At 42.6% G+C, this 231,114-nt stretch overlaps 7 protein-coding genes across 18 annotated transcripts; all 7 read left to right on the top strand.

Moving 5' to 3' along the window:
* Window positions 1-7,787: 7,787 nt before the first annotated feature.
* Window positions 7,788-80,198, top strand: tln1 (talin 1). The gene is made up of 57 exons (XM_070925252.1): window positions 7,788-7,864; window positions 21,379-21,433; window positions 23,574-23,736; window positions 25,844-25,941; window positions 27,485-27,614; window positions 27,777-27,929; window positions 28,622-28,764; window positions 30,223-30,350; window positions 30,493-30,553; window positions 30,824-30,928; window positions 31,896-32,051; window positions 34,345-34,446; window positions 35,614-35,690; window positions 35,895-36,075; window positions 36,812-36,925; window positions 37,038-37,146; window positions 37,605-37,813; window positions 37,917-38,015; window positions 39,468-39,635; window positions 39,819-40,113; window positions 41,372-41,538; window positions 41,642-41,770; window positions 43,219-43,332; window positions 43,739-43,852; window positions 44,506-44,640; window positions 45,298-45,426; window positions 45,591-45,693; window positions 46,082-46,290; window positions 46,606-46,725; window positions 47,919-48,116; window positions 48,685-48,824; window positions 49,221-49,314; window positions 49,710-49,799; window positions 50,315-50,437; window positions 50,583-50,726; window positions 50,841-51,002; window positions 52,577-52,717; window positions 52,902-53,083; window positions 54,561-54,693; window positions 55,359-55,460; window positions 55,615-55,785; window positions 58,439-58,687; window positions 59,212-59,331; window positions 59,432-59,578; window positions 60,978-61,144; window positions 61,242-61,425; window positions 62,135-62,260; window positions 63,412-63,528; window positions 63,778-63,963; window positions 64,931-65,038; window positions 69,080-69,185; window positions 70,834-70,958; window positions 71,278-71,403; window positions 72,341-72,403; window positions 72,490-72,672; window positions 77,723-77,848; window positions 78,737-80,198. The coding sequence occupies exons 3-57, from the start codon at window positions 23,607-23,609 to the stop codon at window positions 78,869-78,871; spliced, it is 7,626 nt and encodes a 2,541-aa protein (XP_070781353.1). The 5' UTR covers window positions 7,788-7,864; window positions 21,379-21,433; window positions 23,574-23,606; the 3' UTR covers window positions 78,872-80,198.
* A 1,109-nt stretch (window positions 80,199-81,307) lies between these two features.
* Window positions 81,308-104,070, top strand: tpm2 (tropomyosin 2 (beta)). Of its 10 annotated transcripts, XM_070924875.1 has the most exons (10): window positions 81,308-81,583; window positions 86,213-86,338; window positions 90,249-90,382; window positions 91,663-91,780; window positions 92,369-92,439; window positions 93,233-93,308; window positions 95,219-95,281; window positions 95,388-95,457; window positions 98,356-98,434; window positions 103,850-104,070. In XM_070924875.1, exons 1-10 carry the CDS (start codon window positions 81,470-81,472, stop codon window positions 103,920-103,922), a joined length of 924 nt encoding a protein of 307 aa, XP_070780976.1. In that variant the 5' UTR covers window positions 81,308-81,469; the 3' UTR covers window positions 103,923-104,070. The 10 variants fall into 10 exon arrangements, with proteins under 10 accessions (XP_070780976.1, XP_070780978.1, XP_070780980.1 ...); XM_070924877.1 differs by lacking the exons at window positions 93,233-93,308; window positions 98,356-98,434 and adding an exon at window positions 94,480-94,555; XM_070924879.1 differs by lacking the exon at window positions 98,356-98,434.
* A 2,415-nt stretch (window positions 104,071-106,485) lies between these two features.
* Window positions 106,486-124,400, top strand: il6st (interleukin 6 cytokine family signal transduce). Of its 2 annotated transcripts, XM_070924670.1 has the most exons (16): window positions 106,486-106,512; window positions 106,959-107,040; window positions 110,763-111,065; window positions 111,495-111,642; window positions 112,767-112,924; window positions 114,143-114,297; window positions 115,561-115,723; window positions 116,065-116,147; window positions 117,046-117,304; window positions 119,690-119,860; window positions 120,472-120,573; window positions 121,023-121,169; window positions 121,302-121,442; window positions 122,044-122,140; window positions 122,227-122,308; window positions 122,974-124,400. In XM_070924670.1, the coding sequence occupies exons 2-16, from the start codon at window positions 106,971-106,973 to the stop codon at window positions 123,589-123,591; spliced, it is 2,697 nt and encodes an 898-aa protein (XP_070780771.1). In that variant the 5' UTR covers window positions 106,486-106,512; window positions 106,959-106,970; the 3' UTR covers window positions 123,592-124,400. The 2 variants fall into 2 exon arrangements, with proteins under 2 accessions (XP_070780771.1, XP_070780772.1); XM_070924671.1 differs by lacking the exon at window positions 110,763-111,065 and having other exon boundaries at window positions 106,495-106,512.
* Window positions 124,401-126,667: 2,267 nt separating this feature from the next.
* On the top strand, window positions 126,668-127,708 carry purg (purine-rich element binding protein G). Its single transcript, XM_070924758.1, has one exon. It carries the CDS (start codon window positions 126,671-126,673, stop codon window positions 127,700-127,702), a length of 1,032 nt encoding a protein of 343 aa, XP_070780859.1. The 5' UTR covers window positions 126,668-126,670; the 3' UTR covers window positions 127,703-127,708.
* Window positions 127,709-141,121: 13,413 nt separating this feature from the next.
* Window positions 141,122-160,661, top strand: slc38a9 (solute carrier family 38 member 9). The gene is made up of 14 exons (XM_070924583.1): window positions 141,122-141,256; window positions 145,046-145,175; window positions 146,702-146,820; window positions 146,915-146,978; window positions 147,105-147,198; window positions 150,329-150,499; window positions 151,252-151,311; window positions 151,921-152,130; window positions 153,163-153,270; window positions 153,854-153,960; window positions 154,299-154,412; window positions 154,625-154,773; window positions 155,683-155,772; window positions 159,211-160,661. The coding sequence occupies exons 1-14, from the start codon at window positions 141,159-141,161 to the stop codon at window positions 159,374-159,376; spliced, it is 1,680 nt and encodes a 559-aa protein (XP_070780684.1). The 5' UTR covers window positions 141,122-141,158; the 3' UTR covers window positions 159,377-160,661.
* A 4,561-nt stretch (window positions 160,662-165,222) lies between these two features.
* Window positions 165,223-197,219, top strand: nrg1 (neuregulin 1). 2 transcript variants are annotated; one of them, XM_070924558.1, is made up of 9 exons: window positions 165,223-165,390; window positions 165,494-166,471; window positions 176,953-177,091; window positions 179,824-179,882; window positions 188,291-188,393; window positions 190,034-190,187; window positions 190,294-190,409; window positions 193,450-193,650; window positions 196,486-196,614. In XM_070924558.1, the coding sequence occupies exons 2-8, from the start codon at window positions 165,766-165,768 to the stop codon at window positions 193,640-193,642; spliced, it is 1,470 nt and encodes a 489-aa protein (XP_070780659.1). In that variant the 5' UTR covers window positions 165,223-165,390; window positions 165,494-165,765; the 3' UTR covers window positions 193,643-193,650; window positions 196,486-196,614. The 2 variants fall into 2 exon arrangements, with proteins under 2 accessions (XP_070780659.1, XP_070780658.1); XM_070924557.1 differs by lacking the exon at window positions 193,450-193,650 and having other exon boundaries at window positions 196,486-197,219.
* A 9,161-nt stretch (window positions 197,220-206,380) lies between these two features.
* Window positions 206,381-224,209, top strand: tdgf1 (teratocarcinoma-derived growth factor 1). The gene is made up of 8 exons (XM_070925134.1): window positions 206,381-206,403; window positions 206,814-206,869; window positions 207,157-207,369; window positions 208,131-208,245; window positions 208,373-208,482; window positions 209,005-209,081; window positions 219,041-219,165; window positions 224,086-224,209. Exons 1-8 carry the CDS (start codon window positions 206,381-206,383, stop codon window positions 224,207-224,209), a joined length of 843 nt encoding a protein of 280 aa, XP_070781235.1.
* The last annotated feature ends 6,905 nt before the right edge of the window (window positions 224,210-231,114 follow it).

The raw sequence follows: 231,114 nt of genomic DNA, 5'->3' as shown, positions 1-231,114 counted from the left end.
CTGTCCAGCCCCATCCGGAGGTCCAATTGAGGAACAAAGCATCAAGTAAGGGGTCTCAGCCTGCGGACCCCCGCAGAAAGCGCTTCACCAAAGGGCGGCTCCTGGCCATGAAGTGGTCCAGGCCATCATGGCCTGCTGCATTTGCTGCTGCAAACACACCCAAGGTGGAGGCAGCACGACCGCTCTCGGACAGGCCCTGCAGGAAATGTAGAATACCTAGCAGAGGACACCCTGCAGAGATCCCTGGTCTCGCACCAGTTTGCAAACACCCGCCCCTGCGCTGTGTAGGGCCTGGAGATGGATGGGCACTTCTCCCTGGGGAGTGCAAGGCAGACGGTGCAGGAGTCAGCCTCAGCCTGATGTTGCTGACCGAGGGAGGTGAAGCAACACTCTAGGGAGTTGGACGTCGACATAGGTGAGGCGCAACAGCAAAGCTTGCCAGCAGACATGGTAAGTGATTCCTCTGCGACACCTGATGGTAAGACGAAACTTGCAGTAAAAGTTCTCAAGGTGGCTAAAATAAATAAGGCACAGGAACTCCTGATAATCCTTATGATGAGAAATAATAAATATTATAATTATAAATTAGACTCTTCAAAAATGTCAGGCATGTTCCTACATTTACGCCCAGCTTTGCAGCACTCTCTTTGCTAACTTGCAATGGCTGTAGTGTTTCTCCAAGTTGCATTCTGTTTGCCAAATATGATCTTAACTTTTACAGTTTCAATAGCATCAATAACTTTCAGAGTTTTACAGTTGAAAGAATCAAGGTGGATATGTGCTGTTTGGCAGTGGACAGGTTAACCAGCCCCAATGGGGGACTCCATGGGCCAGCAAATGACTCCTGGACACCTGGAAAAACCCTCTAGGGCCCAGCAAAGTGATCATGGACATCAGGGGAGAGCCCTCACTGGCTTTCCACAGTTCATTTCAATGGACACATTTGCCAGAGACCATCGCAAACGGAATCACAGATCTTTGTGATGGTGCACAGGAACAATACTAAGTTTGAGTGTATTGCTTATATGTATGCTAAGAAATTTAAATTAGTGTGTGATGGTTATGGCTTTTCTTGAGCTATGTAAGGAAGATTTTGGCGGGGCTCTGTCCTTGAAATCAATGATGTGTTCCTGGGTTTTGGATGTATTGAGCAGGAGGTTGTTGTTGCGGTGACTGTGACTGTTTTGACTAACTGCTCCCCATAACTGGGCTCATTGTTTTTGGATATGAAGCCTATTCTGGTTGTGTAACTCCTAGGAGGGGTTAATACCTGGAATTAATAGTTGGGGCTTCAATTAAGAGTCCACAGCAGTCAGTGTGTGTTAACTGCCATATTTATTGTACTTTACAAAAAAGGAAAAGGAGAGGTCAGACTGTCTTACCTTGACCAGTTCAATTCAATTCAACTTTATTTATATAGTGCCAAATCACAACAAAAGTCATCTCATGACACTTTACAAATAGAGCAGGTCTAGACCGTACTCTTTATAATGTTATTACAGAGACCCAACAGTTCCCACCATGAGCAATTGGCAAGGAAAAATGTCCTTTTAAGAGGCAGAAACCTCAAGCAGAACCAGACAGACTCTAGGTGGGTGGTCACCTGCTTTGACCAGCTGGGTTAGAGAGAGAGAGAAAGAGAGAGACAGGGAGGGAGGGAGAGAGACACATAGAGACAGACAGCCAGGCAGAGGTGTATAGCAGTACCAGCAGTAGCCATAGCAGCTATAATGATAATAATAATGGAAATATGACTAATAATAGTAGTTACAGCTGTAATAATAACTGAAATATGATTAATAATAGCAATAACAGCTTTAATAGTAACAGAACTATGACTAAAAATAATTGTAATGATGAGAGTCAACCAGGCCCATGGCGGCAGCAGCCAGGCGTACCAGGACCACGATCCACAGGAACCTGCAAGGCGAGAAAGCACAAAGAAACTCCGGGGGGAGATGTAAAGTTAGTAACATGCATTGGAAGGACATGAATGTGTAAAGATGGAGAGGGGGAGGGAGAGGGAGAGGAGGAAAGCTCAGTGCATCATGGGAAGTCCTCCAGCAGTCTAGGCCTATGGACCAGACTCCATCTCCCCATCCTGACTGAAGCGCTGCGCCGATCAGCTGTCTCCGGTGTTCACGGACATCTTCAACACCTCACTGGAGACATGCCACGTGCAAGCCTGCTTCAAGGCCTCCACCATCATCCCCGTCCCCAAAAAACCAGGGCCCACAGGATTAAATGACTACAGACCCGTCGCCCTGACCTCTGTGGTCATGAAATCATTTGAACGCCTGGTCTCGTCCCACCTCAAATCCATCACCGACCCTCTGCTGGACCCCCTGCAGTTCGCCTACAGAGCCAACAGGTCTGTAGATGACGCCGTCAACTTGGCCCTACACTTCATCCTCCAGCACCTGGACTCCGCAGGATCCTATGCCAGGATCCTGTTTGTGGACTTCAGCTCTGCCTTCAACACGATCGTCCCGGCTCTTCTTCAGGACAAGCTCTCCCAGCTGAACGTGCCTGACCCCACCTGCAGGTGGATCACAGATTTCCTGTCTGACAGGAAGCAGCACGTGAAGCTGAGGAAACACGTCTCAGACTCGCAGACGATCAGCACCGGCTCCCCTCAAGGCTGTGTTCTTTCTCCTCTACTCTTCTCCCTGTACACCAACAGCTGCACCTCCAGTCACCAGTCCGTCAAGCTCTTGAAGTTCGCGGACGACACCACCCTCATCAGACTCATCTCTGGAGAGGATGAGTCTGCCTACAGGTGGGAGATTGACCATCTGGTGACCTGGTGCAATAGCAACAACCTGGAGCTTAACGCTTCAAAGACAGTGGAGATGGTTGTAGACTTCAGGAAGAGCGCAGCCCCACCCGCCCCCATCACCCTGTGTGACTCTCCAGTGGACACTGTGGAGTCCTTCCATTTCCTGGGCTCCATCATCAGCCAGGACCTCCGGTGGGAGCTGAACATCAGCTCCCTCATCAAGAAAGCCCAACAGAGGATGTACTTCCTGAGGCAGCTGAGGAAGTTTAACCTGCCACAAAAAATGCTGGTTCACAACTACACTGCCATCATAGAGTCCATCCTCCATCCTGCTCTTTCTGATTCTGATTCTGATTCTGAACATAACTAGGGGGATGGTCCAGGCAGGCCTGAGCCAGCCCTAACTATAAGCGTTATCCAAAAGCAAAGTTTTGAGCCTACTCTTAAAAGTAGAGAGTGTGTCTGCCTCCCGCACCAAAACTGGGAACCGGTTCCACAGGAGAGGAGCTTGATAGCTGAAGGCTCTGGCTTCCATTCTGCTTTTGGAGACTCCAGGAACCACAAGCAACCCTGCATTCTGGGAACACAATGCTCTAGTGGGGTAATAAGGTACTATGAGCTGCCTGACCAGCAAGAGCTGTGTAGGTGAGGAAAAGGATTTTAAACTCTATTCTGGATTTTGCTTGGAGCCAGTGCAGAGAAGCTAATACAGGAGAAATATGATCTCTTTTCCTGGTTCCTGTCAGTACATGTGCCGCAGCATTCTGGATCAACTGGAGAGTCTTAAGGGACTTATTGGGACAGCCTGATAATAAGGAATTGCAATAATCCAGGCTAGACATAACAAATGCATGGACTAGTTTTTCTGCATCTGTTTGAGACAGGATCTTCCTGATTTTTGCAATGTTACGGAGGTGAAAAAAGGCGGTCCTTGAAGTGAGCCAACCACCCACTGTTGGAGCACTAGGAGTATTCCACCTGAAATGTGAAATGATAACACAATCCAAAATCCACATTTCAAATAAAAACACCACACTAATAAAATGTGCCACCACAACAATATCACCATCACAAGTGAGTGGACTCCCACCACATGGACCGCACCTGTGACTGGAGGCCACCACCAGCCGCAGCACTAGAAACCGAGGGAGATAGAAAACCCTGTACTGTAGGTGAATATATGTAAAATCCAACCTAAAATGAACAACGAAAACAATAAGATAAATAAGACTAAAATAAGACTTGCTGTTTGCTAACGTTAAGGATGCATACAGCTCCTCTCCCCTCCCCCCTCTGGGTAGGTCAGACCACAACCTAGTGCACCTCAACTCTATTCTAGATTTTACAGGGAGCCAGTGCAGCGAAGCTAATACAGGAGAAATATGATCTCTTTTCCTGGTTCCTGTCAGTACACGTGCCGCAGCATTCTGGATCAACTGGAGAGTCTTAAGGGATTTATTGGGACAGCCTGATAATAAGGAATTGCAATAATCCAGCCTAGACGTGACAAATGCATGGACTAATTTTTCTGCATCTGTTTGAGACAGGATCTTCCTGATTTTTGCAATGTTACGGAGGTGAAAGAAGGCAGTCCTTGAAGTTTGTTTTACGTGGGAGTTAAAGGACATGTCCTGATCAAAGACAACTACGAGATTCCTCACGGTGGTGCTGGAGGCCAGGGCAATGCCATCTAGGGTAACAATATCCTTAGATACTGTGTTTCTGAGGTGTTCAGGGCCAAGAACAATAACTTCTGTCTTCTCCGAGTTCAACATCATATGATTACAGGTCATCCAGGTCTTTATGTCCTTAAAGGACTGTGGTATGTAAGCCTGTTAATAAAGACAGATTGATCATGTCTATTAAAGAAGTGCTGACTAAAGGTAAAACCTCTTTAAGCAGCCAGGTTGGGATGGGGTCAAGTTGATGGCTTAGATGAAGAGATAGTTTTAGTAATTTGGTGAAGGTCAATGGGAGAAAAGCAAAATAGCTAAATATATATCAGGTTTTACAGCTATTTCTGAGATTCCTGTGTTTGAAGGTAAGGTACCACCTGAAGACAGGAGGTGATCAATTCTGTCTCTAATAGTTAGAATTTTATCATTAAAGAAACTCATGAAGTCATTACTGCTGAGGGTTATAGGAATACATGGCTCAATAGAGCTGTGACTCTCTGTCAGCCTGGCTACAGTGCTGAAGAGAAACCTGGGGTTGTTCTTGTTCTCTTCTATTAATGATGAGTAATAGGCTGCTCTGGCTTTACAGAGGGCCTTCCTATAAGTTCTAAGACTATCTTGCCAAATCAAATGTGATTCCTCCAGTTTGGTGGAGCACCATTTCCTTTCAAGTTTCTGCACTGTTTGCTTTAATTTGCGGGTTTGGGTGTTATACCATGGAGCCGACTTTCTTTGTTTTATTATCTTCTTTTTAAGAGGGGCAATAGAGTCAAGTGTCAATCGCATTGAGCCTGCAGCACTGTCAACAAGATCGTCCAATTGGGAGGGACGAAGGTTAGCATAGGAATCCTCAGTTTTATTGAGACATGGCATTGAATTAAATGCCGATGGAATCACTTCCTTAAATTTAGCTACAGCACTATCAGATAGATATCTGGTGTAGACTTTTTTGCTTAATGGCGTGTAGTCCAGTAATAGGAATTTAAAAGTTATTAAATAATGGTCCGATAACAAAGGATTCTGTGGAAAGACTATTAGATGTTCAATTTCAAGTCCATATGTCAGAACCAGGTTGAGGGTGTGATTAAAACTGTGAGTGGGTTTCTGTACCCTCTGACAGAAGCCGATCGAATCCAATAAAGAGATAAATGCAGTACCAAGGCTATCCTTATCAACGTCCACATGAATATTAAAATCCCCTGCGATAATGACTTTGTCTGTTTTCAGGACTATAACGAATAAAACTGGCTTAAGTGTTTTCCAGGTTGGGAGTGAGGTCCTTTGGTATCTGTACCCCTAGATATTTCATACTGTCTACCTCCCGTTAAGAGCTGAGATTTGTGAGTGTTCAATTTATACCCTGATACTGATCCAAACTCTTAAAGTGTTTGCATTAATTCAGGAAGAGAGTGGGCTGGTTGTGTCAAATATACCAGGATGTCATCTGCAAATAGCGCTATCTTTTGTTCTCCTGCCAGTGGAACATGTATTCTATCGTTTTGCCTAATCAGTTGACTCAGAGGCTCTATAAAGAGAGCAAACAGGAGGGGACTGATGGGACATCCCTAGTGACAGCCGCGCTTCAACTCAAAGGATCCTGAAAGCGAGCCATTTATTTTTATTGTTGCTGTTAGATTGTTATAAAGAGCTTGGATTGTCTGTATGAAAGTTTCGTGAGACTGGAATTTATGCAAAGTTTCATATAGAAAAGACCAGTTCACTAAGTCAAACGCTTTTTCTGCTGCTTCAGTTTGTTCCTGGTTTATCTGGTGAATCACATGTAAAGTTCGTCTGACGTTGTCTTGCGCTTGGCAATGTTTTAGGAAGCCTGTTTGGTCTAAATGTATAATTTCAGGCAGGATTTGCTCCAGTCTTTTAGCTAGTATTGAAGCAAAAATCTTATAATCCTGGTTTCAGAGGCTCACAGGTCTGTAATTTGCATATGTTTTCTTAAGTAGCAGTGCGTTGAGCTCTCAGGGCCACTGTACCTTCTGTCTGAAATCTAGTCTGAAAAGTACAAGACCTCAGGGTGCTTGCACACCTACATTACCTGAACAATAACATGCTAAAATGAATATAAAACATAGTTGATGATATAAACAACAGGCTTGGCTTACCGGTGCTACAAGTGTACAGAGCAACAGTTTCACAACGTGGAGGGAGCACACAAAGCACCATAGTCTCAGCGTGTAATTCAATTTTGCTTTCCTGATTGCAGACCTCAATTCCTATATGTTTATTTCACATGTTTTGTTCCATGTCTGCAGTGATGAAAGCAGACAACATTTGTGGTGTGCCTTTCGATAGAGCTCAGTGGTGTTCAGGAAAAGTGGTGGAAGACGTATTCAGATCCTTTACTGAGGTAAAAGTACTAATACCACTCTCTGAAAATACTCCACTACAAGTTAAAGTCCCATATTAGAAGTATGTAGGTATCATAAGCTAAATGTACTTAAAGTATCAGCAGTAAAAGTCCTCCTGTTGCAGTAATATGGTCCCTGTCTGTGTTTCTATTATATATCTTGTTTCTGGATTAATATTACTGCTGCATTAAAGTGTATGTGTAAGGTTGAGCTCATTTGAACTACTTTATATACTGTGATGTACTATACCACCTCTAAAAAGTCAGCTTTTCACAAGCTCAGAAAAACAGCCCTGTTTTCAGCTTTGTGACGATGCATTTTGCAATGAAATCTGTTTGTGAATTACTTAAATTTCACTTCAGGTCAAAGAGAACTGTTGCACTGCCGCTATCATCTAGCACCTCACTCTCACTGCCTCCAGATGGCACCAAAGTAAGGAACTTTCAAACCCTTCCAATAGCAGCTCAGTCTGAGCCGTGTCATCGTTTTGATACTCTGGATTAATGTGTTTTTTTTTACATAGACAGTATTGACAGTCCCGCCACTAATGATACTTTTCTCTTTAAATTAAACCGGTCTAATCTTGATTACAATCATATTCCATCATGTGTCCATGTATATAAAACGCTGTTGTCATCTAATATGGATCATTCTACCCTCCTGCTGTTCCTCCTCACTTTCTGGATGTATCCATTGCAGGCTGACCCTTTACACCTATCGCGCTCGAACGCTTGCCTTCCAGGTCCAAACATCCATGTTGGATCCTGACTCGTTGCCTGGACAGTTGTTGGTAAACCCGCCTGCCACTGCTGAGCCGAACACTGAGAGTGCGACACCGCCCCGCTGCACGACGACGCAGCCAGCCAGGGTGGAGTTTCAGCAGCAGCACTGCTGAGAGCGGATAGGGAGGGGAACTAAGAAAAAGTCGCTCTCTGGCCTTTCCCCTTGCTAAAAAATTAGCGGTCTGTCGGGGAATAGCTGAAATACATTACCAATCCTGGTTTGGAAAGTTCGAGGGGTCGTCGGCGGTGGATCCACGCGCTCAGGTCAGACTGAAGGTTTCTAACTTTGAAAACTTTCCACCTTCCTAGCGAGAAGTCCTTGACGTCACCAGAAACTCGATGTGGAAGCAAGGAAACTTAGTAAAAGTACGCAGACAGGCCTGCTAATGACTGCAGGAGGGAAGTAGCAGTTAGCTGAGTTAGTTAACTTAAACAGGAAGCAGCGGAATATGTCTTCTCCTTACAGGCTGAAGGTCTGGAGGGCTAATGGGCCAAATCTCTTCCCCACTGTTGTCTTCGTGTTGTTTCCGTAGAATAACTCTGGCATTTTGATGAGGTGAAAAGTGTGCGTGTTTGTGTGTGTGTGTTTGTGTGTGTGTGTGTGTGTGTGCGTGCGCGCGCGCGCGGGCGTGTTGTGAAATGCTGTTGCTCAGTCAAAGTTCCGTATTTCAGAGAACTTGTTGTCTGGGGACCACCTCTACGCTACTTCGTGCAGCGAACAGGCTGCTCAGACCTGCTGTCATTTCTTTTACTCGAACAATAGCTGTGTGTCTGGGCGTGTAACGCGGCTACCAGACGAGCAAGCAAGAAAACATAGCCTCCGGGTGCAAATTCTTACACCACTGTGATGTGGTGTGCGACAGAGTGGAGGAATTTGCACGGAGACGTGTTTGCTTTGACCAATAAAATGCTGTTGCAGCTCTGGGTGTGAAAACATGCAATAACCCCCAGTGAGCCTGGTAAGGAGGATTCTGTGAGGCCTAATAGCAGCCCGCAACGTGCTGGCACATGTGTGGACATTTTCACCAGTAATTTCTTGGTAATTGTGGCCCAAACTAATACCAGGCTTTAAAATGCCATTGCAGCAGCCTTGTGTGTCCACCAGTGTGGTTTGTCCATTATACTGTAACAGTGCCGTTACAGTGTAATTGATGGAGATGATGTCCACTGCCAGGTCTGTCAGAGCTCAGAGCACAGAAATAACACCCTCAAGACCTTTTGGTGGACCAATTCAAAGGGAGTAGGAGAGAGGATGAGAATTATGTAGCTGTGGCTCGGTGTCCCTGCTCTCTCTGTCACAGGCTGCTGGGAGGACGGGAGGGGATGACGGTGGGGGGCTTTGGTCTGTCGCAGGGGATCTTGAACACAGCCAGGTTGCTATGAAATTTTCTCCAGATTTTCGGCATGAAAAAACGCAGCCAACACAGAGGACAGCGCAGGGTCATCCGGCAAAAAACTTGCACCATTGGGCTCAACTTTTGCTGCAATGCGACGCCATTCAGCAAGACGCGGTTGGCGTTGGCCAATCAAATACATGCAAGCGCCCAATCCTGGTGGATAACTTTGTAGTCACAAAGACTCACCAGATGTGGGCTGTTAGGATAAGTCTGCTGACTATTTCAGTCAGCATTCTCCTCCCCTTCTGCCATCTGCGTGTTACCGTTTTGCAAGGGCTGCTTCCTGGACTTATTACAAATCGTTGTACAGTGTTTTGGCGACTGATAAACCTTTAAACTCATGAATCTGTTTCACAACACAGCCCCCTGCGCTGTTTTAACGCAGGGCTATTTGCAGTCTGAATCCCTGCTAATGGACTGGTGAAATTACTGAGCACATTAATGCTCCACAGAGGCTGAACTCTTTCCATTTTAGACATTACAAGAGCTTTTCTCTAGGTCCAAATTTAAATGCCCGCACAATTTCAAAAAACTGAGTAGCTTCTTTTCTTTTCACCTTTTATATTTGAAAACAAACCACACGTGTGCATCCGTAGCCCTATTGTCATCACCAATCGTGTCCACCCAGTGGCTTCTTCTCTAAATCAGCAGCTGGGTATGCTAGCTACTGTTGTCCGAGTCCCACCAACACAACATTTAACGCGAAATCGATTCGTCACAACGGATAAACATCGGCCACTGCCGTTGGTGAATGTCATCTAATTTGCAGATAGGCCGATGGCAGTCAACAAGGCGAATATCGGCCGATACAGATGTTGGGGCGATAAATATTAGTATAATAGTTGTCATGGATAAGGCTTTGGTGCATGAAGTTAGTTTAGATTAACGCATGTTAATCTCCACATGTAAGGAGTGTTAGCATTAATAAAGTCATTGAGTGAAACTAACATCACATTGTCTCATCAACAAACATATTTGAATAGTTTTAGTAACCGGACAGCCAATCCACCAGCCTCACGTATCAAGCCTGTAGAGTAAAAGTTCTGTTGGATAGGTGTCAGTGTGTTGTGTCATGACCCACTCTCACACCAGTTAAGGAAAGCTGCTTTTCATTCCAGTGTGCTGCAGAGATCAGACTGCAGTGTTTTCACTCAGCCATATTTGGTCAAGACAACATGTGCTGCCACTCCTCCGGCACGAGAAATGATTTGTTTTAGACGTGAGCTAATTCCCAAGCCTGTGTCAGATGCCTGGGGAGTTCAGTTAGACCAGTGAAAACTCTCCATAGATTAAAGCAGCACTTCATTGAAAGATCACATGAAGCAGTAAGGTTGCTTGGAGAAATATGAAGTCAGTGGTTTTCATGTTTAGTATTTGAGTATTTAACTCACAGTGGTAGACTTCAGGAGGCCCTGCTTCCATTTCTTTCTTTATCAGGATCCCCATTAGCAACAGCATGAGCATTGGCTACTCTTCCTGGGGTCCATCACATCTCATTGAATTAACAATCAAGTACTAGAGCCCTACTGATACTGTATTTTTGAGGCCGATACCGATATTAGGGAGTAAAAAAAGTCTATCGATTTATGTGCTGATATTCTTTATATACACAGAATATACACATACATATATTCTAAATAGCTTAATCTTCACTAATGATGAATTCATCTTTATATTTAGGTATATAAAAAGATGTATGTAATAAGTGAAGTCACTGGCAAAACATCTAATGTCCTCTACCCTATCAAGCTAGCTATGAGATTCATGCTACAGCTTTATTCTGAAACATTATTTCAATGGATTGATCTCCAATCAGAAACTCTATATTTTTTCTTGCTTATCAAAACATTTCATCTTCAGAATTATTTTGCTGTTAATTTATAATGGTCACAAGCATTCATTCATTACTCATGGTTCGCTGCAAGAGACGAACAGCACCTCTGTTATAAACATTCAGGGGAAACTTTCACTGTATCCGGTGGAAAAAACAGAGTTTTAAAATTAAATTAAATTACACAATTTTTTTTTAAATGCAACGACTGGAATTGTTCGGTTTGGAGGGGGTACCAAACTGTGACTCTTGAATAATACAGTTTGGTGTGGTGTAACCTTACCGTTACACTCCTACTAATGTTATAATGCATTAGCTAGCTAGCTAGCTAGCTAATGTAGCAAGTATGATAAGCTAGAGTGACATGATGGTTGTGAGGGAGAGGGTTATATTAAGAGTCTCATTTGGAAGCGAAAATAACGGGGTCATTGTTCACTTTCCAGCAATGTATTTCACAAACTAGTTAGTAGGGCTAGAATTGATGGCAAAGACCAAATACGTTGTTGTTTTTAGCCTGAATTTGATTACCGTTGCCACACCAAAAGCTCACCGCCCGGGCAGCAGAGCGCTAGCTGCACGGCTAACTAACAGCAGCTACAGTTAGCAGTTACTTAAACAACAAGTAAGGCAGGAATACGTCAGGCAGCGTGTTTCATGTGTTACTCTATCCCCGAGAATCTATTTTGCCTGTTGTTGTTGTCGCCTTCTCCTTGTTGTTGTTGCACTTTAATGAGCGAATGAGTATGTCCGTCTGCTTACGTGGAGGACGTCGAGTTGAGTAGGCGGTCCTTCCTCTGACATATGTGAACACACTGCTAAAAGAATGTGGTCGTATGTGACCCAGACCACGTCCGAATGTGGTTTGAGCGATCGGATCTCAATGCGTCTTGGGTGCGAGTCACACTGAAATTAGCACCAGCCACATACTGGTAAAATATGAAAGTGGCTGGTAGATTTCAGACACACAATGATGATTAACTATTGAGTGGCTGGTAGATGTTCACATTTTAAAAAGTTAATTTGCCACCCTGAACGTTAAATTGTAACACTATTTACGGTAATTAATGGAAGAATATAGAAATGTCCACTTTCCACAATAACGGTAGTTTGTGGAGAGAATAAGAAATGCTATATAAAGTACACTAAACCATTTTATTCCAGTGTTTTATTTGCTGTGTTTAAATGAATTTAAATGCATAAAGGAAATGGCATATATGTACTGTATATAGTCGACTTCCTTGGAGTTGAAAACTGTCTCAAATTGTAGATGAGATGTTATCTTCCCTCTCCGTCTTCACATTCCTGTATTCCGCTGGGATCGGCTGCATTTAGTTCTTGTGCTGGCTGCCAGTGACATAAGGTCGAATAAAGCCTCTCGTCTTTCTTCTCTCCCTCTTTCGCTTTTGTCTCCATGTTCTGATGCTGGTATTTCAAAGGAATGCAGAGTTGAATTCTTCTGCAGGGCTGGAGAGCAGCAGAGCAGCGATACAGTCTGTAGCAGTACCTAATTTAAGGATGCAGAAAGACCCAGACCTGGGTTTGTTAGAGGTGGTGATGTGTGGTTAATAGGCCCGTCTCTGTCTGATCAGTCATTGATGCAGACAACACAGAGCTACTCACACAAGTCCAACTGCTCAGTACAAACTTTAGACTTGCTACAGGAGTTGTATGTGTTCAGCTGGTGATTATCAAACTAACTTCAGTGCAGCTGATTGTGACTGACTGAGCTTTCTTTTTGCCAACATTGCAACATGCTGCTCTGATGAACTGCCACAAAGGCAGAGTACATGAGTCAATCCCCTGCTAGCGCTCAGCGACATCAACACTGATGAGGTTGAAGTTAGGTTGCAGGACAGCATGCTAACAACCAGCCCCAACATGGAGGCCTTTTAGAAGTGTACAGACCCCCTTGGCATGGTTTCAATTGGATTCAGGTCTGGGCTTTGACTGGGCCAATCCAGAACACAAATCTTCTTCTTCCTCAGCCATTCCTTGGTTGTATTGCTGGAAGGCTTCAGATCATCATCATGTCGCTTGATCAATTTTTTTCTACCTGAATTATCACTTTTCTTGTGGCCCATGCAGATATTTTAGGTGGTCCTCCACTTCTAGGCAGAGTTGCAGTCATTTTCAGTGCTCTCCATTTGTAGATGATCTGCCCCACTGTGGACCAATGGAGCTTGAAAGTTATAATTCATCTAAAAAAATGTGCTGTCACTACCCTCCTCTGAGATTCCTTTTCCCCTAGGCATGATTCAGCTCTAAGGGTTCACTTTGGTAAGACTTAACTGACTTGGTTTCATCTCTGTTTCGGTCAGTGCTGCCAAATTTCTTCCCTAAAGATCTCTCATTCTGTTGGTCCATTTCATTGGTTAATTTAGCCACCACTTTTATCCCACCTGAATGTATTTACCTGCTCATTTTAAGCAGCATTGCTTAAAGCTCAAGGTTCACTAACTTTTGCACTGACCAAAGTTTACAAAAAAACATTTTTCATTTAGCCTTGACTACACAATTGATTTCCTAAAAAAAGCAATTGTTATTTCATATAAAAAATATAAAAATATTGGTTCTGATTAGATAAAGAAATAATGGTAAAACAATAGTAAACTCCAAAATGCTGGAGAGGTTCACATACTTTCAAGCAGCACTGTACAAGGTGATGGTAACTCTCAGAAAGATGGCAGCTAGAGCAGCGTCTTCTGTAATGGGATGTGGCCGGGGTGTAGTTATGAGGATTTGTCACGTTTGATTGGGTTGCTCTAAAGTGGGCGTGGCTTCATGAACAAGGCAACAGGATATTGACGAAGCTGCAGAGAGATATGAGGTATTTGTGGTAATATATACAAATACTTCATATCTCTAGTGTTTAGAATATATTGGCTCACCCACTTTGTAGACAAAGTTTTTGCCGACTGAAATCCAAAGTCTTACTCTGTCCCATGACATCGCTCAGCCATGGTCAAGTGTGGTTTATTGGAAGTTCTTTATTCAAATTGCAAAGCATATTGCAGTTGGCGATTCAATGTGCAACAAAAAAAATAACATAGGTTTTATATGATTTGTGTTAGCTGCCCCGTATCACATTTGAATGGATACATGTGTGTTTAGTTCAAGATGAGCCATCAAAAATATTGTAGCATTTTACTGGAAGAGAAAGGAGAGGCATTTAGATATGAACATAGTCAGGATCAGAACTTGATGAATGTAAATGGCCTTCACTGAATAGCGCTTTTCAACCTTAATGGTGCTGGCCTCCATCCAGGGTTCAAGGACACTTCAACATGTAACTGACCCAAGATCAGCTCCCTGGTTGTGAGGGATTCATAAAGAGTTAGACTGATTAGACTGAAGATGTTTGTTTATTTTGTATAATTCATTTATTTAAATAGTTTGAAGCTCATGTAAGTGACTAGAGATAAGTGATCAAAGCAGCACATTGCAAAGTTGGCAATAGTGACTTAATTTTAGCGATTATTTTTATTATGAATTTAATCTGACGATTATTTTCTTGATAATTGCTTAGTCTATAAAATGTGAAACACGCTCATCACAGGTTCCCAGAGCCCAAAGTACCACATTCAGATTTCTTCTTTTGTCCAACCAACAGTCCAAAACCAAAAGACCCTTCATTTACTGTCAGAAATGACTAAGAAAACCAGCAGATCTGGAACCAGCAAATGGTTTTTGCATTTTCTGCTTGAAAAATGACTGAAACAGTGAATCGATTATCAAAATAGTTGGCAGTATAGTAATAGTTTCTTTGGATCGACGAATTGATTAGTTGCAGCTCCACTTAATTTGTATGATGATGAATAGTGACATTCATGGATATGACAATCATTCATGATTGAAAATATTTTTCCCTCTCCTCTGCTGAGCTGACAGATCTTGTCTCGTTATTAGTGTAGTTACTAGATTTAGGTTTAGACAATCACCTCACTCAGTAAATATGTGGTCTTTGCTGTGTGTATATATATATGTATCTATAGATATATCTATTTTTCATGTAAGTGTAATAATTTCTTCAAACATTAGCAGGGGTGCACTTTATTGCAGGCGAGGTAGTGCGTCTCCATCATAATATGCTGCTCCATGGGCCTTTTTGTCAGCAGACATTTGGACTTGTCATTGTAGGGAAAGCAGGTGTTACTATTAAAATTAACAATGTCCCTGTTGTATTCAGGTGCCCTAGTAGGCCTTATCCTGAAGTAGCCATCATTCATTTTACTTTTCACACTGGGTCTCCTTAGTATATTTCAGGCACTGATTTGCAAGTTGTTGGATGTTCATTTACATGTGTAGATGCTGTAGATGTTACTTCACTAGATTTGTGACTGAAAAATGTTACAATATTTGAAGGAACCCTGTCAATTAAGATGTGTAGGACTTAATAAAGTTTAAAAAAAAAGTTTGAAAAAAAAAATGAAGTTCCTGTTAATGAGACTGGGAAGTATTGATACAGTTGCTTTTTGTTGCATGAAGCGTTGCAATTAATAGTTCCTTTCATTATGGATTCATATCGATTATGTTCTCCGTTCATTGACCATATGGCCTCTAAACTGTCAGAAAATACTGGAAAGAGGCCAAGTTGACATTCTGTATTCAAATTGGGTTTTGGATGGTAAGCTGAACAAAAAGTGCAAAGAGATTCGGTTTACTGTGCTAGAAGATTAAAAAAGCCAGCAAGAAGTTGTTTAGAAATGACTGTAGCACTTGGTTTCTAGTTCCAGCAGAAGAGCAGTGAGAGGACATTTTCACAGCTCACTGGTGATGAGAGCAGTGGGACAAACTTGACTGCAGTTGTGATACATTTAGTAGATCACAAGTGCTAAAAGATCTCACTGGTTCTGGTGGCTTTTACATCGTTGTTTACTCTTTGAGTAATTGTTGGTCAAGTCTAGAGTAGACTAGTCTAAATCTTTTTTAAATTGTACAGTACAACCCAAAACAGAGTGAGTGAGCTTCATTTCCTTTTTTAATCAATTCAGCACCAGGTTTCCTGTTCACTCAAGGGTATTGCTTTGTCAAACCCCTCCCGTGCTCTGGATGTCATTGTGCTGGTGTCACAGCAGGTCAACACAGCTGCCTCTAATGAGATTAACAGATGGCTCAGAGTGATGTCGGTGTGCCAGGTAGCGAGCGCTGTAGTAAGGACCACTGTCAGTACTTTTCATTGTCCCGCATTCATCAAATAGAGCCTTTATTTCTTTTTCGGAGCTGCAGCTGTGTCTACTCTGCTTTTACACGTATGTGAAACGCAGAGTGGTGCCAGTTTTCAGACCTAAGTATTGTTACAGCGACCTTTTATTAAACAGGTCCTCAGCAACAACATGGCCCAGCGATGGTCGCTTCCTTCTTCTGCGGTGGCTTGCTTGTGACGGCGGGACACATGTTAGAAAGTAAGACATAAGAGCTACACATGTTTTAGTAAATGTGATGCCACACAGGCACAGGTGGGGTTACTGGTGTGTAGGGTGCACGATGACTGAGAGTCAGTGCTGCTCTGCTATAGCAGCACAGGCAGCAGGGCTGGGTAAGACCAAGATCACACAGGATGTTTGAGCGCAGCTAGGAACAGAGACAGTATAGCTCATTGGTTGGGTTGCAAAAAGCTATATGTACTCTGCAACACTGTGAACTCGTGGTCAACTGTTCTTCACCACCACTTCTGCTGCGCTGCTGCTTTACTGTCAACACTTTTGGTGAAAGGAGAAGGCGTGTTGTTTTACGTCTTTGTCATTGCCAATAGATCTCCTGAACATACAAAACCAAAATCATTTATCCACCAGGCAGCAGCAGCTTGACATCATTTATTTCTCCACGGTAGAGAACAAGAAGAGAGAGATATGCAGGATTTTTGCTTGAGTGTTGTGCTATCATGGTATTAATTCTTAAGCGAAGTGATAGTGAAAAGATGGCACTCGTGGCATTAGGTATGTGGTGTATGGAATCATTTGATATCTAGTAACAAACATGAACCATGTGTTTGCTGTCCATCCATATACTGCTATGTATGTTTCGAATGTGGTTCAACACACAGCTTCCGTTCGTCACTGGTGTGGTCAGCTGTTTTTTGTACGCACCAAGTTTGCTTACGCTGGTTAAAACGTTCCATGTTACATAACATATAGGCTAACTTTGTATGACATGCTCTCAGTTGTTTTGTCAGTTCAGTCTTTCCATCGGGACTGACTGGGAGTCTGTGAGCGTCAAGTAGTCGCTATTGAAGCGTTCTTGTCCATTGAGCCCACACCGACTCTGACCTCCGCTGGGCTGTCACTGTCCTCACAGGCAGCTGTCCGTCTGTCTGGGTTGGGGCAATCTGCCTGTAGTGAAACGGGCAAGCTCATAGCAACACTGGGGCTTTGATCAGTCATTACAGGTACAGAAAATACATTAACAACATATAAACAGCGGGAGGTTTGTGTGATTCAAAACAAAGACAAGGTAAAAACAACCACCTGTCTTCTCCTTTCACTGACCCCCCCCCCCCCCCCCCCCCAAACAAACTGTTAATTATTTTCTCAACTAAGACAATATTAGTTTGGTTTATAGAATGTCAGAAAATAGTGAAAAATGCAGATCACATTTTTCTAAAAGAGGTGAACAGGTCAACTTGGTTTGTCCCACCAACACTCCACGACCTAGATACATGAAATTTGTGATCGCATGACACAATAAAATCTTCACAGTTGAAAAGCCGTGACTGATCATCCTGTGGCAAATTGAGTGAAAAATAACTGAAACGATTAACCGCTTATCAAAATAGTATTTTTTTCTTCCATCAACTGACTAATCGATTAATGGTTTCCGCTCTAATTTAGACCTCATTTGTGTTTACTTGTTTCATGAAAAGTTTTATATTTCAAACTCATAATGATAATAATTAAAGCCCCCCCCCCCATGGTTGCTGTCTTGATTATATCTTCAACATCCCTTATGTTGTTCTGCAGAGGACCGATGTTCAGAGTGTTTGTGTCGTGTCCCCCTGGCTCTTATTACAGTTTGTCTCACCAGCGCAGTCTGCGCGTCCTGTTGTTAGCAGGACAGATGTGCTTACCAGCTGGATATGGTCGTCCATTGGTCACACACCATCTTGTCTGTGGCATATTGATAACTCCGCCGCATCACAGTTACAGTCTTAGTATCAGTCAGTTTACCCTCAAAACAGTTTCTCATCAATTTGTCCTTCTTTTCATATGAAATATAGAACTGTACTGCCTATTTCGGTCGGACCAGGCGCAGTTTAAAAATGGCCTGATATGACTTTAACAGGGTTTTCCCCAGAAAAGTTGTTGTTTCAAAAAGTTGTTAGGCCCGATATATGTTGGTTGTGTCCTCTCTTTCATGAGGACTGGAGTAACGAAAAAAGACGGGTCGGTGAAAGCAAGCAAAGTAGTGTGCATTAAACTATACAATCTCCAGTGTCTCTGTGTTTACTTGTGCTCGAAGTAACGTTTATGTTAGCGATATTAGCGAGTCTGTTCTTGCTCTAGTGGTGTTAGACAAAATTTTCAGACGGCCAAATACTGGAGGTGATGGTGATGCGGAAGAGACAGTGGAGGTTTTTTTTGGCCTTTACCTTTCCTCCTTGACATTATTCCTAAATGTCTCAAAGGACATATCTCTTGTTATTGACTGTTTGGCTAGCTCGCTAAGGTTGCTAGGTAACGTTAGCTTGTGATAGTTGGAAGCTCCTACTGTTTTCCTACTGGGCGTTCACGTTTTAATCAACAGATATCGCTGGTGAGTTTTCCAACCACTATACCTATGTTTCCAACTGAGCCGCCCCACTGTAACTGTAGTTAAAAAAAACATATTAATAATATATTTATGTATTGTTATGTTTATTCCTATGTTTACTCACATGCATCAAGGCAGATGGTTTCTGCCTGTTTTTCCTTGCCGCTGTCCTTGCTCATGGTGGGAACTGTTGGGTCTCTGTAAATAATATTATAAAGAGTGCGGTCTAGACCTGCTCTATATGAAAGGTGTCATGAGATTTTTTTATTGTTGAGATTTGGCGCTATATAAATAAAATTGAATTGAATGCATGTACTGTACTTGAAATGAGCACATCTCCTCTACGACTTTATTTTATTGTATTTTATTTTTTACAATGAACTGGTTGTTTTTAACATTTACTGTTACAAGCTTCTGGTTATGACTGATGTTTGCAATAGAGACTGTAGAGAATGCAGATGATCTAGAGTATCACACGCTGTTTTTATCAGTGGTGACAGTAAAATGTGTCATTCTGGCATTATAAGATAAGTTATTTTAATATTCCTCTAGTTGTTGGTGGACTGTTGCGTCTGGTCAGGCCTGAAGGACATGAGATAGAGGCTGGGATGTTCAGTATCTGACTGTCAGGGTGACAGTTGACTGCTGTCACTGCACAGTGGAAGTCTGGACTGTACTGACAGGAAGTGAAGTCAGCTAAGAAAGGTCTTTAAGCACAAGTCAATATTTGATGCTTAATGTACTGTACATGTAAAGATTTTGTTATGGAGCAAAGATGGCTCAGTTCCATTTAAAGTAACTGAATGTTTTACTTCCCTTAACCCTTTACCCTAACCCAAATGCTGAGACTTTATAAGTGTTATATAAGTGTTGGTGTTTTTAAAGTGTACATGCTTATCAACATTATTATATTGATGTTTTTCCTTGTAGGTCAGCCTCACTATTGTTTTGTAGTGTTTTCCTGCCAAACTGATTGGCTGCTGTGGACTCTTCCTCATTTTTCAGTAACTGCAGTAATTACTGTTGTGACTCAGCACTTCCTCTTTCAGTCTGGGCGGAGTGGGAAGCATCCACCATATATTTTCCAAAGTCTCCAGATACAAACTGGAAGAGCGGAAGGTCAAAGAAGCCTCGGCTTTTTGGTCCTACATGTCTTGTACTAGTAATATTGTGGACATCCACTGAAGACAGAGGAGGCTTTTGTAGCACCTGTGACATACAAACTTGAATGTGTCCCCTCTTATCTTTCCTTAAACCCAACAGACAGGATACACAGCTCCGAGATGAATCATAGCTGGGACTAGACAGATGGCTGAAATGCCCTTTTATGGCATCGAAGGGCTTTTTAAAACAGGAAATGACATCAGGACATCTGAGTGGGATCTCACAAGAACCCTGTCATTCCAGAGTAGAGGAAGATCCAAGACACCCCCCCACACACACCAAACTAAAATAGCTTAATAGCTGTTTGAATGAAGATGTTATTTCATCTATGACAGTCTGATGAGAGCCACCAAACTAAATAACCAACAGAGAGGAGCTACAAGTGCTATTATGTATCAGCAGCCTGAGAGCTGAGCATGTTGCAGCTAGAGGCCTGAAACATGTTGCTGCAGAGAAATCCCAGAGTCAGCCAGTCAGATATTTATAACCTGACTTCATGTGATTTCGACTTGCAACAGAGTATTCAAGGAATTGGGATTTGACAAATTTTTTTTCTTGTGGATGAGGGAGCTTTTTTCTGAGATGTGTTTATTGAATTTCGAAATGGACAATCAAGAGCATCTCAAGCTTCAGTGCAAATGTATCGACACAAACCAGAACAGACTTCAAACTGTAAAAGTATGTGTGCATGTTACATGTGATAGCACTGGGTATTTGGTCATGTGGGCTGTAGGTGTCAATATTATGTGTGCTGTGAGGGTTGTTATGGCTTGAAGTGTTATGGTAAGGATGGCTTGTATTTATTTATGTACACAAAGGATTTCACTGTACTTGTACATGTGACAATAAATTGAACAGACAGAAGAACAAGTCTCTGAAAGTCACATACAGTGACTTTGAAAAGTATTTAGACGCCGTCACTTCTTGGACACTTTATTTTGTGATATTAAATGGCCTTTTTTTGGCAATTATTTGTACACAATAACCAATTGAAATGTTTACATTTATTTGTAAATGTATCAAAAACCAAAAAGTGAATCTCTCATTTACATAAGTATTCAGAACCGTTGCTATGATGCTCCAAATTGAGCTCAGGCGTTTGCTTTCATTATCCTTCAGATATCTCTTGAACTTGATTGGAGTTTGAGTCCCACACCTGTGTGTTTACAGGGTCTGAATACCGTCTAAAGGCACAACAACATCTTGTTGCTTAGCTTTTCGAAGGGAATAAACAAACGAGATATAATGTGTTAATCAGTGAGCTTTAGAGGTGCTGGTAGACGGAGCCAGGCTAGCTGTTTCCATCTGTTTCCAGTCTTTGTGCTAACCTAGGCTAACCAGCTGCTGGCTGTAGCTTAATCATTCATTCAGGATATCTTGCATTGCATCTCTAGATCAAGGTCGTTCTCCTCTGGTGTTTTTATAGGAACAGCGAGCAGCAGTAATGTGAGAACACGTCACAATTGTAAGCTCTTTCAAAGAATGTGGGAATTGGTTGAATTTGCTTGAAATCTTGAAATTGTAAGCTGGAGGGTTTGGTTATTGTGTTTTGATTGGTCATGAAGATGTAAGAGCACGTGCCCGTAAAACAATGAAAATGATTGTAACCTGGTCTGTGTCCTTCCTTTTCTCACACCCAGAGTTCATCATCTGACCGGGCAGGAGGGCTGTCACTAAAACAGTGCTTTACATCAGGTATTTACTTCACTCGCATCTTTCTGCTTTAAATACCCTAAATATCCTTCCACTCAGTTGTATCTTTTCAAATCAAACGTTTCTCAGCAAAGTGAATTTAGCTTTTAGGAATATAAAGTGCAAATGCTTTGACTTTTTTTGTCCAACAGTGCTTTACATAGTTTAACAAGAAACTGTAGTCATTGCTCCCTTAAACTCTGCTAGTTTTGACCTTGTTGAAGTATAGTAATGTATTTAAGAGAAACGTGATCATTGGGGATCAGTTTTGGGGGTTAGGATGCGCTCAGTGTTTGCCAGGAAAAGGCAGTTTTGCTTATTGCTTGCTAGCTTGCTTTTGCTTGCATTTTTATCTGTTGCTACAATACCCAGCATTCATTTTGATAGCTGTATCCTGATATCTGATCCCCTCCCTGCTCCACCCCAACTCCTTCCGCCTGTCATCAAGGAGGGAGCCAAAAAAAGAAGGAGGAACTGATAGTGATCCAGTGTCAGCAGGCTTGTCAGGCTGAGGCTGTCAGGGCGTCTGTGTTGTGACATCCAATCCCTCTGAGCTGTGCTGCCAGCACATGCTACGCTGTTGTCTGTCTCCATGCTGCCACTCTGCAGCTAACGTGTCATTTCCAAACAGCTTGAAAAAGAAACCTGCATACACTATTTGCACCTGCTTTTCAGCAGAGGAAACTCAATTCCTCTTCAAGGTATTAGGTAAAAGCACTCATTATGCAGCAGAACAGTTCCTGCCAGTGTCACATCATTATATATTATATTATATTATATTATTTGATTATTATTACTATTACTATTTTGACATGCTGTTGGATAGTTCAACCTATAGCAATGTATCATATTTGATATACCTGATCATATTTTCTGTATGTTAAGTCATAATCTACAAAGTAGCTAATAACTATAACTGTCAGATAAGTGAAGTAAAAAGTATAAAGTAATATATCATGAAAATACTTCAATACAGTTCTTGAGTAAATGTAATTTGTTACTTTCCATCCGTGGGAATAGTTTGTGCACAGATTGAGGAAACCGGGCGAGTGTTGAGCCGCTCTGCTCTCCTTTTCCATCGCCCCATCTCATTTTCCTCTTTTGAGACTTATCAGGGGAATCTGTGTACTGACCAAGAAGTTGTTGTTGGTGTTGTTTTTAAGGTGATCCACTTGCAGATTAACTGCGACCCTGTGAAGGATAAGCGGTTATAGAAAATGGATGGATGGATGGAATTTGCAGATTAGATAAACATGTAGTGCAACTCAGTTTCCTGTCTGAACTGGGGTTCTCACAGTCTGGTTTCTGGTGTGCATGTAAATATAACTGCTGTTCCTCATTTTAAACTCAGCTTCACACTCTGTACTGAGAAATGTAAGAAACTAATTTAGAAATCCCCCTGAGTTTGCAAGTACTTCACTTTGCTAAACTTCATTTAAGAGGGTGCCAAAGTAATAGATCTTCAGGGACATTAGTAAAAAGCACCAAAAACAAAAGCCAAGCTACATGGCTTATTAGTTGGATTATTAGGACTCACTTTTCTATTGAAAGACTCAGAAAGTGCAAAGGTTTTTCAAGGTAAACGGGCGGATATTACGTGGTCATCATCAGCTGAGTTTGAATTTGCTCAGTGGTCATGGAGATATGCTAATGCTAACATGCTAACGTGCCAACACAACCAGCAGCTATGTGAGAGAGGCACAAACTGGTGCTACCATTAGCCAGTGCTCTGCTTTTTACACCTGGCATGGAAGCTGAGACCACAGTCAAGGGGGCCAACGTAGGTAATAGACTTTGGAGTATTGCCTATTTCGTCACGGTTAGGGAGGGGCCAGAGAACACGGCTTAAACGTCCAAATCCAAGCAGACACAAAAACAACAGGTTTTCCGCACAGTGTGTGTATTTAGTCAGAAAAAGTCACCCGTATTAACATCTTTTGCTGGCAAGAATGTCGTTATGTGTACAACGCAAAAAAGAAAACACTTTAGTGTGGAGTTGCCCTTTAAAGAGTTTTTCCTTGTCTTTGAAGAGTTTGGTGTTTGGGTCAGACCTGTTGATGTTGTTGACACGTTGCATGTGATATTGGGCTATACAAATGTGATCGATTTGTCTTGATTATCTACTTTATTGGGCATCATGCAGGTGTGAGTTTGGTGGAGGTGCAGAGCAGCAATCATGGTGGCCCTGTCACTAAAGATCGGCGTGGGGAACGTGGTGAAGACCATGCAGTTTGAGCCCTCCACCATGGTCTACGATGCCTGCCGTATCATCAGGGAGAGAGTTCCTGAGGCACAGCTCGGCCAGCGTGAGTTCTCCCTCTCTTTCTCTCTCTCTCAACGCACACACACACACACACACACACATACACACACACACACAAGAGTTTTAGCGCCAGTGTACTTCATCAGAATTGCTTGTCGGATGGTTTAAAAACTTCAGAAACCCCCTCTCTCCCACACCTTTCCGATGTTGCAGTTTGGAGGGCTGCTTGTTGCTTGTTTTGGAGATTGTTGCAGACATTAAGAAGCAGCTTTGCACTCTGTGTTTTCTTTGCGTCTTTGACACAGTACTCAGCTGAGGGTAGAGGATAGTGGAGGATGAAAGCTTGGTACTTACATTCAGCATGTAAAACACAGCTCCAGGCTTCTACAATAATAATAATGACCCCTGATCTTGAACAGTATGAGCATTAAAAGGCAGAACTATATGCTTTTCCAAGTGGCTCAGGGGTTATAGTAAAGAAACACATATACAGTAATCACACAGGAGCATTCCAAGCAGCATATAATATTAAGAGTGATTCTCTTCACATGTAAATACCTTTATCAGTCAATCAGTGTCAAAGATAGTAAAACGCAAAGGTGGTGAACATGTGGAAGTTTGAGTGTAGAATTAGTACTGTGCCCCTTCCTGATTTCTTCTATTTTTGCATATTTGTCACGCGTTTCAGATCTTCAATCTAAATGGAATATAAGACAAAGATAACCTGAGTAAACACAAAGTGCAGTTTTTGAATGATCATTTCATTTATTGAAGGAAAAAAAGGCTATCCAACACCAGCTGGCCCTGTATGGAAAAGTAATTGTCCCCTTCGTTCGTTGTCCCTCATTCAACCAATGACCCAAATTGAATTGATAGTTGGGTTCAATTAGACCAGACACAATCAGGCTTGATTACTGCCAGCCCTGTTGAATGTAAACGCCACTTAAACAGAACCTTTTCAGCAATGTCAAGTTGGCTAAAAGGTCTTAACAAGCAAAAACGGCATCTGCTAACCAAGAGGAACATGAAGACTCGTCTCACGTTTGCCTAAAAACACATTGATGACCCCCAGGCCTTTTTGGGATGATGTTCTGTGGACTGAGTCAAAAGTGGAACCTTTCGGAAGACATGCTAACACAGAATTCCACAATAACAACATTGCACCAACAGACGAACATGGTGATGGTGTGGAAATGCGTAGCTGCTTCAGGACCTGGGCGACTGCCATAACTGATGGAATCATGAATTCTGCTCTCTGCTAGAAAATTCTGAGGGAGAATATCCGTTCATCAGTCCTAATCTGAACTCCACCTCTGAATGGCTCAAAAGACACAAAATTAAGGGTTTTGAGTGACCTAGTCAAAGTCCTGACTTGAATCCAGTTGAGATGCTGTGGAACGACCAGTTATTACGTTCAGGGGGATGTTGAGTTAACTTGTTTCCTTAAACGAATAAACGAAATGATCATTTAAAAACTGTATTTTGTGTTTATTCAGGTGGTCTTGTATTCAATTTAGTTTGAAGATCTGAAACAATTAATTGTGACAAATATGCAAAAATAGAATAAATCAGGAAGCGGGCAAATACTTTTTCACGGCAGAGTACAAAGCAACCAGGACTATGTGCTGTGGCCTGGCTACGTTTTTGTCTAATTGATTATAGGCTCTGCAGAAGAACTGCAGTTGAAGACGCTGCTGTAAACTAAAAAGCCCTCTGCTCCAGAAAAGTTATGTCTTATTACATAAGCTGTTTCATCAGCAGCTCTCTGAGTTACTTGTCCCAACCTGTATATCATTTTGCATTTAGAAAGACAAAGAGTTAAAGCCAGTGTCTCTGACTAATTCAACAGCTTGTTTCTACTCTCCAGCATATTAAGTGGTCCAGTTCTCCTGTCTGACCCTGTAGAGACAAGTGGTCACTTTTTCAAAATGTGTAACCTGATATGTTTGGAGCAGATGTATGTGTTGAAACAGGCGTTGATCATCAGAGACCCACTGACCCGGTTAACATGGACAGGGAAGCTAGTGCACATATTTTGGAAGTTACATCCAGCACAAATACTTGAGATAATAGCAGCTCCGTCGTGGCTGCATGTATGCCAAGAAACACACTTGCAGTGACTCACTCAGTATTTCTGTTTCCTTCTGCAGCCAATGACTATGGGCTGTTTCTGTCTGATGAAGACCCAAAGAAAGGCATCTGGCTGGAGGCAGGAAAGGCCCTGGACTACTACATGTTGAGGAATGGGGTGAGTCTGGCTTCACTTTTAGCACACAGACAACACATAGAAGGATGACAAAATGTGCCCAGCATGTTTTAAGTCCTGGGTCAGTGTCTGCAGTGGCAAAAGGAAAAAAAGTATTCAGTACCACCTTCAATAAAGGACATTTGTGGGGACCTCAACAAACACAGGAATTTTTTGACTGAGTAGACTGGAATCTGTAATAAACAGCACGTATCAACGGTAATCATCTGTAACATTATTCAAGAAAACGTTTTGCTCCTGATCACATCACTGAAATAACATAAGGGTTGAAACTAGGCTTTGGCATAGTTTTTTCATAGTCTTTTCTAGGCAGGGCCTCTAGATCAGGGAATAAAGCAGGACCACCCTTATCATGTCAGTTGTTATTAGAAGGCTACTTATTCCCAAACAGATTTTTACTTAAACTAGCACAAACCGGTTAACACACTGCTTTCCAGTGATATACTGGGTACTGTTGAAGAATCATTGGCTATTGTGATGGGATCAACATGTGCGAACAAAAATATCACTGGACTTTTGTACTAATAGGATTTTGAGACATTTGGGAAGATTGTCTGGAGGCTAGTGGTGATAGATAGACAGATGATATGTAATTGAATTAATAATAATGAATAATAATAATAAAGCTGTTGACCTATGTTGCCCTCCAGTTTAGAGCCCTATTTCAATCGTGCAAGTGCAACGACCAGCAGCAGGTCTTGGGCTCTTGGACTGTGTGATTGTATTGTGGCCCGTGTAGGTGCAGCAGCACAGAGTGTTAAAGAGCTGGGTGAATATAGATCAGAGGGTGTAGTGATTAATAAATACACTCTCAGCCAGTCACATCGATGCTCCCATCGCTGAGCCAATCACAGTGAGGTATGACAGTAATGACTCAACAAATGAAGAATCGGCTTGATGAGACAACCAAATGATAAAACATAGTTTGGTGAAGCCGTTTTTATGATCGCATCAAACGGACGCTTTTTCTTCTTAGTCTTAATTCTTCTCTATCTCCTGTTGTAAACTGTCACATCATATCGCAGAATGTGACACAGCAGCATGTGCACCGTCATAAAACATGTAGTTGGAAAGGAGGCTGTGATGCACAGAATTAATGAGCCCCGGTGATCCCATGTCTCCTGCATAAACAGGCACAATACAGAGTTCTGACCAGTCCACCAGTCTGATGTGTGTGCTTATTCTGTAGCAGCTTGGTGTTGTTAACATGTGATGAGAAGGAAACACAGTGGATGGACCTGGTGAGGCACTACTGGCTGGGGAGTGTTGCTGGACATCAAAACATCACGCATACAGTAATAGAAAATTTCAAGGTCAGGGAAATACCAAACGTTGTGCTGGTCAGTGCACCGCCGTGAAAGTAGGACCCTAAGAATACATAAAATGTCTTGTTGGAAGGAGATTTGAAAAATTTATTTCTGTGAATATCTAAATCAATTTTGGTCTGTTCATGGCATTGCAGAGTATCATGGAATTTTCACGTCTAGTCACACCGAGCTCCTGACTTGTCTCCTCTGTCTGTCAGGACACTCTGGAGTACAAGAAGAAGCAGAGGCCTCTGAAGATCCGCATGCTGGACGGCACGGTGAAGACCGTCATGGTGGACGACTCCAAGATTGTCAGTGACATGCTCATGACCATCTGTGCTAGAATAGGTCAGCTCTGTCACTCACGCTTCACCTGGACAACTCAAAATAATGTCTAATTTCTGCCCATTGTTCTTGCCTGTCCTTCAGCACGTCACTCCCAGAACAAGTTATATTGACTCTGCTGGTTAATGACTTAAACGTAGTAACCTGAATCTGTTTGTGTGTCAGGCATTACAAACTATGACGAGTACTCACTAGTGCGAGACATCGGTGAGGAGAAGAAGGAGGAGACCACAGGCACCCTGAAACGAGACAAGACTCTGCTGAGAGACGATAAGAAGATGGAGAAGCTGAAGCAGAAGCTCCACACAGATGATGAGTGTATGACTACTGCCTTTAACACATACTCCATGGCCTAAAAGTGACCCAGTGTCACGGTTCGACTGGAAGTCCTGGATCTCCTGTTTGTGATCCAGCTTTGTTGGGTGTGGTGATGTGAATATATTAGGAATATTGTGCTGACCCACTGACATGAGTCGCACATCTCTTGCTCTTTCGCTTCACGGGGACAGATGGCAAAATAAATAACGGTCCAGAGGACATATTGATATACAAATCAAACGGTCTCCGACGCATCACACTAATACCATAAACGTGTAATTTTGAAGTAACCCCATCCTCTCAGCCACATTGTCACAGCCATTTTCTCCTCTCTATAATGACTGAATGACACTGCTGTGAAACTGGAGGCCATGTTACTTCTGCCTGGAAACAGAATTACATGCATAGTAATGAGCTGTTAGAGGTCATTTCAAAAATAGCATGACAGTAAAGCTAAAATTAAAGCTGTATCGGTTAATGGTCCCTACATTACAACACCATCAGCACTCTGTATGTTGTGTATATTCTATATGGCCAGTAAACACACTTTCCAGACATACGAATAGCAAAGTACTGATCAGCCACCTTTAACCACATTACTTGAAAAGGCCTGTCACTTTTCCAAGAGTCACCGGGCACCAGTATGTCTTTTCTGTTCCTGAGTCAGTTTGTTTGGTGGCTGTTTTCCTCAGTGAACTGGTTGGACCATGGCAGGACGCTGAGGGAACAGGGTGTGGAGGAGACGGAGATGTTGCTTCTGAGGAGAAAGTTCTTCTACTCTGACCAGAACGTGGACTCCAGAGACCCTGTCCAGCTCAACCTGCTCTACGTACAGGTACACAAATTAACCCGCATAGACCTGATAACTCTCTCTGGGTCTCCTGACTTTGTTCACTGGCATGCTTCATTTTCCTTTTTCCCCTTCCTCTTCCTGGAAAGACCATGTCATTTTTAAAAGTCAGCATTAATCAATCAGGCGGTCGCCTTTTGTGTTATACATATGCTAATAGAGTTGTTGCAGGGATGACGTATTTTTGTAGGCCAAACCCGGAAGTTAGCATCGCCCCGGTTCCCTCAACAAAAAGCCAATGGGATTTTTCCATCCAGAAAATAAGCTCTGTGGCAAAACAAAAGTTTATGATACTTACGTGTTTTGTTGAGCAAGATAATCTTCACTAATGAACACCACTTTTCTGATTTTTGAAGCATAAATGGAACCGCCAGCAGTAAAAAGCTAACGTAAACGAACTACACCACGGCCGCATTACTTTAACGTCACCACCACTGAGCTGAACTTTTAAAGAGAATATAGATAGATATAGATATATAGATATAGTGTATAAACACAACAAGGCTGTAAAGGCAAACTAGTGAGCAAATGACCTTCCGTGTTCGGCGTGAAGAAGTTAATGTCCGCAGCAACCACTGTCGCCTCATTTAGCCACTTGTTAGCAACCGTAAGACATGTAAAACGTGTAAAGCTTGTGTTAACCACAGGCCTTATTTGAGGCATCTAACCAAAAACATATAAAAAAAAAACCCATTGACTTCCAGATGAGGGAACTGGAAGTGTAAAAATGCTGACTCATTTCCAGGTTTTAGAACTCATTCCTGCAGCACTCTATCTCCAGGTTAAATACTTTATTCAATTAATACTATTTTCTCAAATCTCCCATTTTAGAAAGTCCTTATTTGGCATGTGGACATGGATGTGCAGTACTTTTCCTTCATCAAGTAAAAGTTGATATTAACACATAAGCATAAAAGGATATCTGTTCCACAACAACACAACCCCCATAAGGGGGGCACATGTAATAAAACTGCATGAGCAGGTTTACAGGTGGGCTTAGAGGCTGTTTAAGGAGGAATAGCCAGGCAACTAGAGCCATTGCAACCTAATCAGAATGAACTCCCATATAAACCTGACACATTACAATCTTATTACATTCAACATTCAGCTCCACTGACAGTGACAATGTGTACAAGCAGACAAACACACATGTATCGTGTGCTTGCTACTTTATTTATTTAATGTTTATTCACACACAGGGTCACCATCTTTATTTAACTTCTCCTTCAAAGAGCAGCCTGTCATGTGTATTAACTCAGAACACTGATGAGGACTCTACACTGTGAAGTTATCTGAAAATAATGCACACCCTCCAGCCAATCACTATCAAGTATCCTCCGTGGCTATTGGCTGTGTTTTGTAGTTTTGAGTTGTTCTCCTGATTGATGATGGTGGATGGTACTCTGAGGATTGATGTATGTGTGTGTGTGTTTGTGTGGACAGGCCCGTGATGACATTTTGAACGGATCTCATCCAGTCTCCTTTGACAAGGCCTGTGAGTTTGCTGGCTATCAGTGTCAGATTCAGTTCGGAGACCACAACGAGTCCAAACACAAGACTGGATTCTTGGAGTGAGCGCTGCCTTCATGTTCATATTCACTGTCACTGTCTTTTGGTTACACACATTATTATTTGACATTTCTGTTCTGAGTTGGCTTCTTGATGCGGTCCTGAGGCTTGTTTGATTCTATAGTTAAACTCTTTCCTCCTCAGTTTAAAGGAGTTCCTTCCCAAAGAGTACATCAAGCACAAAGGAGAGAAAAAGATCTTCCAGGTAAGAACTGGACTGGAGCCTGTCAGTTTTGATTCCACTGTTATAATGTTACTCGTTGCTAGTTTTCAGTCAACATCAGAGGTGAGAACAGAGGAAGCACATTGTACCTTAAACTCCTGCTGAGCAGAAACAGGATATACTGTAATATGCAGGACAACGTAATGTCGCAAATGGCTGTGAATCAGTAGATGAGTTATGATGACTTATATTTGGGGTGTCTTACGTAATGCCACACTGAGTTGACCTGCCCTTCTGACTGTTTCTCTGCAGGCGCACAAAAACTGTCAGAACATGACTGAGATCGAGGCCAAAGTCAGCTATGTGAAGCTGGCCAGGTCTCTGAAAACCTACGGAGTGTCATTCTTTCTTGTCAAGGTGAGAATTCAGCTAAGTAAGTGACACCATTGGAACAGAGAGAAGTAAACTAGGTGAGTTACATGAACTCCCCCCACTTCAGTTTAATATTAGCAGTTACAAAGGGATGTTATTTCTTATGTAGATTGTAGGTTTTTTTTGATTAAGAACTGTAGATTATCCCTTTTACATGAAAATATGGACAGTAGTGGCTCCATGTCTGGAGTACTGCTCAAAAAACTGGACCTACTTCACCTGCCATATACTACCTCACTATGTATTCTTTAAAATGTTTCAGTGCAATACATACATAGTCATACACAACAGTGCAATACATACATACATACATACATACATATATATATATATATATATATATATATACATACATATACATTGTAATTGTAGATATTTTTTACTTATTTTTCACTTAAATACTGTAAATGTGTATATTTTTTATTTTCTATTTCTTATTTTTATATTTTGTACATACTTTTAGCTCTAAATTATGCTACTTTCTACTCTTGAATGGGATCACCGGTACTGTACAATCCCCCCCCCCCGGGATCAATAAAGTATTTCTGATTCTGATTCTGAAATCTCTTGAAATAACATATTCCTCCAATCATCAAGTTGATGCCACCAGTGTTTTCCGGTGTAGTAGTGGGCTGTTTGGCTGGCAGCAGGCGCTTATGGAAAGTTCTGACCTCCTACATTTGTGACTGCAGTTGGGAGCTATCCAATCCTACACAGAATCATATTCTCTTTTTGATTATCATCAGCATGTTGATCTAGAAGTTGCCAGGTTAAAATTAAGAATTCTACCTTCTCTTACGCAAAGTAGTTTTCACCTTCTACAGCAAATACAGTTTCAGTTCATGGATAATCACATTTGAAGTTTGCAGGATGTGGATGCGCATTGGAGAGACAGTACAAATGGTTTATTACAGAAAGGACATTCTGACCGTTTCCTGTAACTTACCTGCAGGAGAAAATGAAGGGCAAGAACAAACTGGTGCCTCGTCTGCTGGGTATCACGAAGGAGAGTGTGATGAGGGTGGACGAGAAGACCAAGGAGGTGATCCAGGAGTGGAACCTGACCAACATTAAACGTTGGGCTGCCTCACCCAAGAGCTTCACTCTGGTGAGTTCTTCATGGAAAGACAGAATATGTCATTGACCCTGAGCTCACCTCTAGTAACAACGTTTGTGTTGTGTGAAACACGAGTTTTGTATGGAAGCAAATAAGGGTCATACAACTGCGGGCTGTGAAATTATTTCACAAGCTCAAAATATTAATATCTTCTTTTGTGCGCATGTTAAAAAAATAAATATGCATGCACATATCTGAATGTGAATTTTGTTATATAAGACCGTGCACAATTTGTACATACTTTATATTTTTCCGTGTATATATTTATTTTTGTTTATTTTGTCCCCCATTATATCTGTATTTATTATTTGTATATTGTTTTTTCTTTTTAAAAAAATACTTCTAATTCTTATTGACACAGTGCTTGTCTGCTGTGTGTTTCTGCACCTTTCTGTCTTTGCTGCTGTGACGTGTAAATTTCCCCGCTGTGGGATTAATAAAAGTCTAAGTCTAAGTCTTAAAAAAAAAAAAAAAAGATAAATAGATTAAAAAATTCTCAAAAATATTGTGAATGTGTCAAAGTTTTGTAGCTGTAGAAATATTTTGTGTACATGTCATTAGAATTTGTGCAGGAACATTTTCAACAGTGAGGTTTCACAAAGTCTGAGGGACGATCACACAAATGTCCAAAGTTGCGAGTTACAAGCACAAATTTTGGTCCTCTTTTTACGCCTGAGCTGACTAGCCAATCAGGACGTTGCCCATTTCTATTGGTGGCCGACTCAACTTATTTCTGACTGGCTGGCTGGGGCCGCTTGTCTTGCCTGCATTTAAGGATCACATCCTTGAAGAAAAGCGTAGAATCTTATAATCGAATGTCTACTTTTTAGTTTGAGGTCATTTTTTGGTTTCACGTCATTTTTATTCACTCTCAATAAATGCTGCTGTTTGATTCTTCGCAGATTTTGTTCACTATGTTCACTGTAAAATGACGATGATAACCGTCACTGCAAGCTGTTGCTGTTAATTACTTGAATATGCAGTTGGACATACTGTTGAGTATATTGTGAGGGAGCATATGTCAAGATGTTTAAGAGGGTTATTGCCTCAGATTGTTTAATTAAACAAGTTTACTGCAAGACATGCCCTATGTGTGTGACACAAAATTATTTGCAACATTAATCCCTACTAGACTGGGCTTTTCCCAAAATCATCTACAGGCTAAAATGAACTCAGTCCATGGAGTTACAATGGGACACAACTTGTTGGAAATGGGGCTCGCAACACTCACCAAGAAAGGGAGAATATCGGTCACACAAGTTTTTGATCTAGATTCAGAACAGGATGGAAGAAAAGGCAATGAGACTGGAGGCATCATTCCATTCGTTGTTTTTTTTTCATTGGGCAAAAACACTGTACAAACTCAAAGGCTGTGTCTGCCTAACACTGTAGGTTGACCTGAGAAAATTCAGACAAATCTAACATTCGGACTGAAGTGTCTTATAGAGGAGCTGTTTTCAGGAACTGTCTCATTAAGCAGAATATAAAGGACAAATGATGGTCAGGTAGAAAGTATATTTTGACTACTTTCCCCAAAACACATACACTACTAAAGTATTTCTCCAAATTAGGAGACATTCTCATTTTAACCTGGATTATTATGTAATGCATTTACAAACAGTATCGATAACTGCAGATGCAGCTAATAAATAGTTGGTTGCTGGCTTTTGTGCTTTAGGCAAACAGTAACTTCACAAACTATGGTTTGATGGATCTGCTCACAATATCAACACAGAATACAGGCTTTGTGCCGATGTTTGTCAAACTGTTGATTGAAGGGGAAACACAGCAAGATATTTCACTTCTCATGTTGGAGGACTTCCCACTATTAATGGCTGTCATTGTTATTATTATGTGGGAAGAGCGTCACATATAAGAGCTGTTAACACCTGCGGACTGACAGCTGACCCAGCTGTGGTCCAGCCGTGCCTTTGTCATCAGACCACTGCCGTCTCTTCAGATGACGGTGCTTAGGACAGGACGTCTCATGTTTTTTGTCACCTCACATAAACGCTTCCTGGCGTCTTGGTGGGAGTGACTGGTGATGCATGTGAGGAAACGAGGCGACCTTTAGGACCAATGAGAAGCAGCCAGTGCAGTATATAATCAGAAATCACTGTAAAGTGAACTACTGCATGTGTTTTTCTTTGTATTTTAAGTGAGAGAGAGAGAGAGGGAATAAAGGCCCCCAGCTGGACTCAAACCAGGAATGTTGTTAGTCATGATCCAAGCCCCTGCATGTGTTCATCTTTTAATCCGAGGTTGTTCTTTGTTCTTCTTTCAGGACTTTGGAGACTACCAGGATGGTTACTACTCTGTGCAGACCACTGAGGGAGAGCAGATAGCTCAGCTTATTGCCGGTTACATCGACATCATCCTCAAAAAGGTAACAGCATGAACATGGGACCAACATGGGACCAACATTATACGCTACAATGGTAAAATGTTTTGGTTTAAGGTATAGGTTCTGCAGTTTCCTCTTCTTCAGTCCCTGATCAGAGAGAGAGAAACAAGTTCACCTTTGTCTTTGTAAAAGTAGAAAAGGAGCTGTGTTGTAACTCTACCCTCTTCACCTGCTTCCCCACAACATTGTCTACAAGAGGTTCAAAATGCTTTTGACCAGGTACTCCCAAAGGTCTCAAGTGACACAGATTTCTCTTCACCTGCTCCCCATCATCAAATTCAGAATCTGAGTCAAAGTGCCTATGATCACTTGTAGAGCTCTGCATGGCCAGGCACCTGCCTATGTAGAGATCTCCTGCAGCCCTATATCACCAGCAGGTCTCTGAGGTCCTCTGATCAGGCTTTGTTGGTTGTTCCTCGATCCAGGCTTAAAACTAAAGGGGACTGAGACTTTGAGGTTGTTGCTCCTAAACATTGGAACTCTGTCCTTTTTGGACTTCCGATCTGTGGTCGCCTTTAAAAAGCAACTCCAAGACAGCAGCTTGTATAGACCTGCCTCTGTGAAACTGTTTTATGTCTGTATGTTGGATGCTTTTGTTTCTGTTGTGAAGCATTTTGTGACGTCTCTGAGTGATGAATTTCCTGATCTCCAAGATGATATCATAATTGTTAAGTCTCATTCACCCATTCACTCGCACATTGACACACCGATGGCGACCAAGCTGCCATGCAAGGTGCTGGCCTCCATACGGGAGCAACTTAGGGTTCAGTGCTCAAAGACACTTCAACATGATGGGGGGAGCCAGGGATCTAACCCCCAACCCTCTCTAAGTAGGTAGAGCATGTCCCCCGCTCTACCTCCCGTGCAATAGTGCTAACCACTGCGCCACCATGTCGTCTTGTAAATGAGGATGCCGCTGCCTCTCATTAATGTATTGCTCATTATGTTGTAAGGATGTCTCACTACTGCAACTGCATGGAGTCCTGTTCTACTGTTCTAATGCCACAATATCTACTACAGATAAAAGAAAGATAACATCTGCACGGTGCCACACAGGTTTTGTTACATCAGGACTCCTTTAAAATGCAGTGTGTAAAATGTGTATGGACCAGTGTGGTCACCACTGATGTCGTTACTGTCCTTTGACAGAAAAAGAGCAAAGACCACTTTGGCCTGGAGGGAGATGAGGAGTCAACCATGCTGGAAGACTCTGTGTCACCCAAAAAGTAAGTGTGTGTGTTACTGGTACAGCATATTATGATTGTTAATCATTGACAGATATTGTACATTTGTAGTAGTTATAATCCAGAGAGATGAAGAGTAGTCAGCAGCAGTGAGTGGCTTGAGAGACTACCCCCACTCCCCAATTTCCTTGGGGACACCCTGTATTTAGCAAGTACTTTTCCCTCTCCTTTCTAATATCACTCCAGGTCCACAGTGATGCAGCAGCAGTTCAACAAGGTGGGCAAGGTGGAGACGGGCTCAGTGGCCCTGCCAGCCATCATGCGTTCAGGAGCTGGAGGTCCCGAGAGCTTCCAGATGGGCTCTATGCCTCAGGCCAAGCAGCACATCACCAGTGGACAGATGCACCGAGGACACATGCCTCCACTGGTAAAACAAAGACAGATCAGGCTTTAACTGGCGGAATCTGTTCTGCACTCGTAAGAACAAGTTTACAAATCCATCATGAAACCTATGGCGCATTTGAAAGTGCAGCGGGCCGAGTACGCAATCTGCTGGGACTTTTCAGTGATTTATTTTACAGAACTGAATCATGGTGGACATTATTTGGATTTTTGGTTTTTCAAGGCAAGGATGGCTGAAAATGATTTAACCACAAACAGAATCAGTACATTTTTATTTTTTATTTAACAAGCACAATGAATTTCTTGCACCATATATAGCTAAATGTCATTTCCATCTATAGTCCCAGTCATTTTACATGTTCATTTTACAGTAGCAAAATGAATATTTTACTGATGGCATGTAAACATACTAATGATATGGGGGAGTGTTTGGGTCCCAATGGGAAAAGGAAGAAAGTCAGATTTGTGTGTTGTGTGAAGGTTAGTCATGCTGTCATCAAATCTCATGTTTTGACTTAAACCAACAGTCAATGTATCTTCTAACAAGTATTGTGTGTGTGGGATTTGTTGACAATAAGAAAATATACATAGAATTACAACATATAACAACATAACCTATACTTGAACAGCTAAATGCAAGTTATAAAAGTCCAACATATTTATATATGTTTATATTATATATAGCACATACATGTTTTAGAAATGGTATTATCTATAACATTGTAGGTGGTATTAGTGACAGTACTTTTGTGTGTCCACAGACTTCAGCACAACAAGCCCTTACTGGAACCATCAACTCCAGCATGCAAGCTGTCCAGGCTGCCCAGGCCTCTCTGGATGACTTTGATACCCTGCCCCCGCTGGGAACAGACGCGGTGAGATTTAACTCTCCTTTATTCTCCAAATAAAGTCCAAGTGGATTCATGTGAGTACCGAACAGTCCGTTGTAGACCTTTGTCACCAGAAGAATATTTTTATTTGTTGAAGGCATCCCAAGCCTGGCGCAAAAACAAGATGGATGAGTCCAAACATGAGATCCATTCCCAGGTGGATGCCATCACAGCAGGCACCGCTTCCATGGTCAACCTCACTGCAGGTAGAAACACTGTGCTTCACCGTACTCTCTCCTTATCGCTTCCATCATGTGTAATACCAGTGCTGTGGAAATCACCTAGAGAAAACCTGTTGGTCAGCTTAAAGAGCACCCTCACACCTTGCTGCAGTGATGTAGAAAAGTACACCAGGGTGTGTCAGTACACAGTGTCATCACCAGACCAGACCAGACAGATTTCAACCGGAGAGGGCAGTGCCTCTCAATGACTCTTGGGTGGGAGATGTGAGCACATCTTTAATGAGATCGACCACAAACATCATCATGGATGATGTGGCCCAGTGCACCCAAGGGTGTCTCTCAGAGCAGGACAAACTTTCTCACCGCAGGGTGGTGATTAGGCACTGACTCATTGACCTGAACCCATGTGGGACTATCTATCTATCTATCTATCTATCTATCGATCTATCGATTGATCGATCTATCTATCTGCCTGTCCTCAGGTGACCCAGCAGAGACGGACTACACAGCGGTGGGCTGTGCTGTTACCACAATCTCCTCCAACCTGACAGAGATGTCAAAGGGTGTTAAACTGCTGGCGGCACTCATGGAGGATGAAGGAGGAAATGGGCAGCACTTGCTGGGTGCTGCCAAGAACCTGGCCGGCGCCGTCTCTCACATGCTGAAGACCGCCCAGCCTGCCAACACAGAGGTACACAGCCAAGCTACAAGGGAGACGTGTTTTTTTTTTTTTTTTTTTTTAGTTTCTACTCTTTGTTGTTTGAGTTTGTGTCTATAATATCTTTCGCTTGTAGCCTCGTCAGAACCTGCTGCAGGCTGCGGGAAATGTGGGCCAGGCCAGCGGAGAGCTGCTGTCTCACATCGGAGAGACAGACACTGATCCACAGTTCCAGGTGTGTCCATCTGACCTCTTCTTTTGACTTGGTGCTTTATTCTTGCTGTGTTGCACTACACTATAGTGTCTGTTATATTACGGGGCCTCATTCAATAACATTTGTTTTTAAATGACTTTCATGAGCGATTCAAGACAATGTGTATTCCAGATCTGTGAGAAAAGTCCTGTAAGACAAAACATTTTTCTTAAAGTAAGGTGCTTTAAATAAGAAAATGAACTTTATTTAACTGTTAACTGCGATATTCAAAGTTTATGCCTAATTCAAAATGATTAGGCCTCTAACACCATTATTTTCATTCACTTAATATGGCTTTTCAAGTGCCGCATTAAGCACCAAAAGGGTAAAGTAAATTAACCTTTAAAAAAAACAACTTCCTAATGAATACACTAAAGCCTGAGGAAATGTTTTGAAGCAAGTTTCTCGGGCAGTTACCCCCAAAAGAACGAGAGAGTTCACCTTAGAAAACACACATGAGGACTAGTGTCTTTGGTCGTATTATAAAACTGTCTCCTGTGTTCCCTCTGTTTCATGTCTATATTTGAAAGTTTCTAGGTAAAGGATCTTTCAGGGGTGCCAGATGGAGAGTCCCCTCTTATTTTCAATTGCTGGTAACAAATGTGTCCTTATGACAAATGCATCATTCTAAGTGGCCAATCAAAACAATATCTTAGTCGACAAGGCAGTAGTAAGTAATCCAATCCAACAAAATCATAACTCAATCTGTCAATCATCAATCATCAATTAAATCCAAATTACTGTCAGGTGACTCCAGAGAGAGTCGGGGTAGTAGCTTATATTAAATTTTTCATGTACTCTTAATCATTCATACAAAACAACCAATATCATGTCAAGGTTTATATATATATAAGCCAGTATCACATAAGGCTGTTGTGTGTACCTTTACTCTAATGGCTCATAACAGTCAGTCACACAGCTCTGATTGTCCCTATGTGTAGCATGTTTAATCGAATGTATGATTCTCAAGTTAAAGTCCAGATTTTTACAAGTTTATCAGAATACAATACATTCTTTCACAGATCAGTTAAGCTTCAAAAAGACAGCCACGAGCTGGGGCGACATTTCAACATTTGTAGGTGTTCAAAAAATCAAAAAATGGAAGAGTGTAACTTCACCATAGGCCGAGTTGCTCATTGGCACACAGTGACGGACCCTTCAGCTTTCACTGAAGGCAGCTTTGAAGAGATAAAGCCTAATCATCCACCATCCATAGGACCATAGTAGTCAAGCTTTCTTCCTTCATTTCACTTCCCTGCCATATCGCTAGATTTATTATTCATTTCAGATTTCGATTATGTGTTCAATTAATAATCTAATCTCTGTAATTCCAAGCATGCAAATTTTTATATAGTCCTCAATTACTGTCCCTCCTTCACAATGAGCGGCCAGTGCTAAGTCATGCTAACTGCTGTGTGTGTTTGCTGTTGGCAGGACATGCTGATGCAGCTGGCTAAGGCTGTGGCTAACGCTGCTGCAGCTCTGGTGCTCAAAGCTAAGAACGTGGCCCAGAAGACAGAGGACTCAACCCAGCAGAACCGGGTCATTGCTGCAGCCACTCAGTGTGCTCTGTCCACATCTCAGCTGGTGGCCTGCACCAGGGTGAGTAGCCCACCTGAGGTATATGTACTCGGAGCTGGACAGTGACCGTAGTATTCACCATCTGAAAACTGAGGAGAACAGTTTTTTTGTAGGAAGTTCAGAACTTGGATTTTTCTGTTGTGAATGTGAATGCAGCCTAAGCTCTTTTGGTTCTTCTGTCCTTTCATCTTCTCACTCATCAAGGTGGTGGCTCCAACCATCAGCTCCCCGGTGTGCCAGGAGCAGCTGATTGAGGCAGGCAAGCTGGTGGCCAAGTCAGTAGAGGGCTGTGTAGAGGCGTCGCAGGGGGCCACCAATGACGAGGGCCTCCTGAAACAGGTGGGCGTGGCTGCCACCGGTGTCACTCAGGCCCTCAATGAGCTGCTTCAACACATCAAACAGTATGCCAGTGGAGGCCATCCTATTGGACGCCACGGGGAAGCCACTGACCGCATTCTGGACGTCACCGAGAACATCTTCAGCTCAATGGGAGACGCTGGTAGGAGAAGGGGGCTAAAATCAAGACCACAGAGCTCACACAGATTGCATTGTTGTCGGCAACAGCTGGCCATCAAAATGGTGCCGTCGATCTTTCCATCCCTCTGACATTTGCTCCACATAGGATAAACTTTCGACATTTTGGACCATCTGTTAGCTTGCCTCTAACACCCACCTGAGGTCAAATTATCAACTTTGTATAAAAGCTATCTGATTCCTATAAAATATGTTGTTGATAGCCATGGTCTCCAGAGGATGAACCATGGATTTATTATGAAGACTGGATAACATATGCCGTTTAATCAGTCTCAAAACCCGCGCACATTGAAAACCAGGCGCATGCATGTGATTTAAGCTCACAGAACAGTGTCCTCAAGTGGAAAAGCATGGGATAGACCCCTCCCCCTCCCCTCCTTTGATTGGTCTCTTTGAATACTGACTATGACCTTTGAATGGCTGTTCTCTCACAGGGCCATCATGTCTCGCACTAAGCTTTAAACTCGTCTGAGTGGTGGGGCAACAAACTAGTGAGAGTATAAAAAAAACCCCCAAACATTACAATTGTATTCTCACTTTGAACAGATTAACGCTACTATGAGTGTTCAAAATGACCAATCAAAGGAACCCCCAAAAATCTCCATAAGCAATGTCTGGCCACTGTGTTGGGTTATTGATCAGCTTGGATGGGGAAATACTGCAGGGGCATGACGGCTGACCGATCAACCTTGATTTATCAAGGTAGCAAAATAACTATTAGACATGTCTATAACACGAAATGAATGCATACAAACTTGTTAACTTGTAATCCAAACTAACTAAGGATATCCGTTTTCTATCCCCCAAAAAGGGGCACAGCTATGAGGTTTTGCAAAGTGCCCGTGTGTGTCGGTCTGGTCTATATTGCTGAATGTGATGGCCGAGTCAGTGAACTGTTCTCAAAGGTCTTCTTCAAGACAAAACAGCAGCATTTTGAACTCCTCCAGAGGCAACACTATAACAGAGCTCAGTATGTTGTTGGATCTGCCTCACACTAATGCATTGTGGGCTGTAATGAACAGTGCTGCTGGGATTTAGACTTTTACTCCCTCACTATATTGAAAACATCATATTATTACTAGTCACTATTATTACTCCCATTTAACCATAAGCACTTGATCATAAAGCACGTAACTCCTGAAATGAATTGAATGTTAGCAGTCTCAAGGGTGGAATTTTCCTTCAAAAACGTATGTTGTCTTCCATCTCGTTTAACCCACAAGGTGAGATGGTTCGTCAGGCTCGTATCCTCGCCCAGGCCACGTCTGATCTGGTCAACGCCATCAAGATGGATGCAGAGGGAGAGTCAGATCTGGAGAACTCGCGCAAGCTGCTGTCAGCCGCCAAGCTGCTGGCTGATGCCACCGCCAAGATGGTGGAGGCTGCCAAGGTCTGCCTTTGTCTTTCTCTTTCATTATGTCTGCGCTTAACACATGAACAGACTTCTTCATTTCGATGAGTCTGTTAGTTTTAATGTGTCATAATCTGTGCAGGGTGCAGCAGCAAACCCTGACAGTGAGGAGCAGCAGCAGAAGTTGCGAGAGGCTGCTGAAGGTCTCCGCATGGCCACCAATGCTGCCGCCCAGAATGCTATCAAGAAACGCTTGGTGAACAAGCTGGAGGTAAAAAGGAAGGAGGCAGAGCAAAGAACCACAGAAATCTGATTGTGCTTTGTGTTGCCGACACAGAATTATTGGATTGACCGGTGGAAGCTAGTTTAACATCAGGTGGAATCCATAAAAATCAAACAGCTTTTAAAATGAGTGCTTTGTTGACAGTGAATCTACATCCAGCCATGACTGGAAGTCTACATATAGAAAGGATGAGTGTGTTTTTATTCTGTATTTTACTACTTCTTCTTAACAAAGTCCAAGCCAACAACACCAGCTCCCAGCTCATTTGTTCCCACTGAAGACTTGATCTTTAAAACACCTCACAAATATATAGTTTCATGTTTAAAACAGCTGCCCACTGTAGTTTTTATCAAACAAACAGGAGGAAATGGTGCATTTGTTGGGGACTATTTTCAGCAGCGGATTAATCCACATTTGGTGCTCTAGTGAGTATTTGGGGCAGCAGAACGGTGTATGTGGGATTGAGTCCAAAGAAATTACTGTGTGTGTGTGTTCATGCTTGTCACAAAGTGGGAGACACACTGTTTCAAAGATTAGATAAAGTTATTTATTCAACAAAAGTAACTTAATTATACACATAACAAAACGTCAAGAGGCACGTGAACACATCACACTTCAGTAGTGTGTATGGGGGTCAGAAAGGTGTGTGAGAGAACACTATAGGAAGAACTATACGAACACTGTCGAACAGGCTTCAGCAGGGGTTGCCACAATGGCAATGAAGGACCACAGTGGTTGAAGATATTTAGCACATAACCTTTGTTACATGTCGGCATCGTCTATCCCAGTGTTTACTGTCGCTCTACTATGTAAACTGTCCAATTTAAATGATCTTATGTATTTGGATTTGAGTTTAATGTCCATTCACATCTATTGTTTATCAGAGTAATCAGTAAGGACACCGTGTAGTGTCGTCAGTCTGGCTTATGAGGACAGATTACCATTAAATATTCTGCTGTGGTCCACTTTTATGAGGCAACAAGCTTGTTTCAAATCTGCAATATTTACTGAGTGTCCTTGTATAGACTACTGCCAACTTGCTGACCATGTTGCTCATCCCCACTAATCATTAAGACTAGAATGATGAATAGCTGGGACATACGGGGACCCTTCACTTGATTCTAAACTTGTCATGTTACCAAACTCTCCTTAAGCTTCACCTAATGACACAGAATTGTCCATTCAAGGTGCTAAAAGTTCTTATAGTTTAAATGTGATATTTGATAGTGCTGCATAACAACTTCTACAATATTATGCTGCTGTCATCAGCTACTGGAACTAAGTAAGATAACTGGAAGAGGCATCCCCGTATTAGTTCTGCTAACCAGCTGATCTTAGCTGCTCATGTAGTGCTAGCACCTTAAAATTCTGTTACACACTACACATATATACGCACAGTGTTTTGACGCATTATACTTTTATCTGTTTCCTGTCAGAATGCAGCCAAACAGGCAGCGGCAGCAGCCACGCAGACCATAGCTGCTGCCCAGCACGCTGCCTCCACCAACAGGAACCAGGCTGCCCAGCAGCAACTCGTCCAGAGCTGCAAGGTAACTCACTCACTGCCTGCTTCTGTCCGTTCAACTCAGTGTACTGCACAGATGGTTTTATAGACAGAGTAGCTTTGTCTTCAAACTCTTCACTCTCATGTATTATCCTTTCACATCTTTTGCTTGCATCCTTGTAAATCCAACAGAAATGACAAAAAAAAGTCAGTGATTTGACAATACAGAGGACTGTATTCTGACTTACATAAAATAAAAATGTCTCCCCTCTATATGCTACCAGAAAAACATGCACTTTTATTTCAGTTAGACTTAAATGGGATGAATAGATATAGGTAAGTTAGTCAAACCATTTTTAAAATGTGAGCTAATGTCGTGTGTGTGTGTGTGTGTGTGTGTGTGTGTGTGTGTGTGTGTGTGTGTGTGTGTGTGTGTGTGTGTGTGTCATCAGGTGGTGGCAGAGCAGATCCCTCAGCTGGTTCAGGGGGTCAGAGGCAGCCAGTCTCAGCCCGACAGCCCCAGCGCTCAGCTGGCCCTCATCAGTGCCAGCCAGAACTTCCTGCAGGTGAGTCTCACACCATTAGCTTCATTCACTCACTGAGCAGCAACACCTCCAGACACATGCTGATGCTCATAACAAAGTAGGACTTTCTGTAGTAGTGTAGCAGTACTGGAACCGGACAACACAACATACATTGACAGAACAGTACAGTAATGATAGATACATGTTTTGTGTAGGTTATGTGATCTGTTCTGATGCCACGCTGCCAAGCAACAGTAACGCAGCACTGAAAAGTTCAAATCCTGACATGATATCAACTGTGATGGATCACCCAGCTTCAGCAAGCCTCAAGTCTAAAGTGCATTTTCAAGTGTCCCTAGATAACCTGAAATCAGTGTCTGGATTGAGAGCTGAAAAAGCACTTAAAGAAAATGGTCACCCATTTGAAACAATCTAATGGTTTTTGATGACCCCCCCCCGCCCCCCCCCCCGACTTTGATCTATGACATTTGCAGAGAATGTTTATGTTCACGAGTGGTTAAATTTGATTTCTTTCACCATATATTTAGTTCCACCTTTAGGACAAACATTAGATGTTTTAGACCCTTCCTGGTCAGCCTCTTGGAATAGCTACAGCATCAGTAAGTTCTTTGTCCACCCAGCACACCCATATTGTGCAGTTCATCTTGTGTAATTCTCTTCTTCTCCTCCACTAGCCTGGTGCTAAGATGGTCACAGCCTCCAAGGCTACAGTTCCCACCATCAGTGACCAGGCCTCAGCTATGCAGCTCAGCCAGTGTGCTAAGAACTTGGCCAGTGCCCTCGCTGAGCTCCGCACCGCCTCACAGAAGGTACTCCACATCTTTATTATATCTTATATTATATTGACTGTATGATGTGGACGTTTATCTAACTTAATCTCAATTCTACAACGTTTTTGTCTTAAGGCATCAAGATTAGACTGACACGTTATTCAGCAAGCACTAATAGACCTCTTAAAACTAAGTTATCTGCTTTTTGATGCTGAAGTAGTAGTCCTATTTTGCATTAAGTCTGTTTTAGTTCTGTATTTTATTTTAGTTAATGAGCGTATCATGTTTAAACTCACCAATTCATTCCGATAAAGGCGCTATGACTTCAGGTCAAACAACTGTTTGTCCCCTGTGGACCACATGTGGTTTCCGTTTGTACTGCAGAGAAAATTCTAAATGCAAGAAAATGAGTTCATGCTACAAATGATCTTAAATCACATGTACGAGCCACCGAAAAACAAATCTGGTCGTACGAGTGGTTCTTGTAGGCCCGTTGTTATTGTGATGTCGTAATAACATTACATTAATGCTAACAAAACAAGTTGATGTACATTTGCCATTTGTTATCCATATTGCTATCAAGTTTATTACCCTCTGCAAAGGTAAGTTATATCTTGTGTGAAGCCTGTTGCATTGACAGACACAACACAGATTAAGATTTTGCATTGTTGTTGACTATTGTGTGTGCGCGCGCAGGCTCAGGAAGCGTGCGGCCCATTGGAGATAGACAACGCTCTATCGATGGTGAGAGATCTGGAGAAGGACATCCAGGAGGCCAAGGCTTCGGCTGAGGAAGGCAGACTCAAACCGCTGCCAGGAGAGACGGTAGGACAGACACACACACACACACACAATCTGTATTACTTACCAGGTTGTGCCACACCATGAACTGGATGTCAACAGCAAGATGAGCTTCATTTCCCACATCACCAAATTGAAGAGACGTATTTAGTTTGTTTCTTCCCATGTCTCCTTGCTGTGTCGTTCAGCTCGAGAAGTGCTCCCAGGATCTGGGTACCAGCACCAAGGCTGTGAACTCAGCCATCGCCCAGCTGCTGAGTGAGGCCACACGGGGCAACGAGAACTACACAGGTGGGTTTAACGTCAACACATTCAGGCAAGAGCAACAGAAAATGAAATGCCACTCATTGCCATCACAGAATTGTGAAAACAATAAATAGCTCCCGTTAAGACAAAAGAGGGCAGTAGCAGTGTGATTTGCTGTTGCTTTGGTTTGACAACCAATCACATCACTGAAAAAAGCTGGATGAAATAACATGTCATAATAATGAGCTTTGTTTGATTATTTCAACTTTAAAGGTAATATTATATTTTTTGTCCGTATTTATCCAAATGGTTATTTATATCATTATGTCTCATTCGTCTATTTAATTTCAAACAATCTGGGTCTCCATACTAACAAGTGGTATTTATCCGTACCACACACTGAAGTAACTCTCCTCCCTCCTGCTGGATCCAGGCATGGCCGCCAGAGACGTGGCCCAGGCCCTGAAGTCCTTGGCCTCAGCCGCCAGAGGAGTCGCTGCCACCACATCCGACTCGCCAGCACGTAACGCCATGCTAGACTGCGCCGGTGACGTCATGGATAAGTCAGCAAACCTGATCGAAGAGACCAAGAGGGCCATCGCCAAGCCAGGAGACGCAGAGAGTCAGCAGAGGCTGGCCCAGGTCAGAGACGGACTGAGGGACAGGGAGGCCACAGTGGTTTATTCATATGTTTCCATCACAGTATCACGTTCCATTTAGATAATGTCTTTAGGATATCCTGCTGTGTTTATCTGCTAAACAAACTACTTTTGCTTGATTAGAAAGGGAGCTAACATATGCTGTAGATGGTAGCATTAGTTCTGGCAAGTAGCGGCATGAGAGCGTGAACTGTCACTGGTTAGAGAAGACAATGACTCAGTCATTATGAAACTTGCAACTTGCCGAGACATGAAACTAGTTTGACTCTTCAACACTGAACATTGTGTGTGTGTGTAGGTGGCTAAGGCAGTGTCTCAGGCCCTTAACAGATGTGTGAACTGCCTTCCTGGCCAGAGGGATGTGGACAACGCCATCCGCACTGTGGGTGAAGCCAGCAAGACTCTGCTGGCAGACTCTGTAAGTAAGATAGATGGATTATATACTGATGTATAAATAGGGGTGAGATGAATGATGTTTTTTTTAACTTGGATTAGTGAGGTTCCTCTGTATTAGTGGACCAAGCCCAGTAGCAGTTTCTGTCTTCCATTCTTTCTTCCTTCCTCCTTTCCGTCTTTCCATGACGCAAAATAAGGCAACAACACTGTGTGGTCTGGTCCCAGATGACACATGCTGAAATATGTGGGCAGTTATAACATCCACGTTAATGTCAAAGCTGCACTAATCAATATTTTTATATTAATACTGGGTCAAATGACTAATGTAATGTGAAAGGCTTTGCTCGTAGTAATGAACCCACAGGGATTATCACCAACTCTGCAGTTCCCCTCGGCTCTACAGAGCTTTATTAGCTCTTTGTTTTGGTTTTCTCGACCTTCAACTCTGCTGTATGCTTCAGTCTCTGTGCCCTCACATGCTTTCTAGAAGCCACTAGAAGCCACTGTACATTACCTAGACTAGCTGGTGAACATAGTGGAGCAGCTAAAGAGCCAGATATTTCCCTCAGGAGTTTGTAGAGACCAAAAAAACAGAGCTAAAAGAGAGGGGAATATTGGACTTCCTTCCATTCATCAGGTAGCACACACACAATGTTGCTCTGTGTCTACCGAATGTGTAAACAGGCAATCGTTTGCCAACACGTTCACAGCTTTAATAGGTGATATGTCAATGCAATGTTTTCATAAAAAAACATCAATTAAGGTAGCTGTAGAAAATGTAAGTCAGCCATACATGCTTAAAGTCTTTCAAACTAACTTTCAACTCATCTTTAGACATGGACAAGTATTTATTCCACAACAGTTACAGTAGATTGAAAGGGAACTGAGACTGTTAAAATAATTAACAGAGTAAACTGTTTCTAAACAGTTTAATATAGATATTGAAATCTGTCTAATGTATTTATCTTCCTTAGTTTTTGTCCATCTTTTATGATACATTTCCCATTCTTCTGAATGTTTTAAATGCTCCTTGTTACTGTATTATTTATTTTGTCAAAAACAACCTTTCATGACTGACAATGAACCAGTCTCATCCAAAATGATGCATTCTTAATTCCGAGAACAATATCCCAGATTTATATCTATATATCTGTGTGTATCTATAGCAACCACCTGCACCTGGCAGCTCTCATTCTCCTCCTCCTCCCTCTGTAGTTCCCATCCAGTGGAAGGAGCTTCCAGGAGGTTCAGGCTCAGCTCAACGAGGTGGCGGCCGGTCTGAACCAGTCAGCCAACGAGGTGGTCCAGGCGTCCAGAGGGACCACCCAGGATGTATCCAGGGCCACCAGCAAGTTTGGACAGGACTTCAGCAACTTCCTGGAGGCTGGCATTGACATGGCCGGAACATCTCAAGTCAGTATGATGAGAGAGTCCCTTGATAGACAGTGGTGACGCTGGCTGTGGCCGGAGGTGAAACGCCACTGACACCCAGTCCACTCAGCAACGGAGCCAACTGAATTATTTGATTGGATGAAATGACAGCAGCCTCAAAACAGGATACATCAAAAAACTCTATTGATGAGAATATAGGAAATCTCAGGTTCCCACTGAATACGTAAATCTTTAAAAACAGCTCAGAGATGTAAAGTTTTATTTTTAAAAGAGGCTCCATAATTTCCTAAAACAGCTGCTCACTGTACTTTTTAGCCAACCTTACTCAAACAACAGGAAATAGTGCATTTGTTGGGGACTATTTTCAGCGGCAGATGAATCCTCATTTGGGGCTCTAGTGAGTATTTGGGGCAGCAGGACGGTGTATGTGGGATTGAGTCCAAATGAACTACAGTGTGTGTGTGTGTGTGTGTGTGTGTGTGTGTGTGTGTGTGTGTGTGTTCATTTCAGTAAGAGGTTATATGGTACAGTTGCTATAACTGTGAAGTTTCTGAAGTTCTCTACATACCTACCTCCTCCTCTCCTCTAGTCTAAAGAGGACCAGACACAGGTGGTGTCCAACCTGAAGACAATCTCCATGTCATCCAGCAAGCTGCTGCTGTCAGCCAAAGCCCTGTCCACTGACCCCAGCTCCCCCAACCTCAAGAACCAGCTAGCAGCCGCTGCTCGGTGAGGGACATTTCTCTCCCGTCTCTTTGTTTGCAGATCTTTTTCTACTTGAGCCCGACCGATGCTGAGAGTATTGTAGCTACGGCCCACATTTCCCATCATGCCTAGTGCTGGACTGAGCAGTTTAAGATTTTTGCTCCAGTTTTATGCTCCAAAATGCAAATGTTACTTTTGTGGTTCTAATGCACACAATTTATGTGGTGACACCATTTTTGAGTTACTCCAGTAACTCTCAGTATTGTATTGTGTAAAAAATAAAGTTTTCATATTGGCGCATATTGGAAAACATACGCTGATACCGATATATCTGTGATAGGCCAATATCTGATAAATCGGTCGGGCTCTATTTCCTACTGCCTATCCGTCTTTTACATCTCTGAGCCTTTATGTCCACAGGGCAGTTACAGACAGTATCAACCAGCTCATCACCATGTGCACTCAGCAGGCTCCGGGTCAGAAGGAGTGTGACAATGCTCTCAGAGAGCTGGAGGTAACAACCCTCATACAACCACCCATCTCCTCTTCTCTTTAGTCTGCTGTTCCTAGAACCACCAGTTTAAGTCATGTCTATATCCTGCTGCAGGCCACTGGTTGGGACTTAATACTGAACTTCAGTTGTGCAGCTCATACCGTAGCTTCTGAGTGTTAATGCTTTGATGTGATTGGCTTGACATGAGCAATGAGTGGTCCTGTGGTGTGTGGCGTTGAACTCTTACAGCTCAGGTCATGGACGCTTAAAAATGACTTGGAAATGATTGATGATAAAGAAAACGATAAAAGGAGGACTTAATTCAAGCATGTAGACAGTACAGCGACCATGTGACATTCAGCTGAGATGTGGTGCAGGTACGATGTGTGTTTCTCGTGTGTTGTGTCTGCGTGCAGTCAGTGAGGGGGATGCTGGAGAACCCGACGGAGGCCGTCAGTGAGCTGTCGTACTTTGACTGCATCGACAGTGTGATGGAGAACTCTAAGGTAAAACATTGTTCTTTACCTTCCCATCTCATTTGTCTTTGATCACCCTCCTCATTTCATTGTCTTTTAGTCCCCGATAACGTCTTTAAAGTCTCTTGGAAACAACTTTGTAATGTGGTAGTAATTACAGTGTTTAGTTGGTCGTGTTGATTTTACCAGCAGTTTTTGATTTTTGAGTGAAAATTGACGACAGCTTTTAAATATTTAACCCCATTCTGTCCACTCCTCTTTGTCTAGTTACCAGAGTTTAGTTGCTGATACCAAAAACTTACCCTGAGAAATATTTACAAAGTTCTCAAATGTTAAATGTTGCCTGAATACAAGAACTTAAGAACTGCTTTTGATAAAAAGACATATTTGATTTGTATCAGTATCTGACATGTCACTCTGCTACCGACACGCTTTAGTTTTCAGATTTGATATTATCCCTACTTCTTAAGTAGAGTTATCTGTTGTGGTTGTGCATTACTCCCTCAGTTACTGCTTTGCAAATTAAACCGTGTCACTTGTCACAGGTCCTTGGTGAGTCCATGGCAGGCATTTCCCACAATGCCAAGAACTCCAACCTGCCAGAGTTTGGTGATTCAGTCAGTGGTGGCTCCAAAGCCCTGTGTGGTCTGACTGAAGCAGCTGCACAGGTAACAATCATTACTGAAGGCCACTTTGCCTCTAAGTGGCGTCACCAGCGCAATAACAAACGGAGTAGGCTGGCAAGGTGTGTGTTTGGTTGAGTTTGCAATACTACATAATGTAAACTGACCAGTGATCTGTTGATGTCCCTAGGCTGCCTATCTAGTGGGAGTATCAGACCCCAACAGTTCGGCAGGTCAGAAGGGCCTGGTGGACCCCGCTCAGTTTGCCCGTGCTAATCAGTCTATTCAGATGGCCTGCCAGAACCTGGTGGACCCTGCCTGCACCCAATCTCAGGTATATGCTGACCTCACTGCAGCATCACACTAATGGGCAGTTTTATCATCACTTTTCTCTGTCTTAAGCGGAAGTGGTTGAATACATCCTCCATTCACTCCCCTCTCCGCCCAGGTGCTCTCTGCAGCCACCATTGTGGCCAAACACACCTCTGCACTGTGTAACGCCTGCCGCCTGGCCTCTTCTAAAACTCCCAACCCTGTTGCTAAGAGGCAGTTTGTCCAGTCAGCCAAAGAGGTGGCCAACACCACTGCCAACCTGGTCAAGTCTATAAAGGTTTGTAGTACAAGTCCTTCATCGTCAAATTCATCATCAATGAAATGAGGAGCAAATAATTCGGGTTTGAGTGAAAGCTGATGTCTGGTTTGCATTCTGGCCACGGGCTAACCTTTAAAAGCTGGGGTATGCTTCAAACGGAATAGTTCATTCTGATGGCGTCAGACCGGGGTTTACATTGTTAGAAGCAGCATAGGAATGGTGTGGAGGGAGGCGTGGGGGTTCAGAAGTTGTTAGAAGATTGGACAAGCTCATCTTTTGAAGCACTTTAACGCTGGTTCACCATTGTATTAATTAACCCAACACTAGCAGGAAAACCAGAAAATGACGTGTTTTTGTTAAATTGAGTCGGGAAGCTGACAACAGTTCGTAACTTTGTTTTTCCACCTTAAATCTGGGGTAGGCAGTTTTATACATAATAAGCTTTCAGTATAGTGTAATTCAAGTGGTCTCATGGCTCTGTTTTCAGGCTTCAGAAAATCTAGCCCGTGACGGGAGATTTTGGCCAATCACAGGTCCTTTCAGAGAGAGGGCGTCCCTATTTGCTGTTAACACAATCAGAATCAGAGGCGTATGAATTGCGTGGACGTGTCCGGATTCGTCTGATGGGCGGGCCGTAGAACAGAGATGGGAGAGCTGTATTTTCAATTTCTGGCCTTTTCCAGAAAACTGCCTAGCCCAGCTTTAATAAACAACAAGGACTGTCCACCCCTTTTCCTAATTTCGAGTACTTACTTGTTTTGTGATTGAAGCATGACACAAGTTGTAGTTTCTGCGCCATCTGTGTTTGACCAATCAGCGGTGTCAGCCCTTCAAACTCCGCCCCTAGAGTTTCTGAACCTTTAGAAAGTACTACCTCCGGAGCAGGGACTTTTTTTTAGCACCTGGAACTACTGTACGGGAACTAAATTTACTCCCTGATTCCTCTGGTGGAAATGCAGGTTTAGTTCCTGAGTTCATCAAAAGCTTCCTGGTCCCCTGGGAAGGTCCCTGCGATGTAAACACCCTGTGCATTCCTGTTTGTGTTTCTATCTGCAGAACCGTGATAATGAAGCAAATTAGACAGATTCTGATCAAAAACCGACAGATTTGTTGAAGACCCTGATTTTACGTGGTCATTGTGTTGTTGTTGACTCCACTGCTGCATGACTGTGATGTTGGAATGTCCTTGTCCCCACAACACACAACAGAAAAGTGCTAAAATTGATACATAACCAGTGCTTGCTTACTGCGTGAAAGTGGAAAGATCCAGAGCAGGGACTTTTGTGGAGGCAGGACCTTTGACTCCGGGTGTCCACCCCTCTTTCCTAGGCCAAAGGGGCCCTGAGAGCCCTCAGCTTACTGCGTGTCAAACTAGTTGTTGCTGATTTAAAGCACAGTACTGACTGACATGATTTATTTTTGTTCCTATAAGTTGCATTTTGCTAAATATATTTGTGTTTAATCCAAAATTACCACACAGCAAACCTGTGGTCATGTAGTATTACAGCCTAAACAACTGTTCACCTAGCCACTCTAGCCCCAGGGACACCAATACAGTCAGTGTAAGCATGGCTAAAATGTCCCCTGTGCAGGCTTTGGATGGAGCCTTCAACCAGGAGAACAGAGAGAAGTGTAAGGCTGCCACTGGTCCTCTGATAGAAGCTGTGGACAACCTGACTGCCTTCGCCTCCAACCCAGAGTTTGCCAGCATTCCTGCTCAGATCAGCCCTGAGGTAAGAGTCCCATCAGAAATTCATTCGGAAGCATGATCTGACACTGATAGTCAACTCTTAAGTGAAATGACTGAATAGCAATTTGAGTATGTCACTACTGTTGTTTTGTGCTGAAACTCAAACTTGTACTAAACTCAACTTCTGGATGCGGAATTTCTTACTCATATCCACTCCCCGTCCTTAGGGTCATGCAGCCATGGAGCCCATCGTGGTGGCAGCAAAGACCATGCTGGAGAGCTCGACCGGCCTGATCCAGACCGCCCGCTCTCTGGCTGTCAACCCCAAAGACCCCCCCAAGTGGTCAGTGCTGGCCGGACACTCCAGGACTGTGTCTGACTCAATCAAGAAACTCATCACCAACATGAGGTAAACTACTACTGCAACCACTCTGACTCAGATTCAGGGGTCGCATCCTACTCTGACAAAACCCTCTCCTCTGTTGGTACTTCCACCTTTTAGCAGCGCCAGGCCCATTTTACAGCATCTTTACTAGCTCTGGGATGCAGGAAGGGAATCTGAGACCTTGTTGACCTTATGGAGCCCGTCCCCTTTTCTTGTTTGTTCCGCCTCCTGTTTTGTCTCTTAACTTCTGCTTGTTACTCCTGCTTTATACAAGTAAAAAGTTGCAGTCCTGAGTGGCTCAGCCCAGTATACATTTCTCAAAATTTGGAACACGCTTCCACATTTTTGAGGAGGTCTTATAATCTTCATGTCAGATTATTAGTTGACAGCTAAACAAGCGTAACTAACCTATTTTGTTTGCAGCAGCTCTGGTGCAGGTAAAAAAGCTCAGGAGCTCTGATGCTAACTTATTATATATTATATATGATGGTGCAGGTTGTTAAGTTATTAACATTATTTGAATTCTTCACAAACAATCACTTAACCAGGCGGTTTTTACTGGGATCAGATTTATCAGCATGAATTAAAACCCATCTGCTTACCCAACTATGTAACGTATGATAATTATAATATAATTGTTTAGGCTTTAATTAATTCATATTTTATAATTGATAATAATGCATTAATACTCATCTTGAACAAATATCGCAACTGGATTAATTAGCATTTCTCTGTAAACAGTAGTTGATTGTCATGTGGAAGATTCAGAAGGCAGCAGATGTCAATCTACACAATGCATCCCCCACCTCCCACGGAGACAGGAAGTTAAAAGACAAAATAACGAAGCACTTCTTGTTGCTGAAAGGCACAAGGACATCAAACCAAATCACACTTCCTACTCTGCCAAGCCCTCAAAACCTTGGGGAAGCACTTACTGCAGCAAGCCCTACTGCCTCTGCTATGGCTGTATTTTAAAAGAAAGAGCGACGAAATACACTCTACTGTACAGCCGTGTCACATCGCAAATTTTTTAAATATTTAATGGAAAAATACGACCAAAGTAAAAGCTTTATGTAGGCTTAGTGCATTAACAGTACAGAGATATACACTGTTTTTGTTATAGCACAGTTACTATGGAAAGCACAACAACAGTTTCTTCTTTTTTATTTGGACCTCTTTCTTTTTAAAGCCTGCTGTTGGGCCATGCTGTAGCACCCGCCTTCTCAAACTCAGATACACATGAAGAAAAGGATATTGTAACTGTTTTGGGTTTGGCTGTCGGACAGACATTTGCGATGGGGTCACTTCAATTGTAAAAATAGTGATGAAGAGTGGAGAATAGTGGTACTAATTCCACTGTAACATCTGTTTCTCTACTTTGCTGCTGTCGGGTGGGTTTTAAGGGTCTCAAAGAGTCTCCCGCTGCTTTAGTAATCACTTGCCCCAGCCACCAATCCCTGTATGCACACTCCATCTCGTCATCTCGTCTGTGTTCCTGCAGAGAAAAGGCTCCTGGTCAGAGAGAATGTGATGACGCTATTGAGGTGCTGAATGGCTGCATCCGCGAGGTTGACCAGGCATCTCTGGCTGCCATAAGCCAGCAGCTAACACCCCGAGAGGACATTTCCATGGAGGTAGACACGCACGCACAGAAAAGCACATGTGAAATTGATGTTTACACATGCGGTGTCATATTTATTTCTTTACATATTTATTTCTAAGTGTTTCACACCTGTACTTCTATGTGATTTATGTATTTGTAACAACTCAATAAGTTCAAAGGTCCACCTACTAGCTCTTCTGTACTTCCGCCACAGAAGAAGACGTGAGATGCAGTTGAAAGTATTAGCTTTATTTTCTATGATAAAAATACCCTGAACTCAAGGTTTACTTTCTAGCCTTTTCAAGTGCTTTCAACCATGGCCCATAGCGGCGTTCAGCGAATGAAATTTCTTTGAGTGTCAAGATTATTTTGTTGCATGAGGTTACCAAATGTCAAGAATGAACTTCCATGCTCAAATATTATGTATTGTTTTTCAATGCAGCACCACCACTTGGTACAACCTCTGTAAAGTTCGTAATTATTGCATGGCAATTGTATTGTACTGCATTGTACTGTACATGTATTATGTATCATGTCTATCATTGTGCTGTCTTTGTGTGTAATGATCTAAGAAGCGCATATATCTGTAATGTAACTTGGTGTGCATTGTGCCTAACCTGTGATCTGTGACAACTGTAATAGCAACCGTAGAGATTGAAGGTATATTGATTCATCTTGTTTGTTCACATGTTGCAGAATCTCCATGAGCAAATGGCTGCCTCAGTCCATGAGATCAATAACTTGATTGATCCTGTAGCTGTGGCTGCTCGGTCTGAGGCCTCCCAGCTGGGACACAAGGTAAAACATAGGACAACACCTCTACGCAGCAGTGTCCAATGAATGGTGGTCCATCTAAAGACTAACACTGGGTTAAACTGGTTGAAGCCTCACACGTTCCTTTTATTTCAGAATCTCTATTTTGAACTTGTCTTCATGTATGATTTGTTCCCAGGTGTCTCAGATGGCCAGCTACTTTGAGCCCCTGATCATGGCAGCCATTGGCACGGCGTCCAAGATCCTCAGCAGCCAACAGCAGATGGCTGTCTTAGACCAGACCAAAACCCTGACCGAGTCAGCCCTGCAGATGCTCTATACTGCCAAGGAGGCTGGAGGAAACCCCAAGGTACTGAAGCTGGCATTTGTCATATACTGGGTTCTGGGGGTTGTAACAAAACACAGGACCAATAATATGGAGAATGCAATACGTGTATTTCTATTGTGATTTTAATTGCAACTGCTCCCTACATATTAAGCTCCAGGACCGCACGGCATCAAACCTTTACCAAACATAATACAAACATATCTTGTTTCTACATCAAAAGACTTCAAAATAAACTCCGCTCATCTAATTTCTAGAAAAATACAATACAAATTTGGTAAGAATTGACACATAACTTAATGTTTTTCACAAATATTCATACTGATAATTAAGTGGCATTGTGTTAATTGATATCACTTCTATGGATGTCCACTTATGGTAATATGACAAACTGCTGGTAAGTCACATCTGATAAGTTAGCTTAATGATATCCACCCATGTGCCTGACTGATGAGGTACTGTACAAATTATACTGTTGACAACTCGACACTGTACAGTAGCTGCTAGAGCTGAATTTAGCTTCAGGCTCTCAGGAAAAGCTACTTTACGGCCTGAATCTTTGAGGTCCTGATTCTGAGCTTGTAAACTTGTAGTCACAACATACAAAGGGAAAAAACTTAAATCAAAATCAGTATAAAAGCAAGAACTGTGGAAGTGAAGGGTAGAGCGGGTTGGGGGTTCGATCCCCAGTTCCCCCTAAGTTGCTCCCGATGGAGGCCAGTACTTTGCACGGCAGCTCAATGTGAATGTGAATGTGTGTGAAGGGGTGAATGAGACCTAATCTGTAAAGCTCTTGGGAACTGTTAAGGTTGAAAAGCACTATATAAGTGAAGTCCATTTGCACATGTAAACACAAGCCTATAAGACAGTTTTAAGAAGTGATTTGAATGATGATGTACAGATTTCTAAAAACAATTTGTCCATTTTGAATTGAATTTATGAATAATCATAACACATTTGAAAAATATATACAAGGCCCGCTTTCTTGAGGTTGGCCACCAAATGGCAACCTGTGACCGTGACAGATGTCCCAAAACTTTCTCCAGCTAAATGAGAATAAATTAGAAATGACTGTATGAAAATGAGATTACATCATGCACAACATTCACAGGACTGCCTTTTGGGGTGCTGACAGCAGGAGAAAAAATAAGTTGTCACACACCGAAAGGAGTGTGTCGTCTTCATAAATTAATTTATTCACACGGGTAGCTGTGCGAACTTGCTTATTGTAAAGTGAGCTTGAATTTCACTGAATTTGGCTTAGGTGAAATCAGAAGGATCATCCCTGGCGTCTCGCTATATGTTGACTGCTTCCCACAGAGATGGATCCTCAGCCATCAGAAGGTGCGCAGACCCAAGCCTTGTGCCTTACTAACAGCGATGCAGCGGCCCAAGATATAATCAGGAATCAATGACTGTTTGATGAAAGCAAGTCTGATAATGCAACAATGAAAGACATCAAAGTTAAACTATTTGACAAAAAGGAAATGACAGCATTGTATTGCCTTGTCCGAATATATTGGAGCGCCAAACAAATACTTATGGACTTTAGGATAAAGAAGATTAAAGATAATTACTTTTTACAGAAACCTTAACGCCCTTTTGATCTAATGCTGTGATCATTGAGCAAACAAAGCAAGTAGTAACCACACAAGTGCAAAGAGAAAGCGAAGCCTGAGTTTTGTCTAATAATGCTTTCAAAAATGCTAGTGATGGAACATCCTCAAGTCTCTCTGCATGACACCAGGTGTAGCTAATGGTCCATTGACTGCCTTCAGCAAAACGGTAGAAAGAGACATAGTGTTGAGGCGCTCTCTTGGACTACTAGATCATAAATAATGTCGAAATAATAATGAATGATAATGAAAGGGTGCAGCGGCCCTGAGAGCTCAACGCACTGCAACTTAAGAAAACCAATTCTGCAAATAGACAACACATAAGTAAATTAAGAAAACAAAAATTTCAACAATGGAAACTGTTTACCAGGGGAGAGTGAATAGTTTTTAAAAGGTTCATTGATGACATTCGGGTGGGTTTTGCTGGTACAAAGGGTGAACTAAGGCATATTATGAATGCATTATACTCATTCAGCTCTAAAATTTACTGTGGACTATGAAACAGAGAAAAATACACTTTTGGGTCTATTGATTTCAGTGCAATACAGTAATGTGTCAGAAGTGGTGAAATCAAGCATTAGGAATATTGGAACATGCCAAGTTGTGATCCAACCTTAAAGGAAATTGTACCTTCGTCTCCAAGTTTTTTGTTTTAAGAGGGGAAGGAACATTAGGGAGCCTCTCAGTGTGCGACATCTTATTTCTGTCCAAAAATGTTTGTACTTGGTTCTCCAAAGTCCATCCTCACTCCTGGCAGAAGAGTCCTAGCTCCCCCTATGCAAATATCAGAGCTGCAGCCTGAAACCTGGGTGTAGTCTTCGATTGTGACCTCTCCTTTGACAAATAAGTGTCGTCCTACCGTGCTTCCTCCAACCGAGGAGCATCTCAAAAATCCCATTTTCCCTCTCTCACGCTGATCTTGAGGAGGTCATACATGCTTTTATATCTTCACATTTCTCATCTGATTTGATAGATTTGATTTTAGTTGTGATTTTAGTTGTTTTAACAGTCTGGTTGAATATTTCAGCATTCCCCAGTCAAATCTGTTTTCCTTTCTCCAGGCGGCACACATGCAGGAGGCCCTGGAGGAGTCGGTGCAGATGATGAAAGAAGCAGTAGATGACCTGGGTGCCACCCTGGCTGAGGCAGCCAGTGCAGCAGGTGCTGTGGGTGGCATGGTGAACTCCATCACTGATGCCATTAATAAAATGGAAGACGCTCCTGCACTTGAAGCTGAAGGCACCTTCGTGGACTACCAGACTACCATGGTCAAGACGGCCAAGGCCATTGCTGTCACTGTGCAGGAGATGGTGAGGCATTTTGATAATCATCTAACAGGCTTAAGTAGGTCTGGTGACTGAAATAAAAAAAAAAACTAAAAACATGAGCTAAATAGCAAACCATGTTATCGAAATGAAGCCTCATTTTAAGTGATCCAAAAAAGAGACTGGCCTGTTATAGGTGGGTAAAGCTGCATAGGTAGTAGCCTGCCAATAGGTGACCCTGCTGTGCCTGTCCCTTAACCCCCAGTTCAGGAAGGGAGTTTGGCTGGCTGTCTGAATCTGGTTAAGATCCCCATTTGGAGGACAGTATCATCCCTCTGTATCGAATGTGAATTTTATTCATAAACTGCAGTTTTACCTCTGAAATCCTAAAATCACACCCCCTCGTACATTATTAGGCCATACCCCTGGTACACAACTGGACGGTTAAATTAGCTTAATGTGACTTAGCGTGAATTATACATCGGCACTGTTTGTTGTTGTTATAGTATTATCAGTTTTTTTAATAATCTACCTGGTGAAAACCTGAACATTTTCTCATCTCTCTTCAGGTGACCAAGTCTAACACCAACCCAGACGACCTCGGAGGATTGGCCAACCAGCTGACCAATGAGTTTGGAAATCTGGCAGATGAGGCCAAATATGCAGCCATAACGGCAGAGAATGATGAAGTAAACGAAACCAACCGTACCTCAGAGAGACACTTTCAGGCCATGCCAGCTCCACGTCTTTCCACCGTTTTCACGTGGTTTCATGTCTGTTTGTTTCCAGATTGGTTCTCACATTAAGAAGCAGGTGGGCGAGCTGGGCTTCAGCTGCACAGGTCTGGTAACCAAAGCTGGAGCTCTGCAGTGCAGCCCCAACGACTCGTTCACCAAGAAAGAGCTGATTGAAAGCGCCCGCAAAGTCTCGGAGAAGGTCAGACCACAATCAATCACTTAACTTATTTTTTCAGTAGTTTCTTAGGCATTTTATGCCTTTTTGAAACAGCAATAGTGAAGAGATGATAGAAAACGAGGCAGCGAGAGATGTACAGCAGAATTCGAACAGGGGATGTTGCTGTTTTTTCACACTTATAATGAGGCAAACCTGGGTATTTTCTATATATACACACATTAGTTTACTGTAACTCCCATCATATCACATTACAAGTGTTGAAATTTGACTTTTTTCCTCTTAAACTTTCCCCCAGAAAAGTTGGTAGGCTCCGTGGCAAGTATCGGTGGCAGGTGCAGGAGATTTTAAAATAAGTAATGTGTTGTTAGAAATCATTTTTATTCAATTTATTCAACACACATTCATCAACAACTATAGCAGGGTCTTACAAAGAATCTGACAGTGCACAGTCTTGGAATGCTGTGTTTTCAACAACAAAAACATTTAAATTAAATTAAATTAAATTAAATAAATAATAAAACTTGAAAAAGGTTCTGATTGGCTACAGATTCTTACAGCCTTGGAATGCTGGGCACATTTCAACAACAACAAAATACATTTTGTTGTTGTTGAACTCCAATCCAAACTGATCACTTTAAGGCCTCTGGGAAAAACCGGCACTTGATGCATTCCATTTACTTTTGATTGTGGCCTCTCCTTCGTGAGGCCTGGGGTCAAAAAAAGACTGGGTAAGTGAAAACAAGCGAAGTAGTATTGCAACCGTGTTGCATTAAAGTATGGCATTTTTTCAGACTGCCAAATACTGGAGGTGATGGTGATGAGGAAGAGACTGAGATTCTTTTTTTTTTTTTTTTTTTTTTGGCTTTTACCTTTCCTCCCTGACATTATCCCTAAATTTCTCAAAGGAAGATTCTCTGTTACTGACTTTTTGGCTAGCTAGCTAGCTAAGGTTGCTAGGTAACGTTAGCTTGTGATAGCTGGAAGCATCAAGTGTCATCAAACGTCACTCTATGTTCAATGAGGGTAAAGAACACTGATCTCAGACCTGCTCCTTTCATGTAGTGCGCTCACGTTTTAACCAACATATGTTGCATGTGAGCTTTCCAACCATTATACTGTATCTACGTTTTCCAACCGAGCTGCCCCACTGTAACTATAGTTTTAAAAAACATCTTGAAATAAAACATTAAAAACACAAAAACATCCCCCGATGCTTAGGCCCAGTGGGGGGTCAACTCAGGCCCTGCCGGATACACCGGTGGAAACCCTGCTTGTAGAGTTACCTCATTCATGGGGTTTTGTTCTTGTTATATTCATGGTGGTTTATGGCTTTATGTTGAACATTTTTATAACTTTTATCTTTACTAGGTATGCACGGTAGGTCCACCTCCCTCTCATAACTTGGTTGGTCTCCTTGCAGGTCTCCCATGTGTTGGCGTCCCTGCAGGCAGGTAACCGGGGCACCCAGGCCTGCATCACAGCGGCCAGTGCAGTGTCTGGAATCATTGCAGACCTGGACACGACCATCATGTTTGCTACTGCTGGTACTCTGAACAGAGAGAACGCAGAGACCTTCGCTGACCACAGGTACAGAGACCCTCTATAAGAGATCCAGTAGCAGTTTCATGTTTGTTATTAAATATATGCACCATCTTTGGTGACTTTGTGACCTTCCTGTGTGCAGAGAATACATCCTGAAGACAGCCAAGGCTCTGGTGGAGGACACCAAGCTGCTGGTGTCCGGCGCTGGAGCCAGTCAGGAGAAACTGGCCCAGGCTGCCCAGTCCTCAGTGTGCACCATCACCAAACTGGCTGATGTGGTCAAACTGGGAGCTGCCAGCCTGGGTTCTGAAGACCCAGAGACCCAGGTACAGACGGCAGCACTGACATTTTGTCAGCTGTGTGTTTAGACCAACTTCTAATCAGCTAAAACACAACATACAGTAAGGTCCTGCCAACAGCTGTGGTTCATGGCCACACGTGTAGAGTAAGAGTCCTGAACTGTTTCAACTGAATACATCAAACCTGATGATAGAGAGTGACATTAGCGGGCTGCTTTAGGAACAGCTTTTAATCGGAAGTCAGGCATCACACTTAGACTTAGGCTTAGACTTAGGTTTTGGTATAGATGGAAATGATAGAAATAAGAGATACATTCATGAAGAAAAGGAACACTAAGTAACAATCTGAGATACAAAAGAACAAAATATTTAAAAAGGAAAAATGGATCATGTCCCCATTTTATACGATTTCAAGGAAAAATCAAATGCCATGTCATTTTGGTCTTCTTTAAGATAGGAGAGGGAACTGGTTTTGATGCTATCTATGGTGAATTCTATAGACTTATAGACTCAGTCTTATCTGGGTGTGGGGGGGGGGGGGGGGAGGCAGGCAGGCAGGCAGGCAGGCAGGCAGGCAGGCAGGCAGGCAAAGACCACCAGCTTTCAATCCTCTGAAGGACACGCCTTCATAAACCCACATCCAGCCCCTGAGCTGGGACCCAACTGCTACTTCATGTGTCTAGGTACAATCACTCCCTATGTGAAGGCATCAAATTAATTCTGCACACTTCTATAGGTGGTCCTGATCAATGCCGTGAAAGATGTGGCCAAAGCTCTGGGCAACCTCATCAGCTCCACCAAGGCAGCTGCAGGCAAACCTCATGACGACCCCAGCATGCTGCAGCTCAAGAACTCGGCTAAGGTAAGATACAAAAGCCAGGGTCACATGAGGCTCTCCTGCTCTGGTCTTCATTTATCTCTGAAGATACTCCTCTACAGCAGCCCTGCTTCTGTAAGCTGTAAACTGTGAGCCGGCCATATGAAGGAAAAAGAAAAAGCTTGAGAGAGAGAAGTTTCTCACCTCCCACCAGTGGACGTGACGGTTGGATTGCTTGCTTTGGAAAGTCGTAGACGTAGAATCAGTTTGTGACATTCATCACAGCAGGTTTGCCGTCTGTATAATGCAGGGGTATTCAGCTAAAGTTTGAAGAGGTCCAGTTAGAGAAAATGTCCTCAAGCAAAGGTCCGGAACATCATAATGTCTAACTTGCGTTGTAATTTAGTGTGATATAAATTGAAGTAGCCTAGTAGTTGTATCAACGTCTGCATGTCATCAACAACTGACTGTCAAATCAAATAAAGTACAATTCAAAAACATTCTGACAATATTTATTGTCACTTAAAATTGAACGCTACAGATATATAATACTGTAGATATGTATAATGTTCTTCTCTCATTAAGTAAAAGAAGGGCTGCATTTAATAATAAAATAGAGAAAATAAATAAAATAGCTTTAGAAAAATTGTGCATCTTAAAATAAAGTGCTTGATTTTAGAAAAACAAAATAAAGTGTAGCAGGAGCTTGAGTTTCCCTTTTTCTTTAACTGTTGCACATCTTGACTTAACAGTCTCAACCAATTTCACAATAAATAATGTGTCTTCTCTCCCTCCCGCTCACTCGTCTCTCCGTCTTCTCTCCCTGTATCGTTCACTCGTCTTATCATCGGTCACTCGCCTCTCTCCTCTCTCGTCTGTCTGTATTCAGAGTCGCAATGTTTATCGCCTTGAATGCACAGATTTGATTGGCTGAGTAGCGTCACGTGGGCTGGCGTAACACGTATGAAATTGGTCTGTGAGTTTCTTGAGCTGCTGAACCAGCGCCGTAAAGACTAGAAAAGCTGCGTCAGTTAAAATAGGAGTGCCCCGTCAAAATTTAAAATCCCTTAATAATTTATTGATTATAGGTCCGGGTCCGTATAGGACAGCGTCTGGGTCCGGACTCGGACCGCGGTCCGCCTGTTAGTGACCCATGGTATAATGTATGGCCATATGATCTGACCTGGTCGCTGTAGGTGATGGTGACCAACGTGACATCCCTCCTGAAGACGGTGAAGGCAGTGGAGGATGAAGCCACGAAGGGGACCAGGGCTTTGGAGGCTACAATTGAACACATCAAACAGGAGCTGGCTGTGAGTGATTGCACTCTTTAAATGGAAATGTTGTGTGGTCAATATCTGTGGTCAACATTTGGAGTAAATGTTTCTTTAAGATGCTGCAGTCTTGTACCAAGCGAAACCATGCCCCTTCCAGCGAGTAGAACGCTGGTCTGGTAGCATTACATTCACTTGATTTGTTGGATGAAAGAACTAACATTGTTTTTTGGGTTTTTTTAAGCTATCAAGTATCTCAGCAACAGTGCCCTGGTTTTTACCACACAGGTGTTCAGTAGTTCCGACCCACCACCAAAGACCACCACACCAGAGGAGTTCATTCGCATGACGAAAGGAATCACTATGGCAACAGCGAAGGCAGTGGCTGCTGGGAACTCGTGTCGTCAGGAAGACATCATTGCCACGGCCAACCTCAGCAGAAGGGCCATAGCTGACATGCTGCACTCCTGCAAGGTACACTGCACTCTGCGTAGCGGTCTACCAAAGTCTGTCACAGCCTGAGATCTTCTTTTCGACAATTTGTTTGTTGACTTTTGAACATTTCATAAAAATAAAATTAGAAAGTAATAAAAATAAAAATAAGAAAGAATAAATAAAATCAAAGGAATTCCTGTTGCGTAAATGGTGAACAATAATTTTTAAATAAATCACTCAACTCTTCACACTTCAATACTTCCATTTCTCTACATCCATCTTGAAAGTACGGGCTGTGTTCTAGTAAAACACTAAAAGCAAGGTTGACTCTCAAACTAAAATAAGACAAGTGTAACTGTCATTTTGAATACTTTTTCAAATATTGTAACATTTTGATATTGAGGGATAATTGTCATTACATATCGGCCATCTCTAACTGGCCCACACTTGTACCACCTCTTGATTGTAACACACAGTCAATTCAATTCAACAGGCTTTATTGGCATGACATTTGACATGTGTTGCCAAAGCACAATTACAATTATAAAAGACAATGGTAAGGAATGAAATTAACAAATATAATGTGAATAACAATATTTGTTCATAGAATGAGTGTGTGTGTGTGTGTGTGTGTGTGTGTGTGTGTGTGTGTGTGTATATATTCTGATTCTGATATGATACAAGACAGCTGTTAAAAAATAGCTGTGGTTAAACATCAACCAGTAATATAAACAAACTATAAATGACAACATAACAAATAAAAATAAAATAAAACAATGTGTTGGTCACAAATGGTCATAACTACAAAATCCTCTACATATTTAATCATGGCAATAGAGAAATGGAGCTGTTTCTGGATTAATAGACCAATTCACCAACTTCATTTCATATTACGATAGTGGTTTTAGCTTTTGTGGTTGGCTTCTGCTATGCTATGGTTTCTTCCTAACTTCCTTAATCTTTAATTCTACTCAAAATGTCAACTTCCGTCTGTTTGCTCTTTCAGCAAGCTGCCTACCACCCAGAGGTGAACAAGGAGGTCCAGATGAGAGCTCTACGCTACGGCAATGAATGTGCAGCCGGATATCTGGGGCTGCTGGAGCATGTGCTGGTGGTAAGACATCATTACCCACATACCCACACACCCACACACGCACACACGCACACCCCCCCCCCACACACACACACACAAACACATACTGTACTTTCAGCAGCTTACAGTCCTACCCATTTGTCTTTAACGTGACGGGCCAGATGGTTTGCTACACAGAAGCATCTGAGAAGTCGTCCTTGGTAACTCTAAAGGGGCAGGCACTTTCATAAAAATACTTGGTAGGTGCTTGGACGAACCATCTGTTTATCGCTGTGTATCACAGGCTAACTTCAACCAATCAGATCAAAGAACCATATGATGTAGAAGGAGAAAACATCTTTTCCACAGAGAAAAGCCATCAGTGCTGCTCTTTACTCTTCTTTCAATGAAGAAATACTCTCTAGACATAACTGTTACTACAGCAGCATCTGCACTAAAGTACACCCCCTCCCACCCCATCTTTCTTATACAGACCAGCGGTCAGTGGACTGTGGATCAGATAGAGGACCACCTCCATCATAAAACACCCAGTAACCGGCTCAGTAGTGGCTCAGTGGGCATCAGCCTGATGTACAACACAATAGTGTAGTGTGAAGTGTTTGTGTGGACTAATAGAATGAAGAGCAGGAGGATGGTGGAAACAAGAGAAAAGAAATACTACTAATAAGTATATGTTTTGGACCTTGCTAGCCCTCCCCAGCTGCCCTGGTCTTGGCTGCTCTGCCTGTTCTACTTCTGGGGACATGGGCCAACCAGCTACAAGATCAAGTTATTATTATTATTATTATTATTATTATTAATATTATTCTACATATTGTTTTTATTTTTCTTACATTATATATGTTCAATGCACGCCCCAGTCACACACCTCCCTTTTTCTGCCAATGGGAGTCTGGCATCCACAGGAGTAATCCGCCCCTCTTCCTTTTAAACATGTTTTTTGGGGTGCCAGCCGGAGTTTCGTCCAACATTGTTACTGTATGAGGGTTTAGGTCAATCCCCCACATGGATACACGAACCAGTGCTCCATACACTCATGTCATGAACCCAATATTTGAACCACCAAACAGAATGCGCACCAATAAATAATCAAGCAAGCAATGATCAGAGCCAAACCTATAATATAGTCACATAGTATTCTGATGATTGAGTTATAACATACAACAGACAGTAACTAGACTGAAGCCTCCATAAATATCAAGTCACATGCTCAGTTTGCTTCTTTAGTCTTCTCTTTATATTAAGTTGCTGTTCTGCACCTCGGACAGAGATGTTATCCACTGAGCCCTGAGCAGTTCCTCATACCATGCTGTGATTGGCACAGCTGTTTAAAGGGTCTGAAATGAGTAATGCCACTGACCTTGGACGCATGACCCTTCTGCTGGTCATCGCTATTGTACTGTTAAAATAGAGCCATAAAATAACTTTTTAAAGCACTGAGTACAGGGGCGCATAGAAACAGCTGCGTGGTAGGTATGCTAAAAATCCATCTAGAGTTTTTTCTAATATCCTGATTTGTTTTGTTTTATTTCAGCAACACCCTGCTCTACTCTTTGACACTCACACACATTAACACCAAGCCCCTCACCACCACCACTACCACCACCACCACCACAGCTGTCTGCGAGGGGGTGCCTTGCTCAGCGGCACCTCAGTGCTAATATCGATACATTCCCAGCATAAATTCATTCCACTAGTCTGGGGATCAAACTGGAAATGTTCTAGCCATGAGTATTGTCTCCAAAGTATCTTCAGAATCAGAATCAGAAATACTTTATTGATCCCCAGGGGGAAATTAGACAACTAAAAATGTGCTAAAGCTTCTTAAAATGTCCTTTCCCAATCGTGTGACTGTCGTTTCCCTTATAGTAACGAGCGACAAATGTTTTGGTCCTGGAGAAATGTTCACAGCATAGATGTCCTCTCTCAGCTGTCATGTGTTTGATGACCTCTTTTCTTTCCCTTTCCCCATGCTCTGTCAATGTTCCTTTTAAAATTGTGGCTCACTGATGTGGGTGCAAGCCGGTGAGTACACTCCACTGACTGACCTGCACAAGTGTGGGCTGCATTGGTTGAATGCTTCACTGGATACTTTATGCCACAACAATGCTGCAGAGTAGCGTCAGCGGCACATTAACAGATGTCAGACCAGCTCTGCTCATGGACAGGATAACCAGCTTTCTTTATAAGGCAGCAGCCATCTGCAGAGGATGTCTGAAGACACTGAAGGAATCTGACTCAGCTGGAGGTGTTTGAACATATTCTGAGACAGTGGTCATATATTTTAAGATGAGCACAGTAAGACTGTGCAGTCACACCGTCAGCTGATTGTCTCTCTGTTCCGACCATTCAGAGGTGGGAAGATCAGATCACATGCATGTGGTGGTCTGTTTCAGTGACTTCTCAGTCAGGTACTCTCCAATGCCTCCGTTTTATACATGCTGTTTTATAACTGCCTGCTACAGTGCAGATCAGCCTGGTGATCAGAGTATAAATGTAATAAACCGCTGCCCAGTATTCCTGCAGTATTCTATCACTTTTTGACATTGATCAAAAGGGAAAAACAAAGCTATACATTTTTTTTAATTAAAAGGCAAACATAAAACAAATAACTGAACTCTGCAGTTCATTCTTGGCCTTGGAAACAGAAATATCTAAACTCAAATCATATTAGCCACTGAGAATTATATCCCTTAAATGTAAACTGCTAGATATTTGATTTTCGCTTTGATATTAAACTGTTTTCTGTTAATGGGTGTCAACAAATCACAATTCCTTCCCTGTGGTTGACGGATTAAAAATCAAGAAACAATCCAGTGGGAGTTGAATACAGTATTCCTCCAGGCAGCGTACATGCAATCTGAGCCTATGGTCCTGGAACAGAACAACAACCAGCCTGCTTGTCTACACTGAGTCTCTCTGGTCTTTGACCTCTGTGGGAAATACAGTACTACCACTGACCTGCTGATCACAATGTTGTGTGACATGGTTTGGTTTTTGTGAACACACAACACAGTGAGACTTCTTACATTCTAACCACATAACATCACAGATGAATGAACCTTTTCTAGAATTGGTAGCATGGAGTTGCCTGTGCTTGTGGAACCAAAAAAATGCCATAGTTCCCCCTGTCTAATGATGTGTCGGCAGTGCAGCTCAGCACATGTGCTGTCTGAACATGCGTGTATTGGTTTGTTGGTGTGCAGTATGTGGATGTGTTTGTGTTGGCCGGTGGCATTAGTTTGGCCCGCTGCATGCGTTCCTGTGCAGTTACGTCCTCGCCTCCATCTTCTCATGACAACACATCTGAATAAACTTGAGCTGGGTATGGGTTGAGCCCTGTTAATGCCCTGCACCTGTCACACACTGCTCCAGCCTGAATACTGCATGTCCACCTCGGTCAGTCTGAGGGCACCAACAAATCAAGCTGGTCTGCCATTATTGGTTGACTGTTTCATATTATGCATTTGATGTAAGAGTCTCTGCTGACGAAGTCACATCAGTGTAAACAACTGAAGAAATCTGCGGTTGATTGGCATTTTGAGATTTGTTGACTGCAAAAAACATCAGTGAAATTGTCAACAACCTAAACAATGGTTTTATTTTGAAATTCGGTCTCTACCCTTATTTTTCATCAGACCACTCTAGCATGTGTACTCTGCTCTGAAGTGCTCACATTCTCACCACATGTTGGGAAATGTTGATGGCACCACCTTCCTCACCTGGTGTCGTACGTATACACAGACCGGTCACGAATAAACGGCAGACCCAACATGCAGTGTGTTAGTAAGTGTGAGGAACTCCAAGCCCACACTGCCTTCAGCTGTTCCTGTTATTACGGTGCAAAGAGACAAACACATATGTACATATTTTTATATTTCCTGTCCAGCATTTGAATTCAAGGCTAGCCGCCTCTATTATCATAGCAGTAGTTTAGCACAGGCAGGGATTTGATTAATTCAAGTAAACATGTTAAGCATCAGTAATATAGAAGGTGAATGTAAAAAAAAAAAAAAAAGGTTGAATGAATTAAAGGTTGTGACTTTTTCCCCCTCCCCACAGATCATCCAGAAGCCCTCTCATGATCTGAAGCAACAGTTGGCCAGCTACTCCAAGCGGGTGGCCGGCTCTGTCACCGAGCTCATCCAGGCTGCAGAGGCCATGAAAGGTATTTTTAACCTTCAACAACAAAATGACAGCAGAACAAACTACACTCCTTGGGGTGTCTCTCTGGGTCTTCGCTTACATGTAATTGTGTCAGTGCCCTTATTGATCTGCCTGGATGCAGCTGGATAACACCAACCCTCACCAGACTTTTGTTACCAGTAGTGAACTCTGATCGTGGTAATAAGACAATTACAAGTTTCATACATATGTTAATGTAATTTAAAAAATCGTAGCGACGTACAATATCAAATGAGATGTTACAATAAACCATTTTGAAGCCACAGTTCTGACTCTGTGCCTCCAGTGGAAATATGAAAAGAGCTGCCCTGTCAGACATGCACAAGACATGTCTTAAATAGCCTTGCATCAGGTCTTCTCAAGAGGACTTGATGCAAATGAGCCTTGACAGTAATTTGAAGTAGGATTAGTAAATATCCCCCTTAGAGTTCTACAGTTTCACACAGCTCTGTTCTGGGATGCCCCTCTTAAGAGTCAAGTGCAAACTGCATTGAACGCAAGTCGATTCCACGAATGCATCATCTGTCAAATGGAGAGAAAGTCCTCCTCAGAGCCTCATATCGTGTCACTCTGCTCCAATGTAAGAGACATTATCTGCAACTGAATCCTGCTGCCTGCATGGCTGGAGGTTCAAGACTCCATTCAGCACATGACGCAAATGGGATGACCATAGTGGCTCTGAGACAGACGAAGGAGCTGTGATTGATTTTCAGGATTGTATCCAGTCCAAATCCAGCATCAGAGTCACCTATCAAATGTGAATCCCTTCAAAACACCCTATCCAGTCTTTTCGGCTTCGGCCTGCAACTTTGTAAGCAACTGAAGTCTTAAATAACTAAGCCTCAGAGATCCTGTTGTGATCTATAACCATCGCAGCCTGATTAATGATAACCTGTAGCTCCAACCTGAACGTAAGATATGAAATGCCGATGACTTATGACTCATTGAAATATCAGCTTACTAGCTCAACACACCTTATTTTTAACAAAAACTAGAGGTCCTGATCTAGAATGACTGTATTAGGGTGAAAAGCATGAAATATTGATATGATCTCAATTGGAGTTTAACCACTTACACCACTGAAATAGACATGACGCCATTTCACCATCCCTTTTAACTACTACATGGTAGGGAGGAGTTAGAGTGGTGCTTCTTTCTCTAGCAGACAGTCTTTGACATGCACTGAGCACATGAACCAGGCAACAGCCAAGTTATGGATGCACGGCATATCCATCAGTTAATTTGCACTGCATATACTACGCATTACATTAAGACTTAGCTGTTTGATAATAAAAAAGAGCAGGTGTGACACAATTTGGAAAGAGAGTCATTAGACTCAGAGCTTAGTGAAACCTGTATTGTATTAACCTGGAACGGGAAAGTGGCTATTGGAGCCTAGCCCCACTGATGCTGCGTAATGGGAGTGCAAAGTGCGCTAGGGTTCGCTATAAATACCTATCCTAGCCCATGTCCTCCTGGGGCCAACAGAGCATGCTTGTTTGTGATACACTGTGTTCATTTAAAGAACACAATGCAAACACATTGCACCAAATATAAATGATGTTTAAACATTGATTGCTACTATGTGGGGTAAGCTGCTCTGACCTGTGCACTGTTTGTGTTTGTTGTAGGCACAGAGTGGGTGGACCCCGAGGACCCCACTGTCATTGCAGAGAACGAGCTGTTGGGAGCGGCAGCAGCTATTGAAGCCGCTGCCAAGAAACTGGAGCAGCTGAGGCCCAGGACCAAACCCAAGGTCAGAGGGCTTTTTACAGAGCAGCAGCATTCACGCTGAGCCTGTTAACCTCACCGCAGGGTCACATACTGTGTGTCTTCTGGGCTATCAGCTCCTCACACCACGAAGGATTGCTGTCCCACACACTGTGCCCTGTTAGCATTTTAATATCCCTCCATTTCAAAGTATTTCTGGACACCAGCTTTCCTATTCTGTGGACCTGTGGCCCTGCTCACTGTTTTCATAATGGGGCCTTTTTGACTGAATAAGCCCTCCACAGATCGTCACAGCCCTGTAACACTGTGTTTATTGACTGCTGGTTTCCCTCTCTTGTAAACAGGAGGCAGATGAGAGCTTGAACTTTGAGGAGCAGATTCTGGAAGCAGCCAAATCCATCGCAGCTGCCACCAGTGCTCTGGTCAAAGCTGCTTCAGCGGCACAGCGGGAGCTGGTGGCTCAAGGGAAGGTACGTCTGAATCCAGCGAAAGGATGAATATTCTATGAGACCGAATTATCGAGTCAAGGCTGAATACTGAAGGCAACATTTAAACCCTCCACGTAGAAATGGTTTCCCAAAACATGGTTATAAAACATCTACTGGTCATTTTTGGAGCACCTTTCTTTCCACCAGAAACTACTCAACGAATGTATAGTTTAGCCACCCCAAAAAGAGACAACATAAAGAAATGGGTTTTTTTTTAATTGAATTTTTCTATTTGGGTCATGAACCTCTTTGAAACACCATTGTTGCCATCCAACTGTTGTGTGATAAGGTGTGGGACCCATGTACTGGCAGCAACAGCTAGACAACAGCAGTGCTTTTGTGTTCATGTAGGACCCGTTGCACATAGTAACAAGAAAGACAGAGAAAATAAAATTTTTCAGGGCCTCGAAGAAAACTTTCAACTAGTCGGATCATTTACTGAAAAGTTGGTGTATAAAAGAGAAGGAAAGCCCTGTGAAGATAGGCTGGCACAGAGGAAGTCCTCATTCTGTTGACCCACCACCCAGCGCATGTGTAAACTAAAGAATCAGGTATCTCATCAAGGTGGAGGTGTTTAAGCTCATAGTACTGGTCTTATGTTTACAAAAACCAGAAAAAAACTCTATCGCTCTGTAGGTACACCTACATTATTTGTCCTTTTCTCTCCTGCCCCATTCCTTTATCTTCAGTCTTCCCTTCCTTCCTGAACCAAACCGAGGACCCCTTTACCTACCAGTCCTTTTCTCCTAAGTAGAATTTGCCCATCCATGTCAATCTTATCCTGAAAGCCAGCGGCCTGTTTCCTGCCTTCCCTTCTGTGCATTTTATGATGCTGATACCCACGAATGTTTTGGCTAGACAGACTTGAAATGATAATAAAACCAGTATGATTCTGAGCCATTTTTTCCTGTATTTTCAGGTGGGAGCGATCCCAGCCAATGCGGTGGACGACGGACAGTGGTCTCAGGGGCTGATTTCAGCTGTAAGTCTCTTCCCTCAAGGTTTATTTAAGAATTCTAAAGAAGGTATTAGTAAAACATCTAACCGCCGATGCCTTTGACTCCTCAGGCCCGAATGGTTGCGGCGGCAACCAACAACCTGTGTGAAGCAGCCAACTCTGCGGTGCAGGGACACGCCAGCGAGGAGAAGCTCATCTCCTCAGCCAAGCAGGTGGCAGCCTCCACCGCTCAGCTGCTGGTGGCCTGCAAGGTCAAGGCTGACCAGGACTCCCAGACCATGAAGAGGCTCCAGGTCAGCACTGCATGTTAATGTCTATCAAGCTGCTTCTCACACACACGCCCTCCAGTTTGTTAAATGTACTGTGCTTACTGTGGCACTCTCACTTATTTAGTTCTTATTTAGAACAGAGCTACAACCGTCTGAGAGCTCAGTCACTCCTGCAAACTGATTTACGCACAAAGGGGGAGGAAAAAAAAAGGCATTCATTGGTGTCTAAGATCCCTTTCGCACCTGTAGTTTGGTTCATTTGTTCCGCACCATTGACAAGGTGGGTGAGGAAGGAAGCAATACACTGAAGAAGGTGAGAGGGGATAGGGTCGAGAGGGGAGGTGGTTGGGCAGTGGGAGGTAACCAGGGTTAGTACCTCATTGGAAGAGAGAGGTTATAAAGGAAGAGGAAGAGGTGGATATAGGACAGGTGGTGTCCGCAGATGGGATTTTCATAGTAGTTCAGCTTTGGGACTCAGTAAAATTAGATATTCTACTATCACGCAGTCCTTTGGTTGGTCTGCTTTGCTTTCGCACCACAGACACACCACGCCAGAGACCACTGGACTGGTCTGATTGTTCGGTTCATGCCAGAGTTTGATTTGACATCTTTCACTTTCACACCAGCTTAAATGAACCAAACCAAACGGGCAAACGCACCAGAGTTAGTTTGAAGCGAACCAAACCTCTTGTAAAGGTTATGCGACGTCTATTTCCTGGTTGTCCGTCGTGGGAGAGGGATCCCTCCTCTGTTGCTCTCCCTGAGCTTTCTTGTATTTTTCCCTGTTAAAATGGCTTTTTTGGGGCATTTCTCTTGATCTGAAGAACAGAGGGTGAGGCAAATTAGTGATTTGTGATGTTGGGCCCTGAAAATAAAATTGACTTGTTACAGACAGTGGCTGGTGATCTCCATCAACAGTCTGGAAACATTACTACAAAAAGTGACAGAAATCAGTTTTCTGATGGTATCTTGAAGCATACTGCTGACATCCTGGTCTTACTACCCCTTTCAGACAGCTGACATGTGTATGACACAGGTCCACTCAACGAGTGCTGGACCCCCGTTGGACCCACTCCTATGAGACTGTCCCCCTGCTCCTCACTGTTAATAGAGACTCCAGTCTGCAGTATGACACGGCATTACATTACATCACCATTAAAAAAGTTACGTCTTACTTCTCTGTCTGTTCACATGCATCCTCCCCTTCTCTTGATTGCCCACTCGTGCACGTTTTCTCTCTCTCTATTGTAGTACAATTGAATTTAGTTCCGCTCCTGGTTGCAGCACAAGTTCAACAAAGCTGGGCAGCCTCCAACCTGCATCCAGGGAAGTTAGAAAGCATTGAAAAACTCGTTGTTGGTTTGAGTCTGTACATGATTTATAGAACAAAACCAGAAAACCCATTATTTAAATTATCTGTTTTCTACAGTATATCGTAAGCAGACTCATCCCTTCTCCCCCGTAATATGACTAAAAGGTCCCGTATTGTGCTCATTTCAGCTCTATATTTTTTTTCTAGGACTCCACTAGAGTAGCTTTGCATGATTCACAGTTCAAAAAAGTCATCTTATACTTATTCATCTTATACTGTCCCTTCATGCAGCCCCTCAGTTCACCCTCTGTCTGAAACGAGCCGTTTAAGCTCCTGTCTCTTTAAGCCCCCCCTCCCTAAAAGCCCACTTTCTTCTGATTGGCCAGTTTCCTGAAGGCCTATGGAGGGGCAGGGAGAAGCCTCGGAGCCCTGAGCACAGCCTGCACCACGTCTTCCTCTTGCCGCTGTGCTCGACGGCATATGACAGCTACAGCGACTTAGCTTGAAAAATAGAGATATGGGGCACTGAATTTGATGAATTCACTGTCAGACTACAAATGAGACAAGAATTGGGTTAGAAAAACGATGCCGCCGGGGCGGGATGTGTTTCTGAGGGCAGGGCCATCGCTGAATAATGTACAAAAGCACACAACTTTATTCATTGTTTTCTGGTTTTCCCTCTGATGTCCTCCAGCTGCTCTGCCTCAACTCTCAGTGATTTATGGAGTTTCCTGACGGACAGATAGCTTTATAAATTCACTGCTAACTGCTGCTAACTGTAGCTGCCGTTAGCTCGGAGCACTGGGGGAGTGTTTTCACTCAGATGGTTAGAGTCAGCTAGCCAAGAGCATAGATATAGATGTATATCTATGGCTAAGAGGACCTCTGGCTGGACAGCTAACTAGCTAAGAGCAGCTAGTTGGCAGTAGTTAGCGATTACTTTAGCTACAAGTAAAGCCATCTGTCCATGAAGAAACTAACCCAGTTTCCTTCACAACAGAAAAAACACTTTCTACGAGACATACTGAACAACCTCCAAAAACGTGAAGAGTAGAACGGCCGCATAATAACTAAGACTTAGCAGGCTTAACAGACTGAGTGGGTGGATGAGCGCGTCCTTCTACTTGGTGGGCGTGCTGTCACTGCTGTGCCTGGAGCAGATGACATGCTGGGGGCGTGGCTGAGGGCGGTGACTGTATCTGTGACATCACAACTTTACGGCAGTTTCATTTTAAAGGCACAGTGTCTGAATACGGGCTGTGTGCGTTTCTCCGCTAACTGGAGTGTTTTGATACTTGATACAGTATTTATACAGCACCTAGACCTGCTTTATAATCAAAAAAGACATGGAAATCTCACTTTCTCTAATATGGGACCTTTAATCACAGTAACGATGAGAAAAATGGAGGCAAGGAATCTGCATTAGTTACCATGGCAACGGAGTTACTTTGAATCACTTTCTCTCGAGACCGAAAAGCCAGGGTTAGTCCAAAGTTAGCTCCCTAATCCTCTGATCCTGCTTCGTTGGACCAACATCTGATATAGGCAGATGCATAGTGAGATGTATGATCCTCGTCAGTGCTAATGATTCAGAGCTACAGTACCTGCTGAGGGAACAATAACATTAGTTATCCTGCAACAGCTTAAGTATGTTGTAGTCTATTAATAGGCTGGAGTTTGAGTGTTTAGGGTTACAGGTGAGCTGCATGATCTGTACAGCTGCTACATCAGGATTAGCGTGCTCTATATTTAGCACAGGTAAGAGTGCCACTTCCATACTGCTGCATTTCAGTATTTTTAAAGGGGAACTCCAGAGATTTAGTATTGAATTTCCATAAAGTTGAGGGACTCACAAAAGAGGCAACATAGGCTGAGATATCCTGACTTTTAGTCCCTAGTGTGACCCAAGATCCAAAAAACACTAGGTCCTACGTTTCCCATAATGCCCTGTGTGGTAAATACTTGCATATTTCAAACTCAGGCCTTCTGATATAAACTTGAGTGCCCCTTTTTTCTTCAACTGCACCGAAAGCACTGACTCAATGATGGAAGTAATGTAGCACAGAAAGGTTGTGACCTTTTATGTGTAACTGATGCAGTCAGTCCCAAGACATAACAGAAACTACTAAGTATCTCCTGTCACCTCATCCACCCAAAAATACTATCTTTAAGGCTGTGTATGCTAGCTGTGAGCACATCAGCCTGCCCAGGCCATCTCATATTCTCTGATCCAATCAGCAGTGGCTTATCTCCTCCTCTTCTGGGCCTGCAGCTGCCACCACAGTAATTCCCATACATGTAGGTCTACAGGAGCTCTGGAAACAATCCGCCAGTCCAACCATGGCACCAATAACTGGAAACATTAGCCCTGATCTATGATTACACCAGCAGCATTTGCTCTCTTCACTCTTTGCCGTGGTGCTTTTTAAGGTTGAGTAATGTACAGTCTCTCGGTCGCATGTGTGAATATCTGAGAAAAGGTGTTCCTGATGGCAGCAGGTGGTTCAGGGTCAGAAGTGGCTTATACACAGAGTTACCAGTTTATTTGCTCCCGCCTACAATACTGATGTGTAATACAGCAATCGAGCATGTTAGTCCCATGGATTTCAAGACCGATAATCCAAATTGCTGGCCCTGTCGTCACACTAGATGACTGCCAATGAAAGGAACAGTGCAACATGGGAAATATGTGTTTGTATTGCTCAGATTCAATATTGGATTTTAATTAGATGTAACGACCAGCAAGGGTCGAGGCCCGTTTGCCATTGTTTCGTTGACACTTGTCGTCCTTTTCATTCTGTAGGTGTTCACGATATCAAATTCACAATATCTCCTAGACTAGGTGGCTGACATGAATGTTTTTTCCCACTTGGCAGGTGTATGTGCGTGTGTGCGCAGCGTTGGACTCTGGTTGTGTCCGAAAGCATTCCCTATTTGCTACCTAGTCCCTTATATTTACTATCCACTGTTAAAAAGTAGTCCCCGTGGCATGTATAATCCCACAATGTAATGCTTGGCCTTTAATAGATAAGTAAGTTGTAAACATGCAACTCTAAAGCATGTTGTGGTCATTCTGGAGGCTGATGTTAGCTGTGTTGGTGTACACAGAAAAAATAAAGGGGTCGGTTCACCCCAAGTATGAAGGGAGCTTTACAGTGTTGCGTTGTGTGTCAGGGCCAGACTAACAGGAACATTCCAGCCAAACATAAACCAGTAGAGGAGGATTCCCTCATGTCTGTGTGACGTCCTCTGCCAGCTCAGTGTCCGATTTCAGCCCACAGAGCCGCAAAAGGAGAAAAGTCCTCTTTGTTATAGCCGAGCTGCCCAATGAGACAAATGTTTGGCTTCGAGTGTATTTCAGCAGGCTGCTCCTCGTTGCCTTTTACAGCTATTCTCAGGCACTGCACAGGGGGAAAAAACCTGTTATGGTTTTCTCTCCGAGCTCTGGTGAAAGTTATCATTCCCTTTCTAGGAGTTGCTGTTCACACTGATGTGTCTGCTGCCTCAGCGTTCCCTCAAGACTAAACCCTAGTCCATGGTTAGAGATATCAGACATCTTTTATAATTCACCTCATCTTCTTGTTCATGTGTTTTTAGTTTGACAAAAAAATCTTAAATCAAGGTCCATTTACTAGGTTTTTCTGGAACAATCGTGAAAAGCTCCAGAAAAAAGATAGAAAGGGGACTTTGGGCTACAATTCCAATCTCTGATGAATGAACTTTCACACTTTTTTGTGTGTGTGTGTGTGTGTGTTTGTGCAGGCAGCTGGTAATGCTGTGAAGAGAGCCTCTGATAACCTGGTGAAGGCAGCACAGAAGGCAGCGTTTGATGCTCAGGATGACCAGGCTGTGGTGGTCAAGAGTAAGATGGTGGGAGGTATCGCTCAGGTGAGTCAAAGATCCCCAATAACCTCCAGACCTACCAGTCAAATAAATCTAATATCAATTTGTAAATAACAATGTTACGTGTTTCAACCATAGAACACAACCCTGTTTGGTGTTTGGGTGCTTACGTAGAAAACATCTTGGACAGCAACACACAGGTTACATTTGTGCCATATTGTTTTAGGATGTGTTATGGCTAACGTAATGCTATCTGTGGTAACAAGGAGTGTAAGATTCCCCAAATCCAACAAGGAGCAAGACAGAGAAGCTGATATTAGTCTAAACTCTGATGTGGTAACATCCAGGACCGGCTCCCACAGTCAGTCCTAAACGGGGCTTTTTTTAAATCAACAATAACCTGTAAGTCCACAGAGTAAAGCTGGGTTAGGCTCATGTTCGCAGCTTACGTTAGAGCACATAAACACACATCTCTTATACTTCTGCTAAAAACACATGACCTGACTACTTATGGTTTCTAAACTATTGCTGCTAACAGTAAGGGTGAGGGGTTTAGCGAATGGTCAGTAGTTATTAGGGCTGCGACCAAGGATTATTTTCATTATTGATCATTTAGTCTGTAAAATGTGAAAACTGCTCATCACAATTTCCCAGAGCCCAAAGTGACATCTTCAAATTCCTCCTTTTGTCCAGCCAACAGTGCAAAACCCAAAGACTCTTCATGTACTGTCATAAATGACAAAGAAAAGCAACACATCTGGAATCAGAAAATGTTTGACATTTTTGCTTGATAAAACGACTGAAATGGCTGATTGATGTATCAAAATTGCAACTCATTTTCTTTGTATCGACAAATCGCAGTAATGGTTGCAGCTCTAGACGTTTCATTTGCGCGCGGTCGAAGCTGTGCTGACTGACCGTGCTGTGTTGCAGATCATCGCCGCCCAGGAGGAAATGCTGCGGAAAGAAAGGGAGCTGGACGAGGCCAGGAAGAAGCTGGCCATGATCCGGCAGCAGCAGTACAAGTTCCTTCCCTCAGAGCTGCGGGAGGACGGCCAGGAACAGTGAGCTCAGCAATGCAGCAGTGATCCGTGGAACGCTCAGGACCTTCCCCCAGCTACATGCAGACAGAGGAGGCCGCATGCCTCAGTTCAAACGTAACATCAGGATGGTTATCATCAATCTGTTTGTGTATTTCATTTCAGAATCATGCCAATGATTATAAATTTTGATAATACAGAAATATATATGCCATAAGTCCTTATTAAGGTATCTGTGCTTTTGATTATATATTTGCATATGCTTTTCAATATATCTGGCTCTGCTTGTGTCCTTTTTTTAAATTTTTTTTAATCTGGATTGCGTTGTCTTCGTTGGTACATGCTGCGTGACTTCGTTAAAAAGTCCTGCCAATAAATTCTGCTCGCCTTCACAGTTAGAACTTTACTGTTAGCTCTTAGAGATGTGAAGGCAAGCACAGTTTATACCTCTAATCTATGCACATTTTTCTATGCAAGGGGTCAGTATGTTACTTGTCATACTCTTCAGTTCATCTGAAAGCAAGTGTTGCGGTTTTTAGATTTGGAAAAATTTACTTTGCGATGGAACAAATCAGAGTGGGAAAACGTTATTTTTTTAAAGATTGAGCTATGAAATGTATTTTTAACAAAAAAAAGGTATCTTCCAATAAGTGGCTATCTTAGTAAATGTGTTTGTGTCAGTATTTTGATTTAAGCAGTGACAGTGTTTAGGCCTGGATTAGATTAGAAAACTTGTTTCTGTAAAGATGATGAAGCCATATATTTAAAGACATTTGACATCATATTGACTGTATTTGGGTGCTCAGTATTTAGTGACTCACTCGAGTAATGTGTTTTTTGTGCCAATATTAGTGCCTGATGCAGTGCTTTAATACCCTCTAGAGAACCCCTGTCACAGTACAACCATATGATGCTAGTCTGAGGTATACATGTTTTACTTACACAGAGGGCCTAACATTAGCTCTCTCTTTGTTCCCACTATACCAGAACCTTTAAAGTGCCTTCATAATGGATTTGCCTTGTATTATTAACTGATATCCAACCATTTACCCTCAAAGTGCACTTCATCCACTCAGCTCATGTCAGTAATTTATCAGAACATCATTTAAATCCACACACGGCTTTATTTCCTTTTTCATATTATTCTTAGAACAAACATGGCACAGCTAGAACAGTATGCCTGATATAAAATGACTGTAATCATACAAAGCCTTTGTTTTTGTTTTTTTTCTTGTTCACATTTGGACTTAACCGTGGTATAAATGTAATGCTTGTGTACAGCAGTACCACCTCATGGGCACTAACAGAGATTTCTATTCAATAAAGCCAGTTTTCAGTGGAGCCATCGACATCCATTCATTAGCAGTCTGACTTTCACTCTCCTCTCAGCCCAGTTCACTTCCACAGAGGAAACATAATCCAGCCTGGATCATGTTTTTATGTTTTCTATAAATATATTGGACAAAAGTTCCTCCATCCATCCATTCAACTGTATATGAACTATATTTAAAATGCAAATGTTCATAAGCAGTGTATTGTGTTCATATAATCATAATTGTGTTTTTCAGTTTACTAAAGCATTATCGGGGGTTTAGTAAGACCCCTTCTCTGTGCACCATGGTCCTCCTCTGGAATACTAGCCGACCCGAGGTTTGCTGTGTGGTCATTCGATTAATCACAAATGACTGTGAGAGTATGCACCATGTAAGCACAACGCCGGCCTGAACCAAGGACGATCTTAAAACTGGATTTCAACCCCGGGACCCTCTTCAAGACGGGGGCCCGAGGACCAGGTGATAAATCAGGACTCCCCTAGATATAGTATATTCCCATATTTTGAACACAAGCCTCCACCCCAATCCCTTCAGGCCCACCCAACTAGCTCTGATTGACAGCAGGGCCACATGTCATTCACACAGCTGGAAACATGGACATTTTTCCATTACAGCACACTATAATACACATGTATTTCTTATTTCCAGTGATCTGAATGTCTGTTGTTTAGTTTCAACTCCTTAACATGTCATGATATACCTTGTCATTTAAAAGTCACCGTTTCTTCTGTTTGTAAGTACCTATAAGTACTGTACTCCGGCACACGTGAGTACTTCCATGCTACATCTGCATTTTCCACGGGGGTGGGGGGGTATTGTAGTAGTTTTTTCAACTTCAGTACTTTAACAAGAGTTTCCACAGAGTGGAGTTTAAGATGTGTGATGAACACTTCAGCTCGTGCTCACAGTTTTTGTGCTCGTGCTTTTCCTCCTGAGGTAACTTGGATGTGGGCTCAAGTGGACCACTGCCTGCTGGCGGTCCAGCTTCGCGTTGAGAACCACCTGATTTATCCGCTGAAGACGCACGTCACGAGCACAGACCGGACAGCTCTCGCTGCCTAAATAAGGGCAACGTCCCCCGCGCGGGTCCACTCTGGGGAAAAAAAAAAGTCGGGGGCGGGGGAGGGGGTTGCTCGTGCAGCTGGTATTCCACCCTCGAGCTCTCCTCCTAGCCGCTCAGACAAGCCGCACGCGCGCTCCTGTCCACCTCCGTCCCCATCACAGACCGGAGCCTCTGTCTCAGTCCGGATAACCTTTTCTCCCTCTGCTGAGAACACACAGCCCGAAGAACCATGGAGGCCATCAAGAAGAAGATGCAGATGCTGAAGCTGGACAAGGAGAACGCGATAGACCGGGCAGAGCAGGCTGAGGGGGACAAGAAGGGAGCGGAGGACAAATGCAAACAGGTGAGACCTGAAGTCAGAGTGTCTTTGCACAGGCACTTCTTCTTGTTTACTCTTTTAGTTCAAAAAAAGAAAAGAAAAACAATTTTAAACAATTTTAAAAAATGTTTCAAATAAGAATGAGGAACAGGAAAGCAGGAGAAGAAACATCTTGAGCAAGTCTTTAAGCTGAAGAGAGAACAGCAGCCTCATGATGGATTTCATCAGTCTGGACCTTGGCACCATCAGGAGGGGGGGGTATGAACTCAGGCTCAGAGGGAAAACTCACTAGAGCGAGACCGTGTCACTCCTGGAAGAGGAGAGAGGACTGACCTCTTGTTTTGAGTTCATAAGCAATACAACATTCTCAACAACAACAGCCTGACTTGTCTGGCATGACCACAGATGTTGCTGTGTGGGCCTGCTGGTCTGTACTGGTGCCACTGCCTGTGGAAAGCCACATAGTCTTGCTTTAAAGGTGATGACCAAAATCTTCTCTACAACGTACACTTAGCCAGTGGATACTGGTCATGGTCATGTGGCCACTTGTCCTAGTTCATCTGCTGATTGTCTATATATATATATATATATATATATATATATTAAATTCTTTAAGAGCAAGTTGAGTTTTTAGTTAAATTTTGGGGACATTATTATTCATTAGATAATGGGCAGTACCTGGCCAGTTGCGGTTCATTGTCAGTGCCATAACCCCAAGGGATCCTTGTATCAAAAATGTTTGATTAAGTTATGTGTAATATATATATATATATATATATATATATATATATATGGTCAATGGATCATCATCAGATTTTTATGAACTCAAATCTGTATATTGGCATCAGCATACGTGAAGGTGGGAGAGAGATTTCAGGCTGAGCTGAGCCACAGCAGTCTAAACAGTATTTAAAGACAATGAATCTGCTGTATGGATGTTGGAATGTTGACCTTTTTTTTGTTGATTGACTGATTGATTGATTGATTGATTGGACAACAGAACTGACTGGAGAATCAAAGTTAGCGTTCTGGTGATGAAAGTTGGGCCACATGAAACAGCTTCAGATGTATTGTCATTCAGCTGGAGATCATTTCTTGGACCTGACTTACTTAACTAGCTGTGGATCGTCTCTTATGAGTTATGAATAATGTGGCCCAGTGGGAGCGTGTATATCGAAAATAAGACGAGAGGCCTGATATGGAACCTTGCCTCGTACACCATGTCCCACAGAATGAATGTGCAAAGGTGAGCGAGCACGGAGTCTTGTGTCTATTGCAGCGCTTCGATCGAGTAGAATTCAAATGGCAAAACAGATATTAGTAAGATCATCAGAGGCTACAAGTCGCACCTCCCCAGGTGTTGAACAAGGAGAACCCCATCAACTAACTGATATGAATGGATAAATGGATAAACAGCACGACAGAAACGCGCAGCACTGAACTTATTGAATTTAGCAACTGTCATTCTTCATATAATATCAAGTTTGTCCTCATGGTGGCTAGAGAAAAGGTCATGGGGCCATAAAGTCCTTGTGCACAGGGCCGCATCCAGGATTTTAGAAATACTGTGGTCAAGTACCCCCAGAACACCCCCATCCTAAAATGTGTATTGAGAGCTTTTATTGTTCAATTTTCAATTTTCTGTCAGTTTAATTTCCCAACATGAGGGTCTAAATGCTGTTAGGAACAGCCTTCTGCACACTGTGACTCAGTCTCCATTATTTTTGAATCCTTTGCTGGCCCGATAGTTCAATCTAAATATATCAGGAGGCAGGGCATAGTGGCTGGATACTTATTATGCTGGCTACACGCATTGCCGTATGATACCCCTGATACAACCGAGCCAATCGTGGTGAGGTACGACAGCAGTGACTCAACGAATGAAGAATCGGCTTCTCAGGGATGCACAGGATCAACGAGCCCCGGTGATCCCATGTCGCCTGCATGAACAGGCACAATACACAGTTCTGACCAGCCCACCAGTCTGATGTGTGTGGAAGGTGTGTGTGGTTATTCTGTAGCAGCTCTGTGTCGTTAACATGTGATTTAAAAAGTAAACACAGTGGACGGATGTGTGTAATGGCACTGCGCTCTGGGGCGGTCCTGCAGAGATTTAATACATACAGTATAAAGCAGCTGTGGACAGCTTTAGATCAATGCAGACAGATTTATTGACGTAAAGTTACTTCTGGTGCTTCCACTAGATGGGGAGTGTTTTGATTCAATTGGTTCATTTCCGTTTTAAGAATGATTCAGTTGTTGCTGCGTGAAATGGCAGCAGACTGACGGTAGCTCTGAGACGCCTATTCTCAGCATGAAGTCTAAAATACCAGCAACTCTCTTTGCGCTGCCTCCCACCTGTTTGTTCTTCTCTACCTGTGCACTGTGCGCTCTCTGAGCTGGACACCAAAGAGAAATCCAAGCTCCCAAGAGAAGTTCAAGGTCAGGAAAACGCAGAAAGGCTGCACTGGTTGTTCTAATCAGCAAGAGGCTCCTGTCTCTCACTTCTTTCTTTCTCGCTCGCTCTCTCTCTCTCACGAAAAGAGCTACAATGTTAGCTACAAATAACACTCAGCAAGCCAAGAAATTCACATAAAGCCTCGGCGTAATATTTTCATGACCATTCTAGCCTCTTCACAGCTTCACCTGTGGTTGATACTGTTAAAAATACTTTGACGGGTTACAGGGTCAAGAACTTTCATATCCATGGAAACGACCGGGAGGGCTGAACTCTTGCCACAAAACCCATTTTCTCCTCTCTTGGCACAGCGCCTTCACAGACTTAATGTGACAGTGGTGAACGTGTCACGGAACATATGACCAAGGTCTTGTGAGGGCTCAGTATGTGAGTCCAGAGTCCACATTTAGATTCGGGCCACAGATTGATCAACCAATGAACATCACCAACTACATTCACCATCTGAACTACATTCAGAATGCCAAATCCAGCTAGTTTCCAGCTGTGAACTGAGAGATGAGTCTCGGCTTATAGCGGCGGCTAAAGAACACGGTGATATACCTCCCGTGCAGCGCCACAGAGGTCGGGTGGCAACAATGAATAGATAGCAACTTTTCAACAATGCAACGGTCCACACGGCATTTGTTCCCAGAGGACTGCAGCTGGTCGCTATTACAATGCCACTTCTCTCTGCCGAGGAGCATTGAATACTGGCATGTCTATTTCGGTGTTCCCTCCAAAGACCCCCACCTTCTTTGAATTGTTGCTCCTCTCAGAAAGACAGTCAAGGCTGTTGGTTTGGGAGTTGCCGCTTGTCGTCGACTGTAGGTTCAGGACTGTCCAAGGCTATTTGTGACTGAGAGGCCTTACATGGCTACAGGCTGGGAGAGACTGTCAGAAGTGATATAGAAAGGACATTTGTCCTGGGGACATTGTGGTCAGGCCACACCACTGTCATTTACAATTGGCTTTTTATAGTTCCTGAAGCTGTTGTTGCAAATGGCAGCTTGCTGAAACAATCTTTGGGAATGAGTCTCTGGATAACAAAGGCCCGAAGTCCATAATAGAAGGGTCTCGGCTCGGGAGATTTCATCACAAGCTGCCTATTAGATCATTATTAGAGTGTCCCAAATCATAAGGGTTTGTTTTCTGAGGAGCATCTGCGCATTCAATTACATAGTAATTCGAGATTTCTTGTGTATGATTTGTTATGAGGCTAGGGGGTCAATGCAAATTAGTTTGCTGTGTATGATGTGTAATAGAGACAGCAAACTTATGAATTTACTGGATGGTGATGGACTTTCATACGTATGTGACATGCTCACTGCTAACTCTTAACTGTTATGTTAAGTCCGCCAGGGTGCTAGGCCAGGAGGGGATACGTTAGTATAAAGAAACTCTACTTATAAATATAAGTAAGTAGTAGAAAGCCTTCAGTGTCTCCAGAGGGAGCTGATAGATAAATGTCCTCAAGTGATGTCACTTGAGTCAGCATTGGTTGAAGACTACAAGTTTTAAAAGTTAGAGAGGAGTGAGCTGACACGACCTCTGCAGCCCGCTCCTCATCTCTGCTGCAGGTGAGAGGTTCCAGGCCACATTAGCCGCTACTAGAATGATACACCAGAATCTCTGACCAAACTGTTGGCGGTCACGTTGCACTGTGGGTAATGTAGGCACTAGGTTTTGTGGAATAAAAAAAAAAAAGACATCTCTGGTTCTGATGTATCAATGCATGGTCGAGAAAGATGGCTGTATCTCGAAAAAGACAACGCTGACTTGAGGTACAGGAACAGATGTTTTGACCTTTTTAATACTGAACCAAAACCATCTTTCGTTTGCTGCCTAAACCCAACAACAGGCGCGACTCGAACCCTGTTCTCTTCAAAGTCCTGTCCATGTCCAACCATCCACCCTGACCTCCTCCTCCATTCTCTTATTCCAGAATGTTTTTGGCAAAGCAAATTAGGAGTATATAAATTTACATTGTAGGAGACAAGCGTTTGTTGAGATATGCTGCTCTGAACCACAGTGAATATTGCCTCCACAGGACATGGTGTAAAAAGAGTTCCAGTCATTCTCGCTCTAAATGTATCAATAATCTCTATGGTTGTGCGTGTCAAAGACAAGCTTTCCAACTGTCTCACATGTTCTGCATCTGTGTATGTGTACTGTGTGTTGGTGTACCTGGCCTGTAGCTGGAGGAGGAGCTGCTGGGTCTGCAGAAGAAGCTGAAAGGAGTGGAGGATGAGCTGGACAAATACTCCGAGTCGCTGAAGGATGCCCAGGAGAAGCTGGAGCAGGCAGAGAAGAAGGCAACAGATGTGAGTGAAGGGAGCTGATGGCAGGGGTCACATGACTGCAGAGAGGGAAACTACATTGAGACCACATTAACCTGTTAGTACTAGTCTGATCCCTCCAACAGTGACATGTGCTGTGATTGTGACATGTTCCATATATCACTACTAAAACTGCTTCCTTCAAAGTAGCTGCAGGCTGTTTAATTTGAATTACTGCACAGTGACATTTCTAGAACTGTAAACCAGCGGCGTCACGTCTTAGCCGCTCCTGTGTTTTAAACATGCACAGAGACCGGTTTTGTTGCTGTCAGTCAAACTTTACACTCCAACATCTTGTTCATGTCCACGACCAGAACCATTTAAATCTTCAGGAGTACAATTTAAAGCTGGTTGCGTGAGCTCTCTGAGTAGCAGCCCTGCCGCCGACAGCAGCAGCAGCAGCAGCAGCAGAGACACCATTAAATCTGTCATGTGCAGTATCACGTTTTACCAACATATCATAAAGCTTGTCAGCACCTCCAGGCAAATGCCATATATTCTAACCAATCTGGAGGGCTTGGCGTGGAGGATTTGGTTTCTTGAGTCCTCACTTGGCACCAGCCTGGACAGACGCTGCTGCTCCTTGGAACCCTGCAGAACCCCTTTGAGCTGCTTTCTGGAGAACTGCACACTGTGCGCCAAGATAAAAGTATTGTTTAGTAAAGTAATACTACAGTACTGTATATCATGCAATATTAACTTTATGTACAGTATATTAAACTGTGCTACATACTACAGGTATTCTCTGTGCCACCACAGAGCAAAACAAACATGTCAGTCCAGGACAAAAGCTTATCCTGGCTCAACTTTTGCTACAGCGCACTTCATCTGCCCCAAAAAAAAAAAGAAAAAAAAAGGCATGGTGCTGACCAATCGAATTTGTGAAAACCCCACATACCAGGTAGGTTAACCGATTCACAAGTTTTCAACTGTACACTTCCAGTGTGAGTGATGGTTAGCAGAAGTATGCTACTTTCTACTCTTGAATGGGAGCACCGGTACTGTACAATTTCCCCCCGGGGATCAATAAAGTATTTCTGATTCTGATTCTGATTCTGATCTGAAGTTAGCATGAGGGTTCAGTTTTTAAGTACAAAACTCCCTCTCTTCTCACTGTCCTTCCACTGCAGCTCCATAGGAAAACACAACGAGGGAATTTTACACTAAAAAGACTGTGACTTATAGATCCTCCACTTGATGTGTATAAGCCAGACTGCTGAAGCCTCATGTTAGCTTCCGATACGGCCCCATCACAACCCATTGCCCCTTGACATTTTGCCTATTTGCACCCAGCTGGATCTTAAAAGCACACTCACTAATCAGACCCTCCACAGATGAGTTTGTGACCATAGGAAATCATTTAAATAGAACAATAAACAGTATACAATGTGAGAGCTTGTGATTGTGAACTGTCCGCACAAAACAATGTTCAAATTAGGAAAATGCTTTCAATTATAGTGAATTCTTCTGCATGAAATAATCCTACTGCGAGCCACCGAGAGCTAGATCAAATGCTCACCTGCATATTCAGGTGTGTCTCCCAAATCCTCAGCTAGCTATACTATGCCTTTCTACCTTGACTTGGTCAGTATAGTGTTAGTGGTATATATTGCCTTAAGCCAGCACTGAGAATGTGCTTTGAAGACCAGGGCCAGTAATTCTGGATAGTTATGACATTTATGCAGGTTCCCATGAGTTATGAGTCGTAGCATTTATGACCAATTATAGTGCAAATATCACAGTGATGCAGGACTCACTTTATTTGTCCTGAAAGGAGTGGGACCCTCCTGTATGCAGTGTTGCTGGGATGTTACCAAAGATGGAAAAGAATCAGAGCAATGCATGAATTTGTTTATGTTTCCACTGCTGCTGTGGTCGGTCCACTATGCCTCAGGACATCAAGTCGATTCTAAATCAAGTGGCATTCTGAATGTCTAACATTTTGAATTTATTTAACCTGATATGATTTAAATTTGGTCATCTTGATTGTACATGTTCATAGCTGTAATTCATATATTTATGAACTTTGCAAAAATGTAGAAGCCTGAGCCAAATGAATTTTTGAATGTTCTAAAAAGCCATGAAGCATTTCATACCGAGCTCATAGACCACACTGTCTTTTACATTTGAGGCTTTCTTCACAATGTTTTACCGCCCCTGACAAAGAGAACAAAATTAGGTACCAAATTACAATTGACAGTACAATGCTCGAGTGAAAGTGTTCGGCCTACCAGTTACTGTGTGTGGGTTTAACCTTTTAAAAAACAAACAAAACATATGTGAAACACAATTGTTCTTCAATTGTTTGGTGTCCCTTTTAACCATCAGTGACTGTCCCATTGCACTTCAACATGTCATCAGAGTGAGGTAGGGGTTCTTGGTGCGTTTCTAAAATATTTTACTTGGCAGCATGTTTTCTTTATAGCAGCCGGGGTCGTGCATGTAATGTTGCGTGTCATTTCAAAATAAGATCGATAATCACTTATTTTGAAATTGTAACCGGAAGAATCGTGGGTTGGTTCCGACCGCCGACGCCGTTGCCACGGAAACGCCGTGACACCTGGGAGAAGCGCATTTGAGTGCTCGCAGCATGGCGGCTATAACCTCCGTAGACGCGGTGAGAAGGAAAATCCAGACACTGCAGCAAGTGGCCTACGAGGCGGAGGACCGGGCCGAGATGCTGCAGGGGGAGGCGGACTTGGAGCGGCAGGCCAGGGAGAGGGTAACACACTGAACACTGTCCGAACCAACACCGCGAGACCACCGGAAACATTCGGACAGATGAAAAACGTCATAAAGTCATATATGAGAAGTCATATATGTAGAACAGCAATTAGGGTAACACTACACGTTAAAGGTAGACGTCATCTTCTCACGTTTGACGTATACTACAGCTATACATACAGTATATATATATATATGTATATACTGTGTGTGTGTGTGTGTGTCCAGACGAGATTTCCGGAGCCGTTTGTAACAGTCGAGGTGGTCGAGATTTTTTTTAAAGTAATAGTAATATTTTGGTATAACATGGCAGTAAATTGCACTTGAAATGCTAGTGTGCATCCCAATGTAGGTTGACTTTAAAAATGTTTTACTATAATATGTTCATATCATTGATGTGGCAAGAGACAGAGCTTTAACTGACCTCCTCAGTGTGTCTCAGTGACATACATTTTATTTTCCACAGGCTTCCTCTAAACGTATGTCTTTGTTTTAGCACTGAGACAACCAGGAACGTCATAGACACAAAACTGACTGAAAGGATTTAGGAAATGTATCATATTTTACTATCCAAGTGTGTGTGTGTGTGTGTAGGGGGGTCTGCTCCTATAATCAGACAGACCTCTAACGGGCACTGTGGGCGTCCTCAACAGAGCAGCAACATGCAACAATGACGTCATCACAACATCTTTTGTTGTTCTGGCCCCAAGATCTGGTTGCCTGTTGGTTTCCCGGGTGTTCTTTGTTTGTTTCCTACTACTACTACTTTACATAATAAACTAGCTATGAGTCACTGTCAGTGTGGTCTCAGTTTCACTAAGTCTGAGTGTCCCAGGTATGACATCGCTGATTTGATCTGTACAGACGGGTGTCACATATTAGCCACATTGAAAAGCCACATTGAAAAACAAGTTCAGTCAAAGTACTGAATCTGAATTGAGCAGAAAGGCCTTCAGTATTAATATAGCCATATTTGTCATTTGGATGCTTTAAGACTTAAATAAAGATCCAATAAAACTGAAACTGTTGCAAATTGTTTTTTTTTAAGTAAACATTTGATGTATTCCAAAATTGATTATTTTCTGTCCTCCATAATGCGACTTCAGGCTCTTATCATAACATATTGTGTGTGTGTGTGTGTGTGTGTGTGTGTGTGTGTGTGTCCCTACAGGCTGAGGCGGAAGTGGCGTCTCTAAACAGGCGTATCCAGCTGGTGGAGGAGGAGTTGGACCGAGCTCAGGAGAGACTGGCTACTGCTCTGCAGAAGCTGGAGGAGGCTGAGAAAGCTGCAGATGAGAGTGAGAGGTGAAGACTCATAACACTGTGTCCTAGCGTTCCCAAAGAAAGGAAAAGGTCCTGTTTTCTGTTTATTAGCCACTGCGTCAGTGAACATACAGTTTTAGTTTTAGTTGAAGAGACTTTCCTACTGTATTAACATCTGTGAAAACCAGCAAGATCATTTCTTGGCTCTCCCCATTCATAGCAGACTGCAGGCTGGTTTGTTTTGCTGACATGGATGCACACCCTCGATACGGAGCTGCTCAATGGAACAAAATAACATGCTGATGATTTTTGCTATTCTTGGGGCCTTACTGCTAAGGCCGCCCTGACGGTGGCAAGGGAGGCTGGATTACAAATGGTCTCTGGTTTGTGGTATTATATATATATTCAGCCCCAGAAGAGCAATTTAAAAAGTGCTAATTTGTTTGGTAATAAGCACATTATGAACAAACTAATCTGGAGACAACATCTGGAGCAGGTCTTGGTAAAAAAAAAAACTATAAAAATAATACCTATAATACCTATACCTAATAAAGAAGTTTGCACTGTACCTGATGGGTACTTACAAGTAACAGGATACAGAGTGCTAGGAATGGGGGTCTGTTTGGTGGCATTATATGAAAGTTCAGTGTTGTTGTTTTTCCAAGAGGAGATCTTGTATCTCAACAGGACTTTCCTGGCTAAATAAAGGATAATTCAATAAATATATACATTTAACCAGGATACTCTCTACAAGCCCGGCTGCTGGTGAGGCAAACTTTTCTGTCCAATTGTCCCATTAGTCAGAGCTATTAAAGAGGTAAATCCAGTGATTTAGTATTGCACTTTCTTAACGTTAGAAGACAGATTAGAAAAAGATAGATATCTTGACTTTTAGTCCCTAGACACTAAACACTGGAACCTACATTTCCCATAATGCAGCCATTAGTATCTTTCATTAGACCCTCCTTGCCTTGCCTACCCATGTTTTATAAACTTCACACCTCCAGTTTGTAGCACAGGCTCCCTCCGTTATAAAGGTGTAGTCTCCAAGCCCAAGCTAAGACAACCCTGATGACGTCACTGTGACATCATCAGGGTTATTTTAGGACTCCTCCTCAGCCCAAGAAGACATTACACAGTCTTTTCAGAAACTGAGTGGGACTAAGCTGATCAGGACGTGCAAAAGAGCCCCTTCAACAGTCCAAACATTCATGACTTTGACGTAGCTAGACGTTACAGCTAGCCACAGGGCAAGAATAATCACACATATGCAGTAGTTTCTGACTGACTGCTTATCGTTGTGTGTTCCTCTTGTCATTCAGAGGAATGAAGGTCATCGAGAACAGAGCAACAAAAGACGAGGAGAAAATGGAGATCCAGGAGATGCAGCTCAAGGAGGCCAAACACATCGCTGAGGAGGCCGACCGCAAATATGAAGAGGTGGGGAGTCACTGGTTCCTCGTGGTCCTTGCATGACGTCATAAACGCAAGCTGTGTCCCAGTTCCGCACTACAAACTAATGCTACGCCTGTTCACCCTGGAAAAGTGACTTAAATGAAGGAAATGAAGGAGTGCTAAGAGAAGCAAAACAAGTCCGAAGGTGAAGGAGTGTTTGTCATGGCAGACCAGCAGACAGACAGCAGACAGAGTATCACATTCATGTAAAGGCTGCCACCTTTTCTGTACATTTCTGTACTAACCGTCAGTCTGTTTGAGGATTTAGAATGGCGGCATTCATGCTGGTGAAGGGCAGGCAACGACTTCACGACTCTCACTTGACTTGAGACTTCATAGCCAAGACTTGAGACTAACTTGCAAAACAATGGCTTTGTCCCATCCCTGAATATAGTACATAGTATACACAAGTGGTACAGTATGCGTATGTATAGAAGTGGAACACAGCAATAGTGTCCATGAGGATGAACGCTAAAGGTTTAGCGTGATGACTGATCCTCTTTCTAAGCAGCGTAAGAAAAGAGAGAGTTGTTCTCTGGAGGAGTCACCTCAGTGTGTGCCGAATGTCCGCAGGTTGCGCGCAAGCTGGTGATCCTGGAGGGGGATCTGGAGCGTTCAGAGGAGCGCGCCGAGGTGGCCGAGGCGTAAGTCAACACCTGCACCATGAAAACTCACACCGACACCAGAGCCTCTCTACATTATTCATGTCGTCATAGCAGGGCTCACGTGAGCATCCCTGCCATGACAACATGTGACCGTACACATTCCCATGTCACTTTACAATGTGTTTATATTGGGAATTGTGAGTGTTGCATGGACTCATAAGTCACAGTGATTCTCTCAACAACTGCAACTAATGATCGTTGTCCATTCATTTATAATTCATTCTATAATTCAATGAATTGACTAGTCATTTGGGATATAAGATGTCAGAAAATCAAATAGCTTATTTTATCTGACAAACCCACTGACAAAGGCACTCCACTTAGATACTTTATATCTAAATAACAGTCATATTGTACTTTTTTTTTATAATATTTTATTTTTGTGCTTCTTGCCTTGCTTTATCATTCTATATATTTTCTACTTACTATGTTTGTTGTAATGCAACAATATAACAAACCTGATTCTGATTGGAGAAACTGCAACCTACTTTTGGCATTTTTGCTTTATAAATGACCTATATGAAATAACGATCAGTTATTAAAGTTGCTGTTGATTCATTTTCTGTCGACTGACTAATTGATTATTCACCTGAGTATTTGGGTCATTATGTCATAATGAATGCACTAATCAGATCCTGTGTGTTTTTAAGTAACGCACGCCTGAATCCACCACCACCGCCCGTATTGGGGCTTGTTATCGTTTGTTACTGTTTTATGGCTGCTCTGCCCACTGTCCCCCCTCACCCCCGACCCCCTGGACTAACCCCTGCAGGCGAGTGAGGGAGCTGGAGGAGGAGCTCAGGCTAATGGACCAGAATTTGAAGTCCATGACGTGCGGAGAGGAAGAGGTACTTACTGTACGAACTCCACCAAGGTCCAATTCTGACCTGCTGCCTTCTGCTCCTCTGACCTGCAGCCTCTCAACCCCTCTCTCTGTTTTCTGTCTAACCTGCACTGACCTTCAAGCAGTACTTAAAGGATGAATCTGGCGATATTCTGTATTGTTTTTCCTGTCAACAAATCCCATGAAAAGACCAAAGGCAACAACAGGTTGATTCAGAAGTAGGGGACACGATGAAGTTTATTGATTTACTTTAGCAGTTTGCCTTCTTTGGATCAAGGCGTGAGACACGGACAGGAAGTGTGAGAGGGAGAGGGGGATACGACAGGACATACAGACATGTCTGTGGTTGATGTTCAATTGTCTTTTTAAGAGAATGTTCACTGTAAATCAAATAGAATTTTTTTCAGCCCTGGTACTGACTGCAGAGCTGGGAGACATAAACATGTCTCCCAGTTTTAGAATGAGATTCATTACCATGAACACACACACTGTAGTTAACACACACACACACACACACACACATACACACACACACACACACACACCCACCATCCTGCTGCCCCGAATACTCACTAGAGCACCAAATGTGGATTAATCCGCAGCTGAAAATAGTCCCCAACAGTTTGTTTGATAAAAACTACAGTGAGCCGCTGTTTTAGGAAATTACTGAGCCTTTTTAAAAAATGAAACAATATCTTTGTGAAGATTTATATCTTCAGTAGGAACCAATGGGCTGAGAGCCACGGACAGGAAGTATTGAGAGACGGACTAACATGTTGTTGGTTTGGGTCTGCACATGATTATTGACAATAAGAAAAATATAGAATAACAACAGACTTTACAAACATACTTTAATTTGTGATTTATCTACAGTATATCTTAATTTTGGCTGTAATCTGCCATCCATCCAGGTTAGTTTCATGACTCCTTATACCCCTGCCCTTATATCCTCCTTATAACCCTTGTTTTCTATCTTACTCAGAGTCAGATAGAAACAGATCAGTTTCATGACAGATATCCATCTTCTGCCTCTGAGTAAGACAAACATGAAACATGTTTAGAAAAATGTTGGAGTGGTCCTTCCAGCAGTGTCGGGGTCTGATCCCTTCTGCCGTCTTACCTTTCAAATCACTGCTTTCTCTTCTTCTGCTTTTCCTCTTTCTTACGTTGCTCAGTAAATCAGGCGACCTTGAGGAAGAGTTGAAAAATGTCACCAACAACTTGAAGTCACTGGAAGCGCAGGCTGAGAAGGTACAGTAGGAGCTGAGGGGCCAGCCAGACTGTACACTTCAGGACTGGCCTCTGTATATGCTGTCCATACTGATGTGGTATTTACCTACTGTAGAGACATAGAGACACGAACAAGGGCTTTAAATGATCTGACACCATGTTAATAATTCAGGTAACAGTAGCCCCACTTATATTATCATTTCAGTCAGGTCACAGAGATACGTTTTTCTGATATGTCAATGTTGGCTCATGTCTTACAAACAGTGGACAGAATATTCCTTATCCACATGGGTAGAAGTTAGAGAGTTAGAGATAGTTGGAGTTTTTGAGGATCCTGGAAATACCTTGGAAACTGCAGTAAGTGTGGTTAAACAGCCTTCTGGGTTTTTCAAAGATTTTTGGACTTCTCTTTCAGAAGACCAAAGCTCCGTGACTGTGAATGTTGTGGTGAAGATACACAAGCTGTAGTTTAGGTAGCATGGTAACATACGGTTCAAAAGCTCTACAGCTTTTACTGTTTCATTTTGTGCTTCTCACCCAACTATGCGTAATTATCCTACTTGCCTTTCTTAAAAATGATTCATATAATCTTCCAGAGTCATACACTTTTTGCGTGACTCCTTTCAGTACTTCAAACTGGAGTTGTGAATGTATTTTAATATCACTTTCATGTTTGGATTTTAGTACTCACAGAAGGAGGACAAATACGAAGAGGAAATTAAAGTTCTTACTGACAAACTGAAAGAGGTGAGATCTTTGTGTGTCTGTTGCATGTGAACTGAACGAACAGAGAGACGGTGTTCGTATATGTCACACTGTGTATTGTGACACGTGCTGTTCGTTTGTGTCCCAGGCCGAGACCCGTGCAGAGTTTGCAGAGAGGTCCGTGGCCAAGCTGGAGAAGACCATTGATGATTTGGAAGGTATTCAACACTCACCTGTTGCCCACTGACACCAGTAACATAGTGTGTAGTGTTAGAATAACAAACAGCTTCACTAATCCCACCCCTGCTGGTGGAACTTTTTCACCTGCAGTCTGGTGGCCTTGATGAGCACAGTTCCGTGAGGATCTGTGAAGGTTTGGGGCGCTCTCAAGTGAGCCAGCCTGCGCTTTTGATGTGACTTAGGTGGAGCCCACTTCTACATGGATTTCACAGCATTGTATGATGCTCAAACAATATGGTGTCTGCATAGCTCCAAGGGTATGACATGACATAAATTTCATGTCTTCGAGGGTGCAGCCCAAAATGTAGACATCATGTGCACCGACTGTACATGCCATCTACACCTTACTTATTGTTGGCAAACGCAAAGATGTTTGGGTAATGGCCTGAAGTACTCCAAAGCAAACATGCTCAGCGTACATGCATGAAGCTGGTTTTTATTGCGAAGGCTGACATTGGGTATGTAAAGATGGCATGCGCAGTCCGTGCCTACAAATGTGCACAAACCCTCACAGACATGTAAACAAAGTGCACAGCTATGTGTGCAACTTTATTAGTATAGCACAGACTGAGTGCCTTGCGGAAATACATAGAGACACAGCAGAAATTAGCCAAATGAGGCTAATGAAAGTTTGAGAAAATAAAAAAAAGCATAAAAAGTGAAGGACAACGACATTCACAGTGCAGATACAAAATCTAAAAGCAGCCTCCAAATGCCTGCAGCATCCATCCTGGTAAACGTCCACATGGCCAGCAACCAGCAGGGGGCATGTGTGAGCATTCTCTGCCTCCAGCACACTGACTTGACAGCATGAAACTCTGCTCCCAATGGTTCACCTCGGGAGCACTCAGTGGTTCAACTTGTAGCAGCATTAAACTTTAGAAACACGGGAACTTTGCTGTAGTCACTTTACAGGTTATAGGTTGCAAAACACATGATCGATTATAAAATTCATGGTTACAGATAAAACGACCCAGCAGTAGGTTAAATAGTTCAAATTCTCTCAATCATCATTAAAATGCTGCTCACATATTAATGCATCATTGAGATGCATGAGAGGTGCCTTTATGTTGTTTCGATACTTTCAGTACATTATGCTGTAATACTTTGCTGTAGGACTTATGCTTATGATTGAGTATATTATTTTATTTTTCTTTTACTTCAGCTTTCTTAACTTTTTTCTTTTACTTAAAGGTACTGTAGGCAATATTATTGAATTGTAATTTTGGTTGAAATAACTAATTTTGACCATTGCATATCACTAACAATATCTAATTGAAGTGCTCCTTGAAAAACGTGGTTCTGTGAGCACCCGCCCCCTTTGTATTTAGTCTTTTAAAAAACTGTACCCGGTCTGAATCAAACAACTAATCAGGGGTTAGCTAGCACATAACTGGCCAATCACATCGACTCTGTACAAACAAGGGCTTCTACAGAAAGTTCCACCCTCTGGCGTGGAGTGAGAATCAGAGCAGTTGGAAGAGAGGAATCAAAACACAGAACCCCTGATTGGTTGTTCGAGTCAGACCTGCTCCAGTTTTTTAAAAGACTAAATACAAAGGGGGCGGGTGCTCACAGACACACAATTTTTTCAAGGAGCTCTTCAATTAAATATTGTTGGTGACATGCAATGGTCAAAATTAGTTACTTTAATCGCAATTGTAATTCAATAATATTCTCTACTGTAGCTTTAAGGAAATGATCTGAATACTTCTTCCACCACAGGATGTCGTCTCAGTTCACTTACTTCAGTTCAACATTTTATACGATGATAATGTTAGTGCATGTAGTCAAGTACTGTACTGAAATCGGTTTAGAGTTACCTTTACTTGAGTGTTTCCATTGCATGCTGCTTTATATTTCTTCCCCACTACATTTAAAAGAAAGATCTTAAATTACTAGTTACTTTACAGATGAAGGTTTTACATACCAAACATATGATCAGCTTATGAAATATGATGCATTAACCACCCAGCTGTACATAAAGTAGTTCAAATGAGCTCCTATATTAAAATGCTGCTTACATGTTAGTGCACAATGTACACTCTGCCACTCTGCAGAAGAGCACTTTTACTTTTGATCCTTTAAAAACATTTCTCTGATAATAAGTCTTCGCTGTGTTTTTGAGCTAGTATTCAATTCAGTTCAATTCTATTTTATTTATATAGCGACGAATCACAACAAAAGTCATCTCATGACACTTTACAAATAGAGCAGGTCTAGACCATACTCTTTATAATGTTATTAGAGAGACCCAACAGTTCCCACCATGAGCAAGCACTATAGAGACAGTGGCAAGGAAAAACTTCCTTTAAGAGGCAGAAACCTTGAGCAGAACCAGGACTCGAGGTGGGCGGTCATCTGCTTTGACCGGTAGCCTGTAACAAGGGTTGTTTCTGGCTTTAAAATGAGAGAAGAGGAAGACTTTGGCTGGTTTTCTTGGCACAGCCAAGTCGGAGACAAAAGCTGTTGAACATGTCTTGTTTCCAGGAATTGTGAACACTGCTTCAGGAGGGCTACCTGAACGCACCAATCATTTCAGTATTTAACTCCGAACAGCCCTTTGCTGTAGGACAAGTTGTCTCTGGCCTGCAGTGTGCTTGGACATGTTGAGTGGAGCTTTTAGTGATGACTCTGCATGATGTGTTCAGTGTGTGTGTGTGTATTTGACTGGATGGATTCCATTATTTGGCTTTGAACCTGTTCTTGGTGCCGTGCTCGGTGAGCCGTAGTAACCAGCTGACGTGATGACATTAACACCATTCAGTTTTGTTGTACTTTTCTGTTCCCTGTCCCTTTTGCCTCATTCCGTTTCCATTCTGCCGTCTGTCTGTCTCCTCGGTCCCTCGTTTCTCTGTGTGTGTGTCCTCTTCCAGATGAAGTGTACGCTCAGAAGCTGAAGGGCAAGGCTCTCAGTGAGGAGCTGGACCTGGCCCTCAACGACATGACTACACTGTAGCTGCTCTCTCACTTCCTGTCCGCTCCCTCTTCCTGTCTGAACTCCTCTCCGCCTGCTTGCTGTTGTTTTGGTCCATTCCACCGTGGTATTAGGAGGGGCTAGAAGATTCTAGAAATGTAAATGTGCTGAATCCACCTCCCCCTCAGTAAGCTGTATCTGTGTTACGCAGCACTGGACTTAAGTTACTGCTCACCCAGTCACTGCTGAGTTAATGTCCTCTCTTTGTTACCCCCCCCCCCCCCCCCCCCGCTGTAATAAATGTATTAAAGCTCTCTTGACTTTTCTGTCTCCTTCCAGTCTTCCCTTCTTTCTCTTCCATTTACTTCCTCTTGGTACTGCACATTTCAAAGCTACACATCTACTATGTGTTGAGGTACCACTCACTCAGCTATGTGCAGGGATCTGGTCAGACTTCATACCAAATATGTCAGGCTGAAGTTATGCCTATAAATTGGTGCTCAGAATATCAAGAATATTATAATATAATGAAGTCATGGGTTTGAATATTTACATTAGTGTAAACAGCTCTCCACAGTGTAGACACTATAGAGGTTTAATGGGGAGCTGTCAGGCAGAGTGGAATAACAACCTAAAGCTAACGGGAAACAAAAGGCCAAAACTGAATGTAAAGGGGTAAATCTTTTTTTATTTCTTAGCTTGAGGAATTGGGAGACACTGGGCCTCATGCCTGTCGTGCTTACAGAATAGACCAACATAGTCAAATCACAGTATGGACAATCAGGGTGACAAAATTACTGACAGATAAATAAATAATAGGAATAATCTGGGATACGGGAGGACGTCGAGCAACTTCAGGTGTCAAACAGGTGTCAGGCCCAATGTCACTGAAGAGTTCATGTAGATGTCCAGTAATATTACGGTTATTCTCCACTGATTTTGCTGTATTTCTGCCAACGCAGCAATGTAGTGATTCTCTTAACTTTCAGTGATTTATGGTTCTTTTCACACAACTCTCTCTTTACTTTTGGCATAACTATCATATAGAAAGCACACCTTGTAGATTTCTGCTCACAACATTCTCAGTCTTGCTCCTTGCTCCTGTGTGAAATGACGAATAGAGGTACAGAGTTTTGGACTCTATAATCAGTGTGATGCGAGTTAAGGGGCACATAAAGGTTGATCAAGTGGTGCTCCATCAGATTGCAGTGTTTAAAGCTGCACGCCACTCCAACAACAGCAATTCCTCAAGGAACGTGATCATTTCCAGGACACACTCAGAGACATCGCTGCGGTCATGCTGAGGTTTGACACACATCCAAGCCGACAGGACACATATGGAGGAGTAAACAGACTGTCTAACTGTTTTGTTCCTCTTTATTATTAGTCATGGCTTCAGGGGTGGCAATGTCAGTCTGTTCTGTCTGGTTGGTCCACCACTTTGCTCCAGATGGACTAGCTCAGTAGGTATTGGACAGATTGTCATCAAATGTGGCTCACATGTTAATGTATGGTTTATGAGCAAATATCTGCAGAACTAATGGCATACCAATCAGCCTCAGCTGTACCCTGCGCTTGCTGTTCTGCTTAGTGCTAATTGCCAAATGTTAGCATGCTAAATTAAGATGATGAACACTGTGTCAGTCATTCTCAAAACCAGCTTTTCTGCTTTAAAACAGTGGAGAAATACTTCACTGTAGACGTCTCTATTATTAGTACTTCCACATTGCACAGGCACTATCTGACTTTCTGTCCTGTCAGGCCACATCACACCTGTGTCATGTTCTTCCTGCTCCAGCTAGCCGGATAAAATGGCTTGAGTGGCAAAATCCAACCTCAGCATGACTACAGCGATGTCACTTCAGGTGAAGTTCATGACCTCAGTGAGTGTGGCCGGCACACGACATTTGTCTTTTGCAAATCTCTGTAAACGTTTTCCCTGAGAAATTGATTTTGTTGGATTGGAGCCTGAAAAGGTATGAAGATCTTGCTGGAAAAGTCATTGAAGGTTTTAGCTACGCCTGGTTTCAGCATGTTGATGACTGCTGACCCAGCTAGTATTTGGACCTCACTGTCTGGGGCACTGTATCGTGAGGAACTGTCTGGAGCTTGTACTGTTTTCTAGGCAACTTAACAGATTCGTATTGTTTCCCAAGACGTGATTGAGGCAATGGGAAACCCCTTCGCAGAGGACAGCAACAGCCTTTTCAAGCTGGACTCAAGAATTAGCCGACCATAGCTCGGGTTGCGGAGAGGATGGGCCAAGAGCAGTGCAAACTGCAGAGAGGGTGCAAGGCACGAAACCCATCACCACCCCTTCAAAGAGGAGCAAGCTCTGTCTTTTTAAGGTCCAATAAGAGGACAGTCCAAGACAAAATTTAAACAATCTTGACCAGGAACTTTACATACTGATATTTGCTTTATAGCTGTATCCAGTTCCTTCATACTAGTCTCAGAATCACACATTTCTTTAAATTCTGAATCAATTTGAGTAACATATTGTTGAATTCTTTCAAGAAATTATGTGTGTGGTGTTTTCTTTTTCCAGAGCTGCCAATTTCTCTTCCAAAGTAGCCACTTTACTATTGCATTCCTTGAGTTCCGCATTAAAATCCAATGCTTTAGCCAGCTACCAATCATTGTACTATTCTTCTTGATCTGAGTATTGCACTTAGTATGGACTCAGTTGAAGATTCCTCATTTGGCCTCAACCATCTCCGAACATGTGAGCCTTTAGTTGGTGTGTTTAGTAGGGAATCATCCAATTTGTCGATGTGTCGTTTATCGGGCCTGGCATTAGTAGCTTCCATCGTGTAGTCATGTTGTAGAAGTGCGTAAGGTACCTTATCCTTGTTGCTAGCTTTGGTGTTTGTTGTAATTTCTTGTCCGCCATCTTGCCTGCACCCCAGAGTGCACAGAACAGTATCCGAGAGTGGATAAGCATCCTCGCGAGGCATTCTTTTCTTTCTGCTCCACGTCCACAAATGCGGTCCTGCGAGCATGGGGTTGGGACCCTCCCTATGTGTTCGCAACTGCTCAATACTCGCACAACAAGCTGAAATTAGTCTTTTGAGTCATTGGAGGCGGGGATAGAATAGACAGTGGCTGATGTCTTTGCTCCTTTGATCGGACCTTGCACACATGAAGTGGCAGATACAAGCATGCTTAGCCATTGTGCATGTGCTGGACATTCCACCAGCTGCCAACTCAACATCGATCAAGTTTGTCTTGAGTTGTGCAAGAAGAGAGGAAGAGGAATGGAGCAAATCCCCCCCAACTAAGGATGCACTGGCGCAGCACCTCAAAAGAGCAGTGTACCAAGGAGGACACTGTTGGGGACAAGTACTTGAGGTGGCACCAAATATGCCATCTCCAACAGACTGGAGCTGGATGGACCCAAACAGTTGGAGTCAACCCTCCACAGGCAAGCCAGTCCATCCTTGAACTCCTAAGTTGTGGCTGCAAGAAAGGCTGCCGGGGGCATTGCAAATTAAAGTGCACAGCTCCGTGTCAATGTGGGGGAGACTGTGAAGGACACAGTGAAGAATAGGTTAAATTAATGAATAAAAGGATTAAGCTTTCAAAACTCCACACAACATGCGTGCAACAGACATGATGTTATAAATTCCAGCCAAGGTTCTCAGATCCTGTGAATTCCTTCTCACAGCGGCCCTGAATTCACCATTAACTATTCACCTGAACAGTTTATGATGTCGTATATGGTATCATTGTAATCCTCAAAACACCTGTTCTGTGGTATCATGTTTGGTCCAGGAGTTATGATGCAAAATACATAATTCGGTTATGGCCTGACTATAATCATATAGCCATAGCTGGCCACAAGGCGTTTTTGCGATGGCTCCATTTCTGAAAATGTTCAGGGCCCAAGTACAAGTGTACCAAGTTTCATGCTTTTATGAAAAAGGTGGACATTATTTTCACATATCACCTGGACTAATTACTGCATGACATGGTGAGAGAGAGTTTAGTGACCAACCCTGGATGTCTTTCTGAACCGTATAGCTTGGTACTGGTCATCCTCACCTTCAGTACAATGCTTGGTCTTTTGCAGCCTATAAATGATACCTCGGGAGATTCCTGCTTTAATAATGCCTATATGATTATTATGCAGGTTACAGGCCGTCTGTCAATACTGGTCAGCCAGACAGTAAAGGTTCATATCTGCCATTAATACTACATCTCCTCAGAAATCATTACAATGTCTCTATTTTACCTTCAGCGCATCTGCACGGTGAAGAAAATTCAGAAATCCAGAAATCAATAAAAACACAAAATGATTGTTTTTTGGTTTTCTATTTAATTAGATTACCCACTTCAATATGAGAACTGGAAAACAGTTATTTTCCTTTACTTAAGACCATTCATTTGGGTTGGGCCAGATTGAATAGAATAATTGAATGATCGGATGATACACGGACCAGAAACCTTTCAATATATACTTGTTGTTGTCTGTGTGTGTGTGTGTTTGTATGGCATGAGTTTGATGGGTAAGATTCAGTTGGATTTATAATCATGTTTGTACTGTACATACACTGTCATGACACAATTCATAGTCTTGACTGCCTTGATTCAGTCAATGACAAAGATTTCATTGTGGCTGAGAGATTTTAATGAATTGATTTAATTTAGTTCTTTCAACTGACGTTTCATGCTGCGCAGTATAAATTAATGTGGTGAATCCGGTTCATTTTCTCAGAATGAAACAGTGTTTCCGAAAAATGAGCTTGAGCAGCTGAGAAAAACTGTGTAGAATCTGAAAATGAAAATTTGTCAACAGGAAAACATACAGTTTTACATACATGGAAAATAAAGTCCTCAATAATAAATGCATAATGAATGAATGTTGTCAACGGAACTAACTAAACTCGAAGAATTGCTGCAAAACCTTCTCTCTATATTACCTTTAATTTAGTGCTGAAAAAATGAGTCTTATTAATCTACAGCAATTGTGGTGATTAGGGATTAGTCATTTATTAGGAAAAAGCACCAAACTTGAGGATTAGCTGCTTCTCTGTTTGATTTCATTGTAAACTGATTATCTTTGTGTTTTGGACTGTTAGTCGGACAAAACAAGCCACTCATCTGCGACCCTGGTGGCCAATTTTCATTTTTGTCATGATTGAATGTTTCATTGTAAAATAATCAATAGATGAATCAATAATGAAAATAAAGTATTATTGAAAAATGTAATGCATTGTTAAGGCAGGTTTGCCATGTTCTCCAGCAGCATTTCATGATTTCGATCCTCTGACACCTGCTTCATTGAGCTTCACGTCTGTCTGTTTAGCAAAGCGTCTGATGGTAAAAACGACAATCCACGGACTGCGCAGAAAGTCTGTGTCCAATTAGCAGGCCCCTGGAGTTTCCACATCGCCACTTCCAGACAGGAAATGTATTTGAAAGCTCACCTGTGACTTTGTTTCCTCCTCCAGAGAAACTGGCCCATGCCAAAGAAGAGAACCTGGACATGCACCAGGTGTTGGACCAAACCCTTCTGGAGCTTAACAATCTATAAAGACCTCCTAGGGGTGGGGGGCAGCTCGAAGGACAAGAGCAAGACAAAGAAAGGTCTAATCTCCCACCCGAAGCTCCCAGCGCTCTCTCACGTTAAAGTTTTACTGACATGGACGGTGAGAATGAATCCTTGGCTGTTAGTTTCCCTTTTCCTACCAAGTTCATCTTGAGCCTCACCAGATCTTAACCATAGTGGTATTTTTTCAAGCAAAAAAAAACACCTCAATATTTGGAGAGAAGTCAACATTAAATTATTAATGGAATTCAATTACCAATCGAACAAACTAGAAATATAAGAGTGGGACTGAGTCCGTGTTAAAAGGTGAAATTAATTAAGTGCTGGGAGCTGTAATGCTGACATATAACTTTGAATAAAGGTTTTATATATTGTAAAAAAAAAATGCATTCCTGAAATAATATGATTCCAAGCTGTATTTGATGATGTGAAGTTGTTTTAAATGTCATGTCTGAAGCATATAACATCTGTCTTCATTTTGTAAATTCATCATGTTCATTAACATTTAACTGATCCACAGACAGACACACACTAAGAATTGGTTGCAACAGTTGTTTCTGTCTGAATGACTGATTCCTTATTAGAACATTGTTGTTTTACTTTGACATGAAGTCCAGTATACTGCATTGATTGTTTCCAAGTTGTTACCCATGTACTGACGCAAAATCATCAGTGTAAGCCCTTTGAATTAAACAAAGCAAGTGGCATGATTTAGTTTTGAGTGGATCTCTCTGGATTAATAACATATATATCTCTATGAATTACAGCTAGATATTTGTGATGAAGAGGTGAGAATGACCTCAGAGCAGTGCCTGCTGCTCATTACCAGTGCTTTCACTTTCCCCATCCATATTTAACCTGCTGGTTCAGCGATCCTTAACCTTTAGGCCACCACGGCACAGGTAAGTAATGAGCGCTACGCAATGAAGTCAAATTTATTCCATCAGGATAAATGCCTGAGATGGACCATCACAAAACATACATGGAATTAAAAAAAAAGAAAAAAGAATACGAAGCATAACACAAGCAACCATCAACTCAATTGCAATTGCAATTTTAGATAAATCCTTACAGTATGACTTTTTTGCCACTGAAAATGATAGTTAGATTTTTAAAAATGATTTATTCAATCTGAACCACGTAACTGTAGGCAGTTGAACCAACATTAGCATCCTTAATCAGTGAACTGAAGTGTGAATGAGAGAGAACTAGGGTTGTGCAAGGGTTGTGCATCTGCAAACATTATTGGATAAAAGATATTTGTGACATTTTACAAATCATTAATATAAATAAGGAATAATTATGGTCCAAGAATGGACCCCTGTGGAACCCCACAGAGTAGACTGGCCTGGAATAGCAACCCTCAACACAAACGAGCTGTCATCTGTTGGAGACATAATGTTTTAACCATCTGTACATAGTATCATGAGAGCCATATTTATACAGCTTTTCCAATAAAATATGATGGTATCAATTGTATTGAAAAATCAATGAAAATTCTACAAGTAACTTCACTATTATCAAGTGCAGAGAGAAGTGACATCTGGTAGACCGGGCACTTTCCCGGTGGTCTTTTCTTTTGTGTGACCAGCCCATAGAACAAGTAGATCTGCCTTGTTTGATATCTTTCTCTCTCACTCCTACTTCTGGCACTGTACGTATGAAGTATCTGTATTTGCATTTTAATGGAAAACATTGAACAGTGAATTTGGGATTGTATGCTTAAATTTTACTAAATCATTTTAAATGATACTTTTGCTCTTTGCGTTTTAACAGAAAGACGCTGTACAGTCAATTTAAGTTTATATACTTGTACTCTTACAATGTATTTGAAATGATACATTGACTTCTAGCAGAGGTTATTTTAATTCTTTTTTTTTTTTTTAATCTTTGACAATTACTTGTACTCCTACTTGTGTATGGTCCAAAAATGCCAGGGACGATTTTTTTTTTGTCAAAGTCCAGCCCTGCATGTGGTCTACTAAGGTTAATAATCTAGATCTGGACATTAAACCCTTGTTAATAAACCTGCTGTCTGTTTTTAAAGACAAAGCAACCACAGTCACCCTCACATGATGTGCTGTCTGGTTTTGAAAAGTCAGGTTGACCAACCTTTACGGGCACATGAGTTCTTGTGAACCGGAGGGGCGGAGACATACTGGAAAACAACAGCGTGGGACGAGCTTAGCCGAGACAGGACAACCGGAAACCTCAGATTCGTCATAAATGTTTGACAGACAGTTTCTCTGACAAATCACCAAACAGTATGGCTTCACTCGGCATTTAAGCAGATTCCTAAACTGTAAGTGGTAAGGGCACGCGCTGAGCAGCACAGACTCGGTCCATCAGCATGCTGTAAAGATCGTGCAAATATGGCGCAGCACCGCAAGATGTTGCGACACAAGTTTCCCCTGACGGGAAGTGGGTGGTCCTAGCCCAGAGTCACTGGCACGTACATGATGCAATTTATTAAACTTGTTGTGGCGATTGTTCGGTTTTAGCCACAAAGAAAGACGGTATTGACCCAGCCAAGAATATACATGGACCGAAATTGACGCCAGTGAGGTGAGTGAGTTAATAACCTCTTGTTTATGATAGCGGAAACAATATGGCGTTATCATCGATGGCAGTGAGCTCTCAGTGCTAATGCGGAATATTTAATTCGCAACACTGCGACTACTCACATGGCTACCATTAACTTTTGTCTGTGTTGTCTTTAGAGAGAACTTATATTATTAGCTAATATTAGAAATTCGTATCTAACGTAGCGTCAAAAACCAAAAACTGTAACGCGAGTCCCTGTACGTGTAACGTTACACGTAACGTACTTGGGCAATAAAGCTGATTCGCATTCTGATGTTGCGTCTCAGCAAAACCAAGCTAAGCTAGGCGTTAACGTTACCCCATGCTGCGTTGCTAAGACCGGTTGTGCAGTTTGTTTTCGATATAACCGACACTAACGTTACGTTTTCCAGTTTGACTGTATGTTTTCTTCTTTTTTCTGCTCCTAGCTAATCGTCATCATGGTGTCAGCGAGGGCGCTCCAGCTGTGGGTGTTGGCTTGCCTTGCCTCCGCTCTACCTGTTCGAGGTGGTCAGTACCATTTTTACATTTTAACCGCTGATAGTGTATTATCTGTGGACATGTAAACATCAGACTTAAAGTAACCTCGGAGTTCTCTATATATCTGTCTGCTGGCCTGGGGTGGACGCAGTAGCATGAACACTTTCGCAATGACGTGCAGGTCTTTTCCACTGTAATTGGAACGCGTCACGGCAGGAAAAACACAGGTGGAACGACTACATTGCTTTTCGATGCTCATGGCATTGTGCATGCAGGCTCGCTGACATGGCACACTAAGACACTGAAATGGAATGGGACCACTGTGAACACTGTTACTTACTCTTGACTGTTATAACAAGTCAGTATGTTTGCCTTGAAACATATATTATCTGCTTGCTTCATGAAGTTACCCTGTGGAGTAGACAAACAACAACAGGAAGTTATGTTTACGTTCAGTGTTTCTCACCTGGACACATTGGGCCTCATTCACAAATGTGCTTAAACAATGCGTACAAATGTTTTACACACAAATGCGGGACTCACAAATATTTTCTTACCTGAATTTGCTCCTACTCTGGGAACAAATTTAGAACTGCCTCAGACCATGCGTGTGCACAAATGAGGAAGGCCAGGCTGTCTTAGAAAATGTAAGCACACACCTTTTCACTAAATGCATAGCATATTAAAACTGCATTCAATAAAAAAGGCTTTAATAGGCAACAGTATTTCAAACCATTAATTTACTAATGCATTGGCCAAACCATGACACTTAATCCTCATCAATTATTATCATAGTTAAAGTATTCAACCATAAAAACTGAGTGTCCAGGTCCTAGCTTATAACGGAGTATATGAGAATGTCCATATTGAAATGTAAACGTTTGGGTTTTTATTGTTTTAATTGACATGGCCTGTAAATTGTGCACATGCAGCCAATGTTAAGCCAATGCAGAGCATATAAAAGATTCGGATTTACCTCCAAGCAGGTGTTAAGATGGCATATTTGGCCTTGCTGAAAGCTATTGCAGCCCAAGGCTAATTTTGTTTTCACCGTTTTCACTCCCGAGGAAATACTAAGGAAAAGTGTGCCTTCCTGCCTTCCACCTCAGATGCTATTGTTTTACTTACTTCTTGGCTTCAGGGGCCGTGCTTCTGTTACAACAACTTCACCGTTTTCTCCATGATACACCTCTAGGCAAACGTATTTCCTCATATAGAGAAATGGGGACGTGGCAGTATGCTGACTGCAAATAGCAGGCCTGTCAATTTAGAATGATTCTGATTCATCAACATCTGCTGGTAAGAACAAAATTGGCCCGTGCACACGTGTCATGAATCCAATGGCAATTTCCCGCATGCATTTTTTTGTGCGCAAACTAAGAACATTTCTATGCATATATTAGTGAGTAGGCCCATTGTGTGTAGCCTTGAGGCCTAACAAATGGTCTCGAGGCACTGCTACGACGTGCAAGAGGAGGGTCAGGTGAAGATGGAGACAGTGCCCGCTAGCTAGCTACTGACCATTGCTAGCTTTTCTGCTTGTACTCAGTGATGATGTGCAGGACACAGCTATTGAGTAAAATTCTACAGCAAAGTGAAAAATGCAGGTAGTCCGCCGTGTTTCTTTATTCTTTGGCCTCTATTTGGCTTTGACAAAGCCGAAACTTCTCACTGCCATTATGAGAGAAACGGCAATATAAATGTGTAACAACTCAACCTCCCTCCAAAATAGAAACATGATTTTTAACTTAATTAGATTTTGAAAACCACCACCAAGGTTATACGTTTTCAGTTCGAGTTCCAGTTTCTGTATGAGAGCTCTATTATTGCAGACTGTTCCTACATACTCTTTAATGTGTGTCTGTACAGCAGGGGACTTCTAGTTGCTCTGTTTAGACTGTCAGATAATTAAGAGGACACAGATCAGTGCACCGTAGTAAAAAGACAACAACCATTTTAAATTATCCATTGTAAAAAATAAAAACTCGTGGAACAACATTGTCAAACCCACAACCTTTATGGTCTATAAGATAACATAGTAATACTAGCTCACACAACTGGCAGTAAACATGCCAACAGATTAAATTGCTAGCTGTAGCTCTTGCCCCCATCTGTCACGTGACCCTTGCCTTGCAGGTTGTAGTGGTCCCTTAAGAGTCTCCTGGGCCGATTGGCATGCAGTGTAACAGTCAGAAAATGTATTGTGGTTTTGTTGTGACACCAGGTTCTTCCATTAGGTGGTCCCCCTTTCTCTTTGATGAAGTCACAGCTACCTTGCTCTGCTCACTTTGTGTTTTCTGTATTTGCAGTGCATTTTTTTTTAATACTGCCTATGTTTTGTAAAATTGGCAAATATGTTTCTTGATGTGCTTGTGTTTTATTTAATTGCATTGCTTTCTCCTAAATGTGTATTTCTTGTCAAAGTGGTTGAGGCCCTTCCTCCATTTGCTTGTGTTAGGTGAAGTTGCAGTGTGTTGAGCACCCTTGGCTACCGAACAACTCTAATGAGTTTGTGGCCCCCCTGTGGTCGTATTAAAAAAGACACTGTGCCTGACAGTAATGCAGGCCTATGTACTTTATTTTAATCTTGCTGAATATCTGTTAAGTGTCTGTACCACACTGAAGGTCAGAGTTAAAAGTTGGATCAAAAAGTGGAACGCATTCACATGTGCAACACATCAAACTTGGCAAGATTTGGGAGGAACTGTGGGTTATTTGCTTGCTCAGCAGTCTCAGTAATATGTAGAGAAATGGGGGGGGGGGGGGCAGTCTTAGGCAGTGACTTCATTTAGGATCCTAGTGGCCTGGGGGTAAAAGCTCTTCCTGAGCCTCTCAGTGCTGGCTTGGTGTATCCGGTGCCTCCTTCCCGACCGCAGCAAGGCCGTTATCCGGGTGGTGGCAATCTCATGACACTGGGTGTACCATGACCACGATCCGAGAGCAAGAAAGCACAAAGAACTATGTATTATATTATAACTGTCCATGTTGCCAGGCTGCAGTGCGTGTGTTTATGGCACCTCAGATTAGGGGTGTACGGTATACAAAGTACACCAGTATGAATTTGCCCTACGGTACGAATCTTGACTGTACTGTGCTGACCAGTAGAGCCCTCATTATGCTTGACTGAAAAAAATAAGCTGTCCCAAGAGTCGTCGCAGGATTTGCGTGCGCCAGCGAATTTTCTGGAAAAATCGATCTGTACGTACTGCCCGATTGGCACTGCGCATGTGCAACTCTCAACAGAGATGAGAAGGAAGCGAGATGGCTCACTCAATAGCTGCTTCCATCATCAGCTCCGGAAAAAAAACGATGCGTTTAATTCAGAATATTATTGATTGACTTTTTTAAAAACAAGTTTTGACGTCTTCTGAATGCAGTCTGATGAGGTACATGATATGAGTATATAGATAATTAAATAAACTGATTGATATATGCATGAGACATACATGGACATACACGCTATATATTTTCCGTACCAGATTTAAGTATGGGATTGTTCCCTATGGAGAAATGTATATCATGTACCTCATTACCGACCGGGCAGTGACAAGCCCATACTGCTTTGTTTGGAAACGAAGAAATGGCTGAAAGCGCTGCACACAACGAAGAGGAGTAGGACTGTAGGGCGGCCTCTGATTGGCCCAACCATTTCCTGTCCTACGCGTCAGACACTACCAGCAATACTAGCACACTTCACTTTGTTTGAGTTTGATTCTGAACATTAAATAATTATACTCTTTGTTGGTCTTCAGAAAATGACAACCATTTGATGGTAGCCCCACAGTCTCCAGTGTTAGAGATTGGGACTAACTTCATGGCCACATGCACGATCGTCAACACAGCTGAAGTCACAGCAGATGACCTCTACTGGAATCAGTCTAACACCACTGTATCCAAAGAACAGTACACCAAGATCAACTCAACGGCTCTCAATGTCACTGTCCCCATCACCAGTGAAACACCTAAATGGTTATTTTGCCTCAGTGACAAAGTGTCACCCTATGTTGTCCTGAACAATGGCAAATTTATTCACGGGATCTACCTTACAAAAGGCTGTAAGTTTTTCTTGTTGCAACTTAAAACCTAATAGCTGTTTTCTAACCACCTGTATTTGTATGTTTGTATGTTATTTTTGCATTTTACTACAGACAATTTTTTGGAAGTGTATATTAGGCAAACATCAAAGTTAAATGTCCATGAGAGCTTACATCCTGTTTTAAATTTGACCTACTGTATTTGTGGGTACACACAGGTTCACAGTGCTGTGGACGGTTATAAAGTATAAACTTTCCCTCATGAAAATGCAGGAAAACCACATTTGATGAGAAATTGATTCCACCCTCACCCTTATCTCTGATTTGTGTCTCAAATAATTAAACCCATGTCTGTGGAAAAATGGCACACATGTAGTTTTGTATACAAAAAAAAACAAACATTAAGATGATGTTAATGAGATGTCTGTGTGTTGTTTGTCCCAATGTCAGATCGCCCGGGTAAGCCTGAGAATCTGTCCTGTGTGGCAGTTCAGAAGGATAAGAGCATCTCTAAAGCCATCCGCTGTGCGTGGGAACCAGTAGGACGTCAAACCCCCGATGTCCCCACAACATACACACTGACTGTTGGGGTCACCCTGTGAGTACACCGCTAGATGTTTTTGCATCATAGTGCATTTTGCATCATTGTGTTTTGGTTGTCGAGCTGGCTGTTAAAATAGTAGAAGTAGTAAAGAGTGTTTTTGCTCATGTCAATGTTTTTCTTACTGGTATGAAGGACTTTATAGTTGAAAGTTTGTCATGGCTTATTACATTATAATTTCTGTATAGCCCCTTTCAGACACGCACTGTCATGTTAGAACAAGCCCCTGAGGCACTTTTCTGTTTAAAGTCACACCAACAATCTGACTAGATAAGACATTGTGACGTTTCTCGTGGAAGTATATATAGTATATATATCAGAGATATATCAGTATATATCATTTCCACCTGGTATCACAATGTGCCCTGTATCAGGATATAATATCTGGATCAGGAAAAACACGTGTTAATGCCGGTGTAAATGTAAATATTGCACTCTGATTGCATCAGTCAGACCACCATCTGCCCGTCTGGCGGTGGCTTACAAGAAAACTTCATGAGGCACTTTTAAACAGTAACATCACCCAGTTGAATACTCTTGCTTGCCCTGCCAGCTAGCGGTGACAACATGCTTTTCCCTTCCCTGCTACTTCACAACTAGGTGTGGTCGCAAGTACAACGGACCACGCCTGGCCACACCCAGTTGTGATGTTGAAGGTGGTCAGATGCGCAACGGACTTGTACCTTTCGACCCACAGAGGCCCAAATGTGAAACAAACCAAATTCCTTACAGGCAGCAGCATATACTTGTCAATCAAGCCACAGAGAAAAACTGTTTTACAGTCAATCACTGCTGCAGCCCACTCCTCTCTTCCTTTGTATTACTTCAAGTCCTCACTTGAGCTCTTCATCAACAGACAGATGAAGCCAGCAGTGTGACATATTCCATGTCTGAGAGGGGCTCATATTTGTGTGTTATTCATTGGATTGAATGTCATTTTGCAAGTGTATAGTGAGAGGGCTGGAAAGTTGTAATATATGAAAAAATAAAACAAAGTATCATGAAAAGTGAAATTGTTTAAATTGGAAGAATTCCTAGTATATGTCTCGTTTGTGTAGGCCTCGTCTTTGAGTTCCTCTAAATGTTATTCAAATCTTTATTTATTATTATTTTTTTTTCAGAAGCGGTCAGACCGTGAGTGTGAACACATCTGAAAGCAGTGCCCAAGTTACGATGAGCATTTTTCCCAATCATATGGCACTGGACGTCTGGGTGGAGGCACACAATTCACTGGGAAGAGCAGAGTCTGAGCATCTGCGAGGAGATGCCAACATTTTTGGTAAGTTGAAAGTTGTAGCAAGGTTTGCTTATGTCTGCATGTCCTGATCTAGAACTTTAGTGTCTAAGTCACGATGCTGAAATGGGACTCCAGTGTATGAATACAGTAATGTGTGGAAGTTTTTATTGGACTTTAATAGTTGTGACTTTAATTATGTGCATTAATTAGATTCAGATAGACCAACTGTAAACTAGGATTGCTGGCAAAACACACACAAAAAAACATCATCTCAGGAGATGGATGGGGGGGAGTGTCTTTGAGGAAATCCACAAGTCTCACAATTCCGATAATCGTGTCAAACTTTACATTACTGTCATTAGAATAATAATTATTTTGCAATGATGAGGCCAACTGTCCTACTTCTAATTCCATCACTATGGAACCAGAATGTTTGCGGAACACCTGACAGGGGTAAATGTAGGCTGTTGACTTGATTGGTAATTCCAGTTTGTGTGAATTACCAGTTATTGTGTGCTATTCATGCCTCTCTGTACCCGAGCTAAATCATCTAACTGGAGCTAGCTTGTACACAACTACCACAGCAAACTGTAGGTAATGCCAGTAAGCAAGCACAGCACAGCACAGCACACCCACCTAGAGATGACAATGATGGACCTGATCCTGAATCACAACCGCTGGGTTAAAATAAGATGCTCCACTTTGTCTTTCACCTCCTGGTTGAAGCCAGGCTGCTGCCCGTCTCCTTGTCGTCTCCTGTTGCATGGATGCAGATGCAAGGTAGACTTCTTTTAGCCTTCTTCCAGCGCTGACCATAGGTCTGTCGGCTCATCTGCGGCCACCTGCTGGTGGAGCTTGGGATATTTTTTTTCTACAGCAGCAAGAATTGGACAAAAATCAAAACAAATAGGAGGGAAGTCACAAATGTCATGTGGCCCACAGACTGACAGGAAGCAGTCCACAAATGTGCAAAACCTATTTAACATGTACAAGTGGATCCACAAATGCGTAAATACACGACTTTATACGTATTTGTTGTGGTGAAACTATTTACATTTGTACATTTTCATGTGAAATTATAATACATACATACGTAATACACATCACAAATTAAAAAAAAAAGATACATGCTTGTGGATAGTGAGATATTTGTGGATCATCTTCTGGGGGTCACACTGTTCAAGTCCAATAAAAACAAAATGAGGATTGATAATGGCTGTCTTGCGTGTTCTTGACAGCTTGTTGTGTCTTTTGTGGCAGTGAAAACAAACCCTCCGGCAGACGTCAAAGTCATTTCAGAGAAGAGTTTTCCCACCTCCCTTCTCATAAACTGGACTCCTCCTATTGACAAAGAATATGTGAAATTAACATATCAAATCAGATTCTGCCCAAATGGATCTCAGAGTTGGACTCATGTAAGTATTGGTGTGTGTCTCATTCTACCACTCAGTCATTTCTCGTTGTGCACATTTTCATCATAGCAGGAAAAGCGGATGCGTAACTAATGATATCAAGGCTATCTCTCGAGGCTGTATCACGGCCCCTGCACTGGAAACACCTCAACTGTATATGGCCATTAATAACGTTATTGTACATGTCTAAAAGTCTCCAAAGGCTGCCAACTTTGAAAAGTGAAAATGTTGGCAGTGGGAAATAGAACAGAAATTGCATTAAAAAGTGAATCATTTCATCACAATTTGATTAATGAAAATTTTATCAACAAAAAACACTGATGATTTTTACTAAATATTGCAGTATAATTGCCAGTGTACTAAAAACCGAATATGTATAGTGAAAATCTTAAGGATTATAATTTTATCAGACTGAAACTGTCCACCACTTGAATGCACTGGACGAGGCTATTGAGAGTGAGTAAAAGTGAGCAGGTAGGTTACAGTCAGATGGCTGATGCAGAAGCACGTGGTCAATTCTGCAAGATGTCCTCTAACTTTCACGGAATGCAGAAGATGAAGTTGGATCATGAGTTCATTTTTTAGTGACACTGTAAGGACGACTGTTACGCCATTTTCAGCTTTTATTGAACAAGCCCACAGTGCATAGACAGGACAGGAAACAAGGAGAGAGTGAGGTGTAGGACATACAGACGAACGTCCCTGGCTGAAATCAAACTGAGGACCCTGGACCCTGCGGTAATATGGTATGCACCTTAACCACTGGGCCACCAGGACGCCACAGTCAAATGACCGTCAGCGGTTTTCTTTTGTCTTCCCTGCCTACGGCGTGGCTCAAGGGATGTTAATGTCGGTCGGTCCACCATTTTGGTCCAGACTGAAATATCTCAACAACTACTGGAAAGATTGAGATTAAATGTTGTAACATCCGTGGTCCCCTGAGGATGAATCCTACTGACCTTGTGTCCCCTGACTTTTCCTCTTGTACCACTGAAATATCTCAACAACTATTGTATAGAGTAGCTGCTGAAGGTGCGTTTGCTGCCTCAAGTAGTTGATACATGTGTCACTTAAAACTAAATAAATGATACCTTTATTATTATTATTATTATTATTATAAAATGTATCTTTCTATGCATGTCTTTTCTCCTTTTAAGACAGGGACATTTATTGTGTTATTTTGTATTTGTGGATGTCAAGTCTGCTGTTTGTCTTGTCTAATTATTTAGTTGACAGAATCAATAAAATGTGTTTGATGCCCTTTAGGTACCGCTTGTGGACACAGCCAAGGACATACAGTCCTTCAGACTACAGAACCTCCGGCCAGACACAGTTTATGTCACTCAGGTGTGCTGCAAAAATGAGATAGAGGACTACGGTTACTGGAGCGACTGGAGCACCAACGTTACCCAGAGAACACCAGAGGACCGTGAGTTTTATGGCTGCCAGTTCAGACTACTTTCACATATAACTGCATTTGACCACCAAATACAACATGGTGTTCAAAGACTTCGGATTGTTGACTTGTTAATCTGTTATAACTGATGATGATGCGAGTCCCAAGTCCTTGAGACTGTCTTTGTACTCAGTCAGTACTTAAAGCCCTGACATCAAATTAAGCTGCCATTGACAGAGTGGTGGAAAGACTTGCTGAGTCTGTGAATCTGCCCACTTTAATGTCGAGTTGTAGATTTGTAAGATATAGTCTGATGACTTTTTCTTTTGGGAAACTAAAAGTGTTAGTTTGCTTTCCTTTTGTCTTTGGCCTAGGACCATCAAGTAAACCGGATTTATGGAAAATCATCGCTGAGGGTGACCGCGTGAATGAGCGACAAGTGTGGTTCATTTGTAAGGTAAATTCCCACAACACATTCAATTTAACACACAAAAAAACATAAAATGACTCATCAAATTGGCAGAAGGAAAATATTCAGATCACAATCAACAGATGAATGAAACCCCAAACCAACAACGGTTTATAATATATACGGTATATAATTAAAACATTTTAATACCTCAAATGTGAATCGATCTAGACAATTATACAAGTTTTCAAGTGAATTCCACACAATGTGAGTCGGATATATATATCATATGCAAATTCATGTAAAATCAAACTTTTCAAAATGCAGTTAACTCTAAAAGCAAACCCTGAGGATGCTGTAGATAAGGTTTTTTGCTTGACAAATTGTATCATTATAATACACTTCCACTCATAATAAAATATATATTTATATAGTACTGTATACAAATGTAGTTTGGAATTCTTGGTTAATTTATTATATATATGTTTGACGCATACACAGAAATCACAGAATGTTCGGCCATGAAAATTGGTTTAAAGTCATAGAGAAGTAATTGGCCAAAATGTGTATGAACCCTGAGTAGGTCCAGGATCAGATTGGACTAGAATCCGAGGGAAACTCGACTACTGTTTACTGAGCATGACACAGAGCTACTGTCAGATGTAAGAGAAGCAGCTGCAGAGTTGTTTCAGCATAAAGTCTGCTCACTGTTTTGATTGAATGTTTTTAAGTTGGAGGGAACAACTTTTTTTAGTTTTTAACATCATTAAAATGGCATAGATAGTAACCAAAACAATGTTAAAATGTATCCAAATGCTTTCTTTGAGATGATGGCCTCCCAGATTCTTCAGGACACACTCTGGCACGCAGTCCAGTCAGTTGATTTTCTGTGCAACACTGACTTGATGCCGAAATTGACATACAGTGTGCGACTTTGCCCTGCCAGGATCCTGTGTTTGCCAATGGGAGGATAAGGAGATTCGACATAAAGATTCAAGACCCAAAGGATAAAGTCAAGAATGGAAGTTGGGAGAGTATCCAGGTCAACAGGTCCAAGGCAGACGGCAGCTCTAGCCAGCGGGAGATCACTGTCCTTAAACAGATCCACCTGGCTGACAAGAAATCTGTCAAAGTGCATGTCACCGCCATCAATTCTGTGGGTAAATCTGCTGAGGCATTGCTGGTCATCCTTGAAAAGGCCGATGGTAGGTAGTTCATGGTGACTCTGAGCTGCAGGCCGCACTCTAAAGGCACACCTGCGATGTATGATCATTTGTTATTTCAGTGTAGACTCTCATGTCATATCTAGCGCCTGTTTTTTTTCTGTGGAGTTGTCAGTGGAGGAGGAGGAGGAGGTTATTGATGTTAAAGATGGAGCAATATCTGGACCGCAAGAAGCCACAGTCCCAGCAGTATGAGCATAATATACACATATCCTGGTGAGGAGGGGACATACAGCAGTGTAGCAAGTGAAGAAATCATTAAAAAAAAAGACTCCTGAATCCTTCAAAATGGGCTATGTAGTCCAATATTTTATTTTTTATACCTTTTTATTATCAAGTGAATAGAAGAGAGAGATGGTTAAAAATAAAAAATATATACTATAACAATGTACATATATATACACATACATATATGTATGTATATATATATATATGTGTGTGTATATTTACATACACACACACATATATACAGTGGGGCAAAAAAGTATTTAGTCAGCCACCAATTGTGCAAGTTCTCCCACTTAAAAGATGAGGTCTCCAATTTTCATCATAGGTATACTTCAACTATGAGAGACAAAATGAGAAAAAAAAATCCATAAAATCACATTGTCTGATTTTTAAAGACTTTATTTGCAAATTATGGTGGAAAATAAGTATTTGGTCAATAACAAAAGTTCATCTCAATACTTTGTTATATACCCTTTGTTGGCAATGACAGAGGTCAAACGTTTTCTGTAAGTCTTCACAAGGTTTTCACACACTTGCTGGTATTTTGGCCCATTCCTCCATGCAGATCCCCTCTAGAGCAGTGATGTTTTGGGGCTGTTGCTGGGCAACACGGACTTTCAACTCCCTCCAAAGATTTTCTATGGGGTTGAGATCTGGAGACTGGCTAGGCCACTCCAGGACCTTGAAATGCTTCTTACGAAGCCACTCCTTCGTTGCCCGGGCGGTGTGTTTGGGATCATTGTCATGCTGAAAGACCCAGCCACGTTTCATCTTCAATGCCCTTGCTGATGGAAGGAGGTTTTCACTCAAAATCTCACGATACATGGCCCCATTCATTCTTTCCTTTACACGGATCAGTCGTCCTGGTCCCTTTGCAGAAAAACAGCCCCAAAGCATGATGTTTCCACCCCCATGCTTCACAGTAGGTATGGTGTTCTTTGGATGCAACTCAGCATTCTTTCTCCTCCAAACACGACAAGTTGAGTTTTTACCAAAACGTTCTATTTTGGTTTCATCTGACCATATGACACTCTCCCAATCCTCTTCTGGATCCTCCAAATGCTCTCTAGCAAACTTCAGACGGGCCTGGACAAGCAGGGGGACACGTCTGGCACTGCAGGATTTGAGTCCCTGGCGGCGTAGTGTGTTACTGATGGTAGCCTTTGTTACTTTGGTCCCAGCTCTCTGCAGGTCATTCACTAGGTCCCCCCATGTGGTTCTGGGATTTTTGCTCACCGTTCTCGTGATCATTTTGACCCCACGGGGTGAGATCTTGCGTGGAGCCCCAGATCGAGGGAGATTATCAGTGGTCTTGTATGTCTTCCATTTTCTAATAATTGCTCCCATAGTTGATTTCTTCACACCAAGCTGCTTACCTGTTGCAGATTCAGTCTTCCCAGCCTGGTGCAGGTCTACAATTTTGTTTCTGGTGTCCTTTGACAGCTCTTTGGTCTTGGCCATAGTGGAGTTTGGAGTCTGACTGTTTGAGGTTGTGGACGGGTGTCTTTTATACTGATAAAGAGTTCAAACAGGTGCCATTAATACAGGTAACGAGTGGAGGACAGAGGAGCCTCTTAAAGAAGAAGTTACAGGTCTGTGAGAGCCAGAAATCTTGCTTGTTTGTAGGTGACCAAATACTTATTTTACCGAGGAATTTACCAATTAATTCATTAAAAATCCTACAATGTGATTTCCTGGATTCTTTCCCCCCATCCCAGTCTCTCATAGTTGAAGTGTACCTATGATGAAAATTACAGGCCTCTCTCATCTTTTTAAGTGGGAGAACTTGCACAATTGGTGGCTGACTAAATACTTTTTTGCCCCACTGTATACACATATATATATATTTTTTTACTTTTATTTTTCACTTAAATATTGTAAATGTGTATATTATTTTATTTTTTATGTCTTATTTTACCTGCAACAAAGGTAAAGTTGTGGTGCCTTAACCCCTAGGCCCTCAGGGCTAATTTCCAAGCTGTATCAAATGTCTTAGTAAGTCTTTACCCATCACAGTGACATCTTTGACTCATCCTCAGTAAATCAACTCTGGTATAAATCAGGTTTAGACAAGTAAGAAGGCTTTAAGCAGCATTCCATCAATAATGTGACAAGTGTATTTGTGTGTGTGTGTTACAGTGCTCCCCCCAGTGGAAGAGCTGAAGGTGTGGCCCCATGGGGGCCAGCTGTGGCTGGAATGGAAACCCCCCAAGAGTACAGGTTTGACGGAGTATGTGGTGGAATGGGTCAGTGGTGATCAGACAGACTGGCAGAGGGAACACAGAAACACCAGACTCACTGCCATTAAAGGTAATATCTTTATTCTGAAGAATTATCTTGAGAAGTATCTTGAGTTTGAGTTTGTGACATGAGTTCAACATGCCACGAACCACTCGCCCCCCTGTGAAGTGGCTGTAAAACGTTGTTGTGTAGTTTGACGCATCATGGAGAGCAGACCCTGGTCAGCTTGGACGTACACAGTACCAATAGATTCCAATAATAACAAATTGTCGTGGGTTTCAGTCTGAACAGTCACAGAAACATGGCTGAACACCCTGCCTCTACCTCATGCTCTCTATAAATACAGCAAGTTAATTTGTAATTAACGGGCAACTTACTGCCCACTGAGATGAACTGATGAAGTGGTCATAATAAGAGAAGTTTCTTGTCTAGTAATGACGGGAAAATATGTCATAGTGACCAAAAAATATCACATTAAAACAAGCAAATCTCACAGCTCACTGTGACCACTGAGACCTCAGCTGTTCTCCATGAAAGCGCAAACTACACACACATCACAGACACCTGTCAAGCCTACACTGCATGTCATACTCAAAAGCGAGTATCACCTTACTGATACACCACTCTAAATACACTAAACTAACGTTTCATTGAACTCTTGATCTCGATGTCAAATCCAGGCGACCTCGAGAAGTTTGTTTGCTACAATGTATCTGTGTATCCGATATACTCTGGGCGGATTGGGAAGGCAGCAAGTCTACAAGCCTTTCTGGAGCAAGGAGGTAAGATAACATACTTATCGGTGACAAATTACAAGAGGCAAACTATTGTGAACATTAAAAGCAGGTCACTTTGGATTACATAAGTACTATTTGAGAGACTCTGCACCATAATCGGCATGTAAAACTGACCCTGGTTACTGCCAACAACAGTGTTCTCTGGCCTGCAAGCCAGAGTTACATTGTTTATCCTTTTTATGTATGCATTTACTGTCTTATTTAAATGAAAAACATATCTTAAATAACAATTATTTTGTCTTTTAATAAGTGAACAGTTTCTCATTGTGGAAAGTCTGTAACTATAGACTAATTGATTATATGACAAATTCAATCAGTTGCTCCAGAGATGTTACTATTACTAATCATCAGTTTAAAGTTGGTGTATATTTTGAATTCAGACAAACCACAGTTGTATGATCAGCATTACATGATATTTGCTGTTGTGGTTGCAGCTCCGCTGGATGGCCCAGCTGTCAGACTGAATGGCAAACCAGGACGTACTGAGGCAGAGCTGGTGTGGAAGGAGATCCCCCAAAGCAGGCGGCGAGGCTTCATCACAAACTACACCATATTCTATACAAATGGGACTGAAGTACATGGTATGTACCTGTCGCGCACAGCATCTCGGAGAGGCTGGAGGTTTTGCATTCACAGCTTTCCATTTAGTGTTGGCCTGCAGGAACGGGATGGTGCAGCTCTCTTAATTTCCATTTTGCTTTGCTCATGTGCAGACGTAACAGTGCCAGGAAACATCACCTCGTACACTCTGACGTCACTGACAGGCAACACCAAGTACGACGTTTGGATCACGGCCTCCACCATCCGAGGCTCAGCCAAAGGCTTCAACCACTCGTTCACCACTCCGAAATATTGTGAGCAAAGGCTTTCTTACATGGTGAACTGTTTCCACTTCTGCTTTTCCATAGAGATTCTTCAATATCTAGCGTACCGATACTGCTTGACTGCTTGAAAATTAAAACATTTCAGAATCAATTAAAAAAAAAGCTGTAATATTTCTTGAAAATCAAATGCTAATTTTAGGAGGAAGATTTTGTAATATTACAAGAAAACTGTAATGTGAGGGATGCAGAGGATCTGGTGAGGTTATATGATATGATATGATATGATATGATGGTGTAGTTTTCGCAAATCCAATTAATATTGTGTCTCGACCAACTGTGGCGTTTCATTGAGCAGCAGGGAGCAATTTGTTTTCTGATCTGTTCTCCTGTTGATTTGCTTTAACCACTCCTTTCCTCATGGTTTCCTCCAGATAAACCATGTACCAAAGGGGAAAAAATGACCATGCACTTTAATATGTTGCCTACTGGTCAAGCACTGATAAAAAATATCCAGGGAATGCCTGGTTTCATATGGTGAACTTGGATTGGCTTCCATGCATTATGGCAACTAAGATTGACCCCAGCTTGGCTTGTTGAATTGTTCTCTGAATGTCCTCTGTGTTTCCCTCAGCGCCAGGAGAGATCGAGGGCATCGTGGTGGGAGTGAGCCTCTGCTTCCTGTTTGTTGTTCTTATGACCATGCTGCTCTGTATCTACAAAAAAGATGTGTAAGTTCCACTCGAACAAGCTCAGATACACTGTGGATGAAAACGGCTTCCACGCTGACGTATAACCCTCAGTGTTTCTTCTCCAGGATCAAGGAGAATTTTTGGCCTCGGATTCCAAACCCTGGAGAGAGCACCATTGGAAACTGGTCTCCTGATTATCCTGTCAAAGTAAGGACTTCTTTTACACTGACAACATGTACCGTATTTAATATACTGCATGCCAGTATTCTATAACAGTACAATCAGTAGGTTGTTTTCTAGCTCCAGCCTGCCTTTCGTTACTGTGGCTGACCCTCACTCCATTTTTAGAGCACCTTCCTTTTCAATGCTCACGTTTCCTGCTGGGTAATCCGCCCCTGTTGCCTTTGTGAAATATATCAGGTGTCTGTCAGCAGCAGGAGGTAAGTACTAGTTTGTCTGCCGGCCGATGGATCTCAGTGCTGAGGATGAGCTTCATGATATCAGTAGCTGAGATGGCTGGTGGAGGCACCGTTCTCACAGAGCTCACTATCTTCAATGAGCACACTATCGCCGCTCTTTCTGCTAGCACGTACCGCTGTGAGACTGCCTACCCTAAAAAGTGAAAAAACATGTAGCACCCTGAACGTTTTTGAGATGTGTGTATCTTGCTGTACAGCCAACAGTCCCCCAGAGGATCAGTGTTTCAGTGAGGCAGTCTTCTGAGGCTTAAGTAGGGGGCAACACCTTCTCAGCTACACTCTTCACAGGGCTGCTGGGAGAATTTACTTGGTATTCTTTCACACTGTCAATGTGATGAATGTGTAGGGTCCAGTCTGATTTGTTTAAGACTTCCACTTGTCCTCCTCTTACAGGCAGAGACACCAAAGGAGAACTGTCTGTCTGGCATCAGTCTGCTTGATGTGGATGTGTGTGATGGAAAGTGTGTGTTCGAGGAGGACAAGGCCAGTCTGCCTCTGAAGAAGGACAAGTATCTGTCCGAGGAGCACAGCAGCGGCATCGGCGGCTCGTCCTGCATGTCCTCGCCTCGCCAGAGTGTGTCCGACAGTGACGAGGGCGGAGACATGGCTGACACCACGGCCAGCACTGTTCAGTACTCCTCAGTGGTGGCCTCCAATGGTTACAAAGGTCAGACCCCTAGCTCCCAACCCCAGCAGGCCATTTTTTCACGGTCTGAGTCCACACAGCCCCTGCTGGACTCTGAGGAGAACCCAGACATGCTGCTACAGGAGGGCAGCAGACAGTCCCAGCGTTTCCCCCGACAGCCCTGCTTCACACACTCGGCAGGGAACGAAGACAGCACCAACCCTGCTGACTTTAACCAGCCAGAGATGGAGCAGCAGGAAGGGCTGGAGCCTCTGGACTTCTGTCCCTTGGAAGAGGACTCTGAGCAGACGACGCCTGCAGACGGCCAGTCGTCAGCACCAGTCTCCAGCTACATGCCTCAGCTGGGTGGCTACAGGCCACAGTAAGAACACAGACAGTCCCACGTGGGTCATCTATGTCAATGCTTCTGTGCCTTTTGTTAGTGTCAAATGTTGATTTCATTAAGAAGAAGTGAAGAGGACTGTGCAGGTTTGTTTGGTTGCACTTAAACAAGTATAAATAGCCCAGGATGCTTCGGGAGAATGCTCTTGTCAAGTGCAATGTGAACTAGAGCTTGTAGCAGTAGTTTGCTAGCTTTGCACTCACGTGGAAAATGACACAGCCATATCTTTATATTAAAACAAACTCAACACATGTAAATGGTCACGTTGCATTTCAGGACGTGTCCTGAAGTTCGAAACACGACGTGAGTGTTTCAGGAGCGACGGGCTCTACAGCAGGCGGCTGTCTTCCATCGTTCGAAACACAGTATTGAATGTACTGTCATAAACATCCCTTCTGATCGCAGTGCCACCAACGTCACCTTGATGCTTTTACAGTGAACACGTGGTGAAAGACCAACAGCTTTGGGCAATGACGTGCGTGTGATCAGTCACTCACCGTGATCTGGGTCAGACTGGCCACTCAACCGCTCTTGACTGGTTGTAGGACTGCAGAGTTACATTATATGGGATGCCTGTAAAATCGTGAGTATAAAACTTAAAGCGTTGTGTTACATGAAAGACGAGGACAATCGTTGACTGACTGTATTGTTAACTTTTTTTTTCCTTAAAGCACTATTTTCAGTGAAGTGTAGAAGACTGACGTATTTCATTAGCTGCCCACGGAGGTTATGGGAACGCTGTAAATGACTGTCATTATAAAAAAAAAATGTAATAAATGTTTGAACTAATGAGCCAATGTCAGCTGGGTTATTGTGCTTCAGACGTATCATATAATTAGCTGACACTCTTTCCACCAAAGGATATGGAAAAGACAAAAGACTGGATGAATAAAACTTTTGGCCTCCTAAAGTCAAAATGTTTGGGCTTCGGGAGCAGTGGGGAAACTGAATCCCCTTCTCAACTGACTGTTGCATGCTGGGTATTGAGCAGATTTTAGAAATGGAAAACATGTTTTTTATCGGAACAGGTAGGATATCCAGCTGTGTGTATTATAGGTTGTATATACAGTATCTTTATGTCTGGGCTCCCTGATTCCTCACACACAGGGACAGTTTCCAAATCTAGAATACTGCTTCTCCAAAGCCATGCAGTTAGACGTGAAAGAACTTGGCAACTTGTGTCATTTATTATAATAATAATAATAATAACAACGGGCGGTTAGTCGGCTGGGATGGTGCAGCAGGATTCTCCTGTTCTAGCTGCCACCGTGGCCACGAGTGATAACGACAAGACAGCGTCGCATCGAATGCCCCCTTCACTTTCCTCAGGTTCTCGCCTCCGGTTGCTTTAAGGGGCCTGGCAGCCAGCGAGTGGCATAGAAGACGTGACAGCAGGGGAAGCGCAGGAGTAAATAATCAAATGATTGATGGCTGAATTCCATTTAGCTGCTCCAGTTTCAGGGTCCAGCTCACACTGTCAGGACTTCCATGGACTAATGTTAGTAGTAACACCCGTTGGAAGTGTCTGTGACTGAATATAAATCGCAATATATTCGGTATATATATATATATATATATATATATAAAAAGAAAGATATATATATATATATCTTTCTTTTTCAGGGGTAACGTGTCACCCTGTCGATGTGACCGATGTCTCCCTTGTTTAGATGCACCTTGTGATTAAACTCCCTCCGTATAACGCTTCAAGTTGACTGCAGACGTGTCTTTTTTGGAATACGACTGGCTTCCTTCCAGTTCAGGGGCAAGACCCCCTTTTTTTTGAAGAAGAAGAAGAAGAATCCAGCTCTGGAGCTCTGTCTTTAGAGAGGACCCGAAGGCTAAACCGAACGTGCTCCTCCCCAAAATGAGATGGTCCAATGTCGTTATTCATAAACTACCAGTCCATCGTCCCTCAAATGGCCCACCGAACCTACAGCAGGACTTCTGTTAATGGTAGATCCTGCCCTGTCTTGACCTTTTAACTGTAAGTGCAACAAACAAGTGCAAGCTCCGCAGCCTACACATGCCCTGTCGACCAGCTGTCTGCTGGTCGTTTCAGTGCGAATTTATTTAGGAATACACACCATTGTAGACTTTCACAACAAGACAGCAGTGTCACTTCACCTGATGATGGTACGTATTCCCAAACTCATTTGCAACAAATCCCCCCCCCCACAAACCAGCTGACACACTGAATGTGGAGCTTTCGGGGCAGTTAACCTCGGCACCTTGGGGGTAAATACCTGGTGGGCTACCCCAGTGCACTATTTTGTATATTCATTGGGGGAAGGCTTTGAATGACTATCATTCTGTGTATATATCTATATCATTCTACATGTAATCAGTGGCAGCTGGCTTCTTGTGCCTCAGACTCATATGACACTAACAGAGTTCTGTGACAGTATCTCATAGTCTTTTTTTGTTTTTTTTCCTTTGTGTTTTATTTTTTATTTGAAGTCCTTTATTATGAGACAATGCCTCAACTCTGACTTATTGTGTTCTAGCTGTGAGACAAAGTCCGACTTTTGACCAACACCATCCGAACAGATGTGCATTTTTTTATTTTTATCCCAACCCTTCCGTTGCTGAGGTGAGGACTAGGATGTGGGATCGGGGGCGCGTTGGAGAAGGCTGCAGATGAGCTGGAGCAGCCGCGGGGAGGCTGCGAGGACTCCAGCCCGCGATCGCTGTGTAAATCGTGTCTCTTTAACTGAGGTATTCTCAGGACGGGGAGGGGGGGGGGTGGGTTCATCGGGTTCATGTAGTAGCTATTGGACGCCTCCTCCCATTTCAGGTTGGCTGCTTCCCCGACTCCCTCCGTGAAAGGGGTAGCTGTAAGGCAGATAGGTGATGGGAGTTTGCGGTGGAAATGGCTAAACCGTCGAGTTCGACCTTTATTCGGAACTCTGAGACTCGATCAGCTGATGACTCCAAACTGGCTGCCATCTTTAGGTCATTTGAGGCAGCTGCTAACTTGTGCCGGCTGCATGAATAAAGCTGCCTTCTTCGTCTGCTAGTCGCCCACTGGGATGGGGGCATCGCTTTGTGGAATATAAATCATGATGGCTGATGGATGTTGCAGAGGGATGGAAAGAGTCAGGGGTAAGATTGCATCAGATTCTTTGCCGAGACCCACATATCCCCAGCAGTACGTCCAGACCGGATCCCAGCAGCAGGGCAGTGACATCCAGGAGTTAGCCTCCAAACGCGTCGACATCCAGAAGAAACGCTTCTACCTGGACGTGAAGCAGAGCGTCCGCGGACGCTTCCTGAAAATAGCCGAGGTGTGGATCGGCAGAGGCCGCCACGACAACATCAGGAAGAGCAAGCTGACGCTGTCCATGTCCATGGCCCCCGCTCTGCGCTACTGCCTGGGAGACTTCATAGACTATTATGCCCGTATCGGACTGCGGGGGGCCCTGGCGCCTCCGCAGCTCGAGGAGCACAGCAACAACGGCCAGGGCCGCGCGCACGACTCCCGCAGAAGAGCGCAGGAGCAGCACGCGGCGCTGTCTCCCACCGGCTCTGCGGTGTCCGACGACCATGCCCACCGCGTCCTCAAGAGCGAATTCATCGAGAGAGACAACAGAAAGTACTTTCTGGACCTGAAGGAGAACCAGCGGGGCCGGTTCCTCCGCATACGGCAGACTGTCAGCAAAGGGCACGGCACGATGGGCTACTACGGCCAGGGCATCGAGCAGACCATCGTGCTGCCCGCGCAGGGGCTCATCGAGTTCCGAGATGCGCTCTCGCAGCTCATTGAAGACTACGGCGACGAAGACGGCGACGACCGCGGTCGAGCCGGGTCTAGGAATCACGACGACAGCCCCGAGCTTCCAGAGGCCGCGTCCTTTCGGGTGGACAACAAGAGGTTTTACTTCGACGTCGGGTCTAACCGCTATGGCGTCTTCTTAAAGATTAGCGAAGTGCGGCAGCCGTACAGAAACACCATCACCGTCCCCCTGAAAGCCTGGGCCCGCTTCGGGGAGAATTTCATCCGGTACGAGGAGGAGATGCGGCGGATCTTCTCGTGTCACAAAGAGAAGCGGACAGACGGGCGGCAGGACAGTGAGGAGCAGGAGGAGGACTGACCTTGGTAGTAGGCTGTCTGTGCTTCTGCATGTGTTCTAGGGTTAGGTTAGGGTTCAGTAAAGACGTGCTGTGTCCCTGCAGCACTACTCTACATGCAGTGCCCCCCCCCCCCTCCCCCTTCCCCACCCGCGTTAACAAGGGCTGTAAACTCCTCATGTTAACCTGCCAAGAAGCCGTCCATCCTCAGCCCGCTGCCTGCAGACACTCAGCTGCTCCTTTGAGCCTTTTATTTATTTCATGCCCGGCACTATCCGGGGCCCGGGCCAGAATTTCAGAACTCCTCCCCCCTCCTCTCCCGTCCCACCCCTCCTCTTTTTACATTACATTACATTTATTTAGCTGACGCTTTCATCCAGAGTGACTTCCAATAGGTTTAGAATGAAGCATTCACTGTAAATGACAGCTTTGTTTCATTGCAAGGTGACACTAGTTGCGCTTAGGGATGTGGGCAAGCTGGGAACCCTCCCCACCCCCTCCACCCCAAAAGCTGGTGAAAAGTTGTTTCGACTGTCAACCACAACTGATCACTGAAAGTACAAAATGAACTTCTGTTCACTAAATGAGCTTAACGTGGTCAGCACAGTTTAGTTTTGCAAATCAAGAAAAAAAATTCTACCGTTTTCCTAATTTAAATTTCCATCGCCACTAAAAATGAACAGAGGACCTCACACATGGACGTTGCTTGTTTGGGGGGCCCCCTGCTGGCAGGAAGTCACTGTTACGCCTGATGTGCTGGGCCAGTTTGATCATAATAATAAATAATAATAACAAGTATACTGCAGCACACACACACACACACACAGTAGATGGGGAGGCTTTGTGGGAAAAAAAATGGATGCAGGCTTCCTCATTCATTTCAATGACAGCTTTTCCCGCAGTGCCGCTGACAAATCGAACACGTGCAAATGACTAGAGCAGGTGGAGTACTCTGTGGTGTGTGTAACATGTAGCGGTGTGCTGATTTGCAGCCTGGAGACGGCCGGGACAGGGAGAGCCGTGTGGTGGCCTGGTTCTTGATAAGCCTTCAGACCAGACTGAGCGTATTTGATCTTTGGCAGCGCACCAGCTCAGAGCTACTGTCAGTAGGAGGGCACCGAACAGGTTACTGTGGTTAACGAGGCTGGCGACGGAGACGAAACTGAATCGGAAGAGTTTTTATCATTATATCCAGCACGGGCACTTAGGTCTTTGTCACATTCAGCTTTGTGTTTCATCGAGCTGAGTCGCATTCAGATGCTAATATTTGATTCGTTAACGTGCTTTGAAGCCTCAAACACTTGAAAAGGAATTGCCTTGAGGCCGAACTAGATTGCTGTATGAATTTATCTTATTTATACATGTCTCCCTTCACTATCCAAACACCCGGTGAAGACAGAGAGGAGACAGCAGACAGTGACCGCTGTCTGAAACCATGTGTAGATCTCATGATTCTTATGGGTAAGTGTGTTGCTGTAGTTTATTTATAGTATGTTGCAATCATAGCTCTGATTTGCACGTTATCTGCTGGAGGAAAGGTATTGTACATGTGTTCTGCTGGGATCCGCTGGTCTCTATTTTCTCTACAAAACGGAGAAAATAGACCCCAAAGCGTAAAAAGACGGCCCTGGTCGCACATGTAAGTGTGCATGTTCTGTAGACAGACGACTGAAACACATCCATCGCTGAAAAGCTGTTTTGTTTTTCCACTGGCACAGCATTCTGTGCCACTTTTTAATAATGGTCAGTTATTCCTCCCACAGCTGTGGAGGAGTCCTGTGGTACCGAACCTTTTGGCTTGTGACCACTCAGAACAAAACACATATTTCTTCTGCTTTCTATCCCTGTTGATCGTCCCGTGAGCCCTGAGACTGGTGGTGGTACCACTGATGTAGACCGTCCCGGTGGCAGTTGTGTGGCGATGCCTTTAAAACTCCTGTGGATACTTGGAACGCTGAGAATTATACTTGAGATTACGACACAAGTTCTTTCCTCATGTCATACATTAGACCAGTAGCCGCTTAAGGTGTGGGGAAATGATTAGTTTGATTTTGAAATATGTGGTGCTATGGACATTTTGTTGATTCCCCACAGAGGACAGCTCGGATCTACAGGCCTCTTCTGTTTTCGACTTGACATAAAAACATAAAAACTGGACCTTGATGTCGGTGAACGCCTCAGTGCTCATTGGTTCACTGGCTCGCTAGGTGAGCGTTGGCATAGAAAGGGCTCAACTTCCTGCTCAACAGGCCTTTTAGATTGTCTTTTGGACCAATGTGCTCCTTTCTGCAGAACCATGTATTTTACCTTTCCCTTACCGTCCACTGACGAGTAAGTGATGAAGTGGTCTATGTCTTACCTGTGTGTTATTTTTGGCTGTGAGTCCCTAAAAATCCATGAAGTGCTGCTTCTCCATTAGAGCTTGAATGGCAGTTTGCTGTACATAGAGCTCTGTGCGTACTGGATGTGACCTGCTGGTCGCCGATGACAAAGAGCCCAATTCAGACGACAAGGTGATTCAAGGTCTCTGTAAGATCAGACACTGAGGGGACCGACATCAAGGGCTCACAACCGTCTTCTGATGTAAAGAAAAAAATGGGCATTCCACTAAACATCGCACTCGTCAAACATTAAAAAACGAGATTAAAAACGGGTGCATCTGCTACAATATGATTAGAAAGTCTAATAAAAAGAGGACATGTGAAATCAAAGCATAATGATTATATATTATAATCAGAGCTCCGGTGCCTGTTGCGTTTAAAGTATATGTTTTCCCGCGGAGACTGGCACCAAAATGCTCAGTCCAAAGGGCCTTACGAACGCTGTACCTTGACTGTGTTTGTGAAGTGTTTTCAAACTGTGGCCATAGAAAACACTTTATTTTATATATTTCCCCTCTGAGGTGCCCTGCTGTGTTCCTCATGTTGCTGGCCCGATGCTGGCAGCTGCAGCGCTGAGGTTCAAAAAGCTTTGCGCGGCCGTCATAATCTTTAGTCCACTCCTGGACCGACTGGTCCGTGTCTGAACAGCAGCAACTCAGATCCACATTTTGAATCACCATGAGCCTCAGAGGCGTCTGAGTCGGGCCCTTTTGTCTCAGTGCAACTCTACGACTGCTGTCAAAAGTTCAATGGAGTTGAGATGTACTAAAATGACTGGTGTTGCTGTAGGAGGAAGAAAATGCAAAAACTGTTCAGAAAAAAAAAAATCTGTGTTTAAAGATTTGTACTGGTGGCAGCCAATTGTTGTGATGCCTTTAGGTGCGTGAAAAGCACAGGAGTTAGTTGGGTTTGGTGAGTTTGTTGTGTGGTGTAGGGCGTGAACGTAAGTGATTCAATGAGTTGTTTTATTTTCATATGAATGGCTAAAGTTATATAAAGCAGTGTAGGAAGTATAATTCAAAGCACAATTTATTTTGAAAATGATGATGGAATTAGAATATATACTCAATTCTTTGCATTGATTTGATTCAGCATTGATGGCGGCATGGTATTCCTTCTCCTGAAAGTGGAACGTGAATTTCTTAAAAGGTTAAATGCCATCTGTCTTTTCAATTCCAAATATCACTCCAAAAAGCACTTTAGATAAAAGCTGCACTTTCGTTCCGCTGCTTTGGAATCAGTTGACGTAGAGGGACCATTTCTATCCATGCCTTTGGTGTAAAGAGACAATCATGGATCCCAGCTCATAGAATCTGACGAGCCGCAGTTAAACGCGGCTCTCACCGAGGCGACAGTCTGGAGGTGAACATCTTGTGTACGTCAATGCAAAGGCCACGTCAGATAATCATTGTCAGATGTACTGAGACGCTAAAGTCTCAGCTGAATTTTGTGAAATGAGCACAACATCTGAAATGCAGGTTTCATCTTGAGGACACCTGTGTGAGTTTCAAATGCACAGTTTACCAGCTCAACAGGCCAAGTCTTGTACTCCGACGGGGGACATCCATAAAATGCCCTGCTGTCAGTAAACCAGGCCTTTGTTGCTGCTAACGCTAAACGGTGAACCTCTACAAGCTGTGCTGGACAGATAGTTATGACACCCAAACCATCTGAGAAGTGACGCGAGGAATCCTTTTGAATTTCACACCACAAATGGCGCCACAGCGTTTATGCTACGGCGTGGTTTGACATTAGATTACAGGTTAAATGCGTTCATTCTGATAAAGCCAACACCCCGAGCACAAACAGGACATTGCACTTTACATGAAAAGGTTCAATGTTTGTTCATGGGAGGTTTGGGCTTGCCACCAAAATGACGACATACCTTCGTGTCACAGACTGTTCAAGTGTTTCCATGCTGGTGAGGGCCGTGGAGTTGGGAGTAGCCGCTTCATGTCGCGGCTTTGTGCTCATTTCACAGCAGTTCGTGAGACCAGAGAGAATGAGTTCAGTTTGAGGAGGAAAACATCACATTTTCTGATGTACTGGGTGTCAGGTGGAAGCCTCATAGAGAGTTATTACCCTTATTATTTGGAAATAACACTGCAGAGCTAAAAGATTTAGAAAAAAAAGATTTTGTCTGTATTTATAACAATGTTAGGCCGTTATTTGCACAATAAAAAGTGGGTATTTAACATATTCATATTTGTTATGCTTTTTGTTCCCCTTAAAGAGGCATCCTGGGGCTTTTTAAAAAAAATCCCATTACCAACAAATCATGTATCCTTCACGTTACTGCTGAGCTGCTTCTAAAGAACACCATCAGACCGTAGTTTGATTTCCAGCTCTTTTGCTTTGACAGTGCGTTCTCAGACGCAGAATATTGAAAACGGGAAAGCTAACGTGGATGAAATGAATTTGGTAACTTCTTGCATTCAAAAGGCTACTCCTAAACCCTTGCTGTCCGAGCATCGTGCAACGTGCTGTCATGGCAGCGTTGCTCTACTGATCCAGACCTTGGTTTCAGCACCAGGTGGAGGCCTCTGTAAGGTCAGACTCTTGAGGGGACCAAAAATCACGGCGAAGATGCTGTTTGCAATCAACTGCGCAGAATGAAGGGTAGGGATACTTGCTAAGCCAAACCCACGCTTCACTAACGAAACGTGATCAAAACAAAATGCTTTTACAAACCGAACCTGCGACAACCCGGAGCGTCCTGTCTGTCCACAGTCAACAAGCTCACTTTGACCTCCTGTGCGCACAGTTTTCCTGTGCAGTGAGGGATTATTAGCAACATTTCCGTTTTTATCTCCAGATGAAGTGCTTTAGGTCATCTGGATACTGACACCCTCTCCTCCTACGATTGGTGCCAAATGACATAGGAACCTCCGAGGTAAATTATTCGGAAATGATGCACCTGTAAAATAAAGCATCGCCGTTTGTTGGCATGGCACACTGACATGAATTGAAACTACTGGTAATCCCCCCCCACTGACACAGAAAAGCAGCTGTGGTTCATGACATTTCACAGTGGAGAAAGAAAAGGGATCAAAACTTAAATTTCAGAACAGGTGCTTCACTCACTCAAGGTCTTGAGATGGTCGGCCCTCCGCACGCCAAAGAAGACCATGCTTAGACCAGGCTTTGTCGGTTTCCGGATTTGCAAAGCAGAAGTAATAATCATGCAAACTTTTAAATTAGGCCTTGTAGATCTAATATGAGTGAAGGTCCAGTAATTGCGTTCCTCATTTCTTGCCACAAATTTGTTAAAAACTTTTTGGCGGGCTGCAGAGGTGAAATAAGTGAAAGTTGACATTGACGGCGGTGGTGAAATCCACCGCCGGCGCTTTGCATTGTGGGACAGGGTAATGCGAGGTAGACTACATATTTTGCTTTTGTTTGCATATGGCATACAACATGCTACGTTTTGGCCAGAATCAGTATGCGCTGCTAGTATAGCGGGCGGTTTCGAATATAGCCCATGACATAAAATCAAGATGACCTCTCAGCTCAATACCGTGAGATGCAGTTAGCAGCTAGCTAGTGGTCACTTCTCCGCTGTCCCTCTGACGGCTCGGTAGTTTCTAAATACCCACACTTCAGCGCTTCAGAATCCCAGCTGCCATCACAGGAGTGTGAAAGCACAACAAGGGGCAGTGCATTCAGCCGTATTTTGACCACAGCTGCTCTTCAGTGTCACAGTAGCTGCTTGATACCAAGAGGACAGACTTTGAGTTGTCACTCACCACACATACAAACTGCTGGTACGGTCCTTTGAGTCTCATTTTGAGTGGACAGTCAACAGAGCTACAGGAGGAGGGCTACAGGATGTTGGACTTTGATGAACAACTTGATGAAAGGAGATCTGGACTGTTAACAAAAGATCTAATGTTTCCAACCCTGACGCCTTAAAGCACCTTTACAGTTTGTCTGTATGGGCGCTTATTTTGATTCATGTGCTTTGTTTTAGCAAATAGAAATGACCAGAAGGTCCACTGGTCAAAGCCAACAGAAAACTAGTTCTCGTAGGATTGTCGCTAGAAGTCTGGAGGGCATAGTCACATCCAGGATGACAATGATCATTTCACAAACATTGAGCATTCAGAGTAAAGAGGTGGGACTCACCTTGACAAAGTACGTGTATCTCTGTGGTTGTGCAGGTAGAGTGATGTGAATGTATGCATACTGAAGAAGACCTTCTGGTTTGCTGTTTTGTTTTGCCTTCTGTTCACCATCAGAGTTTTGGAGTGGGAAATGTAGAGGTGTAGATGTTTGGTAATCATTTAAAAATGAACTGAAGTGAATAATGAAAATGTGAAAAGGTGTATATTTAGATAAATGTAATGTAATACATTGGTGTGTCCTATAGTCCTGTAGCGTAAGACTTAAAAAACAAGGAGGTTTTGTACTCTAGCACTTTCTTTAATGTGTACTGTATTTGTTCATCTTCTACATGTAAAGTACTGTATGAATATTCATTACTTGCCTTGTAACGTTTGAAACGATGCTACGTTTAGAAATGGTAACCAAGAAAATAAAGATTTTAGAGTGTATGCATGCCAATGGTTGGGTCCCAGTATAATAGGAAAACTATATGAAAAAATGGTGCTATGTTACATTATATAAAGGTGCTTCTATGGACCCCAGCTGAATGCATGCCAAGAGGAATTATCAGAAGAAGAAAAAAAAAAAGAGAAAATTGATGTCCTACTGCTGTTCTCGAATAGTGCTGCTTCCCAAAGATGTCGGAAATTCCAACTTTCTATTTGTTAAAATGCAACAGCCCTTCGAGTTATTAGTATTCCAACTCTGGTGTACGAAGCAGGAATCTGACCGCATGTCAGCATTCGCTGCAAACTTGAGCACACGTTAACGTCACCCTGTTGATTATCCTACCAGACATACGTTTAGTGTTGGTTTGTTGGGAAGGAGCATTTAACTCGGGCGCTGTCCATGTTCTTCCTTCCTGTTTTTTCTGAGCTACATCACTGGAACACGTGGAGGTTGTTCTTACAATCTGTTATCTGGGAATTTCCAACTGAAGACTAGAATAGTAGGTGGCAGACATCCTACCTGATCACAAACAGTGAAGTCTAACTAGTAAATATCATTAACAGCCTCCACAGAACCAGGACCAGGCTGAGCCTGTTTGTGGCCCAGAGAAGAACGATCCAATTTGGAAACTGGCCATTATCATAAAGGCAACGTAAAACAACAGTATCCCAAATGTCATGTCTATTTATAGTTACACTGCCTTTGTGAAAAAGGTCTAAAAGATCTGTAGACAATCTAATGACATCATTTTGTACTCTTAATTCTTCAGATGTTTATGTGTTGAATCCTTTTACATGTAGCAGAGTTATAGGACATCAATATAGTCTTTGAAAGGTCACAGTTGTTTGAGTTTGGAGAACTTTGTGCTGATTGTTGCTGGAAAAGAATTTGGAAAACGAAATGTATGTTTATTGGTTGTATTAATCATCTTTCTTTCTCTTTATGTTGTTCATTAAATGTTTTACAGGATTATCAATGCTTTTATTTGCTTTCCATTTTTAGACTCTAGACACGATCTTGCACGCATCTGTAGGCCGTTAACAGTGTTCTTCTGCTGAGCTGTAAAGAAAGCTTCTACTTGGTCATGAAATATGTCGCCCACTTATTCAAGACCAGGCATCGTTTTATACTGCTTCATTTTGTCAAATCACCCAGAATTGAGTGAGTGAGGAAGGAAGGATGGGGACAGAGAAAACACTGACAGAAAATATGCATGTGTTAGGGCCTAATGATGAGTCTTTAGTATGGTTCATATAATGAAGCACAGTGAAGTGTTGTCACACTTAAAGTACACATTGGGTGGCATGTTATATCTTTCTTCTTGTCAGCAAATCTCATCGTTCAGACTCACACCAGCAGTGAATATATCTACTAACAAGTCCTGTGTGTGTTTCACAGGCTGATATATCTTCTTCCTCTGTGCCATAGAGCTCCACTGTTGTTAAAAATCTAAATGTATTTTACAGCTGTAGATAGTGGTTACCCTGCAGCTTCTGCTTTTACGTACAAACATATGACCGGTTCATAATTGCACAGTTATAGATCCAATCACCCAACAGTACATAAAGTTAAGTTAATTATTAAATTAAATTAGTTCCCCCTCAACCGGGCGCAATATTCAAATGTCGCTCCCACATGAATGCATCAGTAATAATAATCCAAACTTGAAACTGGAAGTACATTTAGTTGATAATAGTTATGTGCTTTCACTTTGGTAGTACAGTACATTTACAGAGTGGTATTTCTACTTTTGCTCAAGTCAAGAATCTGAATACTTCTTTACATACAGAATTTGAAAGTGATCCACTTCCACATGTGGATCAGAGGCATGCTTGTTTCACTGTTACTTAAGGCCCCCCCCCCCCCCAGTATTATTATCTGTTTTTACCTGTCCTATCATTATAACAGTGTGTTGATGCCAGGCATTTCGGAGAGAAAGACATTTCAAGAGGCAGCAGTAGAATAAAGAATACAGCAGCGAAAATTGAGGTCCACATCCGCAGCACTTGAGCAAAAATGTAGGCAAGTTAAATGCTAATTGTTATGAGATGGTAGAACGGGGAGTTAATATGTCACTGAAGGATCATAAAGGATTGATGTGCTTATTCAACGCAGGTTTGTGTTTTATGGCTCAGTAACAAATGCTGACCTAAAAAGGCTGGATGTGTTTCAGACCCTGACATTCATCCCCGATGCAGCAAGAGACGGCACTCTGAAATCAAACAGTCTCCGAGAGCGTGAGTTCAAATCTGTAGTATTTCTGTATAGCATTAACAGTGTCGCTCATCAAAACACACTGTGTGTGTATCCCCAAGGTCTACCAAACATGTGGAACAGATTTTGAAATCCTTAATTCTTTACGCCCGTAGTTCACTGGAACTCACTTCTTCTTCGCTGCCTTTGTTGCTTGCATTGCTGACATTGTTGGCGCGTTACCCCCAATGTTTGTGACAGAGCAACCAACAATCAAAGTTGAAGAGTGCAACAACGTTTGGGATGGGAGAGGGGTGGAACACCATTAGAGGTGTAAGCTCCTGCCCCTGGTGTTATTTATATATTATATATATTTATACAACAGGAGATGGGTTTGTTATTGTTAGAAAAAAGGAAGTAAGGTGAGTCAGGAGAGTTAATGACGAAACTGTAAATTCCTTCATCCTTAAATAAAGGTTTTGAACACTAACATACAGACAGCCTACATTTTAGAAATACCCCACCCCCAAAGCGCCCACTCAGCTCCTGAAGCAGCCCTTATCAACAGTCTCTTGATCAGCATTATCTATTGAGAGAGTCACTGGCTACAGTCCCCCGACAATGTAAAGGTGCACTGAATGGATTTATAAAAGTAAGACATAATACACATCATTTCTATGCCATTTTCCAAGCAAAGTAAAAGACAAACCAGTAAATACAACAGTCTCTTCAACCTGATGTTATTCAGACTATGGCCTCAGCATTTATGACGTGCACTTACATACCTGTCGTCCAATGAAATGAGGGAATAACATCTGTTCAAATACATAAGATAATAATGATTATATGTATATATATTTAGAATGTAGTCATTCAGTAAAGGCAGTGTGCGGTAGATGCGCATTCCAGGTCAGGGGGTGGCGGTAATGTAGCGTGACGTTGTTTGCAAACCCCCAGAAGAAGAAGAAGAAGAAGCAGCAGCAGCAGCAGCAGCAGCAGAAGAAGACGAAGACGAAGAAGAAGACTAACAACAACAAGACAGCAGGGCTACACCTTCGGCTGCAGCTCACTTCCTCTCCAGCGGCCCTGCGGACACTGACAGTCAACTGCTCTCCTGTATATTTCTCTTTTGGACGTCATTTTGAGTTTTCAGTTGTTTTTTTTTTGTTGTTTTTTTTCTTAGTTAGTCCGACTTTCTGGTTTAAACATTCGCTGACACAGCGGACCTGAGATGAGCTGAGGACGGTGGGAAGGAGCGCTTCACTGCAGACTGGTAACGTTTACGGCTTTAACTGATGCTACAGCCTGAACTGCGCTAAACTGACAGCCGGGAGTTAGTTAGTTAGCTAGTTCGGTTAACGTTAGGTAACCTAGTCAGCGTAAGTAAGTTTGGGGAACAAAGGAAAACACAAAGCCATACGTCTTTTGCTGAAGTTAGCTAAATGTCAGTTGCGGACTCAGCGCTTTTCGTTTCCACGCAAAACCTGCCTCCATTGCACGTCCCCGTCATCTTTTCTGTAAAAATGCACACGACGCCGCCTTCATTTGCGGGTTAACATGCTGATAGTGTGTCCTACAGGGTCTGTTACTTTGTGCGGGGGGCGGCGGGAGGGGGGGTTGCCGTGTGTGTTGTCACGTGCGCGCCTGTGTATGAGGTCACCTGCTGTCACTGCTGAAGCAGCAGAAGCTGGTGGAGTCCGCTGCCGTGGCTGACTCCTTTTAATATGAACATTAAACCTGCTCATCCTCACCTCAAACTGAGCAACACCAATCCCTGCAGCTGCATGAGGCTCTGTTGAGGATCCTGACCTTTGACCCGTGGAGCCTCTCTGTAGGAAACAATTGGGAAAGACATTTTATTTATATATAATTAATATAGAATAAGAATTCTTCATGGTATAGTTTCTTCTGAGGGACTCAGTGCCTGGTCTGCGTTTCCTTAGAGGCCATTATGTGAAGCTTTTCACTGCGTTCCTCGTTACACCTGTGCACTGATATAACCAATGTTTTGATTGGTCCAGATGTTTCAGTATGAAAACGTATATACCTATAGTCTATAGATGTATGTATATGATGACATGCGGGGTTCACCATCCAGTCCACCTGGGGTGATTCCAGACATCTCTTTACTACTAACAGTCCAAGTCAATTCTTCAAACTCAGTACTCGTACGTACGTAATAGACTTTGGAGTCTTGCCTATTTCATAGTTAGGGACAGGTTTTATGCACAGTGTGTGGAAAAAAAAACCTTAAATGTGGAGTTGCTCTTTAGGGTCCCAGGCCCACTGTAATCCAGCTGAGGGACAGAGAGATATGGTCTGTGTTTAGTGTGTCCGTGCAGACCATGAACGGGTAAATAATGCATTGAAAGGCAAGAGGAAGTGAAGGTATATCTCCCAATTGTTTGAGGTTATGGTAATGATTTCTTGTACATTTGATATTTTTTAAATATTTGGCAAATTGGTGTCACATTTTTTGTGGGTAGTTTGTTTTGTGGGGAATGAAGACAACGTAATGATAATAAAGATTGATATGCAAAGTACTGAAACTCGGGTACGGACAGTAGGCTGAGGTGAATCCCTCATTGTCTTCAAGTTATCAACGGACGGTAGATGGACGATAGGCAAAGGAAAAATCACTAACTAAAGAGAGATAGTGAAAAATATGTGGGCCTCAACCTTTTCATCGATTCTGTATTTCACTACCCTTGAACCTACATGTGATGTGCATATATTTGCTCGCCTTCTATTAGGAATGATGCAGTATCCATTTTATTATTTTATGTCATGCGATTGCATAGAGTGTTGCAGGGATGACGTATTTTTGTAGGCCAACTCAGAAGCATCTCCCTGGTTCCCTCGACAAAAAGCCAATGGGATTTTTCCATGGGATTTTGGATTATTGCAGAAAATAAGCTCTGTGGCAAAACAAAAGTTTATGATGCTTACACGTTTTGTTCAGCAAGATAATCTTCACTAATGAACACCACTTTTATCATTTTTGAAGTATAAATGGAATCGCCAGGAGTGAAAAGCCAACCTTAGGCTATAAACGAACTATACCATGGTCGCATTACTTTGACGTCGCCCCCACAAAGCTTCCAGCTTGTACTTCGAGTTTGCATGCTCACCTCTTCTACAAAAGCCTTTCCTTTTAGCTTGACCTGATCTAGCTAGTGGTTGTGGCTGACGCTACGAGGTCGTAAAGGCAGACTAGTGAGTAGATGGCTTTCCGTGTTCGGCATGAAGACGACCCAGACAACCTTTGTAGTCTCATTTAGCCACTTTATCCGCCTTTTTAAAGAGGCATCTTAAGCTTGCGTTACCCACAGGCCTTATTTCAAGCATCTAACCAAAAACCCATTCAAAAAAAACCGTTGACTTCGAGACTAGGGAACAGGAAGCTGACTCATGTCCGAGTTTCAGGGCTCATTCCTGCAGCACTGTTATGAGATTCTGTAATATTTCCATTCGATATTGTAAAGTTCAGTGTTCTTTTTCACTGAAAAAGACCTTTGGGTCAACTATCAATGACTCAAAGGAAGAGGTCATTGATAGTTTATTGACATTTAATATCACACTTGAGTCAGTTTACATTACTACTGAAAACTAGCATAAGATGTTTCGATGTAGGTTTTTTTTTCCAAATCAGCCACTGGTTTCTGCCACTAGTTTTTGCCAAAGCTGGATTACCAAGTGGGAAACTCCTACAGGAGCCTGTGGCCCCCAAGGCCCCTCACATTCTCAGGTTCACTGTGTGGCATTTGGGTTGTGGTATTCATTTGTTTGAGAATGCACACTACTGAAGCACAATATCAACTGAAATGAGGAACTTGAGGTGGCTCTGTGTCAAACTGTTGATTTATTACCATCATCATTTCAGCTGATATTGATCTTACATGGTGCATATTCCTAAAATAATTTGTGCTTAATTGAATTTCCACGCAGCAACCCTGGGGCCATGTAATATTCCATGGAGGAATGGGTGTTCATCGGGGCCAAATCTGGTTTTGACTGTATGAAAATCAGCTTCCCGAGATTTGAAACTTGCTTGAGTCAGACAATCCAGCAGACACAATATTCACTGTTCTGGGTCACCCGGTTTTGGTTGATTTTCGCAGCATGCTGAGTTGAGTGGGAACCAGTGGCTACTTGGAACGTAGAACAACACAGCAAGATTTGGAAAAAGGTTAGCTGTAATGTCAACTACATATGGTTGCAATAAAACATTGTACTACACACATAATGTTTTATGGTTGCTCTGTGATGGTCTCTGATTAGATTTTATGACACATTTCCTCCCAGTCAGGTGATGACACTTGAGAGGCTTTAGCTGAAAGTCAAAGGCATCATGGAGGACGACTGCAGGCCTCTGCTGAGCTCAGAGCAGACTGGAGAGAGCTACTCACACAGAGGCTCGACAGACTCGCTGGACTTCAAGGCTAAAAGGTAGATTATGCTGAAACACTACACCAATCAATATTGCTGTACTCGCCAGCGCTGCGCTTGCGTGCACATGACAGAGAATAAGGCTCTCTCTGTGAAATACAGCTGCACGTAGGCTCATGTTGTTTAATAGATAACATGAAATAGCTCTACGCATTTACTGGCACACTCAAGAGCGGGTGCGGAGCCATAACACATCATTTAATACCAGACAACAGAAAGCCACATACTGGTTTATATTTATAATATTATGATATACAAATTCCTGATTTCTGGGCATTGTGCTTGATAAACAGAAACCCCATAACATCACTTACAACAAAAACAGCTTGTGCAGACCCAAACCAACAATGTGTCAGTCCGTCTAATACTCTCTGACTTCCTGTCTGTTGGTCTTTTAAAAAGGCTCTGTAAAACAGCTGCTCACTGTAGTTTTTGTCAAACAAATACGAGGAAATTTGATGGGGACTATTTTCAGCGGTGGATGAATCCACATTTGGTGCTCTAGTGAGTATTTGGGGCAGCAGAATGGCGTGTGTGGGCTTGAGTCAACATAAACTACAGCGTGTGCGTTCATGGTAATGAAGGAACACGTCACCCTGGAAAGGGTTACAACGGTGGTTGACTTCTTACCGGGGTAAGTCGCCATGGTAACTTGCGCTTCACACCTATCCTGGGTGCGTTGAACTTCCTTCGTTGTACAGGCCTCAGGTGTGGAACAGACTGAGAGCCCAAGCCCACCGTCCGCCACTGCCAGGTATCCCACTTGCGGGGGTGTCCAGTCCTTGGAGAGCAGGATGGAGGGTCAGTATGACTGAGACATGGCTCACCTGCCTGGTGCCGGATCGAGCTGACCAGCCATCTGAGTCCCTCTCTGACGAGTCCGAAACTTCCAGGGTTGGTGGAGTCTGGTGACAGCAATTGGTGTAATCCCCAAAACATGAGAGCTCGCTATTCTACTTTCCCCGGGTGTTCACTTTGGTCATCGTCCCTGCTGGAGCATATTACGGCAGCAAGATGCTGACGCAGCGTTGAATGAGCTGCATGGTGTTCTGTGTCTGCGCCATACCAGATACCCAGACCTGGGAACCTTTTTTAAAAAAAAAAAGAAAAATTCTGCCAACTGTGGACCCTTTTGTTATTCTCTTACAAGGCTTATTCTCTCCCACCATTCAGCAAGTCAGATCAAGCTGCCATCTTCCTCATCCGTGAACGTGCCTGACCCCACCTGCAGGTGGATCACAGATTTGCTGTCTGACAGGAAGCAGCACGTGAAGCTGGGGAAACACGTCTCAGACTTGCGGACGATCAGCACCGGCTCCCCTCAAGGCTGTGTTCTTTCTCCTCTACTCTTCTCCCTGTACACCAACAGCTGCACCTCCAGTCACCAGTCTGTCAAGCTCCTGAAGTTCGCGGACGACACCACCCTCATCGGACTCATCTCTGGAGAGGATGAGTCTGCCTACAGGTGGGAGATTGACCACCTGGTGACCTGGTGCAACAGCAACAACCTGGAGCTTAACGCTTCAAAGACAGGTTGTTGACTTTAGGAAGAGCGCAGCCCCATCTGCCCCCATCACCCTGTGTGACTCTCCAGTGGACACTGTGGAGTCCTTCCGTTTCCTGGGCTCCATCATCAGCCAGGACCTCCGGTGGGAGCTGAACATCAGCTCCCTCATCAAGAAAGCCCAACAGAGGATGTACTTCCTGAGGCAGCTGAGGAAGTTTAACCTGCCACAAAAAATGCTGGTTCACAACTACACTGCCATCATAGAGTCCATCCTCACCTCCTCCATCACCGTCTGGTACGCTGCTGCCTCCACCAAGGACAGACGCAGACTGCAGCGTATCATCCGCTCTGCAGAGAGGGTGATCGGCTGCAACCTTCCATCTCTTCAGGACCTGTACTCCTCCAGGACCCTGAGGAGAGCAGGGAAGATCGCTGCCGACCCCTCCCACCCCGGACACCATCTGTTCGACCCCCTCCCCTCTGGCAGGAGGCTGCGGTCCATCAGGACCAAAACCTCCTGCCACAAAAACAGTTTCTTCCCCTCTGCAGTCAACCTGACAAACTCACACTGACCCCCCCCCCCCCGAACACAAACACAAGTTATACGTTATATTAACGTACATCACCCCTGTCCCCACTGCGTTACATTAACGCACCCACCCCCTACTGGACACTTTATCTGGACACTTTACTTTATTCTGGTCACTGCACTGTTTGTTATTTATCTTATTTTTATTCTTATTTTACCTTTATATTCTACTTATTTGTCATCGAAACAATAGCACCATCAGACCACGGCAAATTCCTTGTAATGTATGTTACTTGGCAATAAACAGTTTCTGATTCTGATTCTGATTCTGATCCGGAATATAAACACGAGGGGTCAGGAAGCTGTGGTTACGAGAGGTTGGACTGCCCCATCAGAGGCTACACCAAAGGACGCGCGAGTGACACCCAGCTCTGACAATATCAACGAGTCTGTGGAAGTAGTCAGTGTTCGATTTCACTGCATTCACATGTTGAGAACAATAAATGTGTGACATATAAATCATTCAATCTTGAATCGGTATCGGGAGGTAATGCTAAAGAAACAATATTAGATAAGATCTTTGCACCCTTACATGTAGTGAGAGTGAGAGCTGATCAAGACACAGCAATACCCAGGTGACTTTAGCCTTCTACCAGACCCTTATTGTGTTTTCTCCTTTTATGTTATGTGTTATTTAATGTCCCGTCCTTTTTGTTTTATGGGTTCAGATGGTAGTGCTACTGCCTGGCTTTGCGTGTACTGCACATTTATATTGTGAGGTGATCTATGTCTATGAACGCCTTAAAAAATTGCACAAGATATTGACACTGAACCAGTATGCATTTGCCCACATGATGTTTCATTGAACTGCATTGTAGTTTCTTGCGTGCGTGAATAAGACAAAACATGCCAGCACAGTAGCTTTTACCCAGAGTTTGGATCCAGCATGGACTCTACATGGACCATGCATGTTTCCCTTTTCTGACAGTGAATGCTCGATAATAAACAGGGTGCTTTCTACAAGTCAGGCTTCCTAGAATTCACTTGACAAGCAAATACTAAGATGTTAGCTGTGTGTGTGTGTGTGTGTGTGTGTGTGTGTGTGTGTGTGTGTGTGTGTGTGTGTGTGTGTGTGTGTGTGTGTGTGTGTGTGTGTGTGTGTGTGTGTGTGTGTGTGTGTGTGTGTGTGTGTGTGTGTGTGTGTGTGTGTGTGTGTCTTTGGCACCACCCTAACATTAGCAGTTTGTGTGAATTTTAATCCAGTTAGGTATTTCACAGTGACCAGCTAGCTTTCTAGCGCATAAAGAATTACAAACACTCCCTTCCAGCAAGTCACATACACTTGTATGTTTGTTTTAGTGTGTATGAATTCCCTCAGTCAGGGCATGTTTAAGCTTCAAAACAAAACCGAGTATTTGTGTTTGTGTTCTGTATAATTCAAAATTAGGGATGCATTTAACTAATTACATTTTCAATCTCTCTGTAAAATGTCAGAAAACAGTGAAAAATGCCCATCGTTAGTTGCCAGAGCCCAAGGTGACATTGACAGATTGCTTATTTTGTTCGACCAATTGTCAAAACCAGTTTAGAATGATGTGAAACGGAGAAAAGCAGCAAATCCTTCACATTGCAGAAGCTGTAAACCGAGAATGTTTGGCATTTTTGTATGACTTTAACATTTAATGGGCGATGAAAATTGTCTGACAGATTGAATATTGTTAGAAATTCCATGATTTTTGTCTGCTTCTCCTAGGCCTTTCCACGTAGAACCCCGGAACATCGTAGATGATGACCCGCAGGAGAGAGTCTCTGCTGAGGCTGCCATCCTCAACAGCAGAGTCCATTACTACAGCAGACTGACAGGCTCTTCGGACAGACTGCTGGTAGGTCCAATCACTACCTAGTTGCATGTTGTAGACATGGGGGTGGATTGTCATGACCATGGCCCTTGGGCACAAATTCACAAAGGGCCCGTACCTCCACACGACGGGTCTAGACACACACCATGTATTAGCCTATGTTGCAATCAGTGTATGTTGACTATTTTGTATGTCATATATTTAAATATCTCAATGTAGAATCAAATGTTGTACAAGGTTCAAGGTACATTTAGTAGTCATATAAGGTCTGTGGTTAGCGCAAGCTGAAGAGATTTCAATGGTTTGTTCTATGACATGAAATACGTCAGTTGATACCCACTCGTGAATTTTGAAGCTTTTACGTGTCTTCAAAAAGGCGGTTGCTAACAAGTGGCTAAATGAGACTACAGAGGTTGGCACGGACATTACATTCACAGAGAGAGAGGCTGCTGCGTTGAGTCTGTATGTGAGAACAGCCCATCAGATACAGTCTTAATACAATGCACATGTCAGACAGACTGTAAGCCACGAGCCAGTTTTTAGCAGCTTGGGTGGAAACTTGGATGTCAGCTCTAATCAAAGATCTGAAGTATATCAGTTCTAAGTCAGAAGGTCTCCACACTAAACCATCTCCTCTGTAAAGTGAACACACTTTGATACTTTTGTGGGCTCTGTGGGCAAATCTACAGAAAATAGCCACACATTTTGACTCTTTTAGTAAAGCTTTTACAATGGCTGCGTGTCAACATTGCACAGCATGTGTGTTGTTTTCTTCTACCGACCTCCTGTTGGCTGGTGGGTACCACAGACCAAGGAGTCTTTTGCAGCGTGAGATTGTTGCAACTGTGATAATATCAAAAATCCTATAATAGTCTTTTATTGTGCTTGGGTGGGTGGGATTGGGTAGTCCTTGTTTGGAAATAGTCTGCATCCGTTTCTAATGTATAGCACTGATGTTATATCTCAAAAAAAATAAATTGCAAGTCACAAAAACCCCAAATGTGATAGTTATGAATCACTAAGTAACCACAGTGAGAGAGGAAGTATAAACTATGTGTTACATGTGTGACAGTATCAATGACAGGTTGTAAATCTAGTAAGTCTGTGTTTTGGAAAAAGAAATGGTGATCTGTACTGAAGCTACTGTAGTGAAACGGAAGATATGCTACGATATGATTATGCCAGGATTCTAACGTTGGGATGACGTCGCTTTTAGACTGTGGGGAGTTTGAATGTATATTTTTCTGTATAACTCAAAAATATAACACACAAACTCTTACATAACATAGAACATACTGCCCAGAACTATAGAGAAGAAACCTGTGGACATGGTATGATAATTATAATAATACACAACATGAAGTTCAGTTATTCAAAAATAACCCTCCACATGGAGGCTAATTGCTTATTTTTCACAACCACATGGGTGGAAGAAGTAAATGGGTGTTATAGATAGATAGATTGGTTTGTAAATTACGGCAACATATTCCCTAAGAAGGGCTTCGCCTTTAGTGTCTGGCTGTTTTGTTTTTTGTTTTTTTTACCTCCAGAGTCCTCCCAACCACGTGATCCCCGGGCCAGAGGAGATCTACATCTACAGCCCACTGGGGACGGCTTTCAAGGTGACAGGCAGCGACCACTCCTCTAAAAACCCCAGTATCATCACCATGTAAGCCCTGTCAGCGTCAGTCAGTAAATCAACCTGAGCTAAATGTTCTCTTTGTACTTAAATGATTGTGTTTGACTGCTTTCTCTCCTCGCAGATTTGCTATATGGAACACAATGATGGGCACATCTATACTCAGCATACCTTGGGGTATAAAGCAGGTGATTTGCTTTGATTTCACATACTTCAGGTCCTTGGTTCGTTCATCTAAGTCGCAGTGTGTATGCACATTAAATTTGCATCACAGGACTAAAACTGAATAGTCACTGTCGTCTTTGTTCCTTTAGGCCGGTTTCACTCTGGGGATCCTCATCCTCATCTTCACGGGCCTGCTGATGCTTTACTGTTGTTACGTCGTCCTGAAATCACCAAAGGCAATACGTGAGTCCAACAACACTCCGGTTTCAAATATATTCATTTGCTAATGGTGGCTACAAAGTTATCATCACTGATCGAAATTGAATTAACATGTAATAAACTAGAATTATCCATTAATATCTGCAAGCATCATTTTAAGTTTCCGATACAAACAAACTAATCAATCATTTTATAGACTCATTTTATAGAAGTGTAATTTTCTGGATACAGCAATCGCCTCTTGTTATTTTCTGTGTGTGTTTGTTTTTTTTCTTTTTCTAGAGATAACTCATATTCATTTATAGAAAGTGCTTGAAAAAAGAGAAACTTCACTGGGAAAAGGTGGAATGATCTCACCTCTTAGTAGAATAAATGTATTATTCCGCTAATTTATTTTCCCAACAGGAAGGGACCTATGGATTTTGTCTGACTCTGCTAAGTGACTTTGCTTTAGCTTCTCAGCTGCAGCACAGCTCAGTACAATGATGGCTGTGACAGTAACAGCTAAGTGGGCTATATTATTAGCCCTTGTGAGGTCTGCCCTCTGCTGAGCACTTCCATTATTTTTGCGGTCCTATAGCTATAGAACCTTCGTAGCTATAGTTTTCATCAAGGATTAGCTTTGTGGCTTTCTCGTATTTGGTGTGAGATTTGGGTTTTGGTTACCCTGAGAGCAGGTGTCGGGTGTCTCACACCAAAAGCTCTGTTTACATCATGAGAGAATGTTGGAATAACCTAATGTTTTGATGCATGATATACTGTATATAATGATTAGCTTGTGGGCAGTGTAAACAGACCGACTTGCTGCTCTCTGTCAACGATGTATATATTAAAGTAATGTAACGCCATAAAAGTACAGATTTTTGTCCCCAAATGCACTTCAGAGTTAGCCTGGGAACCAGAGAAATCTGCGAGCTCATGTTTTACTTGCCCTGGCAGATGCGTCTGGCTCCCCCCTCCCGTTCAGACAGATTTCCAATCACAACCGCGTATCTGATATGGGCCGGGTTTGATACGATGACTGACAAGAGGAGCGCTGTTGAGGTATTTTTGTAAAAAAACACTAAGATGGCTGCCGCTGACGTGGACGCTGTTGATTCCGCTATCGCGTCAGTATTAAGCGAACTGGACGGTATGTTTTCTCCTGTTTTTCTCTACAACATCACAGCTCATCCCTGCACGCCGTAGTCTGTTTACATTTTTCCGTTGCTCAGTGCTACATTGCGCGTTTCGTTGCCCTGATTGGTTGTAGGTCTATCCAATTGTGTCCAGAGGCAAGGTTCCAGACTAATTTGACTTTGCGAATTGGTCTGACAAAAGCGGAAAGCGAACAGAAGAGAAACAACCAACTAAGGCTACGTTCACACTGCAAGCCTTAATGCCCAAATCGTATTTATTGCTCAGATCAGATTTTTTTTGTTTGGCTGTTCACATTATCCAGTGTGAACTGGTCCGGGTCCTGAGCTGACCCGCATGCGCATAAGAACAATAACAAAGATATCACACACTGCCGTACGGAAGTAAACATGGAGGCCAGTGAGGTGTGCATATGGATATGTGTTGTCATATGAATTCTGGTAAAAATCTGATAATTTGATATTTTTAATAATTGATTTTGTATGAGGAAATGAAGGAATGATGTTGCTCATGCTGTGGCCTCAGGGTCTCATCCTGCCGAATAGTTATCTGATGCTGCCATCAGATGGTCTCATGGTGGTACCATGTGCCCCCCCCCCACCTACAGAGGGCAGCATGTGTCCATGGAATCTTTCCAAAACACCTCAAGTGTTTGTTTCTGTCTTTGGAAATGTTGTTCAGGGGTTCTCTGTCTGTATGTATAGCTCATTGCCTCTTTCACTTTGTTTAGCTCAGTAGAGCCTGCCTGTCATGCATTTTCATTGGAAGCACGTTAGGAAGGCATATTGTAAAGGCTAGTATGAACAGGAGGAGTGATTATAGCAAGCAAGAACTATGTCAGTGTTCATATGAGCACCTGGCTACTGTTTTAATACAGAACCTGTCTTTTTAAGCAGACTTTTTACTCCCATGTAGACTTTTTTACTTCTTCATCTTATGTTATTCAGTCTGTTACCAAAATAGTCTCTCACCCCTGCAGAACTGTGCTGCATGTGTTTTTCAATGCCAAGACTCCAGTGAATGCGATGGTTGTCTTGGTTGTTGGCTGACCAGGACTGACTTAAGTTAGTCACCTGAAATGTACTCACTTTAAATATTTCAACAGCTACAGACGCGTAATTAGCGTTAGCATGCTAGCCAAAAGCCAACGGTTCCCACAGAAGCTTAGTCAAATGCGTTCACTACTGTTACAGTAGAGTTTACATTTACCAGAGCTCCCTGTATTCTGATAGTCTGTTAGCATGAGCTTCTATAGCTGTTTAAAAGCGATACCCCAACAATCAAAAAAGAAAATAAATGAGGCCAAGGATGTTTAACCTGGATGTGTACGGTGTTCCAATTGTGTAATAATTGTGTAAGGGATATAGTCTTTGGTACCAACTGCAGCCATTCATTTTGTCATAATTCATTATTCATTTATTTTATTTAATGCATTACACTCATGACCTTTTTTTGTAATTCCTGGTCATATTATTTAATAATCACATGTTGCTCTGCACATACAATCAAGTAATTCTACTTTGTAGATAATAAACATGCTAATGCATCATGCTGTGGTTGGTTCAGGAGATTCAAGTACTTTTGTGATGTTCTGTGATGATACATCTCAGTGTTCCTCAGCAGAGAAATCTCCTATATAATTGAATGAGAGTCGTATTGCATAATGGCCGCAATAATATCACATCAACAACAACTTTTATTATTTATGTATTCTGTCAGTTCGGTATGGTAACAGGCTCTAAATACTACATCCATCCATCCATCCATCCATCCATGAGGAGGCAGTTGCTAGTGTTAAGACAGCAGCCAGAGGTGCAAATCAGAGCTGTGTAAAATTTAGAGAGGTTCAATAGCAGCAAAACGCAGCACCATAGTTGCTGAATTCATCTGAAATTGGTACTGACTGTCTGGAAGTGAACCGATTTAAACATCTGCATGTATTAAAGGGGGGTCTGTATGTCCACATGCCAAAGAACCAGATCTTCACTGTTCTATTCATTCCCTGTGTTCTGTCCAGCCTACGTGGACACATCCGACTGGGAATTCCCTGATGTTTGTAGGTACTACTTTGGCAAGTTTGGCCAGTGGTCCAGCTTGTTCTTCTCGATGGTGTCACTCATTGGAGCCATGGTGGTTTACTGGGTCCTCATGTCCAATTTCCTCTTCAACACCGGACAGTTCATCTACAGTAAGTCACGATGCTCTTGTCAGCTCCAGAAAGGAAGTATCACATAATTATGTGGTTTGTCCCTACAGAAAAGCATTCATTTCATTCCAAAGTCTACCCTGCCATGTGCTCGCCATGGAGTCCATTGTCATGTTGACTTTAAAGGTTTAGTCAGTAAAATATGGCTCTTTAGTAACATCTAACCATGATTACACTGGCAAATACATGTCCTCCACAACGCTCTTGTTATAAGCAAATATCAAAGGTATCACTCATTAGGTCACAGTCCCTCAGAGCCAGCTCAGGCTTAATATGATAATAATGTTCAGTGTGTAAATTGTTAAAATGACCAATTTGGCTGAGCCATTAGCTAGCCTTAAAGCTAATGTTACCATACCTCATATTCAAAGTTTAATCTGTGTATTTTATCCCTCTTTCAACTGACAGATACCTAGCAAGGCACGGTGAGAGTATCACTGAATACTTGCAGAACCTTAGTATTAAAGTATTAGCTAGCTCAAGTGGTCAAATGTATCCAATAATGGAACTACACATCAGTTGACATTTTTCAGATTCCAAACCTTTTGACCTTTCAAAGATCAGGATATACCAAATGCAGAGTAAGATGGTGGTAGGGATGGGTGGCTTTGACTGTCAGTCTGTTGAGAAAGTGAAATCCTAGCTCTGTCACGGTTTTAGTGGTTGCACCTCTAAAATGTGCAAGAAGAGCTTTTTTTTCTCTGATCTGATCAGTTTCCTCCCTTTGTCTACAGACTATGCTCACAATGTCAACATGTCAGATTCAGAGTTTGGAACCAACGGCTCTGATAAAGGTAAGCCAACTTTCAAATTGAACTCCATTGACTTATGTCACCAGGTTTCTCTCACAGCTGTCAACTTCGGTGTGGGACTGCCCAGAATGTAGATGGGTCTGTTAGCAGATGATGGTTTACCTTGAATTCCAAACCAATAAAGACCAGAACAGGATGCGTGTAGTTTTGGAGCCTATGCATTTGGTAATAGCGGGTAATCTGGAATGTTTTTCTTACGGATAGACACATCCTTGTACCTTTTTGTTTGTTGGCCAATACTTGTCTCATGCTGATGAATTTAGTTTTTCTACATTTTTGTCATACACATTGGTACTGTTACAGGTCTGTTACAGTGTCTTATCTTAACCTCCATATGTGGTCTCCTTGTGATGTAAATGTTTAATAGAAATTCTAAACCTAAAAAGAATGACAGAGATTAAGACGGTGTGTATTTCAGACATAGTTTTGTACAGGTGTCAATGTTTTAATTTTATGTAGGTAGATGCACTTGCCCCCATTTCTGGACGAAACACTCCATATTCTAAGAATTAAGAATTAGTTGTTTCTTAAATCTCAAGTAGGAAAAAAATGAAGTGTAATGAAGTAGTGCTTTGCTGATTCGTTCACCAGTCATCTGTCCATACCCAAACACTGACCCTGGAGGGAACTTCACCACCAGCACACTTTTCCTCGGTAACAGTGGAAATGATACTTCTGACACCAGCTCTTTTGAACACTGGTGGAGCAAAACCAACACCATCCCCCTCTACCTCATCATCCTGCTACTGCCGCTGCTCTGCTTCCGCTCAGCCTCCTTCTTCGCGAGGTTCACCTTCTTGGGTAAGTGTTTGTGAGTCAGAAGTCAGAAGGCTTAGACTTTGACACACCCAGTGTGCCACCAGAATTTCTTTCCAACTCACTGTTGGTGTTCGAAACTCAACACAGTTCCCAGTTATGTTTTGAAACATCAGCAGTGACCTTGTCCTTGAATCCTAGTTTAAGATTAAAGCTGCATCAGTGGATTTTTTGGCAGCCAGTGTTTTGGATTTATGACTGAAACACCTGAGTGCAGGTATCTGAGGTAACCAAAAAGCTAAATCAGCCAGCATGTCAAGGATATATGGTAAACAGGTTGTATGTACTGTCTGTTCCAGACAGCAGGTTTAGTGAAAACTGAGTTTGTTAACCCTGAGTTCTGGGAAACTCTCGAGTTTTCCGTTCCAGAAAGAGGGATCACTGTAACTGTGCTTCAACAAACCCTGCGTTTCTCTCTATGTCCTCCCCTCCTGCAGAGCCTTTCCTCATTCATACAGTCGAAATCAAAGCACATTCATTTGCGGAGGTTTACGTCTGGAGAAATAGATTAAAAAAAGAGCAGACCTTAGAGCAGCGACCTCTGAACTCACATTCAAATATTACACAGGTTTTGTGACAATGTGTGAATCTTTGCATATTGATAACTGTCAGGTTGTCAATCAGTTCCCCCGCACTGGCACATTTATTGCACATTGTTCTGTTGAAACCTTCACTGCTGTGTTTTTAAAGATGCATAGTCCTCACGCGCACACATTCATATTTCCATCCCCAATGGATTAAAATGGAGGCTCTGCCTTTTTTTAATCCGTTGCCATGGTGCATCGTAGTATTGGAGATCCATTAATGATGTATTTTTTAATTATACATGAGCTTAACTCAGTGAACCTACTCGGCTGTTCTGGAGTTTCCCACCTCAGGGTTCATCAACTCAAGAGTTAGAGGGTTAGAGTTTGTTGAACCTGCTTTCTGTAACAGGCCCCTGGTTGTGGGGTTTTCCTTTTTGAATGTACTTGCATCATTCATCCATCCATTGTTGCATCATTCCGTCTTGTCCAGGTACCATATCAGTGGTCTACCTGATTGTGCTGGTCACTATTAAAGCTGTCCGCCTCGGCTTCCACCTGGAGTTCCACTGGTTTGACACGACCAAGTTCTATGTTCCAGGTAAACCTCATGCCTCATACCTCAGCAGTTTGTCATGCCTTCTTTGTGTATCTTTCTGCAGCAACTCTGGAGTCCAATTATATATGAGGATATTGAATCTAGATTGTAAAGGGTACTTCCAGGGGATGGTGATATTGGTCAGCACACTGCCATGCAGTTTGATATGATCAGCTTTACATGGGTTCCTTGAGAGTAAATCAGATCCTCTGTACCTTTTCTCTCGCTCCACCATCTTGCCAAAATTCACACAATAACTATCTTTCATAATAATTCAACTGATTAACATTACATTTTACTCTGCCCGCTGATGCTCCTCAGAGGGTGAACCTCTTCCATTTTGGGCACTCTATGAGCTTTTCTCTTGTGCCACCCTGGAGCCAAAACATTACCTTTTGCGTGCAACGTATCCCATAATCTGAAAGTCAGAATGCTATGACATATGAGCACATTCATGCTCCCCCTTTTGACTGTGGGAAGTAATGAACACAGCAGCCACTAGGGGAGCACCAGTGCGGCGTGTTAGATGTTCTGTTTCTGTACGGTAGCAGGTGTATAATTTCTATCTCCTTCTGTGTCCTTTCAGAGTTCAGACTGCTGTTCCCTCAGCTGACTGGAGTCCTCACTCTGGCCTTCTTCATTCACAACTGCATCATCACGTTAATGAAGAGCAACAAGCACCAAGAGAACAATGTGTGCTTTATTCACCCATGCTGCTTCACACTCTGCAAACCAATGCATTACACTGCACTAATCTGCTCTCTGGCGACCAGATAACACAGTTCAATCTCACAAGTTGTTTCTAGTTATTTTTCTGAATTATGTGAGTTGTCTTCATCAGTGATGACAGCGCCTTTTAATATCCAATTCAGAAATGGGAAGGAAAGAGTCTTAGATAAAGTATCAACTAAATTTAGTCAAGACAACCCCACACCCTCTTTCATTTCATGGTTTACTGACCTCAGAAAAACACAATAAGTTCAAGTAAAAGTGATGCAGAGTCTAAGTTGAATGTGTTTTGGTGTTTTCAGGTGCGGGACCTGTCTGTGGCTTATCTTCTAGTAGGGCTGACCTATCTGTATGTGGGAGTGTTGATCTTTGCTGCCTTTCCCTCACCTCCTCTCTTCAAAGACTGCATTGAACCAGTGAGATTATACACCTCAGCTTTCTTATCTTTTTCCTTAACGTCTTCCGAGGTGCTCATGTTTTTTGCCTTATGAACTTTAACTTGAAATATAACTTGACCTTAGAATGTGAGATCAGCATCAGCATTTTCTACCCGTGTGCCTTTGGATGCACATCTGAATCCAAACAAACCCCACATTGCAAACCCTCCACTGCTTTTTCTCTCCTACAGAATTTCTTGGATAACTTCCCCAGCGATGACGTGATGGTGTTTGTGGCTCGGACCTTCCTGCTGTTCCAGATGATCACAGTCTACCCCCTGTTGGGATTCTTGGTGCGGGTCCAGATGATGGGCCAGATATTTGGCAATCATTACCCCAGGTAACACTGAAGGATATTAGCATTGAAATTCTAGTCTTGCTAGTTCAGCAGCAGACCACTCATTTTTTACAAGGGCTGTTACAGACGGATTTGGCTGTTCAACGTGAATATTCGAATTGTTCGCCAGATTTTTTGAACGCGGTTCGGCTGGACGTTCAACAGTGATGTTCAGTAATGTAGTAAACAAGCCAAGTTAGCCCTCCGAGCTAATGCATGCTAACTACGCTAATGACGGATCAGAAATGTGCAATGGCATTTTTTCCCCGAATGTTACGAAATTCACCACTCGTAAGTAGAACTGCTCAGAGGAGTGCTCACTCTGCAGCTACTTCTGGGGACTGAAATGAAAAAAAAACCCCAATGACTGCTCGACTTGAAGAATCTTAGTCAACTTTGAATCTTCTACTTTCAGTGGGTTTTTAAAGTGGTTTCAATACCGCAGTATTCATTCTGACACTGGCTGTGTCCCAATGTGTAATACATGTACTGCTTGTTTCTGGGCTAGAATACGTCCCACAAGTGTGGTACATCTGGACCTTAGTTAACAATGTGGTTACTAGTTTTATCTTACTACATGTTGTGATTATTTATTAGTGTGATATAATACACATTTGGTATTGTGACAACCCCCCCCCCCGGCCATTTAAGATGCATTGTAAGAGGGTGAATGCCATCTATGATTGTGTTTTTATATGGCACTGCAATTAAAGAGATTCAGATTAAAAACATTGCATATCAAACAAACAGGATAGTAACATTACAACAACTGAAATTTGGCTTTCACAACACGGCAGTTTGTTGGAATCCCAAATCACGATTTCAAATGATTACAGATGAACTCTCTAACCCCTCTTTTTCTTGTCTGCAGTCTTTCAGCATATCACAGGTTTTCCCATTGTCTCTCTATAGTTTCTTCCACGTTCTGGCACTGAACATCTTAATTGTTGGAGCTGGTGTCCTGATGGCCATGTTTTACCCCAATATTGGATCCATCATAAGGTATGTTTACACTTACAATGTATGACCAGAGGCGTGTCCAGACTTCAGTGCGTACAATTTTTTTATTTATTTTTTTACATTCAGATTAATAGACCTCCCAATCACAACACAGCAGGGCTGCACCGTACTGCTCCATACTTTGTCCTCAAAAATAAATTGTAATTGTGATGGCAGAAATTGTTCAACTGCACTTAAACAGACTTTTCTTCACTCCCAGCAGTGACATTACTGTTGCGTGTAGATAACCTCAATAAATAGTTCATAATATTTTTTTTTTTTTTTTTGCATCTGATAACAAATGAGACACAAAATTGCTGAACTTAAATTAGCATTTATTTAACACTAGCATTGTCTGTTTGCTTCGGTAGAGCTGCACTCTGTACTCTTACTTATTATTTTAAAAATGTCCACAAATAATCAAAAAACGAAACTCTAGTTTATCTTAGCCGTCATCTTAGCCAGTAACTTGTTGTGAATGAATGAAATAGAAAAATATGTTGGGTTACGTTGTAGATTTCAGAACGTGACTGCTGTTTAATGTACAGTACGTCAGAAGCGACGTCATTCACCCGCATTATTCTATACATTCTAACATAATATATATTTAATATTGGCCACTAACGGATTTAGAGATTAGATTTGCTGCCATTTGGGATGGAAGAAACGCGTTAGCATTTAGAAGAGACGATGGGGACTGAGGAAATGTAGACAGTACAGGGGTCGAAACTGACTTTATCATCACCATCACCAAAACTGTCCCGAAGCATATTTCTGCCGTCAAATAGCCAGTTTAAGCAGTTTTTTTTTTTGCCTGCTCATATCTTCTACCAAGTGACTGGAGGTGACAACAATGTGATAGAACGAAGATTCCATTATCTCATTCACCACTGTGCCAAGCTAGCTTGGTGTATTGAGTGCAGAAACGTTATGTTAGCCAGAATAAAATATATTGACGTTATGTCACCTGCTTAAGAGGCTCACCATCCATAAAAGGCTCCACAGTTGCACTTGCTTACTGTCCCAAAACCATCACAAAATGACAAATCTGACATGTTTTACGACCCCGGCTCATCAGGAGTAGGAGTGGGCGCTGAGGGCACCCATACAATAGTGTTTCGAGCCCTGTAGGCTAGCTTAGCTGGTTGTTGGCTTGCTTACCGTCACAATTCCCGACTAACGTTAACTCACAAGTAAACATGTTATTAAGAGTGGCCAATTTAATACAGTGTATCCGGAAAGTATTCATACCGCTTCACTTTTTCCACATTTTGTTATGTCACAGCCTTATTCCAAAATGGATTCAATTCTTTTTTTTCTCAAAAATTCTACACACAATACCCCGTAATGACAAAGTGAAAAATGTTTTTTAGACAATTTTGCAAACTTATTAAAAACAAAACACCAAATATCGCATGTACATAAGTATTCACACCCTTTACTCAATACTTCGTTGAAGCACCTTTGGCAGCGATTACAGCCTCCAGTCTTCTTGGGTATGATGCTACAAGCTTGGCACACCTGGATTTGGGGAGTTTTTCCCATTCTTCTTTGCACATCCTCTCAAGCTCAATAGAGGTTGGATGGGGAGCGTCGGTGCACAGCTATTTTCAGGCCTTTCCAGAGATGTTCAATCGGGTTCAAGTCCGGGCTCTGGCTGGGCCACTCAAGGACATTCAGAGACTTGTCCCGAAGCCACTCCTTTGTCATCTTGGCTGTGTGCTTAGGGTCGTTGTCCTGTTGGAAGGTGAACCTTCGCCCCAGTCTGAGGTCCAGAGCACTCTGGAGCAGGTTTTCGTCAAGGATCTCTCTGTACTTTGCTGCATTCATCTTTCCTTCGATCCTGCCGCTGAAAAACATCCCCACAGCATGATGCTGCCACCACCATGCTTCACTGTAGGGACGGTATTGGCCTGGTGATGAGCGGTGCCTGGTTTCCTCCAGACATGACGCTTGGCATTCAGGCCAAAGAGTTCAATCTTGGTTTCATCAGACCAGAGAATTTTAGTCTGAGAGTCCTTTAGGTGCCTATTGGCAAACTCCAAGTGGGCTGTCATGTGCTTCTACTGAGGAGTGGCTTCCGTCTGGCTGCTCTACCATAAAGGCCTGATTGGTGGAGTGCTGCAGAGATGGTTGTCCTTCTGAAAGGTTCTCCCATCTCCACAGAGGAACCTTCTCCCCCGATTGCTCATTTTGGCCGGGGAGCCAGCTTTAGGAAGAGTCCTGGTGGTTCCAAACTTCCTCCATTTACGAGTGATGGAGACCACAGTGCTCTTTGGGACCTTCAATGCTGCAGAAACTTTTCTGTACCCTTTCCCAGATCTGTGCCTTGATGCAATCCTGTCTCAGAGGTCTACAGACAATTCCTTTGACTTCATGGCTTGGTTTGTGCTCTGACATGCACTGTCAACTGTGGGACCTTATATAGAGAGGCGTGTGCCTTTCCAAATCATGTCCAATCAATTGAATTTACCACAGGTGGACTCCAATCAAGTTGTAGAAACATTTCAAGGATGATCAGTGGAAACAGGATGCACCTGAGCTCAATTTTGAGTTTCATAGCAACGGGTGTGAATATTTATGTACATGTGATATTTGAGTGTTTTATTTTTAATAAATTTGCAAAATTGTCTAAAAAACATTTTTCACTTTGTCATTATGGGGTATTGTGTGTAGAATTTTGAGGGGAAAAAAATAATTTAATCCATTTTGGAATAAGGCTATTATATAACAAAATTAAACTTTGAAAGCTAGGAAGTTAAGTCTGACTGCTTTCTCTCAGTTAACGTTACATCATCTCCCACTGTTCCACTATGTCCACTATGCACACCCAGTCAGACAGACAGACAGTTATATCCTTGATATAATGCTGAAATGAGTTGCATCTTACTTTCCTTGTATGCGCCGGTTATCTGTTTTGGTATCTTTCCTGTAGTATAATCCCATAGTTGTTTGAATGTGTAGAATTCATGTACTTAATTCCTTTAGTTTAGAGAACTGCTTTTAAAGGACATGAAAGGAGCTGATGTGATTGGTCATGCTGTTATCAGCCTGTAGCACAGATTCCGGAGACCCTGTAGAAACATGAATACTAAATGTTGCCACCTGGCAGCACTTTGCACCTTGCCCCGTGATTCAAGAAATCAGTGCCTAAAAGCAAATCTGGCACACACGTATCTCACATATTGTGTTTTCTTTTGTGCTTCTGCTCACATAGCATTCTTGTTTCAAGTGATTGAGCATAGAGGTTCATTCTTGAGGCAACAAAATAATCTAAACTCAAGTGTTTCAAGTAGTTTGCCATGGTCATTGTTGAATAAAATGTTAATTCATCCTTACAGACTTTGCATTTCACCTTGTTAGGGCTGTCTCTGAGTTGACCTGTTGTGAGACTGCACTGGATGTTCTGCACTGATGTTGACTCTCTGTCTCCCCTTGCAGGTTTTCTGGAGCAACATGTGGCCTGGCTTTAGTGTTTGTCTTTCCTGCCTTAATCCACATGATCTCCCTGAGGAGGCAGGGGGCGCTCCGCTGGCCCTCAGCCCTCTTCCACAGTTTACTGATCGTGCTGGGCATGGCCAACCTGCTGGGTCAGTTCTTCATGTAGGGGAGCAGTCAGATGGTGTATTATGCCACTTATGTCATGGCCACCAAAATAATGCCCAGATAAGCACAGCAGCCTCCAGCCAGTCAGATGTAATGTCTGTCTCTGTGGTTTGCGATTAAACATCACACGCGAGCTTTTGTAAAGGTTAATGTTTCAGGGGGAATAATAGGAATCCAATGTCTTGGTTTGATAACGTTCTCTTTCTATTTTCCTCATTAAATGCAGCCGGTGCTAAAATTTTGCAGAAATCAAATTTATCGATAATTTCCTATGTGATACTGATTATTCCCACACTGTGAACTGTGTTGAAACCCTGTGTCTTTGATAACATCAGCAGCAAGCTAGCAGGAATGTTTGGAATATGGGGTCAGTATTGAGAACTATAACACAACCAGGGGAGTGTCTTGTATTAAAGGTCTGTTGTTCTGTAGATTCAAACAGCATCTCAATGAAACGTTAACTCCACAATTTTGAATGAACTTTGAATTAAATGAATGTGTAATGTGGGGGCATCGCTCCTAGACATGAACTTAGAGAGACTTGGCTTTATGGAGCTTTAGAGTGAATTTCAGCCCCCAACTTTACCGTTTTGGTTCACTCTCATCGCGCCGTTTTCGGTCACAGCAGGCAGCTGTTTCCTGAGATATGCTCTAAAAAGCCACGGTACACTACCTCCTCTGCAGCAAACAGCAGACAGACAATTTGAGACTAGCTGGCGAACATAGTGTTAGCCACTATGTTCGCCAGCTAGTCTCAAATTGTCTGTCCAGATAAGAGCCAGATATTTCCCTCAGGAGTTGGTAGAGACCAAAGACAGAGATTTTCAAAGACAGATTAGATTTACATTCATCAGGTGACACAAACGACTCCAAATGAATGATAATGTTGCCCCGTAACCGCTAGCTGTTTAAAAAAGTGCTACGAAGTGCACCACATCAGCTTAAAATGTGATATGTCAATGTTCACAACTTGTTTCCGTTGCCCCAAAAGAAAAATAATTTATTGCAGGTTTAAATTTGTTACATTTAAGGCTTTATAGCTGGATTTTATGATGATTATGTAAACTGTTTATATGTTTTGAGGAAAGCCATGATGTGTGCATATTTTTTGAAGGCAATTTTGGCACAATCTTTTTAAGTTTTATGAGCAGTGTTGATTTACGTGTTTGACATGTTTAAATGATGCCTATTTTCTAGATACTGTACCTAATGTGTTGTATTTTACTAATGATAGGATAGACAAAGGGAATATGTGCGTGAAAATAAACCATATCAGTCTATAAGAACTGTTTCCTATTTGCTTTTTATTAAAAGTGTTAAAGATTTAGGGCCATGTCTCCTAGGGAGCCCTGTTGGGGGCACTGTGGGAGTGTGGGGTACCGGGGTCGCTGCTATATAACCGGAGTGAGAGCTGTGTCTGTATTCTCGGCAGGAAGTCAAAGACATTTTCATTGTGGCGGTCAGGTTTGGGGACCTCAGAATTGCGTCTCTGCTCTTTGCAGATGATGTGATTCTGTTGACTTCATCAGTCCGTGACCTTCAGCATGCATTGGGGCTGTTTGCAGTCAGGCACATCCAACTGGTAGGAGACCCTGAGGTAGTCCCAGAAATTGTACATCTCATCTGGCTTGGGAATTGCTGTACGCTCCTGAATGATTCACATCAGAGGGGATTTATAAGTGGGTATATGCAATGCTGACTGGAAAATAAGTAGGTATACGCCTTATAGTCTGCAGTACACCTCTGGCTCTGATCATTGTAAGATATGATTCTCACCCAGCAGCTTCTCTCTTTTGAGGAAACGCCCCCTGGGAGGAGATTCAAGCAGCTCTGTTTTAGATCTCAACGGTTTAAAGGAAGCACATTCCTGAGGCTATTTGATTCTTCTGCCACTCTCCTCATTATTGAGAGTAACCCACAAGATGTTGGTGTGTGTGAAAGAGGACATCATCTGATAACGCATACAAACTTCTTTTTGGATGATCCCTTTTCCATTAAGAGTCCGGCTTCAAAAGCATTCCTTGGTTTCAGGCCTCTGCCATCAAACCAAGTAACAGAGACTTCAAGACTGTTTCCCTCCTAAATCTGCAAAAACTGAGCTTAAAGTGTGAGAAAACCTTTCTGATATACATAGTATTGTTGTTAGTTATTTAAATTATATCTCTAATACCTTCCTTTGTCGACTCTCTTTGAATCTTTTGCTCTGAGCATGGCTGTCTTTTCTCTTGAACCAAAGAACTGCAGATGGAGTAGTGAGACAACAAAGAGTTGCTGCACCGTGTCGACCCCTCTTTCGTCTGGCAGACACTAGTCTCGCACACCCAGACCTATCTCCACACTTTGTCCTATAGGAGCTCGCTGGACCCGTTCAAACCAGTTCAGACCAGTGTGGGATCACCAATGCTACTTCAACGACATGCAATGTTCGCCATAACCCCCCATTCAGAGCTGTATCCGCAGCTACAAATTCACCTCTTCAGGTAGTAGCATCCCTAAACCATCATAGATTTCTCAGTTATCGTTAAATCTAGCCTTATCATGTATTTTCCTTAGTTGAATCTATTTCCTTAATCTATCGCCTACTCTCATTTATCACTGTCATGCCCTCCCCCTCTGATTATTAATAATCAGTCTTAGAGTATCCTGACTAAACAAACCAACATATTATGATAGACATAGTTTTCCTTGTCAATAGCCTATGTTCGACTATGCATCACACTTTTGTCTTTTCACTGTGTTCATGATGTGATAATGTAAATACATTCTATCTGAGATAAGTTGTCATGACTCTGACTTGAGTCCCTGAAGTTCCCAAGAACTAGAAGAGTGTAGTGGACAACCCATGTTCAGTACACTGTGAATGCAGAGGCCAATCAGCTTCACGCGCAGTAAGTCCAGGGAACCTTAAGGTGCTCTTGAAGATTTTATATCTGTATTTATTATATGTATATTGTTTTTTAAAAAATACTTCTGTTTTTTTATTGACACAGTGCTTGTCTGCTGTGTGTTTCTGCACCTTTCTGTCTTTGCTGCTGTGACTTGTAAATTTCCCCGCTGTGGGATAAATAAAGTCTAAGTCTAAGATGACAATAGTGGTCAGAGAAGGCAGAGCAAGGACAAAAGCTAAATTAAAAGCCTTTATTTAGTCAGGCTTAATAGTTAGTAGTAAACACTGATTGATTTTAACCTCACACGATCTTCGTCAGGGTGGAAATAAAACTGATTGATTACTTCTGTTACTCTATATAGACAATAAATAGAGGGCCAGCGCAGTGCGGCGCAGTGCCATCGATAGCTACAATTAAAAACTGCCATTCATAAAAAACGGACTGTTTCTTCATTCAGACCTAAATGTACAATTACAATGTACATTTTGTTGTGCAACGTGCTGTTTTTCTGGTGGTAGACATTCTGTACATGCTGAAGCAAACATTTTCAACTTGCCTCAATTTTTATTTTAATTTCATATTGATTTGTATTTATGTATATACGCCTCTCCCATGTTCCATGCAGAATTAGTGCATGTGTTTTGGTTGCAAAGCAGTGCTTAAATATACGGGGGCCTAAAAGTGACACAGGAAATAAATAAATGGAGCTTTTTGCTAAAAAAAAAAAAAAAAAAAAAAGTTAATTCTAATTAATTAGTTATAGTAAGTTATAATTAATGGAAAATAAATAATGAATATAATGTTTTTCTGTATTCATTCATCTATTTATAAGTACTTATTTTATTTATTCCATATGCCATTATTTCCATATGTACTCATTTCTGCATTCATTTTCACGTGTTTTTACATTTATTTATTTACATTACTTATGTATTTCAGGGGTGGTCATCATGGTCTCTCCTGGTTGATCAGTCTGGGTTGGTTGCAGTGGTGAGCAGCAATTGCGGTGTATAGAATTGGGAGACGCTTGGCTTACATAGCTGAAGAGGACTTTTTTGGGAAATATATTTTTTCCCTTTCCCAACCCAGACTGAGCAGCCAATGAGGGACCATATTTAAATATGGGCATGAGTATATAAATAAATAAATGTGAAAATATATAAATGAATAAAGACAGAATAATACAGTATTCTTTCTTTATTTATTTATTGCCAGTTGATCTATTTATCGATTATTTTTTGGCAAAATTGATTTATTCATTCTGAATCTATCATGCTCATCTATTTGTTTGTTTCCTGTATCACTTTTTGGCCTTTAGGGGGGGGAAATGCTGAGAAGCTAAATCAATATGGAGGTCCCTAATTCAGGGGCCTGACAGGAAGTCCTTTCCCACAGATACCATTACTGGTATTAATTCCGTCTGAGGATTGGAAAGGGTCACCGCAGTGTCAACGTTCAGTGTGGCGCTGACCTGACCTTTACGACTGTCTTCATCTTGTTTAAGCCCCGACTCCACAAGGAGACGTTGGATTTTCCTGCTAGCCTATTAGCCTGCGTGGTTGGGGGTTGGGAAGTTAATAGTTTTATTGCCGGTCTGGGGGCTTTCTGTAACACTTGCACGCTATTAGAGGAAGACTTTTGTGATCAATATTCCCAGTTTACCATGTATTATATTTGACAAATTGGATACCAAAATAAATTGGAATCAATTGGAAGAATCACTGAGGGATTTGGAATATTTTTATATTATTTTTATTATATATATATTTTTATATATCTTTTATGTATTTCAGGTCAGCTGAAATTACTGAGACACATCTGCTTTTTAGTCTTCTTGGTTTTTAAGACATACGTTCACCCTCCCTGATTTTGTTTTTGCACTCCCAAAATGGCCTCCCAGCCTAGCATTGATAATACACTATTGGGTGTTATCACAAAATCAGGGCACATTTAACACTTGGCGTTATTTCTACCCTTTCTGTTTGCACATCAGACAGAAAACACCACCTCTAACAGATGAAAAGAAAGTTCAAATGTCCATAGCAGCCATCTTGATTACTATGATGCCATTTTCGCAGAAGACATTTTGACTCGTCACAGTGGGAAAAGCACAGGTTTTACTAAATAATGTTAACAATCTATTGAAGAGTCCCAGTAAGCCATGACTGTGAGCCAGCATGAACAATACCAGGTGCCTGAAAATAAAGCATGCATTTTATTATTTACACCTGTGCTTTTCCTACTGTGACACGTCAAAATGTCTTATGTGAAAAAGGTCTATGATTATTGGTAGGTTCTAATGTTCAGTTTATGTTCAATATATATGTATGTATATACACACATACACGTGTGTATATATATATATACTGTATATATATATATAAGTGTGTGTCTGTGTATACCCTGTGCAACTGACTTATTCATTATCATTATCATCTGTGTTATTATGTTATTACACTAATGAATGCAGATACTTGAGAAGAGTAGAGCACAATGGCTGCAGCCTCTTGGGGTGGATCATATGTCTGCTTCCCTTGCTCCTTCCCCTTGACAAAAAACACACCCTTTGGTATCAGCATAATCAATGGGGAGTGGTGCTGGAGGGGGTGGCTACAGCAGTCTGCCGGCCTGTGATTCGCTGACATGCGCTCTAATTGGATCAAGTAGGAACTTGCTTAGCTGGATGCTTTGTGCTGGGATTGGGAGCAGCCCGCAAAGAGAGCACGGACACACCACCAGACAGGAAGAGAGGCGAAGAGGGAGGAGGCCAGAGGCTGCCCTGCTCACCACTTGGAGAGGAAAGATTGAGAGAGGAGGGGTGAGAGAAGAAAAAGGGGAGTATCCCGTCTTCTCTGCCCTTCTGTGCTACTGCAGCCCCCCCCCCCTCTCTCTATGATTCTCTTTCTCTCTCTTTCCCCTTACTCATCTGTTTCTGTGGCTGCCATGAGAGGAAGGGCACCTGCCGCTCCCTGATGATTCAGCCTTTCAGCTACTTTGAGCTCCACAGACAAGACAGCATGTCCCTCCTGCCACTGCAGTGCCTGGCCGTCCTGTCCTCTGCACTACAGCTACTGCAGCTGCAGCCGGCTCATCACGTCGACACCGCCTCTCCTGCCCAAGTGCTCAGGTGAGTGAGCGCTACTATTCCACCACTGCTCACCAGCAGACCAATGCCGAACATTTGAGGAATCTAATCCCCTGGCAATCTTTTTTGTTTTTGCCCGCAGCAGATTTGACAATTCTATTTATAGACTCGTGATTGCGTTTCCTGTGAGAAAGCATGAGTAAGGAACTCCTTTCCCTCGTGCGCAGAAGGTTGTCTACATACCTCCCAGACTGTTAACAAGGCTTGTCTCACTCTGAAGAGCATTTTTACCTCTGAAACTCTGAAACCTCACGATGGAAAACGTACTCGAGGAGACTGGTGGCAGACAGCCACTGTGTGATGCTCTGAGTTAATAGTTGAGGTGTTCAGAGACCCTTCATCCAGCAGTTGGAAAAGATGACTGAGGGAATGGAGGACATCTCTGCAGGGCCAGCTCCCCCTCCTGGACCGGCCTCCCCCACCAGCTCTACTGTTGATACTGGACAAGTCCCAGAGGAGAAACCAGAGGAGACAGAGGCAGCTGGTGAGAGTGGGGAGGAGGGTGCAGAGGGAACTGCAGAGGGAGGTGGTGGCGGTGATGGGGAGCATTTGGGGGCTTTGGGAATCGTGGCCTTGCCAGGGACCTGCTGTGTGTGCATAGAGATGGAACAGATTAACAATTGCCTGCACTCTGAGAAAATCTGCATTCTGCCCATCCTGGCCTGTCTGCTTAGCTTAGCCCTCTGCACAGCTGGCCTCAAATGGGTCTTTGTGGATAAGATCTTTGAGTACGAACCACCCACACACTTAGATCCTAAACGCATCGGACAGGACCCAATTATCATATCAGTTGGCCCCACGCTGGGACTAACTGTGTCGGTTCCTCATTCATCGCCGTCTACTGTCTCCTTGACCACCGCCGTCGCCATTACCCCTGGACGTCCTGACGTTGTAGTGGAAGAGAAATCTACACGAGGGCCATACGTGCCTCAGTCGCCACGAGTGACTCAGTCTGAGCCCTCTGTTACACTGAAATACAACGCTGAGCGTCCCACCGTCCCCAAGCAGACTCCCCACCCTCAGACAACACAGGAATTAAACGACATCGTCATCCCAACAATCTGTAAGTACCCAACACTTGTTCAGTGACAGCACTGGGATTGGGTTTTCTTGTCAGACAGGATGTCCTTTGTTCCAAAATTGGCCTCTAACTTCACAATATAGGATGCAATTATGGGCAGGGGATACAGGCTGGAGTCCTGCTTAACCTTGGACTGTGATTTTCATCATTTTAAAGACAAGCTAAGTGTTTTTATAAAAAGTGTTTCTCTTCTGTTTTACCATTGATTTCGTAAATGCTGTGTTCTGTCAGGAAGTGTCTGCTTTCAGGTCTGTCGCCTGAAAGCAGACACGTTGCGACTTGCAGAGTGTAGCGTAGGGGCCCATGACTAAGCCTCTGAGCTATTGCAACAGAGATAGGTGTGCTGGAAACAACAGTTCTGCCCAAACCTACTTCACCCCCACAGTGAGTGAATGTATAATTTCTAACATTCGCTCCTTCCTTTTTAAGTATTAATGATCCCTTCGATTATACCACAATGATTTCAGCACACTACAATAAATGGATGTTTTTATGGCGTTATTTTGAATGTCCAACGGACACATACAATATGGAGGATCCCTAAAATGTGTGGATGCACATTTCCAGTCATGTGAAAATCAATAAATGATGCAGGACACACACTGAAACTCCAGGCTGTGGTACAGGGAGACTTCCTGTTTTCTGCCTGTGCTCCATTTCAAGGTCAGAGCCTGCTGGAGGCTAATTGATGCCCCCTCCATCCCTCCACCGCAGGGAAAAACAACCCACTAATACCATCTGTCTGCCAGTGGCTCGCCACCATGACGTTTCTGTTGTAGTCACATCACTGTGTGATTTATTACACTGTACCTGGGCTGACCTAAGGTGATGGTGGCGGGTCAGTTTCCAACCAGTGCCTCAGTGAAGGTATATACTGCTTTCTTAATCAGCAGCACGGCTAGATGATCAATACTCAATACAATAAGTGCCTGTAGCTAACTGCTAGAAGTGCACAGTGGGCAAATGCTTGGTACCAGTCACCTGCCAAAAAAAAGTACTGAAACATCTGGCACACTGGTGGTGCAGAGGCAAAGCTCTTACCTGCCACTGCAGACAGTCAGCGTTGAATTCCCCGCAGCAGCACATAGCCTCGTTTCAACAAATACAAATGGTAGTTTGCTGGGGGGAAGCCAGTGAGGGATCAATGGGTCTCATGCAAGAACATCTTCATATTCCTGTCCTCTCTTACTTTTTTCGGTGAGGTTTCTGCTCTTAACTTAAAAAAAGTTATCCCGTGACGCTTCCAGACCATACTCTTTATAATATTACAGTAATTTGCTTGTTGATGAATGCCACCAGTTCACGGGGAGGTGAGTGTTTGTGAGATCTCAACACTAGCATAATCAACGCCTCTAAAATTGCCATATAATGCTACCTGTTCCACTCCATGTGTGGGCAAGTTTCATTCACAAAAATGGAACCAAAGAGAAAAAGAAAGATTTCACACCGTGGATCGTCAAGTCCTGCTAAAAGATAACGGACGTAGCAGTGTCAGTAGTCATATTAGAGGATCTGAAACTATTCGAAAATGATTAATAAGAGCAGTGCCGTACGGCGACACAAATAACGAGTGAATTGATTGGTATGATTAGTGTCAGGCACCTAAAACACTTGGTTGAAGGTACCCTATGGAGTTTTTTTCACCACTGGTACTATGGAGCAGCAGTGGGTCCCCATTTTGTTTGTAAAATGAGTCATCATGCGCGATTACGCGGTTGGTGTGATTTACATCCTGCTGTTGGTTTGATGTAAGTGAAACCCTCCAAAAAAAAAAAGAGGAGAAAAAATACAGCCATCAGCACATTAAAATAAAGCACTAATGGCTAATGGTCAATGTTGCTCATCTGGGAGGCAGAAGTATTTTTTTTAGCATGTCACTTTGTTGAATATCAATTTTAATTCTCGCTGTAACCGATTTTTCCTGCGGGTACTCCTCACCTGACCGTTTTATCTCAACTCAATACTTCAAAGTAAATCAAAGTTATCTCACGGCACTTTTCATATGGAGCAGGTCTAGACAGTACTCTTTATAATATTATTTGCGGCCAACAGTTCCCACCATGAGTGAGCACTTGGCAACAGGGGCAAGTAAAAACTTCCTTTTAACAGGCAGAAACCTTGAATAGAACTGGACTCGATGTGGGCGGTCATCAGAGAGAGAGAGAGAGAGAGAGAGGCTAATAATAGTAATAATTGTAGCAGCGGGTGTTGAGCAGGAACATGGGGGCAGTAGGTGGCCTGCAGAAAGCAACAGAAGGAGAGAGGTGAGAGACGAGAAAGCACACAACTACGGGAGAGAGAAGATGTCCAGTAGTAACATGCATTAATGGGGTGAGAATGTGTACAGATGGAGAGGGAGAGGAGGATAGAGAGGAGCTCAGTGCATCATGGGAAGTCTCCTGTCAGTCTAGACCAATAGCAACAAAACTAAGGGATGGTTCAGGGCTCACCTGAGCCAGCCCTAACTACAAACTCTATCAAAGAGGAAAGATTTTAAACTCTATTCTGGATTTTACAGAGAGCCAGTGCAGAGAAGCTAATACTGGTTGCTGGTTCCTGTCAGCACACGTACTGTAGCATTCTGGATCAACTAGAGAGTCTTAAGGGACTTATTGGGGCAGCTTGATAATAATGAATTGCAATAATCCAGCCTAGAAGTAACAAATGCATGGACTAGTTTTTCTGGATCTGTTTGAGACAGGATGTGCCTGATTTTTGCAATGTTACATGGGTGAAAAAGGCAGTCCTTGAGGTTTGTTTTATGTGGGAGTTAAAGGACATGTCCTGACCAAAGATAACTCAGAAATTCCTTACGGTGGCGCTGGAATTCAGGGCAATGCCATCTAGAGTAACAATATCTTTAGATAAGGTGTTTCGGAGGTGTTTGGGGCCAAGTACAATGATTGTTTTCATCTGGCATGATCGATAGATATAATGGGATATCATCTGCATAACAATGAAAGTTTATGGAGTGTGTCCTAATAATATTCCCCAAAGGAAGCATATATAAGGTGAATAATATTGGTCCAAGCACAGCACCGTGTGGAACTCCGTGACTCGGTTTCATCGTTAAAGTATACAAACCATAGACTGTATATAAAGATGGACGACGCATCTCCACTTCCTCCCACTGTACAAAAATGAAGCTGAAATATACCGGATATGGATGCTGCCATCTTGCACTGGTGACATCATTTGGAGCCAGAGTCTGTGCAGTGGTGGTATCGAGGTTCCGCCCATGCACCTGCCTGACCCAATCACGAGCACACCACTGCTGTCAATCATGACATTTCACCCCCTTCTTATAGCATCAAATAACAAATTAAAACCAAACTTATCAGAAAAATGAACACTTGAACATCAGTGTGATAAGAACTACCTAAAATGACAAAAACAGTCTTTGGGAAAAATGTATTTGACTTGCACTTTGATTTTTTAGTTTGGCCCATGTCATGGTGGGGTGGGGTTCATTACGTATACTGCATACTACGTGTACTACGATTGAGATGTTTTGGCTTCACTTTTGGGGTGATACTACATCGTCCATCTTTATATACAGTCTATAGTACAAACTAAGATCAATCTGATAAATAGGACTTAAACCAGTTTAGTGCGGTTCCTTTAATGCCAATTAAATGCTCCAGTCTCTGTAATAGGATGTGATAGTCAGTGGTGTCAAATGCAGCAGTAAGATCTAACAAAACAAGAACAGAGACAAGTCCTGTGTCTCATGCAATTAGAAGGTCATTTGTAACTTTCACCAGTGCTGTCTCTGTGCCATGATGAGCTCTGAAACATGACTGAAAGTCCTCAAGTAACTTATTGTCATGTAGAAAGTCACACAGCTGATTAGCGACTCCTTCCTCAAGGATCTTAGAGAGAAAGGGAGGGTTAGAAAGAGGTCTATAGTTAGCTAAAACCTCTGGATCAAGAGTGGGTCTTTTAAGAAGTGGTTTAATTACAGCTACTTTAAAGGACTGTGGTACATAGCCTGTTAATAGAGACTGATCAATCATATCTAGCAAAGAAATGCTAACTAAGGGTAAAACTTCTTTAAGCAGCCTAGTTGGTTTAGGGTCTAAGACACAGGTTGATGGCTTAGATGAAAAAATCACTGAAGTTATTTGATCAATGGGAAAAAAACCCAATATAAATATATATCAGGTTTTACAGCTGTTTCTAAGATTCCTGTGTTTGAAGGTAAGTCGGTATTGGATTCTGTGGCCTGTAACGTAGTGGTTAATAACAACCTGCCTCTTCCACTCGTAGCTGGAAACCCAGTGTTAGCAGAGACAGGTGATAACCAGCTTCATGATACCAGATGACCAATGTTTTAGTGAAGCAAGTAACCCAAAGAGAGACAGAGACCTTGGGACAACAGCTGCCATGACCGGATATAATCCTCGAATGCAGGCGTGACAATAGGCAGGACAAGTGGCCCCAGCCAGCCAATCAGACGTAAGTTGAGGCAGGGGCTCTATCCAACATTTTGCAAATAGAAAATTAGAGGACTCCAAAATCTTAATTATACATTCATTGGACAAACGAAAAATACAATTTTAGATTGCTTAGTAATGTTAGGTTTACAGTTTGCCTTTGGAAATTCTTCCAAAGACTTCTGGAACTTGGCTGGCCAATCAGAAGAAAGTGGGCTTTTAGGGAGAGGGAGGCCTTAAAGAGACAGGAGCTCAAACGGCTTGTTTCAGACAGAGGGTGAACCAAGGGGCTGCATGAAGGGCCAGTAGAAGATAAATCAGGACTTTTTTAAACTGTGAATCATGCAAAGCTCCTCTAGTGGAGTCACAAAATGAAAATATAGAGCTGGAAATGAGCACAATAGGTCCCCTTTAAAAAAATGAAATAGTTGGGCTGTTGATGGTGCTTTCCTCTTCTTCCTGGCAATTTCTAGGTATGGAGACACCATACTGTGTAAGGAGATTCAAGATTGGGTTGAGTGGTTCATCATTTTTACAGTGTTACATGTGAAAGTTGTCCTTGAGACGTACCTATTGAAATAGAGTCGGGACCAAGAGGGACTGAAAGCTGTGACGGTGAACTGAGGAGGGCAACAGTCTTGGCACAGTGGTGCTGTCGAGCTTCTCTCCCTCTAGTGGTTGTTTCGACCACTAAGGCTTAGTAGGATGAGGGTGTGTCTCTCACCTAAGTCAATGGGATGCGTTTTCAAACACTCAGTGTCACGACATATAAGTGTCTCAGGATGGCTACAAAATGGATAAATCTTCAATATATGTTGAAAGTTGGAGGCTTCTGTGCGTCTTCATCTAACCATTTCAACTCCAAAATAAATCGTTTGGTTTTTTTTTTCTAAACCCCTGTATTGTGCTTTGTTAGAGATTTAATACAATTACTTGTGTTTTTGGAAGTGACATTAAGACCAAAAGGGAATCCATTTTTAGATTCATTTCATTGAGTCACTTCTTCGTTAGTCACCTTGATAGCATTGTCATTGTGGTTGTTTCACAATAAAGGCTCGTGCCTGCCTTCCCATTCAAATTTGTTGATCGCGAAACACGTGTAGGAAGTGTTGAGTTAGTATCGACGTTATCATTTACATTAGCTCACCGCTAAATGAAAAGAGTAGAACAGAAAACAATGTAGCCTCGTCAGTGAGAGGATGACTGCTGGCAAAGTGAATGAATGAGGTGATGATGAGCACAGGGGTTTGCTGTGGTGTGAATCTGGTGATGCCGGAGGTCAACTACTGCCCATAATGTTGGCTCGTGGGTTTAATGGTTCCCTACTTGGTGAAATCCCCCTCTGTGGACTGGCTGTCATGGCCATGTGACATCTGTCGCAATTTTGTACCAGGGACCACCTAGCAAATGCTTTTGTTTTGCAAATGTGAAGTGTCTTGTGTTCTGGAGGATTCCTTTGAGATTTCCACTTTTTGTAATGCCCAGAAACTCTACAGTCTGCCTTCCTAATGTGCACCATCATGCTGCTTTCAAAATATGTCAGGTTGTAGTTGTTGTGTACTCTTGTATATCTGCAGAGGCAGGGTTTCTATTTTTTTGGCTGCTGAGAGTACATTCTCATGAATAAATAACAAAGATTTTTCCGAGCTTTTTTGAACCTTAATAGGACTGGCAACCGAGCATAGATGCCAAAAAAGATGTTTTGAAATTAAAATCCAACAATTTATTTTGTTTTATTTAGCCAAGCAGCCTGTGTGTGTTGGATGTTTTCCTTACAAGATATGTACATTTAGGTTGGATTGTGTTGCGGCGTTCACATAATGTGTACACATTTCATATATATTATTTAGATATTTAGATTATTTTGTCCAATTTCTTTTCACCCTCGCAGATGTGACTGCTGTGATTCCAGTAAATCATGCAGAGAGATTTCTGCTGGTGCAGTGCATCATGGTTTGTCCTTGACAGAAACACCATCCACTGCGGTAGACTGATTGCTCCGCAAATTCAACCCCAGCTCTGCCCAAAGAGCCTGAACAGCAGAGAAGTGAAGCGGCCTGTTGGCTAAGCTCCAGCACTGTGTCACTGCTCACTGGTTTAATGTTTCAGATCCACCAGCAAAAACTAAGCAGAGGAATTCTGCATTCCTCACTGCACTCCATCAGACATGATGAGGATGAAAATGGCTGCTGCGCTTTGAGCAGCGGTACTGAAACCCCTCAGCTGTGGTAACCGTGGCACCTCTGACAAACCCCACTGCACTGAACAGACACGGGTGCCAAATAACAATATTTGCTGTCCATATTAGACTGCTGATTTATGGATGTTATGGCTTGGTCCTTGTTTCTAATGCACTAATGCACCGATTGCTGATTAATATTTCCAGACTAAGTCATGAACAGTAATGGCTTTGATAGCAAGTTTATGCTTTGAAGTTCACAAAAATAATAGTATAGTAAATGCAATCAATTTTTCTCTTGAAACAAGAGCTTGCACACCATCTTTATTTATTTATTTTAAGTTCCAGCATCAATTGAAACACTTTCATTAAGAGTTCATGTTCAATAAAGACATGAATGGAATGCACGCTCTGATTCAACCTTCTTTGTGCCACCCTGATCGATGTGCATCTTTACTCAGCTGTATAATCTCCTCTCTCATCTCATTCATTCTTCTGTCAGTTATCTGAGGTAGCTGTGTATTGCAGTGCTGAAATGTGCTGTGTAATGCTGGGATAATCCCCCCCCCCATGTGGGCAATATTGTACTCACTGTACTCATCCATCCCCTTGAGGCTTACCTCCATTTTTCTTTTAAGAACCGATATTCTTTGTGGTGTATCTGCATTCATGAAGTGAGTACTATTCAATGAGGAATGAAAAGAGGGGCACGAGTTGTTGCTGTTTGTTGATGTGTGCAATGTTGCTCTTGAACTATGATAATGACTTATCAGGAAAAATCGGTTGTTCACCATACACACACACACACACACATATCATATATTTTATATATTTATAATATTGTATATTTCCAAACCTACGGCCTTGTCCCACTGAATTTATTTTCATGTATTTTTCAGCTTGTCAATGACATTTTTGAATAATTTACTATTTTTGTTTTTGCACTATGAAATCAAACCATGATACTGTATATTGTCACATCACTCAAACTAATGTCTGGAAAAGGTGCTTTCACTTTCAGTGATGCTGGTCTACAATGCGTCAGGCAGGGAAAATGCTCTTCCACGCGTCATTGTGACTCATCACTTTGTTATCCTTGAAAAATGTTCGAAACTGAATATGGTACACTCTCTCTCTGCCAGGGCTTTTGCTGTGAAATCTTTGAAGAGCAACAGCATGTGCACATTTAACTGGTAAATGATGGTTTGCTGTAGGGACAATATCTCCAGAAGGCATTTGAAAATACAGAATTTATACCAGATTTATGTCTTCCTGTAAAAGCAGAATGTGTAACTAACTGCTTTCTAGTGAGGTAAAGGAATACTCCACCAAAAACCTATGCTTTGAGTATGAAATACTCACTGCTCATGGGCTTGTAGATGGCTTTTATTGCGTCTTCGTGGAGGATGGCAGCTGTTGTCAGGCTGGACTCACAGCAGTTAGATTGGACTGCAACAACAGTTTGTCTCATGATTGTGACGAAGAGAATGACCTTCAATGGCCTGAACCCAGAAGCACAACTCAAAGATAGGCAGGTTCGTCACAAGTTCATGTTTACTTGTAATCCAAAACAGGCAAAGGCCAAAACCAGGCAGGCAGAACAAAACATGCCAACTTACCCAAAAAGGTAGGAAGGTGATCATGCAGGCTAAAGCTAAGGCGTAAGCACAATAGACAATTAAGTGGAAAAGGGCCTGTATATACAGTATATCGCAAAGAGAAATGGGTGAGCAGGTGGGCAGGGAAGGTCAGGTGATGGAAATGGCAGGAAAGGGGTCACTACTGAAGCTGATTTTCCTAGACAGGCTTGACCTGAGAGACATGTAAGGTAGGATGGATCCGCATGGATCAAGGGAGATGGAGGTGGAGCGCAGCTGGGTTGATGACTTTGGAGATGGGAAATGGGCCCACGAACTGGGAAGCCAATATTTCCTGGACTCCACTCTGTGGGGTAGGTCCCGCACGGACAGCCAGACATTCAGTTCCAGGGAGCAGGAATGTGGCACCGGTTGACCCTCTGACGAAGAGGTCAGAAGTGCGAAGGAGTGTGGCCAAGGCCCTCATCCAGGAGCAGCAAACAAATGATAGTCTAGCCAGAGGGGACGCTGGCCTCCCGTTCTTGCTCAGGAAAGAATGGGGGTTGGTAACTATGGCAGCACTGGAAAGGGGAGAGGCTGGTAGCAGAGCTGGGGATTGTATTATGGATATGTATTATACACTACCCTTTGCTTGGACCAGGATGAGGGATTATGGGAGGAGATTCAATGCAGGGCCGTCTCCATCTCTTGGTTCATGCGTTCTGTCTGGCCATTGGACTGTGGGTGGAACCCCGAGGAAAGGCAGACAGAGGCTGACAGTGGTTCCCAGTTGGCTACTAAACTCTTTCCGAATTGGCGAATTGTGGTCCCCAATCAGAGACAATGTTTCTGGGGAGACCATGCAGGTGGAAACATTGTTCAACATAAGTTCAGCAGTTTCTTTGGTGGTAGGTAATTTGGGCAAAAGAATGAAGTGAGCAGACTTGGAAAACCGTGAGAATGAGTGTTACCGTCTGATGCAGGCAGGCCAGTGACCAAGTCCAGCAAGATGTGAGAGCAGGGTCGATGGGGAACAGGTAGAGGTTGTAGGAGTCTGGTGGGAGTCTGGCAGGCAACGACAAACTCCTGCACCATGGAGACCTACCACACCAGGATGACAGCCCAGACGAGAGAGGTGTCCCCACTGGAGGACCTGAGACCACAGATGAGCTTGGACAAAAAGGCGATTAAAGGGAGCCACTGGGAGCTTAACCTCACCCTCGATTCCTCAGGAGACCTGTCTATTCTTTACCTGATTTGGTCAGCTTTGTTGTCTTTGTTCTTAGATGTTATGCCTATTTCTGTGTGAGTACATTAAGAGCAATGAAAAAAAAAAGTCAGCAAGGCTGATTCTGACGATCATATACTCCAAGTTCTTGTGGTTGGTCCAAACCACAAACCGCTGCTCCGCTCCGTCCAACCAGTGCCTCCACTCCTCCAGAGCTAGCTTGACTTCCTGCAACTTCCGGCTCCCAATGTCGTAGTCCCTCTCAGCAGGGGATAGCTTATGGGAGAAGAAAGCACAATACCAGTGATAGACAATCTGGCAGGGAATGAGTGGAAATGGACCAGTATACTGTATAAACTGCCAGGCTGATGACGGAAATGGGAAACAGGTGAGCAGGTGAGCAGGGAAGGTTGGGAGTGGCTGGATCGGAAATGACAGGAGAGTTTGTGTTTGACAGGAAAATACAGAGCAGACAATAGAATGAACACTAGGAGCTGACTGGAGTTGTGACGACGACAATAAAAAATACATCCTTAGAAAGTTCTCTACCTACTGCTGCAGCATAATACATATACAATACTACTGCACACTCATGTTCCAAATACAATTTTCACCAAAATATTACGAAATATACAAATGCCATTTGCTTATGTTCTTGGTTGTGGTCTGGAGCAACACGAGAAAAAAATGTCGCCAGTGCCAAGAGTGTTTTGAACATACGGAACATATGAATGGAGGGTGTAGTAGTGGCTTGAGACTTTTCTATCGACATTTTGATATTTTTTATGTGCAGTCAAACTGAATCTGACTGTGGCTGCTATTTCAGATCCACCCTTCAAGACTACAGGTGGTGAGTGTATGAAACTGGCTGAAGCAGGTTTTTCTTCTTTTTTTTTTTTGAGTATTCCTTTTAGTAGGACTGAACCACGGGGTGTTTTCCCAACACTCAGCAAACATGCAGCCTAAGAATATGCTTAAACTCAGTGTGACCTGTGTGACTGTGTAGTTTTCTTGCCACACTAATGATCTGATGTCTCCTGCAGCTGCCACCAGCACCACCACTACAGCCAAGACCTCCAGTCATGTGACGCGCTGCAGTGACAGCCAGAGGAACTACTGTGTTAATGGAGGGGAGTGCTTCACCCTTGAAATCACGCCCGGCAGCACAAAGTTTCTCTGCAGGTATGACATGTATCGTAGGTTATAAAACTGACTTTGATTCAAGTTTTCATCTGACTGAATGTGTTATAATGCAGTTACTGTTGTGATTTATGATATCCTCTATGTGTTGAGTAATGCCAACCGAATGTAACTTTGGTGTAAAGTATACACATTGTAATTACAACCTTGTTACTACACAGAAACTTGCTGTTGGTGGAGAGAGCAAGGCTGGTCATTATGCACCAAAGACACTCTCAATCACCCCCTAGCTTAGTCGTGCTCAGAGCACATGGGAGTAGTTTGCCTTCAAGGCTTTCTGCCAGAAGACTTTCTGCCAGAAAGCGCTTAGGGAGTCCGGTGACGTAGTATAAAGAGCAACAAGCTGACCCCTCAGAAGGTTGTGGTGTAGGAATGGGTCAAACACAGGGCTTTCATCCAGGAGATTAAGGTTCAGTTCTTGTGTGAGGCCAAAAGACAATTTATTAGTAATTATTTTTCAGACTTAGTTGCCTTATTGTTTTCATTTGTTCTATTATTTTCTTCTTTTTTTTTTTTATCATTTTCAGTCGCAGTTTGGTTAGGTTTAGGCAACAAAACTACTTGGTTCGGTTTAGGAAAAGATCATTGGCAGAAGGCGTTTAATGAACACATCTGCATTGAGGTTGTAGAAGTGCACTGGTGCTCTGAATATTGCACCGTTCCTCTGGTGGAAGACCTGGTCTACTAAACCTTACCCGCCATTCCCTGGAGTTAAGGCCAAGGCCTTGAATGCGTGCCACCAGGCAAGGAATCAGGAAAGCTGGAGTAAAACATAGCGAGGGGCTCTGGGCCATGCAAAGGCATCCATTCCCAGTGTTGGATTGTACTCTGTGTCAATGGAGAATCATAGTGCACCATCTATTCTCCTAAGAAGACCCACCTCAGTCCTGCTGAACCTGTACCAGAGAGCAGCACAGAACTCTTTAATGGGGGAGTCAACAAAAGACTTCCACTGTTTAAATTGTCTCACTGGATATTGAGGAAGGCAAAGCAGAAATACAATGGCATTTTAGTGAAAAGACAGCAAACAAAATTTTAAATGATTTTGTTGTTAAACAATGTTGTTTATAAAAAATCATAAAACAAAATTGAGTCAAACAAACAGCTAATGCAGAATGCGGTAATGCAGAAGGGCACTAGCAGATTAGCCCCGTAGCAAAAGCGCTAGTTTGGCGTCCTCTGTCGGCCACATGACGCTCACCTTACAGGTCTTGCAAGACTGTCTCGCAAAGGTTTTCCAACATTTTGTTTGAATCCATATGTGGATTTAGGGATTTATAAAGATATTTCTCGTTTTGATATTTAAAAAAAATGACATTTAAAGTTGAATCTCTAATAATCGAAACTTGGGTGCCTACAACATCCCAGCTCAATATCCCTAGGAATTACATTTATATTGGACAATTCTGCACCTCATGATTCCTCACGGAAGTATGTGTTGGCCTTTTGTAGCGAGGAGTACGGTAATGGTGTGGGGGCTGGGTGGCACATCGGACTCAGAAAACCGGAGTTTGTTCCCTGTCACCTCATGATTCCTCATGAAAGTATGTGTTGGCCTTCATGTAGCGAGGAGTACGGTAATGGTGTGGGGGCTGGGTGGCACATCCAACAGAAAAGTCCACTATCAGCGTTGTTGTTTGGCAGTGGGGTTGTATCCCGGATCCTGCCATGTTTTGAGACTGGATGTCTTTGTGTTTGTCCATGTGTACCCATGTCAGTGCTGTTTATCTCTTTCCCTTTCTACCCATCAACCAGGTGCTTGGCGGGATTCACTGGGCACCGATGTGAACAAGCTGTGCTTAAGAAAGTCTCAGACCCAAAACGTATGTGAACACAACTGTATTCAATCCCACATGTCATTGCTGGTGTTTCACCCCGTCATGTTTTCTCCAAGAAATGGTGGAGAAATCCATGTTTCTAAAAAAATTGTGATAAAAATCTGGTGATAAGCCAGGCATTGTTCCTGATCTGAGCCCTCTAAATGGGTCTAGAGGCTTAAGCACACCCTCCTCTTTGGAGACGTGCCCTGAAATTTGCATGTACTTCACATCTCATCACACCTCATCCATGGTCAGAGCAGTGACCTGCCTCCATCTCAGGTTGAAGTGGTGCGTCACTGTCTACTGCTCTTCCCATTCAGCCTCACGCCCATCCCCTCACAAACCAAAACGTAGGAGCGCACTCGGTTATTCGCTGCATCTGACCTTTTTTCCCAGTGGTCCAAGTGCTAGACTGACCACTGTGTAGCTGGTAAAGCAGCAATGGTTTTGATGTTTCAAGTTTCAAACTCAGATGTTCAGAAACCTTAAAAGTCTTAAATACAAGAGGCCCAGGGGGTTGGGCTGCTGCCCTGTGAGGACCAACAGAGCCATTACTGGGAGCCCTCAATGGCTAGGCTTGTCCTGGGTGGTGGCCGTGTACGTACATGCAAACTTCAGTCTGCTGCGGAAACGGTATTTAAACCTATAGAGCTTGAGGGACGGCCTGTTCAAAATTCGAACTTTTTCTCTTATAATCTTCCTAAATTGGAGATCGTAATTCAACATACGTGTGTGTGTGTCTGAGGTGATTAACAAACCTCCGGCTCACAGACTGTAACTAGACAGACTGGTCTACTTGCCAACACCAGTGATGACTTGTCGTGGGTTTTGCACAGCTCTTGCCTAAACTAACTCCCTCTCTCTTCTTGTCTGTGTCTTTTGTTTCCCACCCAGGTGTCCAAATGAATTTACTGGTGATCGCTGCCAAAACTATGTAATGGCCAGCTTTTACAGTATGTCTATTTCCTCTTCTACGTGTTCTTGAATTGGAGCATGCCCAGTTGTGACGGTTGCTGTGCTGTGTGCCGTTATTTTTCTCCTTAGATCTGTGATTTATGCATCCCAAAACTTTTTGCATGTTGTATGTGGTACTGTAAAAGTTATAGAAATTTTCTTTCCATTTCAAATGACCGAAAATGAACAAATTTGCATATTTACATATTTAAACCATCAATGTTCTAATCTTTACCCTCCGTACGTTTAAATATATACCTGCATTTTTATACAGAAAAGACCTGATTTTTTTTTTTATCAAACTAGTAGGTCAAATGTTTTCTCATCGGCTGTACATTGATCCAACTGTATACAGTACTTTGAGTAATTGCCAGGGACCAATTAACATTTGCCCATAAATGACAAAAAAAATTGATCTTAACTGGATTCTATTTATCTCTTAGTGAATTTATTTTTGTACAGAAATGAACAGATAAATATACATGTGATGACTCAAACAAGGACGAACAGTGTTGTTGACAAAGCACTTGAACTTCTTTACCGCAAGTCCAGTACCTCCAAGGAGGAGCTGAGGTCAGTTTCGGAGCAATGTAGGCAGATGAGACACCTGTGAACTGCTCAGTCAGCTGTAAGTCAAACAGACATACAAAGAAACACACACTCACACACACAAATAATTTGCTAAAGTAAGACAATACATTTTACAGTTTACCGATAACGCCATTTGTTGTAAGGAGATTAAAGGGTGTTACTGTAGTTGAAATTATTTTTTGTGATAAGATGTACATTTGTATTATTACAGTATCAGAGTCAGAATCAGAATCAGCTTTACTGGACAAGTCTACAAACCAAGGAGCCACCATTTTGTGCGGTTAGCTGTTCTTGCTAGAATCGCTCTCGCAGTAAGGGTAGAAGCTGAGTTATGGAGAAAGATTAGAGCAGTCTTTTTGCCTATGGTGTATCTGTCCACCTCCAAAAATGAATTGCGTCTTACAAACAAGATCCGGCTCTGCTCATTTGAACTGAATCCTTTGGACGTGATATTGCCGGCAGTAAAATGGAGGGAATCCACTGCTGCCTCGATGTGATCCTGGAGGATGATTCCCTGAAAACACTGCAGTAGTAGTCCTCTCCTGTAGATGCCTCGGTTACAATATCAGTGGACTTTGCCCCCCCTCACTAGGGAGGTGGCCCAGGTGCAGGCACATGTCATCTACTGCCTTGACTACTGCAACTCCCTCTATGTGGAAGCCTGCGTCTGCCAAATTCTGGCATTCCACTGACTCCTGGTTGATGTCCTTTTACCTCATCCCAGTCAATCTCCTGTTCCTGGAGTTTGTTCAGTCTCTAGTCCAGGCTTCTTGCTGTTTCGCTGATGTAGTGTCTCCCACATTTGATGTCATGCCGTACATCACTCCAGTTTTCTTCACGGGGGGGGGGGGGGGGTCTATCTTATAGTCCCCGTAGAAGCGTTCCCATTGATTTTGAAGTATCCATCCTGGTCTCATCATCCAAACCTTGTACACTTTTGCCTCACAAACCGTCTTTTGTTCAATCTCAGTTGTTTGTTTAGGAGAGATGCACTTACAGTACACCCTGTCCCGTGTCCCTGCGTTCCTACAGAGGTTGAATGCACTTATTAGGAGCCACTTTGGACAAGCTTTGTACCGTCCCACAGATAAGTTAGAGATGACGGGAAATACATGTGTTTGGTGGCTCTGGAATCTGGATCTGGCTTATGCACTTGGCCATGCTCTTGATGTAATTGAAATGCTATGTTCTAAGTGTAGGGGCAGGGGTTTGCAGTTACAAGCATTTGTTACCTGTGCAGTCTGAGCAAGAGCGGTGTTTCAGTTGTTTCAATTGAGCAGTCACACAGGCGTGCCGAAGTGGCACTTTATTTGTTTTCTCAGTGTGACCATAGTGCAGCAATGTGTGGGACACTGAAAACCACATAATAAAACAAGGGATTTGACTAAATGAAATGGGACTCCCTAGTCTGGCATTGCCAGACTAACTTGCATTTGCAAATCTCTCAGTTAACTTTCGATTTCCAAGGGGCATCGTCAGCGGGCGCAGACCAAAATGCCTCTGGACGCCACAAATAATCAGAGCAACGAAACGTGTGACATAGTGGTGGGTTGCTAGGCTAGGTAGCTACAATGTGAATTCGACCAGGGACGGCGAATACAGTATATTGGTGCAAGAGATGAGCTGCATTGGCAAGGAGAAGCATCCCCGGTACTCGAGAGCATGCGCAGCCGCACGCTTGCTAATCCCAGGCCGGGGATTAAACCCATGTACCAGCAAAAGTAATAATAAACACAAAGCTTTGTTGAATAAACCGGTTTTCCGTTAAGCTCCCCAAACATTGGAGAATATGCTATACGTAATGCTACATCTGTGGACATCTTCAAAACACCTCTAAAAACCTACCTCTTCAGCACGGCCTATGGACTTAACTCTGCTATCCCTGACAATCACTGCTACTATCATCCATGTTCACGTGTTATTTGTTTTGTCTGCCTCCTATTTGTAAAGCATCCTTGGGCCCCCTGAAAGGCGCTATGTAAATGCAAGTTATGAATGACATGCAATATGTCAGATAGCCATGATGTAGCTTGTACAAAGATCATTGTCTTTAAAATGTTGATATTATTTTCACCATATTCCTTTCCACTAAAAAGGAGCAGATCGGTTTTAGTTTGTTCCTTTATGTTCCCACACATCCAAAGTTCTACTAGTTGTTAGTTTTTGCTCTTGACCACCCAGGGCTATCTGATCACACCATAATTGCCACTTCATAAATAAGTTAAATAAACAAGTGCAAATACCATGTAAGCCCACAGCCAGCATGTTCATGTTCGACACCAGACCACATTCCTAACTCAGCACAGCAAAATCTGGGTGTGGTAGTTGAACCAGGTCGGATCAGATATGTTTCTGTCTGTGCATGCCTCACCCACTTGAGTTTTCCCTTTGGAAGTGCCCACTCTTTTTTTCCCACTGTTTGCCATTTACGCGACAAGTCCTCCGAAACTACACGACAAAACAAGTTGTTTGTCACTCACGACACCACCATCACAGAGGCCGTGGCTATCTGTAAGGTACAAAAACCACTGATCATAGTTTGGGTTTGAAGGTTCATCGTCAATGGAAACCAACACTGACTGTTGGCAAGAGATGGGATGTGGCCAACAGTTTCTAAAGTCAAAGTCCAACATCTACCTCCTACTTCCTCTCTAAGAGGTTCTCCAGCGCTAAAACAGTGTCACACCACTTCCACCTGCATTATATGCGTGACCACAAGGTTGCTTTAAGCATTTGTTTTTCTGGTGCGGGAAGTCTCAGTTCACAGCCATGATGTTGCCTGGCAAAAGCAAGACAGCGCTCACTGCAGACCGGAGAGCGTTGCAGTGTCCCTAGTTGTCCACGGTGACCGCTGTTGAATGACAAATGTCTTTTTTAATCCCATTTTTACACCAAGTTTTATATTATTGATATATTTTTTTAAAATATTCAAAACAAACTGATAAATCCACAGAATTTCATGAGCCCTAAGTATGTGTTGGGAATGGTGCATGACCGTCATAGCATGCTCAATTTAGTGTTGACTGCTGAGTGTATCCCTGTCCTCTTAACTGCAAGCACACCGATGTAAACGCATGCATCAAGCCACATCAATGAAGTAGTAATGCCTTAAAGTTGGATACATAATGTATGATTTTGTATTCAGATCAGATTGGAGGTCTTTCATTACAGTACAAAATTTGTGAAAAAAAAGGTACAGGAAACTCAAATGTGTGAATTTGTAATTAACTAGGTGTTAAAGCGCTTACAAATGTAATCTATTTCTTTTCATTTAATTTTTTATGTTTTTTTGTTTTTTTTTTACTTACATTTGATCATATTAACTCCTGGTTCAGAGACACAGCAACGTTTCACCGCACACAAAAAAAAGGTTCAAACAGGCCTCTGAAATGTTGGACTAGTAGAGGTGAAACATTTGGCAGATTTTTCACCATGAAACGCCCAAGGAGCTTATTCCAAGTATTATTTGTTGTTATTATTCCTGTAGTATGAATTTCAGTCAGAACTGGATGCAAAACAAAAATGAGCTGACAATTTAGTGCAGGAAGGGGGGGGGCTCTGTTGTTGCAAGCCAGGCAAGGAGTGTTTTTTACAGTTACAGCTGTAGCTTTGAGCTCACTTATACCGTAATGCTAAACAGCGTGTTGGTACCGTTAAATTCATGATTGCATGATTCCAGTGTTAGCTGGAGGCAAAAACAAAGGCAAAACACTGGAGGGCAAACATGAATCACCTCAGAGTAGCAGGCTACATAACATCCTGAAAACATCATCTTTCTGCGTTGTTGGGTGCTAGAATCGAAGGAGAAATGGCTCCAAATCTAAATTTTATCACATACGAGCTGCCACTGTCAGTCAAAAAAATCAAAGACAACTATGGTTAAACACGACTGGACTGAGGCCATCGTCAAAACTGCTTGTGTTTGTAGCTCACACTTTGTGTCACGTAAGGTTAAATAAAGTCTTGTCTGCTGTAGGTATGGATAACGTTACCGTGTCTAAAGGTTTGTCATGCCCACCTCATCAGAAATTGGGGAACTCTGAGGAATAGGTGATTTCTCTCGTTACGCTAACTCTTTTAGCGCATTAGCTAACTTTGTTAGCTAGTTGTGTGGCCAGAGACAAAACTCCTCTGTTACAAATTTGCATTTCAAGTCTTGTACGTGACCATTTAGTTATAGGCATCTAAAGATTTATGCGCCCTCAGTTTCTTTTTACTATACACACTTGGTTTCTCTATCAGGTAGGTGCAACGTTAAATGTTTGGCCATTCCACCGGAGCTAATCCTGCCGTGAGCTAATCTGGCCCCATTGGCTCATGTTAACTTTAACCGAGTGAGTGACTGTACATATTCAGAGAAACTCGTATCTTCTTCTGCCATTGTTAAAAAACAAGCCAACAAAACTTGATAGCTGGCGTTAGCTAACAAATTATTCTGCCTCCACCTAAGCTCCACCCACAAAAAAAGTCATACTATTTACTAACAGAAAAGGGGTCTATACAGTGCTTTAGTTGGTGTTGTTCCTCAGATGTAGCCTGTTGATACTCCATCAGTGTTTTGCACACACACACACACACACACACACACACACACACTTTCCATTTGGTTTCTTGTTGTGTTAAACTGTAGTATTGTTCGCTCACCTGGCACAAACAGATTCAATGTGCGCCATGTTTGTGGGTTACCATGGCGACCTACGCCACGTGGCTGTGTTGCACATACCACCCTGATGTCTGAAAATCTTTGAGAAATGTGTCAGAATAAACACACTGTATGTTTCCTGTACCTTTAGGATAGATTTGAGATACATAATGTTTATATAGAAGGTATACAGTGTATAGCTTTGTGTATAATGACTTTTGATGGTGTGTTACCCTGAATCCATCAAGCTAAATCTGACCACATCTCTTTTACCTTAAAACACATGTGAGAAATACAAATACTACCTCAACTGAAAAATCCAATTTTCTTTTTTGTCACCTTTCTGCACTGACAGAACATCTTGGGATTGAATTTATGGGTATGGATTGTTCCTTCCTCCTAGTTTGCAGATGTAAGAATGTAAGCTAAAACCCTCTACTAAAGCTAGTTTTCTCTTGCCAGATGGAGGGATCATACAGCCTTGACCACTAGCACAAATAACATACCACATTCCACACATATTTTAGCAATCAAAAATAACACCAACACATCACACAACAGTATTCACGGCAAAGCACTGTGATGCTTCTGCAGGCTATCGTTTTGAAATCAAATGTCATATGTGCCTTTTTGATTCAGTCCAAACGCTGCTGATTTACTTAAGTACACCATGAAAGCCAAAGAGGCTGTACATTCCTGATGCTGTATGTTCACATCCCTTCAGCTCTCCCTCCCTGCATTTTCTGTTGCAACCAGCGTTCAGCATGAAACAGTAGAGCAGCATTACTGTCCCCCTAACTCCATTCATCTCCTGCTATCTGCCTTCCTGTTTCCACCTCCACCAGATGTTTTCTCCAGCTGTTCCTTATATCCCTCTTCCTTATAGCGGCTCTGTACTTTCTGCCTCATCTCATCACACTGAGGGCTCATCTTGTATCTGCTAAAATGTGTAATATCAACCTGCGCGGGGAGAGCAGATGAAAATGAGCCTTTTGGCTAAATCTGGCACATTTATATCTCATCTCTCATGAGTAACAAACATTTTGCTTTCCTTTCAATGAGACAGTTGAATGGAAATGGACAACACGAGCACTAGGAGAGATGATCAGTTCAAATGTAATGCATGGAGTCTGCTTGGTTCTCTCCGATTTCCCATTATGGCTGACAAAACAAATGAACCATCATTCATCAAACCGCCTTAGGCATAAGAACACATTTATTGACGCCCTCTCCGCAGCTGCTTTATGAAACTCTTTGATATTATAGAAATGAAGCAGTTCATTGTTTGACTGCACTTTGCTAAATCGCATGCAGCTGTGGACAAAATGGTGATTGATGTTGGGGTGGTAAATCTTGGTCTGTTAAAGGCCGACAGTATTTTGCAAGGTACAGAGCTTCACCATAAGAACTGGCCTTTCAAAAGTTTCAAAAGTGCCGTTTGATATGAAACATGCAAATAAGCGTTGTTATGCACAGTGTATGTAATATAATACAATACATTATAAAAGAAAAAACGTATTATCCTGCTAAAATACAGTTGGAAACAGGACATCCAAAAGGCCCAGAGAGAATAAACATGAAGAAGCATGGAAGCTTCAGCTTCTGACGTGCTGAAAGGAATAAGTAACAGAGCAAAGACAAACACGACTCACTGAAATATGCAGGTATACGTTTCGAGCTCAGTGCTCCTCAGACAGCATTGGTGAACACGGGAGGATGATAAAGAGAAGCAGCAACTGTGGTTAGAGAGCTGGATTTGGGCTATTGCATGATTTCTCTCTAGCAGTAACGATACTCCTTTTTTGTTTTACATAAAAGACACAACTCAACTGTATCGAAATGACCTGAAACATATCTGTGCACAGACATATATACGCTGACACAAATGTACCTGCAACGAGCTAAAACGGGGCAATGGATTGGTTGGGCTCTCAGTCGGAGCTGATTTTGAAAACAGTTGTACAATTTTTCTAAAAATTGCACGAAATGTCAAGTCTCAGAAAATAACCCTGACGACATCATAGTGATTTGTAGGCAAACCCCTAAATTAGCATTGCCCTGGTTCCCTCAACAAAAAGCCAATGGGATTTTTCCATGGGATTTTGGATTATTGCAGAAAATAAGCTCTGTGGCAAAACAAAAGTTTATGCTACTCACACGTTTTGTTCAGCGAGATAATCTTCACTAATGAACAATGGAATCGCCAGAAGTAAAAAAGATAACGTTAGGCTATAAAGGAACTACAGCACGGTCGCATTACTTCAACGTCACCACCGCTAAGCTTCACTTTTAAGAGAATATAGATAGATATAGATATATAGACAGATAGATATAGAGTATAAACACAGCGAGGCTGTAAAGGCGGACTAGTGAGTCCGTGTTCGATCTGAAGACTTTAAAGTCCGCGACAATCACTGTAGTCTCATTTAGCCGCTGGTTAGCAACCGCCTTTTTTAAGACACGTAAAAGCTTCAGAATTCACGAGTGGGGTATCTACTTGCGTATTTTATGTCGTAGAAAGAAAAAAATAAGAAGAAATTTCTTAAGCTTGTGTTAACCACAGACCTTATTTCAGGCATCTAACCAAAAACCCATTCAAAAAACACATCGACTTCGAGACGAGGGAACCGGAAGTGTAAAAATGCTGACTCATTTACGGGTTTTAGGACTCATTCCTGCAGCAGTCTATTGAGATGCTTTATAGAAAGTGTAGGATCCCAGACTTTAGGAGCTTGACACATACCAGGGACTCAGGATATCTCGGCCTCCACTGCTTCGAATTTGACAATGCAATACTAAATCACTGGAGCAGCACTTTAAGCACTCATGAACATGCTTTGGTCAGTCAGACTGACTACATTTAGAAGTAAAGAGTAAGCCTAAGTAACCACAGTCAGTTATAAATAAGCTTAATGAAAGAGGGCCACTGTGTCTCCCAGCTCAGTGAATTAGATTTCAATCATATCAATAGTAACTAATGATTCTAGTGCATTTGGACTGTTCGTTGCTGTAAATGTAAAAACCCCTTACAGTGCCTTTCCTTATTGTTTGGGTTTATAGCCGGACTGGTCTTTATGTATGAGCATGTGTGTGTGTGTGTGTGTTTGTGTGTGTGTGTGTGTGTGTGTGTGTTGTGGACCTCAAGTTTTAAGAATGAACTGTCCTCTTTTTCAGAAGCTGAGGAGCTGTATCAGAAACGCATTTTAACAATAACAGGAATCTGCATTGCACTCCTAGTCGTTGGAATCATGTGTGTGGTTGCCTACTGCAAAACAAAGTAATTCATGTCACATTTTTTTTGTTGCATTATAACTTAAAGGTACACTCCCTGATTTTATTATAGTGTCCAATAGTGTCCCAAAATCTCCTCAACTGTGTAAGTGAAGTCAAAAACTTTTTTTGCAATAGCATGGGGTTAGAAAGTGCATCACAGTTCGAAATTACACAGTAAGTACATGCCAAAGAAAGGACAACAGCAAAGCATGTGGTTAAATATTTAAATCAAAGAACAAATCAGGGCAAGGAAGCATCAATAAAATGTCTTTAAGAAAAAATAGGTGTGCGGATATGATTTAAAGTGCTCAGCACAGTTTGCTGACTTGATCCACAGCGGTAGACCACTCCACAACCTGGGAGCCGGGACAGCAAAAGCTCAGTCAGATCACCTGAGAGACCTTACAGGAAGACAGTGTAATGAAGCCAGGACTGATGACAGTATGTGACTGTTGAGTCTATAGACTATATATGAAGATGGACGACACGTCCTCCACTTCTTCTCACTGTACAAAAATGAAGCCAGAATGTCCCGGATATGGGTGCCACCATCTTGCCCTGGTGACGTCATTTGGAGCCAGAGTCTGCCCAGTGACCTGCCTGAACCGATCGCGAGCACACCACAGTCAATCTCAGCTGTCAATCATGACGTTTCACCTCATTTTTATTGCATGAAATAACTAATTAAAACCAAACTTATCAGAGAAATGAACACTTGAACAAACATCAGCGTGAGAAGATCTACCTAAAATGACAGAAACCATCTTTGGGAAAATATATATTTGAGGTGTACTCATTTTTTTAGTTTGGCTAAAATGTCCCATCCGCTAACATAGAGGGGGAGGGGTTATGACCTATACTGCAGCCAGCCACCAGGGGGCGATCAAGACGTTTTGGTTTCACTTTTGGGGAGCCGTCATGTATCCATCTTTATATACAATCTGAGTCTCACAGGGATGGGAATCCTCAATTAGTAATTGTGTAGCAGAATTTGAACTCGTCGTAACTGTGTTAAGAGCTTTTTGCTAATAATACGATACATTACAATAATCAAGATGAGAGTAACTGTTGGAAAGATAAGAGGGGCCGTAGTATGGTAATGTCTATAAAAAAGGAAACAGGATTCAATAACTGAACTAATATGTTCAACATAAAAAAGTGACCCAGGGGTTTCTGGAAACCAACTTTGAGTTGAGTAGCCAGGTGGCCTGATGCCACGTTTCCAGTGTTTGATTGGGGGCAAAGTCATGAAATTCACTTTTGTTGTGATTTAGTTGCTGTGAGACATCCTGACTGACCTCCTTCGGACAGTTATATAAAGTAACCTGATTAGAACGTTTCCAGGGTTTCATAAACGCATTAAGCTAGACTTCATCGGCATAGCAATGATCAGAGATACAGCCAAACCAAAGAACTGAGACGAGAAATTTGGGGATTTTGTGGAGCTACTGGATACTATTTGTGGAGTGTATTTTGTACTTACCTCAATATATAGGAAATATGAATTACCAGTACTATAGTCAAGCTATAATAACATTGGATGAAACTGTATCCCTTTTGGTACGTTTGGAAGTTTCCCCTCAGATATGTTGTGCAGTCGTGATCTGGGCTGCTTCACGATCTAGTTTGTCTCTTCACAAACAGGAAGCAGAGGAAGAGGCTCCATGACCGTCTGAGGCAGAGCCTGAGGACTAAGAGGAACAACAATACCAATACTGGTATTGGCCCCAACCTGGCAAGCTCAGCCAGAGGACGTCAGATTTCTAACTTGCCCCTTCAAGATTTGCAGCTCATCAATGTATGCTGTTAACTCGTTGGTATCAAATAAAAGGGATCAAAAACCTGCTGAATCTGTACACTCACGTCAGTTGTCAATCTGTTTTCTGCCCCTCTTGTTATGGCAGTGTAATGGGACTATGCAGCATGCAGCTGAGAAGGAGACCGAAACAACCTTCTCCACGAGCAAATATGCCTTATCTGCGCATGAACACACCACATTCACCAACATCTCCAGCCAAAGGTAAGGAAGGAACTTCAAATATTTTCTGTCACTTTGGTGAACTTGGTTTGGCACAGCCAGCCCGTCTACCCAGCTACTAAACTCAAATGAAGTAATTTCACTTGTTCCTGGTGCAGTTTCTGTGTTGTACAGTTGTGGCGTTGTAGTGTTTCCAGCTGCCAGAGAACACTGTTCAGTACTGAGGTGTCTCTGAATAGGCCTCTACCAGCAGAAAGTGCAACCCTCTGGCTCGGCAACCTCTACTTAAGAGTTGTGGTGACCTTATTTGATTCATTCTTTTACATTAGAGTTAATATACTCCTAACTCTCTATACATGACAACAGAACAAAAAACATCATCCACAAAATCACAAATCGTCTGAATGTATGAGGCGTGTGGTGATACAATTGTTGCAAGCTAGTACCATCAGCCCATGTGTCCTGGGATTGTCCCAAGCTTCATGTGTCCCTGTGCAAGATATACTGATTTACTTCCCAAAAGTACGGTTGGAGCCTGGCCCTTAACCTGCACTTTGCCACAAGACGTTGTCACGAAGCAAGATACTGTACACCGCTACTTTCAGTTTCATCTCTGTGGGTTTGATTGTGGTGAAACGCAGCCCTGCATCAGCGGACTGGCATTCCCCTGGGGCACATTTTACATTTTATAGTGGCACAGAGAGGCTGAGTGAGAGCTGTGGTTGAGCTGCAATGTTCAGACTGCAGCTTTTGCTTGCGTTGCGTTAAGATTTTGAGGTGACACCCTCCAGAACGCCGAAGACGTGTGAAATTGAAATTTCGTGTACTTTGGTCTTTGACTTTGAACCACGTCTGCTTCCCACTTTCATGAGCCAACTGAATGCTGACATACAAACACGCAGCAACAACTGAATCATTTTAAAAACTTAAATGAACCAATTTAATCAAACACTGCCCAGCCAGTAGCGTTAAAATCAGCACCAGAAGTAACTTTTACATCAGTAAAGCAGTCTGAATATGAGTGATTCTTACAGTATCTGCTGCCCACTGCTGCTTTATACTGTATGTATTAAATCTCTGCAGCCATCCACTACATATTGATACATCTGCAGCCGAGCGCAGTGCCATCACCAAGCTGCTACAGAATAACCACACACACCTCCACACACATCAGACTGGTGGGCTGGTCAAGAACTCTGTATTGTGCCTGTTTATGCAGGAGACATGGGATCACCGGGGCTCATTAATCCTGTGCATCGCAGCCTCCTTTCCAACTACATGTTTTATGACGGCGCACATGCTGCTGTGTCACATTCTGCGATATGACGTGACATTTCACAACAGGAGATAGAGAAGAATGAAGACGTCAGATTGATGCGATCATGAAAACGGCTTCACCACACTACGTTTCATCATTTGGTTGTCTCATCATTCTACTGATGAGCTGTTAAAGAACGCTATGATTTCCTGGAGAAGCCGATTCATCATTTGTTGAGTCATTGCTGTCATACCTCACTGTGGTTGGCTCTGCTGTGATCTATATTCACCTTTACCCAGCTCTTTAACACGTTGTGCTGCTGCACCTACATGAGCCAAAATGGCCAGTGAGCTCACTGGCCCTCACTGGCCGAGCACCACGGAACCAGGAACCACGGCTTTGTTCTTGTTGTTGCACTTGCGGTATTAAAACAGGGCTCAGGTCCGTCCAGACCAGCTGCCCCCAACATCAGTTCCCTCTGATTGCAACAGCCTTACTGACGGCCTTTCCTCTACTCTCCTTACGGCAGGCATCTCTTCCATCTGCAATCTCTGATTAGCACCGGACTGTTGCAAAATAACCACAGGAACCTCCATGCTTATGGGCACATCAAACCTGTTGTTTTGATGACTTATTCAACCATTGCTACTACCGTGTAAATCAACAAAATCAGAAACAGTTCCATGTCAATTAAAACTGGACCGCCCGTTCCCGCCAGTCCTCCCCGGTGTCTCCATCCAAAACATTGTATGGATGCATTTTAATCACAAATAAAATCGTGCAGGACAACAATACGTTTCCCCCGAGGAAACCTTTCTACAGGATTCCCAAACTGTCGGTGGTGAATGTGATTGGCCATGATAGTCAACATTAGATAGTCCCATTAATGGGATAAGGATGCGTACAGATGGAGATGGATAATGTATTCTTTCTGATCCCAGCCTGTGTCCAAGTGTGCCACAGATGTTTACGGGGGATACGGATACTATGCAGGTGCGCCCTCAACTCGAGGCATGTAGTTAGTCAGTGGAATGTAAAATAAGGCATTTTGATAGGTATTGGCTACAAATCCAGACATTTGCTCCTGAATTGGAAGTTGTCAACCATCCCCCACCTGAAGTAAATATTAAATCATAAAACTTGGCCCTGACAGCCATACATCTCATACTGAGGCCTGAACCTAATTGCAGAAATGATGAAGACAGTGGGATGTTGAGGATCAAACCCCCAACCCGCTCTAACCAGCTTTTCCTCCCGTGCGACAGTGCTAACCACTGCGCCACCATGCCGCCCATATCATATCCTGAATATGATTAAAACCCGGGTCTTTGCATCAAGTCATCCTTAACTGTAGAATGTAACAAGGATTACTATGCTGTCCATTGATGAAGACACATGAAAACAGAATGGGATCAAACATTTTTATTGGGTCCACTTGCTTGCATTTTGGTTGGCTCAATCCTGAGCATATACTTGCAAATTTGAAAGCAGTTCCACCACTGAATCCGTAAATCAGACTTTCAACCCAACCGGTCAAGGCAGATGAGATGGTTCTGCTCGAAGTTTCTGCCTCTTAAAAGGAAGCTTTTCCTCACCACTGTTGCCAAGTGCATGCTCATGATGGGAACTGTTGGGTCTCTGTAAATAACATTATAAAGAATACAGTCTAGACCTGCTCTATATGAAAAGTACCATGAGTTAATTTGAATTAATTCAGACTGTGAGCAAAGTGGAACGAAATACAGTGAAACGCTCAGGTACACAGGTTTGACCCACAATATATTTATGTCTCCATGTAATCGCCCCCCCTACCTGTCTCTGCAGCTGGAGTAATGACTGGAGCAACAGTGTTCTGTCTGACACTGAGTCTGTCTCGGTGATGTCATTGGTGGAGAATAGCCAACGCGCCACACAGGGCGGCCGGGGTCGTCTGAATGCCACTGGTGGCACCAAAGACTTCAGTGCTCATTCAAAGAAGTGCCGAGACACACCCAACTCCGACAGGGACTTTCCTTAAGCCACAAGGTAATTAACTGATTGATTTGGACTTTGCGTCACAAACAGAAAACCAAGAAGCACATGAAACTGACAACAGGACACCAGAGACTTCCAGAAGACACACAGGACAGCAATTAGAATGCAAGTAGCCGAACATGCACAGCTGCTAAATCACCCTTAACCTACCTACCTACAGTAAGAACAGTTACGTGTGATGCCAATATACTGTCCACCCAAAATGCTACACTATTGGGGCCCAAACATTATGAGGCTTGAATGAAACCCTCATCTCTATAAATTACATTCAGTTCAGACTCATTTCCTCAGCTCTTTATACTCAAGACAGAGAGGTGTCTCAATAATAATATGTATAATATACAGTATATATCTTTAATACAGCCTTGGCAAATCAAATAACATTGGCAGATCTCTAGATACAGTCAAACATCATATGAATGACTCTGGCTTTTGTAATGGAAGAATTTCCATATTTTTCACACGTCCACTATTCCTTCAGTTGTACCACAGATTGCAGATACGGAAATCCACCCCATTGTTGTCAGCAATCATTCTCCAGTATCACTTACATTATTATGTTATTTTTGTTATTAACAAAATAATTATTATGTTCATTACATAACCATGACCATCAACCAGTCAGTAGATGGCGCTTCAACACATCACTGCTTGAGTTCAACATCAAGCAAGTGTAGACATCCATCCAAGTAATTCCCCAGGAAACTCCCTTGCAGAGGTAAAATAATCTCTTACTCCTCCCTCAAGAACAGAAAGGATAATGAGCAAGAAAAAAACATTTACAACAAATAATCACATTTGTACAAAATGCTTATGCCAGCAGGAAAATACAGCTTCCAACTGAATACGGTAACCAAAACAGGAATATTTCTAGCTCACAAGCTGAAGCAGACTTTTACAATACATTGTGCACTTCAAATGACAACTCCAGCATAGATAGCATAAACCCTTTTCTCCTTGCACAGCCAGAGAAGAAGAAGAACAACAAGCACTTACAGTGGACAGACCAATTTCATCTGTAGAATTCACGAAAGTGAGGACATGAAAGGGACTATAGTGTGCATGTTGGGGATGGTCATCCATCCACCACACTGCCATGCCTTTGCTTTCATCAGCTGGACTACAAGGTGAAGCAGGAACTTTGACATTGAACCGTTTTCGGCTTCCGGATGGGCAAGCTGTGGATCTTAAGATGAGCGCCCACGCAGAGCCTGGTTCTGCTCGAGGTTTCTGCCTGTTCGTACGGTCTAGACCTGCCCTATATGAAAAGTGCCCTGAGATAACTTTGAGATTTGCTGCTGCATAGGTTCCGTCTGGGCGCGCCGGTTTTCTCCCAAAGTCCAACGGCATGCAGGTTAAGCCTGAATTTACAGTTGTGCATGAAGAGGCTAGCAGTGTTGCTACGGAGTCTATGCACGTGGTTGCCTTGGGTACACCATGGCTGACGGGCACCTCCTTAAAAGTCCAACTACAAGTCGGGGCTATGGAGGTGTGAGATTGTTGTGAAGTCAGGACAACGTGGTGCAAGTTTTAAAAATGCGGGAATTGCCTTGTTTTCGGTATCGCACATTTCACACACGGTCTCTATATATAGAACAGAAGAACGTGACCACTGTAGTTTGCAAGTGAATTGAACCACGTAATGAATGATGATGAAAAATCGTGTAAATTATGATAATGAGTGGCTGCGGAGGAGATAGAGCCATTCGTCTGCTAATCGCAGGGTTGGCGATTCAATCCCCTCACGGTGTATGAATGTGTGTGTGTGTGTGAATGGCTAAATAAGAGGCAGAAATTGTAAAAGCGCTTTGTCCAGGTAAGGTACAAAAAGAGCCGCATTCCATTATCATCCATTTAAAGCATGATATGGCCAGATAATGGGCCATACATCTGTCTAGTGTTGTGGTGGTGGGGATATCAACTTGTGAAATCAGAGGCTGAACTGTAAATCAAAACCCACACAGGAGGAGTACCGATATCAATCAAGTATAAATCAAGCTGATCTTCTGATCCCCCTCCTGCAATAGGGACTCTGCCGCCTAACTTTTGAATGAAGAGGAAAAAACATAGATCCCTGCATCATGCTCCTAAATCTGCATCTTTCTCTGCCCGCCTTGCAATACCACTTTCACGTTTTTGCTGTGTAAATGATCAAATAGTGGCCGGGTGGCTTTATTTGCCTCAACTGCAGAGGGTACCAGGCCCTTATTTGAAGCAGGCTTACACTGGAGACAGGCCTTTATTTCTGATTCCCTGTGTTTGATGAGTATATTTGGCCATATTTTCTTATGAGGCTTCTTTCTTTTCTGAGCCACTCTCGTCTGCTATGTCAAATTTTTTTACTGCCATACTGTACCTCAAAAGTAACTATTGCCATCTCGTGGCACTTGTATGTCACTACAAAACACAGTTTGGCTGGGACATTAACACACACATACACTCACAGTGACTGAAATAGGACAATAACACTTTAGATGAGTAATCCAGAACAACAAAAAGCGGAAAGTAGCATGATTCTATTTTTAAATTCATTACAATAAAGTGATGGAAATGTACATTATGCTTAGTTGGCATGCACATTATATAACAGGCACCAGGATTTTATCCACCCTTGTTTACCCCCCCCCCCCCTCCGTATTTAAACCAGCCTTTATTTGTTAATGGGGACCACGCCCCCGGCCATTATTTGAGACCTGGCTTTTATTTGGGGAAATACTTTGGGGAAAGAAATTGCAATTCAACTCTCTATATATTTGAACCTGTAGTTTGTTGTTTATTTGACTCAGTATTGTGTTTTATTTAAAAACCATTTCGTTTCTGTTGTAGGTTTGTATCTGCCATGACAACCCCGACTCGGCTGTCTCCGGTCTCCCGGACCTCTCTTGCAACTCCAGGGTCTCCTCCATCAGAGATGTCAGCCCCCCTGTCCAGTCTGGCCATCTCTGTCCCCTCAGTGGCTTTAAGCCCCTCTGGTGAGGAGGAGCGCCCCCTGCTATTGTCAAACACACGTCAGCCACACAAGTCCTCGAGCCGGGAACAGAAGAGGACCTCTGCCCACTACAACCATGGCCATGTGGCACATAGCTTACCACCTAGCCCGCTGTTTACTATGGAGAATGGTAACTACCAAATCATAGGTGACCATGAAACCACAGCTGCCAGCCATATGTTCTCAGCATCACCTGAGAAGCTACTTAATACAAACAACAACATCAACGACTGCAGCACCAAAAGAGCAGGAGTCACCAATGGCCATTTGCCGCATAATGTGGAGTCCAGTGGTGACAGCGTGCTGGTGAGCGAAACAGGGGAGCCTCAGGGGGAACACACACCCTTCCTTACTACAGATAGCACTACAGCCCTGTTGCTCAGGGCTATGGACAGCAGCAGGACTAACCCAGCATCACCAAATGACGACTTGCAAGTCAAGTCATCCAGTTCCACCACCAAATGAGATCCAGTCGCTGTGTAAAGTAAAAAGAGATTGCTGAGAAGTTGAGGGGAGGGGAAAAAAAGGAATAATCACTATTAAACCTTTATTTTCTATAAATTATTTGCTGTGTAAATGATAAATGAAACTTTTATTTTAGTGATGTAGTAAATAAAGAGTTTTATAAAAAGTGTACAAACATGTTCATGTCTTGTAGGTAAAGTGCCATACACTAGTATGTAGCAACGGTTCACAGTATATTTCAGTGCAGAAAAAATATCAATGGTGCCTTTCTGTTTGGTATGCTTAAGGGAACTGCAATATTGCATACTGGGCCATATATCCACCATCTTAATCTTCCAGTTAACAATCAAAAAGAACTTGCTGGCTGCTTTTAACGTCCTGCAGTTGGAAGTGCCCGCTGACACGACCGTTTGATATTAAATTTATGCGTTGGAGGTGCATGCTACGTCCTGAAATGCTGTGATGGAATAATGAGCAGCTTGTGTGTGGTTTCCTCGCCAGCCATGTGACCTCTCCGGTTGATTATCTGATGTCCTTTGTACGGATTGTGGGCTGTCTCACTGAGATTTTTTTTTTCTTTTTCTGATGAAAATACAATGCTGAACTTCGATGCCTGGACTGATGTTTATGAATAAATGATTAATCAGCTCATTACCCGCATTTGATGAGAGGCGGAGACGATGTTAGAGATCACGATGTTTTTATTCGCCACTGCCTAATCTGGTATCCTGCTGGTGAACGAATATTATAAGTGTCAGGTAAAGGTGCAATCAGTAAAGTCTGGCTCTCTAGCGTTACTAATGCTGTCACTTAAATGCTTAACATAACCTTGTAGATTTTCTTGAGTAAATTCTATATTGGGATTTGAAGTATGTGTTTCAAGTTTAACATTTCTATGCAGTGGTGTGGTATTGCACTTACATGAAGTTTAGGCACTCACGAGAGAGATGAGAAAAAAAAGAAAAAGAACAGTCACAACTGAAAAAGCAGAGGCCAAAACATCCTGACTTAAGTACCTATTGTGGGTCAAGCTCAGTGCTCCTACATTTCCCGTAATGCTTTAAAGTGTCTTTTCGAGAGTAAAGTTTAATTTCTTTCTATGCTGGCAGGCAACCACATCGTTCGCTGAGTGCAAAGCGACTCAGTTGAAGTGGTGCCACCAAAGACGTAAGCGCTAGCATGGAGACCAGCAGTTTTCTATTTCCTCAAGGGAACGCTCCGATTACTTGTGCCCTCCATCACCGGTGTGATATTACTGATTGCATCTTTAAATGCAAGTATATCTGCAAAGTGTGGACTGAATGGAAGACTGAATATATGTCTGATTTTGTCCTTCGGGAAGACATCCATGTGACGTTAACTGCTTTGATTTGTTCAGTCATATCTCTGGTGTGATAGACAAATTCGACATGTTACAGTTTCCAAAGTATGCACTTATCTTTTCAACTACCCCAGCTTGTGTTTAAAAAAAAAAAAAAAGAAAAAAAAATGTTTGGACAATGTCTCCTGACGTGAACATTGTTTATGAAGATCTGCCAAAGGCTGTCACCCCTTCTAGACTGAACACATTTATGACAAGTAAATTGAAATAACCACGATTTGGCTCTGTAATAAACCATAGTTTCTTAAAATGTATGTATGTAGAATCAGCAGTCCGCCTTTCATAGGAGTAAGTATGATGACGTGCTGCCCCATAATTAGTGTTTTAATGGTGGCCATACTTCTGTATTTTACTTTTCCATTAAGATAAGTTATTTATTTATTTATTTATTCGATGATGGTCCTTGCTAATTACAAGCATTAATTACTGTTTTATAGTATATATACCTTTATATTTTAACAAACATGATTTAAAAGATGTAAAATATACATAGCCATCTGCTCCACATGGTTATTAGCGCTGAACAAAAAATAACTACTTGCATATTTTGTCACTTGTATGCTTAACATAACTCACGATGAATTGCTTTTGGGGTCTAGGGGGTTTCCTTCAAATGATATAAATACACCATGGAAAACCTTCAGCGCTGTTGTTTTCTTATTAAATGGTGAATCAGTTGCGTGTCTCATGCCTCAGTGTCCGAATATTTGTGGTTTAAAAACATTCTTTCAGCTCTTCTGCCTTAACCACTGAGGGATACAATGAAAATGACTCTTGCACAGCTGTAATGATAAAGGCAATTTAGTCATACATGTGAACATTTGTACAGGATAATTATGTGTGGGGGGGGGGGGGGGGGGGGTTCATTAGGTTTTGAAACTATTGTCATTATAGTTGCAATATCAGGAACAATAATGTATATGTAATTAACACCTTTTGAAAGAAAGCCACACAATACTTTACAGTTAAATATTAACACTAATACAAATGTGTACTCTCCAATTACAAAAGTTGTGTGCTATGTAATCTAAATGGGCTGCTGGATGTTTGGATTTTTATTCTTGATGGAAGTTTTTTTTTTTTTTTTTTTTTACATATTGCCTGTTAGACAACATTGTGTTATCTTTGGCAACCCTTAAACAACGTTAAATATCTTTTAATGTGATGCTCTGTTCGTTCGCGTGCACATTCGGAATGATTTGTCGGAAACAAATGACTTTCTCTCCATTACGCCCCTTGGGCGCTGTACATGTCGGCAAGCAGTAAAAGACACACAAGGAGAACAAGGCAACTGTCTTTTATTATAATTTCCATTTACTGTACTGGTGTGAAGTAGCCTGATGCTACGCGTCGCTTCTTGAGAAGAACGCCACGTTGTGAAAAGGGGATTTCTCTCTTTCGTAAGGATTTTATTCAGCCATGTGCAAGCATATAAATGGGTTGCACTGTAATGCAGACAATGTACACACAGTCATAAAGGGGTGATGGGGCACTGTACTGTGCTGTTTGGTTAGTTTGTCTCTAACTCAATACCGTACTCCCTGAAGCATTCAACTTCAAAACAACTTCTCTTGCTGCCTTTAAAGTCAACTGGACAATTGAATCATTGGTTTTCAGTCAGCTCATTAGTTGTCGCCGATTTAATCCCTCAACTTCAAAAAAAGTTGGTTCAACTGAAGACATCTTGTTCAGTCAACGCCTGTCATCCTTGTCCTCGCTCAAGGTTAGGCAGCGACAACGTTCTACAGTCAAAGAAAATTTGAACAGTGTCTAATTTAGTCTAATTTGATGCTCAGGCTGCCCGTTTTCCTTCAAATCTTATTGGAAAACATCAAAGATTCGATGCTTTTAGTCTGAAGGCCAGGCGCCGTCACCATGGCAACTGTTGACTGCACCTGGGGACACACGGCTGAGTGAGATCAGCTGATTAGCGTTTGACACACAAACACACAGGTGCTAAGACATACTCGCACTTTGTCAGGCATTTTATCAAGTCTGAGCTCTTTATTCATACTTTCAGCGCAGAGACTCCATTCAAACCTTAAATGTTCCTTTCTTAACTTCTTCGTATTCATTGTATTAAGACCATTTTCCATTTTTCCAACTTTTCACACTCATTCAGCTGCGTCTTCATAAAGCCAGCAATCCAGTTCAGCTTCAGCCTTTCAACTGTCAACAGCATTCACGCCGCAATTTCTTCAGAAATTGCATTTTCTAGTGATATACTGATATATTACAAATCTGTAGTAATGTATAAATCACAGGTTAATCATGGAATAATCATTGGTAAATGATTAACAGTTTGGGGCGCCCTGTGACGTAAGGGTAAATACCAACACCCACCACCACAGACGGCAAGCTTCATGCTTCCAACATGGCCAGGCGCGATGTCAAGTCCACCTGACAGCGTTGGTGGGTGCGGAGCTGCATCAGCGGCTCCTACGGGTTGGCGGGTGCGTCTGTGTGGAAAGGGTGCGGGGTCTGGGAAATAATGTGGTCCTCTGCGCGTGTTATGACCTCACATGCCGCTGGAAATGAGGGGCTGGTGACTCTGCGTGTGCAGCTACGTAGCCTCCCTGGGCCAGCAGGAAGAGCTGTCAAAATAAAGTAATAGCAAACTTCGAGGACTGCTGTTTTTTCACCCACGTGACGTTGCAAAAATTGGGCGCATCCTGTCTCAAACAGATGCAGAAAAACTAGTCCATGCAGAGATCATATTTCTCCAGTATTAGCTTCGCTGCACTGGCTCCCTGTAAAATCCAGAATAGAGTTGGGTGGCATGGTGGCGCAGTGGTTAGCACTGTCACGTGGGAGGAAAAGCTGGTTAGAGCGGGTTGGGGGTTCAAGCCCCTGTCATGTTGAAGCGTCCTTGAGCAAGACACTGACAGTGTCTCCCGATGGAGACCAGCACCTTGCATGGCAGCTCAGTCGCCATTGGTGTGTGAATGGGTAAATGAGACTGAGCGCATTGGGAACCGTGAAGGTTGAAAAGCGCTATAAGTGAGATCATTTACCATTTAGAGTTTAAAATCCTTCTCCTCACCTAAAAAGCTCTTACTGGTCAGGCACCATCATATGTTAAAGAGCTCATGGTACCCTATTACCCCACTAGAGTTCCTAGAGTCTCCAAAAATTAGAACGGGAGCCAGAGCCTTCAGGTATACAGCTCATCTCCTGTGGAACCAGCTCCTAGTTTGGGTCCGGGAGGCAGACACCGTCCCCACATTTAAGGCTTAAGACTTCCTCTTTGATAAAGTTTATAGTTAGGCCTGCCCCCAGGCATGCCTTGGACCCCTAGTTGTGCTGCTATAGGCCTAGACTGCCGGGAGTCTTCCCATGATGCACTGAGCTTTGTGGTCGTTGAGCCTGTACTCGGTTAGGATCTGTCTCTGCTTTCTATCTCTGACAGTAGAGAGACATTCTGCCTGTTCGGAATCTCTTTCGAGAGCCAGGTAACATTCTGAGCTACTTTGGCTGTCACTTTCTTCTTTCCAATGTTCCAAATAAGTGTCTTTACATTACGTTATAATTTGGATAAGGCGAGCGCTCTCTTTTGAATGTTAATTATCTGTGGGTATCTGCCTAATTTGCTCAACATGCATTGGTAATGTAAACTGGCATTTGTTCTCCTGACGTCTGGGGGCGTTTTTTACAAATCATGGCAGTAGTTTTCTTCATATTTTTACTGCCAGGGCCCAGTTCTGACAGTACTTTTCTACAATGTCCAGCTATGTGTAGTCCTTGTTCAGTAGGAGACAGTAGGACGAGGTCCTCGGCACAAGACAGAGACTTCGACTCTCTATCTAGGAGGGAGAGGCTGGGAGCGGCACATTGGTCCAACTGAGCGGCAACTTAATTTATTTCAATTCAGTTCAATTCAATTTTATTTATATGGCGCCAAATCACAACAAAAGACCTCTCATGGCATTTTACATATAGAGCAGGTCTAGACCGACTCTTTATAATGTTAATACAGAGACCCAACAGTTCCCACCATGAGCAAGCACTTCGGCAACAGTGGCAAGGAAAAACTTCCTTTTAAGAGGCAGAAACCTCGAGGAGAACCAGACATTTATATACACATAAAGTGCAGCCCCGACGAACACCTCTTCTCTGGAGGAATTCAGTTTGTTTGTCTCCAGTTTTAACAGCACACCCCAGTTTTTCCTCTGTCACCAAGTGCTTGCTCATGGTGGGAACTGTTGGGTCTCTTTAATAATATTATAAAGAATACGGTCTAGACGCTACATGTTGATTAGGGGTGGTGGTCGGTGCTTCACTTCGTGGCTGTGATGAACACTGGAGCCTCTAGGGGGCGCTACCAGGGCCCCTACTTTCTCCAAACTACAGTTTTGAACAACAACTTGTTTTTTTTGCGGGTTTTTTTGTTGTTGCAATGAGTCAATAAAATCCAGGTTGAAGAACAGTGAACTTTTCCTCAGCGAGTTTCATATTGAATGTGTTTTATAAATCAGCCACCAGAGGGAGACACAGAGTCACTGACTGCCTGCCTGCAGCTCAGTGGAGCTCCACACCCAAAAGATAAATAGATTAAAATAAAGTTCCTTTGCTACAAAGTCTAATTCATTTTTAGCCGTAGGAACAAAAACGCCTAAAATACAGTAAGATGATTCTAAATTTATTCGAAATTTTGTTTGTAAACCATCATTTTTTCTTTTTTCAGCTAACATCTGGCCACATTTTATTGATAATATGAAGTTGTATGATAAAGGTTTCATTTGGGAGTTAATGATTTACGTAGTTATTTCTTTGCATTTAGGCATGATAGGAAATGATACATGTTTTGTTCCCAATGTCTGAAGCCCAATGATGTAACACTTTTCTGAAACTATTTCTGTCTGAATTTATATATATATATAAAATATAATATACATGCATTTAATTAAAATCAATTTCTGTGTAGAAGACAACTAAATCTAAGGATTATTTTAGAAGTTTATATCTTTATTTATTTATTATAAAGCCAGGCCGCCTGGGCTTTTAAAACACATGTATGATAGTGAAATTAAAAGAAAATCATAATACGGACATAGAATTGTGTTCCTAAAAAATATATTGAAACATCGTCTGATACACTGAAATATCCACAGGAAATAGTAATTGTTCAGAATTTTATACAAATTGCTAGTTTTACACAAACTTCCTGCAGGTATTAAGTTCACTATTTAGATTCATTGTACAGTTAATTGTTCTGTGCTGTTATTGTTTTTTTATGCGACGAATATAATGAAATATACATAAATATATCTTTATATAATAATAATATAAGAAGTAGGCTTAATAAATGTTGATATGTACCTACTATACTATATATATACATCTGTTAGCATGGAGCTCAAATCACAGCTGTGCCTAAACACAGAGCTGTACAATCCAGGCGGTTCAGCCTGAGTGAATGTAAAAGCTTCTGCGCAATACTCTTTCACAACTCTGGGAAGTTTTAACATGGCGGCAACTATTTTGTCTTTCGCTGCCGTGATTGAGAGGAGTCACATGCATTCGATTGGCCGAAGTACTGCCCCGCTGGTTGATGAGCCAGAGCGCCCTGTGTTTTTCTTTTTTTATTTAGATTTGATTGGACAGCTTTATTAATCCCCAGTGTTGAAAAAACCCCCATTTCCCAGCAAATCAAGTCATACAGACCACAAACAATATAGACATTGCATTCACAGTACACAACAAATCAATAAATACACCAGCATAAAAAAGCCATCTGAGACTGCTGTGAACAGCCGAAAGGTGCTATGGATCTAGAGTGGTTCCCAACCTTTTCCTTGAGGGACCCCTATGTTACCATTGTATGTACACTGACGACCCCCACCGCCCCACCCACCCACATACAATCACAAAAAAAGGGGGAAAAGTACCCTACTTCTTTTGAAATACCTCCATGTATATTTCATTATACTCACTGCATAAAAAACCATAGCAGCACAGAACAATCAACTGTACAATTAACCTAAACAGTGATGTTAATACCTGCAGGAAGTTTGTGTAGTCTAGATTTAGTAGTCTTCTTCACAGAAATGAATTAAATGCATGTATGTTGTAGTGTCAGGGTGAAGACTTTCACTGTGCCTCCGTGCATCGTCACATAATGATGAAGTTGTGCTTCCTTTCGTATATATCTGCATCTCCCTCTGAGCTTGCCTGACGCTTTCACATGCAGATTTCCCGCTGTGTCCAGATCAGGCTTTCCCTCCTGCGGCCCACTCTCCTGCTGTGTATTAGCATGAGATCAGACTGCATTGTGATGCTGCAACGGATTACAAAATACCCATTTCCACCTCTGATTGTCCCTCTGTGGTCAAGGCAGAGGCAGATTAGTGGAAGGTTGGGGGTGTGTGGGGGTCAGTTCTGGTTTTACACCACAAAACAAAGTTGATGGATACAGATCAGCCAAAAAAAGACAAAAAAAACCCCCACATGGATGAAACAACACACTCTACAAATTCCTGACTTTATATGCGATTTAGGAAATAAATGAAAAGCACAGACAACTAGACAAGCGTGGGAGCAGTAATGCGTCCACACTCAAAAAGCAGAGCGGATTGAAAAGACAAGGAGCTGTTCCCTCCAAGATCATGGACGCAAACTGACATGTTAATATTACTTCTTATCTTTTTTTTTTTTATCTTTTCCGTATTACAAGCTTTGAAATGCGAAATTCTGAGCTCAACTGAAAAGCCTGTGTCTGTATTTTACTTTGTGATTAGTACCAGGTTCACCCTCCAGGAAACTTCGGTTCCATGTGCAGGTTTTAACTGTATTGTTTGCAACTGGAGGAGAGACTGTTGGAAGATGGCATGTATGTAGAAATGAATGAATAGACAGTAAAGGTTCTTGTTGTCTTGAAGTGTGTGTGTGTGAGTGTGTGTGGGGACGGGGGGGGGGGGGTCTCCTTTTAGCAGCAGGGTCATTAACATGTGAAGGCAGGGCTGGGTGGGTGAGAGGAGATAAGGGAGCCCCCCCCCCCCCCCCCCATAGAACCTTTAAGGAAATATCTGAAGAAACGTTCGGAACGTGAAATGTAGCTGTTGGAGTAGCATGTTTCAGTAATCGCACATGCTTCAAGAGCACTGCAATGAAATCACTCTGATTTGAAGACAGTTGAGTCCTACAGGACATGCCCCCCCAGCCCAGTCCAGTGGAAAACTGCGGATCTCCAAAACGGGGTCATTTTGATGTCTTTCAGATCAACTAAACCTCTGAGGCAAAATGAAGTCTGAAGACGCACGACAATGCAGTTTCTGTTACTGTTGATTCCGGCTGAACACGTCAGACGGATGAGCGCTTTTACGGGGGTGCTTTTAGATTCTTTCGGACATATTTTCCATCCTTCTACGGGCCGCCAGTGGTTTCCATTTATTTCCATTCAATGTGGAAATCACTTGTTGAAACTTTGACATCAATGGCATCAGTTTCTGTTATTGTTGATTCCAGCTGAACACGTCAGACGGATGGGCACAGGGGTGGGCGGGGCCTCCGGAGCCCCTCCCCCCCCCCGCGTGAGACTCACCTGGAGAGCAGAAACCGCTTTCAGAGGACCGGCCGCAACCCGCAGGGAAAGATCAGCAGCTGCTGCCTGAGGATAGTTTGAAATTGTAATCCAGCACCGCACTCCGAACTCGCTCAGGACCAGAACTTTATGACTTCCGGACACATTTTTTTGGGGGGGGGAAAACGCAAACAGGCGAATTTTTTTTTCTGTTGCAAATTCTTTCGGCTATTGGTCCGGGGGTGGGGCGGGCAGACTTCTGTTTGGAAGTGCGTTTGTTTTGTTTTTTTAATTTAATTACATTTTTCCCGCTGTGAGTTGAGACTGAAGGGGAAAAAATAATTTATTTTTGGAAATCTCTCGTAAAATGAGTTGGACGCAGCTGCTCAGGTGAGTCTCGGGAGTCTCCGCAGTGTGAATATTGGACCGACGTTTTGAAATGTTAATAAAGTTCTGATGAGTGCGCATGCGCCGACCGTGCATGCAGCCCGTTACAGTCGCCCCTGTTTGTTTTCTTATTTTTCTTACTTTTCTCCTTTTTATTCCTTTATCACAACCCTCCAAACATGCCGGTAGAGAGAGTTCTGGTCCCTTTTTTTCCACCCCGGAATTGTTTATTTTTATTTTTCCCTTAAATATTGTAAATGTATATATATATATATATATTTTTTTTTTTTTTTTTTTTTTTTTAAATATCTTTATTTGTACACACGGCTCATTCTGAAATTCATGCTACTCTTCTTCTCTTGAATGGGAGCAAGTATTTCTGTTTCTGATTCATGTGCTCGGATGTGTTTCAGGGTCGTGTTCTGTGCGGGGATCTGCGTCCGCTGGGCTGCCGCTCTGCCGGCTTCAGGTCTGTTGAACGCATCCGACATGCGCACTTTATTGCATGCACGAGAGACAATTCAGACCCGAGGTCTGTCGAAACAGAAACGGAAGCGTTTGTCTTTAGCAGGGCTTCTAAAGTTAAATAATTTGAAATGCCAACATTACTTGAATGTGCACGTGGACATGTTAAATTCTTTGTCTTTGATTTGAACTTGATAAAAAAAAAAAGCGGTACAGTCTGCTTCCATTCAGTCAGTGCGAGGAAGGACTTTCCGGATAAAATCTGACCTGGTCGCCTTTTTGTTTCCCCAGGCTGCGAGGGAGGGGAGTGCAGCAGAAGCCAGACCTCCTCTTCATCCGCATCCTCCTCACCCTCTTTATCTTCGTCATCTCCTTTGGTGGGGAAGTCCCAGCAGCCCTCCCAGGACTTCCTGGGTCAGTTTACCCAAGTGAGCTCTCCAAACAGCGGGGACCGTAAACACCGCGACGCCAGCGCCGTCCTGCCCTTCATCGGCCTCACGGGCAGTAAGTTCACACGCACCCTTCGTCATAATCACAGATGGAGGCAGACAAAAATTTACCACTTTGCCCAAAACAGACAGAAGGAGACCCTACCACTGTGAAAACTCGTTCTTCTTTTGGTAACTGAGCCTAAAAACTGTTAAGAATAATTTCCAACAACCCCAGCGTTGGACAGTGGACAAAAATAAAACTAGAATTTAGAAAAAAACATTCATGCTTGTCTTCAAAATGAGACAAAATATTTTATTGTAATTTTTTTTTGGCTTCAAAGGTTTTCAAATGAAACTCGTGTCCCCTTTTTAGAACAAAGAGGTGTGACAAGACTGGCCAAAGAGTCTTTGCGTGTTTTGGTGGTTTTCTGTTATTTTCGGACGTTTGCTCTGACTCTCTGTGTTTGTCTGCCGACGTGAAGCAGAGGGCGACAGGAATGTGCCGCCAGATGTAGGCTCTGGTTTATCTCACAGATACAGATACTGGAGGTCTGCGGGCCCCCCCGTGCAAGCGGCCTTCAGTATTCCATATTGCACTTTCATTTGCACTGTGGCTTTCAAAACAAAGTTACGCTGTTTTTTGCTAGGTGTCAAACTAAAATAAAAGAATTAAAAAAAAAAAAAAAAAAGGTTCAGTGACAGTGAACAATCAATCTCACGGGAAAGTAAAGTAAAGTAAAGGGAAGTAAAGGAAGTGTCATGTTTGAGCGGTGTATTTGAGGGAAATTCGACCGTGTGTCTGAGCTGTTGCCTTTTTTTCTCTTTTTCTTATAGGTGCTGAGCAGAGTCGTAGCTGCTGTAAGAACGGAGGAACCTGCATCCTGGGCAGCTTCTGCGCTTGCCCTCCGTACTTCACGGGGAGGAGCTGCGAGTACGACCAGCGCATCAGGTAAATAACAGCTTTTACCCTTTCTGAGTCTGAGATGCACATCCGTCACTGAAGTGAATCACTCCCCCAAGCTGGCGCTCATTGCGTCCCCGGTTTAGTGATCTGTCCTTGTCCCCTCTTTCTGTAGGAGCTGTGGTTCGATACCTCATGGCGAGTGGGTTCAGAAAGGGTGCTCCTACTGTCGCTGTGGTTACGGCGTCCTGCACTGCTTCCCCCACGTCTTCCATAAAGACTGTGGTAAGATACACACACCACACACACACACAGACACATGTTGGTTTCCATGAAAATCAAACAGCCAGACACTTGAAACTTCAGTCAATGTTAGCATGTAAGAGCAGATTCTGCTTTTTTTTTAACCTCATCCCCATGGTGCGTTCGTGGCAAGCACATTTTGGATTACCATAATTACATCACGGTTTGCGCTTTACAACCAATATGGTGTCATTACGGTAATTTCACTCGCGCCTCTCAGTCAAAATAAGCAAAAAAGTCCAGGCGGACATTTTGAGGCTTAGGTTTAAAACCTAAAACTGGCTGTAAAGCGCAACGTCTCAGCTTTCAGAAACCGTTGGAATTTTTCCGATAGTGCAAACCGTGACGTAATTATGGTAATCCAAAGTGCGCTTGCGCAAACGTGTCTCCTACGACACACTCGGTGTTAAAGGGTTAAACACACATACACACACACACACACAGATCTGCACCGAATGATGAACGCAGTACTTCATTCGTTTTCTGTCTTTCTCTACTTCCCAGATGACTCGGAGGAGGTGCGTTGGTATCGTTCGTCAGCTGTCAGGACAGCACGGACCGGCTGCTTTCCGTATCTGACGGTGCTTCTTCCCCTGCTTCCCCTCCTCCTCCTCTGATGGTTTAAAAAAACAAAAAAAACAAGAGTGCTGGACACAAACCCAGTCGCAGCTTCGTAATCTTTTAGAAAGTCTTTATTGTGTTTTGTCAAAATTCTGCAGCAGTGGAGGAGTGAGCTCAGGAGTTGTTCACAAGTGAAGATATGCCGCTTTCAAGTGTGGTTAACAATGTTGTGGTTGGTTTAAGGGGACCTCCTGCGATGTTGTGGTTTAAGGGGACCTCCTGCGATGTTGTGGTTTATGGGGACGTACAGGGGGTGTTTTTGTGCTAAAATGAGCGGTTCTTCGCTGCATCACATTTCAGGCTTCTTTTTTTTTGAAGGAGGAGGTCGTGCCTATGAAATGTGAGGGGATCTTTTTTAAGGACTGAGGGTTGAATGGACTTGAACCACACCCCACACATTTGTTTCCTCTCCAGTGCAGAAAATAATAGCGTTTTAAAATGTAATTAAAAACCACGGAAGGCAACAGACCCCAAATATAACCATGATGACAACACGGCATTTATCTTCTTCTCCCATTTTAGAACTTGTCAGCTTTACACATAAATTCATGCCCAGTCTCTTTTTAAAACCTCGAAAGTGAACCGGCTGCGACTGGCGTTCATCTGAAGTGTCTCTGCTTCTTCAAACTTTTCCTTCCAGTGGAAGGCTCGACTGTGTACCTGTGATGTCTTGAACAAGGTGTGTGTGAAGGAAGCTGTACATAAGATTTTTATGAAATTATGTTTTTTTGTTGTTATTTTAGGATCTGTACCTTTTTAATGTTTTTTTTTTCCTTTGTAAAAGGAGGCGCAGAGTTTCTTGGTTTTTAACTTTGTGTCTTCTGTCTGTTTGCACAAACTGAGGTGATGTGGCGTTTTGTCCTTTTTTAATAGAAACGTACTGATTGTGTGTTCATGGAATTGTTCTGTTGTGGAGTTTTGCGTCTTAAACGGAAATGACACGTGTACGTTATTAAAACAAATGTGACACTGGGAGTAACGTGATGGTAAAAAAAAAAAAAGAAACTGCTTACATGAACAAATAATGTTTCAAAGTAAATATTAAAACAAATCACTGTTAGTTTTGAATTTTTACTTCCCGTCAAACGTTCTGTCTCCCCCTCTCTCTCTGTTATCTGCAGGCAGTGGGAGCTCTCCTGGCTCTTATCTCTAGAGTTTATTGATGAGGTGTGTATTGATTATCAGCTGCTCTCTTATCTTGAACAAACACATCAGCTGTGGTTCTGCAGTCTGTCGGCATGCGGGCTGCTACAGCTCACAGCTCTAAATATAACTGGTGGTAATAATAATAATACCGTAAAGCTCAAATCGTTCGAATTAGCCTGAAAGCATCATTCTTGTCTTGGCTCAAAACTAGAAAAGGTTATAATAAACTGGTAGCTGCTTGAGGTGGAGATAGTTTAAATTTTTCTTGACCCCCCCCCCCCTCAAAGGATCAACAGATAAATCTGAGCAGTCATGAGATGATGAATGAGGTAGGAGCGAAGACAAAAACCAAAAAGTTCTGCTACACATATTTGTTGTCATTTTTGGACTTTTCTGTAAAAGAGATGTGGAAGACAGGTCAAATGGAAGGAGGAAGCAGGGTGGAAACACGGGATTCGACAAATTAAGCTGAAGCAAAAAGCAAAACAAAAGCTGCCCACTCCATGAACGTAAGGTGAGCTGAACAGAGGGGAAGCGCCAAAATCAAACCAAATCATTAATGAAATATTAATGTCTCAGGTACACAAACATACCAAATGTAACAGAATGTCACTTCCTTGCAGAGCTGTCTCAGCTATCTTACTACATTTTATCAGTCCCCTTGGCTATCCTGCTAAGAGGACATAGTGGTGGGGACAGGGAGAAATGTCTCTTTAATGGCACAACAACTCAGACAGGTGTGAATGCACCCAAGGCGCATTGAGATCCGATCGCTCAGACCACATTCGGAGGTGGCGTGTCCACGTTCATTTCCTCTGTGTTAGCAGATGTATGCACGCACTCAAAATGTGAAACGAGAAGAAGAGGACGCCACATCAACAGGCGAAATAGATTCGCGCAGATGGAGTACACGCGAAACGCGCTGCCTGATGTCCTCCGGCTGCTCTGCCTCAACTCTCTGTGATTTACGGAGGTTCCTGGTCCGCTAACCGCTAACTGTAGCTGCTTGTTAGTTAGTTAACCGCGAGCTCAGTTAGCCGTCCAGTTAGCGCCTCACTGCCCGGGCTGTGGAGGAGGTTTAAAAAAGCTTTATTTAAGCTTTACAGCTAATAGACCGCTAGCTGCACGACTAACCCAGCTAATTAGCTAACGGCAGCTACGGTTAGCGGTTACTTTAGCACCAAGTAAAGCTTTCTGTCCATCAGTAAACGCCGCAAATCTGAGCAGGTCTGAACAGGCTCAATATGTTGCATTTTATATGCTTTTTTTTAAATACAAAATCTTCATCTGTAAAGTAATAGAAGTAATATGTGGATGTACTCAAGTAAAGTACCTCAACATTTTACTCTGTATGTAGCGTTCTTGAGTAAATCTACTTTGTTAACCCTCTCCACTGGGAGCCTATCTATCTGCATTTAGTTAGCCTCTGGTTTATATGAGGGCAAAAAAAAAGAAAGTGGGTGGATGGCAGGGCTTTTGTCTCAGTTTAATCCCACAGTAATCAAACCGTAATCTCCCCCTTTGAAATCCTGCCAACAACTTGTTTTAAAGTGAGTGTTCTGATTGGATAGACAACGTCCATAAAGAACGACTGGAAAATGTGATTTCACCTCTTAGATCCTGTCAGAGCTGTTGCTGAGATGTTTTGTTTGCCTCCGCTGGAGCTTTTCACACTCTTAGACCTGAGGAAAAGCACAGCCGGAGCGTCCTTCGTCGCACCAGCAGGAGGACATTTTCAAACAGTTCTTTCTTTAGATTCCATGTCTTGCTTATGCTGTTGCATGCTGGGGCAGCAGGCTGAGGGTGGCGGACTCCAACAGACTAAACAAACTGATCCGCAAGGCCAGTGACGTTGTGGGGGTGGAGCTGGACTCTCTGACAGTGGTGTGAGAGAGGAGGATGCTGTCTAAGCTGCGGGGCATCTTGGACAATGTTTCACATCCTCTCTGTGACGTACTGGTCGGACACAAGAGCAGCTTCAGCGGGAGACTCATTCCTCCCAAATGTACAACGGAGCGCCACAGGAAATCATTCCTGCCTGTGGCCATCAAACGGTTTAACTCCTCTCTCTGAGTGTCAGACACTCAGGAAGTGACTGGAAATCTGTATCTACTTCACCTGTTCATACACTACCTCACTATTTATTCTTAAATGTTTAAGTGCAATAGATACACTACTCACAAAAAGTTAGGGATATTCGACTTTCGGGTGAAATTTATGGAAAATGTAAAAAGTTCATGCTACAGTGATATATCATGAAAGTAGGGCATTTAAGTAGAAGCATGCAATGGTAATTTCTTCATCTCATTCCTCATTTCTGCTCAATGTGAATCGACTTCATGTGAAAGCTGAATATCCCTAACTTTTTGTGAGTAGTGTATATAGTCATACACTTCAGTGCAACACATACATACATATACATTGTTATTGTATATATATCTTTTTTTTTTACCTCATTGTTCACTTAAATACTGTAAATGTGTATATTTTTTATTTTATATTTCTTATTTTATATTTGTACATACTTTTAGTTCTAAATTATGCTACTTTACTCTGGAATGGGAGCACCGGTACTGTACAATTTCCCCCCGGGGATCAATAAAGTATTTCTGTAAGTCTGTAAGTCTGTAAATGCATTTAAACCTATATATTGTCTGCCGCTTCCTGGGTGTTCTGTTTGTCGATCTCCTGAAGAGGAGTTTAAAGGGATTCAAGGAGATGGAGACGGAGGAGCTTCTGGAGTGTGAACAGAAGAGGTTTCAGCAGGAGATCGGAGTAGATTTAAAGGGATTAAAGAAAGTAAGAGGAGAAAAGTGAAATGGTTTTATCCCACGCTTCCACGTCCTCCTGAGACCTCGCGCCGTCCTCGACTTCAACAATCCCCGTGCTTCAGTGCTCAACTATCATCACCAATAATGAACCCAGAGAGAGAAAACATCATCAGCCTGCACACTAGATCCCAGTCCTTCTGCTGCACTTCAGAGTGTGTATGTGTGTGTTTCTTATCTGTCCACTTCACTGGCAGCAATCAGAGAGAACACACTGCCATTAACCCCCACAAACACGTTTTATTTTTGTACTTATGAGGACCCTATTCTTTCCTCTAACCCTAATCTAAACCTAATTCTAACCTTAACCCTAAAACCAAGTCTACACCCTCAAATGTCCTCACTTTTGTCAATTTTTGTCTATTTTTAATTATTATTATTATTTCAAATGGGTTTATTTGATGGAGGACCCGTATCTCTGATTGGGTGAGTAAATGACATGAATTCAAAGATTAAACTTTGATTTAAGAAGTAAGATTTAGGGATGCTTTACCAGATTTAGAACCTCTGGATTTGTGTCCAATTGAAACAAATATGTGGAAAAAAAAAATGCATTTGTGGGGAGCTACATGGGGAAACCACGGGCGGCATCAGTGGTTAGCAGTGTTGCAGGGGCTCCCCCGGGTCCACATTTGCCAAGTGTTCTTGAGCAAGACACTGAACCCTAAATTGCTCGCGTGGCAGCTCGTTCGCCGTCGGTGTGTGAATGAGACCAATCTGTAAAGATTGAAAAGTCGCTATACTGCGACAAAGATGACCAACCTTCTGATTTAGTCTTATTATGTCAAATGATTGGATTGTTACAAATGCTCTGGGCTCTATAACACACTTTGGGATCATCATGGATAACAAATTGGGAGGAAACCTTACCACATGCTATTTCGTCTGGCGTGAAAACATGTTACATAACATAACAATCTGTTGTAACTGACATGACCTCTGTTGTTGAAGTAGGAAGTCAAAAACAGTCACTTTAACCAGTGAAACATACAAAAACCAGTGGAGCGATCCTTGAAAAGCATCCTGCTTTATTAACCCGGGCACACAGACACACTACTGTCAGCTGTTTTAATCCCAGCAGGGAAGTTTGCTCAGTCGTGCTGATCAGCTGTTTGGATGGATTTGAATAAAAGTCATTGGTGTGTGTGTGTGTGTGTGTGATATGATATCAGAGTTTTGTAATGCCTTCCATCTGACTCGTCTGTCGAGGGATTTTGTCAGCAGCCGCAAGAAGATGCACATTAAAACGTAACTCTCTCTCTCTCACACACACACACACACACACACACAGTCGTGTTTCCATCACTTCAGAGTGTCCTCTGAATTGATTTACATTCATTTCCTGGAGACCCTAACTCTGACCATAACCACTACTTGCCTAACCCTAACACTAAATTTAACATAAACCTAACCTTACTCTAACCCTTAAACCAAGTCTTCACCCGAAAATAAAAAATGTAATGGTTTACCTGATGGGGACTTTTGTCCCCAAAAGGAAGGCGAGTCCCCACAATGTGACTGTGTGAACAGATTTATGTCCCCGCAACATGAGTAATACATATCCACACACACACACACACACGGACTATGAGTGCATCATGTCATCGTTATGACATTAGATGATATTACTATTAGAGTATATTAGTAGCTCGGGGGATTACACACACTCGGTGTGCTACTGTGACATTGACATCCAGTTTAACTCCAGCTGCTGTGTGTTAATGAGAGAGAGAAAGAACTGAGCCATGTGTGAAAAGTAACATAACCCCATCTCCCAGAAATGTTCCTACTTTGTTTTGCCAAATAGGTTTTGAGGGAAATGTAATAGAGCGCCGCAGGAATGACTCCTAAAACCCTGAAACGAGTCAGCATTTTTACACTTCCGTTTCCCTCGTCTGGAAGTCAATGGGTTTTTATTTAGATGCCTGAAATAAGGTAAATAAGAGAAAAATAATAATAAAATAAGAGATTTTCACGCTTTGTTCTGCGACATAAAATACGTCAGTAGATAGATTTTGAAGCTTTTACATGTCTTAAAAAAAGCAGTTGATAACAAGTGGCTAAATGAGATGACTACATTAACGTCTTCACGCCGAACACGAAAAGTCATCTACTCTCTAGTCCGCCTTCACAGCCTTCTTGCGTTAGCCACGACCACTCGCTAGATCAGGTGATGCTACGAGGAAAGGCGAGGTGAGCATGCAAAATCAACTTTTCAATGACTTATCAATGACTTTTTCATTAACTAACCCAAGACTTCCTGAACCTTAACAAAGAGCTGTGAGGGCCTAAACACAAACATCAAAAACAGTAAACAGCAATGCTTTGGTTGCAGATATTATAATGCAAGAGAGGATATCGCAGGGAGAACAAATGAAATAACTTGTCAACATAATTTGGGTGGCATTACGTTCCTCCCAAAAACATGTCGCAGATTGGTATTATGCGGAATCAGAATCAGAATCAGAAATATTTTATTGATCCCCGGGGGGAAATGGACAAGTCACAGAAAGTTACAGAAGAATAGAAAAAGTTAGTATGGAGTTAGAAATGAGAAGTATGTAAAAATAGAAGATATAAAAAATAAAAAAATGTAAAAAATATAAAAAAAAAATACATTTACAATATTTAACTGAAAAATAAAAAAATATATACAATAGCAATGTATATGTCTGTATATATATATATATATATATATATATATATATATATATATATATATATATATATATGTATTGCACTGGTATACAGTATATAGATGTAATTTCTAGATGACAGGGTACACTGTATATACCAACCCTACTGCCAGACAACAACGTATTGCAGATTCTGCCAAATCCTTCAAACCTTTTTTACATTCATTAATTTCAAATTCTCACTTTCAACAATATCTGCACATGGCATCCTTACAGTATGGTTAATGTTCGGGAAAGATCGTGGTTAAGGTTAGTAAAAAGGGTTAACGGCAATTGCGTTGATAGGATGGTCTCAACCATGTCAACTTTGTGCCCCGCTGCGCGAAAGACACACTGCTTCCTGCATCGGCGCTGAAGGTCGCCTTTCGGTTGTACATCCAAAATCCATGGGCTGGACAGTTCCCAGTTCCTGGGATTGGCCTCCCAGTCAACCGTGTGCAAGATCAACACAAACACCTGGGATGGGCCATTTCAACAAACCCCCCAGAAAACCAAAATAGGATCAAAAATCTTAGACTTTTGTGATATCAAACCCCACTTCTGACACTGGTCACAGATGCTGGTCAGTGAAGCGCTGAGAGAAACACATTGATCTTGTCAGTTTTAAGCAACCCTGTAGCATAAGCTGGGCACAAAGCTTTTTCCTCTGTATAAATATATACATGGCCCTACACTGGAGTGTAGGGCCATGTATATATTTATATTATGTTTGTTTATTGCCATCCCACCTATTGTGTATGGCATGACGTCACGGGGGTTAGATTCTCACCAGTCTGAGAGGGGGTGAGTAGGGTTCCCACATTTTCTGTTGACCACATCCACGTTGATTTTGGCACATATCAACTGCATGTAATGGATTTTGTTTGTGTTACTTTACTTTGAAATCTTTAAACGCACAACCTGAAGAGGACGTGGATCATTCAAACGGCGTGTCATACAGGTTCAATTCAATTCAGTTCAATTCAATTTTATTTATATGGCGCCAAATCACAGCAAAAGTAATCTCATGACACTTTACAAATAGAGCAGGTCTAGACCGACTCTTTATAATGTTATTACAGAGACCCAACAGTTCCCAGGGGTGTGGATTGTCCCCTGTCTCAGCCTCTCAGCGGCTTATGGTGGTTAAAGCCAGTGTTAGTGGTTGTAATTTTATATCAGCCTCACTGGTTACTGTTTGCCCTCTTCACAGCGTATCAGAGCTGCTTAATCCAGCTCAGCTCTGATTCGGTGTAAAGAGAGCAAACAGTAATCACTGCGAATGCAAACAGAGCATTTCCTGCTTCACATTTAAAGCATTCAACTGGCAAAACATGGGGTGGCTTTTATTGTGAAGCAGTCACAGGAAGTGCAATGTATTTGTCGGCGAGGTCACAGACATGAATCTACAAAACAAGAGAACTATTATTGTGGGCCTCTTTTGAGTTGTAAATATGTGAGGAAGCAGTTCATTAAAACAATAAGAGTTTGTTTGGCTGCACTGTAAACAGATACAGCACATCAGCTGTTCAAGACGTGCTTGCTGTAGTGTTGCTGCACTGCACGTGCTGTTACCATGGTAACCACGAGTGTCACCAAATCAACCAGAAATGAGATCCTAAGGATTACAACTTTGAACATGAAATGTTATGGGGAGAAAAATGACTGACAGACCTTTATGGATTTTCTTTTCATATTTCCCGTTTGAGTCAAAGATATATAGATATGTGTATATATTATAGCTATTATATTAGGTCCTTTAGGTGTATTGTGAACAGCAGTGTGGGATATTAATCTTTCTACGTCATTCATTGTACCCGTTTTGCTCCGGCTTTTCATCATGAACTCTGTCACATTTATTGATTCATTGCAGACATAGATGTTTTTTAAATGTTAATCATAAATGTATATATAATATGCCTGCTCTCTGAAACTTACACACACACACACACTGGAGGTGTAAAGACGACTAAGCTGTGGTGAAGGTCCTGGTGCCGTTTGGTTAAGCCATGTGACATCTGTGTCTTTATGTACAGTTCTGTGAGTGTGTGTGTGTGTGTAATAATACAAGTGTGGACAGATGAATAGAAACAGAAAAAAATCAAAATGTCCTTGTACTCTGTGACCTGAAGAGATGTTCATTTAGACCGAAACATCCTGCTTGTGCTGATTTATTAAAGGGTAAATCCACTCAAAACAGGCTGGGGGCAACGTTGGGATGTTAGGTCCGTCAACTTTACAGCAGCCGTAACGTAACAAGTTTTATCTCAGAAAATGTTGAATGGATCCAAAATGAACTCTCATTTACTCTTTGAACAGCCATACAGGAGAAGTAGAAACACAGAAGAAACATGTTGCCTTCTTACTGGGGGAGGTGCGCTACAACAGCATTGTAAGCGGACTCTCCAGCAACATTTAAAGGGGTACTGCAGTGATTCAGTATGTTACTCTATGAATTGGGGGTAAATTGTGACAGACAGATTAAAAAAGGAGTGGTCAAAATCTGTGCGGCAGAGGCCGAAATATGCTGATTTGTATGGGTCAATCTCCAAAAACACTGAATTCTACATTTCCCATGATGCCACTCAGTAGCGTCCATTGCCTGGTAATTGGCCATGTCTGTCAGACTCCACAAGCCACGTTTTTTTTCACACAGGCTTTTTTTGTTATAAATCTGCAGTCTCCACACAACCCTGATGACATCACCGTGACATAATCAGAAATCTCCCTTCAGAGCTGAGTAGTCCTTCCCCTGGTGACTAACTCGTCTCCAAGTGTCAAATTGGTGAAGTGGCCCTTTAAAAATGACGGCACACATTAAAAACACCTCTTGAGGGACAAGTCAGGGAATCTGAGGAGGGTCATGTGACAAACTAAAGCTATTGGCCGCTGATCATCCTCCTCCTCGACCTTAATTCTGATCTCACTTAACAAACACCAACACTTCGCCACCCCAAAGCTGACACACAGCAGCAAAACAAGAGAGAGAAAGAGAAGAAGACAAAAGTGAGAGGAGGAGGAGGAGAGAAGAGTAAATGGGGAGACAATAAAACGGAAAGGTGGAGAGGAGGGGAGGAGTTAAAAGAGGAGAGAAAGGACAAGAGACAGGAGGAGACATTAGGAGATGTAGAGAGAACGAGAGAAAAGACAAAAAGCAGGAAGGCGAAAGACGTGACTGTGCAGTAAGTAACCGAAGCAGATCGACGATTGTTCTTTTGCAACACTCCGCAAGCCCCTTCGCGTGACCACGGTTTGCCTTCCTGTTGCCAGGTGATGAACGCAGCCCGGATCCACGACAAACAGAAGCTGAAGTCGTTCTGGGAGCAAAGGATTGTCCAGCATGGTGAGCTGATGGACGAGGAGGAGAACCGCAGGAGGAGCAGCTCTCTGACACGGTCAGCTGCAAAGTTATTAAAAGGGGGTCATATACCCCCACCTCAGATGTGTCATTTTTTAAATGCTCAGATTTGAAAAGGTCCTGGAAGGTGGCTGTTACGAGTGGTCAGCTTTAAGTCTTGTTGGTTCACAGTCCCGCGTTTACGCTCTGCCACAATCATGCCTCTTGGGCGGGTTGGATATCAAAAGCTCAGTGCATCTGGGAGGCGTCCAAAATGAACGTAACCTTTGCTCCTCGCAAGCGTAGCTACACTTTGCTCCTCACAAGCGTAACTATGCCAGTACGTGGCCGGTGGAAATAGCCTCTACAGAGTCACACCGACATTATCTGGGATCCTCGCTGTGTCATTAAAGCCACAGGAAAAAGCCACTCCATTTGAGCTTTTTTTTTTTAATTTTATCCAATTATGAAGCAAGTGTAAATGGGGCATTTAAGAACCTTTCGTTTATTTTCAACAAGTCCTCCAACCCAAACTGCAAAATTACATCTTTTGTCAGTGCCAGACAAAATTGTTAAAAATGGCAATATTGCGAAGAAATCAGTATATACTACTGGTGTGTGTTTTAACTTGACGTTTTACTTATTTTTCTGCAGTGATCGCACCCCCTACATTAGTATTCTCTAGGGAGCGTAAAATGTTTGTATCGACCATAGAATGTATATAAAGATGGCCGACGCGTCTCCTCTTCCTCCCACTGTACAAAAAAAAAAGCCAAAATATCCCGGATACAGGCGCGGCCATCTTGCGCAGTGGTGATCGGTGAGTGGAGCCGCGGTGCGGCCACACCACAGTCAATCTCAGCTGTCAATCATGACGTTTCACCCCCTTTTCATAGCATCGAATAACTAATTAAAACCAAACTTATCAGAAAAACGAACACTTAAAACTAACCTAAAACGAACTACCTAAAATGACAGGACCCATCTTTGGGAAAAATGTATTTGATGTATACTTACATTTTTTTGGCCCATGTCCCATCCACTAACATGGAGGGGGCCTATAACTGCAGCCAGCCACCAGGGGGCGATCGAGACGTCACTTCAATTTTTTTAAACTTTTCTTTGGGAAACTGTCATGTCGTCCATCTTTATATACAGTCTATGGTACCGACCATAGATGCATCTCCACTTCCTACCACTGTACAAAAATGGATCCAAAATATCCCGGATACCATCTTGCGCTGGTAACGTCATTTGGAGCCAGAGTCTGTGCAGTAGTGATAGGCGGGGTGGAGTCGCTTATATTTAGGTCCTGCCCATACACCCGCGAGACCCAATCGTGAGCACACCACAGTCAGTCACAGCTGTCAATAGTGACGTTTCAACCCCTTTTTATAGCATCAAATAACTCATTAAAACCAAACTTATCAGAAAAACGAACACTTGAGCAAACATCAGCATGATAAGAACTACCTAAAATGACTGAAACCATCTTTGGGAAAAATTGATTTGATGTGTACTTAGATTTTTTAGTTTGGCCCTTTTTTGGGGGGATGTCATCCATCTTTCTATACAGTCCATGGCACCGACCATACACCTGCGAGACCCAATCGTGAGCAGTCAATCACCAAATTAAAAACACTTGAACAAACATCAGCGTGATGAGAGCTACCTAAAATGACAGAAGCCATCTTTGGGGAAAAAAATGTATTTGACACACAACATGTTTTAAGCGTTCCAAGTCAAACAATCCAATCCAGCAACTTCACCCACCTGTCAGACAACGAGAGAGAGAGAGAGAGAGATCAAATGTTCTGTTACTGATGATTTTGTATGTTCAGGGGATTACAGCAGCAGAGTTTACTAGCGGCTGTGAAGTTAGAAGAATCCTGTTTCTCCACTCTGTCTGACAACATCAAATTCTGTACCACGTTGTTCCATCTCTTCATTTGAAGCTGTGTGATGTTTATGATGAGTGAAATATTCATACCCATCCCATCAAACATCCCCCAGAAATGCAGCCCGACATACTTGGTATCTTTGGAAACTTTGGGATGCATCCTGCAAAGGATTCAAAAGTTCAACGTTCTGTGGGTTTGAACAAAGTTTAGACAAACAACACAAGTTTGTTAAGACGGACGAACTGCCAGGGTCAGAGAGGAAAAGAGCATTAAAAATAAACTTTATTACTGTCCTTAGTCCTTTGCCCCCGTCTCTCCGTCATAACCTGATTAGTTTGGAAAATGCCTCGGTTATGTTTACAGCTCGCCCGTCTGTCATCACATAGTAGCCTGAGAATGTTGATTAGAGGCAGCTCGAATATATGTTTGAATCCTGGAGATCAGTGTGAATATCTGAGGTCAGACTGCAGATTAACCAACACATGGCGGAGTGCGCTGACAGATGCACGCTCGCTAACACAGACACAACAATATTAATCCTGTCACAGCAAACACAGCCTCTCTCTCTCTCTCTCTCTCTCTCTCTCTCTCTCTCTCACACACACACTGTCCCTCTTTTTCCTGAACACAATTAGCCCTGACAGCGATGACGGCAGATCAAGTTTCACTGGATGACTGCACGATTAATTTAAGCCAAGGAGTTATGGTGCCAGGGTAAATATTGGCCTCTGATGTTCTGACAAAACCTCTGCTCATCTTTTAGGTAACACATGAACGTTTAAATGTCAATATCTCAGTGTCAAGCAGGTGTTAGTGCGGTATTTTTTGTGTGTGTGTGTGCTTGTTTGGGCCCTTTTACATTGACGCCGTTTTTCCCATCAGCCTCAGCTGCACTTTGAGTTGAGGGCTAATTAGCAAACGTTAGCATACTAGCACACTAAACTAAGACGGTGAACATTATACCTGCTAAACATCTGCATGTTTGCATTGTCATTGTGAGCATGTTAGCATGCCGACATTAGCATGTAGCTCAAAGCACCGCTGAGCTGCTAGCATGGCTGTAGTCTCCTATTTCCGTTAGAGAAGGTCCTCACCAGTAAAAGGACAGCGTTGGTTTGTGTGTTTAAATACCTAAAACAACTTCCTGTTTAAATTTCCTGACAAGCAAGCAAGCAAAACTTTATTTATATAGCACATTTCATTCCAGGTGGAAGCACAATGTGCTTCGTGGAACTTTAGCTACCACAGAAGTTGCAGCCAGAAACAGTGTGGATAGTGTAAAAATGAGTTAAGACCATTAAGCAAGTAAGAATACTAAAAAATGAATCAATTCAAAAGAAAAAAAAAAAAAATGAATTAAGACCATCAACCGACCAGTGAGCCAGTAAAGCAGACTACCGAAAGGTGCGGCTAAAAAGGAACGTTTTCAATTTAGTTCCAGCGGCTTGTAGCATAAAAACTAAAGGTATGTTCTTGGAGACCCCGGGAATAACCAAGCGGCCTGTTCCAGATGACCTGAGGGGTCTAGCTGGTTCATAGCTCACAAGCATAAACCCTAAAACTAAAATGGACTTTTTCAGCGTTGCTCCTTACCTTTGCGATATGTCTTACATAATAAAAATCCAGTTTTAACAGTACTATAAATGTGGCTCTGGAATGTGAGGTCAGCGTCCAGAATGACGCCAGGGTTTCTGACACCTGTGTGACACTTTCGAGAGACTTTTGTGAAAAAAGGGATTTCCTACTGTTAGCGACCTCTGGTGGAGGTGTGAATAAAGACCGTCCTCCCTCAGAAGATATGGTGGCCGTTTCTAGCTTTTTGGGGGCCCTATGCAATTTGTGAACTATTTAGCTCACAAGACACAGCTCCCCTAACCATTGCAGCATCTTGATAATGTGTATAGATTTTTGTATACATAGCGTACATACAATATATAATTTTTTTGTTTAATTCACGTGTTTACATGGTAACTGTTGGCGGGGCCAGGTAGTGAACTAGTGAACTAGGTAGTGAAGGTCCCATATTGTGGAAAGTGAGATTTCCACGTCTTTTTTGATTATGAAGCAGGTCCAGGTGCTGTAGAAATACTGTGAAAGTATCAAAACGCTCAGTCCACGGAGAAATGAAACACAGCCCGTATTCAGACACTGTGCCTTCAAATGAGCCATCAGGTTGTGATGTCACAGCTATACAGTCATGCAGCAGGTCATCTGATCTCGGCACAGCATGCCCACCAAGTACAGGGACACGCTCATCCACCCGTTCAGTCTGTCTAAGTTATTTGACCGCTCTTCTCAGGACTACAACTACGTTTTTGGAGGATGTTGAGTTTGTCTAAAACAGCTTGTTTCAGACAGAGGGGGGAACTGAGGGGCTGCAGAAAGGGCCAGGAGAAGATATATAAAGATTTTTTTGAACTGCGAATCATGCAAAGCTACTCTAGTGGAGTCCCAGAATTAAAATATAGAGCTGAAATGAACATGATATGGGAGCATTAACCCATAAGAACCCATGGTGACACCAGTGTAACACACACTTCAAAGGCCCCAGAATCTTCCTTATACAGCTTTGTGCTTGATCTTAACTCATTAAGTCCCTAAGCCACATATACGAAACATCCTGGTGTGGTGGTCATGTAACAGTCATGTGACTGTGACAGGTTGGGACCTTTTCAAAATGGTGGTGTGACATGTAAACACAAGTGAAGGAAGCAACTCATTTCAAAAAGCCTGTATTTTGATACTAAGTTAAAACCCATTTAATGATTCTAATGACCATATTTCTTGAACAAATTAATATAAAACAATAAAACACGTAAATTTACCATAAATGCCCAATGTAACGTATATGTACCATCACAGATCTTTGACATTAAGGGGTAGTATAAAAAAAACACATCAGAAATGTCTTCAATGTGGTCCACTTGGTCTGTGGTGTATTCCCCATAATTTTCCTTTGAGGGGAAATGGGTCTGGGTTCTTATGGGTTAAGTAGGGTGGTTTTCAGTCTGATCACCCACTAATTTCTGCCCCTTTGTCCTTTCTCCCTCTGTCTCTCTCTCGCTCTCTCTCTCCAGGCTGAGGGAGCAGTGGTTGGTCAGGTTGGATCAGAGGAATCAGCACCAACAGAGTTTCTTTGAGGAGAGAATCAGACGAGCTCAGAAAGCTCAGCAGAGCCTCAGGAAGATTGATTCATCCTGAAACCCAGCAGATCGGGCTGTGGGGTTTTTCCATTTGGGGCGTTTAAAGAGTCACAACATCAATAGAGTGTTGCAGGGATGGCGTATTTTTGTGGGCCAATCCGGAAGTTAGCATCACTCCGGTTCCCTCGACAAAAAGCCAATTGGATTTGTCCACAGGATTTTGGATTATTGCAGAAAATAAGCTCTGTGGCAAACAGTTTACGATACTCGCACATTTTGTTCAGCGAGATAATCTTCACTAACGAACACCACTTTTAGGATTTTTGAAGTAGTAAAAAGCTAACGTTAGGCTATAAACGAACTACAGCATGGTCGCATAACGTCATCACCACTAACCTTCACTTTTAAGATACTATAGATAGATATAGATATATAAACAGATAGCTATAGAGTATGAACGCAACAGGGTTGTAAAGGCGGACTAGTGAGTAGATAGATGACTTTCTGTGTTTCGGCGTGAAGACGTTTAATGTGACAACAACCTCTGTAGTCTCATTTAGCTGCTTGTTAGCAACCGCCTTTTTTATCTACTAACGCATTTTATGTCGCAGAACAAAATGTTCAAATCTCTTGAGCTTGAACCACAGCCCTTATTTCAGGTATCTAACCAAAAACCCATTCCAAAAAAAACCTGAACAACAAAAACACCAAGAGCTCCATGCTGAACGCGGCCTTTTACGCGACTCGAACCCCCCCCCCCCCACACACACACCCACACACACACGATCGAAGTGAGCAAGGTAGGCAACGCCCTACACTATAATGGCACGGTATGGCTGGGTGTGACTACTCCCCCATAATGGAAAAAACCCTAAATGTTGTTGTTACTCGTACGTACCATGTAATTGAAGGTCTTCAGTAAATAAAATCTCCTCTACATCTGGCAAAGTTGTATCTGCAGTTTTTGTGATTTTCATCCTTGCAAAGATACATGGTCCTCCAAAAAGAAAAAAAAAAAAGGGCTTTCATCCAATTTAAACAAATTTTGAAGATACAACGGTGACAATATATCCGCATCCAGCAGTTACACAGCAACGTGATCATTCACGTGGAGTGGTGTTTGTGTCCCCTACATCCGGCTCTTTAGCTGCTCCACTATGTTCACCAGCTAGTCTCTAACTGTGTCTGTCTGCTGTTTGCTGCTGAGCAGGTAGTGTTTTTCACTGAAAACGATGCTATGAAAATGGTGAGAACCAAAACAGCAGTTGTGGTTGTGGGCCCGACAGATAAACAAAAGAGCTGAAGTCCTCTCTTTTCCCAGAAGTCAAAAGACGCGCAGTCAAGAAGTCTGTCTCGGTTTATGTGTTTACCACCTTTTAAGGCAATTCACATACACATCTGTTCACGTCACAATGCTAGTTGCTCTTTAGTTCCGTCATCTGTGGACTTTTTCTTTTTGTTTTTTTTTGGCAGAGAGTCACTGTTGAATCCAGCAGATTTTTGTTTGTGTACTTGGAGGAACAGCGTGTGCTGCGGGGATGTGGACGGTCTGTTCCTGATAACCACTGCCCACACACCACAAAAAAAAATAAAAATATGCTCGGCAACAATCCAAAACTGGAACACACACACAAACATGCACACACATTCTCTCCACTCTGAAGCAGATGCTGATTAGCCAGTGAGACGGCCTTCAGTGGATTTATTTCACTTTGACAATTGTTACATTTTTTTTTTTTTTTTTTTTTTAAACAACTCATGTTCACAAGACCATGTTCAAAAAACAAATGATTGTATTTCATACACTCAATACGTTATTTGTTATTATTAAAGAGTACGGTCCAGACCTGCTCTATATGTTCAAGAGTCATGAGATGACGTTTGGCGCTAAACAAATAAAATGTAATTGAATCAACGTGTAATCTCAAAGCGCTCAAAGGGGCGCACTCATCGCAAACAAGACTGGTGTGTTCGTAAAAGGATGCTATTCACTCATGTGCAACCCTTTGGCTGTTAACACGACATCCCGACCTGAGCAGTGTTGAGAAAGAACCCATGCCAGCTGTAATTGTGATTCATTGCAGTTCAGTCAGGAGAGACTTCAATGAGTCTCGTCAATGTCTTTCCCGATTAGACCCCATCGTGATGCCGTCACATTTTAAGTGCAGCCGCAAATTCTCAATTGGGTTGAGATCAGGACTCTGACTCGGCCTCTCTAGGACGTTCGCGTTGTTGTCCTCAAGCCACTCCGGGTGGCTTCGGCTTTGTGTTTGTGGCCATTGTATCGCTGGACAACAAATTGTCTTCCAAGTCGCAGGTGTGTTAGACCATACGTCACTGTGGGTGCGATGTTGCTGAAGATTTGAGGTATTTGGCTGATGCCAGACATTTGTTTGATGGCCAAAAAAGTTCAGAGTCTCCCATAGAGCTGGGACTGGTGACTGCTGCACAGGTTCTCCGGTCTTAGCCACTCTTCAGAGCAGTCGTTGTTCTTTTGGTATCTGGCCCAAGGCATATTGACACCTGTGCCAAACCTTTTCCCTTTCTTGATAATTGATTTCACTGTGCTCCAAGGGATATTCAGTGGCTTGGAAATGTTTTTATATCCATCCCCTGACCGGTGCTTTGCAATCACCCTTTCATGGGCTTTAATATTATAAAGAGTACGGTCTGGACTTGCTCTGTATGAAAAGTACCCAGAGATAAATTTCAGGTGATTCAACCACATATACAATACATTATTCTGAGAAGAACTTGTTTTATAAATTTAGGTTCCTTTGTAGAGAACTGTTTTCTATTTCAAATAAAGCTAAATTTTTTCTAAGGGGGTTGACTACATATTAATAAATAAATGTGGATATTTTTATTTTCTATTTCTTATTTTTATATTTTGTACATACTTTTAGCTCTAAATTTATGCTACTTTCTACTCTTCAATGGGAGCACCGGTACTGTACAATTTCCCCCCGGGGATCAATAAAGTATTTCTGATCTGATATTATAGGCGCTGTATGTCATTTGTGTTTTCTGATCTGACATCAGAAGAACAGACAAATGCCATTCTTAAAATGAATAAACCAACAACAGTTTGATTGGTATCCCCTTGAGTGCATTAAAAAAAAAACATTATTTAGGAAGATGGATAAAAATGTAGATACCTGTTTTTGCAAATGAAATGTCTTTGTTGACCCATCCATCCACCCTGACCTCATAATTACTACAACCACTAGAAGGCGCTGTCATTTGAACATGTTTTGGGGGCACGTGCTGAATGCAGCGACTGATGTCCTTCTTTGGGAGACAGTCTCACGATATCACACTGAATAATCCACATCATTTGAGTCTTCAGGGTGACAGTTCAAACTGCACCCTGAAGATGTTATCGCAAAAAAAACCCAAACACATGACAACATGACAAAATGACCGCAATCGGAGCAAAATCACAGCTTGGAGGCTGTGGTCCCATAATGCAACACTCAACATTTATTTACAGAGCTGGTCATTGCATGAATAAAATGAACCAATAAGATGTAGGTAGAGCATTTTGCTTACTATTTGTGATGTTTCCAAAATTGGCAGCAGAGTCCCACTCATTTTGATTGAGGTCCACCGCTGCATCATCATTTTTCCGTTAGTGCATTTCAGCACTGTCAACATCAGTACGTGGTAAGTGTGATGTAATTATTATTGAATGAGGACACGTCGATGATGTGTGGTCAGCAAAAAAAAACAAAAAACCCCAAAACAAAACAAAAAAAAACTGCTGCAGTTCTTGTTTTGACCAGCAGAGAGCAGCAACACACAGTAACACAACTGGCCAGCAAGTTGAACAACATGAGAAATACTCCTCTTATTCATATTACATGGCCAAAAGTATGTGGACAGCCCTGTTCACATACTTTAATGTACTTTTGGTCTGAGTCTGTTTTTCATGGTTCAATGAAGGGACACTTTCCTGTTTCAACATGACAATGCAGTACACCAAGCCAGGTCCACAAGTCCCAGGTTAGTGCGGACTGGCCTGCACAAGAGCACAAGAGACCTGACCTCAACCCCATCCAACACCTTTGGGGTGAACTGGAACTCTGACTGGGAGCCAGGCCTTATCATCCAGCATCAGTGTTGGACCTCACTAAAAAGCTTTCAGGCTTGTCACCACATGTTGGAACCTGGCCACAGGGATTTGCTCCCATTCAGCCAGGTTGCAGCAGATTAATGCCCTTGCATATATATTATAACTCTTCTATCCATCAGTGCAGTGTTAAAGGCCCGGTCAATTATTTTTCAGATTTCTTATAAATTAAAGATATAATTCACATAACTAAATATAACTAAAGGGATGACTTTAGTTATATTTAGAATTATAGACTGGAAATCAGCACGTTAGTTGTTGGATTTTTTCCCACGTCTTTCTATATCCTGATAATGAAGAACCTGGAGTTTCCGTACAGAGAGAATCCTCAGTGAACAGATCAGCCGATGGTCTCTTTGTCCTTCATGCTGCTGAGGAAACAACATTGTGTGCGCGCTGTCACTGGCAGGGAATGATGTCGTTCTCGGTGAGAAACCTGCAGGTTTTAAAGGACTTGGTGAATCGATGGGACTGGACGTGACTTGCTAAATATAAACACTGACCTCGCCACACGATGCAGGGAACAACCTGAGTCACAGCTGCTGCTGCTGCTGCTGAAAACACACAGAGAAATGTCCCGCGGTTAGAAATAATGGTGATGACAGTGGTGACGATGTTTTTGTCCTGCTGGCGGCAACGCCTCGGGCTTGTTCCAGAAAGCAAGTTTACCAAACTCTGAGGTGAACATTGAGTTGACTCACTCATACCCCCTTTTCCACCAACATGGAACAGGTTCCGAGCATTTCAACCAAAAATAAATTGGTTTGGAACCCAAAAAGTTGGTTCCTAGCAGATTGGAAGAGTGCTGTGAGGCTGTGATTTGAGCTAAATGCTAATGTCACCATGTTAACAAGCACTCAACAGCATGCTGATGTTTAGCAGGTATAATGCTCATATTTATTTTCTTATATTTGAATAAAAATGTGTTTTTTTTACTCACTAATACAATTATGTCTTTAAAAAAAGTACATGCTGTTTCTTTAACTAGTTAAATGCCTTTGGTGTCAGCCAGAATATTCTGGAAACCCTTATGCTTTTTAATTTTTGGTGCCGTTTACTTGCTTTTCAAACTATACTTTAATAAACATCTTCCTATAAATGAACCACCACACTGTTCACTATATGAACACATTTCAATCAGGAGAGACTTAAATGAGTGGACAAATATTTTACTGACACGTGCATAATACAGATGAGAAATGTGAAAGTCTTTGGCAGTTGGACCCCATCGTGACTTGAGTAGTGTAGGATACCCCCTGATGGAGTGTAGACACTGGTGGTGGTGGTGAAGGGATGGCTTCAGACAGAAATAATGTATATATATTTATATATACATAAAAACACCAGTTTAGTGGCTATTTTAACATTACATCGCTCCTCACTTCCTACAAGTTGTGTCTGGAAGTGAAGACAGACAGGGCTGAGTGTTGGTCAGCAGGGGGCAGTGGTGAGCCTTTGGCCCAGCTGAGCCGTCTGCACCCAGATTCAGAGAACCGCTGAGACATGAGCTGGCTGGTTCTTCCACATTATCTGCTGGAATCTGTATCAGTGCTGAGTTTAACAGGCAGACTCCCCCTCCATGGTGGTTCTGTTTGCTCTGTGATTTTCAGGGCTGAAGCTCCCAGCAGCTCATTATGGAGCCTGTTCACACACTAAAGCGCTCACACAGTAAAGCTCATTTGGTTAAAGTGCTCAGCAGTAACCCTAAATCCCCCAAATTTCCCCTCCAGCACCACTGTTGGGACTTCACACAGTTCACAACTGAGCTACAAAGCATCGGCAGCCAGCCAGTTTCTGGGATCTTTACTCTGTGCGACATAGAGAGAGTAGAAAAACGACCACAGATGACGAGCAAATCCCTCAGGCCACAAAAAGACAAAATACAAAATACAAAAAACGAATTAAAAGAACAAAGACAAAATGAACTACAAACACAGTAAAAACACTAAAAACAAAAACAGAACCAAACAGCTATAGATGATGAAGAAGGAAATGTCTGAGGTAACTCACTGGCATTTCAGGGTTACGGGTAAATCGCCATGGTAACGTATGCTGCACACCTAACCTGCTCTGGAGCAGTTCGAGATAGCAGATCAACTCGTATGAAGGCGCCGCCTGCTGTCCAATCATTTCTCTTGGAAAACGGCATCACCGAACATAGAAGATCCTGTGGAGCTGGGGGGGTCAAACGGTGTTTTGTATGAGAGATGTAGATCCTGGTAGGAGGGAATGGCTTATGTGTGCATTTCATCATGCTTTTGTATACCGATACCATCCTCTAGCAGAGACTGACTGAAGCACGAAAGCCTTGTACTTGTTGTACTCATAAAATATGAAAGTAAGCCTACTCACCGCTCTGAATTAAGTTTTTATATTTATGTTTTATTTGCTCCCAAGTCCGTCTGAAACTCCGGGCTTGCAGCTGACAGAATAAGGCTAAACGTTGTCATCCACGCCATAGGAATGCATCCAAGCAACCTTGTAAAATGTGCCGCTCTGCTGCCGCGTGATTGGTCTAGATGCTGCAAACGCCGCCCCCTTTTATGCGAACGCCCTCATGGCTAGATTGGGAAAACGCTGGGTCGATTTACCCAGTTGATAACCACCGTCACGACCGCTTGGGCTTAGACAGCGAAAAGGATATGCTGGTGTTTGTGTTTGTCCGCCTATTTATACATTGTAGGCAGGAGAGAGAGAGAGAGGCACACAGTTTGAACACTCATGTGCTTGTGGGACACAAACCATACCCATACAGAGGGTTAGAGAGATAAAACAGTATGTATAAACAACAAGGGGTAGATATGAATACGCAAAGATACATATGTCATAGG

Source organism: Enoplosus armatus, chromosome 18 (genome assembly GCF_043641665.1).
Source record: "Enoplosus armatus isolate fEnoArm2 chromosome 18, fEnoArm2.hap1, whole genome shotgun sequence".
In the NCBI taxonomy this organism is placed as follows: Eukaryota; Metazoa; Chordata; class Actinopteri; order Centrarchiformes; family Enoplosidae; genus Enoplosus; species Enoplosus armatus.
The sequence above is the reverse complement of the archived record's forward strand: the minus strand, read 5'-3'. Positions and strand labels throughout refer to the sequence as shown.

Coding starts and splice junctions, on each gene's coding strand:
- tln1 (XM_070925252.1), top strand. CDS start 23,607: ATGGTGGCCCTGTCACTAAAGATCGGCGTGGGGAACGTGGTGAAGACC. Junction 28,765..30,222: donor TCAACCTGCTCTACGTACAG/GTACACAAATTA, acceptor TTGTGTGGACAG/GCCCGTGATGACATTTTGAA. Junction 49,800..50,314: donor GTGTGATGGAGAACTCTAAG/GTAAAACATTGT, acceptor CACTTGTCACAG/GTCCTTGGTGAGTCCATGGC.
- tpm2 (XM_070924875.1), top strand. CDS start 81,470: ATGGAGGCCATCAAGAAGAAGATGCAGATGCTGAAGCTGGACAAGGAG. Junction 86,339..90,248: donor CAGAGAAGAAGGCAACAGAT/GTGAGTGAAGGG, acceptor GTGTCCCTACAG/GCTGAGGCGGAAGTGGCGTC. Junction 95,282..95,387: donor TTACTGACAAACTGAAAGAG/GTGAGATCTTTG, acceptor TTTGTGTCCCAG/GCCGAGACCCGTGCAGAGTT.
- il6st (XM_070924670.1), top strand. CDS start 106,971: ATGGTGTCAGCGAGGGCGCTCCAGCTGTGGGTGTTGGCTTGCCTTGCC. Junction 114,298..115,560: donor GATCTCAGAGTTGGACTCAT/GTAAGTATTGGT, acceptor GATGCCCTTTAG/GTACCGCTTGTGGACACAGC. Junction 121,443..122,043: donor GTTCACCACTCCGAAATATT/GTGAGCAAAGGC, acceptor TGTTTCCCTCAG/CGCCAGGAGAGATCGAGGGC.
- purg (XM_070924758.1), top strand. CDS start 126,671: ATGATGGCTGATGGATGTTGCAGAGGGATGGAAAGAGTCAGGGGTAAG.
- slc38a9 (XM_070924583.1), top strand. CDS start 141,159: ATGGAGGACGACTGCAGGCCTCTGCTGAGCTCAGAGCAGACTGGAGAG. Junction 147,199..150,328: donor GAAATCACCAAAGGCAATAC/GTGAGTCCAACA, acceptor TGTTCTGTCCAG/CCTACGTGGACACATCCGAC. Junction 151,312..151,920: donor AACCAACGGCTCTGATAAAG/GTAAGCCAACTT, acceptor TTCGTTCACCAG/TCATCTGTCCATACCCAAAC.
- nrg1 (XM_070924557.1), top strand. CDS start 165,766: ATGACTGAGGGAATGGAGGACATCTCTGCAGGGCCAGCTCCCCCTCCT. Junction 179,883..188,290: donor TGTAATGGCCAGCTTTTACA/GTATGTCTATTT, acceptor CCTCTTTTTCAG/AAGCTGAGGAGCTGTATCAG. Junction 190,188..190,293: donor AAGATTTGCAGCTCATCAAT/GTATGCTGTTAA, acceptor TTGTTATGGCAG/TGTAATGGGACTATGCAGCA.
- tdgf1 (XM_070925134.1), top strand. CDS start 206,381: ATGAGTTGGACGCAGCTGCTCAG. Junction 207,370..208,130: donor CTTCATCGGCCTCACGGGCA/GTAAGTTCACAC, acceptor TTTTTCTTATAG/GTGCTGAGCAGAGTCGTAGC. Junction 219,166..224,085: donor AGGAGCAGCTCTCTGACACG/GTCAGCTGCAAA, acceptor CTCTCTCTCCAG/GCTGAGGGAGCAGTGGTTGG.